This window comes from Falco peregrinus, chromosome 3 (genome assembly GCF_023634155.1).
Source record: "Falco peregrinus isolate bFalPer1 chromosome 3, bFalPer1.pri, whole genome shotgun sequence".
Classification (NCBI taxonomy): domain Eukaryota; kingdom Metazoa; phylum Chordata; class Aves; order Falconiformes; family Falconidae; genus Falco; species Falco peregrinus.
Window position 1 is genome coordinate 31518396 of NC_073723.1, and position 288358 is coordinate 31806753.

The 288358-nt window shown below is 43.0% G+C and overlaps 7 protein-coding genes and 1 long non-coding RNA gene across 27 annotated transcripts; 3 read left to right on the forward strand and 5 right to left on the reverse strand.

The window, feature by feature from the left end:
- Positions 1 to 11422: 11422 nt before the first annotated feature.
- Positions 11423 to 45204, reverse strand: PLEKHF2 (pleckstrin homology and FYVE domain containing 2). 4 transcript variants are annotated; one of them, XM_005231003.4, is made up of 2 exons: positions 44173 to 45204; positions 11423 to 14764 (listed from the first exon to the last, which is right to left on the reverse strand). In XM_005231003.4, the coding sequence occupies exon 2, from the start codon at positions 14748 to 14750 to the stop codon at positions 14001 to 14003; it is 750 nt and encodes a 249-aa protein (XP_005231060.1). In that variant the 5' UTR covers positions 14751 to 14764; positions 44173 to 45204; the 3' UTR covers positions 11423 to 14000. The 4 variants fall into 4 exon arrangements, with proteins under 4 accessions (XP_005231060.1, XP_055654170.1, XP_027633521.1 ...); XM_055798195.1 differs by lacking the exon at positions 44173 to 45204 and adding an exon at positions 34650 to 34802; XM_027777720.2 differs by lacking the exon at positions 44173 to 45204 and adding an exon at positions 16194 to 20023.
- A 247-nt stretch (positions 45205 to 45451) lies between these two features.
- NDUFAF6 (NADH:ubiquinone oxidoreductase complex assembly factor 6) lies at positions 45452 to 64734 on the reverse strand. Of its 7 annotated transcripts, none has more exons than XM_055798191.1 (9): positions 64433 to 64734; positions 61562 to 61665; positions 60547 to 60669; positions 56220 to 56276; positions 54581 to 54683; positions 51710 to 51843; positions 49877 to 49978; positions 46116 to 46172; positions 45452 to 45601 (listed from the first exon to the last, which is right to left on the reverse strand). In XM_055798191.1, the coding sequence occupies exons 2-9, from the start codon at positions 61580 to 61582 to the stop codon at positions 45473 to 45475; spliced, it is 726 nt and encodes a 241-aa protein (XP_055654166.1). In that variant the 5' UTR covers positions 61583 to 61665; positions 64433 to 64734; the 3' UTR covers positions 45452 to 45472. The 7 variants fall into 7 exon arrangements, with proteins under 7 accessions (XP_055654166.1, XP_055654169.1, XP_055654162.1 ...); XM_055798194.1 differs by having other exon boundaries at positions 61566 to 61665; positions 64433 to 64608; XM_055798187.1 differs by lacking the exon at positions 64433 to 64734 and adding an exon at positions 64200 to 64426 and having other exon boundaries at positions 61566 to 61665.
- Positions 64296 to 81895, forward strand: LOC106113027 (uncharacterized). Its single transcript, XR_008746226.1, has 3 exons — positions 64296 to 64434; positions 69095 to 73006; positions 74667 to 81895. It is a non-coding gene; the product is annotated as an uncharacterized LOC106113027 (long non-coding RNA).
- A 1540-nt stretch (positions 81896 to 83435) lies between these two features.
- TP53INP1 (tumor protein p53 inducible nuclear protein 1) lies at positions 83436 to 95728 on the forward strand. Of its 4 annotated transcripts, XM_027777724.2 has the most exons (5): positions 83974 to 84199; positions 87171 to 87454; positions 87977 to 88325; positions 89959 to 89998; positions 92317 to 92451. In XM_027777724.2, exons 2-5 carry the CDS (start codon positions 87343 to 87345, stop codon positions 92332 to 92334), a joined length of 519 nt encoding a protein of 172 aa, XP_027633525.1. In that variant the 5' UTR covers positions 83974 to 84199; positions 87171 to 87342; the 3' UTR covers positions 92335 to 92451. The 4 variants fall into 4 exon arrangements, with proteins under 4 accessions (XP_055655796.1, XP_027633525.1, XP_005231062.2 ...); XM_055799821.1 differs by lacking the exons at positions 83974 to 84199; positions 89959 to 89998 and adding an exon at positions 83436 to 83564 and having other exon boundaries at positions 87974 to 88325; positions 92317 to 95728; XM_005231005.4 differs by lacking the exon at positions 89959 to 89998 and having other exon boundaries at positions 84001 to 84199; positions 92317 to 95728.
- An 8551-nt stretch (positions 95729 to 104279) lies between these two features.
- On the forward strand, positions 104280 to 118524 carry CCNE2 (cyclin E2). Of its 4 annotated transcripts, none has more exons than XM_055799218.1 (12): positions 104280 to 104356; positions 106440 to 106478; positions 106571 to 106679; positions 106824 to 106883; positions 108836 to 108987; positions 111050 to 111185; positions 113609 to 113755; positions 114804 to 114899; positions 115671 to 115805; positions 116549 to 116660; positions 117484 to 117638; positions 118078 to 118524. In XM_055799218.1, the coding sequence occupies exons 2-12, from the start codon at positions 106465 to 106467 to the stop codon at positions 118177 to 118179; spliced, it is 1218 nt and encodes a 405-aa protein (XP_055655193.1). In that variant the 5' UTR covers positions 104280 to 104356; positions 106440 to 106464; the 3' UTR covers positions 118180 to 118524. The 4 variants fall into 4 exon arrangements, with proteins under 4 accessions (XP_055655193.1, XP_055655192.1, XP_055655195.1 ...); XM_055799217.1 differs by lacking the exon at positions 104280 to 104356 and adding an exon at positions 104683 to 104749; XM_055799220.1 differs by lacking the exon at positions 104280 to 104356 and adding an exon at positions 104683 to 104749 and having other exon boundaries at positions 106827 to 106883.
- Positions 118525 to 119300: 776 nt separating this feature from the next.
- Positions 119301 to 145136, reverse strand: INTS8 (integrator complex subunit 8). The gene is made up of 27 exons (XM_055799216.1): positions 144939 to 145136; positions 143323 to 143497; positions 139184 to 139324; positions 138706 to 138777; positions 137480 to 137531; positions 136306 to 136488; positions 135678 to 135785; positions 134801 to 134956; positions 134204 to 134304; positions 132693 to 132834; positions 131447 to 131517; positions 131154 to 131329; positions 130370 to 130503; positions 129667 to 129777; positions 128779 to 128980; positions 128115 to 128236; positions 126869 to 127053; positions 125360 to 125393; positions 124617 to 124673; positions 124472 to 124533; positions 123318 to 123436; positions 121404 to 121507; positions 120820 to 120870; positions 120101 to 120174; positions 119964 to 120028; positions 119820 to 119863; positions 119301 to 119589 (listed from the first exon to the last, which is right to left on the reverse strand). Exons 1-27 carry the CDS (start codon positions 145066 to 145068, stop codon positions 119473 to 119475), a joined length of 2988 nt encoding a protein of 995 aa, XP_055655191.1. The 5' UTR covers positions 145069 to 145136; the 3' UTR covers positions 119301 to 119472.
- Positions 145137 to 146468: 1332 nt separating this feature from the next.
- On the reverse strand, positions 146469 to 206652 carry LOC101921887 (neural-cadherin-like). 2 transcript variants are annotated; one of them, XM_055800535.1, is made up of 33 exons: positions 205620 to 206652; positions 189455 to 189649; positions 188762 to 188987; positions 187243 to 187447; positions 186761 to 186872; positions 183437 to 183686; positions 182388 to 182530; positions 181871 to 182043; positions 181373 to 181541; positions 179963 to 180133; positions 175894 to 176066; positions 175602 to 175769; positions 174476 to 174725; positions 171709 to 171836; positions 170335 to 170521; positions 170008 to 170151; positions 168007 to 168290; positions 165405 to 167022; positions 163425 to 163518; positions 162507 to 162691; positions 161671 to 161903; positions 160377 to 160654; positions 158560 to 158774; positions 158137 to 158264; positions 157182 to 157309; positions 156915 to 157038; positions 156651 to 156831; positions 153534 to 153700; positions 152597 to 152861; positions 151643 to 151823; positions 150027 to 150280; positions 148948 to 149102; positions 146469 to 148525 (listed from the first exon to the last, which is right to left on the reverse strand). In XM_055800535.1, exons 1-33 carry the CDS (start codon positions 206647 to 206649, stop codon positions 148124 to 148126), a joined length of 8616 nt encoding a protein of 2871 aa, XP_055656510.1. In that variant the 5' UTR covers positions 206650 to 206652; the 3' UTR covers positions 146469 to 148123. The 2 variants fall into 2 exon arrangements, with proteins under 2 accessions (XP_055656510.1, XP_055656511.1); XM_055800536.1 differs by lacking the exon at positions 146469 to 148525 and adding an exon at positions 149334 to 149391 and having other exon boundaries at positions 148990 to 149102.
- A 7100-nt stretch (positions 206653 to 213752) lies between these two features.
- On the reverse strand, positions 213753 to 245584 carry DPY19L4 (dpy-19 like 4). 4 transcript variants are annotated; one of them, XM_055799271.1, is made up of 19 exons: positions 245359 to 245584; positions 241910 to 242017; positions 240840 to 240964; positions 240097 to 240187; positions 238194 to 238315; positions 237208 to 237353; positions 235275 to 235398; positions 234696 to 234713; positions 233176 to 233307; positions 232992 to 233090; positions 231731 to 231804; positions 229725 to 229883; positions 227919 to 228038; positions 226695 to 226815; positions 225189 to 225245; positions 222716 to 222798; positions 220894 to 221026; positions 220293 to 220451; positions 213753 to 217066 (listed from the first exon to the last, which is right to left on the reverse strand). In XM_055799271.1, the coding sequence occupies exons 1-19, from the start codon at positions 245501 to 245503 to the stop codon at positions 216902 to 216904; spliced, it is 2181 nt and encodes a 726-aa protein (XP_055655246.1). In that variant the 5' UTR covers positions 245504 to 245584; the 3' UTR covers positions 213753 to 216901. The 4 variants fall into 4 exon arrangements, with proteins under 4 accessions (XP_055655246.1, XP_055655245.1, XP_055655244.1 ...); XM_055799270.1 differs by having other exon boundaries at positions 234579 to 234710; positions 245359 to 245583; XM_055799269.1 differs by having other exon boundaries at positions 234579 to 234713; positions 245359 to 245582.
- Between the last annotated feature and the right edge of the window lie 42774 nt (positions 245585 to 288358).

Consider the following 288358-nt stretch of genomic DNA (forward strand, 5'->3'; position numbering starts at 1 on the left):
TTTCTACAAAGCTATAGCTTTGTTTCCTTCTGCCTGGTGGAGAAACCACTCCACCAAGAGAAATGTCCAGGAGGACAAGAGTCATCCCAGACCGGGCTGACCACATCTCAAATCCTTGTTCTTTTTTTTTTTTTTTTTTTTACCAACTTTACCTTCTGGTTCTCTAATCTATCTTCCCTTCCTCTTTCTCAGCTCACTTCCAGACATTTCTCTCCATTTTTCCCTCTGCAGCCCCTTCCCTGGCTGTCCTCCCCTGCCTTTTTGCATGGCTGCTGGTCCTCAGCAGTACAAATGATGGCCTCATGTGCCCCCCCTGTAACTCGTACCTCTCAGGCTCAGGAGCTATACTGCAGGCTTGTAGCTTTTCCCTGTCTGCATTTGAGCAGGCAGCAGTTGAAGAAACTTTCTGGACCTCAGCAGGAACCCACACAGTGCCTCCAGCAGCGATCACACCACCAACAGCTGCCCCAAAGGGAGAGGTTGGGTTTACCCAGGCCAGCCCCAGCACTCCGCTGCCAGAGTTTTGCCAATGCAAGATGCTCCTAAATTATTAAACGAGAAGAGGGGACCACCTTGTTTAAAGGCCTTGTACTTTTAGGCCATTATGCCATTTGCGATGGAGGCCAAGGGCGAGGGACTTAACCAGGGAGGAGAACCGGAGGCAAGGACAGTGAAGATGCACCCAAGGTGGCAGGATCAGGCTTTGGAAAGGGCTTCAAAGCCATTAGCTACACTGTGGCTTCAGCAGGAAAGATACCAAAACTGCCAAATAAAAGAGAAGATAAAAAGCAGGAGCAGGGTAGTGCCTTGCACACAGCTGCCATCCCTCAAGAATTCAAAGACAGCAACTCAATGCTCAAAAAGCAAGAACTTACATATAATACACTTGGGCTCTTTATTTCTCCTTCAGATTGGGGAGCCTTTAGGGTTCTGTTTCAGTTTTCCTCCCAAACCACTTACTGCATAATGGCATCTGACATTTTGATGTACTTCATATTACTCCGGGGAGGTGGAGCTTTAGAAAAACACCGAATATATCAAGAGCCAGCAGCACCGCTTTCATGGCCCTCTGCAGCCGGCTGCAATGCTCACAGCCTGCGAGAGGGTTCCCCCGCTGCAGCTGCCAGAGCAAATTAACTGTCCTGACTTCTTCGCCGAAGGGGAAAGCTGTGCAGTGTTACCAACCCAAAAGAAATTACAGCAGAACGTGAGAGGGGCAGAATCTGGTCGGGAAGGAAATTAATGACCGGCCGTGTCATTCACCCCTCACCCTTTTGTGGAAGCATCGCTGAAACAGCACACAGCCCTTGCGCCGGGGGATATTACAGCATCGTCCTGCCTGCCCGCGGACAGACACCCAACCTCGCTTCGCATTAGGCAAACAGCACTATATTGCTACCCAAAAAGGAACGCACAGCACTGCCGGCAGTCTCTGTATGCACGGCCTCCAGCCAAACTCCTGCCTTCTCCACGGGCTGTTCTCATTCTTGGTTTCTCATCCAGTTTGTGCTTCCATACTCAGAGGCACGGTTTCAATCAGGTCTTCTGAAGAAAGCAACCCTTCTGCCCCACACCACACACACACACCCCTAAACATTTTTTGAATCTGCTCACCATATCCTCACATAATTTGATAAGGAAAAGAAAAAGTAGAAGCCTTGCAGAAGTCTTGTGAACTCAGAGATAGTGAATAAAGATCTTGCCATCACCCCCACCGCAGGACAGGCTGATAAATGAAGCCAGCCTGCAGCAGGCATCAGGGAATCCCACGGCAGAGCACACCTCCAGAAACTATGTCTCCTGGCTCACAGGCTGCCTATTTACAGTACTTCTGTACAACTCTTGCTAGGGACAGTTAGAGCGTTTCAGAAACACGTGCAGCATGTCTCTCATCCTATGCGGCAACAGCTTTGCATTGCAAACAGCGGCTCTAGCACTACATGTCAGCTACGTGGGTACCAGCAGGGCTGAAGGGCTTTACGGAGAAAGGCCCCGGAGGATACAGTGTCTCTGCACAATGATCAGCAGATGCCCTTTGTGCCACAGAAAGCATGGCATAAATAAGGTTATGGCAATGAGCAGTTTCTTCTCCATGCAACACAGTCTCCCTGTGATGTTCTCCACACCCATGTGCCTGCTCAGTTTGAATCATGAGCCTTCTGTCTGATTTCCTTCCACGATAAGGCTTTTAATAACTAACTGCATATACAACAAAGTAAATATTCAACCAGCTCAGAGCCAGATTGCAGATCAAATATCTTTAAATCTTTCTTCTTTCCCTTTTAAAAACAGAAACCTACACATGGCAGCCTGCAGGGGAGAAGATTGCTCGCTTAGCACTTCCCTCAACTCATCAGATAAATAAGCAACCACCAGTTTTGTGCTTTAGAAAAAATAGGCAAGGCAGCTGCTCTGCAGCACACCCTGGTAACGTGCTGGTGAAGAGCTGGATGCCTGCTGAAGTCTGGCTCCTTTTCTGCACTTGCCTTTTAGCGCTGTCCTCCAACCCGGCACACTGGCGTGCCAGCATGGGCTACCCGAGCTGCCCCTGGCTGGGAGAGGAGGTGGGTGCCATCTCCTGCGTCCTTCCCCACCAAGCGGTAGGGCCGCATTCATACAGACTCAGACTACAGAAAAACTCTAGAGAGACTGTAGCTACAAAGCCCAGGCTCAAACAGAGGGAGGAAAGAGGGATCAAGAGACACATCCTCTTTCCTGGTTGTGGATCCCGCAAAAGCGGGTGCCAGCCCCAGTGTGGGATGTCCCTGGGAGGACCAGCCAGAAGCCAACGTCCACCCGTTTCTGCAAACCACTGGGGCTCACCAGGAGCACCTTCTGCAGGGCAAGGCAGTGGCTCATGGCAAGGGGGATAAACTCCCCTTCCCCATTACTGGGGTCATTTCACCTAAGGAGGGAGGGACACAGTCCTTATCCAAACGGGAAATGTTGGAGAGGGTTTGTGTCTAGCCTCAGCCTGACATTCAGCAAGTCACAACTTCATTGGTGTCCCCATGCCAAGCAAAACGATAGCCAGCACACTCTGCAAAGTGCTTTGAGACCACTGGAAAGTTACTTTATAGGTCCTCTCACGCAGGTGAGGAAACTTTTATTTACAAGAGCAGGCAAATCAGACCTGCGAATGGCACGTGTTTGGGGCTGAGCAGTCGTGCTCGATCTGGACCGGCACTTTGTTGCAGGCAGCAAATCCAGGATGGGAATGAAATCTTAAAGCTTCTCCTCTGTGAAGAGTTGAAACTTGAGAAAGAGGAAAAACCTAAAATTAACTCCACACCGCTTAAGCACAGCTTTGGCTGCCCAGCAAGTGTTAGTGGCTGCTGTGACTGTCCCCCTGCCTCTTACTCTGGTCGAGTAACACGGCTGGGTCTCACCAACAGCTCAGCTCTGGTAGCACCAGGCCCCAAACAATTTCCCCACAGGACAGGTAACAAGTGGCAGTCACTTACCTCCAAGTGTTTTATCAAGGTGCGAGCTCCTGTTTACGGGTTTCAAGTAAATTGTGCATTTGTGTCCACGTTAGTTGTATTGCTACATTTGCTGTCGGGCCCACAAGGATAAGGATTCCCTTAAAGGGTTTTGACTGTTATTTTTATTAGGAATTGTGTCGCAAAACCAACTAGCAGCACCTACAAACTGAATTTTTCCTCCTTGCCCTCAGCTTATAGGCAAACAGCAGAAACTGGCTGCCCTTCCCCTCCCCTCTGTACCTTTCCTGCTTTCCCCTGCAGCATGCTAGGGAAAGGGCAGCCAATTTTCTTTTGCAGCTGCTCCTCTGTGAATCCCTTGGGAAGCAGCCTCCATTTTCACACCAGGTGCAAGTGTTCCCTTATCTGTGGTTGCTCCCTGGGATGGAGGAGCTGCCCTCCCTCACAGTTGCAAGGGCTTTCATGCCTTCGCCTCAGCAGAGCGCATCGAAGCAGAGGCATTGCACTGCCCTTGCCTCGGCACAAGGAGAGGACAGAAAACGGCCACAGCACAGCTGCTGGCGAGCTCCCCACTTCACAGCCACTGACCACAGCGGCTACCGCAGCCCCCACTAGCCCACCTTGTTCTTAGGACAAGCTGCATTGGAAATCCATTAAGCACTGGTCAAGGGAAGGGAGATCAATAGCATCTTTGATAGAATCAATGAATCTAGGTAAGCAGGGGACTTAAAGGTTTGGGGGAGGGTTTCTGAAAGCACTGAAGAGCTTCCATGAAGGCTGCATTGCACACTGCACTGTGAATTAGGCTCCACTTGACCCCAATCATATCCCTGGGAACAGCCCGTGCGCAGCCCAGGGACACGGCCATGGTCAAGCAGGCGGCTGAACCAGGCAAGTGTCATCTGGGGGCAGGCAGGCTCTGACGCAGCAGGGATTTAGACCATTTAGAGCTCTGTGGAGCATAAGCTGCACCTTACATCCACACGCTAAAAAAAGCCACTGACAGCCACTAGCAGCCAGCACAGCAAAGGCAGGCACAGCCTGGGAAACCCTTTTCGTCCCACCATGGCCTCTGCAACTCCCAGCACAAGCAGTTACTCAAATTCAAGAGGAAAATCCCACCTGCAGTGTTACCTTATTATTTGACCTTGGTTCAGCTACCTTCATGCCATTACACGTGAAATGTGCATAAAGCCAGCCCCAACTGCTTGGCTAACAACAAGCTAACAACTAACAGGAGTTCGCTTTAACCTGTACACACACTGCCTTCTCCCCACATCCCAAAACCCACAAAATGCAGCTCTTAACATCCAGGTAGCACCACTGTATGGGTCATGCACCCTGTACAGCGGGGGACTAATGCAAAGAGGAGCCTGGTGCAACTCTCCTGGAGCCACAGCAATGTCAAGGGTGCTCCCGGTGCACAAGCACGGTACAGGTGGGATGGATTTGCACCCAGGGTCCCAGCACTGTCCTGCCTCCCTGTGAGATAGCAGAGGATGCTGCTTCTGTGAGGAACGGGAGGTTGGACCTCATCACCAGCTCTCTGGTTGGTGAAGGGAGGAAACTGCGTACAGCAAAGGAGCACACCAACAGCTCCAAACCTACTCAGGGCTTCTGTCGCGTTGTCTTGAACCAGTTGTTTCTCTGTGACTCATCTCCCCTTCTCCTTTATCTGCCCTTTTTTCTTCCAAATGCGTTAGAGAAGGCAGGTCCAGGCATTTGTGAGAAGTGAAGCAACAAAGGAGCCCTTATCTCAGCACGATGCAGGGCTGTTTCCCCAAGAGCCCGGGTGTTGCCTTGCAGAGGCGTTGCAGCCCGGCGGGAGAAGCACCGCTCCCTGCTCCCGCAGCCTCCCTGCCCACAAGCCGGGCAACGCCTGCACCGGACACACTGCTTCTCCAGGGCAGACACGAGTGCCGAACGCCAAGGCAAATACCCATCCCGGTTTGCTTGGTGGTTGCTTGCTCCAAGCACCACATCCTCCCTCCGGCTTCTGGATGGTCGGAAGCATGGTCAGCGTTACAAGCCACGCCAGGAGGGTTACAGCTACTGCACCAGCCAGAATATTCCTCTGCCTGCATTAAACTGCTTTGGGCATTAAGGACAAACACATCCAGGTGAGGAAAGTCCTCCTCCCACTACCATAAGCTGTCCTAGTACCAACACCAACATATGTGCTATTTTAGTCGTAGGCTGACTCACAAGCGGGGCATGATGTGCTGGGGGTCACGTGCCACCTGGGACCCAAGCATCCCAAACACAGCAGGCTACACCAAGACATCTGGCACACGAACTCCAGGCTGGAGCAAATCAAATGATTGTGCTATGCTAGCAATGCCAAATCAAACTGACGTCAGCACTTCTGCTAGAAAACATAAAAATATTTACGAGGTTGGATACTAGTTCTCCCACCTAGAAAGAAATACTGTATGGGTGAGAACGCGTGGCAGAGCAAAGGGATGGCAACAAGGGGAAGGAAACATCCTTCTGTGGGAAAACCTCAGTGCAAATCAAGAAAATACCAACAACTTTTAGAATCTTTTCCTCCGTCTTTCCAAAACGATAAAAATATAAGCTTTCTCTTACTGTTTTTTTTTTGGGGGTGGGATGGGGTGGGGGTATGGGGGACAGACACATAACAACACAGGGGGGAACCAATAGAACTGGAATAAAGAATCAAGTTACCAAAAGTTTATAGACATAAAGCAGCACTTTAGGATCCAACTTACATGAGGCAGAAACACGCCCTGGCAGCAAAGGCGGCTAACAGAATCCCCAGCTGCATGGGGGAACGTACTGTCAGCAGGTCAAGGGAGGCGATCCAGAGATCCTTCCCTGTGCTCAGCACTGGTGAGGCCACACCTGGAGTGCTGGGTCCCAGTTCTGGGCTTCCCAGTAGAAGAGAGACATGGACATACTGGAGAGAATCCAATGAAGGGCCGCAAGGCTGGTTAAGGGACTGGAGCATGTCTCCTACAAGGAAAGCTGGGAGAAGTGGGAATATATTCAGCTTGGAGAAGAGTAGACTCGAGGGGGACCTCACTGATGTGTACAAATACCTGAAGGGAGAGTGCAAAGGGGACAGAACCAGGCTCTTCTCAGTGATGCCCCGTGACAGGACCACAGGCAGTGGGCACACACTGAAACATGTTCCCTCTGAATGCCAGGAAACACTTTTTCACTGTGAGGGTGACCAAGCGCTGGCACAGGCTGCTCATGGAGGCTGTGGAGTCTCCACCCTTGGAGATATTCAAAAGCCACCTGGGTGTCCGGCTCTAGGTGGCCCTGCTCAAGCAGGGGCTTGGACCAGATGACCTCCAGAGCCTCAGCCATCCTGTGACTCCACACAGGTGAACAGAGAGGCATGTTTTTCATTCCCCTCCTACTTTACACAAGCAGAGTGAAAACAAGAGAACAGCTCACAGATTTTTCTGCAGCCAAGGAGTCAGGTCAGTCCTGGCCTCATGTCAGTGGTATGATGCCCACAGGATGGAGGAGCAGAAGAAACCTTGCGTGGCCTTGTTGCTCCCTTGCTACCGCAAGGCAACCACATTATATACATTCTGTAGACCAACAAAGCTCCCTGTTAACCCTGCTTAGGCTGCCACTGCATGCTGTAATGCACAGTATCAGTCTCAAAATGGACAGAGGTGGGAGCTGGCCTTGGGCACTCGTCACCTGTATGCCAGGCGCTGACACTTGCGCAAGCGGGAGGACGACTACACGCAGCTCCAACACTCTTCTGACACAACCGAAACAGCTTCTCAACACGGGTACCGCCAAAGAGCACTGGATCCAAGACAGAAACTGCAGATAAAGCTTCCCGGGTGGCAGCTTCAGCGCCAGGTATTTATTGCTGAGCCCCACCTACACAACCAAAGCCGGGTGACACGCACAAGACATGCTGATGCTTGCCACTACAGACTGCAGTCTCTGTACTCGCTCTACTAACCAACTGCAAACTTCACCTGAACCCGTCTGCACCCCGGGGTGATCCTCCTCATACCCCCTCGCCAGCTCTGAGCTCCCCAGCCCACCCGGGTGGGGGCTGCGGGGGCACAGCCGTGCAGCAGAAGAGCACCCAGCAGTTCCGAAGAGCAGCTGTACAGCAGCCAGCAGTGCCGAGCACCCTGCTCCAGGGCAGATGGGCACAGGGCGTTTCAGACCCAGCATGGTTCCTTCTCCACGTATGGTTTTGGGACAGCACAGAAGCTACTAGTCTCCAAAATGACACTAAAGGAGCCTCTGGCACTTACAGCGGCTAAGGATCACACATTGCATTTTTCAGCATTAGTTTGCACATGCTGACCAGCAACAGGTGGTTGCTGTTTTTCCTTCCCAAACTATCCCTGTCCCTTGGAACAAAGGGTGACCGGGACCATGTTAGTGTTGCACTCATCTGCCGCTCACGACACGCTGTCATCACCTGTAAGCCTGAAGACACTGGCTTCCACTATGCAGCACAGGGGGCTGCTTTGCTTTAGGCATGAGCAGAACTGCACTGCGCACATTTGAATCATGTTAAATATTTCCTGCAACAAGTAAAATGGGTTTATTCACAAAGGAGTTTTGCTTGGGCTTACCACACTTAGCTTCCGTTAAGGGAGGTAACAACCCTTTCCATTATGTGCACTACAAACACTAGGAAGCAAGTATCCCAGAGGGTAACTTTCCTCTGCTTCCAAAAATCACATGTGAGAGGAGCTATATCCATCACTAAAAGCCAAAAGAGAACTGGATTAAAAATGGGCTTTTTCATGTGTTCCTCCTTTTGTATGCTACTGTTTCGGTGCTGTTAAAAATATTACACAACTCTTGTTTAAAAGCTAGGTTGGTCCTTCCAACCTTTAAGAGTCTACTCAAAATGCCAAGTTATTTATATATAATAAAGGTCAGATCAGATGCATACAATGAGTAATACTATTACAGGTGACTTTTTTTTTTTTTCCCTCCCCCAATGGTAACTTTCAGCTTCAGAAGAAAAGCCTCAGAGCAGACTCAAGCCGTCTAAGGCCAGTTCTCACTGAAAGTGGTTGCCTTTCCCTCTGCACCTGGCAGTAAGCTCCACAGCACTTCACATGCTTGCAACAGACTGAGAGGCCAGGTCCTCCCCTCCAGACACCGTTGGCTTTCTACTAGCACGCTCATTTTCTCAGTGTAGCAGTTAGCTCTGCTGTCTTCCATATTCCCAGCACTCCTGTACGTATCACACAACACACCCTAACACCGCAGCAGTGCTCACATCATCCCTGGCAGACAGGAGGGGTAGGCTCGGCCCTCAGTTATCCATCTTATCTTCCAGGGTAATACCCTGATAAAGCAAGTATGAAGCAAGTCAGGTGGGGAAGGAAAGAAACAAAGAAAGTGACCGTACCTATATATCTATACATACAGAAGCAGGTGTCCCAGCTCATTTTGGAGCCGTCATTCTGGAGGGGCTGCACATACCTGGACTGGGGCAAACAGGTACCAGAAGGAACCAAGTGCTATTTCAAGCAGACCAAGTAGGTCCCCTTCCTTCACTGTTGGGACAGCTGATGTTATGCAAACCCATTACAAGCTCACAGGTTAGAAGTGCTCAACAGCAGCACCTGGCTCTATAAAAAGCAGCCCTCAAAGCCCTAACGCTTACTACAACACAGACTATGATTAAATTTGCATACAGGCAAAAGCTTTTGGAGAGAAAAATCTATATAGTAAATCCAGCCAGAAGCTAAAATGAATTGCTATCAAGTCACTCATGCCTGTAATACAGCTGACCATCAGCAAAACTGGCTACCTAAGGAAGGTCAACAGACACTCCTGAAGACCTGACTCTTGAAGATTTAAGCCCTTGAACTTATTCACATTATACCTCAGAACAGCTGAATAAAATGACCCCTTGCTTTCTGCCTGAACACCGCTTAGGCTGGGGGTATCATCTTGTGTAAAAGGATTTCTAAAGGAGGTTTCTTTTAGATACGTTCTCACCATTTAATCCAGTTCCCCTCCCTACAACTGAGAACGTCCCTGGACAGATGGGGTGGCATTAGGTCTCTTTGTACCACCTTAGGTTTGGCGGCTGCTGCTGTTATCCGGTAGCTTTTTATGCTTGCAGAAATTAATCTGAGACAGTGTTTCTTAAAATACCAGTATCTAGTATTACTACCAGTTACTTGTATCAAGTTAACTGGAAATCTTGTAAATTTAAAACTTCATCACAATAGGATTATTCCACTTAGTGCATCTAACTGTTGTTTAGCCTGCCTAAGTGACCCTGAAATGCCTCCTGCTTCCCAGCAGATTATTTCACTGTGAATTCAATCCATTCACATCGGCAGTTTTTTATCCCAAATGCGTTCAAATGCAATTGAAGCATTTTGATTTTTAGTCTGGGCACAGGTAGTAATTCAGATGATTAGAAAGTAATTTAGAAAGCGATGAATCTCTGCTGCAAAGACTGAGGTTCAGATTTGTTATTCCTGATTGAGCTTCAGAATATTTTCAGACGCACGCAGTACAGCAGAGCTGTCTGTCACTGTGCAGCAGACCCAGCGTTGCTGCGCTGCGCTCCCCGGCAGCTCCGAACTCGATCACAGCAAAGGAACAGAGCAGAGATTCTTTGAGGCAAGAGTGCCGGCTACCCGATGAGTCACGGGAGCCAGCACTGGCAAGAGACCGACCGCAAGCACAAACAAGGCGCTCAGATTTCACCAAATGAAAGGCAGTAAACAGCCAAGAGACTTTAATATTTACTACAATAATTTGCTACGGGGAGGGAAATCAGTACTCCCGACTTTTCCAGCTCTATCTGCTAACAGAACCAGGCACTCTTCTATCTGTTCAGTGAAATTACAGGAAAATACAAAAATACGATTCATAATCTGCTTCTACTTAAGCATTAACCAGCAACTATGATAACCACTGTTTCATCTGCATGAAGAGATTAGCTAAAGTATATCGCCCAGAGGGAAAGCCCCACATAAATACAAGGTTTCTGCATGTCATTTTCATAATCTGCCTGTTCGAGAAGAGACCTTAAAAGCCCTGCTGGAAACTCAACACTCATTAATCCACTCACCCATTTTGTTAAACTTTACTTAAATGGAGTAACAACGCTCAACCCTCACAGATTACTCATTAGCTACAGGAAGTTCAGCTGCATCAAACCTGAAAGGAAAACAGTCTGATTTATCTTAAGCTAACAACGGCAGTTTAGGTGCACAGGCTAAAATTACTAGGCCTCAATTAAAACATTCAGAAGAGAGACTTTTACCTTTCCTTTAGTATTTCCAGCAAATGAACACTGAAGTACCAGTGAAGAGTTGCAAAATTAACTTGGCTAAAGCCAGTAAGTACTTATATCTCCAGTATGGCATCTTCTATAAGGCAGAAGCTGACTGCCCAGTCTTGCAAGAGATACACTGCAGGCACTGCTGCTGCTTTCATCGCGTCAGATTTGGAAAGCTTATCATCAAGAAAGAGCAGGTTAAATCTACCATAAGCAAAACCAGAACATACAATATACAGGGACCAACTGTATTTAATCACTATTTTAAGATCTTAAGAGTGCAGAAGCTCTGGGAAAAGCATTAGGTAACTCTCCAGTTTGATACTACAAGCAATCTGATCCCCATTGACGATTCCATAGGGCCCAGAGCGGAGACCCCGGCACTGGGACTGGGCTGCTCAGCACCATCCTGCACATGAAAGGTCCTCCAGCCTCTCCCAGTGCCTCAACTGGCACTGGCCCAACAAATCCCAAACTTTGCAACAGACTTGGTCATCCTGGTTTTAAACAGTTCCTCAAGTGCATGAGTGGCTTCTAAATTCATAACTACATTTATTTCCATTTTTGGCAATTTTCCATATTGCCAGTTTATTAATCCCTCCTGATATCAAATAAACTTGCTGCTAAAATACTTGTCAAGATACAACAGTCACCCTATTTTCTGTCACCCTTGAAGGCCCAGTTAAAGAAAATTAAACACATAGGCTTGAAGCTACACCATATATTTGTAAATAAAATAATTTGACAGAACAAGATTACAAAGTACGAAACGAGCCCTTTCAGGAATTTTTAAGTACAAGAGAAGTTGATGTTAAGTCCATTTTGTAAAGTTTTAAACAAATACTACTGAGGGATAGGAGTATTACCATAAAATACTCTTTTTTTTTTTTAATGCTTTCTCAAAAAGCTTGGACCATATACATCAATTTCAGATGAGAAATCCCACACGCACGCATTGGTTTGGTTACAGCTTCAGGGATCAGTGCAGCACAGTGCAAGTTTCATTCACAGATAAAAAGATATTTGAAGTAGGTACAAGAACATTCTGCAAAATACAGGATGTGATCTAGCTCTTGGCAACCCTCTTCCCACCTCTAAAAAGTGCTGAAAACTAAGCACAACATACAGAAACAGGGAAAAATACACAAGGACAAGTTAATATTTGACAACTTAATAAAGAGGAAACAATTGCATCCAGAAGAAAATTGTTAGTCATTAGAAGGTATATACAAGGGAAGTTTGTACTTTGATTCTGTAGAAAAATCCTGAAACATAAATACTAAGAGAGGTACAGAAAGTAAGCACTATTAACTGAAAGTGCCTTCTCAGAACAGCCCATTTTCCCCTGCTGCAGGTCACCATTCCCTCAATCAGCTGGTCTTTCAGTATATACAATTATTTATTGCTTATCTGGCAATTTTACAGAATCTTCCTGGTCCCTAATCTCTTATCAGAAAGCATTTTCCCCTTCTTATGTTTATTTCAAAGTAGATCAAATACTCTTCAGTGCTTTTTAAAAAAAGAATTTTTAGAATTGCCCAAGCTAAAAATATTAACAGAATTTTCACCTGAAGCAATGTCTTACAGACTATTAGAGTGCCTTCTTAAAGATGCTAAGTGCACCTTTAGCTACCAGAAATCTCAGAGGGCTACAGCTTTGAAGTGCTCCACTAATTTTTATATTTAAAAAAAAAAAGACTGACATTTACAGCATACAGAATGGGAGACTAGTGCAATATGCAGCATTGATTGTTTATTTAATAAATATTTAACCCAATTATTGCCACCCAAGGCAAACAGTGCAGAAATTGTCACTTAGAGATACAAAAGTTTAACTTTTTTTTTTATAAAGTCAGTTGCTACTATAGCCATACAACTATTTCAGAGGGTTTTCTGCTTCAAATTTGACACAACCATTATAAAAATATAGAAACATAGTATCTGGAGGTTTAACATGTCTCTGCAAGTCTAACTTTTATATTTACATGCAAACATGACATTTCTGTATTCAAGAACTGATTTAAAATAAAAATGAATACTGTGGTAGAGACATTTTCTGCACTGACGATTTCATTCTAGCTCTTAAATACATCTTTCTTGGTCCTGGGTATACATTTAGACTGAAATAACTAGCATCTTACATTTATCCTGAGGTCAGCTGTGTAAAAAGAAAAGCCAATTTTATAAGGTTACTTGCAGGCTTTTTGTTCAAAACATGAGGTTATTTTTAAACAAGCTAATCAAACCCTTATGGGGGGGAGCCCAACCCTCTCACCAATGTTTCAAGAAACAATTTAGTGTCATTTTTGGGAAATATTTCCAAAAACATATAGGCTATCACATCCAAATACTTTATCACCCAACTAAAATTTCAGTATGCATTTGCCGAACATGAAACTTAGAAACTGTTCTAAAAAGAAAACTTATAAATCCCCATGAAGAGTCACCCTAAGCTTCTTATCTCAAGATCCTGACCCGCAATGCAACTCCTGCAAGAACCAACCCGCTGAAGCCTGTGGGAATCCATGGAGTCTTTGGGTCTGCCTGCAGAGGGGAGGACATGTGATTCAGGTCTCCGTCACCCACCGCAGGGTACAGTTCTGACCTTGTCAAAGCTCCACTTTGAACACAGCAGTTATTTTCAATAGCACCAACAATCTCTCAGATACCAGCATCAGGCAAACACAGACAACACAGAATAGGTTTGTTTCTTCCTGAATCAGCACAACTGGTAGAAGGCACTGCTTGGCATAGGAAGTCATAAATAAGAGCAAAACAAGACAATTTCTAAGTTCTGTGACATTTCGATTTGCAAGTTATGTCACATTTCAACTTAATACATACCATGATTAGAAAAACAGGGTGTTCTAAGGGATTAACCAAAACATCACTGTTCCATGCATGCTTACAGTTTTTCTCCCTATATCCAAAAAACCCCACATAATGTATCAATATGAAGCATTAGGAAGTATGGGTTGTTAAATTAAGAAAGTACATTTTATTCTCCAACCTTCCACAAAAGTCTAACCTAGACGCAACTCAAGTATAAGAAGTTGGAAAATATTCTGATAACATTTTCAACAGTCTATCCCTGCAGAGGAATGAAAAAACTATTGTCTAGAGAATTCATAGATTGAGGCACATCGCAGTTGAAGCTATTCAGGCATATTTTATGGCTAGAACAGGATTTTTTTTGAGGAACCTCACTATAGACTTCCCCAAAAGCAGCTCCATATGGTTTGAAACACAAATTGCAACATGTGGAAAAAAAATATGTTTGGTCCTTAATCACTACTGTCTTCATCATCATCATCATCAGATACATCATTTAAAGATGATTTAGGTGAATGGCTGTAGGAGTCTGACCTAGTGGACTGACAAGCAGTCATCTCTCCGGTAGAAAGAAGATCATAGCAGAAGTCGCAAATTCGCACAGGCTTGGAAGACTGGCTCGGGAGAAGAAACCTCTTTTCAGAGCAAGGCCCACACACAACAAAGCCGCACTTGCGACAGTGGTGACGACGGTTGACAGGCGTAAATTTCGCTTTCTGACAGCGCATGCACACGGTGGCTTCCGAGTCTGGTACCCAGACAGCTGCATGTTCATTGCTAGGAGTCTTCCCGCTTTTGGAAAGCAAATCAGAAACACACTTATTTATGTGGTTCATCCACTCAGACTTCTCTGTAGCAGTGGCAGCATAAACCGCAAAAGACTTTGTTGGTGTCTTGATAAGCCACCCATTCCGTAAGTCTCCCTCATCCTGGATGGAATCAATAGTGACATTTTCCAGTGGGATTATGTGCTGTTTGTTGTACTTCTTCTTCTGGATGACAATGTTACCATAAACAAGAATGTCATTGAACAGGAAGAACTGCCTTGCTTTAGGCTTCTTCCTACACAGCTTTGTTAGTACTCCCTCTCCGATCAGAACACGACCAGGAATAGTCAGAGGTTGACCAGCTGCTCCAAAGCAGTTTTCCACTATACTTATTCTTCTAGTATTTGCCTCGCTGTTTGCCAAGCGATCCACCATCTTTCACAAGTATCCTAAAATTAGAAAGACAAGTTTGTTGTTAGAGCAGGACTGATTCAATAGCAGCCTTCCCTGAGGAAGGTACCAACCCCGCACTTCTTAAAATATCTAACAGAACCTGCTGGCTCAGTGGCATCAACTTGGGTTAGATTTAAAGAAGTCTTAACACCTAAGAATTTTTAGCAACTGAATAGTCTTTTTTTCAAAAGCAAAAATGTTCCATCCAGCTGACAGCTATCTTTACCACACAGACAGCACCTACAGCACTGCTCTTGAAAGCCTCTGGCAACAGACTAGAAGGCTTCCTTTCTAGTAAGGTTACTGTGTCCTGGTTTAATGCTCATGTTTCTCTGCCTATCCTCCTGAACTTACAGTCTGGATGGCAAAAGAAAGTATCGCCCATCATTCCAAATTCTAATACTGACAAACATCAACTTAACTGAGCTGCTTGGAGACCCATGTTCATGTTAACACAACAAATAAAAATGATATAATTGATGTTCACATAGGAAACCGCCATGCCCGAGCTCAGTATTGCTCTTTTTGCAGTACGTAGACATTAAATCATGGTCCAAAACTATGACTCTACCTGCCAGAAACATTTTGTACAGGCCACAGCTTGCACACACCAACACCTGCTTTCATGGCAAACTTGAGCAAAGAACAGGGAGTGAGTCACAGCTGGTGGCCTATCGCCTGCTCACTGTTGCCTTCTTTTTGCAGGGGTCCCACAGTCCCTCCCTCCTCACCTACTGGAACCACATTGCAGCATCAGGATCAGGTGACGTACACAAGCAGACCAGCACAGAGGATAAGCCACACAGCTTGCAACTGCTCCTGAGAAAGACTTTGTGACCTGCACTGGCTTAAAGTTTAGGCAAGAAGACTTCGTATTTCAGGAAGTGCTGATGAACTGAGTACGTATGTTCCAGCTACCACTTAAAACCACCCCTCATCCTTCCCCAAGCAGCAAAGAAGATTTTCTCTTGAAAGGGTAAGGTTCCTAAGGCATCCAACGGGGAACTGAAAATAAGAAGCCTCTATAGTGATTCATACGTCACCAAACCGCTCTGTAGCCTACCTTTTACCCTAGAGCTTCCCAGGCAGAAGTCAGGCAAAGGAAACTTCTGCCAGTCTGATCCAGATCTGCTCCCCTCAAGCTCCTCCTGAGTACAGCAGCCATGAACCTGAACTGTGTGCTTGACGACAGCGAGAAAGCTGGCAGAGGCGAGTACTAAGGACAGACCTGTCTCTCAGCGGGCAGAAGACCGCTCTCCTGTGCCTTCCTTTCCAGCTACCACAGGGCTGACGCTCACAACACCCTTTGGTACAAGCACAGCTTTGAACAGGCCTGAAGGAGGGCAGAATAGCCAACACTCCAGCGCCTGCTACCTGTGCTTCCCAACACGATCCCCGTTTGGGAACTCCTCTACATTCACCTACCTTTTCTTTTAGGTCTACGCTGCCTGCCATCCATAGAGCACCAGCTGTAACAGAGATGAAACTGGGCTGAAACAAGGCTCAGACTTGATGCTGCTCAGACTCTCACTCTGCCACAACGTGATCCAGTCAATCTTCTTCCCATGACTCAAAGCCCAGATCCTTGCTTACAAAATAGGGATGAAACTTCTTGATAGAAGCATGGTGGCAGAGAAACCTCTCATCAGGCCTCATCTAAATAAGTATGTTACCTATCATTATACAAATCCACACGGCCAATGTTAAGTGTGATTAAAAAATAACCTATAAGTTACTACTTTGAGAGTTTAATTAGTTCCACAAGCAGGCTTGCTCAGACATAACTAAACCGACCTTTTTTTAAGTTCTGCACAAACATCACCTTGTATCGAAGTCTGACAGAGAAGACAGAAGAATCTATTAAAGATATTACTCAGCATTACTTTTGAATTGTCTTTGCGTGCCTTACAGCATTAGTTACAGCATGCAAGTATTGTGTTAACCAGTTTTATGGTTAATGGAATTATAAAGCCACCAAATCTGAGTTTATTTTGATCTGCAGAAGGCCAAGACAAAACACAAACTGCCTTATAAAAAGTATTCAAAAGATTTAACTGTGCTGCATCAAGGCACACAAGCAAGTACACCTATGCTATTTCTACCAGGTATCAAAGAAAAAAAGGCTGACCTCCTCCGTTACCCTGGCCAGTGGCTCCCGATTTGATCAGTTAGAAAGTGTAAAGCTTTAAGTCATCTTTGCTGTGAAGCAAACATTTCTTTCTGTTCTTCTGTGATGGGTTGACCCTGGGTGGATGCCAGGTGCCCACCAAAGCTGCTCTATCACTTCCCCTCCTCAGCTGGACAGGGGAGGGAAAACAGACTCAACTTGGGGGGAAATTAATCTAATTTGTTACCATCAAATCAGAGTAGGGTAACAAGGAAATAGGAACAAATCTTAAAACACTTTGACCCCCACCCTCCCTCTTTCTGTGCACAACTTCACTCCCAATCTTTTCTACCTCCTCCCCACCAGCAGGCACAGGGGGACAAGGAATGGGGGTTGCAGTCAGTTCATTGCACATTGTCTCTGCTGCTCCTTCCCCCTCAGGGGGAGGCTCCTCACACTCTGCCCCTGCTCCAGCCTGGGGTCTCTCCCATGAGAGATAGTCCTCCACAAACTTCTCCAACGTGGGTCCTTCCCACGGGCTGCAGTTCTCCATGAACTGCTCCAGTGTGGGTTCCTCCCACAGGGTGCCATCCTTCAGGAACAGACTGCTCCAACGTTGGTCCCTCACAGGGTCACAAGCCCAGCCAGCAAACCTGCCCCAGCCTGGGCTCCTCCCTCCACAGGTCTTGTCAGGACCCTGCTCCAGCACAGGCTTCCCACAGGGTCACAGCCTCCTTAACGCACCGACCTGCTCCAGCATGGGGTCCTCCATGGGCTGCAGGTGGATATCTGCTCCACTGTGGACCTCCACGGGCTGCAGGGGCACAGCCTGCCACACCGGGGGCTTCAACATGGGCTGCAGGGGAACCTCTGCTCTGGCTCCTGGCGCACCCCCTGCCCTCCTGCACTGACCTGGGTGTCTGCAGGGCTGTTGCCCTCACGTATTCTCACTCCTCTCTGGCTGCAGTTGCCGTTGTGCAGGTTTCACACATACCCCCTTCTTAAATATGTTATCCCAGAGGCACTACCACCGCTGCTGATGGGCTCAGCCTTGGCCAGTGATGGGTCCATCTTGGAGCCAGCTGGCATTGGGTCTATCGGGCACAGGGGAAGCTTCTGGCAGCTTCTCGCCCTGCTACCAAAACATTGCCACACAAACCCAATACATCTTCAATCAGAATAACCATCACTACCTTCTTTGTTAAGCTGAGGACTGAAATACTTGTCAGTCATCTCTACAGGGAAGATGGGGAGTCCAAGTGGAAGGAGGAAAAAACCCCCACCAATAAAAAAAAAAAAAACCAACTGTTATTTCCATCTCCTTCATCAGCTCTACTTTTCTGAACCATGACTCTTGTCAAAGTTCTCAAAGCTTTGTCCATCATTCCCTTTAAGAGAGGCCCACAAGCAGACGTTGTACTAAATCCCTAAATCCTCCTGCAACAACAAAACTTAGCTGATACAATTCAGCTTTGTTTCCTTCTGTAGCGATACCAACTTATGTTATCTGCCCCCACCCTGTTCCCTTGTGCCATCACAAAAGCTACACAGCAAATCAGATCAGGGCTGATCAAGTTAAGAACAAATCAGAGTGCTTTAGGGCTCAGGTTTGCTGGTTAGCTGCAGGGGAAGAACGGGAAGGGAGGTAGGTGCTTAGACAGTGCCCTGCACAGAAAGTGCATTGGCTTAAACTGATCAGTAAACAGAGGTATTACAGCTTTGCAGTTTTTTTCTCTCAGGGAACAGCAGAAGACTCAAGTTGCATCAACACGATTCATTTTTTTTTTAATGCTATTACTATATAGGCATATCCAAAAATACACCTTTCAACAGACACCTTATTTCCTTCAAGCATTCCAAGCACCAATACTAACTTATACACATGGGGACACACAATAACCACCCTTTACATGTTTTACTAAGCATGAAGATCTAACCTTTTTTTTTTATTATTTTCCTCCTTTTTTACATATATACCAACTAACTACTACCACATGGCAAGGAGGCACAACACTGGCAATTGGGAGTGAGATTTTTGGGTGATTAGTTTTACTTCTACTACAGCCTTGTCTAATGCAGAGGTGCCACTCTGCAGAAATGCTTTTGGCTTGCCCCAGCTATTATCTATCTACCAAGGAGAAAGTCCTAAGGAAGGAATGCAAAAGATAAGCCAGGAAATTTTAGTTGTGTATTTGTTGTCATCCTAGGCTCAAAAACCAAATTCAGGCATCTGACTGCCAAAGCCCAAGATTTGTAATGAGGGTTAATTGCCATTAACTGCCAAATAACCATTCCCATCTAACAACACACTAGCAATAAACAGCCTTTGCAAGTGCCAAAGTAGACCAACAGCTGCTTCGGACTTCAAAAACAAGGACTCAGTCACAGGGTCAGTCTAAAGTTATTTAGTAATCCCCATGTTCCCTATGAAGTGGAGAAGGAAATAAGTCAAAAGAGCGCAAAGTGGACTGGCAAAGAGAATACACTTTTCTGCAGGTACAAATCAATGTGCTACTTCTAAACTTACACTTTTATACACACTATCTGCAAATTACAACAATTTAGATGCTTTAGCTAGTCTGCAAGGGGGAACACTCACTCTCTCACACACACACCCCAGCCCCCAAAAAACCCCACAGCCACACTGACAGGTTTCAGCAAAGCTCATGGTGTGAAGTTACAGCAATCTGCAGGAAAGCACTCACTGCTCCACAACTCCAGCTCAGCCTCTCTGCACTCCCTGCCAATACACAGCAAACTCTGTTCAAGGTCACCATGAAAGCTTTCAAAATACAAGTCACTGGGAGAAGAAAACAGTGGGAGAAAAGGCTAAAGGTTTTAATTAACTGTTCTCTAGGATGACCTAAGAGAAAACAACTCTAACCAGGATCACTTAATAATCATTATGGCTTGAAACCAAGACACATGACTCCAGAACTTGTGCTGAAGACCGCACTTTCAGCTTGTTGTGAAAATCATTACTGACTGGATTTAAAGCAAGAATTCAGGGCAAGTTAAGGACTATTAGGACAAGATAATCTCATCTCTTCTAGATTGAAACTTTCATCTATAAAGTTCTACAAATTCTCCTCTAGCAGCCTCAATTAAGGTAGCAAAAACCACAGACTGCTGCTGGATTATTCCACCTTTCCAGGACATGAATTTTATTTTCCGACACTAATAGATTAGATTTTTAAAGAAGTAAGCACTCTGTCATTTTTCTCATAAATTTTTAGAGAACTAAAAATTAAAAATCCATTTGAAATCCTATGCATGCTAATGCTTATTCACCTTCACTAGCCTTTTCTGAGAAAGGAAGGCAATTCAGAAACGGTAATGAGAAACTACCTGGGAAGTATCATGATTACAAATAATAAAGAAACATGGGAAAAACAGACCAGAATACAACAGAGAAGCCATCCCCCAAGTCACAAGAGCTAAAGTTAGGAAAAGTGCACCTCTACTCAAGAGCACACAGACCAAGGAGATGTTAAATTAAAACACTGCCTGTACACATAAAGGAACTTTTAACGCCAAGATGTCACGGTCCAAAAACTATGCAAGGTTATCAATTACCAGTCTTTAAAAATTACAATAATCTCTTCTTAAAGCATATTCAGATATATTGTAAAAGATAAGAGATCATGCCCTGGAACTGGGTGGCAATATCCTCCTCTCTGCCAGCTAAAACTTTCTTGAAGTTTCTACTGTTGGCTACTGTAATAAGCAGATACTGGATTACTGTCCTCAAGATGCAGGATCTCAAGACCTTATCAAGCAAAGCAATTCCCAAGTGATGGCAAACTGTCGAAAACATACCTCGAATCTTCCCTAAAGCACATGAGGAATAAACCAGAACCATGGGCTTCAACATGACGGGCTAGACAGCTCCACTTGAGGGAAAAGTGGGAGCATCTTATACATAGTCTCGGTTTACGGATGCTATTAAATCAAAAAACCTCTAAACCTACTGTTCAGACTTTTAGCACATTCGACTTGTTTCACATTTTTTGCACACAAACTCCCAAAGGTCCCCAGGCCCTTATGCAAGGATGACTATTTGTCTATAAGGACCATCAATCCATCACATTAGGTTCATTTTCTGTGTCCAGACTGCAGTGTAGTACCAGCTGCTAATCAAAACTTCACAAAAATAAATAGATGACCCTTTAAGAAAAATTAGCTACATAGAGCTACACCACAAGCACAGTTCAGCAGCCTCTTCGAATACATAGATCTCAACTCTCAAAATGCTGCAATACCTTCAGTTTGTCCTCCTTCTCTCACACATGCTCTCAGTAAGCCCATTTCACAATGAAGACCCTGGGCAAAGGCTTTCATCTCCATAGCATAATACACTACTTAAAGATGACAAAATATTTCTTGATACAGAAAGCCCCATCTCCTTTACCATATGCAGAACAGTCTTTGACACCAAGTTATTTCTACTTTTACTCACAAGATGCTTCTACAGAAATAAAAATTCTGAACGTACCAAGATCATCTTGCTCCCCTATTCCATTCCAGTTTTGCATTTGTATCCTGTTGGAGAGAACAGTCATCTTCAAAGTGAGCAAACTTAGATATTACTGAAGCCTTTGAGGAACCAAGTTACCCACTTAGCGAAAACAGAACCCATGTTGAAGTAGTAACATATTTACTACTTTTATTAACATTCCAGGCTACAGCAGCAGAAAAGTAATTTTTGGGGGACTGCTGTACACTGACAAGTCACTTCCCACATAATTGTTTCTTTCTGCCACTGTATCCCAGTGACCAAACCAACCACCTGCCAGGACTCAGTGCTTCTACAGGTCTTACGTAAAATAGAAGAACGTTTGTTCTATATGCCAGCTCTGCTCTTGATTGAGGCCTGGCTAAGCTGCACAGAATAGCTATAGCTGAAGACAGACATACTGAGCAACCCTGACTTACATAGCTACACCTAATTCAACGCTGCCAGAAAAAGCCTTCTACTATTACATTAGCAGTGTAGCAGCTCACATGATCACACAGAGCCGAACCACAAATAACACAAAGGTGCTGGAGGGGAGAAATGAGATGAAAAAAGCTATTATGGCATAGTGATGCAGACTGCATACAGCTCAGTGCAAAAACATTTCCTCACCCCAGCTCAGTGCATACTACCATCACGGCAAGCACACGTTTAGACTGCAGGACAGGGTATGCAAGAGAGGGATGCAACATCAATTCCCAAGTTTCTTCAGCAATACAGCAGAACCTGCAGTGCTCCATTACTTTCTGGCCTGGGCAAGAACAAGTCTTGTCCAGTACACAGTCCCTGCTAACAAGCATTAATTAATAAGCACATAATTTTTAGCATTCTTTTTCTTCAACAATCCTTCAAGGGAGGAAAATGCTACTGCCCTTGCCATAATTGCCAGTTCATTTATCATCATCTTTACAATTAGCAATTAGGCTGTTAACAACATTTCACACATTGCATTAATACAAAGCAGGCAATCTAGATTTCTCAGAGCCATGGTATCAAGATGCAGGCAGCTCATCCATTACTACATATATTCACAGTTAAGGTGACAGCTTTAAAGAAAAAATATTTAAGCTGCTGGAAAAAGTACAAGAGCTCAAAACCAACCACAGAGAGGTCCATCCAGTCCTAAAGCAGCAGCAGCAGATTCTGGATGTTTCCAAGCCATATTCAGTAACACAAGTCCAATAAAAAACAAAAAACAAAACCCACATCACTAACCACAGTATCTGATCACACCAGTGGAATGGATGAAGTGAGATGTAGATATTGTTGCAGTGAAGCTAATGCAGAGAATAGCAAAGAGAAGACTCAGAACGTTGGCATACAAAAGAAATAGAATAAAGAAAGAAAAGGTAGAAATAGCAGGTCTAAATGAAAGCACATTATACCTTACAACCCAATTAACTTCTAAATAATTATCCAGTTGTCATACAGAGCCCTTGTTCTCACACCTGCATCTGAACATACAGACAACATCAGCAACCATGTTTCACCAGATACATTCAAACTAACCCATTTTCCTTCTTGCCCAAGGGTAACACAGGTTTCATAATAAGAGTTTCTGTTCAGAGTCACTTAATAAAAGGCAAAAAAGTTAAAGGTTTTATCCTGTCTGACTCCACAACTCGAAGGGTCTGAATAAAACAGATTTAAAACAGAATTGAATCTTGTTTTTATTATACTTAATCAGACAAGTTAAACGTACATGAAAGGTACAGAAGATCAATTACAAGACAGAAACAAGTAAACTGTAAACCTAAGACAGACAAAACTATCTGCAGACCAGATATCTAATGTGCATTAAATAACTGGTTTGTAACACAACTCATCTTTTGGATCTACAGAGGAAAACATCACACTGTCTCTAAACCAAGGGTTCATCAGGCAGAATCAGTCATTTAGTACATATACATATATTTTTTTGTAACAGGTTTCAAATAATTGGTATGTTATCACATCAGATTAATTCAGCTTTCCTCTTGCACTTTGCCTATGCAAGGAAGACATGCTAATTAGACTTACAGTTGAATAAACACAAGCAATTAAGTTACACAGAACCTTTACACATCCCTCTGATTTAAAGCTATGTCTGAAATGGTAATATCGCTACTGTTTGTGAGCAAACTTTCAGCTATGAAGGTATCTCAATACTGTAATACAGTACTCTAATCTCTATTAATATTAGATGTATTGCTCTTCAGAGCAACACTTGACTTTCTGCACCACTGCCAAGTAAAACAGTGTAAATTTCTGAAGTGCAACCTGTTTAAGGAAGCCATCAATGTCTAATGCTTTGAAAATAGTTTTAGTGTGGAAAATTGCTGAAATAAACACATGCACAGCAGTTAGAAATTCTAAGTTTCTGATACAGAAGAGAAAGCAGCGTTAAGTTTTAAATCTTACTTTGGCTTCACTAGTTCCACCTCCTACACAGCCTCCTTCAATATATACAGAGAAGGATGATACCATTCGTTTGTCATGAATGTTTCACTGTGTCATCTTCACTGGCAAAATTAAGCTTTTCTATGCACTTAGATCTGATTAGCTGTAATCAGAATCCAAACATTCACACACAAGTCAGCACTACCTGTCAAGGACCATAAAGGTAATAACAAGAGCTAGATTAAACATGATACAGAAATAGCAGCAAGAGGTATTTAATTAAACTTTATTTCTACCATTCAGTGTGTAAAATATTGAGGAAAACAAAGTTTGAAGTATCCATTAACCCATTAATGAATTAGTACTTCATTCTATATTTTATAGTTAAATACAACAATTAATTGAAAGTTTTAATATTGATTCTATATATCCATTGTTCACCGGTTGCTTCTTATGAAACAATAAAAAGACCAATTTGAACATAAAGTTAAGTGAAGTTAAAAGACATTTGACCCCAAAAATATGTTGAGAGGAGATAGAAGTATGATAAACACTTTCTAAAGGTCTTCATCACTGCTAAAAACTTGACACGTCAGTAACAACTAAATGCCTGTGCTGTGCTGGAGCTAGCTGTCCTGGGTACTATTTAAAACATAAGACAACATCTGTCAGTTAAAGAGAAATACAGTCTTCTAACAAGCAGTTCTCTAATAATTCTCCTCACAAAAGTATTCCCAAAGCTGTTGTATTTAGCAAATTGTCTTGCTATTGCTACTGTAACCAGCTGGTAAGGATGCAGAGGATAACCCTGATGGTATCTGAAAGACAGGAGTATCAACAACAACAAAAAGCAGCATCACAATACTGCAAAGAAATAACACGGACCAAGAGATTACAGAGACTATATTAAGGTAGAGATGACAGCAGGAAAGGAGGCAGTAAGATCCCTCTCTTAACTTCTTCAACACAATCTTTATCCAGGAGCACTTCTGAGTAATCTGGTTAATGGCTGCAGCATTCAGAAAGGTACCGGTAACGGGACAGAAACTTTTGACTTTATTTACAGACACACAAAAAATTACCTTTTCCTTAAGACAGTGTATGCTGTTGCCTCTTTGCACCATTTCTCACACCCTTATTAATTACTGGCATTTAATAAAGTCAAAAAAAGCAGCAAGCTGAAACATGGAAAAGGATGGTGGCAATACTGAGGCTGCTTTTGATTACTCCAAGGAAGCAAAGATGCTTGTGACATTTTCATCCCAATACTATAGAGAAAACAGTGTAAGCATCAATCAGTACTAGATTGGCAGGAAAGTGGAATGGATAATGTGTGGACCTCTCCCAAGTCTCATTTCTATGATTCTGAGGGCAATGTTTTCTACGTGAATGTGATTTTTCAATTCCCCACTGTGAAGACACTGCTTCCTGCATTGCACAAGCCTGTGGAGCAATGGCTGCAGTGTGGGGAAACACAGATGAGCTAACTCACTCCCTCACTCATATATCCAGTACAAACCACCAGTCTTAACCTTTCATTTGTCTCAACCTGTTGGCTGATGTTCTGGCATCAGCCACAGGCTCACAGAAACCATGCGGGAAATATGTTAACAGCAATCACGTTACTTCATACTGTAATACTCTGCCTTGAAATATTTTAGAAATCTTTAGATTATTTCTCAGTCCAGCATTTAGTCATGTCCAAATAAATCACAAAAGTAAATCCATGCATTTGTTTAGTCAGGTATCTTCATAAACCTATAATTACCATAGTAACCCAGGCAGATGTTTGGGTTTTGTTTTTAAATTGCTGCAAATGACTGTCACAAGTCCAGTCCTACTAAAACTCTTCTTGAAGGTAAAACATAGAAATCCCTGTTTTAACTGCCTAACAATTTACAATTTAGAAATTCTTTCAATACACTGCAGTTAATTTTAGTATACTCTTGATTTCCAACTTATAAAGGACTGCCATTTCACTTTAATTGACCAGTTGTGCAAGAATTGCTCATAGAATGTAAATGACTAAATGAACAAAAAAACCTTTATTATCAAACCTGCATGGCAAATGCATTAACTCTCCAAATTTGCAATAGCCATTATGCAATTAAGCTAGGAATGCCGAGAAAGGCCAACTGCATTTGGGGGATGGAGATAATTTCTAGGTAAAGCTTTCAAGATGTATGACATTATTATATTCCCCAGCCCACTCAGAAGCTAGTTTGGATACAAAAAGCTGTTTTTAGCAAAACACTATCTGTTTTGCCAAGTAGCATATGTATTAGCACAGCAAGAGCAGAGCAATGCTGTTTTATTGTCCAGGCTACCCTCCCTCACAGCCAGTACACTGCCTGAGCTGCTGTATCAAGGCAAAACCATCCAAGTCCTGACATTAGCTTCTCACGAGGTTTGGTATTTAACATAATAACCCTCAGCTGGAAAGAGGACACCAATTTAACCTGCTTGTAAACAGAAAGACTAGCTCCCACGTCCTGAATGAGGTGTAATGCTAACTAATCATAGAGGGGACCTGAGGAAAACAAAGTCATGGGGAAGCTGGCTGCCCCACCGGACAAGTCTGGCCAGTTTGCAGCCCGCCCTGCACGAAAGGCGAGAAGAACCACCTCAGCTGTAACGCCACGTGCCATAAATGCCAGCACCCCTGCTCCAAGCAAGAAACATGTGGCACCCATTAAACAGACACAGAAATACAGAACTGCTGAGTCCCAGAGCTGTTCCCACTACCTTCTCCCATTTGGCAGCAACAGAAAATACAGAAGACGAGAACCCAAACAGTATTGAAGGGTTCACACCACAGGGAAGCACCTGATCAGGAGAGCCTCGACCAACTGGAAGTGGTTGTATTCTGCCCTCAGCTTCACTGGAAAAAGTCCTTGAATGTCTCTTGGCGTAGAAGAAGCCTCACTGTGGAAGCCCAGGAGCAATACACATGTAAGAGATCCAGCTTGTTAATGAAATCAGCTGCTTATTACTACTATTTATAGTAGTATATACTTCTATTTATAATAAATATACTTCTATTTATAATGAACCATGGTAGCTGATACTGGTTTTGTCTCTTGGCACAATAAAGACAGAGCTGCTGCTGGAAAGAAACATGCAGTTCTCCACCCACCACCTGGTTCGTAATCAAGGGCTGGAGGAGCAAAGGGAGCAACTTCCTAAACTCATTTCATCTCCATGTCCTTTATCCGTCTGTCAACAAGCTGAGCACTCTCCAAGCACCACTACAGGCTTACACAGCTCCGAACAGCCCTTGTGAAACACAGTACTGCCAGTCGAACCGCTGCCATTCAGATGAGAAAATTCTTAATGCCGTGAAAGAGGAAGTAGCCAGCACACGCATGTGTAAACCAGGTAATGGCTAGAATTAAAGGAATTAAAAAAAGAAGCAAAACCAAAAAGCCCCCCAGTCACACAAGCCTGAAAGCTCGAGTTCTGCAGAGGTGAACAGGCAGGCCTGACCCACCACGACCAGTGTTTCCAGTGTGACATCAAACTCATCTACCAAAGCACAGAAAGCAAGATCCAGCAAATATGGATACTGAAATGGGTATAAGTAAAAAGGCTGAGGTTTTCTATGGTTTTATATATATATATAACCCCACGTATATATAAAAACTATAATACACATGTGACCTTTTACTTAATCAACAACAATCAACTGAAAAAATCCAGTACTAAAATCAAATCTTTGCTGCCATGGGAAAATGCCCTTATATTTCAACTTTCCATTTGCATTTATTTAGGAGCACTAGCAGTGGTTAGCTTAGCCTCTGCTACTAGCAAATTGCATCTTTCATCTTAACCAAAGTACTGGGAACATACACGAGAATCGTTTCAAAACCAGATTCCACAGATCCTGAGTCCAAAAACATCCAAGTTCCTTCCAAAATTCTCCACAGCTCTGAGTAGCTAAAAGCCACCAGAACAACACAGACAACAGACCAACACCTCTGAAATGCGCCAGAAAAGTCAAAGGCAGAGGACAGGAGCCTGGGATCCTGCTCTGGTTCGAGAAGCTCCAGCAGACATGAACCCATGATGGGCCCATGCTTAAAGGATTACTTGACCAGGCTGTGATACCAAAAACTGGAGTAAGTTTTTCTGTTTACAACTTAATGTTTCCCTACTCCAATTGTTTAGCTGTTTGAAGAGTCTCTCCCAGCAAATGTTATTTTCCAGTTTGGCAGCAGCGATGTACTCCTCCCTTCCAGGCTGCCTGGACAGGCGCCGGGTGTGCCCTTCCCATCTATGCTGCCTGTGAAGGAACAGCTGAACTGGTGACAGCCCACTTCGGCAGCACCAGGTCACACACCTGGGCTAGCAAATAACTTTACATACACAAATACCACCACGCTTAACATTCAATGGATTGGGGGAGGGACATGAAAAATCAATCACAAGGATCTGACCAGTTTCAGAGCAATCTAGATCCTGCCTTAAGTTTTTGCCAGCCCAGCACAATGAAGAGAAGCCACAAGCATCAACATACCTTTTAAATCTTGAAATAAACAGACTTACTTAAATTCTTTCGGGGAAGGGACACAGCATCATAAGTACAGGAAAAACAGATCCCGATACAGCTGTTCAAGATGAAGCGTTGCCAAATCCATCTTGCAAGCAGTTCTCCAAAACCAGATTGGTTGTGTGGTTTGTTGTTGTTACAGATTATTGTATTGGGAGCACACGTGGAGGCAACTTGCTAACAGCTAGCTAGACTGTCTCTCAGTCAATGTGAAAAAGAGGATTTGGTCTTCAGTGACTGAAATAAATAGTATTTGCCAGCATGCTGCTTCTTTAACCTACAAGTAGAGAACATTTATAGGATTTCCAATGTGTATTTCTTATACGCAAGTATACACTAAAAATTGCACCTCCTAGATTTCAAAGCACCTGCATGTTTTAGCACTTGAGAGCTACCAGAACATCTACATGTTCAAGTAAGCTTCCCCAAGTTAACAGGATTTTATTTTCCCTTTCTTCATGAATGCACATCTATGACACACCTGGCTTTGCTCATTGGCTTATGCCTTTTTGCTATGCACAGGTACTTAAAACAGCCAGTATTAAAAAACAAGTTTTCTGTAATAGGTTTTCTTTAGTTTACTTTTATTAACATTATGAGAGAAGTTACCGAATTTTACTAGCAGCCCTAACGAGGACTAGACTATACGTAATTGATTATAGTACGACCAAGCTACAGAGAGAGTTACCAAGCAGCCAAATCTAGGCAAAGAGCAATTAACTTCCTACCAATAACTGCAACACAAAAGGACCTCTGCTTTTAGCTAGCCATGTTTTAAAATGGAGCAAAGTTTTCCCATGCAGTCTCACAGTTTACAAGCACAGTAGCATAACCACATCATCACTATCTCATTTTATTATATCAATATTATTTTCACATGCATGTGTCCTTTAAACTCAGCTATCCTGTTATAGGAAAAGAAGCTGCATAATAAAGAGGCTTTTTTTTTTTACCAGCTCAGTAATTCCAAGCATTTCCACAAAACTACACAATACACAAGCCAAGTAACAACACTCAACCTCCTTCTCTAACCAGGTGCAATCACTTCAACTTTGCTGCTGCTCTTAACTCAAGGTAAGAAATCTCCTATTTAGGGATCAACCCTAATACTATATTATACTGTAGAAATACTTTCAGGAGGCTAGGCAGCTGGCCACTACCTAACAGGGTCAGACAAAGCACTGCTACGGTGTATTTTCAGTATTGCAGTACAAACTCCGGCATGTTCAGACATATTTATTCCTTAAAATTCTTAACTCAAAAAGAAAGTGCCAAATAATTTCTAACACTTATTCACCAGCAACAACAGACTAAGGGCAAGTATGGCTGGCTGCAAGGAACCTTCTTCCTACCATTTAAACTAAACCTCCTAAAGAAGTCACTCAAATTGGTACCAAAAAGTGGCTCAAGCCCCAGTAGCCATGCGCACAGCAGGGCTATCATCAGGCTGCAAACCACCAGCCCAGCAGAAACCAGGGGTTCACCGGCAGCCAAAACACAGCTTGGAGCTTGGAAACAAACCACATGTTGTGATTTTCGGGAAGCCTGACAATACTGAAGCACTACAGTCGTGGACCTGTCACTGCGGTCCCCCAGCAACACTTAAAATTTATTTATCCAGCAATATTTAAAATATATAAGGTGATAAGCCATGCATTGAATTGCTCTTTCTTGACCAAAGGACATAAGCCCTTTTTTATACCACATGCTGCTACCTGGTGATGTATGGGTGAACAGTGAAGGTCTAGAAAACAAACATCTGACAGCTATCAACAAAAGCCAAAAGGAAAGCTTTAACAATGACACCATAAATAAAATTTGTCAGTCACGTAACCAGCTTTGCAGTCATAACCTGTGTGTTAAAAGGGCAGTTCACTTGTCTCCATGCTGCTAACTTACATCAGAAAGGAGGGGGAGGAGGGAGGATCACTGTCAACACAGAGCTTTCAGAACAGAAGTACGCTGAAAATCTCAGTCTCAGAAGTTTTACATTTACCAGCTAAGTCAGAAGAAGTTTAAAGAAGGGGGTGGGGGTGAATGTCACTTCCTGAAAGAACCCCGTAATCACAATGGTTTGCTTTAGGTGGCCTTCCTGGGAAATGTACTCACTGGCCTTTTTCCCTTTTACTGCTTGGCAAATGTGTTTGATGCATTTTAAAGTTATGCAGAAAGCACTTGGAGTACAGACATCAGAGCACTCAGCACAACCCAGTCCTCTGAGTGCAATAAACACCGTCCAGAATACCGCAGGGGCTTGTGGCCCACATGATTCTCATCCAGCAGGCCATTTTCCTTTGCTTTTAGGCCTTCACTGCTGCAGCAAAGATGACGATCTAGAGGAAACTGTGGAAGCTGCATAGAGGTTTGCACTGAAGTTAACCTGCACAGCTCACTGTTTCGAGAAAGATGCTATCGGACAACCTGAAGAGTAGCATGTACAGTACACTCTTTAATATTAATTTGCATTAACAAATTACGCATACACTTTAGAAATGCAAATATCAAAGAACATGCTGTAACTTTTCCTTTTGTAGAAGGCATATTAAGTACTTAAAAGCAAAACTGTTACCTCTAGATGGTATGTTTGAAGTACAAGAGGTATCTAGGGAAAGCCAAAGCTGCTGACAGAAAGATCAGATACATCACTATCTAGCAGCTTACCCGTATCTGTTTGAACCAGTACAACTTCTCAAGAGATTGCATCTCAACACAGCAACTAACTGCTTTTTTGTGATGCTATTACATTTAGGAGCTGGGATGTGTGTAGAGAACATATTCCTGTATTTGAAATCCTTAACCTTCCACTATTTGTCCTTATTTTAAACTTATACAAAATGCCAAAATCCTGCTACATTACATACACTTACGTGTATTATGCTTAATGCTGTTGTATTGTAAAACATAATGATGCAAAGAGAAAACAAAGTCACTCCCAAATAATTTTTAAAATACTGAAATTATTTACAACCACCAGCAGGCTTAAAAAAAAACAACAAAAAAACAACCCCAAAACAAAACACAAACCACATTATGTCCAAGCCAGCAGCACTCTTACCTATTTATGCAACTTTTAAAAAACAAAGTAAACATATCAGCGCATTTTTTACTATGCAGTATTAAAGCAACAGGCTGACAAACATGAAGCACCCTTGTGTTCAGTAACACTTCTGCACAATAATACTTATTTTCATGTAAGGAGAATCTTTGTCCTACAACTCTCAGTCAAGCCTCTTCTCATGCAAGTGGACTCATCTATTTCAACAGGACGACTGATGTGGCTCAAATTTACAGGACGCTACTTGCTAACACAGTCATCATCACATCTTACAGCTCATGACTGCTAAAATAATCCTCAGTATAGTAAACATGTTCTACCACACCTATCTACAGAGTAGCTTTTCATCCCCCTCAACTGTAAAAACAAGTCCTTCACTAAATATGAAAACAAAACTTATTCCACAACAGCGAACTCTGCCATTTACTTCATAGGGAAAATGTTTAAATATGTGATTCTATTTCAAAAGCCTGGTTTTGCACTTTATGTATTCTCTTTTGGAACAATTCCAAGATTATCATCCTTTCATCAAATAACTGAATTAATCCTTGACAGTAGTAAAAAAAATAATAAATATATATATACACATACACAAGCACCATCTATAATTCTAACAAAATTACATGAATTAAATGGAAAAGTAAGCTTGACTATCAACAGAGCTCAGAATGAGTCACAAATGAACCTTTAGAACTTGAAGCAGTACAGAATAACCTTTAATTTCTTAATACAAAAATCAAGTAGTTAGCCTTCCCAATCAACATCTAAGAAACATATCCATTGTTAATGCTGGGGTTTCCTTATTTGACCTCACCCACTAATAAATGGCCTTTAAGAACAAAAACTTGCATGCCACTTGTTTGCTTGACCACCCCTTCCAACTTTTTATCCAACGAACGTATTTTCACAAAATTGCATCTGCAAGTGTTAAAAGCTTCCAAGCTGCCCCCATCTACGTGCCATAATTTGACCATAAGCTTTCACTCTAACACATCTAGCCCACTTCAGTGTGCACCAAAAATGCTGCAAGTGTAACAAAACCAGTGTTTGTACCCTGCTTCTATTGCCCTCACTTGGCTCTTGGAGAGGTAAAGGAGTTGTACCAAGCTCTGTCATATCATGCCTCACCTGAAACTTGCAGTTCAACCTCTCATTACTGCTCTGAAACCTTCCTGCACCCACTAATAGCAACAGTGAAACCTAAGCCACCATGCCATTTGAATATTAAGACCATTTTGCCAATGATATATTTTTGTAAACTAAATGCCATCAAGATGTTAGGGGTAGATCTTCTGCTAGTCCAGGGATGTATGTAATACTAGAGTTAAGTCTTATCCCATTATTTAAGGGAAACGGGACACAGCTCTTGCTAAAGAATTACTTCATCACCGCATCTAATGAAAACTTGCTTCTAGGTGAAAAGACACTGCTCTGTCTCTCTCCAGAGGGTATGACAGAAGAAACTTATCCAGCTTCTCCAACTCCAAAATTCTACTCACTGGTTTTCATTTAGCGTTTGAGGGACTTTCTCTATGTGGGTTTCTATACACAGCAAAACTCAGACACTTCCAAAAGCACATGGCCAATTTGCATTCAGAAGCAAGATTTTGGGATTCAAGCTCACAACACTCTACTATCACTGCTGTTTTCAACATTAAGCAGCACAGCACTAAAACACCTGGGAAATTGTTAAACGCAGCTGATACACATGAGATTTAACTACCCAGGGATTCTTATTTCCCACTTGATTAGTCAACAGTATTTAGATTATATAGGTTAAAAGCAAGAACACTGCCTTCTGGACTAAATAACCAATTCCTTTCTGCATGTCGATGACTGCACACAAAGCACATCATCTGCAGGCCCTCAGCACCAATTACGCTGCCATCATTAAACACACCCCTTCTTTCAGATAGCCATCCCTAAAATAACGCAACAGTCTTAGAACTTGAAAGCCAAATATTTAAGTTCTCTTTATTTCAGGAAAGAGGAATCAGCAACCTCAGTTCTGAAACCGATTCCAGTGTTGTGGGTTTGATTTTTAGACTCGCTTTGCCTACTGTATTAACCTTGTTCGAAGTTAAGCTGTCAGGCACCTTGCAGCCTCAGATGCAGTGTCTGCCAAACCAGCATCAACCCCCACGGTAACCACTCCGCACACTGGACAGCCCGAGTTAGGATCCAACAATGCTTCTGGAACCACTCTTATCAATTCAACCACGTGACAGGCAAAGGAGTCCTCGATCTCTGGTTAAGGACATATAACAGGTCATTTTGGTTACCAACAACTATTGCACTCGTGTTTCACATCCAGGCTGGAGCTACAGCCGTTTCTCTTAGAGGGGACAAAGACGACACTGAGATGTGCTGCTCTGCAGACTCGCTCGTTGCTTTTTTGCTGCGATGAGCAGTTTTGCCATTTATAAATATCAGTGTCTATGCACACAGCATTTCAGATCAGGCAAGAGGAAAAACACGTGTCCGCCTTTCCCTCAACCGCTTTCAGACAACAGCTAAAGCGCCTTATATATCTGAAGCGGACCAGTCACGTTCCTCTCCACAAAATACGCGAGTCTCACAGAAGAAAATAGCACCGTAAGCTCGCAGCCGCACCGCTCGCGGTTCCGCTGCCTTTTATTATTTTTTATTTTTTCTAACCACAGCATCAGGACTTTTCAGGCGACTGGCTTGCGAGGAGTTTCGGCGGGAGAGCGAGGGGTCTCCCCGCGGCGGGCGGGCGGCGGGTGCCGGCCGCGGGAGGAAGCGCCCTCCGCCCCGTCCCGTCCCGTCCCGCCGCCGCCCGGGCCTCGGCGCCAGTCACGAGTTGGGGAGCTCCAGGCGCTTATGTAACACCGCGGGGCCGCTGTCATTGTTGTCCCACCCCACCCCGAAGGCGAACTCGTTTCCAAGGCCCCGCAACTCCCTCGGCGCCCGGGGACGAGCCAGCGCCCGCCGCCGCCACCGTCCCTTTCCTCCCCGGCTCCCTCCCGCCCCACCGCCTCCCTCCCGGCGGGAAGCGGCCGTGGCCCCGCGGGCGGCCGGGAGCGCCCCAGCCCCGCGGCGGGACAGCCCCGCTCAGCGGCCGCCGGCGCCGCCTCCCACCGGGCGAAGCTCCTTCCCCGCCAGGCAGCCCCCGGCTCCCAACATGGCCGCGGAAAAGCGGCCGGAGCCCCGGCGGGGAAGGGCTCCGCCAGGAAAGTTTCCCTCTTCCTCCCCGACCGGCCCCGGCGGCCGAACCCCGCCACCTGGGACGCGGCCGGCACCGCGCTGCTCACCCGGCGCGCTCCGCTCCGGCTGCCGCCCCCAGCGCCCGCCTGCCGCCAGCCCCGCTCCCCGCGCTGCCGCGGTCATACACCCCGCCGCCGGGGGACGGGCTCCGGGACACCACCCGCGCGGGGCGGGACCGCCGCCATCTTGGGAGGAGCCGGGCGGCGGGAAGCGCTGAGGCGGCGGGAAGCGCTGAGGCGGCGGCGCCGTCTGCCCCGCCGGCCTGGCCCGAAGGGCCGCCCTGCGTGGGGAGAGCCGGGGAGGGCCCGGCCCTTCGCGACCCACGAGTGGCACCTCGTGGAAGAGGGACCCTCAGGACACGAGAGCATTACCTTACTGAGTTTTTTTAAATAACCCGTATTTCCATTCTTTGGGCACCGTCCCAGGTCCATCCATGGCTCCAGACATTTTCTCCCAGAAGTAAATAAGGATGGGCATGTTTTTCATTACCTCTCCCTCCACAAGCCCTTTATAGCACATGGAAGGAAGTTATTAACATGTTTTAGTTTGAAGAGTTACTGGCCAGGTTGGGGAAACTATGATCAGGTCGTCTGGTATAACTCCCACCAGAAACGCTGCCTGGGTCGGGTCAGGGATGCGAGGAGCCCCTTCCCGCCTCCCCATGGCCATTTTCAGTGTCTCCAGACAGAGCAGCAGATCCGCAGTTAACTGGTCCTTCTAACATTTCCAGGCGTCGATGGGCACCACCAGAGTGGGAGGGTGTTTTGGGGAGCCATGGAGCGGGACAGAAGAGGACACAGCTCCGCTGCTCCCATGGTAGCACCAGGCACTGCTGTGGTGCCACTCCAGTGGCCAAGTCTGTGCTCTGGAAAATGGCCCGAGGGGCTTTTTTTTTTCCAAGAAAGTTTCACTTACATGCAATATAGCAGGGTTTTGTTTTCCAAATTTCACATTATTGAGCAATAGCACGGTTGGCTTTTCAGAGGGGAAAAAAATAGAGTAGTTAGGTGGTGGGGCTTTCCAGTGGTAACAGTGAACCCACTGGAGTTTCTGACTTTCATCTGAAATTTTTATCCCAGCTCAGACAGGGACACGGGTAGGTAAGAGCTGCATCATGGAGCTGGGTCCCTCCTGCAGTGGGAGAGGGAGACAGGGAAGGGAGCAGGAGGACATGGAGGGCTGAGCATGCTTGTCCTCCCACTCCAAAGCTTGGCCTGGCTGTCTGCTTCCCCATTCAAATCCACCCAGCATTCAGCCCGAGCTGGGTCTGTTGAAGGACAGAAATGTGACAGACGTGGCTTCTGGATGTGGAACACATCGAAAAGCTTCTGTGTGGGGGTGTGACAAGTGACATGGACAGCTGTAAAAGACCACTAACATAGATTCAGACATGTTCCCAGCTCCGTGAGTGAATTTCCTACGGAACCAAAGCAAGCAGAGCTGCTGAACCCACATCTCTTCTGCAAGGACAGATCTGACCTCTTCCAGTGGACCCTGATGAAGAGCCAATGAATGGTGCTAAGCAGGAAGCGCCTGGTGAAGGAGAGCAAATCTCCCACCAAGACAAGAAACCCATGGCAAGCCACTTGGATTCTAAGCAGAAAGCAAGCAATAGTTAGAAAACCAAGCATGCATGAAGAACATTTTTTATTCTTTTTTTTTTCTTTCTTTCTCTAAACAGTATTGTGGTAGCTTTGTAAGCCCTGATGTAGACCCATGTATGTTGCCTGTCAACCACAACTTTATTTTTTTAGAGCATTTCTGCAAAATATATGAGGGGTTTTTTTCCACTCATAACTTCCTCACTCTTTTCTGGTATCTGTTCATTTTTTTGTAGACAGAAATAGGTGAAAAAAATAATTTAAAAAAAACCAATAAAAGCTTCATAATGGTCAAAAGAGGCCACTCTTCTTGAAACTCAACAGCAGCCGTAGGTGGGGTTTGACGTCCACTTAACTATGTGCCCTGTCCCCAACAGTGACCACTAGCGGAGGCTTAAGAAAAACAAGTAAAAATAGCACAATTACGTATTTATCTCATTAACTGAGCTTCTAATACGTCTTCTTTTGGGGGGTGAAGGAGGAATGTGGGTTTCACGTGATAGAGGTTGCAATTAATACGATCCTTAATAGACACCAGCCAATAACGAATCCCTAAATTAATCTCATTCTTTTTTTCATAACAGGTGTTGATTTATTTATTCTTTTGAAATTCATTAGTCAATGATGGAATGATTCATAATTTCAAAATAAATTGGAATATATATTATCTATAAATATATATGTTACAAAAATTTTGCCATCATCTATTTCTGTTCATTTAATAGGATCCAGCAAACCTAAGAGTATATTTTGTATTTGGAAAATTGTTACACCTGCTTGCTTACCTTTGAGCAGTTAGCTTTTGGCAAACCCACCACAGCCCACTAACCAGCTGACCAGAGCCAAAGATGAACCGTGGAAACTTGCCGTTAATAATTTCTGAACACCCTGGTTCTCTAAACAGAACTCAGGTCAACAAGTATTTTACCTTCGGTTGGGCCAGCATGGGGTTAGAATTTTACTCTTGGCATAGGGAAAAAAAATGTTGTTAGTAGCAAACAGATCACAGTTGCAATGGAAATAGCTGAGTGACAAATAGAGATTCTCACACTGTTTTTATGGAAATCTATTTAACACTCATAAAATTTATATATGATGGTTCTTACTTTCCATGTAACATTTATGAGAAGAGGCAGTCAAAAGAACATAACTCGATAATTGGCTTTAAGCATTTCCCTTTAAAAATAAAAACGTGTAAATGTATGGACTTTTTTTTTTCTGTGAAAATGCACATTTGCGTCTCTCATATTATAAACAACATGTCCAATAAAAGAGGACCATCTGTAATTTTATATAATTTAAAAATATTTTGTCAAGTTTATGTTAGTAATATGAATTTCTGGCTGTTAGATATCTTCAAAAAAAAACTGTTGCAAAGGTTTTGCAAGTTGCATTAAAATTACATATACTGTTGCATAATGAAGAGCTTGCACCGATGTATTATTATGAGAGCCGGTATCTGTGCATGTACAATAGAAACTAAACTTGGGAACTCAGATTCCAGACTGCAGATTGATTCCCAGCCTCTCTGGGATAAAATTGCTTAAGTGTGTTCTGTAAATTTAGCCCCAAGCTGTGAACTTGAATTCAGATGGTTATCTGTAGGTTTTTTCTCAGTTTTTAATTGAACTGTGTCCACGTACAACCATACCAGAGTTTAACATTTTAACCTCCCTTAACAGCTAAATTGCAAATTGCTAGGTTATTTTTGAAGTGAGACCAAGATAACCTACAATACAGTGCTTTTTCTTTCTGCCCCTTGGGTGTAGATACCATACAGACGAGACTCAGCAATAACCATTTAACACAGCGCTCAACATTTTATCAGAATTTATTTTATGTAATAATTTAACAATATTTTAACAGAAAGACTCAAACCAAGCTCATTTTCTGATGGATCGCTTCTCTGACACTGACAGAAAGGGATTGCTGGTTTTGACACAGTAAGCATTTTTGCTTACCATCTGTATATCCAAAATCCCTTTGGAACTATCTGAGGGCAGTTTCTGATCAGCCAAGGGAAAACTAACAAAATCCACTGTTTGTGCTCTGAGTTTTCATATGATGAGAATTCATCATAACCAAGAGGTTGCACTCATTGTATACCTAAGATATGAAAGAATTTGGCAAAGAAGTAGCTACAAGAAGCACGGCCTTTCCCTAGAAATGATGTTTATAATAGAAAATCATATAAACATAAAACAACCTTTTATTTAATGGCGTTCATTCCATTTTTGTTGCAGAAACTCAGTTCTCTTCCAAATAGCGTTCTTTTTCCTCAGTTTCCACAGCCCAACTGCTAGCCATCGGCTTGAAAAGAAAGGGCACAGAAGCTGAACCAGAAATAACTCTTCATTTCCTGGGAATGGATGTGTCTCGTTCTGTCCCTGCAAATATTCGTGTAGTTTTAAACTTTCGCTTTCATTAAATAATCCACAATGCTGAATTCTAAACTTGCATAGCTGAAAGCAAAAGATGATTCTCTACTCCTTATTAGAAATTAATCTGATAAGATAGATTATTTTTTTAAGGCAAAAACTACAATAGGTGCTAAGTTTTGTACCTTTTTGGCTTTCCAAGTGCCCTAAAGGCATAAAATTTTTGCAGTTCAAAGCATATTACCTTACTAAAAGTTTAGACTGTAAGATTTGTGAAGTATAACAAATCATATTAGTCTGGCTTTGTGGAGGGTTCTACAAAACACAGAAGGAGTACAGTCCCACGTGTTCATTTCTGAATAAACCGTTCACCAAAATTTGGAATTCCATCCTTAAACTCTCCTGGCCAGAGCTGTGGTTTAAGAGGGTGAACTCCTGTGCTCAGCTTGGGCAGTAACAAGCAATAGCTCAATTAAGAAAGCGCAGATGGACAAATTTTCAGGATGCTTTTACATGTCCTGACATTAGAAGATGACAAACAGATGTTAAGCTATACGTGAATCTCTCAGGATTTTTAAGCAATAGCATCTGACTGTGCACTGGCAGGGAAGGAGTTTCAGACCTCCATCCCTCTAGGAACAGTTTGCAACGAAGTTACCCAATGGACTGAGGCCTAAATCCACATCTTAAAGGCACATAAATGCCTGCTTCCCACCCTCAGAAGCAGACACCAGAGCTTGCTGCTCTCCTCTTGCAGGTGACAAATGGAACAGCCAGGCCTGTCCCAGTCCATCTCACCTCTTACAAACACATCGTGAATCTTCTGCTGCATCATGGAACAACTCCTGTGGGAAAAGCTGTCACACAAATCAGCCTGTTGACATCCCCGATAGCTTCAGGTTAGCTGTCTCCTGGTGGATATGGCACCTTTCTGCATGATGAGGCCTTGGAAGTGCTACAAGGAAGCTGAGTTGGAGTCTCCGTTCCTGGGTTCCTGGGATGCCCATGAAGGACAGCAGCCACGGCTGTGTTTTGTGGAAACCCAGCTGTACTGTTCTGTCCTTGGCTTGCTGAGGGGCTCAAGAGGACTCAGTAGAAGGACACTGTATATCCAGAGCCTGTACGATGTGGTGATGAGAGAAACACCAGACTGCCCATACTGGGACAGCTCTGAGCCGGCCCACAGACACTGCTGCAAGCACCTTGAAAGATAGGGGTCTGTAAAGATTAGTGGCAGCTGTTGGCCAGCAGTTATCTGCACTGTGATTTTAGGGTGAATTTCTCCTCTGCCTCACATTAGTTGCTCATGTCCTTCACTCACACTACACAAAAAGCAGTATAGGCAGGCAGGCAGATTTCATGCAACTTCTGTAGCTACAGTTCAGACCTCATTTCCAACCATCGCGTCTGTTATGAAGCCCCTTATACATGCCCACTGTTGGCCCAGCCCCTCCTATGGAGGGAGTTTGGTTCTAGGGGGAACTTTGTTGAAGGAATGTGGTCTTTCTGACACTGAAGAAGCCCAAGTGTTATACCTTAAAGTGGTTTTCTTTCCCTTTCATTTAATTTTATGCTTATTTAAGCATGGCAATCTAAATAGGCACGGATGTCTGAGACCACAGTGTTTTGCTCTGCCCCGGGTAACTAAAGATGTGAAATTACAAAATCTAAGCTTTCACATGTCAGCCTTAACTGATTATTTTCAATAATAGGTCAAGGAACAGCATCTAAATACACTGGCGAAACGACACACATGCTCTGAATTTTTATGCTTTTGTGATTTTGTTTTTTTTGAAAAAAAAACTATAGACTGAGACAAGTCTAAACAATCTCCCCATCCTAGCCCCAACATTTTGGCTTTGATTCTCCAGAGCACTGTGATTCTGATGTAGAATACCGTACAAGATAATCAGCATACAAAATTTCTCATCCCTACCACAGCCCCTCTCTCACTGGCACAGACTAAAGACCAAGCAGTAGCAGGCAGCAAACATGATGGCAGTCACTGTAGCCCTGAGAGTCATCTGTGGATGCATTGCCCTCCTTGCTCCACTGGCACCCCAATACGATTTAAAACATCCTTTATCTTGCTTCAGAATTATCCTGGGGAAAAACTGAAAGCAAAAATCATTTTGAGTCCTTTCTGCCATCTTCCTAACCTATATTAAATTAAAAATTCCAAATCTCTGACAATAATAAAAAAAACCCTGTTATTTAATGCGTAATATAATCCATTTATGCACAACATTTCATCCATAAAATGGGTAATTGGATGGCTACAGTTGATTCTGCTAATAGATGGACTGGTACTTTAATTACCTCCCAGGGTCCCTTTCAGCCCTATTTTTATGATGCTGTACTGAATATCTGAGTGGAATCATCAAGATGTTTGCATAACAGATCTGTATGCCCAATTGACCCGATTCGTTCCCGCTAAGGTACTGCCTGCAGGGAAAAGCAAACAGAAGACACGCATTTGTGGCTATTTGGAAAAAGGAGATCTTTCAACCTATTAAGTTGTCAGTGAATATGATGGTTAAGCAGGCATGCCGATTTATTAGGTGCTTAAAGAGAAAAAATATGTTTAGGCTGATGAACTACAACTAAGGTAATTTAATAAAAGGACAAATTAGAAAAATGCCCTGCATTGTCACACACTGTCTACCTGCAGCTTGAAATAAGCTGTGGATTTTCTGCATTATGTACAACAACAAAAAAGGATTTCTGGTTTTAGGCAAATCCCAGCCTTCTGGATAGTGACTGACAGTTACACCTTTACATATTTATTTATTTATTATTCCTCTGCAGTCTTTAGATAAATAAAACAGAAAGTCTGAATGGCCTGAGTAAGAAGGGAGTGCACTCAGCCTGAAACACACAGATCAAAATAATCCTGTTCCAGACAGCAGTTCTTGGATAGCTGCTCCTAGACCTTACAGCAGGTTATACAGGCGTAGCTACCACTTAGAAGTTGTCTTCTACTGCTGACTCGACAAAAAACCCTTAACCACTTAATATTACACAATTAAAAGGTTTCAGAATTCCCCCCTCTAGTATGAAGAAAGAAACCCAGCATCCTTCTTTAAAGACTCCCAGCTTTTTTATCCATGAAACAGAAAAGCACATCTATCCTCCCTTTCTGACTTTGTGCACATACAGAGGGGCCTATCCTAGAACAGGGAATCTAAAATATCCAGATTGAGCCATATAACTTGCCCCTGTTGGAGCAGAGTGCTGAACACCATTTGCTTCAGCTGAGAACACACACTGGTGAATTATTATCTGCAGCCTGTCTATAAAGGCAAATACCAATCAATGTATAGCCTGAAGCATTTTAAAGGACTGCTTGTATATATATTTTGTTCTGATTTACGTATCTGTGGCTGTTATCTATCACAATTTTTTACCGGATCAGCTTCAATGGATTCAAAGTGGTTGAGGGTCAGCCACACTTCAAAAAAAAAAATCCTGTAGACTTAGAGCAAAATTCATGAAAGTTGGAAAAAAGGTGGAGATGTTTTGACAACTGAAAGACAAACAGTTTTGACAATGCACAACTGCCACCGGCAAACACAATGGAAAACAGGTTCCGAGAACATTCAGCATAACACTGTATCCCTTTCTAAATCCTTTTTTAACTAAACCTTTGTAGTTCTTACCCTGGCATCAGAGCAGTAAGAAAAAAAATCCTCACTATTCTGGCAGCCTGCTCATAATCATCTAAAAGGTTCCTCTTGTATCTTCCTTTGCAAAACATGACAAAACTGCACAGCCCTCCCCTTCTGCAGTATAGCAGTTCCTATGTTTATGGCTGGAAAGGATTTTCTGTTATTGTTGAAGGGTTTGATACTGGAGAGGGCCCAAATAAGATGCCAATATTCAGATGCTATGCTATGAGGGAAACAGAGATGACCTGTAGGATGAATTTCTCAAAAGCAATGATTGAGATTTTTGCATTTTTCCTTGAATTTTCTTTTACTAAGACTCTTGTATAGCTAAGTGGGAAACCAATTAAACTGCAAGATCACCAGGCATGTGAAGTCTGATGTGTTTCAGTTCATTCAGGACTTTTGATCCCATAGCTGTTACTTACCATGGACAAAATACTACCATCTGTTACAGGACCAATACAATTCTTATGTTTTGCTAATTTAAACCTCCAAGTCTAAGTGGAGACTCTGGAACAGACTCCAGTGAACTGCTGCTCTGAAGAAAAAAATGGAGATACAATTCTGTGCTTAACCAAAAGCAAGCAAGACAATGATCAAAGATGAGAAAACACATAAGGTCACTGAGGAGGATACCTGCAAGGCTGCTGCTTTACACGAACCAGGGTAATTAGACATAGAAATTTTATTCAAATATGTAATTAGCAGCTAGCAACAGATTTGCTAGTTGCTTTTCTGATAGCAATAAGCAGTAAGTTAGCACCAATATAAGAAAATATTTTGTCACATCAGGAAAAAAAAATAATCCACCAAACCAATCTCCAAAAAGGAGAAATAGGACAAATTTTTGTTGAATGTAGAATTATAAATTATCAGAACTGATGAATGGAATTTCTTATATGGCACCAATTGCTATTGAGAAATAAAAGGAGATAATACTAGCAAAAGCAGACAAATTAACTTGTTTGACAAGTATTGAATGCTTGCACTCACAACATTGTCCCTAAGGACAGAATCAGGCATGGCCATCCAAGAGAGCTGTTCCCCTGAAGGATACAAAGGAGACATAAATTACTTATTCAAGCAGCCTCCTGTCACTTTCAATTCAAAGTACTGCTTTACTTTCTGAGGGTACCCAAAACTCTCTTGTGACTGAAGTCATAACTTGAATTTATTTATTCCATATCCTGTTTACTAATTCCCTGAGAAGTCCCTCTCACTATACTAACCATTCACCGCATCACAGGGCTTCTTTTCTACACTAGAACAAATCAGCCCTTCCATTGATGCCTTTGTAAGCACATTGTCAAATTTTTTCCACTTCAACACCGAAGCAAAGCGCTGGCCTTGTGGCCTGGAAGCAAGATATCACTGTAGCAACTCGATGTACTGGTGATACTGCATGGTTTCCCTTCTCTTCCTCCTTACTGTACTGCGCCCCTGCCAAAAGTTAACTTTACAGGAGAGCGACTGCTTCTGAGGGGACAGACAGGGCTGCCTCTATTGTCCTGACTCAGCACGCTCGGAACAAGACAAGGACCAACTGCAGAAAGAGACATTTGTAACGCTTTCTCCAGAACACAAAATAAACAGGGCGAATACGCAGCTGGCCTGGTAGCAGCGACAGAGCCTAAGCCTTTGCTCTTCATTTGGCAGGAAGAGCTGCGATGCCGGCATGGGAAGGAAATATTTCCTTTTCACCAGACCTCTTTGCCACATTCAAACCCACCAATGGTAAGATACAGCAGCTGACTTGAAAAGTGGACAGAGCCTGCGAAGATTTTACTTTTAGAAAACAGCCAGTATACTCTTGATGCAGTATACACAGATTTTTCTAGGTTCGTTATCAACCTTGATTATCACACCTCTAGTAATACAGAAACAGAGATCTTGAGCTGAACAATTCAAAGAGAAATGTCTTACCCGTGAATAGGAAACTGCAGAACCATGATCTGTATCACAAACCGACTTCAAACACGTAAAATAAAATCAATAAATGAAGGATTGAATGTTGGGTTCCTAAGATTTCTACCATGCTGATAGTTTCTGTGATTAAAAAAACCACCAATCCTGTTCTCAGAAATTCATTACGTAGCATTGTACACTAAAATACAGGATGCTGTTATACAACCAAGCATTTGGGGAGATTAACCCCGATTAAAAAAACCATAAAAATCTCTGGGAAAAGCTGCTATTTAAAAGAACAAGGTCAGAATAAACTACCGGATTTGTGCAACTGAATCAAGCTGCATGTTAGGAATTATTATTTCACCAAATAACAAATCAGACAAAAATATTTACCTTGATCCTAAGAGATGCTGAGTACAAAGCTCCTGGTAATTTCCCACCAAAAAACCAGAGCACTATATCTTTACAGAGAGGGCGGACTAAAATGACCCGGAACATTCAGGAATATGTTTCTTCATAGTACTGTAGAAAAGGAGTTCAGCTTTGTAATGACAGCCGTGGGCAACAACAGAGAGACAAGAGGCCAGGAGGAAGATACAGCCCAGCTAAGCATAGAGCTGAGCTGGAGATGAAAACTGTGTAAGGGTTCTCTTCCTACACTGTAAAGCTCTCCTCCTACTACCTATAGTAACATCAATGCTCAATCTCAGCATGCAATTAGTTTCTGTACTACAGCTCTATTGCACCATTCTGAAACTCTACATAAACATTAACTACATAATTAAAACAGCTAAAGCTGTTCCTGACAGTTTTCTTGCATTCAAATACACGTGCTCATTCTTCCAACTATGAAGCATCATTACTACTTGCGAGAAGTCTGCTCCTTGCACTGAACAGAACTGCTTAGCTGATTTAGAAGGCATCTACTGTAACTGCTTTTGGGCACAAAGCAAGCAGTCTTTTTTTTCTTTTTCTTTTTTTTCAGTGAAGTGTCAGAACTGTCAGAAGTATCCATTAGCACAGAATTTGTCCAAGAAGAATTCTGTCATACTGCTGTTACTACAGGAAAGACAAGAAAAGTAATCTCAGACAAGGACATATGACTTGGCAGACATGTGAAGCAGAGGTATCAGCCTAATATTTCAAGAACAAACAACTACTGCCAGCAAGCTGACAGCTACAGTTCATGCGCATCTGCTGTTTCCCATGAGCTCCACTTTGCAGAAGTGTGAAGTTCGACACTTAACAATTCTATCAAGATAAGACATTAAAGAAAAAACTCAGCACACTGAACCCATATTAAAAAAACCAAACTTTAATATGTTTTTTTCCAAGATCTAATATATAAATGCAATGGTAATAATGTACTCCTCTTTTGTAAGCTTGGATGAAATATATTGAAGTCCACTTTTCGCATATTACATAAATAATCATCTAAAGCAACCTAGAAAATAAGAAAAAAAGCTTAATCCATATGGTGCACACAAATAACTGGGTATTAAGTTTAAAAAGCAACCGATGAAATTGATTGAGGAACTGCCAAAAGGCTTCACAATTAGCCTGTTTTATTAAGTGGTAGTGTAACTGTCACATTCAAAGGATATAAAAAAGGCAGGCTTTGTGAAGAGAAGCATTATCTCTTACTAGACCAAACAGCAAATTACAAAAATAATTTGTGACAAGATTTTGGGCCCTTGCATCAGAACAATGGTCTGTGAATATACAGACATCTTGAGCAAAACAATGTAGTTAAAGAAGGATTAGAAGTGTTGATCAAAAATATGAGGTTCCAGAGTCAGGCACACATTATGATTTTCACAAGTTTTAAGTATTACATCCTCCCAAAATAGACACTTGAAGCGTTAGTTAACCATGCTTCATCTGATACTCTAGTCTTCACAAGCATATTAGCACAGAAGTGAGTCCACCACTTAAAGAGTGTATGATATTACACCCACCGTACAGAAAAAAGCAGGATATGCCTTCACAGGAACTTTCTTACTGAAAGATCTAGCCTGGAAGTAAATGGGGTGAGGTGGGAGGGGAAAAAAAAAACACCAATAAAAACCAAACATACTTATTAGGAGAATTTAACATTTCAGATTAAATATCAAGTACTATATATAATGGTTAGAGGCAACAGACTGCATTACAAGCTTCATCCCTTTTTATTCTGACATCCTGAAACTGTAATTTTTCATTACGTGCATGCCAGCACCATCCCTCACTGTATACAAAAGCAATTGCACAGAAAGTATATAATAATGGGAGAGTCCTACTAAAATTCTTGCACGGTTTGACAGCCTTACGGTTTAGATATAATAAGCCAATGTAAATTAGCATCCCTTGTTCCAACAAAGTTCCAAGTTACATCTGATTTAATAAATATGGTCTAGCCCTTTCCCCCCGCCCCCCACCAAATAACTCTCTACATCCCAAGAGACAGAAATGATGGAAGACCAGAAATGCCTTTTTCTGAGTACATATTTTTGGTCCAGTGTTGCCATCAGTCCCAGAAGTCCAGTTATGCTCCATTTACATTTATGGGACTTTGAAAGGATCGCAGTGCCTGAGGTCCTCAGTATCTACATAAAAACAGTCTTAAAACATGGCTGAATCAAATCTACAGTTTAAACCCATGTACAACTCGGGTATATCTAACAGAGCTGAATCAAATCTTGCTGTAATGCTTATTTATAAATACAGAATCCCTCCCTGTTTTCCTTTCCTTGCAGTTTAAAACAAACAAACCATTAATACTGATGAGAATACACATTTCTGTTAATTTTCCATGGGTCTTTCCAGACAATTGAGAAAATTAGGCTGTTTAAAAGGGAAAAATACTGAATCTTTTCAGAAGGCAAATTATTTTAAAACTTTGAGATATAATAAAGTGTGTGTGTGTGTGTATACATCTCTCTCTAAAAAACACAAAATGCTCTTCCCTGATCTAATGTTCTGCCTTATTAGTTGTGGGATGAGAAAAGAATAAAATCTTGCTTGACCTGCTTAACCCAGAATGGGTTGCTTGTCATTCGAAAACCATGCTATCTTCCTTGGTAAACTGAGTCCATAATGATCTAGCATAATTGAGATAAATGCAAAAAGCCAAAAGGAGACTCTTAAATAAGAAGAACAGGGGAAGGGGTGTTTAATAGGGGTACACATATGTAAATGTATTGGCAGGCTTTCAAAGGGATCACGGTGGGACTGACAGAGAACTTTTATTATATGCTTTTATTCTAAGAAAATACACAATTCCTAAAGAAAACTGCAATCTTCATTACCTTATTTTGCCCTCTGCTGGTCATCAGTCGCAGTATCAGGAAGAGCTGACCACACTACAGAAACCTTTTTCCCCAAGATCAAGTGCCACATCGCTACAATACGCTTCATATAGCATCGCTGAGACTTAATTTAGCACTTCAGAATTATGTTTCTTCTGACTGTGAAATGAGGGTGGTAACTGTTACCCTCATCCTCCAAAATATGTGGTTTATGTAACAAACGCTGAGATTGTTGAAACCACTCTGCAGGTTTAAACTTTACCCGACCCTGTAATTCCAACTAAGACAGAGGGTGAAGTGGCTGGAAAGACCCTCAGGCAAAACAAGATGGTGATTTTATACCAGGGAACAGATGCATTTAAAGGCACCAGCCCATTACATTCACCTAAATGTCTTGAAACACCCGCAAATGTTGCCAGCAAGACTGGTTTATCCATTAGGGGAGAAAGTATCTTCATCCTTGCATTAACAAAGACCATCTGATTATCAAGGAGGCTAATACCCTGTTATTACTGCCAGCTGTTGCCAGTTCAAGTGGTCTGAACACTTTAGAGATACTGCACTGTCAATTATCCTTCGCTGATGATGATGGAGGCTGGAAGCAGGTATTCAGAGAGAATTTTTTATTTTAATTAAGAAGATATAACCCACAATTTAGGAAAAAGAAAAAAAAAAAGGAGGGACACACCCCAACATCAACATTCAATTGAATAAAATGTTAATGCTGCCCTAATCTGTTTTCCCTGTGTTTCTACTTTCTATATAGTCTCCAACTACACGATCACATTGCGTATTTCCCATAGGACCCTCCCAGTGCATAACATGGGCTCTGCTCTAGGAATGGAGTGGGAAGAAAGCAGGAGTAAGGATCTGCCTGTTCTCTTCAGAAGCTGGTTGGCATGTTGGGAGCCAGGGGACCATTGCACTAAGAATTACCAAATTATCTGAAAGGCTCTGCAGAAGTGAATTCTCTCCATTTCTGTCCCAAAATTTGCATGCAATACCAAGAACTAAATTCTAAACATCTGGACAATAAATACATGTTGCTTGTTTTCCATGCCTCCCATCCCTGATGTGAGGCATTTCAGGCCAGACACTTGGCATTTTTGTAAGCCACAATTGCAATGAAAGTCAGTGGGTTTTATACACTGTGCATTATAGGTTGAGGGGTGGGGAATAAAAAAAGAAAAATCAAAATATTTCAGCTTGAACAAAGACAGTGGGCAGTTCTGATGTTGCATTTTGTCTTCTCTGCTTCTAAATGGAATAAAGTTTTCTTGGGCATGTGACAACAAAAACGGAGACATCAGGTGAAGAAACAACATGAACAGGAATGCATTAAATGCCAATTATAAAGAGTCTGTATTAAAAATAAAGCCCAAGGCTACATAGTATTAAAAAAAAACCCCAAAATATTAATCAACTAACCACTGACTGAACAAGCTAGGGATGCCTCATTTTACCTTCAGAAAAATGAAGGGCTCTCCTATCGCTACTGCATAAAGTACTGTGATCACAGGTAACACTGTAATTGAGGATTGTATTAATGGTGTAAATGCAGAGATAAATCTGGCACTTCACTTCAAAGTGGTATCTTTTCAGACTACCTTGACTGGAAGTATTGGGTGCAATGTTCAAAGTATATGTTTACATGTACTTGTAGACTTAAGACACACTCTACAGTGCTGCTTGCAAGTTTTGTTTTCCAGATAAAGGCAGACACAGCATTACTGATGAAACATTCTTTTGCTTTTGTATTATGTACCAACAAACAATTCAGAGTGTAGCTAAAATAGGAGCATAGAAGAAAAACAAGAGGACTCTGAGGTTCTCTAGGATTCATCATCCGCTGTTCCAAGCAAATAAAGTCTTTCCCTAATTCATTTGGTTGTGAGCCAGAAAAGAAATGTAACAGTAAGTACCTTTCCCAACATAGCTTTAAGTATGTACGGTCATGTTAAGGAATGAATCCCCCCTCCCACACACACTAACCAGCAGTTAAAGGCAACATGCTCCGCTTTCCTGGCAGCCATTCCCCTGACTGTGAAATACCATACGCAGAAGTGCTTTCTATGGTGCTGATCCCATGCTGGCATATAGCTGCATTTATAAAAATCTGCTTGAAGTTTCTCTGCCAGTAGTAAGGCATTTAGGCAGTATTTATCTATATGCACTTGGGCCCGGCTGTGAGTAAACTACACACAGGTAAATATAATATTCCTACAGAAGTAGTTGTAATATTTAAAGGGTTTGTGTGGCTGGGTTGTTGTTTTGGTTTTTTTTTTTTATTTAAACACTGGAAGTAGTTAACAGTAAAATGCCTGAAAATAAGTATGCAGCTGTAAGTCTTCTAACAACACTTGCGCACAATGCTTTGTGAAGATTAGCATCAATTACATTTATTTAAATAAATAAAAGGGAAGGAATCTCACGTGTTCTAGATGAATATGGGCTTGGCTGGCAATGTCATAAATTACATCTCTCACATTTTTCTCTTGCTTGCCTCTTATGAAATCCTCTTGTGAAACTCCATGCTAGACAGGAAAGAAAATTAAAAAAAAAAACAAAAACCTCAATAAATATCAAGTTACCCTTTTAGCTTCTCAGAAACCTGTCCCAGCCACCAAACTAATGACATAAGACTGAAACAGCCTAAATGTTTTCCCACTGCCCCCTCCCTATTAAATTCCCCCTCCCCCTTTTTTTTTTGTGTTGATCACTTGGAAAAAAAATCAAGAGAACAAAGAGGACAGTTGGTACAGACTCTCTGCATGAATTCTTTCCCTAAAGACTTTGTGGTCAGTCAGATAACCAAGTCAGATTTTAAAGGTTTGGGAATTTAGATCAGTTTAGATGCCCCATTTTTAAAACCATAACCCAAGAACCAATATTTTTTTCAGTTTTCTTAAAAAAACCCAAACCAAAAATCCCAGCAAAACTAAAAAACCACAAACAAAACAAAAAAACTCAAACCACCCCACTCCCAAAATCCAAAACAAACTGAAAAAGCAAAACCACCCCCACTGCCCCAAAACCCAACCCCAAACTTAATTCTTTGACTATAGTGACCAATGTAAGACAGAATATGGTATATTCAGAATTGCACCAGTTGCCCATTCTTCTCAACAACACTCAAACGTGTGGAAGCTGTATAAAGGTAGGCAGGTAGGCTTCACAGGAGGCAGAGACTCCAGCAGCACTCTGTGATACTTGCCAGCAGCTGAAATGCCTGCAAGATGCTCAGTTTGCACAGAAGGGATGCAAGCTGTTTTTACAGTTTCACTGTAAAACACCTTCAGTGGCAAGGAATGACTGTGAATTTTCATGCTGTGTTTGAAAAGCTAAAATCTTGGAAGGCCTCCTATACCATCCAGTCCCAGAAGGGCTGAAAGCAGGGTGCAGCTCCTTTCTGCATTCTTACAGCCTTGACCTATATTAGGTCTATGGTTTTTGCAACTAACTACTAAACTTCAACTCAAAACTTCCAATTGTATTACAACAATATTCAAAAAATACTAACACAACTGCCTTAAGTATCACCACAATATATTACATAGATTTTGGGTAAGTATAAAACAAACAGCATTAATATTTAAAAATAAAGACTGGAGATGAAGGAATAACAGCTGAGATGCCTACAGTTCTAGCCAGAGATCTTTAACCAAAAAATTTGAGCTTTAATCCCGTTTTACCCAAATTGCAATGTCTGCTAAATTCCAATGCAAATTACATGTACAATTAAATTGGAGGACTATACTATCTCCTACAGCAATGTATAGAATGTATGCTTATAGCTATCAAACATGTAACAAAAAAACCCAACCAAACCAACCCCAAAAAACCCAAAATCACCAGCACATTTATGAAATGTAGTAATGGGAAACACAAGAACTTTGTTCAGAAGTAAAATCTCTCATAGCATTTCCTTTACGGGGAGAGGAAAAGAAAAAAGAAAACAAACCCAAAAACCAGAACCCAGGCACTATTCCATTTGTGTAATCCTACACATTAATGGAAAAATTCCTGAAAGCTAAAATACTACTACATTTAATAAAATTAAAAAAAAAAATCAGAAACCCTAGAGTTTCATGAAAGTCACTCCTTTCACCTCCCAGAAGACACAAAACCATGACTGGCATATCACTAGGCCACAGCACAAAGAGTTAAAATAAAGAAAAAAGGGTTCTGTTTCTAGCCTAATAAATTCTGAGAGACACAGTTAGAAACACTGTACTGTTCAATTCCAGACAACTTGCTTCTCTTACCAACATACAAATGTCCATGGGAAGAAAGACCTTTTGTCTTCTACTGTGATACGGAGTTGCTCTTAAACAGGTAACTATGCCTTGTGCTTTCCCAATGTGACTGGCTGCATGGTCAGCATGGATATCCCTCACACCTAAAATTGCAGAAATAATAAGTTTAGAAATACACTGTCAGGCCTTTTGAGGGGGTACAGTCTTCCCTGACGCGTACCACAGTCATATTTAAGGAAAGCTAAGTGCATCGGTCCATGATAGAACTGTCTATATCCATAAACTGCCTTGAGGTCTCATCTCAGAGGTGCAAAGCAGCAGGCAAGGTCATCGATTTCCACACTGAAGAGCAAAATACCTCTCAGCTTGTTGCAGTTTCGGCAAAGTGAACACTTAGCAGAGCAGTACCTATTCAGATACATCAGTACACAAACCCATTTTCATTGCCATGTCCTCTCCCAGGATAACAGTATTCCAAGAACTGTTTTTTCCTGCTAGAAAAGTCATACAACCGTGAGATTCCTGACAAGCACTAATGCTTACAGCATGGTTTCATGATTAGCTGCAGCTGATTCAGCTGTGTACTGAGGCCAAAGAGAATGGTCCTATGCTTCCCCCCAGAACCTGTACTTCTGCCACCTCCCTTGTGCTGTCACAGGCCATGCGGTAGTACCATAGTGAACTGAATCAGATCACCAAAGCAATGGAAAACTAACTTTAGTTACTGCATGGTCACATAACTGTGGGAAGGGAAAGAAGAGGGAGGCGAGTGGGGCAGAGCAGCACCACTGCTCTTCATGGCAAGAACATACAGAGCTGGCTTAGACTGATCATAAAGCCGTAATGTTTTCGTAGGACTGATCTAGGATAGAATGAAAACTTAAAGGAAAACTGAAATTAAAATTCACAACAGCTCTAACAGAAGCAGCATTCTGTATAGACCGATGAGCCTACTGACACCTGAGAAAGGACACTGGGCGTACCAGTTTTGCTGCCCAAGCCTGCCTGAGCCTTGCACAGGTCTCAGAAGCCTTTGCAAAACAGTGGCTATCGGTAGACTACATGGACTTATTTTGGCAATGGCAGCAGAAAGCAGAGCATGGCTTGGAAGAATCAATGGATAGAACATCGATACTGACTGGGCAGCTCAAGCTTTACATATAACTAGGAATTAAAAAAAAAAAAACAAAACAAAACCACGACAAAAAAAAAAACAACACCTCAAAGTCTAAGAGTTAGCAATGACTCATGCTCAACCTTGGAATATATCCCAAAAGTGAGGTTCTGAAAGGGTTTAACAAAATTATTGAGTAGTACCAGACTCCTCACTACTTTGGCAATGAATCAGAGAGCACATTGTTAGTATTTTTAAATGACAGAAGCTGGGAGGAAGTACCAGGACTTTGCACAACAAGATTACCAGTCAAAGTGAGCTTGACAAAAGAAGAAACCCAAAAATCAGTAAGAATAAAGCAGCACTGCTACTGGAAGAGAGACACACAAACTGAACATAGATCAGAAATAAAGAAGCTAAAAACCACAAGAAATTTAGCAAGTATGACCTGTAATGAAACCAGGTCCACCTAGTCTAGAAAAGACTGCTGACGGGAAACACCAAGAAAAGGTCTGTGTTCAATTAATTTCTCCCATCTGTGAAAAAAACCACAGAAGTTAACTGTTTAATATGCAGTGAAGGAGACTTTTGCTTAGATATTTTGTTACACTAGTGTATTTAAGAGAGGTTAAACATGACAATAGGGCACCTAGAAAATCTGCAGCCCCCATAACAGATTTTCAAGAACAGGATCATCTGACTTGTACTAGGAGTGACCCAAGAATGACTGAACTTGTTCAGGATTGAGGACATTTCTCAGAATGGAAAATGTTGTTATTTTTCATACTCCTACATTTCTTCAATGAGAAGTTCAGAAAGACACTTGCACCATTTCACTGATTTCCCACTGAGGAAGCGAACATCAGATGTTAAGAAATAGGTTCCTCATTTCTTCCAAAGAATAACGTACTTTCTGTATCTCTCTTTTTACTTCTCTCTCTTCTTTTTAAATTTTTAAACTCAGCATCAGCCTTCCATCAGACTACTCTGATAAGGAAGAAGAAAATACTGCTACTACAATACTAAATACTACAAAATAGTAATTCTCACCCTTCTTTTACTCCTGAACTCATACAGGGCATACTTCCATAATGCAACAAGACACCTTAAAGAAAGTTAACCTTTTCTTCACCGCAAATGGAACAGTTATTTCCCAATCTGTGACTCTTGTGTTAAACCTGACACAGACTAGCTCTTAACTGCAAGGATCATATCATCTTTGTCACATTTTTTCTAGCTATTCAATTATTGATAATTAACCCACTTTTACGAAGAGGAGAGGATTCAGACCCAAATTTACACCACCACCAAGCGAAGTTTAGAGGTTGGGAAGTCAGCTTTTCCAAGATAAGCAGTCTACATCACTGCAATATAGAACAACATCTGCAGAATAACTACAGCACTTTGTGTTCTGTCAAGTGGGACAATCAGAAAATATGGAGAAGAGCTAGCTGAATTCACCACACTCTGCAACAGGAGCAAGAAGAGACAAAACAAAGCAACAAAGAACAGAGCAGTAGGAAACCACACTTCAGTGAGCTTTTCACTGAGCAGCTTCTAAGGAAAGTATGTAGTTCTAGGACAGGTGCAGTAAGATTCCAGATTTATCACTGAGCATTCAAAAGGTATCTGAAGTATTACCCAAGACAGCTTCTCTTGAAATTAAACTCCAGTGGAAAAAAAGAGTAGGCTTTTTGAAACATCAGTAAATATTCTGTCTGCACTAATGAGTCATCAAGAAAATCTAAACAGGGGAAAACTCCTACCCAGCATTTCCAAGGTGAGGTACAAGAGGGCACTTTGAGTGTTCTCAGCATATGCTTCAAGCTCCTGGATATTACGGTACGCCCTATCATCCAAATTCTTCTCCTGTAATATGAACACAGAACTTCAGTAAAATGTAAACACAATGATATTTGTACAAGTTTATTACTACAATCATGTCAGCCTAATTCACTATTAGAAGAAAAAAGGACAAAATTAAGAGACAGTATAAACTCAGTCACTAAAACGTACAGCAAGTCTAACATAACCAAACAGCTACATGCAACTGCAGCCAAGTCTGGTTACTGGAGCAAATGTAACTTTTTGCAACAATAAAAAATCAGAATTCTTAATTAAAAAAGATACAGCCTAAACAAAACGCATATGGTATTCTTACACTACGAGGTTGCCAATTTTAATCCTTAAGCACAGAGAAACTTAGATAAACAGTTATACACTTGTTGAAATATGCACAAAAATCAATCCACCAAATACACACGAGTTCCAAAGTCATATGCAAATACACACAAAAATATAACATCCTCCATCGCTCTTCCTGTCCTAGTGGCTTTTGTGGTTAAAACATACCAGTCTTAAAATTTAAAAACTCTGCAGTCTTTCACAGCAATGAGACCCCACAAGTAACTGACCAATTTTCTCAAGGTATAACTTCATGAGACACTAACTTTAGCAGCTAAAGTCACTTAAGAAATTCCTGCCCTCAGCTATTCAGTCTTGCCCTTGTGTCACAGTTGGTAGCAGCATCACTGTATCAGTGAAATTCTTCCTCTTGTTTTTTCCCAGAAAAAGGATAGATACTTTAAAATTCATGTGATTTAAATACTCCATTTTACAGTGCTGCTTAGAAAAAACTCCACATCCATGATAAGGAGAAGCAGAAAAATGTGGAAGAAAGGTTCAGACAGGTCATTTAATTTTTGAGATTTTATATCAATGACTCATCACAAGAAAAGGCTATTTAGGGGCAAAATTGACATGGTAAGAAAAGAGGTGTGGAGAAATAAGATGATGCCAATGATGTAGATCTGTGCAACTTTTTGCAATATGCAAGTTGGCCTTTCTCCTGGGGCAGGATTGGAATGGCACAAAGAGAGAACATGTACGGACTTTCCTTCTTGCACAGTCTTCATTTCCATTTCTATTAAAATGTAGTTTTCCAGAATTCTTAGCATATGGAGACCTTTCTACATAACCCCACATGATGGAACTTCCCTCACTTACACAAAGAAAAGTATCTAAATGTAACTCCCAATGGATTACCTCTAGGAGCAACCACTTCAAATCAGGAATACAGACCAGCAACAGAAAACATGAGCACAGATACACGGGTCGTCAAAACAGGGAACAAGAAAGATGTGGACTCAAAAACTACATCTATTTTAAAGCAAAAATAAACAAAGGATTCTATTAGCCATTTTAGACAGAAAGTTCAGAACCTATGAAGAGGGGCATCAAGGAATTAAAAGGAAATGTAGCAGTACCATCCTTAAGGAGAAATACTACTGCCCAGAAAAGATTAATTACTTAAGCTTTTGTTTTACACACAAACACCTAAAAATAAGGGGAAAACCCCCAAATATGACTAAAACCAGAATCAGACTTTGATTGGTAAATACTTACTCTTTCATCAATGATCTTCATAAACCACATTTTAGTCAATTTATGCCTCTTGACAGCCTGAAGATTATCAGATAAAACATCCATGTTAATGTATGCATTCTGAAGGCTGAAAAATATTTTAGATAATCCTTTCCTCCCAAGGATTGTATTCACTGGGTTAAATCAAAGTGGCATGTCAGTGGAAAATGAGAATCGTCTTCAAATACAAAAAAATTTAACTAGCATTTGTGACAAGTTGTTGCACACAAAAAAATGAGATCTGGGACATCAAGACAGTTAACTAAAAGCATTCATTTAAAAATATTTTTGAAAGTAATTTATTCTTTCATGGAGTCATATATTCCCACAAAATATTCGCAGATTACTATGTTCGCTTTCCAAAGAGAACAGTCAAGCAATAAAAAGACTTCCCCTGTAAATGTTCAGAAAATGTCAGTACAACATACAAATAGGTACTGTAAAGACAGCATCCTAACAAAGAAATGTAATTAATATTATGGTTTTGTTCAAAAACGTATCCCACAGCATCTCATGTTCATGCACTCCCCTTTTGGTTCTTAAACTTGTATTTGACTTTTGTATTTGACTTCCTTCCTGTACCCCTTCCTATCAACTTACCTTCCATCCCCTTACTTACACATGCTGAATTTTGCAGACCACTTTGTCAGAAAGGCTACAATCACACATATAAACAAAACCTATGGAACAGATTTCTCACAATCTTAGCCTTTATAGCTCACTTTCAACTTCTTCTTTATATCCGTTGTATTTATAAATATTTTTTCTAAGGTCTGACAAAACTAGATCTTCTTGTTGATTCAACAAAATCTGCTTGAGGTAGTACTTGGTATGTGAAAAGGCAAATTTAAAGCTACAACTACTAACGTCAGGTTTACTTCTCACTTATTCATCTTGAGTATCACTTTGTAAATGAAATCCTTGAAAGAGTTTGATGCTTTAAGACTTGACCTGTGACTGAGTTATGCTAAATAATCCACTTTGTACATTACACCCATTTTAAGCTACCTTCATTCAAACACACAGGTCCTCATTTTTCAGCTTTTGAAAACTGATTTCTTCCACAGAAATCAACGGAGAATTAGACCTCACTTTTTGTATGTTCAAAATGGACAGATAAGTAAGAACAACTATCACACAGCTGCTGTGTAAGTTTATACGAAAGTCACTAAGAGTTGAGCTATTAATAATTCTAGAAATACTATTAAAAGCTATTTCTATATCTTACTACTGCATAAAACTCTTGGAATCCAAATGTGAGTGTTCTGGGATATACAAAACTTCGGAAACATGCTTAGCATGATAAATTAGTATTTATTCTAGAAAAACAAAACTGTCCTCATACAAACTCAACAGCAAGAAAAGAGTATATGTAAAATATGCTGTACAAAAGAGATAGCAATTCTGTTAACAGTTCTGCAATACTTGTGAGTTCAGGTGTCTTTCCAAACCCTTCTAAGAATTGCAATGACATTCTTGAACATTTGTGAAGCTGTGCTCTTCGAACAAGTCATTCTTGGGCTATTTGCTGAAATGTAGAAATAAAATCACATCTTGAGTGCAAAGGTCACCAGGTCAAGTCAGACTGTTAGTTCGCTCCAGCACATGGCAGTGTTCCGAGCTATCAGAGCTCCTAGAAATACTTTCAGAATTATTCTTCAAATCCTACGTCACAACCAGTTCTGTTTGGATTGTCTTTTATTGGTCTTCCTTTACAGAAATCACGTGAGGTGAAATCTTACCCACAGAGACAGACCAATTCTTGCTTCCACTTCAAAATCAATTTTCTGATTTGTGAGAAAGGAGTATAACTGGCAGCCTTAGCTATTGGAAAGGTTTGCAACTGATCTCAGTATCTGAATGGTTTACATCTGAATGTTGTACTGGTTTTGACTGGGACAGTGAAGATTCTTCACAGCAGCTTGTATGGGGCTACGTTCTGGATTTGTGCTGAAAACAGTGTTGATAACACACTGATGTTTTAGTTACTGCTGAGCAGGGCTTACACAGCATCAAGGCCTTTTCTTCTGCTCATACTGCCCTGCCAGCAAGTAGGTTGGAGGCACACAAGGCATTGGGAGGGGACACAGCTGGGACAGCTGACCCCTGCTGACCACAGGGCTACTCCACATCATGGGATGTCATGCTCAGCAATAAAACTAGGGGAGAAGTTGGTGCTGGGAGGGGGCTCTGCTCGGAGACTGGTTGGACATTGATACACACACACGCAGCCTGAAATTAAAAGTGGTCTAAAGAATATATACAATCACATCCAAAACTAACTTGTACCTAAATTGCTCAACCCGACAACTGAATGAGAATCTTTCGGAAACAAAAATAAGTTAAGCTACACTAAAGCAAGTTCCTCCTTGGACAGGAGACAAAAGCATTTTGGGAGAAAAGGGTCTTGTTCCTGGCAAGTTTACAATGTCAGCATATTCTAAGTCAATATGCAAGACAGAAAGAAAGAAGGAAATAAGGGGCAAAGGCACAGTCAGATTGACATGCAAAATGACCAGTTCTGCATTTTAATGCCTACCTTGAAGTACCACCCTGGGTGCATCTTCAACTCCCATAATCCCATAGAGGCTCACAACATTTGCCAGTCTTCATTCTAACTGTATGAACATTTCTTTGTGGCTACAGCACACGCTTTATCTGAGCTGGAGACACCTGTGAATAGCTCTGGTCCTCCTAGAAGTGACTGTAACAGCTGTTTTTCTTTTATTTTACTTCTTGGCTTTACCTATGTTTTCTCTTAGTTAAACAAAGTATACCTTGTTTAAATCTGAACTTTAATCTAAACATGAGTGTTGATAGACAGGAACAAATGTTCACTTATGCTTTATTTCACATTTGAAGGAGGAAGAGTCAAGGAGAGGCCACAGTTTCAGCACTGCCAAAAAGCATTTATAGAGGATTTGGAAAGGACTAATTTTTGTGGTGTCAAAGGTGCAGCGGAGTAGATATGAAGCCAAAATGGCAACAAGTGAAATGCTTTAATCCCACAGGAACTGCACTGGCCTAACCCAGCATTACAATGAGTGTCCTGCTCTTCCTGGGATTTTAAAAGGAACAATGCAGATGAATACTTAGGTGAAGACTCCACACTTCACTGCCTGTTTTTTAGAAGGTCCACAAACCTAACTACCTATGGGATTCATGTTAATTGAATTCAGCTATTGATATCTAGACAGACTGCAGCTTTTCATGTCCAGGAGCTCAGAGAAATTTAGTTTAAGTTCTGATCTTATAAAGGCCTTATGGTAGCTGCTCTTTTGGAAGGTTCTGATTTGCTGTGGCCCACGGCCCTAAGATGACAAGTTAGCAATGAATGGAATTTCCATCCCTGATTAAAAAATCAGCTCAATGTGACCCTGACAACATGATCCAATTATGATGTTAGACCTTCTTTCAGTGGCAAGTTGGACTAGATGACAACCAGAGATCCCTCCCAACTAAATTATTCCATGGTTCTAGATCAGTATCAAGGGGAAATCCATTTACACTGTCTTCAGACTTTCAACCATACTTTGAACATACCAGTGACAGTCCTAACTAGAAACAAAAAATTTTGGAAGAAAGCTTCTGTTTCTTTGGCCATGAACAGCAGAGGAACAGATTTGTAGGTGTACTTTATGTGTGATGTTCTAGTGCCTGTAGAACTCGGGCATCTTGTTAAAAATAAACTGTTAGGTTCACAAGTACATTCCCTGTTACTCAATGCACTGTTAAGTTCACCGAATACATCCCCTGTTACTCATGGCACACAACGGGATCTGTGGAAAATATACCTAAATAGACGTCATCAAGCAACTCCTGATGCAAGGAGAAGACTGTATCAAGATTCTCCCTGTAACCCAGTAACTGCATACAGAGGTCTCGGACTTTTCCTCATGCCCTATTTACTAGTTCAACACCTGTGCTTAGCCTCCTGTCTTTTTGTACAGCTTAAATCTATTCAGGCAGGATGAGCACTGGCTCAAGATAGTATACTTATGCACTTCACTTGCTATCAACTTACAGCTTACCACAGTTTACTCAGTCCTTCACCTAAACAGAAGAGAAAAAAGCAGACTGTTTGCAGAAGTCTGACCCTCCTGGTAGGTCCTGCCCACTATCCTCCTTCTCCAACTTTGCCCTTTGGTTGTAGGTAACTTACAACATCACACAATCACAGCTTACATTACCTGTTTTATATAAAATAACGCTATTAACTATGCAACACAGCACACACAAAACAAGGACATTATTTCCCACAGTAATATTTTAGTTAAGTGAATTTTAGGACAATAAAGGTATATTTTACCCTCCACAGTTCTGTAGCAACGGGCTGATGTGGTGGGTTATCACAGTATATGTCTTCCACAGCCTCCCTCCAGAACTGCATTCGCATGAAACCTGTAGTCTTCTGAGTTATGGAGTCTTTAATCTGGAAAGGATACATCTGGAGTGAAATTCACAGTTCCTTTAAGGCACTTGGTCTGTCTACACTGAAAAGACAGACACAGGACACAGGCAAACTCAGCAGGGGAAGTGCTCAGTTCTGAATTTATGTTTATTGCTCATAAAGCATATGAGCACTATGAGAGTTTAAAAAAAAGTATCTTCACCCATGAAGGTTAAAACCTGGGCAACCCTAACCTTAGCTTTCTTCCCAGAAGTATAAGAAGAGGTAAAAGCAGTGAGGAAGCGTCACAGATTAACAGAAGCGCTGCTCACAGAAGCTGATGAGGGGTTTTACTTGGTCAGCACATTTCCTGGATTGTTCCTTTCTGGCAAGTGTTACCAACTTTCTTGGTTGCACTGGCAGTTTCTGGCCATGTAGCAAAGGGGGGAGACTGCAGCCACTCCACTTCCACAACTGTCTAATTAGCTTCCCTCCCAGCAGCGTTTCCATCACCTAGCTTCTGCCAACAAAGACCTGGGACTGATTATATCATCCAAGTTTTTGACAAAGCTTCTACAGATATGGCTTGGCAACCCATTCAGTCCCTGCATTTGAAGCCAGACATAGATGCAGTCACACAGCAGTATCAAAGACCACAGCCTGTTTGTTATAATTTATTTTTAAAATGCATGACAAAGAGGGAAGTCAGAAAAACTATACACATAAACAAAATAAATTGGGGGAGGCTGGCTACTTTCCAAGGGCCATTCAAAATCAGAGGTTTGTATTGCACTATTTATATTATAGTACACTACATTATAGTACAGAAAGTTAATCTTGGCAAAACACCCCCTACTAGTGTAATTTAGAATTTGTAATCTTTGTAATTTAGTGTTATTTTACATTTCCAGAGTTCACAAACATATTTTAATACCTGCCTGAGCCAGTTCCACATTGAAAGCTCTCAAAGCAAAAGCAGAGGTTCGAGATTCTGCAGGCAACAGCAGAGAACACAGAAACCCTTCATAGTCACGCTTCCTATAAAAGAATGAAAAAATACATTTATTATTTACAGCTCTATATAAACCGGGTGTGCTATTGCTTAGCACTGAGCTCCAAAAATAGTAGCAAGAAGTTATAGTTCAAAACTCTGGCTATGCAAAATCAGCAGCTTTTAAGTTTATTTTAAAATAAGACAAACTCCAAGACAGAGAGGATGCTGTCTGAACTCTCAGCGCATCTCTCAAATCCGTATCTCAAGATATTTGGCTAAAAGCATGGAACTAGGCTGTGGCAGAACTGCAAACAGAATCCAGATTGTCCAACTTCCAGACTTCTGTTCCAAACATGAAACCACATTTCTTTAAAAGACTGTGATTTGGAGCTTGGCAAAAGAGCACTTGCTTAACCAGTAAGTTTTTGTTTATTGGCAACTATATTCAAAGCATAAAAACTCTGGGTCTCGGCAGTTTCGCTGCAGGTAACTTGTTGCTGATCTAGAGTGATATGCCTTTGTTTGGCCACTTGGGTGTGCCATTAAATTAAAAACAATCAGTGCACAGAATTGTAAATTGCAAAATCATACATAATGGCAGCTAATAAAAACACTTGGTCACCTCTGAAAAGCTAAATTGCTTGTTTTGAAATAACGTTTTTGTGTACTTTCTGATAAGACTATAACCTGATCCTTCATTAGAACAAGACCAATAACCCCAAGTTTCACCTCAAAAGTGGAGAAGCAGGTGTCAAGGAAAACATATTTTCTCATTTTCATGAAGTCTGCTGTTCTTACATGTGCTCATGTTTCTTTTGAATGTGAGCTTAAAATAGCAAACCCAAACTAAAACCAAGGGTTATCAGGGTTGCTACTTCAAGCATCAAACAATCAGGAAGTGAGACTAACAGAGGATCTTACCCCTACAATACACAGCAGCTGATAACTAGCAAATCCTTAAGAGTTTTCGCAACAGTTGTGAAACTTGTTTCAGGGCTTGATGCAAATTTAAAAGCACCAACCAAAAAAAAAAAAAAAAAATTTATGAATTTCAGAAGGCTTTGAAGGTCACCTTCATATTAAAGAACAGGTGCACAAAACCTCCCTCAATTAAGACACTCTGAAAAGTATTATCAGCTCAAAACCTAGTATTTTTTTCAAGGGTGACTAGTAATACCTAGTACTGCCCACCCTGGGCAGAGCTCCAAGGTTCACAGCCACATTTTCCTAGTTCCAGTTTCGCAGTTTGCCTGAGTTGTTTATGCAACACAGAACCACCTCTATGTTACACAAAGTACAGGTCAGCACAACAAGAGAAGTTTCTCTTCCATCTAGTAATGGTGGTGGCATATTGCAATGTTTTTTTCCTCAATTATTCTAAGCTTAAAAATTAAGTGTAGCAAAAAAAATACTATTTTTTTTCCATTAGTTTTCCTACTTGAAATGTTACTGCTGACCATGCACACCTTTGTATCTTTTACAAGCATCAGTTTGGAGATGATCCCGTTCCACTCTTTCTATACATGCTTGGAAGTACTCTCCCTGCTTTTGTCAACCATCTGTCTAGGACAGCTGTATCCAAAGAAAAGTTACTTAAGTCTCTACAAGGAGACTTCTTTTTTTTTTTTTTTTTTACTCTGTAACTCTGAACTCCCGTGGACTGGAAGGCAGCTAAGGGGCCCTGCACATCGCCTACAGTCCAGAAGCCAAGCAAGAAATGCCACCTGGCCTGGGAGCCTCTGAGCTGCGCTCCAGCTCCTCTTGTGGCATTCTGGATTTGACCAAAACCGGGTGGTTTTGGAGACAGGGACTTCCTCGCCCTCTGGGTTCAGGTCAGTGAAGCTCGGTGAGCCCTCTGTCCAGCTGCCACATTCCCTCTGCTTTTGCTCATTTTTCCAGGGAGTACTTCAGAAGCTCGGCCATCTCCCGGCAGACAAGTAGACCTGAAAACATCCGTTATTTTGAAACGCCCACTTCGGTGATCCTTCTCTCCAAAAAGGCGAAATGATGAAATGGAAACGTTCGATATTTCAGAGAAACTGCTACGAAAGAAGCGGGGGGGAGGGCGGAGACTGCCATCGGGCTACACCGTATGGGGCGAGAGATGATGGCCTCGAGTTGTGCCAGGGGAGGTTTAGCCTGGGCATCGGCGAAAGATGTCTCCACGGAAAGGGCTGTCCAGCCCGGGCACAGGCTGCCCCGGGCGGTGGTGGAGCCACCATGCCTAGAGGTGTTTACAAGACCGGCAGATGTGGCGTTTCGCGGTGGGCTCGGCAGTGCTGCGCTAACGGCCGGGCTCGGCCACTCTAAAGGTCCTTCCCAACCCCAACGGCTCTACGCGGCTGCAGTATCTGCCCGTTTTGCGCTGCCCCCCGCCCCGAGGCGGCGAGGCGCACCCCACCCGCCGGCCCGGGCCCCCGGGTGCCGCGGGGGGAAACCCGGCCGCCTTTCCCGGGAAACTCCGCAGCTGCTCGGCCAGGAGGGAAGCGCCCGCAGGCCTCCCTCTGCCGGGCTGGCCGCCCTCCTCCGCGGGGAGCGGCACCCACGCGTCCGCAGGCCTCCGCGGCGGGGCACTCACCGCACCAGCTCGGCGCAGTACTGCACCTCTCCTCCAGGCGCCGAGCGGCTCCAGCGCGCCGCCGCCCGCCCGCCGCCGAGCCCCGGCCGCCCGCCCGCCGCCCCTGCCAGGCGGTAGCAAGGCCCGCGCCTCAGCCCGGCCCGCGCCATGGCGGCCGCCATGCTGCCCGCCCCGGCCGCCGTTACCCAGCGCCGCCGGGCCAGCGCCGGGTCAGCGTCTAACGGAGACGGTACCGGTAGGTGGCACCCGAGGATGCGCGGTGCCGGCCCGGGGGTTGTGGGAGCGCTACGGCCTTTTGTTGTCCTGCAAATGGCGCCCGCCCGCCCGGCCGTGCCTCAGCTTGCCCCGCTTCCCGAGGCGGGCGCTGGTGGCGGCCGTGCGAGGTGAATTCCGCCGCTCCCGGGGAAACCAGGCGCTTAGGTATCTTCACCGGGTGCCCCAAAAACCTGAGGAAGCTGAATTGTCAAAATCTAGCTATGGCACAGGGGACGTACGGGAGTGGCCGTGGGACTGGGAAGAAGCCTCAGGGCCTGTTCTCTCTGTGAGGGACGGGGGGGAGCAGGGCAGTGCTGCCTGGCCAGCGAGGCAGACCACAGGGTTAGTCCTCCGTAAAATGGGGTGTTCCAGTTTTGCAGCAGAGGCCCTACTTCTCCGCTTGGCTGGGTGAAGGGTCTTCTGATACTGTACAGGGTTATTTAGAGACAGAAGGGCCCTGTTATTCCTGTAGTCATGGCCAGAGTAGCCACTCTCCCTCCAAGTTTAGCCTGTATGGGAAAAGCCAGCAAATACATAAAAGTGCCACCACGCTTGAGAGCAGCTTCATCTTAACACTGCACCAGCCCAACCTATTAGTAACTAATAGAAGCAACAGCAGTCTGGTTTTTCTTTCTATCCCCAGCCTTGCCATCCTCTTCCCTGGTGCTAGCTTTGATCTCCATTTTATAGTACAGTAAGTCGATTCAGGGAGTTAAACCAGCAGAAAACTATCCACTGCTTGCTTTTGGTTTTGCTGAGTTCATTTGCCACCAGTTTGGTGCCTTGAATCAGCTCCCTGCATGGTCAGCGGAGCACCAGCACCAGCACAGGGTGTTAGCAGGACAAGGGGCTGGGGGCTGGAGAGAGGGTAGGATTTCCCATGCATATGTTGATAAGCTTAGCTGTAAAGTGAAGCCACACAGTAAATATGGGGAGAATTTTGAGTGGGCAGTGATGTTCAAGTGACAAGGCATCTGTCTGGAAATGAGAGCAAGCCTTTATTTTGTGCCACAGAGACGACAAGGAGAGGGAGGTTAGGGATCTTGCTTAAGCATTATTTATTTTATTGATTAGTGGCTTTTATGGGTTTACCCTGAGCCTTTCTTCTTCCCTTTTCCTCGTCTCTAAAGTTCTTTTTGTCTTGAAACTCCGGATCTTGTTCTAAACTCTTGCTATGCCCTGAGCAGGATTTATTGTTTGTCAGGGCACCCAAAGGAGGTCATTTAGCTTTGGGTGGAGGCTGAAACTGCTGTTGTTTAAGTTTTCAGAGAGAACCCCTAGATAAACCAATCCAGCTCTTTCAGCTGCTGCCAGTTCCTGGCAGAAGGGTTACATAAACACACTCTAAACCTCAAGGGTATTATAAATAAATCTTATAAAATATTAACTTTTGTTAATCTCTGAATGAACCAAAATGGTGCTAAACTGATTTAAACCCTTAGTACAAAAGAATAAACCAGGTGTCATGTAAGAAACAATAATCCTGACCTCTTTCTCAGTGTGCTGACATTTGTTTCCTATTGTTCTGTACCTTTACTGGTTCGTTAAATTACAGGGTTTTTTTTCTTTAAACAAATGTTTCATGTGTTGTGTATAGTTATTGAAAAAATTCTTTAAATCTGTATAGATTCTAGTAAATTGGCCTTTTGTGCTGCCGGCGCAGTGGGAGTCATGATTTGGCTTAATGTTTTAGTGAGTTTTTAACACTGCATATGAAAAGTTAAGCATAGTAAGGAGTGTCTAAAAATTTTTTTTTCATGATTTTCTTGTGTTAAAGAGCACATTTCATCACCTTTTCCAATATTTCTCTCAGAAGCTGAAAGATGATTGTCTGTCTCTCTTATGAGTACTTCTTAGTGAAGTATTTTGTCCTGCTGACTCATCAGATAAAACTTTGAAATCCTTGGACAGCAATGCTAGTGGCAGCAACGGCTGGTTTAGATAGAAGTAATTCAGTTATTTCTCTAACCTGGAATTTCTGAATAAAGACAAGTTTTGTGTCAGGAAATACTGATCAGTTACAGCCAACCCTTGATAAAAGAACAGCCGGATATTATTTGTCAACGTATAATGAGAAAAAGGAGCCCTCAGCTGTTCCATGATGGCCAAACAGAGGCTGACCTTTAGGAGGTCTACATATATTCACGTGCCTATACCAAAAAAGTCTTCATGGAGAGGAGAATGGGGGACAGAGAGAGACCTGCCTCAGAATATCTAGTGACCAGAGGCTGAGGTCTTCACTGGGCTATGGGAGGCTGGCACCCATGATCCGTCATCTGTAGTGACAACAGCAGAAATCAGAACAGTGATCTGACAGGTCTGTTCTCTATGCTCACATGGGCAAGGATGTATTCTCCCACTCTCTAATTTTCCTCTTCTGAATAATCCTGGATTCATTCCAGTATCAGAGTTAAGGAAAAATCAGTGTGTTGTAACAATAGTGTTTCCTGTCCAGTTCCATGCCTCAATCAACAGGCACATGCAGCTATTTTTACCTGGACTCCTAAAAATATTCAACTAAAAATCTTTGTTTAAAGGAGTAGACTAAGAAAACATGTTTAACTGCAGTCGTTTCAGTCCTGGCCACAGAATAATACATTAATGCATGTGGGAACAAGCACTGGGCCACTTTAAAACACAGGTTTTCCATTTTCCATGGTTTAAACACCCAAGTCTTTAATTACAAGGTAGACAGAAAGTTCCCAAAGGATGTTGCAGTGGAGGGGTTTTGTATCTGTTGCTGCTGCATGTGTTTATTTTTTGTAGGTTTGTCTGTAAATAAATTGCTGGTAAACTTTCATTTATTTCTTGTTACTGTTGTGCTCTTTCACTCCCCAGTTCCAAACACATATAAAGTTTGTAGAAGGAGCTATGCTAACAGCAGTGGGAAATAAAGGTCTCAGTGATTTATGGAGGGTGAGGACCACTGCATGCTTCCTTGGCTGTGTGGTGCTGGACTGAGTTGGAGTAACTGTCCTTCAGAGTGAAAGGAAACAGCATTTTTTCCTTATCCACCGCCTCCTCTGCCAGCTGTGAGCATACTCCACTGCACTCAGTAGGTATTGCTGCTCATCTGATATTCTCAATCCTCCTGTGGTTTTACCTAAGATTCAGTTTTATTCCCATGAAATGGATGGATCTATCAACAACACACTTTATGTACACCGTCAAGGAACGGCCAGATACTACCAACTTTCAGTTACTCCTGATTCAGACTGCAGAATTGTGAGTGAAATAGTGGTATTCAGGTCATGCAGCTTTTGTCGCGTGACACCTTTTGATACCTATCTTTTGTTAGGATAGTCTCTTATCTCTTTTTAGCCACTGGATTAAAATAGAACTTCTAGAGAGTAGAATAAGGACATGTCTTCAGAATATGGACATAGCTTCAGCACTCGCATCATGCTTATTAACCTTGATCTCTCTGGTTGTGAGTTACTGACCCTTTCTGACCAGGAACATCTCCACAGCTGTGCCACGTTATTTGAACATACAAACAGGCAGAAGCAGAACTTGGGGCCACATTTTCAAGGGCTTAGCACTTCCTAAGTGCCCGGCTTCCACTCTGAGATCAAAAAAAGACCTTCAGAATTAAGAAGCCTTTGCTATTAATCTAACAATTTCCTTTGAAAATCCTGCTCTCTGTGGGGACAATGCACTCCCTTCAGAATTTTGTCTCTAGTTTTTCAAGAGCCATCCTAAAACCTCCATACTGTCATGAGAAGAGATGACTTACCTGGCTACTCTTGCACAGAAGCACAGGCCCACGCAAACACAGTTCGGTTCCATGTTGTTGCCTGGGGTGACACACATACAATATCAGATGCAAATACAGCAAGTATTTGAATGGAATTCACAAAGCGTATGCTTTTAAGATAAAATAAAGCCAAGTCCTGCTGCTGCTGCTGCTTTGGATGCAAATGTATTTGTAATGAACTCTTGTTTTTGTATGTATCCCTTATCTTGCACCTGCTATCATCTGTGTTGTAAAAAGCTTAGGGGTAAGCCTGCCAAGTGATACGCCCCATCTGTGCTACCTGGATAAACAATGTTAGCAAGAAACATGCAAACTGAAAAGCCACAAGTTCTTGACAGACAGGAACCAGCACTTTTTCTCTGGCTAGCAAGGACAAGGTCTCTGTGTTCTTTCAACCAGTTGCCAACCTTTTCTTATTTAAAATTCTTGTGAAGTTATTGGGAGGGAGATGAGAAACAGAGGAAGCTGGGGGTGTGCAAACTCATTTTTGGTGTGCAGGTGAAGTCAACTGCAAATATAACAAGGATTTCAATGGAATCCACTAAGTGAATTTATTTTTTACCAGAGACAAAATAGAGCTAAATGTTGTCTGCTGTGCCTGAAGGCAGGTGTATTTGTTGTGAACACTGCTCTTGTTTATCTTTTTGCTTGGACCCCTGCAAAACAGACTAGCACTCCAAGCGAGGGAAGGTGAATTAATGGGAAACTGCATCACTAGGACTTGTCCCTGACAAGTCTAGAAAGAAGTGACAGCAGATATAGCAAGGTGAGAGAGCCCTCAGGCATTTCAACAAAGAGGCAACAGTAGGAGAGAACAACTTATTCCAGAACCTTATCATGTTCTACTGAGATCTCTACATTTTCCTATGTTTTCTTTTTTTAGGAACTTACAGCTGGGAGCATTACTGAGTAATTAAAGCACAAGGGTGGCAGCTTGGCTTCTGAAGTCCTGTCATTGAGCTCCTGTGACAACACATGTACTGTCTGCAATGGTCACATCTGAGAGCAGCTGACACTTCGTGGTCCCTGGGCCAAGTCATTTTAACTGACTTGCATCTAATCACAGTTCAAGACCTTTTGGGTGCACAAGACACATCACTACTGGGTATTGGCAGAGACACAGGGTGGTATGAGACCTGTTCCACCGAGGAAACATCCACAGGCCTGTTTCCAGTTTTGCTACCTGAGACAGAGGGGATGAGACCAGCAGCAGTCCCTGTGGCTGGGTATGGACCACTCCCTCTTCTGCCATTCATCCTCTGCCCTGTGCTCCCTGAGCAGGCATGCTGGTGCTTGCTGCTTTTGTGTGTTAGAGTGAGGTAAAGGGTAGAACTTGGTATTGTGAGTGCCCTGTCCTAGACACTGAGCTGTAAGGGAGTTCACCCAATGCCATTTCACCAAAACTAGAGACAGAAGTAGGACCCACATTAGTTTTGCTGCCTGCCACATGGGGTCTTATCGGCAAGAACTAGGAAGGATACTGCACCCTGATCTGCCCCAGCCTTGTCAGTAAAAGAGGATAATTCATAAACTGGTTACCTTGGCAGAGTTCAAGATGACGGCGCCTTTTGGCACTTGGATACATTCCACCAGACACAAGGCAGGAACTTCTGCTGTCTTCTGCTGTTTAAAACACTGGTGGCCTGAGGGGATCCCTCATCATTATGGTCAATTCAGCCTGACCCCTAACCTGTCCAGGAACTTTAACCAGGCTTCAAACTTTTGCAGGGTTGAGTGTGCTGCCAGGCATCTGAGCAAAACATTACAGATTGCTGGCAGTGCTACAGCATCCCAGGCACCCTTGCAGCCTCCAAGGCTCTTGTAACAGCTCATGAAAGGGCTCAGAGAAAATTTTCTGTGCAGAACAGGCACTCCGGGGGTGTTGCAGGTCGGGCAGCGTGCCAGTCACAGGGGATGAGACAATGCTTTGGGAAGTTCACCTGTAACAAATGGCTGACAGCAACATGTCCAAAACTTATAGAACTACAAGGACACCAACACGGATTCATTCCAACTTGACTTTTGCTCTCTGCCTCCCAGTGGCAGCCTCCTTCCCTGCTCATGGTATGAAACTAGCCTCTTCTCCTCTGTCCTTCCTTCATCCCAGCTTCTCATGGCCTGTGCCAGGCAGTCCCAGTGAAAGCAGGCCGTGCAGTCAGCTGCTTAGCAAGAGAGTGCCCCAAACCCTGAAAGCTTCTTTTTGAAAAAAGTTTCTTTTTGAAACCCATTGTGCAGGGGTGCAGGGCTGCCAACCCCACTGAAGTATCCTTAAATGATCTGACAGTTTTATACAGCGCAGACCATAGGGAACAATTGTAGGGACAGGACTGAAGAATACAGAGTAGAGACACCCACACAGACTCCTGAGACACTGTTCAATTTATACTCATTTAAAAATGATTGTTGGGAAGATACAGGGTTTCCTAGGATTGGTCCCTGAGGTGAGTAAGGGATGCTGATATACAAGAGATGCTCTTGACAGCCAGCTCTGCCAAGATGATAGCACCTAGAGCCATGCACAGAAACAGGATCTTGGGTGTCTAAGTATCTTTTTCCTGACAAAATATTGGGCACTTACAGGTCCTCAGATCAGCAAGCAGGGCCTGCATGCCCAAACTGCTTTCTGCTGCATCTTTAGGCAGCCATATCCCCTCGGAAACTCAGCATGGTTCCTCAGAGGTCACACAGAGTGCTTCTGCCCTGTCACATCGGTCTGCCCCATCTCACATCGGGATCCTACTCTTCCAGCTGTCCACATAAGCATTCATGTTTGCACTTTTTCTCCTTACATACCAAAAGGAAGCCCAGGCATGGGGTAGAGAATAGCTCTAGCTGGCTCTGCTTTGAGCACAGGGGGTGGACCAGACAATCTCCAGAGGCACCTCCCAGACTGACAGAACCCACTGATGCTGTCATTCTGTAACTGAAAAATATAAATGGTAGTACCAGTCCTCACTGGATCAACAGAAAGCACTTGAGTATCCTTGGGAAGAGTATGTACAAAGTAGTAGGAAATTGAAAGTACTGAAGAAATGTGCAGAGTAAACAAGGAAGCTTGACATTTCGGTTCTGGACACCAAACTCAAGTAACTTCTCAAGTGCTTCAGGGAAGTGTATAGTTAGTAAAATATCCATGTAGTCAGGCAATAATGCCAGATTTATTTTCAAGGGTGTTTTTTTCCACGAGAGGAATCTGCAAAGCAGAGCCATCACAGGTAGGGAAACTTCACATTGTTCAGCAGTTATCATCCTTGTTGGTTTACAGATGACGTTCTTACTCCTAGAAGAGAATCCCTCCCAGCTCTGTTTGGCCAAAGTGATTTGTCAGATCCTGGGGGTCTAGGAGAGGGGACACACTTGGGCAGGAACTGGGAGGATCTTCTGTAGAGGATTTCAGGTCACAAACATGCATAGGAATTTTGATACTGAATCTGCGGTGGTAGGTAGAAACATTCTCCCCCAGACTGATAAGTGGCCCTTATCAGTCAAACAACCAGCAAAGTACAGAAGTTGCTGGAAAAATTAGATGCCTAGTTGCTGCCCTCCTTTTCACTTCCCCACATTTTTCTGGTGGTGTGGGATCTCAAAGCATTTCTAAAACACCTTTTAAAAACCGTTTTCAAATCCACAAACAGTCCAGAGTTCAGTTCTGAGCATTATAAATGGTTGTGCTAATTAAATGCAGCTAAAATAGTGAAAAGAGTTGCAGAGCAGACGAGATCAATGACAAAACACCCTTAGAGAGCACAGAAGGGGAAAAAGTGCTGATGCAGAAAGGTGATTTATGACAACTCTGTGGTTGCTGAAACAGAAGAATTATTGAGAACCTTGAGGAGAAAGGAGCTTTAGGTTGGAAGATTGACGACTAAAAACCATGGAGAAGTAATCCTTTCTGCATCAGTATAGCAAAGCTTCAGTTCTGGGAGGCAGGTCAATGTAGGTCAATGCTTGCACTGGAAATGCTAAGCTGGGGAACCTCTCTAGTTGCTTCCTTCCCCCCCATTGCCTCCTCCCCACCCCCTCTTTGACAAAGGGAAGCCAGTGCATTTCGGTGTTGCAATTTCACATACTGAGCATTCAGCTCCACGGTCTAATTCTGAACCAAAGACTCCAGCACTAGGCAGCCTGGTGTGAGATAAAATAGGTTGCTCTGAGTACAGTGATCCTTATTTTACCATAGAGTTAGCAAGTTATTAGATGTGGCTAGCACCGAGGTTTGGCGTCCGTGTGTGTAGGGGTCCTTTTCTCATCTTTTACCCTGTATAAGCCACTATCGTCTTTTAACATGAAAACATTTCAAGGTTGGTCTGGTACGCATAGACAACTGTGAGTTACTTTGTGGCCCTCCAGTAACTGCGTTAAAAATGAAGCAAGGATAAACTTTTCTTCGAAGTGCCATTTTTACACTTTCCTATAATCTGAAAACATTATGTGAAAATGCTTTCTCACTGTATTCTACACAATAAGCACTATTCCAACCTGATCTGTAATTCCATTGCAACACAGGATGAGAATTTGAAACTTTTAGATTTCTTTTGGATGAGTGGATTTACATATTTGAACAACGATACTGTGACATTTAGACAGTTACATTATTTGATGGCTATCACAGGCTGTAATTACGCCTAGTTGTCTCACTTTAAAGATACAATTTTCTTTGTTTCAGGAGGTTTCAGCCAGCAATTAACTGCAATTGGATGGCATTTCAATAGACAGTCTCTAGCAAACTCCTATGATGAGTCACAACATTGGCAGATCATGGCACATGTGGTGGTGTAATGTCATGTAACAGCAAGTGAGTGTCTTCTGTTAATATTTTAACGACAACCATCTCAAGTAGACCATGTTTTCAGAAAGTGTTTGTTATTCACATGTAACGATCTGGGTTGCCAAAACACCCTTGGAGGATAGAGCTAATAAAATAAGTAGCTAGTTAGTAAAAACTCCTTCATTTAATTTTATTGTGTGGAAAGTAGTATGTTTTTTCTCGCATGAGAAAGGCCCTGCTGCTGTCTGGAAAGTTTACATATGGCCCTGCAGCTTTCAAATTGCTCCAGTCAAAGATCTCAATCAGAGATTTGCTGCACTTTCACTGTTGTCATTTTGTACATCTGTATGTATTTCACAGATTGGTTTTATTTGAAAAGCAATGTATAGCTGTAAAGTATTAGTCATTAATCTGGCACCATTTAGCTGTAAATTATTAATCATTAATATAACATCATTACATGCTGGGTTTGCATTCTAATTTCCTTTGCTTGATCATTAAATAACGGATTGCAAACAATGTGCAAGCTCACTTTTTGTTTCCTCTGTTCCTGAGACGCATTTCAGAAGCTGTCTGTTGTGCTCCTTTCCATCAGAGAAGCAAGCAAACCTGCCCAGCTCAGCGGGCCACTGCACTGCTTCCTGCTCACCATGACTAACGCAATTACACCAGAAGGAAGTTTAAAATAATTTCGTTAGTGTTTGGAGGATGAGGTTCATCTTCAGCCAGACCTCAGACCTTGCTTTCCACAGTGTTTGGATCACTGAAATACTCTTATATAAGCCTAATTGACACAATTAGAAGAATGACTCCTAACAGATGTGTGTTGCTGTAGCAACTTGGGGGGAGGGCAGCCAAAGTGCCCTCCATATTTAACAAAACAATATTAATCATAATAAGTAAAAGCACTTTATCCTTTTTATAAGGCACTTGCTCAGGAGCCAAGTGCCTTAACATGTTGCAACAAGGATCACTGTAATGGAGTTTAAATAATTTGAAGGCGAGTGAAAAATTCTCTCGGTAATAACCAAAATTACATGGAGACAGAGGCATAGTCAAATGTTGCCCAGATCTCCCTGGATATAAGGCAGGAAGATTAGCTGTTCAAGGCTTTGATTCTGCCGCCATAGGAACACTGGAGGAAGAAAACCACCAAAGGCATCTGTGGAAGCAGGAGGAGGCCTAAACTGCTGAGCTTGTCTCAGGTTTATCCTACCAAAGGGCCCAGTTGTCCAGTGAGAGCACTGTGGGCAGCCTTTAAATCCACCTGCCACCTCCTTTCTGTTAGAGGGACTCCAGGTTGTTCTGTGTTGGCAGTGGATATGGTTGTGTATGCAAGTGTCAATGGGTGCTGGCAGCGCTGTGAAATAATAACAGGCCTCCTGCTTTCCGTGTGGCACACCAGAGTGGGAACAGGTGCTTTGCAGAGTGGATCCAAATGGGTTTGTTCCTGACTCTTGTCTTGCCTGTCCCAGTAAACTTGCACATTTCATCCAAACGTGGTTTCTTTGAAGTGTCAGAGACCACGCACATTACCTGAGACCCATGACTTAGGACTTGTTTTCATTAAACCTTTTGATTTGGAGCCAGTGATAAGAATTTTGACTGGTATGATTGTCACTTCAAAGTTATTATTTTAACTAACACCATTTTAATCTTTGTCTTGATGTCTTTGCAACTTGAACAGTCACATTGTGTTGCTACAGAGTACAAGAAAAACCTGAAGTCAGCGCTGACTGGAACTGAATAATGGGATTTCCATTTCCAAGATGAAGAAGCTAGTAAACAGCATGAATAAATAAGCAAGTCTGAAAAAACAAAACACTCATCTTTTGGATGATCATGGAAAATACAGATGAAAAGGGATCTCAAGAAGTCATCTATACCATCCCACTCTCTACAGATGGATTAATTTTATCTCTGTCATTCCTGACTAAGTTTTATCTGATCTCCTTTTAATAAGATTTACAATCCCCAGGCAATCTAGCTTAATGCATCACTAGCCTTATTTTTAGAAAGTTTTTCCTAATGTCTAACCAAAGTCTATTTCTGCTGCAATGGAATGTCTTATTAATCTGCAATATCTTTATTTTTTAAGACTGCTCTCATATTTCTGTCAAGTTTCTCTTCACTAGAGCCAGCACCCCCTATTTCTCCAGTCTTCCCATCTAATCTGTTTTTTCTAGAGCTCTGATCACACACATTGCTCTCCTTTGTAGCCTGGTGAGTGTTTTATCTCCCCCAAGCATGGTGCCCCAAGCCAGGCTCACTGAGCTCCAGATGAGCTTTGCCAATACTGAGAAAAGTGGAAGAATTACTTCACTTACTTTATAGCCTCTATTTATATTTGTACCTCTGAGTATGTAGTCTGCTTTTTTTGAAAGAATATGCAACTTCCAGAATATTTCTGCAGGGCTGCTCCCTACTCATTTGCTCTTCAGTCTGTGTTTTTGCAGTGGATTATTCTTGACCAGACGTAAAATCTTGGATTTCCTATTCTTAAATAGCATCTTCATTTTCTTCACTAACAATCCCAGCTATGTAGTCAACTAATGTGACATTGCTCAGTTGAATATTAAGCTTATATTTTTTCCAACTTACTTTCAAATTTTTTTAAGCTTTATCATGCTGGTTTGTGTCTGGGCTCTATAAACCTTCAGCTTTGCTCTAGTTATAGTTCCAGAGCCCAGGTACAATATGTTCATGTGCAGCCTGCACGTGGCCCCTTCCCTTATCCTATTCCAGGTACAGTGGTATGATTATAGCTGTTTGACCTGTTGCACCATTGGGAGCTCAGCTTGTCCTGATAATAGCACAGTTATGTTTACTGTCCTTGCAGCTCTGGCAATTACATCTCATTACACCACCTTAATTATTCAAACACTGACATTTGAGTGTTAATATGTCTAAAATTCAGGCACAGAGAAAAAGAGTTCTTTCAACTTCAGCATCTTTTATTTAGCTCTCCTCTTGAACTGCCTGTTTTCTCACAACACATTCCTCATTCTGTCACAACCAGTCATGTTGTTTTTCCAAAAACCCTGGAAGACACTCTAAGGCCTTGCTTCTGCCAGGAATTTTGTTATATAAAAAAATTTCTAATACTTGACCACTTTCACCGCAGCAGGATGAAAGATGTATCTTTAAAATACATCAGGTAGCGTGTTTTGAAGAACTGGCACAGGTGAGGCGAATGACTCTTAGCCCCTCAGCTCCTGGGTTTGAGCCTTGGGGGATACCAGGTGCTTTGAGACTGAGGGCATCACTGTCAAGTTGTTGCATTCTGTCACACTGTCACTCATAGCCAAGAAAGCACCGTTTTGTTGTGTGTGTTTAGGAATTGAAGCATACTAACTTTCTCTAGGTTTTGGACCTCACAGCAGCTGGAAGAACACCCCAGGAGCAGCTCTACTTCACCTTACCCAAGAACCTTTCCACAACAATACGACTGTTTGAAAAGTTCTTAGCCTATAGTAAAAAGGGTTAAGTGCACACAACTCTCTTGCATCATCCTGGTGGAGTACCTGACTACCTGACCACATCCTCCACATCCTAGTATGAGGAACTTAGGCAGAGTTACAAGGAACTTATGTGGCGTTACATAGTCTGCCCAAAGCCATGCAACAACTTAACGACTGAATCTGGAACTACAGGTCTCTTGCTGTGATGACAGGACAAGACAATCTTGCTGGCAAGTTTTACTGAAATCTTTGCTGTCGTCTGGGGAGTTACGTTGTTATGCAGGGAAGGTAAACCTTGCTGTGAACACTAACTTTTCCAGACTGGAAGGGCATGTGGCAGTATGTCTCTTGCCTGGAGGCTTATTAGAACATATCTTGCAGAGGCTGAAACCTCATTTATTTGTTATTGTGCGGAGCCAGTTTTAAAATGCTATCTGAAAAGAGCTCTTCAGATGACTGTAATACCAGATTCTGAGTTGCAGCGATTCAGTATGCAATGATGACGCTTGCACCTGGCTTCTATGAAATGCTTATCCCAACAGGCAAGACCTCCCACATTATTTATTCATTCAGCAGAGCTCAGCTGGCACAGAATGCTGGCATTCATCCTGCCTGACCTAAGCAAGAAAGGGAACCCGTCAATAAGTGCTTGGGATCGCCAGTCAATTCCTCCATGTGTGAACTATATATACATACATATATACTGTAATAGTACTGTATAAGTAATTATGAAATACACACACACATATATATTTGTATATATACTATGCTAAAATTAAGTTTTAACATGCAAGCTAAGGATGCGGTGAAGTATTGATTGGCTTTGTTACCAATGCAGTGCCTGAGACCTGAGAGCAGGAAAGGTCACATCTTTTTTACCCACCATCATCACCTCAGGCTCCATGGTGACAGACATTATTTGATCTTCTCTCAGAAGTACTTGGCTTTTTTTTTTTAATCGATTGGGGCCAATCTGAGAAACACTGGGCTCAGTATTTGCAAGAAACATCCGTGGCTGAAAAGAATAACAATGCAGAATCATGGTTCGTGGCTTTGTACCCTGCAAAGACTAAGAGATCTTTCAAAAATAATGGTAATTTGCAATCAGTTGGAGTGTTACAGTTGAAATCCAAGCACATCCAACCATATGATGTGATTCATATTACTTGGTGCTAAACTAATGTTGCTAATTCTTTTGTAACTCGTCACAACAGAACAAAGATAGTGCTCACTATTTTAGGAAGTATATGAATCAGTAGGAGAGCTAAAAGGAAACAAATGCATCGCCGGTGAGACTAAAAATGCCTCAGAGATGTGAACAATGTGTGTCTGCTGACTCTGCGGTTGTGCAGAAAAATTCAAGGAAGGGTTTTAAGCATGGCTAGCCACACAACAAAACATGCTTTGGGCTGGCAATTTAAGGAGGAAGCTGTCTTGCGCGCCGTCTGTCATTCCCACATGATTTAAAACGCAGATATGCTACAGACAGAGAAACCTACTTATCCTCTCACTAAATATTAACTGACAATCATTATGAAGATGAATCTAGCATAGGAAAATAAATTATGGTACCAAAGTAAGTTCCTCTTAAAGTCAAGCTATTGTAGTTGATCAAGCAGACTTGCCTATACATTGAGCACGGGATGCCCATCATCCTAACATCACCACTGAAATAAAGAACAAAAAACTATGAAGGGTTAATAACCATGGTAATAACCCATCAAACATCTGAAGCATGTAGGAATTTCATAAACGTAACAAATGAACAAATGCATGTTCATTGCCACCGTCAAAAATTCACAGGTCATCTCTCCTTTAATGTGACCGTCTTAGGCAGGAGGTGTGCTTCTGGAAAGCCTCTTTAATCACAGGGCAAAGAAGAAAACAGCAGAAGAGCATGGTTCCTGGTTGTACACAGAGGTACAATAGGGTCTTTTATTACCAAGTGCTGAAGGAGAGGACAGGTTCAGGCAAGAGTAGTGAAAATATGCTGGACTTTTTCTAGTACAAGAGGCAAATATGAAAGAGGACAGACAATCCCAATGGAAAATGTTTGATGTATGCCTCTGGGCTCAGGAGAAAAACGGTTCACATAATGACACAAGAAGAGGCATCTGCCTTTGGCTCCCTGCTAACTGGCACTGCAGTACAGCACTACCTGCGGAGTCGCCCGACACACTCCAGTCTGACCTAAGGTTTCAAATGCTGATGATGAACTTGCTCTAGAGGAAAAAAAAAAAAAAAAAAAATGCGCAGAGTTATTCAGACCATGGAAATCTATACTGACTTCTAAGAGGATTTTTATTTTGACAGAGCGGAGGAAAAGAGCTCAAAGTGTCGCTAGGCTTACTGTTATTTTTTTAATCTGGCTATGATTTACAATGGCTTGCTGCCAATGGCTATTTGAATACCTGGTTTTGCTCTTGAACAATATGAAAAGCAGGAATTACAGTTTCTAAGGAAAAATAACTTTATTCTGACGTGGACTCTTTGCTGAAGAGGACAACAGGTTTAATGTTTTAAGATAATACTTCTTCAACAGAAAACTGAATCCCTCAACTTTTTCGGTCTGGTTTGGAGGATCATATCTGGTAATTTCTGCTTCCTTGGATCTCATTCAGCCAAATCATGAGGCTCCTACTAATGTCAAAACTAGATTCTTGAATTTGCTGAATTCATGCTCTAGAAATACAGAAACAGGTTTCTAACACCTGTTTTGCATAAAAGTCTGGAAAGGCCTGCTCTTACTCAAAACTTTAACTTGCTGTTTGGGAAAATAGCATTAGAAACTTGTGACTTACAGCAGGAACAATCAATCTGGTGTCCTTAAGCCAGCATTGCAGAAACCTTTGCGCTAACTAAAGTCAGAGGAAGAAGAGCAGAAAAGGAAGTGCCTGTTTTTGTTGAGACTGCTGTTTAAATCTAGACGTCCACTTCAAAAAAAGGGATTGACATTTGTGCAAGGACACAAATGTCAGACTGTGCTTTTTTAAGCTTGGATCTGTTCAGACTGCTCATGCTTTGAACAACAGGTTTGAAGTGTTTGTACCTAAATTTGGACAGAAAAGCTTGGACTCTTTTGAACAGGAGCTAGTATCCTTTCCATAAGGGGAAAAAATAGTATTTAATTGTGGTTAATCACAAACTTGAGATATTTTTAAAATTATAAACCCCAGCTATTTCTGCATAATGCATTCAGCTGGACAGACCAAGACCTGTCTGACAGCAGTGATCTTGCAGAGTCATGCAAAATTGCACAGAATCTCTTCCCACACAGCACAGGACTTTCTGCCACAGCCAGGTATCTGGAAGCCATGGAGCAGAAGGCATTAGGCTTGGTCTTAACTATGATTAGGTTTAGGGCATCGGTTTTTAACTGAACGTTAAACCGAAACTTTGGTTTTGGTGGCTGTGCTGCACTCACCTTAAACCAATGACACACATCGGCAAAGATGAATGGTGTGGATGTTCCTGTACAGATATGCCAGGTTCATGCTACGTGGGGTCAATGGATTTGTTCATGCAGATCACTCAGAATGATATCAAAGTGCTTTGTTGCACATTATTTGGAAAGAATTTTTATTTGTCTGGAGGATATATCTTCTCCAAGGTTTAGAGGGAGTTTATTTTTCAGTCTGTGCAAGCTCTGGCGTCATTCTCCCTTCCTGCTACTCAATGATTCTAATGTGGAGATAGATCTGCATTCTCACCTACCATTTAAACAGGCACGTCTGTGGAGTAGGGCCTCTCCAAGAGGCACAACACATGGCAGTGCTTTGTTATAAGCTCAATGTGCTCATTGTAACTCACAGGTCTTGTGGTAAGAAGGTCAGTGTTTCTGTACTCCATGGCTAGACATACATTGTGCCTGCTAAATACTGCTGTAGTATTTCATCGCAGTGGGAACCTGGACAATAGGTCATGCCTTGCATTAATATGTAGGATCTTGACAAATCAATACAGTTCAAATAACAGGGGACAGCTTCCCAGTCGTTTACTATTCCTGTGACACAGGGCGCTCTGGACACACAGGGAAATATTTGCAGGCACAGCAATGGCTGTGCCATTAAGCTGCCACTGAGCACACAGAAAGTACGACAGACTCTCTGCTAATTCCTACCAGTAATTCAGAATCATGCAAGGGCATGTATTATTGGAAACATGAACGGTTCCCTTGCTCCAGAGATCTCTTCAGGGTTTGGGTTTTTTTTTTCTGTAATACAAATATAGAAGTCAAGTTCCACAAGGGAAGGCCAGTCAGCTTTTGTGTCCAGCAAGACCCGGACCAAAGTGACTGTATTTCTTTTGCTGTCTGAGGGCCTGATCTAACAACCATTAGAATCAATAGAAAGGCTAATTGATTTGAAAGACTTTGGATAAAGCATCTAAGGCCACAACCTGCACCATTGCAATCACCAGAAAATTTGTCGTTGACCTCAGTGAGTGCAGGATGAAATACCCAGGCTCTTGGTCAGCTGGTATTTAAGTTGACACACATAATTTATTTCATTTTAAACCATTCATATGCCTAAGTACTTGTCAGACTGGAACAATAGCACACTGGTTGCCAGGCTGAGAAGTGGGGTAACTTTCAGATCTGTCCCTCTCCTGCCAACAGCAATGTGATATGGAGGGAAGAATGAGCAAGTCTGTTGTTTCCACCATTTTGTGACAATAGGGAATTAAGGAATAAGGTAAGTGAAATTGATGGAAAAGAAATTGAAAGCAACACCACAGAAAGAAGCGAGGTTCTATCCCTTTAATTACTTCTCAGAGGACTTTAAAAAATATGAACACTGGCCTTTTAACTTCATTCAGAGTCTGTGTTTCAAATACAACCCAAGCCTTCCTAGGGCTTGCCTACACTGGAAAAATACATTATGTTAATTGATTAACACGTAATGCTTAATGTAAAAGTCAATATAAACAAAGACTACCATGTTTAACATTTGTTGTTGTTGTTGTTGACCCAAGGTAACCCAGCTGCTAAACATGACAGTTCTTGTCTACACTAAGTGCTTTCTATCACCTTAATTAACATGTTCTAACACAATGTAATTTTGCAATACAGATAAAACCTTTGGGGCATTTATTCTGTAAATTTAATTTTCTGTCTCGCCTATCTTGAATTCGCAGACACGCGCTGGTTCTGCTATCTCCCCTCCCCCCTTCAGCCTTGCAGCCACTGTCACTGAAAATCAAAGAGACTTTGTAGGGTTTTTTCATGCATTGTATCAGCTTATAAACCAAAAGTTCAATCGAACATACAATCAGTTTATACCCCTCGATGGTGCCGATATAAAAATAAAGTTGATCTCATAATTCAGGAAGGGTTAGTTCAGTCTAGAAAAGTATCATCAAATACCAGACATCTGAAATTTTTGCAAAAAATGTTGCAAATTGTACAGCTAGCAGTTTGTCAGTCAAATCAGACAGCCTGCTCCCAGCCACAGGAGGACACTTTGCAGCATTTTTCCGGAATGTACTTTCTGCATTATGTTCTACATAGAAAAGCTTTGTCCTTACAAGGAAGGGGGGCGGGGGGGAAAGGTGTACAAACAAGACATTAAACACTGTGGTTAAAAGATCAAGAGGTTTATCTGGACTCCAGTAACTGTAAGGCAGTCATGTTGCACACCTTGTATTTTAGTAGAAAGTGTTACTATTGCTTGCTACAAATCAAGTTACTCAGCACTACTGAAACCATGAAAAATCCCAAATGGTTAAAGTGTGTTGCATGTAAAAAGCTGCTTGCCTACACATCACCCATTTATTTCTGCATCTTCAGAAGGCTGGAGACTGTTGCCTGGCCAGCATTTGCTGCAGTCTGGAGTTACACGAAGCAAGTGAAGGTGTGCAGCACAGCTACAACAGCTCTCCTGGACTGTAACTTCACTGCCTGGAAATCCCTTTCCTTTTAGCTGCTCATCTCTCAGAAGAGCACTGTATTTATGTTCATTGCCTCTTCTTTTTTCCCTAAAGAAAAAACAGGGAGTGGATGAAGTAAGTGATGTAATGCACAAGCTTTGTAGGGCTTCAGATACGTGACTTGTAAACTTTACAGCCCAGCTAAGGTCCTTCAGCCTAATGATTCGTAAGGGAAGTGATTTTACTCCTCTACTCTGCTCCTGTGAGACCTCACCTGGAGCCCTGCATCCAGCTTTCTGGGGTCCCCAGCACAGAAAAGACATGGACCTGTTGGAGCGAGCCCAGAGGAGGGCCATGACGATGGTCAGAGGGCTGGAGCCCCTCTGCTGTGAAGACAGCCTGGGAGAGTGTGGGTTGGTTGCTCACCCTGCAGAAGAGAAGGCTCCAGGGAGACCTGGCAGTGGCCTTCCAGTACCTGAAGGGGCCTAAGGGAAGCTGGGGAGGGGATTTTTACGAGGGCAGGTAGTGACAGGGCAAGGGGCAGTGGCTTTGAACAGAAAGAGGGTAGATTTAGATTAGATATTAGGAAGAAATTCTGAACTGTGAGGGCGGTGAGCCCCTGGCAGGGGTTGCCCAGAGCAGCTGTGGATGCCCCATCCCTGGAAGTGCTCCAGGCCAGGCTGGATGGGGCTTTGAGCAGCCTGGTCTGGTGGAAGGTGTCCCTGCCCATGGCAGGGGTGTGTGAAGGATCTAGGCAATCTTTGAAAACCCCTCTGGGGCCAACCCCTCTATAACTGAAGGCTGTGCATATTTAGCTCCTAATTAAGTCAGCACGTTTAATTAGCCATCATTTTGCGTATGTGTTTGCGTTATAAATTAAGGTTTTGTAGACTGCCGTTAACTCTGTTCCTCACCACCTGCTTTCCGAGGTCTGTATTACTACCAGCTTAACGGAATAGCACTTTATTTCCCTAAACTTCGTAACCGGCGCCGGTAACGGCGGGAGGAGGGGGGGGTGGGGCGGGCGCGGGGGCGGGGCGGGGCGGGGCCCCGCCCCCGCGCCCGCCCCACCCCCCCCGCAGCGTCCCTGCCGGCCCGTCACGTGCGTTAGCGACAGCCGCCGCCGCCGCCTATTGGTGGAGGGGCGGGGAGAGGCGTGGCCAGGGCGGCCGGGCCGTCAGCTGCGCGCCGCGGCCGTAACAACAAAGGGCTCCGCGGGGTGCGGAGGCGGCGCGGTAGCGGGCGGTGCGGTGCGGGTGAGTTCGTTTAGCGGGATGGGGTCCGAGCACGCTGCTGTTGTCCCCGCGCACTGCGCGGCGGGGTGTAATGGTGCTTTGCGGTTCGCAAAGCAGCAGCGGAGGTCCCGTCTCTCCGTGCATCGGTCTCTCTCCTCGGATAAACGTAGAGACGGGGAGGGTTTTGCCCGTTTTACCGGGTGCTCGGCAGCTGGGGGTCGTGTGTGTGTGTCCCCACCCCGGGGCTGGCCGCCGGGGTGCAGCCGGGTAGGTGCGCAGCTGCTGCGGGCTCTGCCGGGTCACCCGCCGGTTCCGCTGCAAGCGGCGTGTGGGAGCCGCCTGCTGGTGGCGGGGGGCTGCGGCGGGGGGCGCCGGCGGCCGAGCTCCGGCAGATTGCTGCGGGGTGTGTGTGTCGCTTTTCGGTTTATTTGGTGTGCATCTCCTCTCCTCTGCTAGGATAGAAAGAAAAAAACCACCCTGTGTTTGTTGGTGGTTTTTTTTTAATGGGGTCGTGAGATCTCTTTGTAGTGCTGCATCCAGCCCTGGGGCCCCCAGCATAAGGACATGGACCTGTTGGAGCGAGCCCAGAGGAGGGCCATGACGATGGTCAGAGGGCTGGAGCCCCTCTGCTGTGAAGACAGCCTGGGAGAGTGAGGGTTGGTTGCTCACCCTGCAGAAGAGAAGGCTCCGGGGGGACCTTGCAGCTGCCTTCCAGTACCTGAAGGGGCCTAAGGAAAGCTGGGGAGGGGCTTTTTACGAGGGCAGGTAGTGACAGGGCAAGGGGCAGTGGCTTTGAACAGAAAGAGGGTAGATTTAGATTAGATATTAGGAAGAAATTCTGAACTGTGAGGGCGGTGAGCCCCTGGCAGGGGTTGCCCAGAGCAGCTGTGGATGCCCCATCCCTAGAAGTGCTCCAGGCCAGGCTGGATGGGGCTTTGAGCAGCCTGGTCTGGTGGAAGGTGTCTCTGCCTGTGGCAGGGGGGTGGGAGCTAGATGACCTCTAATGTCCCTTCCAACCCAAAGCATTCTGTGATTCTAGACGACAATACAATATTGTTGACATGCATCAGGTGTGTTATCTGTAACAGCCTCTTAATCACCGCTGTAGCTGAGTCAGTTGTTCCTGGTCTTTTCTTGCAGCTGGTAGTTCCTGTCTAAGAGCTACAGTATCTCTCTTTCAGTCTCTGTCTCGTTTGCCTCCCCTAACAAAGGCCCTTGATAACAGCATTACTTCTTGGTCCCCTTGCACGAGAATGTGCAAGTGTGGCATTTTTAAAGGCGCTTATCCAAAAGGATGCCAAAACATTGACCCGTTTCTAAATGATTCAGATGGTTTTTTTGGATCCTCCTTGGGGTGGAGGAAGGGGGAAATGGGACAACTGCTTTTGATCTACAGAAAGACATCTATGGGTAAAAAGCTGTAGTTTGTTTACGTTATGTTCTCAGGAATGGGGATATCTCTTTTCCTTGTTAGAGGTTAATTATTTGATGTTGCTGTGGATGCTTGTGGAGCCTTAATATAGGAGTGTGAGCTCTCATCTTGTACAAAACAGAAAAACAGCTTCTGCCTGAAGGTACTTCCAGCCTTGATCTAGGAAGGAGGTAATGCATGCATCTGGGAGTACAGGGAAAGCCAGTGCTGATCAGCGAGTACACTGTGGCTTGCTAGTTAGTTAGCCCAAAGAAAAAACAAACTCTTTTGTTCATAGGCCTTATGCCAGAAGAGGGTTAGGGATGGATGTGGAAGATAACTGGAAAGCTACAGACCTCAAACTTTCACTTTGAGTTCTTTTCTTTATCTGTGGTAAGCTCTGTCTGTAATTGAAGCACTCAAACCTTCTCAAGAAGATGCTCAGGAACACTGTGGGCATTTGGCGTTTCCTTGGGTAACCCATCCAGGGCTTAGCAGCCTTAATGGTTAAAAGCATTTCCTGCTAGTAACCACTGAAAACTTAACTTTACTGCAGTTAAAAGCTGCTTCTGCTTGCTGTGAACATAGGAGAAGGGAATAAATGTTTGCCTCTTTCTTCACGTAATTGACTACTGTTGTCGCTTCTTTCATTCGCTCTGTTAAATCTTTCCATTTGTCAAATTTTATTATGTTTCTGTAGACTTATGGTCATTCTTGCAGCTCTCTTGGAGAGCCCAGACGTTTAATTTCCGAGTGTGGTCCTAAAAACGAGCCTTTTATCACTACGGCAGCTGAGCCAGTTGTTCCTAGTCTTGTGTTTTCCTGTGGCTGATAGTTCCTGTAGAAGAACTTGAGTGCACTTCTTGAGTTACGCTGTACCTTTTCATATTGCTTCTGAAGAGTACTTTGAATTATAATCCTATCTTTCTGTGCTGTTTGAATAAAGAAGTAGCTGCATAAATGTCTATAGGAGCGCTATATGTATGGAGCAGGTGCTTGTCCTTGTAATGAACAAGTAGTTGATGGGGTCTGGTGTCCTGGGGTAGGATGGGGTAGGATGACGTAGGAGGCCAACCTGACCCTTTAGTGTGGTCTGAGAGTTACGGGTGAAGCAAGGTATACTGCCCTTAAATAATATTCATCATGGATTGTATCTTCTTTTAATGGCTGTGTGTGTCTAGTCTAGTGTGTCTTACTCCCTTTCTCTTCCTGAATGCAGACACTCATACCCTCTTACATGCATATCTTATTCCCTATTTAATTATTAAAGGAGTGTTTAATATGTAATAATTCTGACATGCTGTGATAATGCAAATATCACTATGGTGAAACTAATTTGCAGTTAAATTAGTGGATATTTTTCACATGTAGTCTTTTTCTGCTACTTCAATAGCTTCTATTTATCGACTCATATGTAAATATTCAAGGGCTGTAGGCATGCTAATCTGAAGTGGTTGAACATTCAGCTTCTCAGTGCTAACGGGATTTTTCACCTTAACTGCCAAATGCAGAGTTCAGGCTTATGGTGACTAATTACATGTAGATTTAGGGAAGTGTATTGAGTTTAAAACATTGGTTTTAATTAAGTATACAAGTTACTTTTCTTTGTTAATTAGACTTACCATACATGACTAGTTGGGCACTTGCTGTGAAAATGATGTCACCGGTGACTATCCAGTGCGCTTCAAGCCTGAAGGTGGGGCATGCCTGCCCACTGCATTAACTTGTAGGCGGTGCCTGTGAACTGGTGTGATGGGAGGGAGAAGAAGCTGCCTTGGGCACCCCTGGGAGCACTGGCAGGGATCTCTGGGAGAGGTCTGAGGCTGTGTCAACAGAGATGTGTTGTCTGGAGCAGAAAACATGCAATTGCCCTTTGCATCTTTCTCAGTCCAGGAGGAAGACAGACAGGGAGCATCTCGGTGAGCATAGGCACAAGACTGCTCTCCTCCCATAGGAGAAGATGGGATTTGACAGCTAAACAGCCCTTTGCATGGGAGGAGGGTCAAGAGGGAAGGCACTTGACTCTGAGAGACCTAGGCTTTTCCTGTATGCGTGTAGCTGGGAGGGGATGGTGAATGCCAGTGAAGCTGCCTCTCCTCTTAGGGAAAAATGTTCACTGGTACTTCTGACTGCACTAACGAGAGGGTTTTTTATTTGTTCCCTAGAGATGTTACATGTTGCTTTGTCATTAAGACCCTTGTCATCGTTTTTTGCAGGTTTCACATAAACTGTTTTCTAGTCATGCCTCTGTGTGCCCTGTACCTAAGCTGATAAAGCATCTATGCACTTTAATCTCAAGTCTATGCCACTCTGCTAGTACAGTGTGAGCTGTGCCTTGAACCTTGGATATAAAGACCTACCAGCCAAAGTCTTGCTCCTGCCTTAGTAATGTTCCAGAGGTTAAATAACATGCTCATGGGAGAGATTGATAGCTTGTCCAGCCAAGAGCCAGAGTTCAGTGAAAAAGAAGACGACGAGTGGATTCTGGTTGACTTTATAGGTAAGACATCTGTCAAATGTAAGCTCTGCCTTTGTCCTGCTCTGGCTCTTGTTTCTTCGCAAGGAAGCAAGACAAGCAAGTAGCCCGAGAGAAACTTTACCAAAAAAACCCCAGTGTAGATTAGAGCGTAGAGTGTCTTCGAAGCAAATGTACCAAAGCATGTTATGTAAATTCATGAGAAAAATGATGTCAGATTTAGAAGCCTGATACAGCCTTCAGCAGAACCACTTGTACAGATAAAATATTTGACTTATTACGCAATTTTATTGCTTTACTGATAGCACTTGTTTTACGTGTCTAGCATGGCTTATCAGGGAACTCCCTTTTCCCCTCCCCTTACTTTAAAAGAAAAAAAATAATGTATGTGCTAATAGGGTTTTATTTCTCTTTCTTTCATTTTTTTTTTTTTATATATATATATATATCTTGTTTCTGGCTACATGCAACCTTGTTGTTTTCTGCCTCCTGCAATCACCAACATCCATGGGTTCTGCTCGACTGACTAATGGCCACCTACAGCAGACACTTGCACTAATTGCTCCGTGGAGGAAGCAGACATCGCTGAAGCATCAACCACGGACGGCTCCCCGGTCTTCTCTTGTTTACCATCTCCTTTGGAACACTTGCCAGAGGCCAGCGAGTCTTGCTTCATCCAGTTTGAGTCGTGTCCCATGGAGGAGAGCTGGTTTATTACCCCTCCCCCATGTTTTACTGCAGGTGGATTAACCACTATCAAAGTGGAAACCAGTCCAATGGAGAATCTCCTAATAGAGCATCCCAGCATGTCTGTGTATGCTGTCCACAATACCTGTCACAGCCTTAATGAGACTGCATGTGGAGATGAGGAGTTTCACAGCCCAGGTAGTCCCAGGTATGTCTGACTTCTCTTGTCAGGAAGCCCTGTTGCTGAAAATATCTGGTTTCTACTTGATCAGCTTAGACACTTAATACTGAATTTTCCAGCTTATTTTGGAGCAGGTGAATAAAGCATGAATACTAGACAAGGTGGGTAGGGTGGTCAGGGCTGCCTGCCTGCTTAGAAAAATGTTATACAAGATGGTTGTGTCAGGAAACAGTTGGGTATGCTGTTCTGACACTGCAATGAATATTGATGGAGCCTAATTATTCCCTTGCAGAATATACTCTGGTCCTGTTGAAACTGGTGGTAGTTAACTCTGTAGCTGGTAACATAGATTTGAAAGCACTTTGCCCCCTTCATAGCTATGTGGATTTATCATAACTGTTAGTCAGTACCCTTTCAGTCATCTGATGAGATGAAAAATGTTATTTAATTATCCTGACAGGGAAGTCTTGTTTTAGTGTGGGTTTTTTTTCTGTTGTTCCTCAGCCTAGTGATAGATTAGGACAGGATTAAGTTTTTCCACAGGTGACTTGTGGAGCAAAAGCAAACTGAAATATTCCACAAAACTTAATTCCTTCAAGGTAGAATCTGTGCTGCAAACTTCTACTTTTAGCAAGGTAAGAAGCTGTGCTTTTTGGTTTCAGGTCCTAAAGAAGATCTGGCCATATGGGATTATTGCAGAGGCAGGTTTGCCATTACCTGCCGCTTCGGTGTTAAATGTCCAGTATATACATCTATACAAGTATAGTGTATGTAGATGTGTACATGTAGGGTATTACTTTGTTGTTATGATTCCACACTTGCCCATGTGTTCACTCATTAGGAAATAATTGGGTGTTTTGTGAGTCCTGGTTAATAACAAAGTGATTTTTTTTTTTGTACCAACTGGTGCTTACCTTTTAAAAATAATAAAAAATCATAGTATACTAAACTTTGTTACACAGGAAAAAATGAGTGTAGTGGTAGAGTTGCTGTAGGTAGATGCTGATTGACTTTTCTGATCATCTCTTTGCTGCATTTAAAGTTCTTGGTTCAAAGAAACAGGTGACATATTATACAGCAGCATGTCATCTCAAAGTATAGCGCTGATACTATTAGAGTGGGGGATTTGTGCAGTTTGTGAAGTTAAGCATCGAGAGTCTAGCTTAGCTTAAACCGGGGGGGAAGCTGTAAGCAGGCAGCAATGAGGGTCTGAAGGAGTCTGCAAGAAAACTGTAGACTGTGAGGCATGCCCTAGTGAAAGACAGTAGACCAGTATATCTAAAATACCAGTTTGCAGTGGACAGTAACACACAGTTGGATACTGACTTCAGTGGCTTGAACCGGGGATAATAGCGTAAATTCTTCTGGAGAAGAGTCCTGTCTTACAGTATACAGTTAAGCTGCTTTAATGTGTGGGGAGGCTAAAGGTGTGATGATCTTCAACTGGTATGTGAGCACGTTTCTTTATGCTGAATTCCTTGTCAGACGATCTAGACTTTTGTGTACTTTATGTTGAGTGGCAGAGCTGGGAGGAGACTTGAGTCTAAAGCTGAGGCAAACTACAGAAACTGGAAACATCAATGACACTGATAATGCAGTAAGTTTCAAAAGCTGTTTTGAAGTCTCTAGTGGTTTAATGGTTGGCCATTTAACATTGTAGGGCCAAGAAAAGCTGCTTAAGGCACACTGGCACAGTAACAGTAAGTACTGCTGGTTTGGGACAGTGCTTTTTGTTTGATCAGGCTGCTAGCAACACTGCTTCCTCTAGAGCCTTGTCTGCCAAAACAATACTGGGTATAGGACTAACCTTTGTGCCAAATGATGTTACTTGATCAAGCCTAACTACATCTGCTTTAACAATTCAAAATGCTAAGTGCAGAAAAATTACGTCGTTATTAATTGGGGTGGGGTCTGAAGCCTTTAATGTTTCTTGTGAGGTCTGGTTCTATAGTGCATCCAGCAGGACACTTTTGTTTTCTAGTGAAATAGATGATGGGGGGCAGCAGTGAATGTATGTAGTTTAGCTTTAGACACAGCCTGTCTAAAATTACACTTTGACAGTGTTGATGGAGGCTCATCAGCCCTGTTCTCTCGGTGCCTAGGGCTCACTAGTGCCAGGCTACCAAAGGCAACCACCAAGATACCAAAATGCTACGCTTTAGAAGAGTACGTGGCCTTTTAGTTAATTCAGATCACCTCTGCTATCCCAGTTTCGCTTTAAGATGACAAGTAGAAGAGTGTTGGTTTGCAAACCAGTGCTGGAAGGGTATTTGATAAGAAGGGGAGGAAGCTTAAATACCTTCAACCAGCAATTTTAAACCAGTTTTTCTCCTTTGGTGGAGGAAATATATTTGCTCCTTTTAAATTCCTTTCAGAGCAAAAGGATGTTGTATCAACTTCCCTCTGTTTGCCAGTTTAGTCGCCTTTCCATAACAAACCACGCTACTTTGTATTAGCAGTTGATGTCCTTTGCTAGCTAGTAACGTGCAACATGGGCATGGTTAGGAAGTATGGGTTCTGGTAAGTGTGGTGTGGCTTCCTAGCTCCTTACAGCTTTCCCCAGAAAGGCTTCATTTGGAATTCCACCTCTAGCACTGTAGCCCCGTATCTGCAGGCATCCTTGTGTAAATTAAACTGGTGTGATCTGCATAGAAGGTATTTGCAAGGCACCGTGAATTGATTTGTGTGATGTTATTCACTTATTTCTTGCTTTATATTTCAAGTGTTAGGTTTAGGGAAACATCCCGTGAATGAACAGGGGAAAAAACAGCATGTCACACATGGCTGTTCTGGAGTCTGTAGGCTTCATCAGTCATATCAAGCTACTCAAGAGCCAAAATCAAGTGGATTAGGATACTTGAAGGAAAAAAATTGTAGAAGGGAGGAACTGTCCCCATGCTGACAAGGTATTTTGCTCCAGTGTGGAGCTGGGGGACAGCAGAAGAGCTCACTTCTGTGCTAGATACTTGCAGCCCACCAAGAGCAAGGCCACAAGGGTGTGCCATGGGCACAGCAGACCAGACACGTCTACAGAGATGTGATACAATAAATGCATGTTAAGCTCTTCCAGAAGAGACTTTATTGTAGAGTCATGCTAGTGCTGAAAAACAGACTTCCCAAGAGACCTCTTGCTTGTGCTAAGCAAGCTCCTGCTCTTGCAGACACCTTTCTGGGGAACCACTGAGTTGACAGCTAGGCATGGAGTCCTGGGTGGGGGAAAAAGAAGGCAAGCAACTCCGATGCTACTGGTCTCACACCAACTGGGGCGCTCAGGCTTGTTATTTGCTTTGCTTTTAAAACTGCCAGGCTATTTTTAGCTTTACTTCGGAAGATTCAGGAAACGCCAGTGATTGTTCTGTCAAGTAGGGAAGTCGGTTTTCAATATGTCAGTCCCTGCTTGCATAGGCTGCTGGTTTGTTTTTTACTAGTGCATGATGGAGTAAGGGTTTGCCAAAACTGCTGACTCTCTGCTCGTGAAATCTAGAGGGCTGGTTGAGGAACAATCCTTCTAAGTTATTTCCTGTGTGTGTCACAACTGGTCTATCTTTTCTGTTCCTCTGCATGAATGTTGTTTGGATTTACTCATGTGGCTGGCAATCCAGTGACACTTCCATTAGCATCCTTGTTTTCAGGCTGAGCCACCGATGTTCAAGATGATTTTTAAACCTGAACTTTGCCTAGCGGATAACGCAAAGGCTTCTAAAGCTGGAGCAGTGTGACACACATTGCCTTTTATTTCTGATCTATGTTGCATCTTGGGCTTAGGGAGGTGGGGTGGGGAAGGAAGGGTGCAAAAGTCCGAAGGCTGTTGTGGTGCCCTTGTGCAGCACTGTGTATTACTTCCCAGTGCAGTTTTCCTGAACTGGCTTGACCTCACCTCCGCCCAGATCTCTGTCCAGTAGAATAAGAGTGCCCTTTTGAAATGCTGGATGTTGATGTCTGTGTTCTGCCCTTCATAGTTTGCTTGTCTTTCCAATGCACCTCAGTAATGACAGATATCTGCTTGCTCCATTTCTAGACTGGAGGCCCGAAATGAAACGGGACAGCGTGTTCACTGCTATGTCACAGCTCTTGCTACTCGTTCAGCTTTTCTGGAAAAAAACAAGAGCTTTCGTCCTACCCACTGGATAAAAGACCGTAATGAAAGACACTATCTCAACAGAAACAGTCTCCGTCGCCAAAACCTTACCAGGGATTGCCACTCTCGGCAAATCAAGCACAACGGACTGTTTGTTCACCAGCCTTGCCAGCGTCAGTTCAATTACTGATGGCTTTTGTGGTTTTAATCTATGGTCTAATTGTTTTTTAGGTTGCTCTTGTTTTCATGCATAGGTAAGTGTGGTCAATCTGAAGCTGATCGTCAATCCCTCAAACACAATCATAACTAGAGTTGCATTTTTTTTGAAATGGCACATAACACTCTGAACATTTTGCAGCAGTCCTAAATGTTGATGTTAAATATCAATGTCTCGGAAGCCTATCAGTACAATATTTGTGTGCTGTTTTATAAACTATGATGTATAGATGGGTTCTTAGTTTGTATTTTAAAGGAACTTAACTGAGGTGGAAATCAGTTACATTTTGCGTTCATTGAAGTGGAGTTAGAAAATTTGAGGTTAGCCGTATGCTGTAATGACTAGTACTTGACAGCTTGTATATCTGTCCATATTCAGCATACGTGATTACTTCCTAACAAGAAAATACTACAGCTGCCAGTGGATATTACATAGCTATGCTGAACTGTTACGAGAAGGACATCTAATCTGAATTGCCTAGTACCCACTTGTGTTAGTGGAGTCTGTGTAGGTATGTTGGGTACTTGATATGGGTATTGGAAAAGAGTTAAATGTCCCCCCAGTATTGTTGCAGTGTGATATGGCACTGGTGTTACAGGTGTGGTACCTCATAGTGGAGTGGAAGGAAAAGTGGACCTATGGGTTAAGTGCAGACACACAGCCCAGAGACCTGACCTGGGTTTTACTCGGTGCAGTTTGAGTTCTTACTCCCTTTCTCTAACTCTTCTCTTTCTGTCTCTGAAGGATGTATTTCCCCTACGCTATTTCATTTACTCTTTAGTCTAGTTAAAGGAAGAAGATGGTGGATCGACTGTTCTTTTAATCCCATCAGTAGCTGACCGCTTTTTAAAGAAGTCAGGCTGATGGCAAACTGCTTCTGAGCTGCTAATTGCTGTTAGGTTGTCTCATATTTACAGATTGAGAATAACTCAAAATTAGCTAGAAGGAAGGTTTTATTAGAAATTCTCCTCATTCTCTGTCTGTCTTCTATGAAAATGAAGTCTGAGTTAATTGTGACTGAAAATGAGGGGCAGTGTGTGGCAAGGAGAAGAGGATGCTGAAAAACAGTCTTATAGAGCTCAACACAGTGATAACAGGGTGTTTAAGAATTGAGATGGATCAACAGCAGTTGTTCCCTTGGCCCATTGAGGGCAGAAGGACTGGATAGCAATTTTGTGGGCCAACAGGAAAGAAAAGCCATTCAAAACTAACAAGTAGTTTTCTTAAAAACACTTTGCAAGATGTTTTGGAAGTTGGTGGGCACTTAAAAAAAAAAAAAGTATATGTATTACACAGCAGCCACATGGCCTGCTGAACCCCAGTAGATTAATTTAGGAAGGAGGTTAAATGGTTAGGGAGGTGAGGAAGCAGAAATCTGCATTGAAAGAAGGGGGGAAATATAAGTGAATTATCCCCCTTTCTGTCAGTGCTTGATGTGACTTACTGTGTTTTACCTTGTGTTCAGTGCCTAGGGCATAAAAGTGTTAACGTGATGTTCAACCATGTCTTCCAGCAGTCCTTAAACAGAAGTTAGTATAAGGAGCCTTTGAAATTAGGCAAGATCAATAATGTGAATTATTCCAGACCTGTGAAGTATTTTAAATTCAGCCAAATGCTTCAGTTTCCCTGAAGCAAAACCCCAACGGTTTGGATTGACCTTGATGTAGTGGTACTGTTGCACATTCTGCAGCTGGAATTGCAGAACATATTTAGTGTACAGGAAACAGCATTCATAACATCTGTTTCAATGCAGATGTGCTGCTTCACTGGGATTAGTTAAGATCGTTGCAAAGGGATGTTGACAAGTAGTTAAACATATAAAAGCTAGAGGTGCTGTCCTGGGTATGCTAGTCTCATCTGATTTTTTTTTTTTTTTTTTAAGACACACTGAATTCATATGGACAGTGAAAGAACAAAATCAGTCACGTCGTGAGAATCCAAAACCGATTTTGTTACTACTCTTTTTCAGCAGTATGTGCCCATGTCCATAAAATTCTTTTGTGGTCCGAATACTCCAGTTTATCTGCAAATAGCTGCAGTTTCACTAGTCTCTCATCTGTTCACAAATGCTCTTGCTTGCTTCAGATTATTTACCTTTATCACTCCAGCTTTTTGCCAAACTTCCTTCTCACTGCCAACTTTCTAGCTCAGGAAAATTCTTTGCTTTCCTGTGGTTTTTCTTTATATAAAAGTAACTACTTTCCTTCAGCTTTAATTTTCTTAAAGTGAAATGAAGGAAGATGGAGTCTCCAGCTCCCCGTGTTGGAAAGAGTAAGTAACCCTTTAACTCTTAATGGGGAGATAGTTGAGAGTGTAAGGCTCCCAGGCATTACAATGAGAGCCTTGGTCTGGTCTTAAATGCAACTTTAGACTGCTCCTGGAATTGGGAGATACTGATCTTTTTATACTGCATTACTAGATGACTTTCTGGTGATGAAAACCTATATCTTTCAGGATATAAACTATTTTGTTGCACAAAGCTGTGCTTCTCAATTTGTAATATTGGAAACCATATTATTGTGCGAGTACTGCATCAATGGCTTTTTGTTAATTTGTTTTACATATTTATGTTGGTCTAGCCCTGTTTTGTGCCTGGAGCTATTGGGCAATTAGATTTGTTTTGGTTTTCTGTTATAATAGTGAGCTGTGTGGCTTTTGTATAGTTTTTTGAATTGTATTCGTGTGTGGTTTTTCTTGTAAAAGTGGAGGCCTTGCACTGTCTCATACTGATTGATATTCATGAATCTTGCAGAAACTGTATTTTCATATGTATTGGTCAATAGACAGACTTGCATTTTAAACTGTGCCTTCTACACAGCAAACTTGAAGATTCAAAAGGGACATTTCAGTTAGGATTAATACTGTACAGCAGTCTATGCATATATGGCAGCTTCTCTCCAGAGCCACTTCTCTATTTGTAGCAGTCCTTTTGATACAGAAGAATGTCTGGCTCTTATTTTTAATAGTGTAACACAAGCTGAAAACCGACAAAATACAGCACTTTGCCAAAAAGTAGCATTGCTTAACCGGTGTGTATTTACTAAAGCGATCTTCTGTATTTTGTTTTCATAGTGCGTTCTGCGCACCATGGGGAGATGTGATCTTAACTCTCAATAAAAGATGGCCTATTACAAATTGTCAGTCTGTTCTTCTACGTTACAGGTCAGTCAAAATCCAAATGCCTGAGCACCCTGTTCAGGATTAGGAGGTGCAAGTACCAAGTATCTTGGAATGCTTGCTATAGTGCAGGAGTTCCTTGGGGAATCAGTTTGCATTGCTGATCGAGTGACAATGCACGGTTCAAGTAGTGCTACACATCTCTGCCAATTGGTGTGTTTCCTGATCAGCGTGCAGAAGTGCTATAGGTGAACAGGACAGAGATAAAAACACACTACCACTTAAAGCATGAACGGGGTGGGGGGAAAGTTGTTCCTTATCTAGGCTGAACCTCTCTTGTTCCAGCTCGTACGCATTGCCTGTCATCCTCCTGCCACACACCGCTGAAGCATCTGTATGGAAGACTGCTGTTAGCATTTAAGGTGGAAGCAGGGACAGGTAACCTGTGAGGGGCATGGGGATCCTGTGCAAATGTCCAAGGATCGGCTTAGGGAAGCCAAGCCATCTGTAGCTGAACCTGGCAAGGGATGTAGAGGACAACGGGTCTTTCACAGGTATATCAGCAGCAAAAGGAAGATCGGAGAAAACATGGGCCTGCTGCTAAACTGGGCAGGAGTCCTCATGACAGAAGACCTGGAGAAGGCTGAGGTACTCCATGTCTTTGCCTTGGTCTTGGCTGCTAAGACAGCCTTTCGTAACTGCAGGCCTCTGAGGCCAGTGGGAAAGGCTAAAGCAAGGAAAATCAACCCTTGGTTGAGAAGAATCAAGTTAAGAAATGCTTAGAGATAGGACAGACACAGATCTATGGGACATGTCTGTGACCGGCAAGGGAACTGGCTGATACTGTGAAGCTGTTCTCTGTTATCTTAAAGGTTGTAATGGACAGGATTCCTGAGGGCAAGGAGAACAAGGGCAACTACGAGACAGTCAGTCTCACCTTGATCTCTGGGAAGATGATGGAGCAAATAATCCTGGAAAGCACAAACACGAACAAGAAGGTGATGAGGAATAGCCAGAATGGATTTATGCAGGAGAAGTCATGCCTGACAACCTGGTAGCCTTCTACGTAGATGACTGGCTTAGTGGATGAGGGGACAGCAGTGGATCTTGAGTTTAACAGGGCTTTTAACACGGTCCCCCGTTACATCCATAATTCACCAGTTTGGGAGGGCCATGTAAGTAGGTGAGCAGGTATGTTGAGAACTGCTGTGCTCAAAGGGTTGTGATCAGTGGCACGGAGACTAGCTGGAGGCCAGTTGCTACCAGTGTACTCTGTCAACAGTGGATCTTATACTCTTAAAAACCTTCATTAATGACCTGGGTCATAAGGCAGAGTGCACCATCAGCAAGTTTGCAGAAGATGGGAGAAGTTGTTCATATACCAGAGGGCTGTGCCTGCCATTCAGAAGGACCTTGATAGCCTGGAGAAAGGGGCTGACAGGCACCTCGTGGAGTTTGACAAGGGAAAATGTGGAGTCTTGCCGCAGCAGGAAAAATAACCCCAGGCCAACTGACTGGAAAGCTTCGTGGTAGGTAGGAAAGGTATGGGCGGACACCAACTTGGCCATGACCCATCAGTGCACCCTGGCGGACTCCAAACCGGAAAGTTTCCTGGGCTGCGTTAGGGAGGGTGTTGGCAGCAGGTGGCATCTCCTGCCCCTCCGCTTCGGTCTGGTGAGGCACGTCTGAACGCTTTGTCCCCTGCTGAGGTCCCACTGCAAGAGAGACGTGGACATCGGGGAGCGTATCCAGCAAGGGGCTGGGGAGGCGGTGATAGGATCAAAGACTGAGATAATGGGAAGAGGCTGAGAGCTGGGCTTGTTTAGGCTGGAGAAGAAAAGGCTGGGATCTTGTCAAGGTGTATAAACACCTGATTGGGGGCAATAAGGAAGACAGACCCCGGCTCTTCCCTAGTGGTGCCTGGTGAAAGGACAAAGGTAATGGGTGCAAGCTGAAATACGGGAAATTCTATTTAAATGTAAGAAATAGGCTCGCTGGTCGTGTCCAGGTTGTTCTTGTGGGTTCTTCTGAAACCATGTGTGATTTTGGTTTTTTCCTCTGGTCATCAGGGATTGTTGATTCCTGTGGCTTTTCAAAGATTGTTGAATGGCCTTGCACAAATATCAGCCGTCTGTCTTGGCACATGGGTTGCAGGCTGTTGGGTTCCATGGACTTGTATGGGCTGAGTTGTTGCAAGTGGTCCCTGACTTCATTCTCACCCACTGAAATAACTGGGTGAAAAATGATCTAGCTGTCAGTGATGAAAAGGAGTTTGTGCAACAAAGCATCCGTCTTCCCAGAGCAAGCACTGAATAAAAGGTTTCCTCTTCAAGTGCAGATTTTGTGATCCATACATTTATCAAAGCAGCAAGTCTATGTGGAGCGCTGTAGAGTATTCTGCAGCAGAAAGTTTGACCAATTATGCCTGTATAATTGTATCCATACAGATAACCTGACATAGCTATGCTGATAGTGTTCCTCTTGGGGGTGCTTAGTTCAGACTTAATGCAGCTTTTTAAATTTAGGTTGGACACTTTCCAAAACATCATGAACTAGTGATTTTTTTTTTAAAAACTTCTCCAGGCCAAAGCAAAAATGTTCATATAAAGGGTCATATTAATGTAAACATACTGACCTAGATTCTCATTTTACATTCTAGTTTTCCTGTTTGTCTAAATCCTTATACATCTCTGATGAAGCTGACATACTAATTACTGTTCTTTCTGACACAACACTGATGGAGGCACTCTGTTTCCTTACTGAGTCATTTGATATCTGTTTTCTTTGTCTTATTGACTTCTTTTGGTGCATGCTTATAACCACAAAATGTTGTCGCCAACGTCATTGAGTAATACCTGCAAGGAGGGTTCAGGCTTTTTAACACACAGAGAAATGACTCATCAAAAGAAGCTGCTGCTGCACTGTTGTTCCCATGATGTGGTCGTGATAGATCAATCAGAATAAATGGGACTGAACTTAACAGGTTGCATATAATTTTATTTTTTTTCCTCAGCCAGCCTTTTTCTTCATGAAAATACCGTCCTGGAGCTATTGCTATATAACTAATACTTCAGAAGTTTAAGTCTATTGACTTGTTCCAAAGTTTTGTGGGCAGATTGATAGTTGGACACTCAAATATCTTAATGAGGAAGAGAACTAAACTGTAATTTCATGGGCAAGTTAAGGAAAAAAGAATAATAGCCAAAAAAGGAAACCCAGGTAGGAGTAACAAAACTAGGCTAGTGGCCAGGAGCAGACTTCAGATCTCAACTTGCAGACGTGGTCTGTGCCATAAGTCTATACTTTCTTCTAAGTGCAGCCTTCACAGTGTTGTGTCCAAGCAAGATGACCTAGTCGGCCAATAAGAAATGATGCCCCAAAGTGGGCTAAAAAGAGTCACAGATTCCCTGAAATGGTGCTCTGCAGAGAACTAGTAGAGGCAGAGAGGTGAGGAGGAGGGCGGCTTTTGGGATATGTTGGTGAGGGCCAAAGGCTGTCAATTTTTGCAAGGTGAATCAAGAAGATGAGATTGTGGTTGAGAAAGTGTGTGTGTGCATGTGTGACATGGGCGGAGATATCCCCTTGTCCACTCACAGCAGTGAATTTCAGCTCCAGCTCTTCTGCCTGTGGTGTGGGACTGAGAAATAGGAGATGGATGTGTCTTGTATTAAATGGGCAGGAAAGAGAGAAATTTGGCTTCTGTAGCTGGTGACAAACCACCAAACAGCTGAATTAGTACATACGTCTTTACTAATGGTGGGCAGTTTGGGTCGGGTATTAGCTCCTGCACATCACCTTTGCCTCTGGGGAGATCTGTGATGTGCCCCAAACATAGCCAAGACCGGGGCTGTGGGCAATCATAAGTCTTAGTCCCAGGTGTTGAAAAGGTGTTTACTACAGTGCTTAGGAGCTGGAGCATCAGCAGTAAATACTCTTCGTGTTGCATGCTTGGGAGGCAAAGTCCTGAGCCCAGGGCCCAGCAGCTGTAGGTCTGATGAGGTGATGTGAATCACCTGAATAAGGAACCACCTGCACTCCTAGGTCAGAGGTTGAGCCAGGAAGCAGAGGGTGTTCTCTGGTGGCCAGCTGCTTACCTCTCCTGGCAGCAGGGGAAAGGGATGTCTCCTAATATGCTGCCCACCCTAGGAGGTCATGGTGAGGATAAGTTCATCTGTCTTGGTTTTCAAAAGTACTGTATTATTGTCCTACTTTTGTTCTATACAGCTCTTTTCTGTCACCTGAAATTCCTTCTTTTTCCCTCCCTACACTTACCTCCTGGTCCAACAGGTGTAATGTTTACAGCCTAGTGGTGAAGCAATGCGGGAAAACTTGAGGAAGGTGCATCTTGTTATTTCTTTGAGATGTGGACAGGAGATCCAACACAGGGGTAGATGAAGATAGATGCTTGGCTATTAGTCACAGGTGCTGCTTCCCACTGCAGAGATGTTGTCCTTATTGGGGTGTGACTGCGGGCTTTGTTCAGGGGATAAACCACAAGGATTGTATTTTGGAGGTGTTTCATCTTTGGTGTGTTGAAAGTGGGAGTTTAAGGGTCTCTGACAGGACGTGGATAAAGCCTATCCTGCACAAAAGGGCTTTCAGGACAAGATAATGTTTATTCCAAGCTTATTGCTGAGAAAGACACATGATCTCAAGAAGAAAAAAGCTATTAATGAGAGCCAGAAGGACACAGATGGTTGGTTTGCTTTATGAATGCTGTGAAGTGATGTCGTCTACTTCTGAATGTGGGTTTAAAAGGTTGGTAACGCTCTGCTCCCCCTGCTTTAAATTAATGCCTTGAAAAACTAATGGCAAAGGAAATCCTTGTATCGTGCTATACTGTTGTAGGTCTGACCCTGCAAATTTTAAGGGAACTGTTAACTTATTCTTGATCTCCACATGAGTTTTCTTCACCTATTATAAAAATAATTTGTCATTAACAAGTATAACAATAAATTGTTACACAGGCTGCTTATCAACAGCTGGTCATTGCCTATGCTCTCTGTTGTTGGTGTTGATCTTAGAAAGACATATTCACAAGCTTATGACTAAAAGGTTTACTCTCTGTTATATTTTAGCTAGCAGGTTCTTCATAACTGTAACTTCCTCCCCACCAAACCAGGAAAAAAAAACCACCTCCAAAACCATCCAACAAAATAAGTCAGTCTCATAAGGTCTTAAAAATATTCCTTAATGTGTATTAAACTGGATTACGCCTTGTTTGAAAATGTTTCGTTTCAGAGATATCACGAAAGCAGTAGAATATTATAGGTTCTAACAGAAAAAAAGGGGGTTGAAACCTCAGGGTTTCAAGTTATCCCATCCTGTTCAACAAAAGAAAACATTACAGTTTAGAAAGGATGCAACTCCTACTAAAGGATTTCTCTTTAGGAATGGTATAAAGCTTTAGTGGTGCTTTGCCTGCCTATGTAGTTGGAGCCATCCTGCAATGACTAAGTTTAAAACTCATAAAAACAATGTTGTTAATCCACACAAGGCTCTTGGAGCAGGCTTTTCCCTTAACTAAGTTACAGAATAGCTTTGACAACATGGCTGTGACTCCAAGGACAAAACCTAGCAGCAAAGCGAGTGAACGTAGTGAAGTATTTACTGCAGTAAGATAGGAATACAAGGGGCGATACTTTGTGTTATTTTGTGCCTGGATCACAGTGGAGCTGTGTAGAAACGTTTACAATGAAATACTGCTCCTTTCCTTGGGAGCAACCAGGTATATTCAAAGGCTCTGGGAGAAGAGCAGTATTAAGCACACTCAGTAACTGGATTGATCCTTGTGGCTCTTGATTTGTGCTTTATAGATCCCTGGTAAGACTCTGGGCTCTTTCAAAGGGGGCTCCATAAAAGGATTACCACGAAAAGAAACCTCAGCTGTGTAAACTTGTAAGGAAGGTCACATAATTCCCACCTTTCAATCGGGTTCACACCCACCTGCTCTGGAACATACCTAGAAGTGGTAATTACAAAGAGAAAAAAAAAAATAATAAAACTGCTAGACTAATCTAAAAGGACTTACCAGATCCCAGCACAAATGCTGCTTAGCAGTTGTAGTGTATTTCTAGAAGCTTAAAAAAGTCTTCTCTCTTTTACACTTATCCCCTCTAAGGAGGCATCCACATAAAGAAAGGCAGTGTATTGTGCGTTCACTCCCTTGGAAATGTCCCCGTGTGGACTAAATTAAGTTACTTTTATTGCCACATCAAAAGGTCAGTGCGTTAGCTTGCATTAAAATCATAATTTCATTGTCTGCAGCAGGGTTTTGTTATACGCTAGCTTCTGGGGGTTTTTTTTCTGTACTGCTGAAAATTTATGGGAGAAGTCACTGGCAGGGTGGAGAATGCTCATGGGACCTGGTGCACTCTCGACTACTGAGGCAAAACCCCAAATATGGTGGCACACGACCTGCAGCATCTCACATCAAAAGGTGTGGAAAAATGAGCAGCATAGTCATTACAGTCTTTGTGCTGAGACCTATTCATGGCAGACCCGATCCATTAGTTTTTAGCTGCTGCTCACTTAGTATTCTCCTTTCAGAATGTGCCATCGAATTTATTCCTGATGCACCAAAACAGCTTTACTGCTTGGAGGCTGGCTGCCACCAAGCCCTGATTAGACACCTTATGAGGGTTGGAGGTTTTTTTAGGGAAAAGATATTTTGTCTTCCCTGTCTTGCTAGCCCTCTTATGAAGTTCCAGTTCTTTTTTAAAAAAGTTGGCTGTGGTAGGGTTTCAACTTCAGCAAGTCAGTTAAAGGCCCAAGGTTAGTTAAGTTTACTCAAATTCAGGAGGCCACCTTCTCTTTGTAGTCAGTGGAGTGGGAGATGCGCTTCCAGACAGCAGGATACATCTTGCTGGTGAACTTTGGTGGGGATGAACTAACAGAGCTACCTGCATGTCTACTTTAGGCGTCCCAAATTATGACATGAGTTAGATTTCTGGAAATGAGCTGGTACAATATACACAGTTGACAAAGATTGTTTCGAAGTGGCAATGGATTCCAATAGATGATGGTGGTTTGTGGGCTTTTTTTGTGTCCCTTTTGAGCTATAACTAGGAGATTTTCTTCATGATAAGGACTGGAACGGGCATTTAGCAAAGCTGAGGAGGCTGGGTGGTTGCAACATCCATCTCGCACATTTGTCGTGTGTGTTGCTTTACTTGAACTTTGCAGGAATTGTTGTCCTCACTCCATCAGGAGCTGTAAGCACCTGCCTTGAGAGATGGCCTTGCTGCCCAAAACTTGTGGCCTGTTAAACTGCTGTTAGTGACACTATTGTAACATCTCTGCCTTTGGTGGGCTGCGCTGCCTTTTCTCTTGCCTTTTAAAATGGCAAAGCTATGAGAAAGTAAGCACCAAAACCTGGTTATCATGCTTAATTACTGTAATATGTATTTGGAGGCAAAAACAATGCTTGCTTTTTAATAGCATTACACCTGGGAAAAGAAAAAGCAGAAAGAAAGAAGTGAAAAAAAGGGTGATGAGATTGGTTTTCTTGAAGGCAGCCACTGCTTCTCTCTGTGCTGTTTCACCGCATGCACAGTCTGCGCTGCAAGAGGGGAAGCACCAGTTCTTCCCCATCGGCAAAATGGCCACAGGCACCCCACGCTGAGGTGAAGGGCCTGTGTCCGCGCACAGCTCCTGCCGTGGGTGTTTCAAGGCAAAGCATGCATTTGAAGCAGTGCCGAGTACATGGTGCCATGGGGTTTGGTTACTTTTGGAGTGGTGTGGATTATTTAGGGATATTTGTTAAGAAAACGCTACATAACCATTGAGCGATCTTGCTGGTGGTGGGTGGCATGCCTGGCACTGGGGTTAAGCTTCGGCATTGTCTCCTGACAGGGAAGGGGACCGCGGGGTGAGTGCTGCCGCGGTGGGCACTGCTGCCCGGGGGCTCGGCGGGGCCCCGCGGGGGGTGGCGGCCGGGCTGGCAGGTCGTGTCGAAGGCGACCGGGCAGGGGACAGGGCCGTCTGCGGGCGACTATGGAGGCTGTGCTTGGGGGAGGCCTATATTTCTGCTGGGGTGAATTTATCTGCGGTTAAACGTGCTACAGAAATGGAGGGAGAGGGAAGGGACTTCAGGTATGGTTTCGGACGCGAAGGCTCAGCCCCTGGCGGCAGGGCCGGATGCCTCCATGGGGCGCAGGCAGCCGAAGGCCATCCTTGTGCGGCGGGACGTGCGACAGCCGCCGGGCGGCGGGCTAACACCCCGCTACCCGCGACGCGGGGGCGTCAGGGGGCTGGTCCCGCGGCAGCGGGGTGTGGGTGCGTGAGGGGACTGGTGCCACAGGGAGAAGGGGGGCGCCGCCGAGGGGCGGCGGGCTGGCACCGCGGACGGGCCGGGGGCGCGCAGCCCCGCTGACAGGGGCCGCCCTGCGGCGGGCGCGAGGAGCCGCCCCGCCCTCAGGCCGCGGCGGGAGCCGGGCGGCGCGGGGCGCGCGCGGCGGCGCCGTGTTTACATTCCGCCGCCCGCTGCACGTTGCCGCGGAGCGCCGGGCTCCCATTGGCGGGGGCCGGGCGGAGGCCCCGCCCCCGGGGCGGGCGGGCTGCGCCCTGCCGGGCGCGCGGGGCTGCTGGCGGAGCCGCACCGGCGGGTCGCGGACGCGGGGCTGGATGCCGCGGATCGGGATGGAGGTGCCAGGGGTGCCCGGCCGGCGGGGGAGAGGGGACTGGGCTAGCGGGCGGCTCTCCCGGCGGGGCGGCAGCGGTGGCAGCCCTTCTTCCGGCACTTCCCGCCGCTCTCCCTGGACGCCTCCGTCAATGGATCGGGGCGGGGGGGCGGACACCGAGCGGGACGCAGGGTGTCCCCGCAGCGGCTGCGGGCAGGGGAACCGCTGGGTCCGGGGCGGCCCCGCGCGAAGGGGCGGCGCTGGGGCGAGCGGGGCGCGGGCGCTGGCGGAGGGAGGGCGGCGGGCGGGGGAGCTGTCTGCCGCCCTCGCACATGCGCAGCGCGGGCCCGGGCCGCGCTATATAGCGACTTGGCGCCGGCGCCAGCTGAGCAGCACGGCCCGGGCGGCAGCGGCAGAGGTGCGCGGGGGTGGCGGGTGGGGGTCCCGCTGGTGGGAATGGCGATGGCCGTCGTGCCATCACGGTGGTGGTGATAGTGATGATGATGATTGGCGGTAGTGGTAGTACTAGTCGTAGTGCCGGCGACGGTGATGATGGTAGCGATGGCAGCAGTGCTGGCGGCACCGGCAGATCCGGTACCGGCGTGAGGGGCTCAGTCGCGAGGGCGGTGGGCTAACGCGGGGCAGCAGCCGGGCGCGGGAGCGGGGAGGCGGGCTGCCCGCCCGGGCACCGTTTTGGAGGGAGAGCGGCTGAGGAGAGCCGGGGCGGGGGGAGGATGTCCGCGCTCGGCCCCATCCGCCCCCGCCGTGCCCTCCGGCCCGGGGTAGGAAGGCTGCCGGGCGCCGCCGTGAAGGACGATGGCCCGGGCGGGCACCGCCGGCGGGAGGCAGCGCGGCGGGCCGTGGCGTCGGCGGGAGCCCGCCATCGCTTCCCCCATCACCCCCCCGGGGCCGCCCGGTGGCGAGGAGCCCCGTGGCGGGGGGCGGGCTGCGCGCTGCCGGGTTTTGGAGGGAGACGGGCGCGGTGGGGGGTGGGGAAGCCGGCCGAGCTTCTTGGCGGGCTGACCCCGATCGCCAGCCCGCGCCGCCCGTCCTCGCCCCACCCCGGCCCCGGCGGGTCCCGGCTCGTCCCGCCCTGACCCTCGGGACAGGGGCCCGGCGAGGAGGGTGCCTGGCGCGGGCACCCCCCGATCCCTGCCGCAGCCCGCGCTGGGGGGGGTGTCCCCCGCTGAGGGAGGGTGTCCCGGCTGCCGGGGGGGTGGGGGCGCCGCTGTGTGCGAGGGTGCCGTTCCAGCGCCCCCCCTTCCCCTCAGCTTTTGGAGGGAGCCTCGCGCGCAGCAAGGCGGGAGCGCGGGGAGCGGGGGCCGCCGTCCTGCCCCGCTCCCGGCCCCCTCACGCGCCCCCTCAGCACCCCTCGATCGTGAGGGGGAGGCGGGCAGGCGGCGGCGCGGCCCCTTTTGGAGGGAGAGAGAGCGCGGGCGGCGGCGGTGCCCCCCACCCCAGCCTGACCCCCGCTCGCCCCGGGGCTGGCCGAGCCGCCCGCCCGCCGGCACGGCACGGCACGGCGCGGCGCAGGCCGCCGCCTCCCCGCTCTCTGTAAATTGGCGCGGAACCGGCGCGGCGGGAGCGCGGGCGGCGGCGGGCGGCCCGGCACGACCCATCCTGGCAGGTGTGGGGGGGGCCGGCGGCGAAATCGTCACGGAGGGAGCCGCTGCACCGGCGAAACGGGTGTCTGTGTGGGTGCCTGGTGGCTGCAGCTTGCAGGGTGTAGAAAGAATGAGGGGGGGTCACAACCCGAGGGACACCCCACCCCCCCATCTTCCGGTGTGGGAATTGCCCCTTTACAGCTTTCCCCCACCCCAGGCTAGGTGAGCCCAACTGGCCTGAGGCGAGCTGACTGCTGGCATAGCTGGGCATCCCTGTGTAGCCACTTCAGCAGTGTAACTCCCCGTGTGACCTGGAGCTGTGTGTGGTGATATACCTCAGATGCCCTCTGCTCAGGCATTCTTCACACCAGTAAAATACTCGTGCCCTTCTATTTCATTTGTCTAAACCACTCTTCTCTTTGTGGCACATCTTGTGGTGGACAGAACTTGGTCCTGACTTCTTGAGGATATGTTAACTAAGGTTATGTTACTCGTTTGATCCAGGTAGAGAACTTAGAACCCAAAGAAGATGTCAAGACGCAGGTAAGCTGTTAGCATTGTAATACACCAAGCTTGTTTGTATTCATCTAAAAACTGCTGCTCTCTTAATGTCCATGTCTTTTTGCTCTTTGCAGTAGCCGTTTGCAAGCCAAGCAGCAGCAGCCATTATCATGTCAAGAAGAGTCTCCACAAGAACTGCAGGCACCAGAACATCTCCAGACCAGAAAAAGGAGAACGGCAGAGGTGACCGATTGGAAAAGTTTAATTATATTGAAAGTTCTGCAGTGCATTTGGATGGGAGAATCTTTACTCCACTGAGTTAGAAAGTTGGGCAGGAGTAGGTGTGCTGGTCGTTGTCAGTGTATTGATGTGTGTCTCTCTTCTCAGCAGGAGGTAAAGAAAAGAGAAGATGGGAAAATTGCTAAAAAGCATCAATATGAGATTAAGGTAATTCAATGCTGAATACCAGTTCAAACTAGGTGAGGAGGTCCACCTGGTTGGTCCATTCACACTTGGCAGGTGTGAAGTGCATTCCACACTAGAAAGTATTGAATAGGGGAAATTTCCAACTTCAGATATTAAAAACTATGGGAGCCTGGCACCTTAGCATCTTTTTGTATGTTTTTGCTTTTTTACGGGTGGCTTTGTTACAGATAAAGGGGCCTTCAAGGTGGAAACCACGGCAGAGTAAGGTTAAGTGTAAAAATGAGTATAAAACCAGGTATTTCAGAATAATTCCATATGCAGAGCAGGTAAGGCCTAGAGGCAAGTCTAAACAAGATCATTGCACTTGTTTTAACTTAAGGTGTGGTTTCACGGCCATTTAGTTATGAAGACTTATAAGCTCTTTACTTTCATTTAACTGTTCTTCTGATTATTTAAATCGACTTAGGAATCTGTTTTAAATAACATGGGCTACTCCTAAACCAACTGAGGGGGGCTTTACAGGTTTTTTTTTAAGTGGGTTAGTAAAATAACATAACTTTCTCTTGCAGACAGTCTTGTTTGTAGTTATTCTGTTTTTAAAGCAAATGAGACTAACGGCTATCGTGAAGCAAAACTCTTCTGTTGATTGTGAAGCTGTATTTGCAAACTGTGTAGGCAAAAGTGCTATATAAGTATATCAGCTGTACTTGAGGTGAAACTCCGTCTTACAGCTTACCCTTGCCTAAAGGAAGAAACCCTGCTCCCCTGTCTTTGTTCCCTTGATAGCTGGCCACGCACTCCATCACCTGTCTTGCTCCTGTTTTGGTTTAATGTTTAAATGAAGCAGTATGAAGGTTCAGCGTGCTAATTTGGCACTAGTGAGTTGAATCAACACAGCAGAGGGTCTGACAAGTATCAAAGCTGACAAAGGAAGGAAGGGGTGCAACTTGGGCAGTGAGGATCACAGGAGAGAAGGAGTACACAGCTTTTCTCATAGCTGTGTGCTGTTAAGATCAAATCTGCTGGAACACATAACTTCAGTCTTAGGGTATTTTAGTCTGACTGTAAATAGGTTAGATATACTAAGGAAATGGTGTGCGGTTTACCTTGCAAAACAGCTATATAGGAAAAGTTTCTGTGTTCACGGATGGGTGTTGCCATTTGTTCTTAGTGAATGGGATCCCCTCCTAACCCCAGAAAGCATAATTCAAGTTCTGTGTCACCATTTTGAAGGCTGTCAGCCATTAGAGCATTGTATATGTTCCATGCATTTGATATCTCCTTACTTGTATAGGTTATGTACAGCCAAATAGGTATGAGTGAAACAAATTACACAGTTAATTAAAGCAATCTAGAATTCCTTCTCTGTAGCTTTAACTGCATGGATAACTTTGTTCTCTTCTCCTTTTGAGTCATTGCATCCCGTATTTGGCATTGGTAAGCTGAGAGATAGTTCACAGCTGCTGCTTGCTCAGTGGGTATCTAGTTCTGGAGCTGAGATGGGTGGCTCCTCTCTGGAGTGCTTAATTGGAAGATAACAAGTTGTTGAATTTCCACTGAAAGACAGTAGAACCTCCACCCTCTCCTTTCTTTTCCCTCAGAGTAGATAAGTAGATAGGACTGGCAACCTAATGTCTTGTGTTTTAGTAGCCATGAGTACCTTTGCCTGTGTACTGTAACTGAACAGCTCAAGCAATGGACAGGTTACTTGTGGGTTCATAAACCAAAGACAATTGTCTTCCTCAAAGCTGAGTTTTTCAAATTTGTCAAATCTGTTTATACATGTTCTGTCTTGACTACAAAAGGGTTTGTTGGCATTTAATCTCTCTGTCTTGTTTCAGTACTTGAATCAATGCTGAGGTCCAAAAAGACTAATATATGTTACATATATTGTTGTTACTGTAATCCGCTTCTTGCGTTTCTTGCTCCCATAGTAAAATCAGTATTTAAAAGACACCTTGTTTATGTTACAGAGTTGTTGGCCACCCACGATAACAGGAGGCATCTCACCTTGCATAATTATTGAAACTCCTCACAAAGAATCAGTAACCTCGGATTTCTCAAGATTCAAAAAATACAGGTTCAGAAACCTCTTCATAAATCCGTCACCTTTGCCAGAACTCAAGTAAGTTTACCAGAGGCAGCAATTTTTGTTTTATCAAATATGCTGAACTACTGTAGTAAAATCTGTTGTTGTATCGTGACTGTATAATAGTGGACAGTACTGAACCCATACCTCTACTTGCGTTCTCATCCCACAAACAATTCAGTGTCCAAAAAACCCAGAAATTCTGTGGGTGGTTTCCCCCCACCCTGATCTTATAAACACACTGGACAGTTAATTTTTGCCTTTCAGAGCTGTCCTTTTATAAATTAACACTGGAGACTTAAAATGGTTAGGAGGCATGTGATAGATAGTTAAACTAAACTTCCTTCAGTCTTGTTGGAACAGAGTGACCAAAGAATACTAAGGAAAGTTTTCTTTAAGAACGTAAAAATGTACAAAACCGCAAATAAATTTGGGGCAATATTGCTGTTCAGGTAGCTTGCTAATGCCACGCAGTTTACTTGGCGCAGTCACAGTTCTAGAAAGTTTCCCTTCTGCAGAGGGATAGATTAGCTGACCAGAATTTCTTAGCCATTCAGGTGTATTAAGATGAGTACGCTGGTTGCTGTTTGTATCATCCCAATGTTGAGTGAAAGAGCTTTTAAATTTACTGCAATGCATTAGGAAAAACTGCTGAGGTGAGTAAGAGAAGCAGGACATGAAGCATTACTTTAAAAGCACCTTTCCAGATATGTGATGTTTTTATCTGTTCTGGCCAAAACTTTATCAGAACTGAGAGATGCTGCATGGTGATGTTTTGCCTCAGTGCAAAGCAGTAGGTCTTTTACAGTCTCTTTCACTGAGTTTTGAACTAAACCACTTTTCTATTACTCCCAAGCCTGCTTTAAAGAACAGTAAGCTCTTCTCTATACCTAGCAAATAACATTTTTGTATGTGTTGGAAAACTTAGTGCCAAATAGTTTTTTACAAATAATAATTTAAAAAAAACAAGTATGGTGGATAAGAGAATTTTCATGCACTCCTTTAGCAAGTTGTTGGAAACTGCTGGATCCCAAAAATATGTTCAGGTACTGAATTCCATGCAGGGAGTTTAAATCTTGATGTTGACCTCTTGTCGATAGGCATTTGGTAAAACTGAGCTCTATCCTTTCTGACTAGCTGAATAAGAGGATCATTTACTCTTTCCTGCCTTCTTTCTGAACTGCTGTAGGAAGATCATAATAGGAGATGTCTTGATGCTTGCCCACTTAAATGGGGAGACTTGTGCATTAAACAAGCAAGTATCTCTCCAGCTTTGAAGTATGATGGCAGCGAAATGGAACTGATCTGGGTTTGACTTTGTAGGCAATACCAGTGATCAGGTCTGTTTAATACCTCAGTTTCTGCTTGAGAAAAGGTAAATATATAACTCCAAAAATTTCAGTAGGAATTCAACATTATATTAATTATGTGGTCTCCCTTTTAGCAACTGCAGGATAAGAAGTACATCTACAAAAAAACCCTCATCAATTCATAATAACAATAATTAAAAATTAAACCCAAGCTATATTAATGGTATAGGCATCTTCTTCCCAAGTAGCACTTGAGTGCTAATAAATTTTAAGTTAGCAATTGACAAGAACTCGGTGTTTTTCACTATTAACTGTTTCTGAGCCTTAAGGTAGGCTAGAAAAGGAAGGGATGGATGAGTAACGTCATCTGTAAATGTTTTTCTCAAAGTAAACTGAATAACTTTGTGTATGTTTTGTGTTTCTTGGGGAGTTGGGGTGGTTGTTTTTTCTTTTTTATGGGGAGGGTTTGGTTTTTATCTTTCTCTCTGGACTGCTACCTAACTAGGCAAAATAGGAAATCTGGTTGTATGTGCAACTTTGGGATGCCCGTGTTCAGTTCTATTGCCTGTTCTATAAAACCGGACTTGCTGATCATCTTGGCAAGTTGCTGTTGTGATGATAGAAAACTGCAGGTATACTTTGAACATTTTATAATCGCCATAAGGATCTTGTAGTATGTGCAATTTTTCTTTTTGTTCCTAGATATCTGTAAACAATAAATAATGTTTTATACTCCTTTTGTGAATGTGTATATACTTAACAATGCTTTGTGTAACTTTATTCCATAGCTGGGGAAATTCCAAAGATGTCTGGTTGAACATCCTGAAGAAGGAGAACAGATACGCTCATTGCAAACATTTCACATCACTACATTCTAGTTTGCAACCTCACATGAGATCAATACTGTTAGACTGGCTCTTAGAGGTGTGTTCTTTTAGTTACTTTGCGATGCGTTATGCCTGTGAAGTAGGCACATAAAAGATCTGATAGCAAAATGTACGGTAATGATGAATGCCCAAACTAGTTTGCAACGGGAGGGTTACAAGTTACTGCTTTTGATCCCCATGCTGTGCTACATTCAGGTCTTCCTTGGCAGGAGATGCTGAACCTTCCACACAAGGCAGTACTCTAATTTTTGCTTTTGCCACACTAGTTCCTGGGAAGGAGAGAAGTCTAGTTTTGTGACACTGAAAACGCTGTAGACAGATTAGTTATGGGGCTCTAACTTTACATCTTAGACTGTATCTAAGCCACGAGACAACTGCATCTGTTATGAGGATTTGAGTTACCACCCTGGCCCTGTCTACATCAAAAGTGCTTAGATGTCAGCCCCGGCACTGTTTTCTGACTTCTTAGTGATTTATTAATTCTGTCCTATAAGAAGAAGAGAGCAGAAGAAAATAGTGTATTACAGGCTGACATCTGAAGGTTCTTGATGTAGGCAGGCTCTTATTTGAAGAGGATTACAAATAAATTGTATCCATACTCCAGTCCAATTGCTTGACTTAACACTACTCCAGTTGTCAAAATGGAAGCTCTCGGTCTTGGCAGCCTATGCAAAGGGATATTAGTGTTGTAAATAGACAGCTACGTTCTGGAGGCGTTTCCAAGAACTCTATATAGAGCATATTTAATTACCACTGCCAAAAGCAACGTTTGACTTGGGCAATCCTTGCCCATCTGGAGAAGGGATCTTGCAGGCTTACCAATTCCGTATCAAGTACTCCAAGGAAGCAGATGTTACAGTGATGTTACAGTGGCCCTCTTGCTGTCTTGGAACAGTGCTAATAGCAAGGAATTTCAAGGGAAAGGAAAGGTTTTGGTTTAGTTTGGTTTTTATGGATTTATTTTTTTTTAAATACAGTCTGAATATAAAAGCTATTCCAGCTGTGTACTTCACTGCTTCCTCTGATGCATAGTTTGCAGACCACTATTAAATTGCATTTTGTTGCTTTTTTTGAAAATCTTGAACTCAGGAAATCATCCAACTTTCAAACAGAGATGTCAAACAGCCTTGTTGTTGTCTAGCTCAGTAGTTCTATATGCCACAGTGGATTAAAATTCCAGCAATTTTGAAAGTTCTCCAGTAGCTTCTGACATTGTCTTCTGTAACACCATGGTCGAGATGCTATTTAACATGACCAAACGTTATTATATTTGGGCAATACACTTGTACAGAAATTGTGTCATTTATTTGTGGGTGCAGCTGGTCTGTACATTTTTAGTTCTGAATCTTGTTTGGAGCAGTAGTTACTAATATCAAAGTAGCACATCAACTGATAAATACTATCAGGTCTAAAAGAATGAGCTGTAATGTTACTGCCAACTGTTGCATTTTTGATTGTCAGGAAGGGTTTTAATTTGCAAACGAGCTTGCACCCTTATCATAGGAAATAGTTAGGGGTAGTGATTTGTCTAGTATCCGCGTGAAATAATGGAGTGCTTTGTATCTATTTCTTAGATATTCTTTTCTCTTCATTGCATGTAGATTATAAGTGATTTATAAATATCCAACTGGTTTGTAGTTGCGGAGGGGATACAGAGTTGCAGATGAGCTGGCTTTGTGGTAGACCCACCCAAACTCAGTTGGAGATTAGAAGAGAAAGTAGGCCACTGCCTAAGATCTCCAGGCCTGGGCAGTCTCCTTTTTTTGTTGAACTGGCATTTGAACCACTTTGATACAATGCAGGTATTGAAAGTTCTCCCTGCCAGGGAAAGCCATAACCGTATGGAACAGATGGCTGTTCTTGCAGTTTTGTTCCTGCTTAGTGAGGCTGTTGGTGTGCCTGAGGGGCTGCAGGCAGTGTTCCTGGCTTGCCAGCAGAGCCCCCTCAAGCTGGAGCTTCCAGGTTTATTTGCTGCCCAGCCAAAGACTCTGAGTTTTTCAGTGGTTCTGCCCTTGGACAGACCTATTAGGAATACAGGGGGGATCTGCTCAGAGATTTCAATTTGAGGTTTGAGCCCAGAGTATTCTTAATCAAGCAAACTAGTGGGGTAATTTTGCTGGGTGTCCCTCCCCCTCCCATAAGACTTTCTTCTGTCAGTGGAAATTGTACTCATTTTTTAGGGAAACTGGATGCTATTTAGATTGGAAAAAGCATACTTTGGAAGTATGGTAGTGCATCATAGGCAATCCATGTTTACGTGGGAGCATGGAAAATACTTTTTCCAGTCCCATATTGACCACTACATCCTAACACACTTAGGTATACAATAGTTTGTGTGTGCAAGAGATAAAATTGTTTATACTGTGTTTTAGTATTAAAGCTTGGATGCTCCAATGTGTGTACATAGACTTTTATAACAGATAACTGAATTGTTTGGGTTTTTTTGTTTTCCTGTTGTAGGTATGTGAGGTGTATGCACTCCACAGGGAAACCTTCTACCTAGCTCAAGACTTTTTTGATAGATTCATGTTGACACAAAAGAACATTAACAAGAGCATGCTTCAGCTTATAGGAATTACCTCATTATTCATTGCCTCCAAACTTGAGGTAAGAAGCTCTGTTACAGAGTTGAGGATATTAAGATTGGAATAACTAAAAAGACAGTGATAATGTATGTATTCTGTCTGAATATTTTGAACTTGGTAGTGTACATACAACACTGAAGGTCAGAAGGGGGAATTTTTTTTTCCTCTTCCTTCAGTTGCGCATATGTCAATCTCTTGGAATGTAGTCTTTGTCCTCCCTTTCCTCAGCAGCAGGGAAGGAGGCTGCACAAACTTAAAAGGTATGCAAATGTGCTAGGAGTAGTTTTGTTTTGTTTTGCCTTTCCCAAATGTACAGCAGTTGGCAAACAATCTCAGGAATGGGTGGTGGGACTTGAACAAAACCAAGCCTAAGTCTCCAGTTGCCTGTACGTCAGGCTGATATCCCTAAAAACCTTTACAGTGGAGCCTTTTTCTTTTAAAGTGCAGTGGTGGTGATACATCTTGTTGGCAAATTCTCTTTTACTAACACACCTAGGTATATTTGGCCCTAACTGGCATGACTGGGCTGGCAAATTTCTTTGTTAACCATCTACTGCACCATGGATTTTGCCAGCTACAGTGTTTGTGGGATTTTTTTCTCATCTTTTTGTAGCATGTTGGCGGGATTTTTTCCCTTTTTTTTCCTTAATCTATGTGACTATATCAGCACTGGTATTGCACATAATCTATCAGCAAGCCATTTCTAATACAGCAGTGTGCTGTATGAGAATTAGGATGGAGTATATCTTTGCATCAGCTGGAATGGCTGAGTAGAAAGTGGTATAAATGAAAGGATGTTCTGATTGCCTGGTCAGCATTTATTTCCCAGAAAGCTAAAAGAGTTGCAGTAAATCTACTGTGTTTTACAACAGATAATATATAACCTAATCGGTTTTAGTATCTCCTCATTCTGTAAGTTTCAAGTCACTCCATATAATGAGAAAAACACTGTTCCAGCTTAAGAAAAGTTACTTTTCAGTCCATATTGAAATATTATTTGCCAGTATCTTCTCAAGCTTTCTTAGAATTAAAAGGCACTCTAATCTTCACTTCCCTCCCTCCCTTTAAAGGAGATCTACGCTCCTAAAATACAGGAATTTGCTTACGTCACTGATGGTGCTTGCAGTGAAGACGATATTGTAAGAATGGAACTTATTATGTTAAAGGTAACAACTTTGTTATGTTTGTAAGTGCTTCTTAAAAGACTGTCCCGCTGAGCCTTGTATTTTAATGTAACTTACTTGCTTAAAAGAGGAACGTGTTTAGTTTGTCCCTGTTTCTGCAAAACAATGAAACCTTCACTGTATGTGTAGCGGACCCCCAGACCCCCTGGCTGGGGTGAAGTCCCCGTCTGTTAGAAAAGGACAGGATTACTTGTATGAAAGTAAAAGGCTTTCAGCAGTTGCAGCCAACCACAGGACAGGCTAGAAGGCTGTTGCTGTAATGTCCTGCACTTGCCAGGGTCCTTTGCTGTCCAGGAACAAGGGCCTGTAGGAGAGCCAGGCAAAGAACTGATGCTGCCTGGTGCCCCTCATGTTGGAAAGGCTTAATCTTTACCATCACAGAACTCCTTACACATTTATTCTTCCTTAATAGATGTGAACCGCAGGTTCAGGCAGCTAGCTTTGAAGGCTTGGGAAATAATCTTAATTTCCCAGCTTCTGAATGTGGAAGATACGTAAGATTCATCTGCACAGGCATAGGGACACATGTTTGTGCTGATTTTAATACACAGAACGATACTGTTCAAAAAGTAGTGAGAATACAATCTAAAATTAATATTTGTCCTTGAAATTGTACATAATATTTAGGGTCTTTTGAGGATCTGTGCAGTAAGCTGAGCAATCTTGAAAGAGGAGGTGTGGGAAAAGAGATCAGAGGACAAAACTATCCTTGTGTGGTAGTCTAAGTATTAACTGTTTGTTTAATATTTGCAGGCTTTAAAATGGGAACTCTGTCCAGTGACAGTTGTCTCTTGGCTGAACCTCTATCTTCAAGTGGATGCTTTGAAGGATGTTCCGAAAGTGCTGCTACCTCAGTATTCTCAGGAAAAATTCATTCAGATTGCACAGGTAGGTGGTAAACTGTATTGAAAAATGCTTTTTGGAGCCATTACAAGCACACTGAACCTTACACCCCAAAAGCCGTTAAAGCATGCTTTTCCTTGTTTCACCTCACCCGTTACTCTGTTAAGGAGTGGGCAAGTTTGACTCTGCCGGAGTGCTTCATACTCAGTTTTGAGGACGAGCGCCCATGTGTTTCTTGTCTCCGTGCTCTCATGGATTTCAAGACTTTTCTGTGCACTGGAAAAATAACAGCTCTGAGAGGAGGGATAATTTAAGATGCTGTGGACAGTTAACTGTTTTTACCTGTGTTGTCTGTAACAGTGTTCCGGTGTAGTTGCCCAGGAGGCAGGCTGATGAGCATTTTGACTACTTGGAAACTGCTTTAGTTCAGTTTTTACAGGCATGTGTCGTGTTGAGCCTCAGAGAGGCTTACTGAAGTGTAGATTGGTCCAAGTCACTGAGCTGCAAGGTGGTATTTAAGAAAATACCTTTCTCGAGCTCTGCTAAGAGTTTGTGTAACACGTACAAGTGAAGTGTCTTGCATACTACTGGTAAAGTGCGGATTGGTTTGAGACCCACTTGAACCGTAGGTTGGTGCCAGCAATTAATTAGATGCGTGCGATTGATGCTAAAAAGCTCAGGCATGTCATAGAGCATAGGCTGTAGGACTGCTGTATGCATAGCAGTTTCTGAGACAGGATTATACTAAAGTACCATCCTGTTAAAATTTGTGCCTCTTATTTCCTCAGCTGTTAGACCTGTGTATTCTGGATGTGAATTCTTTGGACTTCCAGTACAGAACACTAGCTGCTGCAGCGCTCTGCCACTATACCTCAGCTGAAGTAGTTAAGAAAGCTTCAGGTAAGCAGCCTTTGCAAAAGCTTGGTTTTGTTAGGCTGGGAATGCTGGAAGCTGTCACATGCCTGAGGCTGCCAAGAGTGTAGCGTATCGGTTTACCAGGCTGCCAAAGAGCAAAAGCTACATGGACACTTGAGCAGTTTGTTCTGTTCTGTGGGGTCCTCCCAGTTTCGTTTCCCTTCTACCAATGTTTCAGATGTTTCAAAGACTCAACTCTTTCAGAAGCACAGTCTTTGCTAAGGAAATGAAGCGGGTTGACCCTTCTTACTTTTGGGCTAATACTGCTCTATGACTTCCAGTTGTTTTGGGGATCATTAGCTACATGTTAATTAAGCTACTTTTTCTCCTAAAATGGAGTTACCAAGCAATCACCCTTGTCTGTCAGCCATATTCAGTTGTCATATTCATACCTTTGTGCTAATTCCCACCAGCCTGTTCCCTACAAAGTGGGGGGGGGGGGGGGGGGGGGGGGGAGAAAAACCTAAGCTCACTTAAGCTCATCTCGTGTGTTGCCTGAGGTTCCATAAAGGGCTGTGACAATAGTGTCTGTTTTTATAGCTATAAATATCTTCATTTATATATGACCCCAAAATCTTGTGTTCAAGGTGAAAAAAGTCACTGCTTTGCTCAAGAGGCCTATGCTCACTTCAAAGTGGTGTGGCCAAAGACAGTAACAAGCACAAGGAAACACTGGAAGTTTCTGGGAGGGTGTTTCTCAGTTTTTATCTGCAGTATTACTTATTGTTGGTTTTAAATTTACAACCATCTTGTAACACTGCACAACTCCTTTGTGACTTCTAAATACATTACCGCGTTCTTCCTCCAGGCTTAGACTGGGAGAGCATTTCAGAGTGCGTGGAATGGATGGTTCCCTTTGTGAGTGTGGCAAAAAAAGTCCCTGCGAAGCTGAAGAACTTTAAGAAGGTTGCAGCAGAAGATCGACATAATATCCAAACACACACAAGTTATTTGGACATGCTGGTATGTGGTTTGTGGACTTGCAGTTCAGGCAGTTGAGAGTGCGTTACACACCCCTTCTCCTGAGGCAGCTAAGGGTGGCTGAACACCTACCTGCCCACACCTGGCCTGGCTCACCTCAGCCAGCGGGGCCAGCGGTGCCTCACCTCTTGTCTCTGGCTCCTGCTTGATGATGCTATAAACTAAATGTGTTTTGCCAGAACACTCACAGACTGCAAGCAAAGGCTTGGATTAGAAGTACTGGTGGAGTGTGTTTACAAGATAATAATCTTTACTTTGTTGTGTAACATCACCTTGGGTTTTTATTCGGTATCCGAAATCTGGAGTACATGAATTGTACCAGCACTGTGAGGAAAGCGCTGCTGAGTCAACACTAGTGAAACAAAAAAGTAGAACTTGTCAAAGGTATTAACTGTTGTTGTCTTCCTCCCCTGACACACAGGAAGAAGTTAACAGTGGAGTAGCATCTACTGCCCCGGGTCAGTTATCACCTGTGTCAACAGGAGGAATAATAACCCCTCCCAAAAGTACGGAGAAGAAATGAAATATGGACAACAAACATCATGAACAGTTTTGGAAACAGGACTTGGTGCTTCAGAACAAGACCCCACTAAAGGTGACTCATGCTCTTTATGGCTATTCAAGACTTGAGCAGAGATGGAAATTGAGACCAGTGTCCACCTACAGGCTTGGTAAAGAGTTAGAGCGAGCATCTGTCACAGGAGCCCAGACTACTTTAGTCCATTCTCAGACACGACTTAGTTCAACTCTGACCATTCCTAACTTAACAGATTTCAAGAACTGGTTATAAATGGCTGAGTGGCAAAGTTTGTCCACTCAATCTACATGTCAAACTTGCTTTAACTTTGGCTAGTCATACAGAACTTAATGACAGCTTGTACATATTACCTCTTCTTGACTTGGTGTTGTGTTTTTTTCTCTTTTCTTGGTAAGGTCAGAGCTTAATGCCTGTCAGTTAGTAGTTGCCCATGAGCTCAGGTGCAGTATTAGAGGTAAGCAGTTTACTTTTCTGAAACCACTCCGCCCTTGCAGTGCCATGTAGCCAGCCCTGCATCAAATTCTAGCTCCACAGGAGACTGACAAATTTAAGGTGGCCCCTTAGGGCTGGCATGAACTTGAGTTCTGGTGTATCACTGACCTCAGGTAGGAGTAGAAGCGAAGAACCTGCTGCTGAAGGTAACCGTAACTGGAAGGACAGTCTTGGAAGGAAGGAGTGCTAAGACCCAGCCACCAACTTTCAACAAGAACTGGAGAGGGTATGGAAAAAAGGGAGCTACTGGTACTCTGCAACCACTCATGTCATAGGAACAGTATTTTAAACTTAACTGTGGAGCTGTATTTTATCAGTGTTCATAAACAGCATTAACTACTGTGTTTTCCTTGGGATATTCACTACCTCTGAATCACTTCTGTGATGAAGGGACAGTACTGGGAAAGATGGGTATTGGTCCTCCTCCCTCTTGCAAGGGGGCTCCCACCTGTGCCCCACATCCAGGGACGAGTGTTACATGACAGCAAGCAGTCCACAAAGCTGCACTAGAGCGTCAGGTGCCACCCACATTCAACTCATGCCAACTTTGCAAACTTGAATTCAGGTCTTCTTCAAACAAGCCATTGTGGAACTAGCTGAAGTTGCTTCCAGCCTTCTGTACAGTTTGTAAAAATAAGGGGTTTATTATAAGATTTCCTCTATTTCTAAAGAGAAAAGATTCTGGACTGTAAATGTTGTATAAAAACTTAAATGAATTTAAAAAATAAACTCTTGAAAGTTTTTTTCATTCCTGCACATTTTATAATAGTTCTGCCCAGCATTAGTCTAGAAGTAAAGTTTTGCCATTGCTTGAAGAAACTTCTTTTTTCTTCTCTGCGCAGCAAGCTGCAGGACCTCCTCAGGATTGCTGGCATTCAGCTCTGTCTGGCCGATGGCTTTTATCTTGAAACAAAAGAGGAGATATCACTAGCAACAGGCCTTCCGCTCAGGCTCTGCCATTACACGGCACCCTCAGCGCCGGTGCAACAGCTGCACACTGGCATCCAGGTGCTATTAAGAATCGCCCAACAGAATTAAAATGGGAAGCGGCCATTCTTTTCAAAGGCGGGTTCAGGGAGGGCAAGGTAACTAAAGGCAAGCCCACTGCCTCCAAGCCCCCTGCATGAACTTACTGCTATCTGGCGCTTGTCTGTCTCGCCCCTTTTGTGGTGGAGATCTGAGGGTGAGTCAAGGAAAGAGAAGGGGGTAGGAAACACTTTTCCAGCCACGAACACCCGGTACGAGCCTTCTGTAGTGCTATTCCGTTGAAAGGATACATGTCAAATACTCCAAGATGGTGACATCCCAGATGTATTCGTAGTAAGAATCCATGGCATCATGGCTGAAAGAGTACAGGTTAGGTAATTAACACATGCAGATGCTGTGTATTTATCAACTTTGCAGCAACATTTACCTGTTTTGTTCCTGCAGTGCCTTAAATGCAGTTTTATAGTCTACTTCTCTGAGGAACTGGCATAAAATGGCTACCTGTAAGGAAAGACTCTGGGTGATTCTGACAGCATTAATTCCCCAAAGACCGAAATCTTCTACACAAGACCTCAGTAATTCCCCCCTTCCTACACTCAAGTGCCCGTTTCCACAACAAGTTCTGAGCACCTGAACTTCGAGAGCATACGCAGCTCATTCCAAAACATCAACAACAGAGCGGCCGCTAAAGGGAAGAAGGGGGTTTACTCAAACCCAAATGCATTTAACAGCTGTTACATCAGTCTAATACAAGGCTTATTATTTCTTGGGGTTGTTCATTCTCCACTGCAACAGCCACATGGGGTTATCATGAGGAACGAGGCCAGGTTCCCAGCACCGCCCCACAGACACTGTACTTTTTCTCAACTCTACCAAAAATTAAATAAACCTGTAGCCTAAGAGAAAACCGGGACAAACAAACCCCTGTGACTATTTCTGCTTTTTACAACATTTCCTGGTATGTGTTTATTTACTCATTAATCTCAGTCCTTTTAGTGTCCTAGAAGCAACAGTAACAACAAAATTACTTTATTGCTGATTGCATTTGGATTCAGTTTTACTTTTTAGAAAATTCCTCCCCTGCCTTTTAACATCAAAGTAATTATAAACAAATGTTTTAGTTAATGCCATGCTTCACCTCCTTACCTGGGTGTGACAGTTGAGTAAAGAACAACACTTGATCATTCTTTTTATCACCTACAGGATAGTTAAAACACAAGTTTTGAAATGACAGTATTGGAACACAAACAGCAATCCCCCCCCCCCCCCCCCTTTTTTTTTTTTTTTTTAAATACAAGGGATCAGCTAAACAGCTACTGCCATTCTGAGCTGGTCTGCCCGCCCAGCCCTGCCCAGCCTGGTGGAGCTGGGGGATCCCCACACCACACCGTGATGTGTGCGCTCTGAAGCTTTTTCACCTGCTCACTACTGCACTGGAGTCCAGTGCCAGTGCTCTCCTCGCTGGTAGCTCAGCACGTTCAGGCTATATGAACTAAGAGAGAAAGCCTGTGCTTCAGCAAAGGAGAAGCTTCAGATTTTCTACGGGCTTCAAGCAACAAGCAAAGAAAAATGGATCTATGATGATTCATATCCCTCAATGCATCAAGATATAAAACCTTACAGGCTACGGGAACGCAGATGCGTTGAGCAGTTTTGTCTCTATATAGAATTAGGACGTTGACTGAATCTAAAGAGATATTTCTGTACATCTAAACCCCATTTTAACTCACCTGGTCTGTGTATACATCTGGTGGCACCATCTTATTAAAGAAGTCTGAGCATACAGCTCCTGCCTGTAGATAATAGTGAAGGGCTGCTGAGTACTGATTCGTTGCTGCAATGGAAAAAACACAAAATAAGGCCTTAAAAGTAAACATAGCAGGTATTTCTAAGACTCAGATCAGTTGTTTATAGAATTATTCAGACACATATATTTCATAGCTGAATTCTACTGGGAAAGTGACTTGCATATCACTGTTTAAAAAGCACAAACACACAGGAGGTGGTAAAACAGTGATAGAAAACTACACAGCTGGGAAAACTAGTAACATGGGCAAAGCTGTGCCTTTTGAGAATTACTTTTTATTCTTCAGATAGTTGATCTTAAATCCATCAAGCTTATGAGTGGAAAAGTAGTTTGCCTTCACCGGGTGTAGCACACGGGTGGTAGTGACACGGTTTAGTTGCTATGGGTTACAAGGAGCCAGCTGACACCACCACACACATCTCGTGGTTAAGCACTAGTTCTACTCCCAGTAAGTTCTTACTGAACAACGCTCTCTGGTGAGAGCAGGCTGCTTGGCCACTTTGTTCCTGAAACACAGACCTGACACATACCAGGCACGCTCCAACCCTTGCTCTTCCAGTACCAGCTTCTGAGGCTCCCTACAGAAATGCCCTCCTGCTGGGGCACTGTTCTACCTGGGGCCAGCAGTAAGTACTGCCGGTTTAGAACCTTGAATCGCTCTCCCATATACAAGGTGACAGCGCTAAACACTTGATTAAGACCCCTCCCCTTCACCCCAAGGGTTATAAAGCATCTTCTAGACAAATATGTCTCCTTTGGATTTCTGCCCATCTTACTGCACACCACAGACATCCTTCCAGTCCAAAAACCAGCTCTGGGAACATGCACCTTGGCTCCCGTAGCAGCCCAGAACACCAGCACGTAGACGGCAGAGGCACAGCTATACCCTCTTTTACTGCCAGAAAAGAACAATCTGGCTTAAATGCCAAATTTCACTAGAGTGGTCTCAACAAATAATCTGAGTGGAGGAAACGTCCAACTACCTTTGAGCACAGGTACAGCCATGTCCTTCTCTAGCACATACACCAGGTAGTACCGTACTTGTCTGGCTAGCTTCTGAAAGCTCATTCTTCAGCACCTACCGCTCTGCAGTCTCTTCACTCGCACTATGAAGTAAGCCCCATGAACTGACTCTAGACTGGGGGATAACTTTACAAAGCGTAGTATCGCATAGGCTGGGCAAGATTTCCCCAGGCAGCTGCTGCCTTGCTACAGTCTGGGTGTGTGGTGGTGCCCAGGATGTGAAACGCTGTGTGTGCTGCTGTACGTGCCAATTCTGCTGACTGCTCCCAGCTGAGGAGCAAGGGTAAGTACTGGGGGAGTGGCGGGGCAGGACAGAATGACATCTCAGCCAATGCCAGACCAGGAGTTTACGCTTCCTCATTTACAAATCCTAGATACCTCCCCAGATAAAATACAGATCCTCTCCACTCTGCTCATCACCTGCTCCAGCGAAGGCCATCTCCACTTTTAAAAGCAAGCACTATTCACGCAACTTTTTGTTCACTTAAAAGATTTGAATGTTAGGGGTTTGCGTAATTATACCACTCAAGGACCAATTACACTAAAAAAGTGAAGTTAACGATGACTCTTAAAGTTTCCCTTACCCTAAAAGCAAGTCCACATGACCCATAGAAAGCTCAGTCTGTCTGTAGGCTTAGACAACCTCCAAGACAAATTCACCTACACTATTTGCATCTAAAGATTTTAAACTCATCACCTGAGCTTCTTTTCCTAAGAGGAAATACAAGGAGGGTTATGTCAAGCAAATCTTAGAGACGTAAGGTACCCCAGTAGTGCTACAGACGTGCTAAAAATAGGCATTGGTTTCACTTACCAAAATAAATATCTGCCTGAATAATTAACCAGAAGTGGTTGTTTGCGTTGATAGTCAATGCATAGCTGACCAGCTCTTTTACTGTAACAGCCACAGCTTCAAAGTCCACCGATTGAAGACTAAAGGAAAAAAAGAAGAAAAACAATTCCTAAATGATTGGTTTGGGTTTTTTAAACACTAATCTCATTTCCCATCTAGTTTAAGTCCTAAGCACTTGCATTGTGTCAGGCAGAAATAACTCCAGGGAAGATTCAGCGTTGCCTAAGACTACTGTTGAATTGTGTCAATGGAGCAAGTCTGACAGAACAAACACACCCCTCACAGACTTGGACAAAACGTCCTGTGGCTGACACCAGAAAAGGGATCTGTGCAACAACATACGTTCTCAGTTTCGAGAAGTTTGAAGACAACACCTGAAACCACTACAAATTTTTCACAGCATCTGCGTGAATAGCCACAGACAACAATCTGGAAACCTGTGGAACCAGCTTGGAAGGAAAAGCTGGGAATCGTTTGGCACATTGCTTGGGCAGCCTCTCCCAAAGTTCATGTGGAATCTCCATTTTTTCTAAACATGTTTTTTCTCACCCTACTGCTAAATTTTGGCAACACTGAAAACAACTGTCTTCTGCTTGACCTTATACACTGAAGTCTGTACCAGTAACAACGAGACTATTCAATCAGACCAATTAAAGACAGACTAACCACACTAAGCATTACACACACTCTCCCTCACAAGAGTCATCTCTCCCAAAGCATACACGGAATCTAAACCAGTGAGGTTCTAGTCCCACGGAGCATCTAAACTTCACTGGAGAACTACAGTTCAATCCAGCCAGAACAAAGCAATGGATACCATATGCCATGTAGGATTTTGGCTATTATTCACACACACCCCTAAAAAAAAAGTTATTTCCTATTAGAGTATTATATAGTTCACATAAACCCTCAGTTTCTTGTACCCACATCTCCATCAGGACCATCAGACTAGGAACACAAACCTCCATGCAATCAGACCAGTCTGCTCACAAACAGAATGGGGGTCAGCAATGCCCTCACACGGAGGAGTCACACTAACACACAGTAACTAACTGGAACCAAACCCACTACGAAAACATGTACTTAGAAAATTGTATTTTTAATTATCATCTTACTTGGGGATGGATGAGGGCCAGATGGAAATGTGCTCTGCTGCAATATCATTCACAATATCTTCCTAAGAGAAGAGAGATGGTAAAAGAAATTACAAAGATAAACATTTCAAGAAAGCCAAGTAGGATGCTTATGATATATACTAACCCGAACATTATGAAGTTTGACAAACAGGGACAATATTGTGGTTAAAACCAATGGTTCCTGTAAAGGAAAAAAAAAAAAAAGTATTCCCATGAACTAACAAAACTCCATTTTCTTTCCTAAGCTTTAAAGCTATGTAGGAAGTTCTGAAAATCATTTTAACTTCCTATAGAAACAGAGCAATACTTTGTTAAGTACTTTGTTAAGAAACCTGCAACACAAGGATACGGTGATAAAGTTTCTGCAGGAAGTAGTTAATTCAATCTCCCCAACTAACTCCTTGTATATAACCTTTACTTAGGTTTTGCACATCTTTATGTTGTTTCTGTGGCTACTGCCTAACATCAAACTTAAGCTAGGTATGCTACAACTTTCTATGCATTTACAAACCCACAAGCTATAAACAATTTCCCATCCTCTTACTTCCGCTGCTTAGTTATGATGCAAATAGCACCTTCCCCCTCCCTCCAAAAGGTAATGCTTTGCTTCCTGACAGCTGCAATACACATACTCTTAATGTTAACAGATCTCCATTGTCAGAATTCAGGGTAAGATTGGGGTTTTTTTTTTAGAAGCTGTTCCACACTGCTGTATGGCGGGTATAGCAAATCCAGAAGTTTTTCAGCCATACCAACCACCTATATAGCTGTCTGATTTTCTGGAATTTAACAGGAAAAATCCAGAAAAACACTGTATCGAAAAGAAGTTCTGGTTGCAAACACATTCTCAAGACCACTATAACTTACCCGAAGCTTTTTGATGAAGGACAGCAATTCACTCCTAAATTAGGGACACAAATACACAATCATCCACAACAAGGAATATATGCAAACTTAATACACTGGAAACAAGAGTCAGTAAAGCAATTTCTTAACCTGTCAAAATACCCCTTCACCTGTAAGTTTACAAATGCAGGGTACAGAAGTGAAAACACTCAAGCAGGTCATTCACTTTTAATATAGTCACTAGCAAGTGTTACTTTTGTATTTAAAATAGGTTAAATAAGAGGTATCTATTATTCCACAAAGCTACAAAGGGCATGAAAATCACTACGTAGTTAAGTCAACCATTGACTCTTAAAAGGGAAAGCAACTGAACTGTACTGTAATTCTCCAAGCTAGGGCTCCAACAATGACCTACAGGCTTACAGAAGAGGGTACACAGTGATCGTTTATAATGTACATTGATTCCTTGTCATGCCACATCAGAAGCTGTCACCACAAGACAACCTAGACAAGCACAGCCTGTTTAGGAAAGGTTTCACTGCCCCTTTTCCATAACAACAACAGGGCCACTGTCCTTTGCTGTTTGGGTCAGAGGTGTCAGAAAAGGCTCAGTAAGCTAGAGTACACCTGTACTGCTTCCTTTGCCTTGCCAGAGCGTACAACTGAAACCTACAGCAAGCACGTTCCCCCCTTACATCCATCCCACAGCAGTGGAAGCTAAAGCAGCTGGTCTTTAGGCACACATTAACCTGATTAGCTCAAAGAAGGTAAAGAAACAGTCAATAATTTGACAGGGGCACCTTTCCCAAGTTTTTAACATAGAAAGTTGTTCAATATAATCATACATTCCAGAATTTACTCTAATGGGCAACTTATAATCAGGCTTGGAGTTAAGAACAGGCTGAAAACACTGAGTGGACAAATCAAGAGTCCCAAATCAATCAATCTATCAGTCAGTTAAGGCTAAGGCTGGCTGAAATTACCCCAGTCGAGAGTATTTTCTTCCTTTCCCTCTCCCCAGAAGCTCAACTGAACTAGAACTTCATTTCAAGACTGAATAATGTCTTTAGATTCAGAAAGCTACATCTAAGTATAGACACATGCTGTGAGCTAGGTGTTCAATACAGTTATAAAAGTAGCTAACTGATAGACTCAATGGAGACTGCAAAGCAATTCTATTCAGTATGAAGCCGACAGCCCCCCGTCGGTGAGCTAAACTGCCCTCTAGACGCCATTGACTTTACTGGGATATCTACACTGATTGTAATGGGAGCACACGCATACATGCTTTGGTGTCTGTACATTGACCTGAATCCCACACACTCCTTTTCTCTCTCTGCACATGAAAGTCAACACATCACCACTAGTAATCTGCCCACTGGTGGTATTGGATGTTTACTCAGAAAAGATCTTTAGCTGCTGTCACCGCAGCACTCCACACTGTGGAATCCAGGCAATTTCTGAAGGGAACATGGGGTCAAATATACAATTCAATCAATCTTTAAAAATAACGTAATAACCCCCCCATACCTGTACATAATGCCCAGTGTAGACTCCCTGTGTTTTATCAAACTCACTCTGCCATCATTCCCCCGCTTGTGCTGGTTGGATACACTGCAGATTTGTACGACGACTTCCCAAAGGTCTTTAGCTGTCCGTCTACTTTCTTTGGGACCCGGAAGTTCTTTGCAGGTAGCAGCCAGCAACTGCCCCAGCTATGCAATGCAACAGAAAAAATACAGTAGCTACAGTTTCTCTGAACATTGACTACAGCAAAGGAATTACTGGCACTTATAATGGCTAAACAAGTGATTTTAAGTTAGAAACCACAAAGCATTGTGACTGAACTCAGCAGAGGACATCGATGAGAAACCTGGAAGACAGGAATTAAACAGAGGATTGTTCTCTTTATTAATTTCCTTAGGGTATATTTCATTACTATAGGCTCCAGAAAACAAGCTTTGTGCTCTGACTTAAACACACTGCATAAAACCTAAAGCCCACAAAATATAGTTTTACAAAGACTGGCTCCCTAGAACTCCCTTAACTTTCATATAATAATTAATCTGAACTGAAGCTGGCTCCCTCTGCTACACAGAAAAGCTGAAACTCAAAATGGAAATTAGGAAATACCACAGGTAAGCAGAGCAGGCCAAAAATTAATCTGTCCTGTAATGTGATCTGCATTCAGCTTCACTGCCTGACTCTGAAGCAGAAACATTGCTGTAAAACCATTTTAAGAGCAAAGTTTTTTTAAAAAAGGCAGTGCTTGAATGTCTCCAGAAATTCAACGCTGGTGTTGGGTTAAAAGATGGAACCATTATAGTGCATTTGGAAAACAAGTGTCTTAGGAACAGAAAAAACACCAGACATGAAGCCTGAGACCTGCACGCTTCTCATACCTCCTACATGAATCTAGGCCGAGTTCCAGCCCAGAGGAGAGTCCTTTATGGAAGTGCTGCAGGGTTTCCATCAGCTTATGGATCATAACCACACATGACTGCTGCTTACGGAACCAACCTCAGCTAGCAGCCAACAAAAGGGCTGAGATGCAGTTTCTTTCATCTGTCCTTGCAGCACAGCCTCCACGTCTTTTGTCAACCGTCAAACCACTTGCTGCTTAGCCCTGCTGTCTTCTACACCAGACTGAATTCACTATAGCCACAAACCCTGACACTCTTGAGAGAGAAGGGTACATACTTTTAAAAGTACAAAAGACCTCAACAGGAAGAGTCAATTACAGCTTGACAAGGCTTTGAGACTGAGCACCCGTTACCTTCACATAAGGGTTAGTTTGAACCAGAGGTAATGGAACTTGCATGGTCAAATATTCATTCTCACACCAGTTTAACAGGAAGGCAACACATTCTTCAGCTATAACTTGTCGAAGAGGAATATCTGGAAGAAAAGAGGTTCTTTGCTTAACTTTTTTTAAGAAAACACTGCTTATGAAAACAAGCAAAACCCATGTCCTCTAACTAGCCACTGCTGTTCCATAGTTAGTGCAAAAGAACACGATGCTTAGCCCTACAAGCGATCTCACCTCTGAAAATTAGGAGCAACAGCAGCTTCCTCTAACCACAACAGTACTATGTTACTCCCTCAGCATGAAAACATGCAGACTGCTTTAACAACTAGCGAAACTTTTCAGGTAAAAATGCAGACATATTTATCCTGTTCAAGTCCTTCCAGTGGCATGAAGCAGAAACTGTCAGTGTTCAGTAATATGTAGGCATCATGACACTGCTGTTCTCATTTACAACTTCTAAAAACTAACTGAACTCCTAGAGACTCACTAAAACCAGCCTTAAACTTCATGATTGTTTTTTTTTCCAATTATACACCTAAATGGTAAACCTACAATACAAAGTCAGGTTTATTTCCCTTTTTCTCAAATTTTGTGCTTTACTGCATCCCAGGAAAGACTGCAGTGTACTTACCGGGTACTCTCATTTCCAAGTATCCTCTGACTCTGCTTATAAGATCAGAAGGAGGACGTTCTCCAGAAACACCAGCTCCAGCTTCATGAGTATAAATGTCTAAAAGCAGCATTTCATTCAGCATGACTTGACGGAGTTTTGGAGAAAACTCTGTCACGAGTTCCAAGCAAGCAGCAAAAAGCTGTTTTGCATGGACAAAATCCTGCAATAAAAAGGATATGCTTTAATGATTCCTAATGGATTCGTAAGAGAAAAGACTAAGAGTCAAAGTGCTGTTTAGCTCTATCCTGGCTGAACCAGCCTTGACATCCATTATAGTTAGCACTGCTCAAGCATCTCACAATTACCATTTATATTTTTGAGTCCTTTGGACTTGCTATTAAGTTTAACAGTTCCAACAGTTCCAGATTTTTCAAACAAAGCAACAAGCTTAAGCAAAAAAATATCAGAAATAACTACTGCATATTAGGTACAGTTTGGCTTTAGTTCAGCAAACTATTGATATTGTCAATTACAAGGAAAATAAAACAGCATTCCAGTTAATTCCTTACGTAAAACAGCCAAAAGAACAGCATTTAGTATCAGTTAAGTCAAATCACTGCTGGGTTTAGAATCAATGTGATTTAGTACATCATAACCAAAACATTGTATGAATGAAATTAACTCCGGGTCCAACTCACTGGAAAGCCATGGTCCTTGCTCTACTGATGGAACTTTGTGAGACAGAAATATTTAACCCTTATATGACACACAGAGTTTGTGTACGACATCTCCCTTGCCCCTTAATTTTTCAATTCCTTTTCTCAAAAAAGGCTTCCCATATTTTCAGTGTTGTTACAATTCAATCGTCCAAACCAACTCACCAGTAACTTCAGATGGTTTGCTCACCTTAATTGTACAGCAGTGTAATCCCTTTGCCATAAGGATGTAGACCAAATCCCTAGTCAGACTGTCTTTGATTCCTAAAATAACATTGCCGTAAACATTTGGTACTTCCCACTGGGAGAGAAATACATAGGACATTTGCACAGAAAGAGGTTTCAGAATTCACATCACTGCTTAAAACATAAACAAAACTCAAATATTGAAAATGATTGCCAATTAAATGTCAACTCTTTCAGTTTTATATCTAATCCGAAGTAACATATGGCTCATATAGAAGTACAATACAAATTGCGAGCTCACCTACTTTGTTCATACTCTGAATATGCAACAATTGGGAGGGGGGGAAAAGCAAGAACAAACCCCCCAAAAAGACAAGAAATCATTACATAAAAAAGGAAAATCTCTTCCTCTCTACTGCTCCGAGCTTTTAGTGACAGCAATATTATTTTAGTTTAAATTCCTAACTAGTCAGAACACTGAAAGCAAAAGCTACAGAAGCTTGTTTTCTCACAAGGAAAGTTTGTGGTAACAGCCAGTAGTTCCTTAAAACAAAAGTTTATATGTTTTATTGTAACACTTTTCATAGAGAATGTGAGTTTAGATAGGTATCATCATTCTTACTAAACCTCCATTATGCAGAGGGAAAAAAACCCCTCACACTGAAGATCTATGCCAAGGCTCACAATGACCACATTAAATAAATTACCTTATTAGAAACTGTCCAGAATTGGCGTTCTGAAGTCATACCATGCAACTCAATTAAGATCTGGCGAATCCTCCAAGGATCTACTGACAATATGAGCTGATGTTCAAGCTGTCCAATATTGACACTTGCTGAAGCTAGAAGAAAAGCAATCTCAGGTCTCCAGTGCATTCCTTCTTGATGTAAATGCTTATGTTTCTTTAGTATGCAACATTTTAAACATAACACAGTAAGACCAGCAGATACATTGATGCTTTTGTAGGCCCTGTGCATCCTTTCCTGCCCTTCCACAAACACCTTGCACTAGCTTCCCAGCTCCCTGACCTAAAGGGCTGCTTGCAATGCCCCCTTTCCTCACACCAGCATCTCTGAGTATTCCCTTACCCTTGCTCCAATAAAGCAATAGGTTCAAAAGCTGCACCAAAAAGCGTTCCCATACTGCTTTAATGAAAATATGCATTTTCTCAACTCATTTAAATCAATGCAAGACTGTATTAGAGCTGAAAAGGTAAGTTCTTTCCAGCCCCAGTCACCATCTGGCAGCTCTTATGTTAGCTTTGACTTGTGCAGCTGCACAGCCAGCCAGCTATGTCTGGGAAATGAACTGGCCGAAAAAAAATCTGTGTTTCACTTTGGTAGGTTTAAAACTTCATCCAGATGGTACTCCTGGACCAGCTCGCCACACGGTCTCACAAGCATTAGCGCTGGTGTAAGTCCTGAGACAGGGCGGCCATTCTGGGAACAGCTGTCACAGATTTTGTTCAAATCAACTGCCAATGAAAATTACCTGGGATATCATAAAAAGAAGTCACTGGTTTTGTACACAGGTTGATTCGAGGAGATCTCTTCCTCATTTGATCAATGAGCAGCTTCCGTTCATCATCTTTCAGCAGTTTTATGAACAGCTCATGAGATGAAATCATAAAGACAAGCTGAAGATCTTCCAAACCCAAACACAAGTTTCTAAACAAATAAAAAAGTTAATACATGAGCAGGAAGAAGCTGCTTATTTTTCCAGTTATAAGTTCTCAAAACATTTGTGAAAGTGTAAATTCATGTTATCTTAATATGGGTACAAACTTCAGAAATGCTGCCATTTTTCTCTTCAGTGCTTCCGAAGCATCTTCCAAGTTTATTGATCTTGAACAAACCTGAGAAAGAAAGCAGATAGTAATTAAGCAGCCTGTTAGAACTTTTAAATATTTAGTTACAAACAGTGTTACTGCCCAGTCCTGACTATTAGGATCAGCCTGTAACACACTCTCTCAAGTGAGGCAACAAAGTTATCTGATAAACACTGTAGCCATCACAGATGGATCAGGTTCTTTCAACCTGTACACAAGACAGGGTGTTTCAGATAACTGTGATCTTCCCCCAGACACAATTTATACTCCTTTTCCTATTCCTTTGATACTTGGGAGAGCTGAAACCGAGTGCCACAGTATCAGTCAGCCTCACCAGATCATTAAGCACATTACAAAGCCCTTTTACGTGAGTTTAAAAAGAACAAGCATTTCTAAGTGCAAAACTGAAAAATTCACAAAAGTAACGGGGTTTGGGTTTTGTTTTTTTTTAATAAAACAGCAGTTGAAAGAACTAAATAGGTGAATTTAATTGCCAGCATGAAACTTTTTTTTGAGAAATACATTTTAAGTCCTAATGAAAGCAGCTGATGGAACAGCTTTTACTTGCTCTGAAGTACAGAGTACTGTCAATCAATTCCTGCCACATGATTGAAGAGACAAGCAAAAGACAAGGTTCAAATGAAGAAAAGGAGATATGAAAATAACAGCAAAGCAACCAAAGGATTAAATTTAGTCTGAGCAATAAGTTTCCTAAAAAACTTCACTGAGAGTAACAGTTTAGGTCTCACATATACAGTAACTTCAGGATCATTTCATGACGCGCTAATTTCTACAACAAAGCTGGTAAGGAGAAGTGGTCCATATCAACACACACTTATTTTTCTAATCTCTCTCTCTCTCTCACGCAGAGAATTTGTTTCTTTGTTCTTTGAAAACAAGCATTCAACAATATATCACTTAAAGATATTAATAGCAGCAATTTCAAATCCAAGCTGAAGCAACAGGTCAACACTGGTTCCTCCCCAACAGACGGCAATGCAGCTATGAACAGAGGCAAGACTGATCACAGAGTGTAATTGTACTAACTGCAAAGAAGCTGAATACAGTTTGAGAAGTTACCTTAAAATGTGTTTTTCTCAGCTTCAGAAATCTGAGCATTACTTGCAACAATAATACAGTTATGTGGGGAAAGATATCTCACTGAATACCAATTCCCCTTCTATTTCAGCTAATTTCTTTACCTCAAGGAGGAAGTCTATTTTCTCTTTGCTGGGTTTCAGGAACAGCTGACAAAACTGAATATCAATTGTTCGACCCTGCAATACATCACAGACTGTATTGCACACGCAGACTTTGAAACAAACTTCATCCAGAGCATCATTCCTGCATGAACACAAAACTGAAGATCACAGAACGTCTCTGACAAACACAGAGCTGGTACCACAGCAAAGCTCCAGGCCCCAGATCCCATGACAAGTTTGCAGCACATGCCTCTGCTCAAGACTGCACTCAGAAAAATTTTACTTAGGATCTACTTCAGTTTACCCAGGACCCTATCTTCTCTAAAAGAAAATTCCCTCCCCGCCCACAGCTCTGTTTCACATGCAGGCTTCATTACCACTTTGGCCTGAGCACCACTAGAACTTCCAACTAGAGCAGTGCATGGCTGACAGCTCAAAAGACTTCAGGAATATTCATGCATCTCAGAATATAAAATCATTGGATGAAAATCAAAACAAATAACCAGAGCCTATGGCTTCCTTCTCTTAATCCTCCTCTGTGTGCCTTGTGCAGATTTCAAAGTCATGCTCATCCATCCTTTGTCTAACACTCATCACCTGAAGGCGCTCTGTATCAGGTATGAAAGCACCCCTAGACACTGCTAAGCTACAGCCTCTAAGATCACCTTAATTAAAGAGATGTTTATTTGACTTCTCTCTGGCTGAAGTGAAAGCTGAATTCAGTAACTACTAAGCTCTTACACAAGAGGCTGTCAGCATCGAGACTTCTTTTTCCTCACACGTTTGTAAAACTGAGCCTCTCTCACTTTTTCAACTGAAATACTGTAGGCACCTTTCCTTCGAGAAGAATTGTCATCATGATTATATGGAAATGCTTTTCATATAGCCCTGATTCAAGTGCCTAAGCTCCACTGAAGGCTGAATTTTGGATGTGGCCATGTGCTCAGCATTTCTCAACTGGGAGCCGTCCACAAGCTGCCCTTCTAATGTGCCTAATTCTCTCTGCTTATTATACATTTTTTGGTATTAACCATACTAATCCTTCAGCCCTGGGCTAGTTCAGCAGTGCGCAAGGCTCCTAATCACAGGTAACTACACTGCCAGTGTTCCTAATGAAGTACGTCTCCTACAATATTACTGCTTAATATTGTTAGCCTGACCAGCTTTGACTTCAAGTTTTAAGACCTCTAAAGAGGCATTAACTTAGTTATACATTGTATATATATGTATGATAAATTATGACACAAATAAAAAAAATAAAATCAGTAAAGTGGTAAAATTAAGTGTTAATGTTCATTAAATTTTACCCATAAGGCACAGTGAGATAAGATCAAAACACAGCTCCTTAGTTGGACAATGTAGTTTAGACCATTACTAACAGAAATACAGGCTGAAGTTTCTTGTACATAAGTAATTCGTTGTTAGAAGATTTTGTATACTTTCCATGAAAAACATAACTAATGAAAATTGCTTTTCATCATCATTGAACAGATCATTATTTAACGTCTCACCCTTGTTGAGCTTTTTGGAAGAGTTCTCTCAGCACTGATTGCCTGAACTGAACAGGTAAGCTGAGGGTTACATTATCTTCAAGAAATATCTTCACTACGTCCTGTAACACAAACACAACTGGAATAGTCAATGGATAATGCAAAAGATACAGATAAAGTAATTTTCCATCTGGTAAAAATCTTCAAACTAACAGAAGTGGCTTGCACCCATATGTAATGCTAAAATTCATTAAACAACCAGAAAGGGACCAAACAACAACAAAGTTCTCTATCATCAGAGAATCAAAGGAAAAAAAAAAACCAAACCAAAATACCACAAACTTGCACATCCCAGCTGCAACATTCCCTGAAACCCAAAGAATTAGATTCTACCTGAAGACTCCATATATCAACAATCTATTTAAATTGTACGGAATCCAAGCTATTTTCATCCAATAAGTATCAAATTATGTTATATTCTTATATATGTGTATTCTAAAACAGCATGTTAATGGTTAACAAACAAATTTATTAAAATCCATGTCAGTTCCAGCGGAATCATCTACATGGAATGATTAAAGAACCCCTCAAATACACGAGTTCATTTAAGCACCCTACCTGATAATTGCCAGATTTCATACAGCTATGGATTTGACTATAAGGAGTTGCCTGTTGAGATGCATCATCAGAAGATGAGGTAAGAACTCCACAGGCTTGACAGTACCCAGCTAACCGTTCTTCATCTATGGTAAAATGAAGTGATGATGAACCATTCTGAAAAGTAAGAGTTAGTCAAATCTTATTGGCCAAAATATTGTAAAACATAAGCTTAATTCAGGAACAAATGGAGACTTACAGTATCCCAAGTAACAGCAAAACAACAGAAGAACGTGCATGTACACATTTTTTTAAAAGTACACTTTTATACATGCTCTTTACAGCTTAGACCACGTTTAGTCTATTTAAATACAAATGTGAGTTTTGCAGGTTCTGAAATATAAATATGAAGCAAAATAAAAAAGGAAGCATACCTTAATTCTAAATTAAAATGTTGTATTATTTAAAAGGTCGGAACATGTACAAGTTGATTTCCAAGTAAAAATTAGATAAAACCAAAATATGACTTGCTGTATAGTTACCTTCCTCAAACACACATCATCACAATCAAAATACCACAAAAGACACAGAATGTACTGTTCAGTTCAATTAATATTAGCACCGGAGCTATTATTCTTGCATTTCTTGGATAAAAAACATTTGTGTAAGAGAACATTCATTACAAAACATAGAACAAAGCAGCAATATACTGCAGTCACTTAATATAACTTCAAAGGCGGCAATGAGAAAAAACAAAAATTGCTGTCGAAGTCCCATGAATTTTCTTTAAAAACCATGTGTATCATTAACAGTTATTAAATTGCTAAAGAAGGAAGCAAAATTTAGACAAATTTTTTTTACAAGAGTTGAACATACATGCTAATAGAACACCCAATACCTTGGCAATCAACTCCTTTGTTTTGAAAAACTTCTCTTTAGCATTTTCATGAACAGCTGCATTTGTAGATCCTTGTTGAAAATAGATTGCACCCAAATCATAGCAAACCTGCAAATAGCATTTATATAAATCACTTTACCTTGGATATTTATATAACATTTTAAGTTTAGATTAATTATTTCAGCTCAAACCTTACATGTACCTTAAACTACTCCCAGTTGTATCTAATGTACTGACATACACTGCATACCTTTCCCCACTTATTTCAATTGTTTGTTCTTTAACTATGACCTCAGTGTGAGTAATTCTGCACAGACATGACAAAATTACAGAATTATTTCCCCATAATTGTTCACTAGAATGCAATAAGCTGCCCTTGTCATATAACGGTTTACTCCAGGGGGGTAGCATGGGGGTGGGTGGGTGTTGGGGGGAAGTAACAATATTTACAGTGTTGAAGAAAGCTCTAATAAATGTAAAAACCAAGTCAGTAATATCTCGTTGCATTAAAAAAGAACACAGAAAATTTTAATAGAAAAATACCACAATTTATCTCAAAAATTTTATCTAATACTTTCGCTAAAGAAACAGACACAAACTGAAAGCTTTAGCGTAGAATATAAGCTACCTGGCACTGTATCTCCTCTGCACTGATTTTCAGTCCAGCTGTGGAACTTTCTGTTTCTCCATTCACCATACCAGGCTCCATGGCTAATAAATCCAGAGTTCTTATAGTGTGCACGTAAAGATCTTTGTTTAATTTAAGTGCTCCTTCTAGGACCAAGATGGAATCAGCGGCTTGCTCTTTCAACTGTAGTAGTTCAAACACATTGAAAAAAATCAACCTCTTGGTATGGAGCTTAGCTCTGGGTTTAAATTAACACTAGAAATGTATCAGTACAGCAGAAGGATAGCACAAAAACCTGTCCTTATACACTTGTCTCATCGCTATGTAGAATCTACTCCTGTATTTCTTGTAAAACAAAGAAATCTGTGACTTCAGTTTCAGGTACTCAGAGAAACAGGATCAAACTCTTAATTCCAATTGAAACAAAACATTTTTCTGTTTCACCTACACCTTTTTATACACTTTTGGAGCATTAAGTTATTCAACAATCAGATTGCAAACTTTAAGTTATTTTTTCACCGCTGAAATAAACCCAGCATCTACATGAACAACAAGATTTAAAAAAAAAAAAAAGGATAAATTGGTTAAACAGTTAAAACATCATTCATGCTCATCTACTTGAAAAAATATGAACAAGTAAGAATTGTGGAAAATGTGTAATAAAATTAAATGATTCCAAGTAGTACAAGAGTAGGAAAATGAGCTAGGCTACTTATGGAAGTAGCTCTTTCTTGCTTTTCTCAAAGGGAAACGCTTGGGGCATAACTAGCATTCTCTTGAAAGTTACATACAGAAAGCAGTCAGCTACTAAATGCTTTTAAAAAAAACATTTTAAGTCTTGAGTTTTTCTGCCATATGATTTTGCAGCTCAAGCATGATATGGTCTTAATTACTAATCACACTCTGATTTTGTAGAGGTTTGCTCTATTCATTTGCCACCAACAATGGGCTGATGAAAGAATACTTCCATCACACAAAACAGATTTTATACTACATGGAGTGCAGAGACAACACCGTCCAAAATGCACACAGTGGGATTGTAGCAAATGCTAAGTGGCAAATATAATATAAATGTACTGAATCCAACAAAAGTGTGATGCCATTGTTTATTTCCTGTAAATTTACATGTAAATTCAAGCAAAAATAAGCAGGGGGGGAAGTCAGTAAGTCTCACCACTTTCAAAATATTTTCCGTTAGTTCCTTTTCTTGCTGCATCTGGTTCATCCTGGAAAATAAGCAGAAGAGGTCAAGATCTCAACTATAAAGCAAACCTGCATGTTATTTTACTTCATGTTCTAGACCACAACAATTCAGTCATAGTAAGTTTCATTTCATTACATTTTAAACATTATTACACAGATCCACTGACTGCTCTTAACCATCTATATCTGAAAGACAGCATTATATAACAAAAAGATAAGTTTTGAATGAGAATGTGGTTCAATAAAATGGAGGTTACAAAGCTTTGATTTTTTTTCTTTAAAAATCACATTGCTAGTATTAGCAAAATTATCATGAAGAAATCTGTTTCCACAGCCTCAAGTCCCTTGAAGCTTCACTATTTAAATCTTCTCGAGCATGTGTCAGAGGCAGAACTGTGTTCATGTGTTTATGCAAAAGCATTTTTAAATTATGCTTATGCAAAAGTATTCTTAAATTATTTCCCCATACAGAATTTTTTCATTCAGGATCAGACTTTGATACATATACGACAATACAAGATTTATAGTAAAATGAGTTGTAATAGTATTTTTAATTAGCATATTTAACAGACTCTCTCAAACAAGTATAGCCTAATGCTACGCTATAAAATGAACATAAAAAACATGAGAAGTACCACTGAGACACTCCCTACTATATCAGAGAAATTTGTAACATAAGTATCAATTCCAAGGACAGGTTGTAACTAAAGCCACAAAACTTTCAGAATGCAAAACTAATACTGACGTCAAATTCCAAATTATGGCCTAATGAAGTAAATTAAAATATTTCTATTATTTCTCAGGTTACCACACATAATGTGGCAAATTGCTACAGTAAAACAACCATATTAAGCAAGCTACTGTAAGTTAAAACAGGATGTGAGAAATGTAACCTAAGCTACAGAATAAGCATACCACTTAGGCAAATCACCATCTCTCTTTCTCCCAGATTTTTCATTCTTCTACAAATTCACAGCGATGGTAACACATTAAGAGTGGAATGACAGACAAGTACATACACATATCAAGCATGTTAACAGGAAAATAAGAATATACTTGAAATAAGTATGAGTTTTCCATGCTACAACTAGCCATTTTAAGCAATTTATGTCATTAACATGATTTAATCCACTGAGACATTAAATTTCTGATTACAAAATGCACACAAAATTCAAATTAATTGTACTTGTAACTTACACATTTAACTGAGGTGGACCAGGTTTCACTTGCTTTACAGGAAAACTACTTTGAACAATGGTCCTTATGGCCCTACAGAGAGGAGAAAATTAAGCCAAGAATGGTATTAGCCTCAGAAGCATAATAAGCAGATTACATGTCTCAAAAGTATGAGTTTATCTCTTCAAATACATTACACCATTAGAATACATTCTCTACTCAAGAGCACATCTAGTATTTCAGAAGTGCTCTTATGTCCAGAGAAGCTAAAAGACAGCAAGACTTTTATCTTTGTAAGGTGACAGTTCAAACTACTACCTTGACTATTTTTTTAGAGAACAAAACCAACTGTAGAATAGCTTTTCAGACCCAGCTCCTCATTATAACCCACCTACAGATCACAAAGATATTACTTTCAGATTCTTTCTCCTCTATGAACAGAAGAAAACATTGCTTTGTTCGATGATGATTTTAAGATTATTGCCTTAAAGTTGCTTACCATCTGTTGTAGAGTAGTATTGCCATCGCAGTGGTTGGGGGTAAGCTGGAGAGGTCTACATCCACATGTTTAGTTCCTGGGGGAACTTTGCTGATACATAGAAGTTCATTCAGTAGCATGTTCAATACAGGAACAGACAAGCTATTAAAAAATAAATAATTAAAAGAGAGAGTTAGATACTTCATACAGTAATCCCACTTTTGGAATGTTTAAATAATATACAATACCATTCAGTACTATATAATTACTTAACATCCCATGGAAGTAAGGGTAGTAGGATGTTTATTTAGCATAATGAAATGCTCTGTATCAGATGGCAGTCTAGATCAGGTATGTAGGTCAGTTACCAGGTGTTAGCAGCAGAAGTTACGCCCAAGTGGAAGGCTGCCCCGACAGCTGAACTACTACTGTGCACCACTCTTACTCCACACAGACACATCCCCTGAATAATCAGTCACCTATAACAGCAGGTCCCAACTGGTGAGAAATGTTTTCAAAGTAGTCCCAACTCATACTTCCAGAAGGTAAACAACCACATTTCCATTGCAAATGGCATTTCATTCACATAAAGAGAACACTTCTCCATGCTATCATGGCTTATCCCCCTTTCTGCAGCATCCACTAACAAACAGTGAAGTTAAGACTAGGCACTGGAATAGAGCGCTGTAGAACACTGTAAGCTGCATTACGTAAAACATGCATTCAGCTGGGACAGAACTTTCCTTGATAAAATGAGAAGATATGCGGGCTGGACTGCATCACTCCAAGCTTTTGAGGCATAATTTAACACAACTGAAACATTATTGCTAATTTAGACATTATTTGAAATTAAAAGTGATGAGTTACTGCCAAAGCACCTTTGACCTTGTGAAAAACTTGCATTCTTTGCAACCAGCATAGAAAACGATCAGTGAAACTACACATTTAGCAACTAGAGTCAGAGTTCAGGTAAAACAAATTTTAGGTCTTGTGTTGTATCAGTATCCATGCCTGCTACAAAGGTGTAATTTTAAACTAACAAAAGCTGGTTTTACTGTGTGAGGTCCAGGAATCTTGTTTTAGTTGGCAAGAGTACAACATCATTCAAATGTTCATAACAGCAGAAATTTAAAAAAAACTTGGGTCAAGCCGTTATTTTTATTTCTTTTTAAATGCCATAACTGAACCTTTGAGTATAATCAGTTAAAACACAAGAGCAGTTTCTTAATTAAAAACAATTTTGGGCTTCACAAGTTAACAGAAGAGGAACTCTAGCTACTGTACAGAGATGCTAAATTGGTAGTTGAAATGACTTCATATTGTTTCTCAAAAAAACCACCACAGATGACAAGATTGTTTTGTCCAAAACCCAGAATCAGCCCAATTGTGTCATACCGTAGGACTGATTTCTGAATCAGGATTGTACCTCCATTTTAAGAAGTAAAGGTACTAACTGACAGGAAATACACCATGAATAAATGTCAGTTTAAATTTAAATTCCTCCTGGAAGAAGGGAAGCAGCCACTAAAATAAAGCAAGCTCTCCTGGACACATTCACATCTGCTTTCAAAGCTGAAGGTATATATATAAAGAAACCCCCTATTGTATACCAGATTCTTTTGTCCACGCTGTATTTTCACAGCTAACCACAATAAAGGTTTCTGTTCATTCTCTGCCGTTGTGCACTATCTTGCAAAGGTCTTTGGCAAGCAGTAATCTTCCCTCACAACATTAAGGCAGACAAATAGGATATAGCTTAACAGATGATAAAAATATTGGGGGAAGGTGGGGGTGGCGAGAACTTCATAGGTAAAAATTAATGACATCTCATTGTTGTGGCTTAACCCCAACCAGGAGGTGAACCAGAAAAAGGTAAAACCCATGGGCTGAAGCAAGAACAGTTTAACAACTGTAAATTGTCAACAGTTCAACAACCACAACAACAATTGTAATGAAGAGGAGAGAGAGAGAGAGAGGAATAAAACCCAAGGGAAAAAAAGCCCAAGCTATGCACAATACAACTGCTCACCACCCACTGACTGATGCCCAGCCAGTCCCCAAGAAATAACTGGTCCCTTCTGGCAAACTCCCCCCAGTTTATATACTGAGCTTGATGATCTGTGGTACGGAATATCCCTGCGGCTAGTTTGGGTCAGCTGCCCTGGCTCTGCTCCCTCCCGGCTCCTTGTGCACCTCCCCACCGGCAAAGCATGGGGAACTTGAAAAGTGCTTGATTGAGAGTAAGCACTACATAGCAACAACTAAAACATCAGTGTGTTATCAACATTATTCTCATACAAAATCCAAAACACAGCACTGTACAGCTACTAGACAGCCTCTAGACAGCCTCTGTCCCAGCCAAAACCAGGACACTGGTTCCAAGCCCTTTTACTGCTCATTATAGTACATTATTAAATAAATTGTAATACAAGTGAGGAATACAAATAAAAGTACACATGAAGAAACAAGCCCTACCAGCAATTTGAAGGAAAATATTTTTTTCAAAACACTTCTGAAATAAAAAAAAATAAAATCTATGCAACATTGTAAAGAGAAATATTTTCAGATCAACTCAAGACGACTTTTTGGGTGGGTTTTTTTTTCTTCTTTTAAAGAAACTTGTAACATACTCAGAGCCAATGTTACTTTTATGTAATGAAGAACTTCTTCCAAGGCGTCTGCAAGCCAAATGATTTGTTTAGTAACTTTATCAGAGGGCAGGAAGGCTCTGCAGAGGGGTCTGGACCAATGGGCCGAGCTCAGCTGTAGAAAGTTCAACAAGGACAAGTGCCCGGTCCTGCCCTTGGGTCACAGCAGCCCCAGGCAGCGCTGCAGGCTGGGGCAGAGCGGCTGGGAAGCTGCCTGGGGGAAAAGGACCTGGGGGTGATGGTCAACAGCCCGCAGAACATGAGCCAGCAGTGTGCCCAGGTGTCCAAGGGGGTCAACAGCATCCTGGCCTGTATCAGAAACTGTGTGGCCAGCAGGACTACAGAAGTGGTTATTTCCCTGGGCACTGGTGAGGCCACACCTCAAATACTGGGTTCAATTTTGCAAGAATCTTGCAGAGAAAACTCACTGCAGGAAAGACATTAAGGTGTCCAGAGAAGGGCAACGGAGCTGGTGAAGGGTCTGGAGCACAGGTCTTGTGAGGAGCAGCTGAGGGAACTGGCGTGGTTTAGCTTGGAGAGGAGAAAGCTCAGGGGAGACCTTATTGCCCTCTACAACCACCTTAAAGGTGGTTGTAGCAAGGTGGCTGTCAGTCTCTTCTCCCAGATAACAAGCGACAGGACCAGAGGAAGCAGCCTCAAGTTACACCAGGGGAGGTTCAGATTGGGTATTAGGAAAAATTTCTTCAGCCAAATGGTGGTCAAACATTGGAACAAGCTGCTCAGGGAACTGCTGGATTCACCACCCCTGGAGGTGTTTAAAAATAAGACATGTAGACATGGCATTTAGGGACACGGTTTAATGGTGGTCTTGGCAGTGTAAGGTTTACAGTTGGACTCGATCTTAAAGGTCTCTTCCAACCTAAATGATTCAATGATCCTATGCAAATTACAACTGGGGCAAGCAGTGCCCTGCTAAGATTTTACACAGCTGAAGTGCACCTCCCTAATGTGCTTAGCGCTGCCAGAGTAAAGAAGTTCCCAACAGTTCTACCTCATCAGAGCATTCAGCAGCTGAAATTCTTTGGTTTAAAAAAATTAAAAGGAAAAATGCAAAGGTGGAGTTTGTCTATTTCAACCAGTCAGTTCAGTGATCTAGTTTGCAGGTATATAGAGTTCTTCACATGAACAAAGCCGGAGCAATACCTCCAACTTTAAGCATGCCAGAATGGAGCAACTTGCCACTGAAGAAAAGCATAACCTAAAATTCATCTTTATGCAGTTTAGTATGTGGATCTTAATATCTAAAGCCCACAACTCTTGCTCTCTGAATTATAAACAGTATTGATCTGCTCACAGATATTGCCTTTATCAAAACCTTTTTCTAACTCAACAGATGAAATCCAACTTTATTTCAGCTGTCAGACCCAAAACTCTTCTTAATGGTAGAAGATACTGTCAGAAGAGGGAGCAAGACAGACTTTCATTTGTTAAAATAGAGATCTCTGGCAACTTCAGTTTAGTAATTTCAGCATGAAGATTTACAGATTATACCTTTTCTCCAACACATCCAAATCCCACTTCAGATGAGCAGCAACTTTAAGAGCAAGAAGTTTTAAGATGCGGTTTCTTTTGTTATCGGGTGGTGGCTGAACTTGGTTCTGTTCATTCACTGATGGTTTTGAAGCTTGTTCCAAGAACTGGACAATCAGCTGTACAGGTGGTGGATCTGCAAAACACAATCACTTTCCAAATTCTTTATAAGCCCAGAAATCAATTTCTTGTTGCAGCTAGGAACAGGGATCTATCTCCTTGTCACTCATACAGCTGACATTGCCACCTGGCAGATTCTAACCCCAAGGGTATCTTGCTTATGCCGACCCAAATCAGACTATTAAGATACCTTTGTTTAACCTCCAAGTTTACTTGACCATTATAACCAAGCTCTCAATACTTTCATTTATTCTATTTTGTATTAATTTTCTGTATTTGCATCTACAGAAAATAAGTGTTGCCTATTGAGATCACAAGTTAGCTGTTGCAAAAATATCCACCTACTCTTAGTTTTCCTCTGTATTTTAAAATATATTTACAAGCAGCTGCTGGTACCTCTGAATACATTTAGAAGATACTTTCAGACCAATTAAACAAAACAAAAGTCCCCAAATCTCTCTCTTACGGTAAGATAGTCTCTCTAGTACCTTTGTGCTACTTTGAAAAATTGAAGCCAAATCATAACTACTTCACTCTCACTGAACTTTGTGAAATGTAGAACTGGTATTAATTATTATTTAAAATCATAAAATAGCAGTGTGAGATCTAAGCACAAAGATAAAGGCTGACTATACTTAAATTTACTTCTTGCAGAGGCAATACTGTCCCAGCTTTTCCCGTTTCCTCCACCTGCCTGTGGTATTCAGGTACTGGAAAAGGCGATTCCCACTTATGATTGTCAAAAGATCTGCTACTTTTAAATAAGGTCACTTTCTTACAATACATCAGACTAGGTTTCTATTCATTCCAGGTCAAAGATGACAGAGCAATTTCGGTGCTGAACCTTTAGGCCTCTAGTTCCTGGCGCTAGCAAGACTTTCACGGGGGTAAAACAGCTGCAAATTGTAACGATTTCGACAAAGAACACTTCACATTATAAAAATAAACAAATTGTAGCATTTCCACAAACAAAATTCACATATGCGAAGGGAGAAGTGATCCACCACGCAGGAAAGATAGAGAAATTACGTTATTAAACAGGAAAGTTAACGTAAAACGAGACAAACACATTTGCGCTTGCTAACGCCGCGCTGGGCCCGCCGTCCCCGCCTCGCCCTCCGCACCGCGCCGCCCCCAGCCCCCCGGGGCCGCCCCGGGCCTGCTCCCGGGCGAGGGCTCGCCTCCCACCGCGTCACCGGCGCCGCAGTAGCGAAGCCCCCCGGTGCCTCCCCGAGGAGGGCAGCGCGGGAGGCGGCGCCGGTGCGCGGCCGGCAGCACCAGCAGCAGGCCCCGGGAAGGCGGAGGCAGCGACCGAGCGGCGTGCCGCAGCCCTGAGGGAAGGGGCCCGCGGGGAAACGAGCGAGCGGTTCTTCCCCGGCGCCCGCGGAGGCGCCGGGCAGCGGCGCCGGGCCGCGCCTCAGGGGAGGTGGCCGCTGGCAGGGCCGGGCCGCACGCACCGGGAGAGGGCTTCTGCAGGTGCTGCTCCAGCAGCGCCTCCTCCAGCAGGAACTCGAACCAGGAGGTCTGCGGCGGCGTGCAGGGCCGGCTGGAGGTGGCGGCCTCCCGGTCCGCCGCTTCCGCGCTCATCGCCGCCACCGGCCTCGCCCGCCCTAGGTCCAACGGCGACAAGATGGCCGCCGCCCCCCCTCCGCGCGGGCGGAGCCCCGGCTCATAGGGCCGCCCCCGGCCCGGCCCAGCACGGCGCGGCGGCGGGCGGGGCCGCGTCCCGTTACCTCGCCGGTCACCTGCGCTGTGGCTGTGGCTGCGGCGGGCGGGGCCGCGTCCCGTTACCTCGCCGGTCACCTGCGCTGTGGCTGCGGCGGGCAGCGCACACCCCCGGGAGCCAGCCGGGTGGCAGGATAGCCTGACCTTCATCCGCACCGGTGTGGGGCGTGGGCAGCCCCCCGCCTCACCGCCAGCACCGCCGCAGCGTGCCCCCCCTGCGTGTCCCCCGTGGCCGGGGTCCCTCGCGGTGTCGCTCCGAGGCCCGGCCCCGCCGGAGCGGCGGCTCTTGCCGCCCGCCCTGGCAGCGCAGCCCGCGGGCTCGTAAATCCTCCCTGGCCTTACCTCTCCCTCCTCCCGCCCCTTCCCCTGCTGCTGCCGAGTTCAGTAACAGTAAATACATGTTTCGATGTGTGGTGACGGCAGTGAGCTAGAGAAGGGGGCGGGAGGGCAGTGCCCGGAGCGCGGCCCTTCCAGTGGTCAGAGCGGGCTCCTGCCGCCCAGCCCAGGGCAAAATGGCTGGCGGCCTCCGGCTGGTGCACACCTTCACGCCTTATGAAAAGGCGGAGGAGCTGAGACCTCCGTCCATGAAGAAGGGCAGATGCAAACCAAGTGGCAGAAGCAGCTACTTCCCTTCAGCAGCACCTTCCACTGCTATTAAGATGTCGGCACTTAGGCAGTCCACATCCGCCCGTGCCACTTAAACCTGCCCCTAGCCAGGCGCTGGCTCTCAAGCTTTCCGTATATCCCTGTTCCTAGGATGTCAGTGTCTGGCAGAGAAGCAGGATGACTAGCAGAAGCTTTTAAGTCATTTAGCTGAATGATTTTCAAATATTTTCCCAAGAAAAGGGCTCACAAAGGTTGCATGGCAAGTTTTCTATGTAGATATACAATGCAAATCTCTTTTGCCCCAGTCACTGCTGTAAGCAGCTAGGCTGTTCTTCCTTTCCTGCAGGACTGCTACTTACCTACTCAACAGCCACAACTTCTGCAGCAAGCAGAACAGGAGATACTGCATCAAACTGGTGCCCAGTACGGCCCTTTCTCAGCCTTAGGCCATCTAACTATGCAGCTGGACAGTGACCCGCCAGCCATGAACATCCTGCATTTTGCCATAAGTGAGCCAAGGAGACAGAAGAGCTTTCCTCTTTCTTGTCTTCCGTAAGGACATTACATGTCCTGACTACAATGCAATTTGTTACTGTGTTACTTTCTGTCTTCAGTTTTTTGAAGGCAAAAAATTAACTACTGCTTCAGCTTTCCTGAGTTATTGTTTAATGCATCCATATGTAAAACGTTCAGTTTCAGAATATAAATTACAAAATAACCCTTTGGGAAATTATTGTTAGCCTGGTCTCTTTTGGAAGAGGCAGTTTACCAATAATTATGCTAAGCTTTACCTGATACCAAGTTCAGAAGAGACAACTTAATAAAGAGCAATAAAAACATATACGCACTTCATGAAAATGTTCTATGAGTTCAAGACTCGGAACAGTCACCTTACCGAAGTTCTGGGGCTCAGCAGTTTTCATCCACTCCAACAACGTATGTAATATGACCAGATGTAAGAGATTTTGTAGTTTCTTACTATACCATACATCTTTAGAAAGGAGGAAACATTTACATTAAGTAAGATGAGGCTATACGTTAATACAGTATTTATTTTTTATGACTTTGTAAGAACAATCAATGTCCAGCCATGTGAGACTTTGGCATGAAGGAGTGGCTCATACTGACTCTTTGCTCCAAATCTTTCTAATAAATATTGCTATTTTAGTACGATTTTATGTATAATTTTACAGAATTAATGCAGATTGTTTTATTCAGTTCACACAGTGGCTTTGTTCAATCAATTTTCAGTGTAAATTATACTTGTTCTAATAGTATCAAAATCTTCCTTCTAGGTACAAAACTAATTTACATTTCCATTTTTTATGCCAAGTAAAATTATGAATAGTTATGAAATATCTAATTTTAAAACAGTATTTATAAATAAAAGGAAGTGTCAAGACTTCAGTGAAAAACAAACATTGAATATCATGTTATACTGGTAATTAAAAAAACACTGAGTAGACAACAATTTCAAAAACCTTAGCGTTTCAGAGCTTTCAAGCACTCTGTAAGCACCTATTAACTTTGACACTTCAGCTGTTCTGTTTTCCTGCTGCAGACTTTGAAGAAGGGCTCCACGTGAAAAGCAAAGTTGGAAATAAAAGCTTACCAAATAGAAACATTTTCTGGGTCTTAAACCCGCTTTTAAGAGTGTAAAATTGGCAGACCGGCAAAATGCTATTCACAGCTAGGATCTTGCCACTCTTTATGGGTAATTAGAAAAAGGGTCTGACAGAGTAAGTCTCAGCAGCCTGTAATAATGAGTGAGGTGGTGTGTGTGTGATGTCAAGGGAGATTACAGTTTAGTGGGACAAAAAAAGCTGACAAGAAAACCAGATATTTAAAATGTTTTATATTTAAAATTTGTAATAATTATTTCACAGTCTAAAATTAATGCAATTTTAAAAAAATGCCCTACGTATTGTTACCAACCTGTTGGGATTCATATTAATACTAGGGAGAAAATAATTCAAGTTCTTGCATCCAGGATAATTCTACTAAGTCACCATGGTCTGCACAAATAAAAAGGGATATTATAATGCTATTCTACACAAAGCCTACGTTCCAAACTTTTCAAGAATATCCATGCTTTCAAAGTCTTTGCAATTCTATGATTCAAAACTGTTTGTACAGTGCATATAAAAACACCATTCAGATTATCACTCCTGGGAAAAGCGCGTATATCATACTACTGTAACTAAAAACTTGCATCAAGTAAGTTACTTGATGTACGTTATATATAAAAAATGGCATTATTAAAAGTAGTGTCCATATGTCATGGCAATGTGTCAAGTTCCTTTAACTCCAGTTACAAGTGTTCATTTGAGACTGTATAGAGTTCTTTAAGCTTGTCAAACTTTGACCCCCACTCTTGGAGGCAATCATAATTTAGATCTTCATCACCACTAATGGAGTCTAAGGAACTAAGGCTCCCCGCTAGAGAGCATTGCCCTTCTAAGCAGTACAAATGAATAGTGTCAGCTGGAAGACTCTGTAGATCATTGTCTGCATCCCAGATGAGTTGAGAAACATATTCCTTGAAATCTGGGATGCTGGCAACAGCTGATGCCGATTGGTTTTGATGTGCATGTTGTGGGAGTGAGTCCTTTTTTGGGCCAGTGGGTCTCCTGGAGTGTGGAGCAGCCACCCTCAAGGAGCAGTGGGGAGTGGTGTGGAGAGGTTTCTTCAGTTCACCTATATCATAAGCATTCTGGAAGAAAAAAGAATGCAAATATCAGAGAGAAACAACACAAAAGGAAACAGGTTCCAAAAAATGTTTTAAACCTCAACGCAACACAGAAGTGGATGCTCTTAAGTTTTCTACAAGCTGAAGAAAAGAGAGGCCCTAGTTCAGAGAGCTATGTTCAGATTGTAATGATAGTCTTCAGCTAAAGGAAGAATGCTGTGTTCAAAGCAGCCCCCTCCAAGGTGGCCACAGATGACCAGCATTGTGAAAGGTACAGACCGGGTTGAAATAGAAGCCTCCCACTCAAGAGTACTTCAGGTTAAAGACAAATAAAAAATAAAAAGCCAATTCGATAAGGACAGTATGTTCAATAAAAGGTCTGGGAAAGGAAGGTGAGGAGAGGTTGGATTTGCAAGAGGAGGACTGGACTGAAGCTGCAATCATACCTGGTCACGTTCTCCACCTCCTTCTTCATTATAATTGAAGACATTTTCTCTAACATCCTCCCAGCTTTCACGCTCTTCAGGAATGTGGTAAATTCCTCCTTTCCGAAACCCTGAACTTCCCCACTGACTCCACACTGTGTAGGAGACCAAGAGTGCTAGAAGACATAAAGACACATATTTGTTATGTGACATATGACAACGTATGATGCATGATAAATAAGTAGATATATGACTCCTGAGATATTAAATTAACTCTTAATTTGACAATCAAATTCCCAGGTAAGAAATGCATAATTTTTAATACATAAACAACTTATATTCAGGAATGTAAAGAATCATCTATGTATATTACATCATAAACTTCATTAAAAGGGTATTTTACTTACCTAAAGGAATCCATTTAAATAGAAGGCATTTTGGCCAATCTCTGGCCTTTCACCAATCCTGAGTAAATAAGATACCCAAAGTAAGTAAAACACTGTTTTAATGAAGGTTACAAGTGTAATATAGTCATGGAGTCTTTACTATTCTGACATGTGTATGCAGTTTATCAACATGAAAACACTTTTATGATGTTATTAACTTTTCAGCCAAAGTGCATCTTGAACTGGACACACTGTGAACATCTCTTTCTGTTTCACACTCTTAATGAGGCTCCCCTGTTAAGACTGTAAACTTTCTAGGGGAAGATCTCTCTCTTCCTTCCTAATATGTGAACAGCAGGTACTAGCTGTAGGTCCTACCTATAACAAATGTAAGGGCTCAGGGCAGGTGGGAGTTTTAGAGGAATGCAGCTGCACACAGATTTGCACACACAGATGGAAAGCTCTCACTTAAGAAGGACTGAAAATAAGTGATTCTAAAAGGAGAAGTCCTAAATTTGCTTGAACTGGTTTCAAAGTAAGTAAACTAGAACAATGTGCTAACGCTTGTTTTTTAGCACCCTCAGATGAACTCCCAGTGGGTGATCTCCAGAAAAAGTGAAACACTGATCACAACATCCAAGGGTAAAGCAGATTAGATTCAATGGAGCAAGGTACAAGATTAAAAAGAAAGAAAAAAGGTACTTGCTTTCCTACCTAGGAAGACAAGGAGGCACATGCTGATTGCTAGAATAGAGCCAGAGCTGAGTCCAATGGGTCTTCCAGCCTTCACCTGGCTAATTTCACACCATCTTCCCTTATAACCTTCGGGGCATTGGCAGATAGTCTTGTCTTGGGATTGAGCTACACAGGTACCCCCATTCCTACAGGTCCAGTGTCCACAAGGTGATGAGGTGCAGTGTCTGAGCCCTGTAAGGTTGTCAGTCACTTCTACTTTCCCAGCTGGGCACCTGAACATCAAAAGCAGAAGGTATCTTTTAGGCAAGCAAAGCACCTGGAGTTGTATGTTGTTTTGTGCAGTTTGTTGCTTTTCTTTTCTTCAAAGCTAACAATTAACATCTTTTCAAGCAAACCACAAATCCACATTGAGAGTATGAAATACATGTAAAGTCTAACAGAGTGAGCTAGTAGGCTTATGAAAACATTAACATATATTCTGCTTTCCCTCTTCAGAAGATAGGCAGAAGACCTTCAACTCCTTCCTTAAAAAATGGATGCATTGGCTTCTGAACAGATCAACCCTTTTTCTACAGACATGTTCAAAACCCCTAGAAAGAAATGAATAGCTGAGATCAATGGGAAAAAGGCTAGCTAGCATAGTATATGCTTTGTAATGTTCATTTGGACCTTTGGGAGAGATGTCGTTGACCGCCTCAGAATGACCAATCTTGTCCTTCAGGACTGCAGAGAAAGTGATTACTTCTGCTATGCAATTGGAGAGGCCATGGAGGAATACTGTGAGGGCACAGACCTGCTTCCTGCAATCCAAAGAAGAAATACTAGCGAATAAATGGACGAGCCTTCATATTGTTCTTTCACTAGATGACTGAAGAAAGGAGCGTCCCAAGGTGCTCTTAAGACCATCTCACAGCCTCCTTCAGCAATGAATCACCGGGCCTCAGAACTGCCAAATTTTGGCTGAATTGAAGGAATTCAAGTGGATCCTTCTCCCACTCCTTCAGGTATGTATGTATGGTTTTAATAACAGAAATGCCTGTGTTTTAATTTGCATATTTTATTATTTATTTTGAACATTTTCTTTAAAGAGTGGATCTTCTCCAAGGAACTAACTGTGTAGCATGCCACCTGGTGGGCTTTGGTTCTGACCCTGGGCAGCCAATTTTAGAATCCAGTTTTGTGACAGTCTAATTTTGAAGGTCTCATTGTTTCATACAAAGCATGATTAATTTGAACTTCTTTACAGAAAATATATGTAAATATATACTGTATATGCAATATATATTTTATACACATACATATACACCCACTATATAAGAATATATATATTTTCACACGGAGAAGGAGAGACCAAAGCTTTTGCAATCCACCTTTTATCAAAGGGCATTTCACTTCCTCACTGGCCTGTGATCTCACCGTGGAAAAAGTGGTGAATAGGTTCCATATTAGACTTGCAGGAAAAGGCAAGTTTGGTCCCTAATGGGAGATGGGATGGAGAGAAGGATTTCTCCTTGGGATGCTCCTCTCTGGCCAGATCAGGAGGGAGTTTCACTGTTAGAAGCAAGTTGCCTGAACTGAAGTGGAAAGAGCGAGCTTCCCAGCCACCCCTGGATGAAAACCAAAGCTTAATGTACCGGCATTCATATTTTCTCCACAGGTCTACGCAAAGGAAAGGGCTGTAACAGGGCTGGCTGCTGCAGGCACTGGAATGGCATCCCATCGTGACACCTTGCCGCCTCAGAATTAAGCCGAACTCTGTGCTTTTGCCCTCCATGAGAAGTGGCTGACCATTCAGCTGAACATCACGCATACAACCTGCATCAAAGTAGGGGAGTATACAGAGAAATACATTGAGTTAGCAACTTCCCCACCTTAAGCCTCACCCCCAACACATATGCAGGAGATCTTAGAGCACTGTAGAAAACTTAAAACATTTTTAAAAAAGATCCTTATACTGCTTATAAGTTTTATTTTATAAGAAGAGCTACAGGACATGTGACTACGTGCTCTGGCTGATCTACAGACTGATGGTACTTTTCCAGGACAGCTTGGCTATAGCAATGCAATGATTTAACAGAACTGCTATGAACCAGAACAGCTCCACTAAATTAATCTCGATTTAAATTTCAGTCTTTAAAGTGGGGCTGAATGAGAAGCAACAGAATGGAAAAAGCTGTCTTCTAGTTGAGCCACAATCTCGAAGTCCCAGCACCCCACCCCAGGAAATGGAGACAGACACCATGAATTGCTTTGCAGATCCTCTTCCTCCTACCACGGGGTGTTGTGTCTGTTCCTTAAACCCTTCCAAGGCACAAAGGGAGTGAAGACTGCAGCATGAGTTCCCTGCTTGGGGTCTTTGGCATGGGAAATACAATCAGAAGGGCTATTTTTTAGTATCTACAGGAAATCTCACATCTTCAGCAGGACCAGATACAATGGCAAACAGAGTTGAACATTGGCTTTGAATTCTCTAGTAGAGGAGGTGTGATTTCATGGGCATAGTAGTCTCCATGGGAATTCTTACCTGCGTTTTAGACTCTCCAGTACAGTCAAAGATGCCACTTTTAGGAGCCCATCATATCACATACCTTGGAAGTCACTCTCTGAATGATTGGGAAGGCGGTTTCCTAGCACGATGCTTGTCCAATCCATTTCAAACCATCTATTTGTACCCAAGACAGAGGTCACTTCTTGATCACCTCCACCACTGTTAACGCGCAGGGTAAATTCATTGTTGTAGCGCTCCATGGCCAGAAGAACCCACTGGCCATTGTTTATACGTAATGTCCTCATTCTCAGAGAGTGATCTTTGTCTCCCAAACTGAAGTTAACACTAAAGAAACCCTCAACCACCTAGAGGAAGATGATAAAGACCTTTAATAAAAGAAATGCACTTCTAAATGTTATTACACAGTCCTGCCTCAAGAAATGGACCCGAGTTTTTAAAATGAAAGTGGCAGTCTTGTTTTTAAGTGCTTTATTCCTAGATAAAAATTACCACAATAAAACTGCAGGTCCAGGAATTATCAAATTTCTTCTTCACAAGCCATTCTTCTAACTCACATAAACATTTTTATCAGTCTTCTCCCCACTGATGTCTACCTCTAGGTCCTCCCAGCTGACCCTCCGGTTGCATTTGGAATAATTAGCCTCTGTATAGCTAATATAACCCAGAGATATTTTTTTCCAGCAGCACCAAAAATGTAGAGACAAGTTTTATAGCCAGAGACATATAGAAGCAAAGGGAAAAGGCAAACAGGACAAAACAATCTTCTTCATGCATGTGTACCACATGCACTGCCTGTACATTTTGCAGGCAATGAAACAACTAGAATCTATGCTATGAAAGGGTAATACTGAGAAAGACAACAAAAATGAGAGTAGTTACCCTCATACGGAAAATTCTTGCTCTTTATTACATTACAGAATAGGTATCCTTAATTGTAAACTACACCTTTTTCTCTTACTAGGGTACTCCATGACAATTTAAGAGCGGTGAAACAGAATGGCTTTTGGACTGCTTACCTCCAGGCGGATGTATCCATTCCCATCTGCTGAGGCCAAGCTGAGAAGGGTGCTGTGCGAGATACGGGTGCGCACCATCAGCTGAATCTGAGTGCTGTGAGAGCTGAGGATGCTTCTTGGCTCATAATGGATCCAACTGTCCCTTCCGAAAGCCCATTCTGGAAGAACTAAGCACAACACACACAAAACCAAAGTGAAAATCTCAGAAACTACTGCTCCCTCAGTTCTCTACTGCTTGATAATTAACCAGTTCTGAATGCTTAGTTTTAGTTCTTAAGAAACTTTGGCAATGTAATGAAGCATCATGGAAAGCACCCCCCACTGTGAAGGGAATTAAGAGAAAAAGAACAAATCAAGGATACAGAATTTGGGCAGGAAAGGAACAATTAGATACTGTCTCTTAACATTCTGCCTGTCACAAGCTACATGTTCTACCAATCACGCCTACACTGAGCCCAATAATTTTTTAATTTTTTTTTGAGATCTGAAGCATGTCTTCCAGTAAATTAGTTGGTATTGATCTGAAGGAAAAAAAATAATAATGAGAGATAATCTAATGTTTCTTTCAGTAGTTTAGTCCTGTGGTTAATAACCCTCACTGTTAGAAAGTATGCACTTCCCATTTCAGTTGGCACAAGAAAAAGTCTCAGAGCAGGTACAGAGTCAAAAGTCATCTTGGTTGTTTTTTTTTTTTAAATTACAAACAGAGATTAAGTCAGTGTTTATTACTGTAGCTAGGGAAAATGCACTGAAATTTATTCATTCCCCATCATCCTGGGGAATCCATCTGAGAGTGATCCGGCAGAAAGTTTGATGAAGTTGCACTGCACACTTTTGTGCAAATCAAAACCCACTAAACCACCTAGACCCTGGTGCTCTTACACAGCAGGCACCCATTTCAGTCTTGCTACCTGATAGCAATCCTATGTCTGCTTGTTCTGGGCACAGCTTAGTTGAAAAAAGAAACTAAGAAAAAAGAAACTTCTTACCAAATAAAGACATAGTCCAATTTATTCACTAGGCAAGAAGAACACTGAGTCACCAACAGCTAATCTGAGGTCAGTGTCAGGCAAGTAGAAATCCAGAGTTCCCAGCTCATCCTGGGGCATTTAGTCTGGTTCCCAGGACAAGAAATATCAAATGATCAAGAGACTTCATTTCTGCACTCTCTTTTCCTCTCACCGTTTCTCCTCTCTTTTCTGTCTTGAGGCATGTTCTCGTCTCTCCTCTAACTTATTCCCCTCATACTATTCTTCCCAACCCACTGTTCTCTCTTGTTCACTGTCTGCAGCTACAAGCTCTAGCTGATGAACAGGCATGGATTTTCCTGGGACATTACATTGACTGCTGTCCCCAGCTGTCTGCTCCTTGCTGTGAGCAAGGGTCAGCCATTCAGAAAGCACCAGCTGAACATCAGCATTTTGCAGCCCAATGTATTGGAAGAAGCCGGATTCTTTTTTCCTATTTTTAAAAATATATTTAAATATATAAATATATATATATATCGAAAAAAGTTTTCCTATTACCTCAGGATACGACATGGATTTGGAGTAATTACTTTCTGAGCACTTGGTTTGTCCCGCAGTGGTGAGGGGTAGGAGCCAATACAGCAGTTGGGCTTGTGAACCAGCATCCCAAGATAATGCAGAACAGAGTAAGGTTTAAATCTAGGTGGATGTTTATAAACCAGTATCACCTGTCTGCAAAACGTTAATACAAATGACTGAACTTTATTAACCATTTCCATGGTCATTATAAACACTTTAAACAGTGAAGGCTCCAGGCCTAGAGCATTCCAATTACGATTCCAGTCCTCACCCCGCTGGACAGACAGAGCTTCCACTGGGTAATTTACTGTCATAACTTTTAAGTCTGGTGTGGCAGATGGAGAAAGGAAGAGAGGGTCTGGCTGCCTGCATAGGATATTATTGTTCCATATGCAAGAAGGAAAAGTACGCACATTGAGCTGAAAGTATATGTGCAATACACCACCAGTCCTGTCTATTGATCACTACACATTGCTTCAATGCTAGCTTGGATGTGCTTCTTTTCAGCTGCTCACTGCTGCTCACCCTCACCTGTAGCTCATTCAGACTACAGGATGGAGGGGGCTAATTCTCTTCCGACACTACACAAAGCCCCCAGACTTACGGGGCACTGGTTCTCATTATAGACCGTTATTATCAACCCCACCATTTCTACCTTGTACCTAGAGGGAGAAGGCAGATACAGGCAAGTCAAGTCCCAATAAACCCCTGAAACTCACTTCTGATTTCTGCTTCAGAGCAATGGCTGATGAGGGTATTAAGATAGGGAGGACAGAGCCAACTTCAGGTGTGTGTCCCCTGTACCAAACATGGCTGTGGGGCTACTAGGAGTTAAATAATTTATTTCCTAAAGTTTTGAATTGTGCTAAAATTTTGCACTTTCTTACAATGTCTGTGAGGTTTTCATTATCCATCCTTGCATGCTTTTGTTCTCTGATACAGCTTTTGTGCTGATTTTGTACAAGATAACACATTTGCTGGAGCCCTCCTGGTATTATGTCCCCAGGTGCACCCACTGCTGTGGTCTAGGGGCATTGCACAACTTTCCGTTCATTCCAGTGACAGACACAAATGCAATTATCCCTATTTTATAGATGGAAAATTCGGCCTGCGGATAACTTGAGGGTTATGCCCCCAGGTTTCACAAAGAGAACTTACCAAGCTGGCAACCTCATCACGCTTATAACCACTGCAAGGTGACAAATAGCACCATGTTCATTAAACTACATTTTGTGAACAGTATGATCAGAGGAAGAAGGCACAAGGCAGAATGTTTCATCTTTCAGCACTGAGAGAGAAGGTGCTGTGATGAAAAGGACGAAACAATCCATCTGACCACTTGCCTCTCCTGCAAAGTAAAGCAGGTCTCAACAAGACCCTCATCTGTGACACTACTTTACTCAACCACAGTTAGAAGGATCTTTACATTGCTGCAGATCTAAATCATTCCCAGAGTACAGCATGGTCTTATTACACTACTCGGTTCCAAATCGTGGCAAATTTAGAGCAGTATGTTTGATGCTGTTCCTGCACAACCTCACCATAATTTTTTCCCTAGAACTTGCAGTACCTTTTTTGCATGCTGGTCCAGCATATCCTGGGAAACAGTCACAGCGGAAGAAATCCCAACCACCAACACACTTGCCGTGGGTGCCACAGGAGGCCATCCCACCACTCTGACACATTTCATCTGTAAGGACACAGCCAGGAGCGCTGTTCAAGGACTCTGCAGGGTGCTCTAAATCATAGACCTGGGAAAGGACAAAGAGGAAGCATCACATCAGATGTCTACAGTTAACAGCGGTAAACCCAAGACTGGCCTTAGTAGCCCTACCTTACTATCGACAATGACATTGCGAATGCAGCCAACAAACCCTCTGAAATGCCTTCGTGAACTGTGGTAAGGCAAAGTCTTCTTAACACCACCCAGCTGCAGGGGCTGATGGCCACTGAAGAGCCTACCCATGATGAAGGGAAGGGAGGGAAAGAAAGAATTAGTGGCATGCAAAACACAGCAACGTGGCTGATTCTTCCCCTTCCCCTCCCCTTTAGCTCTTTTGAGTAATTATGTTTCCGGTTCTTGTTGTTGGGGTTTTTTTACCTTTGAGATTCCACAGTCTCTCCAGAGGCTTCACATGCAGACAGATCCATTTGGGACATCTTCTTAATGACACTGTCATCATCTCTAACCGAGACATTTACACAGTGGTCAAGAATCAGCTTCACTTTCTAGAAAAAAAGCATTATTTAAAACAATTGCATTCAGAGATGTGCATACATTTTAATTACACATTTACTTTCATTTAGCAGAAAGTGGAATAGTAACTAGCAAGTACAGTGCAGAAGACTTTATTAAAATAATAAAACACTTCCACATACTAATCTGGAAATTTATTGCACATGGTGTATAACTCAGATACGTTAAGAAAGATCTGACTCTACTATGGCCATGCCAAGTCACTAACATGGTAGAGGGAAGATGGGATTTTCTTGGGAGTTTTCTGCCAAATCAGAACTCAGAGAGACAATCTAGCAGAGTGAACGGTCTGCTAGGCTCCCCATCCCAGATCCTGACATGCCCCACAGCTTGTCTTATGTGGGAGAAGAAGGGGGAGTCTAGCAGATGCCTTCACCAGTGTTATATCAGCGAGATGTTCCCCATACACAAAAGCCTATCTATCTCCTTTGCGCTGCAAGTCTAAAGTCATTTGGTGCAGCAGGGTTTTCCACTCAGAGAAATTAAGGATATTTCACTCCATCAGTCCAGGAATCATTTAGCCCTTGGATTATCACAGCTCTGTAGTCTAAGCAATAGACAGGATCATTAAACAAAGTAAATAGCCGGCCCAGTTTCAAAATTGGATCTGACTTCTCCAGGCCTTGTTCTGCTTCACTGCTTCAAGAGGAGATATGGGCTGACAAACTTCAGTCCCTGCTGTTGCAGGTGATGAAAGACTAATTGATAAAAGAACTTTACAGAAGGGAGGAAAGATTTGGAAGGAATAACTAAGTACATGAATTAGTGCTTCCACAGGATAGTCCATATTTACACTTGCCTTTCCATCATTTATAATTTTAATATTGTGCCAGCGGCGATCTGCAACATTAACTTTTCGTGACAGCTGCAGGAAAAGCTCACCAGAGCTGTGGCTCACGGTCAGCGACGGGACACCACTGGAGAGCTCTGCAAAGGAAAGACACTTATTGGATATGCACTAACCATGCTCCCACTCAAACTCAGTTGAAACGACTGTTGCAGTTAGATTTTAGTTGGAGGAGTTCTTCAGACACTTAAAGAAATCCAGCTTCTAACACAGTGACACAGGATACAAACTAGGCATGGTGGCCAATTTTTCTGCATTCTCCTTATTCTCCAAAAGTAACTTTCTGAACTTTTTATTAAGAAAAACCCTATCACCTGTAAGTAGAATCTCACCTTTGCACAAACACAAAGAACAAATACTTTTTAAGGTGCTAACCTAAAGCAAGGAAATCTTCCCGTTCTCCAGGCTGCCCTCGCGCCACTGGTCCATGGTACAGCAGAAGGCCATCGGTGACTTCAGTGATAAACTCTAAGGAGATGTGGCTCTCAAAGCAAGGCTTAAGAGGAGGGAACCAGGCATAACCATGGCCTCTGAAGCTGTGTTTTGTCTGCTGGCAGTCTGGTCCATGGAAATTTGCAGAACATTTGCATCTATTAAATAAATAAAAGCAAAAATTCACCATCCAAGCAGAAGTCATGAAGGGCTCTTCCCACAGCAGGGCTCTCCTGCTTTAAACACAGGAGCTCATGTTGCCTAGGCCATAGCACAGGTTAAGCCCTAGCAAAACTCCCATCAAAAAATGTTCCCTATTGACTTGTTTGTAGAAACACAATTTAGCTTTTATTCTGTGAATAAATGACAGAGCTGTTTTAATATACAAAGCACATGAAAACCTCTAATCTCTTCAGAAAAAAAAAAAAAGAAGAAACCTTCTTTTCACTAGCCTTACTTAAAAGCTTGTTTAAAGATTTTATAATGTTGATAGGGAAAGCAAAGGAACCACAGAATCATAGAATACCAGGTTGGAAGGTACCTCAGGGATCACCTGTCCAACCTTTCCTGGCAAAAGCACTGTCTAGACAAAATGGCCCAGCACCCTGCCCAGCTGAATCTCAAAAGTGTCTGATGTTGGGGAATCTACCACTTCCCTGGGGAGATTATTCCAATGGCTGGCTGTTCTCATGGTGAAAAATGATCCTCTTGTGTCTAATCAGAATCTCCCCAGGAAGGTAATATCACCCAGAAAAGGTAAGAAGAGATGTGACAGTCGTAGATCTTGACATCTTCTGGCAAGCTACTTGCTGGTTTATTTCCTTTGCACTATGAAAAATAAATGCTTGGGGTTCTTTCCTTAATACTCTGGGTATTCTGTAGGAGAGTAATCACAGCATGACAATAACAAAAACTGTAAGGGGGAAACCAAAGGGGCAAGGAGGACAGGGAGGGGGACCAGCTGGGTTCCTACTTCTTGGTTTCTGCTTTCCATAGATTGCTAGTCCCTACTGAGAGCAGAACGACAGCGGTCAGATGCAGAAAAAGATCACTCACAAAACTACTGAATATGGAGCAGAAGCAAAAAACCGTCAGAGTTGAGCAAATGATAGGTATCAGAGCCTACCAAGTGTTTCTGGGCAGAAAAATTTCCCTGGTTGCTTACACATGAGCAACAATGTCAGACTCAGATCTTTACCACGACCAGGGCTTCTGCAGCTTCAGTATGAGTCCTGTCACCCCTATCAAGGGTGCTCAGGAGAGGCTGGCCAGTTGTTTCTACTTTCCTATGTTGGGATGACCATTTTTAAGCAAACATGCTTAAGGCTTGCCTTCTGGAGGGGGACCAAGCTCATTCTCAGCTAGTATAGTCCCATCATTTTTTTCATCTTTATGCTATTTTATTTATGACTTGTTGTTTTGGGGAAAAAATGAAGCAAGAAACGTGGGGAAGAGGTTATTAAGTGATGTGATTAAAAAACGTTAAGGTAGGCTGCACAAAATAAGAGCATTTTGCGGGGTAGCATTAACGGAACCGGTGCAGCTTGCAAACATCCCAAGGTTTTCCTGGAGACTATGTCAAATCTAAGTACCAACCTGAAAATAGAGGTTTGTTTGCAAGCATGTGCACGAAGTATAACAAACCTCAGATCCGCCACAGTGAGAAGACATGCAATGATGCCCCCTCAAGCTTCCCGTCACCCTCCTCACAGACTGAACGAGAAGTGTTTTGTTTGCACACCAGATGAGTCTTTACCAACCTGTAGCCCAAATCGGTATCCACGCACGTGCCACCGTTGAGACAAGCGTTTGTCTGGTATGAGGAGCAGGAGAGATGAGGGCTCTCCCGAGCTGCACAGCCACACAGGGCATGACTCAGGACTGTCACAGACAGCAGTGAAACATTTCCAGCTGTGGTTATTGTTGGCACATGGCTCTGTTCATGCTTGCTGATGCATCCACTGCTATGAGTGCAGTTTGCAGTCAGACATTCATCAATGCCAATCTGGGTGATATTGATATTCAAGATGTTTTCCAGCTGTGGAGAACAATTAGCGGCATTCATTTGACTTGTCAACAGAAAGGAAAGTCCCAAGTGACAGCAATGAAGAGCCCAAGTCTTATTTATTTCCAAAACTGGCTGCTGTGCCACTTCCTTCCAACATCTACCCTACCCAGCCAAAGGCAGTTCAGCCTGGCATCTGTTAAGGCCAAAGTCTTGGTTTAAGTCAATTATAGCATGGATAAGCACTTGGAAGACAAAAAATAGCATCATCTTCATCATAAGCTGAGTGGATAAATTTTAATCACTGATGGTTCTGATGGATTATTTACATAGCACCTGAGTTGTGTTTTTAAATTTGGACCTCTGTCTTAAGAATATTGGGAAGGGTGGACAGGCATGGGGTAATGAAGCAATACTTTTTCTGGTGAGAGTGGGTTGCTACTGTGGCACGGATTCTAAACCTAACCCTTATTTCAGCCTCTGTGTACCAACAGACACATTTCCAACAGACCCAGACATTTAACTCTTATCAATACTTCTTTTGCAAGAGGGGCAGGAATGTTACTAAATTGTCAATGCACATTTCCAACCTGGTTTTCCACTGGGGAGTGGTTATTTTACTGCTTTGCCCTCTTAATTCAGAAAGTTGGAACTTCTGAGTGGTATGTGAGTTTCGGCTACAGAACATTTCTGTGTAGAGGACTAAAAATTGACACATTAAGATACCATCTAGAAAGGCAACAGCCAAACACATCCTTTATACAGATTTTTAGTCTTTTCAACAGGGAAAACATGTTCACATTCCTAAAAGCTCATTGTATTTGGGTTGCTTAATATATATTTATAGGCTGGCTTTTCAAACATTCACATTTGAAATTTCTAATATGTGCGAAAGGTCTGTTTGACTTTACTGATTAAAACTTTTCATTTTTCTCACACATTACTCCCTCGGTCATTCTAAGTATGTGCATTCACTAGGTAATGGATATTATCTGAATAGACACAATAAGAAGATGCTGTGGTTTCATGTGTAGTATGGATATACTTACCCATGCTCTGGAGGCTGCTACATTGCCGTTAAGTTTTTCTGCTTTATAGTAAGGTGGACCATAAACTGCAAACCAAATATCAACCCCTCGGGTTTGATTTGGGCTATTTAATACACTGAAAATGTGAACGTTTTCCAGTTGGACTGATACAATTTCTGAAATCAGCTTCTTCATCTGGTAGTATTTACTCTCTTTTTCAGGGGTTTGGGATATGAACTCCTCAGGAGTGATATCTGTAATGGAAGTTAAAAACCTGACAAACACATATCTTGCAAATGTTGTAGCAGTAGAAGAGAGGAGCACCACAGAATAAATATTAAGGTTGCAGAAAATAGAGTCAATTATAAATTCAGGAATATTTTACATTTTAGGCTCTGAAATGTTCCATGCTGGCTTCTGCTTACAGTTTGTGTTCTGAAGCTTTTTGACTCTTACTAATTTGTTTTTTATTATTATTCTTTTAAATCAGAAACTTGTTTAAGAAGATTTTACTTTTTCCACAAAGACTGAAATGATTTGGTGAATTTCAGGCAGACACTTGTTCAAATGAAGGTTTTTTTCTGAAATGTATGTTTCATTAAAAATCTGGTGTAGAAATCTTTCACCTTTGTCTTCTGCATCAAATGAGCATTTCTTGCTGTCTTTTTTCTCCACAGATGCTTCTTCACATGCAGTGTCAAAGGACCATACAAAGGTGCATTTTCAAACCCTTATCTAAAAAACTATTAACTCTCATCCCATGTCTAAGAGCATTAGAATTCTAAGTAACACAGCAGTAACATTAAAAAGGTAGATTTCAGTATTATGATCCTAAAGTACTTCATCACATTGTTTACCTGTTATTCGCATAGAACCAGCATTATGGAGGGCATCATCTCTGATTTCCTTCACTATAACCTTTACAGTTGAGACAACATCTGGCCAGACTCCATCAATGACTCTAACTCTTATGTTGTAAGTTCCTGGTGGAGTTCCTTCTTTAATAGTCAGCAAACCTGAGTTATCGTTAAGGATAAAGTACCTGTAATAAGAGTTAAGCCAAGGAACAAGCTATGAGAAGTTCAAAAGCTAATTAGTAATTACCATCACTGCTAGTTTTTCTGACCCACTTTATTTTGGGAAAGCTAGCAAAGAAAGCAGATGTGTTCCTTCATGAAGGGACACAGCAGAACAGAACTTTGTTACATTGCCTTCTCTTGGCTCATAATGACTCCTCGCCATTAGAAGGTTTCTTCCTGCTTTTATGCCTTATCAACTGTGTAGGAAGACTCAGGCTACTATAGCCATACATTGAGAGTGACACCTCTGTCAAAACCTCTGAATGGCACATGTACATCTCAACACCAGCCACAATCCAGACACTTTGATGTGAATACATCCAATACAAATAAGGTCTTACAACAAGTGGTGACATGGAAACACCAGCTCTCCAGGAGCTTGGATGAAGGATGGAAGTTAGCGAGTACTTTTTCTGTAGTGGCTCACTGATGCTGACTATGGGTACAACTGTGAACAGGACTTTATAATGGTGTTCTAGCCCATCAGGCAATGGGAAGCAGACTGGTTTGGCATGCAGCATTATTTAATGCAGCCTCACACTCAGAAGGGCTTTTGGAGAGCTATGCACAAGCATCTAGCAGAATGCTTTTGCTCGCTTGTTCTCAAAAAAAGGCAGTTTAAATACTTTTTATGGTCTTGTGTGTGGGCAAGTTTACCATACATTTCACCCAACTTCCATTTTTCCCTCCAAATACCTTGATGTTTTCCCTTCAAATTGGTAGATTTTGCGATCCCAATCATCATCATCAGGGGCAAGGACCTGGCCCAATACAGTCGTGGGGAGGATACCTACAACAGGATAGCACAGAAGTGGCACAGTCAGACCTCTCACACATGCACAAACAGGTTGGCCATTCAAGTTTTACTGGTTTGTCTTAAGTCTAAAACCTCTACAAAACAGTTGTGATAGCTCCCTAGAGAAGATGGGCACCAGTTTGCAAATACTGTGTGGTGTTCTGCTTATTGGGTGTTTGCTGGATGGCTACATAGATACAATTCAACAGGTGGCTGCAATGAAAAGCAATGGGAAGGAAAAAAGAAAAGCCACCTCTGAGGAAAGATGTAAAAGATATTCAGACTTCCTCATTTTCACTATTTTGGCTGCAGTATCCAACAAGCTTACAGAGTGGTTTAGACAGGGATTGGGGTTTGGCAGGACAAACAACCAAAATGCTGACTGGGTTATAAAGGGCAAAAAATAATAGCAATTTGGAGATAATTACAGCAAGATAGAGAGGATGTCCAAAATAGAGGAACTAGGCTTATTTTGAGTAGGTGGTGAAAATTTGGGGTCAGATGGAAAGAAGCATGTGTTCTGCTGGTTTTGCATCCTCTCAGCAATGCTCACAAATTAGTATTTTTTTTTTTACAAAAGCTATTTCTGAAGGAAAAGTCCACAGTTATCTGGATTCATAGATCTACTGAGCAAAGAAACAAAGAAGAGGAAAAAATGTGGGACTTCACCTTGTGAAAGGGAACAGCACAAACCCTGACAACTGAGGGACTACATGCAAAAAGAAGAGAAAACTGTACCTCTCTGGCAACTGTGGCAACTTTCATTGGATATTTTGCAGGAGACAGTATACAGGATGCCCTGGTGTTTGACTTCCATCTTATATGAATGTACAAACGACTGTGATAGTAGCTTTCCGATTCTGACTCCTTAACATTTTAAATAACTGAAGATACGAAGACTTGAATATTTCCTCCCAGAAATTAACAGTACAGATGAGTTTAACCTTTAAAGAGGCAACTAAAAGGGAATTCAGGCTTAAAGAAAAGATCTGGTACTTAGGCTATAAGCAGAGTTTCTCAGCAAATAGCAACCAGACTTGGTTTCAACATTACAAAAAGCTGAACTTGAGAGTGAGCACTCAACGGGCAGAACAACATTTCAGCACAAATAAACGTCAACAGCATCTACACAGAAGCAGTTTCTATTGCATCCATGATAGACAATCTATTTAATGTGCTGTCGAACCACAGGATACACAGCAGAGTAGAAGAAATGACCTGAGCCTACCTGGGTGCAAGCATCCCAAAATCTTTTTACCTGTGTGGTTTATTTTGCTGTTGGGCTTATTATGTGGGGACACTGGATCACTAGAGAACTGCTAGCTAATTGCCAAAGCAGGAAGGGAAAGGTGGCTTCTCTTGTACTGCCTGCAACCAAAGTTCACAGAAAATTCCCCCATGACATTATTTGTTAGCTGAAGGTTCATATGAATGTCTCGGGCAGTTTACCATGAGTTCAACTTAAGTGTATTCACTAAAACTGAATTCAGTCTGGAGGAGGAAAAAGGTTTAAGGAGGAGGAAGAAGGTCCTCAGAATTCAGACTCGTCACTTCTCAGCAATGTTATGAATTCTGTTAATTTTTTCCCCCTGAAACGTTAATGCTACTGGAAAACTGTTTCTGAAAACAAGAGACCATTATTCAAGTTTGATAGAAACACGCACAGAACAGCAGCCAGCTACGCTTTTTCTTCAAGGCTCAGTTTCTTCCACAAACCGAGTGGCCCAGAGTCCTGTGCCCCACACACCTACTGCTCTCTGGTGGGGCTTAAGTAAATTTCAGTAGCACCTCTACTAAGATCTTAGTTTACATGGAAGAGGACAGAGACCTCCTTTGACCTTACTGTCACATTTGGAAGCAAGCAAGAAGGAGTGATTTACCATCATAGCTGTAAATGAGACATTCCATGTAGCCAGCAGAATGCGGGTGGTCATTTTGGTCCCCGATATTGACAGTCAGCGTGTTGGTGGAGCTCATAGGTGGGATCCCGCTGTCCGTGATCAGGATGGGCAGGTAGAACACCTTGTGCACTTCCCTGTCAAAGGTACGCAGCGCAGTGAGCAAGGCACTTCCGTTGTGGAAGTCCTGCAAGTTGAAGTTAGACAGACTGTGGAAATCACTGAGAAGATGAAAGGAGAAAGGTGCACCATTAGCAGCAGTGTCTCGGTCCTTAGCATACAGCAACGTAGAGGTCTCATTCATTTGGACAGCCTGTGGAGAAGCTGTGTTTTCCCAGACCACTGGGTTATAATGAGCCTCAAACTCTGGCCCATTGTCATTTATGTCCTGCAGAGTCACTGAAACAGTGGCACTGCCCGTCAGAGGAGGCTGCCCCATATCGGTGGCAATGACAATGAGTTGGTACTGTGTCACTGTCTCATGATCCAGCACTCCTGCAACCGTCACCCACCCATCATTAGCCACAGAGAACTGGCCACCTGGGTCAGACTTGTTTAGTAGGTGAAATGAGAACCTTCCGTTCAGGCCAGAATCCAAGTCAACAGCAGAAACCTGAACAACTTTGGTGCCAACTGGTGCATCTTCCCCCAGTGCAGCCACTTCATAGAACTGGGGGTAGAAGACAGGAGCATGGTCATTGGAGTCCTCCACATAGATCACGCAGTGAGCAACGCTGAAGAAATCTGTGTCCTCTGCTTTCACAGTCAAATTGAACACCCTCTCATGAGGCTTCTCAAAGTCAATCCGCTTTCGCAGCCTGATAAACCCACAGTTGTTAACTTCATCTGTCTCTATAGAGAACTTGCGGTCGTTGTCCCCATCAAGGATGCTGAACGTCACCATGGCATTTTCTCCCTCATCTCTGTCCACAGCAGACACCACTGCCACCTCAGTGTTAATACTTGCATTCTCAGAGACAAATGCCGTGTAGATCCTTTGCAGGAAGACTGGAGCATGATCATTTACATCGGTCACCAAAATAGTGGCGGTGCCTGTCCCAGTGAGCCCTCCTCCATCTCTGGCCTCAACCACTACTAGGTACTTGTCTTCCTTCTCCCGATCAAGGGACCCAAGCACTGTATAGATGGTGCCACTAACTGAATCAATTGAGAACAAATCCAGATTAATTTCATTTTGGACATTCTGAATGATGCTGTACGTTAGCACGGCATTCACACCAGCCTTTGGGTCATCGAGGTCCACTGCTGTCATTTCCATGACAGGAGTGTCTGCTGGAGAATCCTCAGGGACATGGCCCATGAAACAGCCATCCAACACACAGAGGAAAAGGGGTGCATTGTCGTTCACATCCCTCACTTCTATGATTACATCTGCAAAGCCAGTCAGTCCCTCTCCACTCTCATCTGTTGCAAGAACAAGAAAGCGCCACATTGATCGCTTCTCACGGTCCAATCTTCTATTTGCACTGATCTCACCTGTGTTCTCATTGATGCTGAATTCGCTGCCGGCCCCCTGCCCATGCAGGGAATAGTTAATGGCATTTTGATCAGCTGCTTGGTCAGGGTCTGTTGCAGAAACCTGGAACAAGCCACAGCAGGTAAGTGTTTATGTAAAAAGAAAAGGGGAAATCACTGTTCTGTTGATGGCAGTTGGTATTGCACAGGCTAAATAAATAGCATGCATTTTAACAGCAAACATCTACTGGTTTCAGCTATTCAGGTCAGGTACTCTTTCAATATAAACATCATGCATGGCCTAGGGAAAGATCACATTTAGACAGACTAATACATTCTACTTCCCAAAGTATATTTCCAAAATATACTTATTTTGGGAAGAGGAAATAACTGCAGGAGGAACCAAGAGCAAGCAGTAACAGATGTGCTGAGCAAAAGTTTCTTGTGAAACTCTTTGGAGCTGGAATACAAAAGCACATGGGGGCTGTTGCTCTCTAGGTGAATGGAAGGCTGCGAACACAGGTGGCCATACAGCCAAGCTGATTATCAGCACAGGCCAGAGAGAACTCCCAGCTCCTGATTTGCATCCAGGGATCACTTGGGAGACCACTAGTTGGGCCAGCTGAGCAGTCCTCATGCCAGGTACTGCTGTACCAACAAAACAATGAAGATGATTGAGTTCCAGAGTCAAATAACAATCCCTGGTAATGTTTATTGGGTAGTATAAATGTAGCCAAAGAGTCTGTGACCTAAATGCACGAAGTACACCTGCCAACCACGCTATGCTTATACAGTTACTCAAAATATGCTAACTCTGCTTTGTGAAGGAAAGCCATCACATTTTTTAACATTTACAAACAGAATCATTCGGAAAAGACCCTTAAGATTGTTGATTCCAACCATTATTTATGCTGGTCAGGGGAGCAAGTCCACCATGCAAATTCAGCCAGGCTTTCTTTATTCTCTTCTTTACAGAAAGTTACTAGTTACATCTGAATACCAAGGCTCACCCACAATAAAGAAATTAACTTTTTAAATTTGTGTGAATGGATGGGATTCAGCTGAACAAAAAGCCAGGTTTTGCTCTGCTTTGTGCAAACTGCTTTACCTTTAGAACAAGTACAGGCAGATCTGTGAGCTCCTCCAAGACACTGCCCTGGTATTCATTCTGAGTGAAGACTGGTGCTTCATCATTCTTATTGACAACATTGATGACGACAAGAGTGTGGTTTTCCCATTTTCCATCAGAAGCTACAAGCCGGAGCTCGTAACGTTGTTCTTGTTCATAATCCAGAGGCTGAGCAATAAAGACAGTTCCAACCTCAGGTTCCACGTCAAAAACTCCTTTCACATTTCCTGATGTGATCTGATACCTTAGTCTGGCATTTGCACCTACAAGAGAAAGCAAACAACCACTGCCTGTTCACTCTGTGAATGCTCCATCCAGCTGTACACAGCTGACGTACCCAAGAGAAGCCTTATTTACCCAGACTGTTACAGTGTGTGTGGGAGATAAAACATAGGCATAGGCACAAACAGAAAGACCCATCTATGTAATTTGAAGGGTTTGTGTATGGTAGGTTGGGGGTTAGGTCTGCATTTACACATATTTACAAATACAATCTGCAGTCACGGACAAGCACCTGTTTATTGATAATGAAGGAGTTGTGTGCCTCTAATTTACTGTACATTCATTTGCCAATAACAAAAAAGTAACATGCTATTAAAATACTAGAAGCTATTTTTGCTCAATGTTTCCCAAGTCTCCCATTTCAAATGCCAATATTCCTTAACCTTTTTTTTATATATACCACTGGATGGTGCTAAAATATAACAAATGTCCTCTGTGAGCAAGAATACATCTCAGAAGAACATTCCACCTGTTCAACAGCAGTTGTTTGATTGCTGCAAAATGTTTAGGAACAAAAAACCAAAAGAGTGTTTGGTGTTTCATGTTTACTTATTTGAAAAGGAGAAAAATACATGACATTCCATTTCAGGATAGAAAGTAATTCCCCAAATTAAATAGGTGAACCGCTAGGAGTAGAAAGAAAATTCAGCATTTTAAGTAGTGAGTGAACTGTGGATTTTAAAAGACTGGAACAACACGGATGGCAAGAAAGTGAAAAGGCTGTGTGCAACATTAGTGCTTGGAAGAGCTTGGCTGCCTTTGCAGCATGAGTTTGAGCATCACTTGCTAGTCACTTTTGCCAAATTCTCTCCAGTGCAGCAGCCAGTTTTGAATGGCCTCTTCTCCATCATGGGCACTAAGAGGCACAGGCATTACAGTACTGCCACCAGAAGGAATGGTCAGCTCTCACCTGCTCCCAGCAACACATTCCTCTGGTGCTTATCTGGGCTCTGTCACCAGCACAGCCAGCTTGCCTTCTTTTTTAAAACTGGTTTGTTTTTCTCCAGCAAGTTGAGCTGGACCAACTCATGAAAGGAGCAAAAAAGCCGCAGTAAAAGCAAAGACAGGAACTGAGTGATGGTTGCATGCTGTTGGACTGGCTCAGCCCATCTGATCTCACCACACTGTAGGGGCAGTTTCACACCATCAGAGCTGATGTAATTGTGAGCCCCAAAAGAAGGTCTGGCTCTCCCTTTTTCCCTGCCTCATTCTTGCCTTCATTTCTGGCCATGTCATCCCACATATTCTAATGTCTGTCAGATTCTTCCACAAGTATATTCAACCCAGTAACTCACCAAAGAGCACACAGGTTTGGTTTTCTTGCAATAGTAATAAGTAAAACTGATGCCCAGGGAGACCTGGAAAGCACAGGAGTCAGCACAAAGCAAACACATGCTCAGGAGTGAGTTAGTTTTTATGTTACCTCTTGTGAAGTTACAGCTGGGTTGTGACTCCAGGTGATTTCATTCTGCCCCAAAGAGATTGCCAGCTAGCTTAACCTTTGCACTGCAAACCTGAGAACCTAATGAAAGAAAATGCTCCTGTGTGCCCAGAACTTTTCTCCTCACTATTACAAATGCTTGAAATGCTTAATCACTTCCTGAATACGGAAAATTTACTTGCCATGAAGGAAGTAGCCCTACATACAACACACAGTAATACTAAGAGGACTTAGAAAGCCATGCAGAGTCTACTCACCCTCATCTTCATCATCTGCTGTTGCTGTCACAACAGGACTTCCAACATCCCTGTCCTCATCTATGCTGACCTCATACACTGACCGAGGAAATGCTGGAGCATTGTCATTCACATCACTGACAAAAATCCTTACATAGGCTGTGTCTAAGAAGGAGATTCAAGAGGAACATATAGACGAGAAATGGCAGAGGTGGAGTACCTCTTGTTGTATTCCAGACAGCTCACATACACCCCACACCCCCGCCACCCCACCCCCAAGACTTGAAAAGTTAAGGAACCCAATTTCTGATACATTTTACCCAATATATAATTCCTTACTACTTCTACCTGTGTTGGGCTGCCCATGAACACCAGGTCTAGCAGATTCTGAAGAGTCCTGAGACTGAACTTCAATCAGGTAAGAGGCTCTTTTCTCTCTGTCAAAAGTTGCATGGGTGGAAATAATTCCTGTCTCAGGCTCAATGGTGAAGAACTGGTAATCCTCACCAGCATCTTTCAATATTAAGTAGTGAACCTAAAAATAAAATAGTAAAGAGAGGTTGCATTTTCCACTTTCATTTCTATGTCCAAGTGCTGTGACTTCCCCCTTCCCCTGTAGTCCCCTAGGTCTGCCTGCAAAGTAGCAACACCGAGGAAAGACAGTTAATCTGGACATAATTTTTCTAATTCTTTTGCCCATTTTGATACAAAAAAACCCAGAATTCTTAAACAGAAGATCATCTGTACCAGTGATATCAAGGCCCATCAAGCCCTAATCTCCAACAGTGGCCAGCAGGAGCAGTTAAGAAAGATCATGAATAACAAAAGGACAGAGAATGTATGGAATGGCATCTTCCCTGGCATCTCCCCAGATTCTAGCAACCCACTGTGCTTCTGATCACAAAAGAAGTGGGTTTAACTGAGAGTATGGGTCCTGTTCAGCAGGACTGAACAAATTAAAACCTCCACTGATGAAAGCTACCCGCATTTGCCCCTGTAACAAAGGCTTGGCTTCCTCTGAAAAAAACGTTGCCAACGTTGCCACCACCAAGTCATGTCCAGAGCACTGCCAGGCAGTTCTACCACACAGGCTGCTCTTCAGAAGTTCCTTTTGGAACTTCTGACAATCACAGAACAGCAGATCTGTACTAGCCAGAGTTCCCTCCCAGAAAAGCTAGTAGGGTTTTTGAAAAAGGCTCAGGAAAATGCACAGAAAATGAGCAGTTTCCTTCATAACACTGCTTTGGTTGGGTCATTATAACAATGGTGGTCAAATGTTGGTTTGACCAACCATTTGAACCAGTGATGGTGAAATGAAATGTTACTTAATTGACCATATTTAAATAGCCGCATTTAACCAACCATAATCACGTGATGGTCAACTAAATAATGAGCTGAAGAGGCAAGAGTTTGGAAACATTCTGCAGTGACCTCCACTTGCCTTGTTATGGGAGCAACCCTGAGAATCATGCAGCAGTGCTTTGTCATGGTTGCTGGATCAGGACAAGTTGCTACGATGTAGGATCCCAAGACCATGAACAGCATCATCTCTGCCTGCATCCCATATTATGCACATCAGGCATATGCTAGACGAATACTTGACAAGTGCTGCAAGAAGTGTTTGTGGCTCATTACGCTGTCATCTGCTGTCTGTGCACTCTTACTAGTTGCAATACTAAAACTTGCCTATTGGGAGGAAAAGAATTGGATGTAAGGTCAAACCTCTCCATGCAGGCCAGAATCCAAGTCCGTAGCTAACACCTGAACCACGGATGTGCCGACATCAGCTCCTTCTGGCACAGACACCTCGTAGTTAGAAGACAGGAAGAACGGAACATTATCATTGACATCTGCAAAAGCAGGGGATGGGGACCATGGTAAGAAAATGTTTGAAGACTTTTTTTTCTTATTGTATTTCTTTCCCACAGTCATAATATAGCTTGGAGGAAGAACTCCCCTTACTCATAGCAAGAAGAAATCCTGCTTTGGGTCTTCCCCATTTTCATGGCAGCTGTCAGGAGGCATTTTATAAACATTGAGCAGTTTCTGGGAGACAGTGGCCTAATCCCAGCTAAGATACTGGCTAATGATTTGACCAGCAATCTTATAGCAAGTCCATGAACACCAGGACCAGGAGGCCTTTCATCCACAGTCTATAAGGAGCTGGTTATCTACAGCAGTAGTTAATTTCAGCATTTTATTAAGGGCTGTTTAACATACAATGGAAATTAAAATTGCAGAGTTTATAGAGTTGACAAAGAAAGTATGTAAAGCAGTCTTTCCTGGCCTTTGTAGGGCAGTATAGCCAGATTTATGTTAGGCTGTAGGATGCAGCTGCACGTCAGCCTCCCCTCATCTAACTGCTGGCCAACATCCAAAGGAAGCACACCGATCTCCCCGCTCTTGTCATCCTGCTCTAAGCCATGGGATCCCCCTTCCCATGAGCTGGATCACACGGTCCCATGTTGGCATTTTATTGCTTTGAGGCAGCCTGACTTTCTGGAGAGAAAAGGTCTAGCTGTGATGTGACACGCTCTGCAGCTGTGTAACCGCCAGATCCAGCCCAAGGGGCACGGTGAGATGGGCAGGGGAAGGAAGGAAGGGCTGCCCGGTAGTGGCCACCTGCAGTCAAGGCAGATGAGATGCAAGGAAGAGCCACATTATGCTTACAGCAGTGCTGGTCTCTTGTCTTCCTTGCCTGGCCCCTGTAGAGGCCTAAACTGGAAAAGATATGTCCTGTATTTGGAAGGGCCAGTTTCTGACACATTTTGTCCTTAAAACTGCTGTGTAGGACCAGGTGAACACAAGGGACAGGCAGGAGAACTATGTCAGCACTGACCCAGATCTATTTAAACTGCTCTGGAATCACATCCTCCTGCTCCACCCGTGACATAGTCCAGGTTCCTCTTTGTCTGTGAGACAACTAAACTGAGAAATGCTGCATAGGCCCCTACGTCTTTTCGCACTTTTCACAGTTTAACAGCCACATTTGAAGAAAGTAATTTTCCTGTGTCATGGCACAGAGCAGCTGTAATGTAAGTTCTTCAGATCCACCTGTCTCCGTGAAGAGCAGAAAAATTTCTTAATAACTCATTCTGCAAACCCTTCAGCATATATTTACTTTTACTACTGCCACATGACTCCATTGATTCTGACACACAACTATTTGCAGGATCAGTCTTAAATTACTTTCTTTTTTTTAAGTTGTCAGCGTGGGCTCCTGTAAATCCCAATTTTCTTTCTCTCTTATATTCATAGTAATCTGTGAAAATTTATTTTCTAATAGGCTTTTTTTTTTATATTTTATAAAAGAGTAAGTCTTGTTAGAGAAAAGTTTCAGCAAATTCACTAAGCGAGGTAAGGAAATTAAAATACTACAAAAGACTTCCTTTTCTGTGTGCTTGTGCATAAATAAAGGACAATTCTGCACATGAAACTTTCTGGTGGTTATTTCTCTCTTAAAGATGTTTAACTTGCTATTTTCTTCCACTAATGCATATGTGTGTGTAAATCTTTTTTCATATGAAATACTAAGTTATTGAAAAAAGGATTTTTGCTCATGAGCAAATTGAAGTTTCTGCCAAATTCTGATACCGATAAATGTTCTCTATGAAAAATCTTTTGGGGCAGGGACCATAATCTGCAGTGAGGCTCAGACCCTGACTTGAAGCATTCTTGTTCTACAAGCCTGAAGGATTTTTGCATTGGTGGACCGGGGAAGACAGGACAATGCTGTGATAAAGTGAAGCAGGGAAGTTGAATTCCCATTCAAATTACCACTTAAATCTTTCATTTCCATGGTGGTGAGCAAGGAAAACATTTTTGCTGGCAACTTCACTTATTTTCATCTAGATGTCTACATATCAAAAGTAATTCCACTAATCCTTCAAAAAGCAGGGATTAAAATCAGATTTATAGTTTTATGTGGATCTACAGGAGTAGAGCCTTACAAAAAGATCCTACTGTAAGGAGGGCTGGATCAAATTTTTGAAAATGGCACCTATTAGTAAGGATCCTTTTCATTTTGAGTTTTAATCTCAGTGTTCAATACAAAATTCTGAATATAACTAACCCCCCTAAACAGATATCAAACACAAACTCAATATGTCTGGGCTATTCATCTTTTTATATCACAGAATATTTCCAGTAATACTCCTCTCCTTTCAACAGCCTGGGAACATTTACTAGATTTCTCCTCCTATCAGAAGAAAATCTTTCCAATTACATCTGTAGAAGCAGGCACTAGTTGCCTAAACATTCAGACAGCCCATTTTTGCACTGTAACATTTCCACATTTCATAGCTGTACTTAGAAATTGTCTCAAATAAACCTTTTTAATGACTGCACCACTTCCTTTTACAGTACAGAAACGTACAAAGCGTTCTTAGGGAGCTTGGCATTTCATGGATGTTACCTTCATTTGTGGTGTTATACTAAAAATAATGAGAATTTTGTTCTGAATGAGCTGCTGAAGTGCAGCAAAGCTTACCTGTTACGTTCACACAAACAGTGGTAAAGGAAGCTAAAGGAGTCATTGCTACATTTTGTGCCCGGACTGTCAGGGTGAAAAACTTAGTTGTCTCAAAGTCAAGTGGTTCAGCGACTAGAAGAGAAGCAGATCCATCAACTCTGTTTGGCTTCAGATAGAAACGAACTGGCATGTTAGTCTCTGGAACTTGACCCTCCTCCAGGTTATACGTAACCCTGGGATCACCAAGAGGGGATGTGGCTTTGACGGTCTGAAAAAGAAAAGAGCCACCACATGTGTTCATGAAGCGTAGGGTTGCAAGTGTTAAGTGTTCAGTTTGATGGCAAGAACATACATACACAGACAAGAGTGAAAGAGTTTACAGAGCTGAGTTTCAGTTTACAACATTTGGGTTTGATGCAGGTCTTCAATCAACAGTAAATTTACCTGCCTCTAAATGTGCCAAGCCAGAACTGCATCACTGGCTAAAGGAAATCCCTTCTCAATCCTCCTTCCAAAACAAAAGCAATCTGAAAGGAGACCATTTCTCCACTGCATTGTACATTTTACCAGGCAAGATACAGGCAAAACCTGAATTGTTTGCAGGTACTTGAATATCACACGCAGGAAGAGGAAGACAGAAATTACCTGGTGATTTATGAAGAGACTATCCTTAAAGAATAAGTCTGTACAGGTTAAAAAGGAATTGGTTTGGGTTAAAAGAGCCCAAAGCAAACTACAGCTGTTCCACGCTGTAGTGCTAAACTGAGAAAAGCTATAGGAAAGATGCAGGCAGGCAGCACCATCCACTGAGGATGGAGGAGTGAGGAGCTGGCCCTTGGTGGGAACACTCACAGTTTCCCACACAGGCAGGGCATGGCTCTGGCTTCTGCAGGAGCACACCCTGATGGCCAGTGGTGTAAGTCACTGGGAAAACTGCTGCCAGCTGAAATGCCTGCCTATTCTGCAAGGTATTCCTGGCAAACACTAACAGGGTACACAGCTATGAAGGCTGGTAAGGAAACAGTACAACGCGGTGAGGTTGCAGAGTGGGCGTCCCACGCACTTTTGACATGGAGACAGCACAGCAGAGGAGGCAGTTGGAATCAAAAGAAGAGGGAGGGAAGTAATTACACTTTAAACATACCACTATCTTAGTGTCACGAATGGTGCTTTCAGGGATGGTTACCCAGTATCTGCTCTGCTCCCACTGGGGCGGCTGGCTCAGTGCATTAGTGACAGTTACCGTCAGCTCCACAGTGCTGCTTCTGTTCCCTCCATCTGTCGCTACAATATAGCGACTAACGCGCGTTGTCTATGAAACGAAGAAGATTGAGGATATTTGCAAACAATTTTGTACAAATCAAGAGACTGCAATTAACCCTCTGCAACAGATTTGAGGGTTGGAGGTTGCTCATTTCCAAGCAGAGTCATGTTACCTGAGATAGCAGCCGGTTCACGTATACCCAGCCCGTGCTGGGGTTGATCTGGAAGTATTCCAGTTGGTGCTCTAACATTGAGTATGTGACAGCAGCATTCACACCCTGGTCACTGTCATGAGCTGCTACACGGAGGAAACTCGTCCCCATTGGAGTGTCTTCGCTGAGGAAGTCTTTGAAAAGACAAAGGTATTGTCAGCAGGTCTTGCTCTGGTTTACCTGGCCGTAAACCCTGAGATACCCCTGTGAAACCCCATAGCCCCCCTCACTGGTGATGAAGTGTTTCTGTAATGAGGCAGGTTATAAAGTATCATCACTAACAGAGTGTCTGTAGTCCTCTTTTAGCTTCCTCTTCCCTTTCCCCTGACGCCCTGGGCTGTGAAGCGAGCTGCTGGTGAAGCAGGTTTACTGACGCCGAGCGCTCGTGCCTCTCCATGGCAGTGCTGGCAAACCCTGCAGCCGCCCCCATGCCCACTGCTTCGGATCACAGCCCAGGCTGCTGGGCTCAGTGCGGATAAAAGCAGCTTGGCATCAAAAGGAATTCTGTGCAAACTGAATTAATCCTGACTGTGAGTGGCGGCAGCAGCACAGTCGGCGGGAGGCAGTAGGCAATCCTGAAGCATGAAGATTCAGATTGTAGTGAAGATGCCCCCAACACCCCAGTGATGTGGAGAAACTGCCCAGGGCAAGGGCAATGATCATTCTATACATGTCTCTTTCCTTAGGTGTCACTCCCTGTTCCCAGCAGTCCACCTGAGACAGAGGTTGTGTCTTTGTGCCCCTAGTCCTAGACAGACCAATCCTTCTTTGAACCTGCTTTTACAATCATCATCTAAAGATTAGGTGGCAAAGAGTCACACAGTTGAAGTACTCATTGCACAGAAGAGTAATTCATTTTATCTTCCTAAAGCCTGGCTCCTGTCAGGGACACCACCAAAATGATGGGAAATTGTGAGCAGTCATTTCCTACTCTCCTCCTCTCTGTGAGGTGCCATTTTATATAAAGCTATTGCATCCCTGCCAGCTGCCTCTCTTCCACACCTCAGTTTTTAGATTGCTCTGATCTGACTTTGGTACTGCTTGCCCCTCAGTTCTCAGCCATTCCTGGCTGGGACTTGGAATTCCAGTCCCAATTCTTCCTCCAAGTAGCTATGGGTGCTTGCCCGATTGTGTTTTTCCATGCACTAAGGCTCCATCGGCTCATTGTATTGAAATGGCCCTGGCAGTGGCAGTGGGAAGGCTGTCACGGTTACATTTAGACAACCCAGTCAGGCTACTTAATTACTTCTTGTTCAGAAACTTTTTCATATCTATGCATGTGTCTCCTTTAGCATTTTTGTGGTGGGACAAGCAGAATTGCATATTATTTATAAAGTGGAGTGGCCATGTTTCCTAGTTTGATTTTCTTCCTTAATATCTACAGTCTGTGGCAGGGGGCAGCAAAAGCTTAAACCACCACAACCACTTGTTCCATGAACAACAATCTGAGCTTTAATTAGCTTCTCTCATCCACCAGGACATTTAATTGGCAAAGGATTCATGTCCCTGGTATGTCAGTAACAGCCAAAGCTAGTTTCAGAAAGATTTACTGGCACTAAAATAGATTAATGAAAATCAAATTTATTGCTAAGCAACACTGTGAAATACCCTTTTTTTTGTGTGTGTGTGTGTGTTTAAATGTATGCTTTTATAGTCAAATCCTGTTAAATCGCATTGTGAGAAAAAATACAAGATTACTTGGAAGGGTCGTACTCTCATTTTATGTACTTCTGCTTACTGTTCGCGTAACTCTTACACTTACTCTACCATCCCTACTGCATGGAGTTAAGCATTTATTTCATGTCTGTTTTGCAGCAGATGATAAGATGCATGGCTTAAATCAGGGATTTGACCAGCATCCTAGTGCTGAGGAATTAAGAACCAGCAGTTTCCAGGAAGAATAGAAACCTATGACTAATGGCATTTGATCTTGTTAGAGAAGGAGCTATTTTTAATTCTGTGACGTACAAACATTGATTACTTATGTATAGATGCTGGAAAAGTGCTATGCATGAAGTGACCTCATTATTTGCAGTTTCCCCATCCCAAAGGGCTGCCTTTGCTTCAGGACCTTACTGGCGTGTGTGTTCATAAAAAAAGAAAAAAATCTGCCCATTCCTCAGAAGTGGCAAAGTCACCATAATTACCAAATGCAACCTCTCAGCTTCACTACTTTTGAAAAAAAAAAAATAATCCCTGGCAGCTTCACCTTGTCGAGGTTTAGCCCCAGCCAGCAAATAAGTACGCCACAGCCACTCACTGACTCCCCCGCCCCTGGTGAGATGGAGTGGAGAACTGGAGAAAGGTAAAACTCATGGGCTGAAGCAAGAACAATTTAATAATTGAAATAAAGTAAAATGTGATATAGCAATAATAGTAACTGTAATGAAAAGGAAGATAACAAAAACAGAGATAGGAATAAAACTCAAGAAAAACAAGTGATGTGCAATACAATTGCTCACCACCCACTGACCGATGCCCAGCCAGTCCCCAGGCAGCGATCAGTCCCTCCCAGCCAACTCCCTCCAGTTTATATATTGAGCTTGATGATCTGTGGTATGGAATATCCCTGCGGCTAGTTCGGGTCAGCTGCCCTGGCTCTGCTCCCTCCCAGCTCCTTGTGCACCTCCCCACTGACAAAGCAGAGCATGGGGAACTGAAATGTCCTTGACTTAGGGTAAGCACTACTTAGCAACAACTAAAAAACCAGTGTGTTATCAACATTATTCTCATACTAAACCTAAAACACAGCACTGTACAGCTACTAGGCAGAAATTAACTCTACCCCAGCTAAAACCAGGACACACCTGAAGGACACGTTTGAAGGCAGACTAGAAAGGTTCATCTCTACACAAACACTACCTTTACCTCAAGGACTTCTCTGCTCTGTCCAAAAATATTTCTCTGCACTGAGATCTCTCCCACCTGAATTCTCAGCGCTGCTTTGGCCAGGTTTGCAGAAACCACTGGTAGGAATGCAGAAATGGCTATTCCCAACTTGCACATCTTAACCAGTTTGGCATTTGGAGTTAGTCACTATAAGATACTCTAAAAGGTGCAACACCATTTTCTTTCTATCCTTGTGCATAATTCTGAAGTGTGGATGTATATTTACACTATTTCCTAGCAGGTCATCACTTCTCCTTGCTAAAATCCTGCTGTGCAAGCACCCAACCTCTTTCTGGATGGTGCTAAAACGCTGGCCACTGTGATGCTAAAGATGACTGACTTATGGAGCCATCTTTGCTTTAACAGGACATTGGTCACTGCTTTGCCTTACACGACATTTCCATAGAACTGGCAAAACATCTTCAAAATGCCATTTTGGGGCAATTACACCAGGAAGGGTCTGTTCTAGTCCAGCAGCTAGGGAGTACGTGCATCACTTGTGGGTGACACCAAAAGTAGAGGGTCCAAGTGCCCTGAAGTGCAGGGATTCTACTGGAGAAGCATCAAGTAAAACTAAATGAAAAACTGATGAAAAGCACATCATGTGGGGATGAAAAAGGGAATGGCACCAGGGCAATCAGGAAAAGCTAGCTCAGCAACACAGTCACAGCAGGCAGCAGGGCTCCAAGCCAAATGTAGGCTAGAAGCCATGGATTTTGTTTAACAAGAGAGAAATACCACTCCAGCCTATTCGAACAGAGGTGCCGTGTTAAAGACACACAGATGACAATTGCTCTTCTAGTCAGGGTTGATGAATCCCCAGCTAGGATGTCATGTTCTGTTTTGGGACACTGAATACAAATTCAGCATGCAGAAAAACTGGGCACGGAAAAGCCACAAAGGGAAGTGGTCAGATCTGCCTCATCTGTAGGAGCAAAGACTGTCTGTGTTTTTAAGAGTATTGCAATGAATAAAGAGGACTGATCAATTTTGCATATTTCTGCTGACAACGGATTAAGCGGTAACTGGCTCAGTGGGCAGCAAAGGAAGACCTGTCACCTAAAAAACTGACCACTGTTGTAAGGAACTACTAACCAGGTTCATGTTGCGGTGCTGGGACAGGTGGTTAAGAAACACTCACACTGATAGCGGCTGTTCTCAAACTTGGGATCGTTGTCATTGACGTCAGTAATAAGGACAGTGATCTGACACACGCCGATCAGCGGTTCCTGAGCCTGGTCGGTAGCAGTGACAGACAGCGTATATTCCTTCTGCTTCTCCCGGTCAAAACTCTGCGTGGTCGTGATGACTCCTAGGAACACAGACATCTCCTGTTCTGTGCGTCACAGCCTTGGGACTGAACTGGCAGAGAGGGACCTGCACACCTCCTGCACAAGAGGAAGCGCTGCTGACCAGACGCAGCACAGCCATCAGGCTGGATCCACACCAGCCCTGCAATGCATCTTCGACAAGACCAACTCCAGTTCCCCTGTCTCTCCTCTCCCCCCACGGCACATGCTGCCAGCAGCCAACAGCGTGCTCTTCTGCTGCCCCTGATAAGGACCTTTGGTCCAAGTACCTTGTTATCTCACTCCTCATGGAGCATAGACGGACTTTCTCCTGCTCATGGAGAGGCCTCAGGTTTACTCCAGTGACAGTCCAAGTAACTGAACATTTGAAAGACAGCTCTTTATTACTTTGGGAAAGAGTCACACCACAGAGGGCACAAGAGATGTGACCAATGTCACTTCTACTACAGGAGCTGGAGGCTGCCTCATTGAACAGATTAAAACTGGTGATAAAATCACACAGCTCAGTTAATAAACTGAACATTTTTCTCCAGATCTTCAGTTTTTCCTCTCTACTAACCAAGTCTCTTCCCATCTCAGCTCTTTTCTTCTGGTTGGGAGACTTTAAAATGGCCTTCTTAAGGCCACTCCCAGACCTGTGTCTCTGCTGTGCTAGGAACCAGGATTCTGCTGCTCTGTTGTAAGCCCTTCCAGTCTCCTGCACAGCCCTGGGTATGCAAATATCCCATTTTACTGTTTTGAGTATAGAAACATTAACAATTTTTATAACTTCTTCACCTGAAATGCACCAAGTCTGTCACTACCCTGTTATGGTACAAGGGCCATGCCCCTATACACACTGCACTGGACCTCCTCTTTGTGCATGAGATGGGAAATAGACCATGACCACACTGAAGGGAAGAACAAACTCAAGCTGTTAAGAGTCATACTTTCTGCTTTGTACTTTCAGAGCTACACTTGATCCAATAGGAAGATAACTGATACAGGATAGCTTTTTATCTTCTTATTCAGCTGGGGTTTGTTTCCCTACTTCATTTCTCTTTTTAATCACTATAATCTTAATTTAATCTACGTGCACAGTTATCCATATACTCTGAACTTTTTTCAGTGTTTCTTCTAGAAGCTAACTCTGCAGTCACACTGTTAAAGCACGAGCCCACATGGACACACTCATACTGTGTCATTCTCATTACAATACAAAGGCATTTTCATTTTATCTCAGTAACCTGAAAGCTACTGACCTGTGTCTGGGTCAATGCTGAAGCCTAGGAAAGCTCCATCTCGGTGCATGAGCCCATACTTCACCTCTCCATTGACGCCAAGGTCTGCATCGTAGGCTTCTACCTGTAGCACATATGTGCCTGGAGGCTGATTCTCCAGAACCCAGGTGCTGTCGCTGTAGTAAGCGCACTAAAAACACACCCAAACATCCAACCCTATATATTACACAGAGTCACATGAATTTGCCACACAATGTCAATATTTTTTCCAGGACATCTGAGAAGAACTCAGAAGAAAATCACTTCTATCAGTTATACTCGCAAAGAAATCAAGCTCTAAGGGTAAGGAAGGAGAATGAAGACTTCAAGTATGAAGAAAGCTGGCTGCGTGTTCACTTACAGATTCATTCTGCTCCGCACACACAGTCCCTTCAGCCCACTGGCAATCAGCAGCAGCCAAGGCAAGGCTACAACCCCAGTTATGGATGGGAAAAGTATATCTGCAGAAAGACATCTTACCTCTCTGAAGACAGGCTTGTTGTTATTAATGTCATTAACTCCTACAATAACCTCAGCAAAACTGCTGAGCGGGGTGGGTCCCCCCGATGCATTGTCATCTATCGCAGTGATGTTCAGTGTGTATTGCGGCCCTTTCAGGCTGGGCGGTGGGCTTCTGCGGAGTTTAATGATACCTACATTTGGAAGCATAGTGTCATTTTTTTTTTTTTACTGTGTAAACAAAAAAACCCAAAATCAAGTAAGTACCACATTTCTTTGCCACTGTATTGCTGGCTCAGTTTGTATTTTGGTTGCAAAGCACAGGAATCGGTCATCTTTGTCTCCACAGTCCTTGGATCACAAGTTTTGGTTTGTATTTGGAGAAAGACTGTCAAAGAGCTAATTTTCACTGACACAAAGCATCCCCATTTCCAGATTATATAAATATAGTGCTTTCTTATGTTTTTTTGACATGCAGGTGAAGGAGAGTCTGTACAGATTAGACAGCAAATAACTGTTCTAAAATCTCTTTCCTTACCTTTCTGACTATCCAGTTCAAAGTTGCCCTCCTCATTGCCTCCTGTAATCAGATATAGCAGCCCATCTCCATCAGGGTCCTTTGCCCGAACAGTAGCCACTAAAGTGCTGGGACCAGCATCTTCCGAAAGGAAAGTTCTGTAACTGATGGACATAAAGGAGCAGTGGAAGCACATTCAGTATCAGAATAACCATCACCATGTTAATTGTCAGGCAAAATTACAAATTCATTATGAATGTGGGGATTTTTAAGCTTTGGGCATGCAATCATGGAATCTTTGATCAGTTTAAGACAAGACTTGAAAATCTTTGTTCAGCATAGGGTATGTATTTTAGGATTTTAATCCTGCATTTTTGGTATACGTAATTTCCAAGGGTATTTTGGAAGATACCAGTATGCACCATACCACATTGCACTGCAAACCAGGTTCACTTATCTCCTAAAGATGAGAAAAAGGAGTAGTATCTGTCATGGACTGTTTCTTATGTCCATGTATACTAATGGAAAGCATCACATACTACAGAGATGAATATAAAATAGCATTTAATTTTGTACATAAATGTACTAGTGTTTTGTTTTAAAAGCACATCCATACTTCAAACTTGTGCAAAAAGCAGAAATTCTATTTATTCAGGAAAGGAAAGAAGGCATTTTAAACAAGCAGGGCCTCATGAAATTAGCTTATAATACAATCCACTGCAGATAAAATTAAGTTTCAATTTTTACTAACTACCATCTTTATCTGTCATATTTATATATGGACAATCACTGTGAGACCTAGAAGTCAACAGAGCCAAAATAATTCTCTATAGAATTAGATCTTTCATTCATTCTGTTCCTCTCTATAAAGTCAATACACTGGTATCACAACTGTTGTATTTTTTGATACAATCTAGAAATGAAAGGCCAACTTCTTCATACAAATTACCCTTTGATTTCACCGGCACTTATAGTTGCACAAAACGAGTGACTGTTTAGCCAAACATTACTACGGTTACACATACAAACAGCATCTTTAAAAACCAAAGCAGGCATTCAAGCTGGCTTACATGGACTGAGAGAAGACAGGAGCCTCATCATTCACGTTGGCCATTCGAATTCGCACAGATGCCGTCCCTGTCCGAGGGGGATGTCCTTTATCGACAGCTATCACCACAAACTCATACATATGGTTTGCTCGCTCAAAGTTCAGCCTCTGGTTAGAATTGACGACCCCATGATGCGTGATGGAAAAATCAGTGCTCTGGATGAAGTAAGTGATCTCCGAGTTGGAGCCAGAGTCGCAGTCTGTTGCAAGCACTGTTAGGGAACACATTGAACAGAACAGTCATGCTGCAAAAGAAGCTTGGTCATGCTATTTCCTACCCAGTCAACTTCAGATATTTTTTTTTAAATAGAAATCACCTAGATCTGTTCTATCCATAAAAGCCTTATTTTTGTGGTAAGACTCTGGGAACTTAGCAGGAGGCTGGGGGTAAAAAAGCAAAACAACTCTTCCTGCCACTCCAGCCCAGCCTGAGTGACCGCAGCAAGGTGAGTTTGCAGGAGAGCGTGATTCCAATACTACACAACTTGCTTTGTACAAATAGCAGTCAACGCTGGTAATTACTGCACAATCAATATGCATGTTGGTAGAGCATTATCAGTCATAAACTGTGTCCTCACTCTCTCCAGGGATGCTGTTCAAATTTAATTAGCTCCCAGCTATGTTATAGCTAAGGTACTTTTTAATTACCTGGCACTTCAAGGTACAAAGAGTGATTACACATTCCTCCCCAGTAAGTGTTTATTCAGTACGTTGGGTGGCCCATCTGCTCAGACCCAGCAAATCAGCAGAACAAAGAGTTAGAGTTCACAGTGTAGTATCAAAAGTGATATTTACGAGCAGGAGCTCACCTCTTTAATTACCCTGCTATTTTTCTAGCCAAACAGTGAGGCTTCACATCATACCCACATCGCAATTGAACAAACTCCTTATTCTACCAGGATGATACTGATGCAGCCATCTTGGTAGCACACAGCCTTCTGTAAGCAGAACAGTGACTGCAGCGCAGACACCCTAGCAGACAGCTACAGCATCATCCAAAAATGAGATGAAGAAAAGACAACCCATCACTATCAGAATATTAACTCAGAAGAGGAAAAGGGAAGAGAAAGATTTCATAAAGCACACTGAAATGCTGGGCTACTCAGTTGCAAAAAACCTCAACTACCTCCACCTGTGGAAAGTTACTCGTCTTGGTTTAAAAGGACATTTGGGATAGTTGTAACATTTGGTTTAACATCTCTCAAAATCCTGCTGTGATTAAATGTTTGGGTGTGTTACAGACTACAAAAGCAAAGGTTTATCACTCTCTTGTTGAACTGAAAGACTAAATATATTAAAACCTCAAGAAAGATTGAAATGAAAGTGACTTAAAACTGTTAAATTTAGTGGTTAAGTATTGTTTTTAGAAAGATATGCAGAAAGTAGAAAACATCTGATTAGAAAACTTCTGATTTCATCTACAAAGTCATTATTAAGACATTGTAGCCATTCACATTAATACATTTTATGTGCTTAATGATCATACTTCTTTCTCCCCAGATGTTTTCTGGCAAATAGGGAAACGTGATGTTTACTTGTACATGACAAAAACATGCCTTACTTCCCAACAGCAAGCAGAAATTCCATTCCCTTTGCATTTCATTCCATCCTGCAAACTTGCCTGCATTGCAAAGGTATTTTGAGGATCATATAGCAACCAAAAACAGGTCTGTGCTGGCTCTGCCCATGCTCTGAGTTAGTTTAGTGCAAGCTAACTCCAGCTCAAAGCCTAGTACGCTAGCACAAAGTTGCTAGCTACAACTCTAAGCCTTGCTCTGCTGAAGAGCGGTGCAGCTGAAGGAATATGCTAACCCCTGCTGAGAGCATCCCTCCATGCTTTTCAGATCATAGCTTGTTTGCATGCAGACATCTTAAAGCACATGCAGCGAGCATAAATCTGCCCATAATGACTAAGCAGACAGACTGACTCAGCTGGTGTAGCACCAGCACTACAAACATGACACAAGCCAGACTTTGAGTGTGTTAAAATAAAAGTGATTGACTAAACCCTACATTTACATCACCCACAGTTTTAACAAATAGCATGTATCACATTACCTTTTTCATGACCATTGATAGCAACCCAGTCAGCCACAGAATGGCAAAGACTGTCTCTAATTTGCACTTATTTTTGTTTGTGGGACATTCTGAGGCTGCAGCTTCTCACCCCTCAAGGAACCTGCATGCGTTGAGCTTCAAATTTAGGAAATGTACATTGTTGTCTTCAAAAGACACAACTTAAGACACGTATATTTTTGCAACATTACCCATTTCTCACATGGTCCATAACCCCCCTTGATGTCTCAGCCTGTGTTTCTGTTACTACACCAGTACCTGCCCCTACTTTGTCTGAATACTGACTGGGAGTCTGTAAGCATTCTCCCAGTTTTAGACAGAACACACCTGTGGCACATATCACATCACAACAGACTACATCAGGTCTCAAGATATCTTTGAAGGCATTTAACTGACACCAGGAAGGCAAGTTGGAGAATGGACTTTTGTGCTTTGTCTATTGGACTCCAAAGACTGAGATGAGAGGTGCAGCATCATCCAAATTCACTTTGTATTTGTGCAGCCACAGTATTTCAAGAGTGACCTTAAGGTTTTGGTTGGAACTTGGGGCTTAAAATTATTTCCAACAGCTCTAATCTTTCAAAAGGGTATTACTCTAGTCTCTAAAAATGTTGTCTGTGCATTCAAGGTTTATGTGCAAGTGATATGTGGCCACGTTAAACGAAACAAATTTGGAATGATGATGGTAAGCCACAACCGTAAATATAAAAGTTCACAGGCTTTCCAAAGGTTTCTTCTTTAACACTTTATAAGTCAATTATACAGCACTAATACCTTTTTGATAAAACTAACTGCCCATTTAAAAAGTTCTTTTTTTTTTAACACATTAAGAAAAGAAAAACTAGTTGCAGCTGCTTCCTGGACACAAAAAGATGTCCAAGCTGAATTAAAAAACAGCCACAAGATTTAAAGTAAACGAGCTATGGCAATCCACTAAGTGACTGCCTGTCAGCTGCCTGAAGTGCTCTTGGGTACCACAGGATTCCTCCTTGGGCACAGCACAGTGGTCCTCACCTGAAGACACTCACTTCTACTCCTGGGGTACCTAGAAGCCACTGACAGACCTCCAGAAAAACTACTGTCTACATGGTACAAAGGCAGTGCCCGCTGTGGAAGAGACGGCACTCCTCACGGTAAAAGCACGGACACATAACACAAACCAGCAGGTCCGTGGCAAGACCGAAACAAAAGGTACCAGGATGATCCTCACCTTGTAGCAGAGACGTGCCAACAGGAATGGTTTCGGGAATGTTGTCTCTGCTGTAAATGGAGTGCTGGAATTCAGGAGAACAGTCATTTTCGTCGGTGATATGGACCATGACCTGAGACAAAAGGACATGCTGAGAGGGGATTTTAGTTTCTGCCTGGGCAGTCATTGCTCTTGGTGCTGTCTTGTCCTTTACACCTCCAGTGCTAAAATTTTTCTCACACTACTCCTGTAAAACAGAAAAGTATTATCTCCTCCACTTCCAAGCAGATGGGAGGCAAAGCCAAAGAGGAATAACAGGAGGTATTTTGCAGAACCTAAACCTGAATGCAGCTCAGAGCTCAGCCTTCTGCCTGTACCAAAAGGCCTCCTGCCTCCCAAGCATCTTCACCAGTTTTCTAGGCTACCTATGTGGTTAACGGTCCTGATAACATGGAAACAAAGACCACAGAGACAGCGGGTAGGAAGCGAAGGTATCTACATACCTCAGTCACGCTGCTAAGAGTGCTCTCAACTTCCATGGCTTTCAGTAGGAGATGATAGAGGTGGTGCTCGCTCTCATAGTCCACAGGGTGGGTCAGGCTGAGCTCTCCGCTCTCCTGCCTCACCCTGAAGAGCCCGCTGGGGTTCGTCAGCAGGGTGTACGAAAGAGGCTGGCTCTGGAAAGAAACAGCCTCAACAACTGCTACTCTGTAAAGAATGAGAGAATAACCTTTTGCTTCAAAACAACAACAGCAGCTGCTTCCTGAGCACCTAGAGGAGGAAGATGAGGGTGAGGAAAGGCCAGTTGCCCACTCTCTGTCAATGCTGCGCTCAGCTTTGTACTCGGACTGGAAATTCCCATGCTACAGGGAGCCCACCTACCCACTTTTCTCTCACCAAACTGATCCTCTGACATAGCAGGGATGGGGTAACAACCCATTTCAACACCCATTAACAGGAAAACATCTTTTTCTTCCCTATTGTACCCTTCCAAATACTTGACAGAAGTTTACTGGTTTAGCTTCAGTTACAGAGATAACTGAGCTACTGTCCTGTTGATTTTCTTTGAAGCTGTATATTCAGAAAAGGAACAGGTTCAGAGATGGATGGGAAACCCACAAAGCACAGGGCCTTTCCAGATCCTGCTGTCTGCCTTGGCAGGACATGAAATGAATGTCTGCCTCCCTACCGTGACTTACGTTTTGAAGATCCATCTCTCACACCAGTCTCTGGCCAGTGTGACAACACACTTTAAGCCCATCTCAATAAAAGCTCCAGGGAAAGAGAAAAATTTCACTCCTCCTCCTCCTCCAGTCTCTTTTAAGGAGTAATTGGCACATCTCCAGCAATTTTTTCTACTTCATCAGCTTATTTTGAGGTTTTCTACTCCTTAAAGACCCTATGGCACTGCTCCACCTGCTACTTGGTGCCTTAAAAGCCCATGCTGCTCCCAAGCAGCTGAAGAGTGACAATAAAACCAGAGCCAGCTCGGCAGCACCTTGCCACTGCAGCTTGGCTTAGCCATTCCTCACACAACAGCAGAGCCCCTTGGAGACTTTGCCGTATCTATTTGCACTTCACATGGGCTTTTTTATCTCAAGAGTCCGGCAATGACTTGCCTTTCTAAAAACTGAAATGCAAGTCAAACGGGATACAAACAACTCCAAACCTGGTTAATTAAAAGACAAGGTTTTTCAAGCACTCATTTGTATCTGAAGTGCTCCAGGAGATGCGTAGCCAGGAATTTGGCTGTTTTAATTCATGATGCGATGCAGTAAGACTCCAAGAGCATTAAAATAATTATTTCAGCAGAATTCCAGCATCTCAGACTATATCATGTGCCACACTGGAGACTTTCAAACACTGGAAAAGGCATAATTTCTTTTAGAAAAAGAACGCTATTTTTAAAGCGTAATAGGCAAATACACATGCATAGCCCTAAGAAGCAACAACACAAAAATTTCACTATATTGTGCTCTCAGATTGCAGGGAAGGAGCTCACCTAACAGAAGTACAACTTACTTTTCTCCTGATGGAGTATTTTCAGGGACAAACACACTGTAGGACATGTTAGTGAACTGCGGAGGTCGGGAGCCTGCCAGGATGGAAATGGAGGCATAGGGGCTTTTGTTGCCGTACTCATCGGTGGCTTCCACAGTAACCACATACTCCTTGTTCCATGTCAAAGGCAAGCCAGTTGTCATGATAACGCCAGTATCCTTATCGACTTGGAATCGCTCTTCACCACCTACCAATATATGCACAGACCTGGTCTGAAAAATGCCCCACAGCAAGAACGCTTGCATTTTCACTATTTTATGGTAAGCTATCCTCAAATCATCTACCTATGTCCTTGCATGCACTTCTTTTTGTTGTCTCCAGTTATACACCTTATCTTTCACTCACACTGTGCTTTGTTGGCCAGTGCAGTGTAAATGAGACGGGAACGGGCAAGAAAGGGAGCCTTAAGCTAATAGTAAGGCTGCAATCCATTTCAGAATAGAAGTAAAGCAAAGAAAGTGTCAGCAAGATTCCCATCCAGATAACTGTTTTACTTAAAGCACCTCCAGCTTCTATTTGCTGTACCTGCTCTATCTTTAAGGATTCCCCAAGGGAAAAATCTATCAATGAAATGATAAAATGGGGAATTGCTAAGAAAACCCTGCAACTTAACAGAATTTTAACTCCCCAGCCCTCTACCCCGAAAAGACCTACCTGCAATGAGTGTGTAAGTTATCCCTGCACTGGTGTTTTCGTTGTTACTGTAATATGCGACAAGCTGGTAGACGAGAGTGCCTTTTCGGGCATCTGGATCAACACGTGCCAGGTAGGGGTATGGGTACATCCCCCAGGACAGAAGTTCCTCTTCTGGAGCAAGGAGTGTCACATGGCAGAGGTACCAGTCGTTATCTGCCAAAGACGTATGGATTTCTAGACAGCTTGTTCACAAATTCAGCCATTAGTTTCTGTAAACAAACTGAATCACCCATCACATTCATCCTACTGCATGCAAAAAAAAAAATCAGTACAGATACGGACTTTGGCAGCTCGATGTGCACTAAATATAGTTAACAACTAATTAAAAACACTTTCAGTAATAGCTTTTAATTAGTTAGATATGCATATTAAATATTATGTCAGTTACAGCACTTGCCAAGACACAGTTTTAAGTGCTTACTTATCCAGACTCGGGTGAAATTTGGCCTTTTTTTCCCCAACAATTTCAGCATAAATGTTGCCAGTTTCACCAAATCAGGTTTAGGGCTTATTAAAATATTTCTCTTAAAAATCAGCAGCAGTGGTAAGCAATCAAAACTCCCTAAAATTCTTCCCACTCCAACACTGTTTTGTTTAGTTCTCTCAAACCACTGGATATCCAAGGAATTGCAGATGTGCCTCCTCCTTCTGTCCCCAGCATCCCATCTGGTTGCATCTTAGGTGAGTGAAACACCAGCTTTGAAATGGGCCCCCCATGGCAAAGCCCAAGGAAGCACAGCACAAACTGCCGTCTGCTGGGCATGGAGGTTCTGGGGCTGGGAGCTGAATCCCTGGAGAAAAATGGCACATACATTGACTGCACCTGTATCGTTTTATGGCTAAGAACTGAACTCCAACAGCTAAAACAAGGGGTGCAGATGATTGCATCTGCTCAACCTTGGACTGTCAGACTTGGGAGCTGCCTGGAAGGCAGCTAGATCCCCTCTGATCACCAACTGTAGCATGGTCTGAGGGCTTTCAGGAAGCAGGGTTGACTGTCAGTGGAACAACTCCTGGCATCACTCCAGATCTGCTCCCAGGGTGGCTGTGACACCGCTAGTGCCAGCCCAAGAAAAGTGGTGAACCCCTGACGTGCAGAAGGGCTGTCAACAGAGAAGAAAGAGAGGAACCTTCCACTGCAAAGAGCCTGTAGAGGTTTACTCACAGTATTTTTACCTCTTGGGAGACCTAAATTCAAACCTTCTGAACTCACAGCAACTTGCTAACAGATGCTAAAGGTACATAGGAGCTTCTTGAAGAAATTTTCCTGAGCACATTTGTGTTCCAGAGGGGGCCTTGAGATTTGACTTCAAATCAAAATGAATATATTATTGAACGTATAAGTTCCATTTTTTAAAAAAAAGAAACTGAATGTAGAAAAGAGGGGAAGTAAAAAAGTACATATGAAAAATGCACATTGTTTACCTGATGAAATATGATCATATACTAGAACAAACTGCACTGAGGTTGCAGGTCTGTTAAGGGCTACGCTGCTCTCAAAGCAACAGCCACGCACACGTACGTGTGTCTCATACAGGAAACCCTTGATCTCTGCCTTCAGGAAGGCCACTTTTCATGTAGGATGGAAAAGGACAGCAGCACATGGACAAAACCAATACCAAAGGCAAGAAGCAAGCTAGAAATTCCATACAAATTTTAACTGTAGACCTCAGGGATCTGATACTAAATAAAAGACTACCCACAGATAGAGACATCCACTGACGCACAAGACCTGTATTTACGAGCAGTAAAATTTTACCCCACAGTAAAAATACATGCTGGACAAATTTACCAGAAGTAATCATTCCCAGAAGGAAAAAGACTTCATTGAAGTTTTGTGGGTTTTTTGAAGTATTTAAAATAATTTCAGGTATGGTTTCTTTAGCTAGAGGAAATTCATAAATTACATGGTTTCTGGTTTTCTAATGTACCGACATTGCGCACATGGGAACATTTGTTAAACATGCTCCTTTAAGAATTTTTTTCCCTGTGTTGCTCGGTGTAACACAAGCCACAGCCCTCAGCACAAGATAGTGGCTCACAAGAGCCGTGGCTGCCATCAGTATTTTATCCATAGCCAAGAGGGAGAGTTGAGAAACGCACCTCTTAATTAACCCAGCCATAGGCAGTGTCATCTTGCTAGGGCCAAGTAACACGACAAAAACTTGTAGGCAGACAGCATTTAAAAATATTGTTCATTCATTGGTCTGATTCAGGCAGTTCTAAACTATGTGGAGATTAGTATCTAGTTCAGCATTTTTCCCATTTCGTGAAAGAGATGATTTCAATTATAATTATACAGCTAATTCCTTAATATTGCCCCATGTAGGTGATCCAAGTGTTAAATACCAATCAATAACAAGGTCCTAGTCCCACTGTAGGAACTGTAAACCCCACCAAGTATCAGTCCTAAACCATTGCTTTATGCTTCAAAAAAGACAGACAAGGGAATAAAATTCCCTGAGTTCAGGACACCACAGCAGGGGAAGAATTTGTGTTGTTCAAATTATTGATAATCTTCTGAGCTTTGATGAAAACTTCATCTCCCCCCTCACTGAAATGTCTATTTAAATAGAATCATAGAATCACTTAGGTTGGAGAAGACCTTTGAGATCATTGAGTCCAACCATAAACTTAACACTGCCAAGTTCACCAAAGGCATGTCCCTAAGTGCCACGTCTATACATACTTTAAATACCTCCAGGGATGGTGACTCCAGCACTTCCCAGGGCAGCCTGTTCCAATGCTTGACAACCCTCTCAGAGAAGAAATTTTTTCTAATATCCAAACTGAACCTCCCCTGGCACAACTTGAGGCCGTTTCCTCTTGTCCTCTCGCTTGTTATCTGGGAGAAGACACCGACCCCCACGCACCTACAACCTCCTCTCAGGCAGCTGTAGAGAGAGATCAGGCCTCCCTTGAGCCTCCTCCTCTCCAGACTAAACACCCCCAGCTCCCTCAGCCGCTCCTCACAAGACCTGTGCTCCAGACCCTTCACCAGCTCCGTTGCCCTTCTCTGGACATGCTCCAGCACCTCAACGTCCCTCTTGCAGCGAGGGGCCCAAACCTGAACACAGTGTTCGAGGTGAGGCCTCACCAGTACCGAGTACAGGGGGACGATCACTGCCCTGGTCCTGCTGACCACACTGTTTCTGATACAGACCAGGATGTAACTGGTCTTCTTGGCCACTGGGCACACTGCTGGCTCATGTTCAGACCTTGCTGAACCTTGGTAAAACTGTGACACTAGCAAAGCCTCCGACCACAGGCTCACAGGATGGCTGAGGTTGGCAGGTACTTCTGGGGGTGATCTGGTCCAACCAACCTGCTCCAGCAGGGCTACCTGAAGCTGGTTGCTCAGGACCATGCCCACATGGCTTTTGAATATCTCCAAGGAGGGAGACTCCACAACCTCCCCAGGCAACTTGTGCCAGTGAACCAAAGTTCTGGGGATGGGATTTCAGGAAAGATGTGGGCCAGCTGGCAAGTGTCCACAGAAGACCAAAGAGCACAACCAAAAAACATTGTCTGTCAAGAAAGGTGGAAAGACCTGGAGATTTTCAGGAGGCTGCAAGGGACATGCTAACAGTACTATAAGACTGATGTATGAAGTCAGTCAGCTGTCCCCTACCCCATGAAACAAAAAGTAACAAACTCATTCCCAAGGAAAAGATTTGCATTAGATGTTTGGGGGGTGGGGGTGTAGGGGAAGAATCCCCCAGCAATTTTTAATTATAAGGATAATGCAGCATTTGATAGAGGTTGGAGACGTGAGAGAGCATCCATCAATGAGATCTTTAAGACCTCACTAGACAAATATCTGCCAGCAATCACTTCGTTATAGCAAAGCCTGCCTCTAGGCTGGGGCCCGGTACAGCAACATTGTTAAACCCTTTCCATCATACTTTAATACCCCTGCCCTTCAGCCTTTGCATCTCATTGATTTCTGAAGATTACGTGTTCACGTGTCACTTTTTCCCCAGCAGCCCAAGAGAATTTCTAGCATAAACGTTCCTTGGACCTTTTGTTTTTCTTTGCTGTGTGCTTCAAGGTAAAAAGTGAGGGAAGGAGTGAACACCACCCTAGAAACTGCCAGCACAACACATGAAAGGATGAGTGTAGGATGAGGCCAGACCTGGAGGGCTGTGGTACAGCAGCAGTTGGTAATAAACTTCAGCTATCAGGTAGAACATCTTTCTGCAGCTGAGACCTGGCTCACTCCTTCAGCCTCTCAGCATATATTTTGGCTTTTCAGGCTTGAAGCAGTTCTCTCCATGTAAGCAAACAAAACTTAAATGGAAGCAACCTGCAAGCATGCTGACAAAACAGCCTGGGTAATCTGCATACAGACATCAGAGCTCTAATTCTAGCAGGGAGTAAATGGAAGATTGTTACAAAGGTCAGATCTGAGTTGAAGCAAGTCCAAAACCCTAAAAAAAGTGCTAAACATGGTCTGGAGACTAACAGGAGGTCAGTCAAACAGCATTAATTTTCCCATCATTTAGGAAAAGCTGTTCAGAAGCAGCATGATGAGGTGTTGCTACTCAGGGCTATGGACATTTCTGTTCTGGTAGCTCCCCTTTGCACATACACCATATGTGAAGAAACAAGGATTTTAAGATGTTACAGAAGCATGGCAATCAAATTCTATGGAACAGTATTGCACTGACATGGAACAAGTCAGTGAAACAAAACTAGTCTTGGTAAAGTAGGGGTTTTGCCTAGCAATGCATTGGTTTTTCAACTGTTGTAACTGCAAAGGCATTAACAGATCAAGCCTCCGAAATCAATACTGTTTTATTTTGTTCCACTGGCACAACTGCAGCATCCTATTAAATCAAAATGCAACATCACCCAGTGATGTTGCAGCTCACCCATTTTGTCAATATGAATCATCCAGTGAAAGGAAGGAAATAATCAGGAAACCAGGCTCCATAGGCTGTGAAATGAGACTATCAACAGGATAAACCACCTGGATTCTGCACCATGCATTGCAAAGGGTCTTGGTATGATCAGTCTAGAAGAGAACCATAGAATCATTTAGGTTGGAGAAGACCTTTAAGATCATTGAGTCCAACTGTGAACCCAGGACTGCCAAGTCCGTCACTCAACCATGTCCCTAAGCACCATATCTATGCATTTTTTAAACACCTCCAGGGATGATGACTCCAGCACTTCCCAGGGCAGCCTGTTCCAATGCTTTACAACCCTCCTCTCAGAGAAGAAATTTTTTCTAATATCCAAACTGAACCTCCCCTGGCACAACTTGAGGCCGTTTCCTCTTGTCCTCTCGCTTGTTATCTGGGAGAAGACACCGACCCCCACGCACCTACAACCTCCTCTCAGGCAGCTGTAGAGAGAGATCAGGCCTCCCCTGAGCCTCCTCCTCTCCAGACTAAACACCCCCAGCTCCCTCAGCCGCTCCTCACAAGACCTGTGCTCCAGACCCTTCACCAGCTCCGTTGCCCTTCTCTGGACACGCTCCAGCACCTCAATGTCCCTCCTGAAGCGAGGGACCCAAACCTGAACCCAGGATTCGAGGTGTGACCTCACCAGTGCTGAGTACAGGGGGACGATCACCGCCCTGGTCCTGCTGGCCACACAGTTTCTGATACAGGCCAGGATGCTGTGGGCCCCCTTGCCCCCCCGGGCACACTGCTGGCTGATGCCCAGCCGGCCGTCAGCCAGCTCCCCCAGGCCCTTTTCCCCCAGGCAGCTTCCCAGCCGCTCTGCCCCAGCCTGCAGCGCTGCCTGGGGCTGCTGTGACCCAAGGGCAGGGCCCGGCACTGAGCCTGGTTGAACCTCCTACAATTGGTTATTATTTAATATTAAGAACATTAAGAATATTAATAATTGAATATTAATATAACTGAATAGTAAATATTATATTGTTGACTATAATTGAATATTAAGGGGGGCTGCTTTTCCTGGAGATACTAGCATATCCCCAAGACTTCAACTTTACACCTAGCTTATATATAAGGAAGGCATGTCAGGGATGTCAACAAACCACCAACTAAGAGGAACTTTAAGTAAGAGTTAAGAGTGTAGCAAGTGCAGGGATGGGGGAACATGTCTATCCATGCAATGAAGAGCTGCTAACTCTCTTTTTTGTAGAACTAAACACACTTCAGCACATCAGAGCAGATATACCTGTGCCATCCTTGGACAAGGGCATGAAAGCAAAGAAAGAACTGGAAAAGGTTTTTAAACAGCAAGTGGCTTTTCTTGTAAGCTTATATTAATTCCATGTTCCTTTAATAATTTATTTTCCTCCCTTAACAGAAGGAGGAAACATGACAGAACCGATTTTCTTTTCCCAAGATGAGGATTAGAGCTGTGCTGACTGATGTGAATTTGATGGAATAGTATTGGGAAGCTGAGAACTAAAAAATGTGCACAAAAAATGGTACTTTAGGTTCTGCTTATATCCCCTCTGGCAAAATGAATCATTTGAATGTAAAAGAGATAGCATGGTATGTGAAGACATTTCTGAAGTACCCAGCTTGGAACAGGACATCAAGGCTGGCTGCCTACACAGCCCCTATCAGGCCACACTGTTACCCTCAGCGGCAGGGCAAGACAACAGGAGCTTTGGCTCACTACTGCACCCTCACTGGGAAATCTACACCTGAGAAATGGTTACTGTCACAGCTAAGAAACCCTTGTCATCTTCAGGTCCAAACCCCAAAATTAGTTTCAAAAGACCAGTATTTCCTCAAATGAAAAAGAATGTAATTGCCAGAAAACACCTGATGCACTGAATAAGTTAATAAACTTCTATCTCAGATATCATACAAAATTGTGCGTGTACATACATATAAATATCACTTGTCCTAGAAGTCCTATAAATGCTCGTCCTATAAATTTGCAATTTTCCTTCTAAATTACAATTTACATGAGTAAAATGAAAATGTAAAATGGCGGAGCGTGCTGCATTAACACTGCACTTCAAGGTGAAGATGCGGGAACTACCCCCTATTTCTGAGATCTGTAGCGGAGACCAGACTCTCTCCTTGGCCAAATAAATTAGAATTTTTTTGGTTTGTTGTTTGGTTGTTTTTTTTAACATTTAACGTTACAGTGACCAGGAGTTACAGTGTGCAGCTCACACTCTAGTTTCCCAAACATATAACAGATCTGAGGAGCCTCAGAAAAGATCAAGGGAAGAAAAATAAAGGGGATTTGTGCAGGAAAATGAGAGAGAACACAAGAGTAATTGGAAACTGCAATGCTTTCAGTTTAAAGATACTCTACTTCACACCTCCCCTCCAACAGAGTGATTTAAAGATAAGCTATGGACAAGGATGAACACTTCCGTCAGCAGCCCCATCCCCTTGACCAGGCTAAAGCAAAGAGGACAAGGAGACAAGGCCTCCTGCTCTTCTGGGAGAGCAGAGAAAAAGCTCCCCACTGTCATCGCTGACATCTGTGCAAGTCAATGGGGCTAGAAACAGGGTGAACACCCACCCCCCCCCCAAATTGTTTAAACCACAGGCATCATGGAAGAAGCACTGAGAAGCAGCTTTTATGCCCCTCTGAAGCTACAGACAACCAATTCACCTTTACTGTCATGAAATACTGGCATGAGATTAGATGAAAATGTCTCCTTTTTTTTGTTTGGCACTTTTTTTCTTGGGATTTTTTCATTTTCTTTTAAGCACTTTTCACTTTTCTCACTCAGATTTTGTAAAACAGCTTCACATAAACCACCTTGCAAATCACAAATGCCAGTGCATCAGCCTTTTTCATAACTAGATGTTCTATGGTTGTGAGACACACTGGTGCCCCAGTTTCTAATCACTATCCTTGACTAATGACAAAGATTTTAAAATTCAAGATGCTTTTGAATATTCCGGTCTCGGTTTTGTCATTATGGTCAGTCATGTGTACTCCAGTACTACCTGAGGATCAGGCAAGATTGAGTCACTGTGTTAAGTATCACGTAAATTGAACCTTACGCATCCCTGTCCTCAAAGCACCTGCAATCCAGTCCTTATCCACTATGCACTATCCTACAAACACTATAAAAAAGAATTTAATCTGAAAAAATAAATTAAAATACATATGGATATGCCTCATGAAAACTCTCCCATGTGTTTTTTTGTGCCTTTCAGAAATTTCCCCACAACTGAAGCATACGTAGGAATAATCTACTTAAGGGTATTTAAACTTCCAACAAAATGCCTTATAGCTGTAATTAATCATTAACCAGACTTGACCATCATTTTTAGAAATGCCTTTTAGCCTAAAGAAGAGATATTTACACAGTCATGCTGTCTGCTGTGCCCCATCTGTCCTGCCCAAGTGGCTTTTGAATCTGGTGGCCAGTTTGTTCCTACAAGCTTCATGGAAGTCACCAGCTGGACAGAAGATGGGCATCCCAAATAAAGGTGCCCACTGAGAGAAAGGAAAAGAGAAAGAGGCTTTTACTTGGTGTCGATGAGCCATCCAGTCAGCAACACCTGTGATGCTCGTACATCTGCCCCAGCTACAGCACCTGCTGACATCCCTGCTGGGAGAAGCGTGGGGGCAAGGAAGAGCTCTCACAGCGGGGAAAGCCTTCACAGCACAGGTCCCCTCTCCAAAGTAAAAGCCTTAATTTTATTAATTTATTTTCTCCAACTCTCTCAAGAAAAGTTATATGGGGGCAGTTTTAGTACAGCTAGTCTGCTGTCATGAAAATGATGGGTCAGCTCCACCCCAAACACCGATGAGAGAGATTCCTGAGGGTGAAGTGTCTGTTAACAGATTTGAGTTCTCACAAATACTCCTAAGGTTTGGGTACAATGTTCAGGGGTATCATATCCCCGACTAACATGCTAGCACACCAACTGGACTCATGTCAGACTAAGTAGAGAGGGCCATGCCTTGAAGGCAAGGTAATATCCTTACCCTCATGGTTAGGGGAATAGGACTGTTTACGCCCTTGAAAGCCCACAAACCACTGCATCAGCTTGTGGATGAACAGCCCACAGCCACAGAACAGCTGGGCAACGTGACTGTACCAACCACCTCATCTAAAGCTACGTCAGTGGGTTTCAGTTTTTCCCTCCTTGGTTAACCACAACCAGCAAGCTTGACAGACCAGCTTGCAGAGGTCACTTTGCATTATTTTTGTGACATATTCCTTAACATACACCAGCACTTGGACATGTTTTCTACTCATACGCCACCTCTCCCAGTTTTAGGAGGCAAGGTCTTCCTTACCTCTATACTACCTGTAGACTTATCTAGTGGGACCATCAGAGCTTAAAGGCATTTGCAGGTGTTACCACATACACAGGCAGCAAAGACAAATCTTCAGCCAATTTTTCACTTTCTGTGTGAATGCAAAGCTACAGTGGGTACCTCCATCACACTGGGTATCTGAGACACCTACAGCATTCCCTGGGCAGCAAAGACATCTCTGCAGGCAGATGTCCGTGCATCACAGGAAAAAGCTTCAGGCAGATACAGGATCAGGACTTCAAAATCTATTGTATCTTTACTGCTACGGCATCATCTGCCCTAGCCTTTAAAGCCTGACCGTGGTGTCATCCTCTAGTTTTTAAAATCAGTTTAATTTTTTTTGTTTGTTTCCAGAGGAAGGCTCTGAAGCACTATCAGACCCGTGATTACAGAAGCAGCGTCTTTGCCTCAACCCTTAAATCTACTGTATCTGCCAACAGCTGCCCCTTACCACCAAACCACAAGAATTACAAACCCTTCACAGCACCACAGAGAAGGTGGGAAGTACAATTATTTAGAGGATCTCAAAAGATTCCAGGTGACAGGATTCTTCCTTAAAAAAAGTAAATATTATTACAGCTCGCCATATAAACAGCCTACTAATTGCCCTTAAAAGATGCTATTAAATACTATACAACCCGTAATTATTTGCAGGCATGTCAGTTGGTGAGGAAGTCAGGCCATGATGACATAGTAAGAATAGCTGAGGAGTCAGCAGTACAGAAGACATTTGGGGGATTTTTATATTTTTTTAAATAAGGAAAGTACAAGAAGACACAGCTACAATCTTGGCATTTAAAAGTTGCGTCTCTCTGCAGATCATTCAGCTTTTACTGTTGATAGGAAGGATGGGTATGTTTTTTGGGTTTGTTTCCATCCCTCATGACTTCCATCTTCCACCCTTCGGTCAGTATTTCAGAAAAGAGGTGATCCGACACAGACAAAATAGACATTTGTGTGGTGCAGCACAGGCCAGTAACAGAAAGCAAGCTGTACTTATGTCACTGAAGTGAAATTAACTGCAAGGTCTCTTGTCTGCCAATGAAAAAAGACGCTCAAAATGCGTAGCCAAATTCTAGGAGGACTCCTAAACATTTTTCATAAGGGCAGCATCACTACAGACACCCAACATCCTTTGAGGTGCCTACGACTGGACAAGCTCCCAGTCGCTGCCTCTGCCTTCCCGTCGTCCCACACAACACAGCACCTACTCTTCCTCATGAAAGCGACACTTACTAATTTTAAAGTAGTTTGTGTGGGGCATAAAAGATCCCCTTCCTGAGAGGCTATGGCAGAACCTGCTCCAGCCATTAGGAACCACCTCGCTTCCAGCCCCAGTCTTTCTGTGGAAAAACTACAGGCATTTTCCAGCGTTGTCCTTTAACTAAGTAAATTTCTTCTCCCTGAAGTTTGTTCAAATGTTTTTAAAACAAAAAAGTTGCTTGCTGAGGCTTTATGCAGTAAGAGCTGTTCCTGTGACCATATTTTGAGTGGACTAACTTCTTTCCAAACACTTAAAAAGTTACTGTCAGCAGCAAAATACCAATATTTATTGAAAAGCCAAAGTATGGTTTATGTGTACAAAAAGATGCCAAAAAAAGTTGTAGCAATATTTCTTGTTAACACCATTGGATGTAACTGTGAGAGATGCACCTCAGACCCAGCAGCACATGCACTGTTGATAAGGATGGACCACAGCACTCAGAGGTGCGTTTGGGGCAGCCGCCTCCAAAGGAGCAGTGCTGACTACTATGATGTGTTGTAAGAAATGAAAAGGTAGAGTCGATAGCGTACCTTCCAGTTCTCCTCACATAACAAATTTCTAATCTTCCCCTTCCACAGACATAGCCCTCACTGCTTTGCTACTCCTCTTTCACAAAGCAGATGTCTGTTCCCTGTGTATAGCATCCCTTTACTCAGGCAAAAGCTCAGCTGCCCCAACTGATGTAAAGCAAGACCATCCGTAGTCATAGGCACAAACTGCTCCTGACTCTGCTGTCACCAAGTGCTGCTGTTAGATCTTTCCATCAGCAATGCACAAAGCAGGGAGAAGTGTATAGTTATAGGACCGGAACCCCAAGTCCCTTCCATCAGCTTGTTTCCTCAGGTCAAGTTTTTAAAGGTTTTTTTTAAAACTTTCTGCTTTACTTTCTCTTAAATTTTGGACAGTTTCCACTAGCATGCCAACCTCACTGCTCAGGCTAAAATTTCAGTACTGTTGAGTTACACGCTACCCAGGGTCTGACTGCTTTAGCAAGGAAACACTGATGCCTGCACCAAAATGCCTGCTGAGAAGCCATCACTGCTCTCCAGCGAGGACAACTTCCCATGCCCATCAGAGATGCACGAGCAGGAGCAGGTTCAATTCTACTTCAGAGTCATGTTCCCTATGAGAAGGCTACATGCACATCTGACTAGGGATGCTTAAATGAACAAGCTGCTTGCGCAAATATGGTATGCGTGAATTTTGGGCCTCCTGCATGTCATGCAGGTGTGAAAAGGCAGCTGCAGATGAGCCAGCTCCTGCCGGTACACAAAAATTAAACCCTGCCGTGCACCGCACGGAGTTCTTGAAGCATGAGACAACACTAAGAGGATGCAGGGATATTTCTGGCATGGTACAGCTTTGATCTGCATCTAAAACAGATTTTTAAATGCCTTCCTGCTGTTGTAATGTAATAAAAACTCAGAAATATTAAAATATATGGGCTATATAAAAGGATTTAAGATGTTAACCTTAAGAATAAAGGGCTGAATATTCTATTTTGAAGGTCTCTTGTTTTTCTCTTTAACTTGTCACGATAAAGGGTTTCTCGTAATTTAAATAGCTTCTTAGGTACCTTACTAAGAACACTTATAACTTGTTGGTTTCTCAGCTATAGACTTTATCAGACATTCTTACCACTTATTTATTGCCTCTGGGTCATTATGTATTTTTACAAATTTTTTTTTACATCTATTTTTTTTTTTACAGTAAGAATACTCCAAAGATACATACAAGACAGGGTAACACAATAACCTTCATCCAGGAGCTTGCTGTTTTGTCTAATGATCCCATGCCATTAAAATGGTTTCATGGTTTAAGTGAAGCAAGCTTTTCCTTTGTCAGCACCTGAATTCGAAGGCGTAGCAATGGCATCCACAGATGTTTTTAATCAGTCTGATAGCAGGAGGGGGAAGAAAAAAAACAAACCAGCATATAGTATGACCTCCAAACCTGATTGCGAGGTCAGATTTCTGTTTCTGGAGTCAGATTTATTTTGCTCTAAAAATTTCGGGGGGTGCCAGGAAGCAATGGGCCATTTCTGGCTCCATAAAAAAACATCCCTAAGCTATATCTTGATTTGAAATCATAGCCAGCATCATATATGGATTACTTGCTAGTTTTTATAGAAACCATATTATGCAGATTGAAAGGTTTTCCCTTCGCAGTATGCATCCTGGTGGAAGTTTTTTAAGGAAGTCCAAGGGACTCAAACCACGTAATGATTCCGTGTGCAGTCTAGGCTGTATTTTCAGGAATTTCAAGATTTGACCGATGGCTTTTTAACATGTAGTTTGCTTCCAGCAAGTCATAAGGGTTCAATACTGATCATATTCTACCATAAGACCCAAGAACACGACTATGCTACAGCCTTCTCAGTCAGATTCAAGACCCATCTCCTTGGAATTCAGTTACAGTAGTAAATAGTTGCTTTCGCACCTGAAAGAGAACAGAGGATGAGAGATCCTTCTCACTTCCAGAACATGAAAATACTGAACAGCCTCATAACTGTTTTATTCATTTCAGTCATAAACTAACTGTTGGTGTTTACCTCACTTTGATGTCTTGAGGCATCCCAGATTTAAAGGGTTGCTAGCCTCAAGCTTACTCTTCAGAGCACTGCAGACATACAGGAGGGGAAGAGATTTGTCTTGCTGTGCTTTTTTTTTTTTTTTTTTTTTTTGAGTCTCTCTTGTTGTTAAAGAAAAATACCCTTTGTAGATCATGGAGTGACTTCTTACCACAGTTGTTTTCAGTTTGATAGCATGTGGGCTGTATCTGCAGTGTCGGTGTGTGCAGGAGCATGGAAATCACCCAGTAGGTCTCACTAGTTCAAGCCAATGCAGCATGCGCTCTGCAAGCCCTGCATGGCAGGCTTTTACATTAAAAGCAGCAAAACAGAGCTCAAAGTCTGTTAGAGTCAAAGAACAAGGGTAAGAAATTGTATTCCTTTGCTTTTTGAAATATGATCGACAAAGTCCTAAATGTAAAGCTTCTGCGCAGTGCATACCAGTACGTATCGCAGCATCAGAAAGGACAGCTGTGAGTGGGGCTCACAGTGTCCCACCCCGTGTAAGTTGGTAGCAAGTATGAGAACCTGCGTAGGTGCCTGTAGGTGTGGGCAGGTGTGCATGAACAGAGGGACTTGGAAGGGAAAGGGAGCTACGGTCCTTTCAACCCTTTCCCAGCTCCCCCAGCCCTTCCACGCTGAGGCTGCTCACTGTTCTGATGGTGCAGTCAGTGTTTCCGGGATGTTAAATATTCCAGAAGAAAATCTGAATGAGGAAATGAGAGGTTGTAGCTCATATCTTTGTATACAGAGTCCTGTCTGAACTCCAGGTCCCAGTCCCACAACTACACCCATGCGGAGCCCAGAACAGCAAGGCTTTGAGAGACAGAGGCAACCTGCCAGATCCCTAAAGAAGGCGCTAACTGCTCTGTGTAGGTAAAGACAATTCACAGAACTCATGCAAACCTCTTTGCGATGCACAGTCCATGTACCAGGTGTATATTCAATGGGAGAAGAACTGTATCTTCACAGTGCCAGCTACAGTGGCCCCACAGAACAGACGGCAGCCCCATACACATCCCTGCTATCAGTATTACTGAGTAACAGGTAGGATTCTGAAGGTTACTATACTCTACACGGAGTTTATTTCAGTATTTCAACCGTGTCCATTAACACTTTGTCTTTCTAGAAATGCAGTTGCAAGAAACAGTGCTCTAAGTTACTAGCTGACTTCCTTTTTTATTATTTTTTTTTGAAGTACCAAAAAAGCTTTGCGTTTCTTGAAAAAAACACAAGCCCAAGACACACGCTTCACTGGAGAAGCAGCACCTGTGAAATGCCTAAGTCCATTCACAGCTTTTACATAAAAGATGGCAATTAATAAGGGTCCAATAGTTTTGTTTTTCAATTAATGAGAGGATTAAAAGTTTGGCACATGTTCCATAATATCGATTACCATGTGACCCATTGTTAATTATATTTAGTAAGAGGCACGAGAAATGAGGAGCAGACCAAAGTTAATTCTGTTCGGCTTTAGACAGGTCACCAGGTTTCTTCAGATAAAAGACCAGATGCTTAAAGCCTCCCACCATTTCATTACCTTCCTGTAAAATAAGCAGCCAGAAAAAAATTCAAAGTGCATGACTGTATGAAGTTATGAGGTAGTTTTGATTTTCAAAGTAGCTTAAAGGAGTGTCTAAATGACCTTGTCCCACTTGATCATCAAATTCTTTCTCCCTGAGGCTCATCTCTTGTCAATATATTACCAGTGCACAGACAGTGGTACAAACATGCTGTACAGCACCAGATCAGAGAGGACAACACGATGAATCATGTGTGCAACACTGCTCACAAGGTTATTTGCTTTCATTATAAATAAGCAACATGTCACCTTTCCAACTCCATCTTTAGCTTGAATGGGAAGTTCCACTTTCAGCATCAGGCTATCTGTTTAAAGTTAGCACCTAGAAATACCGTGCAGTGGTTTCATTACATTAAATGTTTCTCGCTTGCATGACACAGCCCATTCCTGCAAGAGTGTCTCAGGAAGGCGGCTCAGGGATCCTCAGCCTGCTCGGTGTGCAACGGTAAAGATCACAGCCCCCAGCACACTCCAACACATCTGTTTTCCTCCCAGCTCTATGTTTTGCATTTCCTGAGCATTAGGCTGCAAACCCCACTTACAGAAAACTGTAAATATTCACCTAAAGTGAAGCTGTAAACGTCTAAGAAAAAAACCCAAAACAACAAACCTCAAGCAAATGATAACCAGTAACATTAACAGAGACCTGAGCTACAGTGACAAACACACCATAAAACTTACTCCGAGTAAGGTGAAAGTAATAGGTGGAAAGGACAGCGCTTGTAGCCGTAACACCTCAAGCTTAACATGGTTTAAGGAGTTTAACAAGCCCAGCCATTCCCTTTGCTGTGTTACTAGGAGAATTACACAGCCCAGAAGCTATCAATGTACAGAGGATTTACACAGCGGTCTAACGACGTCCCCAATTAGTACCCTACGCCACCTCCTAGGATACCAGATTCTGACTTGAGTTTTCGCTTGCCCTAAGCTCCCTGACGGCTGTTTTGCAGCCGCCCCCTCCCCTGCCCGTGCCGCAGCTGACCCCCGCACCGCTCCCGCAGGGGGGTCCCCAGGCGGCCGCAGGTCTGTCCCCGCGCTGCCGGGGCAGAGCCACCTCTCCCCTCCCAGGTCACGGAGGACCACAGCGAACAGCTCTGCGGAGTCCCCCCGCTCGAAGACAAGCCGTGCCTTTCTTAACGAGCTTTAACCGCTTGTTAACGCAGAGCGGCCCCCCACCACGGTCCTACAAAAGTGAACCTGCTGCGGCAAGAACCCCTTACAGGAACGTACCCAGCCCACCGCCACCCCCGTTCCCATCGCTTCCTTCGAAGGCAGGCGGCACCGGCTGTACCGGAGAGGAGCCGCCCCATCCCCACGCCACCAGCCCGGGGGGCAGCTCCCACAGCCGCCCGCGGCCCCCCGCACCCCCACCTCCTCCAGCGGCCGTGCCCGCTCGCCGTGCCTCCCCCCGCGCTCGGGGCGACCCCCCCCTCCCCGCCATTGCCGCGACCCCCGCCCGGCCCAGCGCGGCCCCTACCTCGTCCGCCGCCGCGGTGCACCTTGACCAGCACCTCGGCCCGGCCGCCCGCCCGCAGCTCCCGCCGCAGGTACAGCCGCCCCGATGCCCTGTCGACCCCCACGGGGGTGGTGCCGGGGGACGCCAGCTCGAACCAGCCGCCCGCCGCCCGGTCGCGGTTGCGCGGGACAGTGAAGACGGTGTCGCCCACCCGCGCCCCGGGGGGCAGGCGGGCCGTGTAGCGCCGGGAGCCGGGCCCCGGCGGCCGCTCGGGCGGCGGCAGCGAGCGCACCCACCGCCGCCGCCTGGCCCCGCCGCCCGGCCCCGCCGCCCGCCGCCCGCGCACGGGCAGGCGCAGGCACCGCGCAGGGCTGCGCAGCGGCCGCGGCCGGCCGTGGTCGAGGGCCGCGACGCAGAGGCGCAGGCGGCGCAGCCCCAGCAGCGAGCCCACCGTCAGCACCTGCCCGCTGCGGGGCACCACGAAGAGCTGCCGGCTGCCGGCGCCCGGCGGCCAGGGCCGGTAGGTGAGCCGCGCGTTGGCGCCTTCGTCGCCGTCCGAGGCGCGGAGCCGGGCCACCTCCGTGCCCAGCGGGGCCAGCTCGTCCACCTCCAGCGGCCGCGCCAGCCGCAGGCGCGGCCGATGGTCGTTGCGGTCCAGGACCCGGACCCGCAGCAGCGCCTCCCGGGGGGCCCGTGCCGCCCGCCGCCGCCGCAGCCGGAGCCCGTACTCGGGCTGCGCCTCCCGGTCCAGGCGCTCGGCCGTGCGGAGCAGCAGCAGCCCCCGCCCGCCGCCCGCCCGCCGCTGGAGGGAGAAGCGGGATGCGCCGCCGCCCTCCAGCGCCCACTCCCCGGCCGGCTCCCAGGGGCCCAGCAGCCTCCGCAGCGGTACCCGCAAGCCCCGCACCCGCGTCCCTGCCGGGCTGTTCTCGGGCACCTGCCCGGAGAAGCGGAGCAGGCGGGGAGCGCCGCCGCGCCCCAGCCCCGCCGCCGCGCCGAGCAGCAGCAGCAGGAGCGGGAGCCGCCCGCAGCCGCCCCGTCGTGCCCGGCCCATCCCGCCGAGCGGAGCGGTACTGCACCGCGCTCCGCGGCGGGCACCGGCGCCACGTGCAGGCGCGTCCCGCCCCCGCGGCCGGTCAGAGCCGTGGGCGGGGACGGGGCAAGGCCGGCCTCGCGGGGGGTGGGTGGTGGAGGGGTGGTGGGAGGAGAGGTGGGGGTGATGGTGGGGGTGATGGTGGGGGTGATGGTGGGGCCGCCCCGCCCGGCGCCAAGCGTCCAGCAATTCCGGGCTGATTCCTCACCTGCCCTGCTCCCACAGGATTCCTGCCGGGCCCCTCTGCCTGGCAGCCCCATTGCTCCCGGCCACCCCCTACGAGCAGAGGAGCTGCACTTCCCAGGAGGTGACTTCGGGAACACGGGAAACCTCCGGCTTTCCTTAGCATGTATGAAAATCCCCAGCCAAGCTGAAAGAGCAACTGGTAAAAGCAGCAGAGGGGAAAAAACACCTGCATAAAGGAGAGAGGGCCTTGGAGTGCTTGAATCATCGAAAAATAGCAGTGACCAAGCAAATGTATTTTCCTGATGTGAGCTGGGCTTGCCTTGGAAGCGTGGCCTCTCAGGAGTGCATGTTCAGGTTACTGCTGCTTCAGAGAAGATGCAGTTTTGGCAGAAGGGGGAAGAGCAAAACGTGTCTCAGCACACAAAGTGACCAATAGCACCGAGTGTCACATTTAAAATTTCAGGGTTTGGGTGAAATAATTTTGGGAAAATAATAGCGTGTGCTGTTCTTGAGAGCAATACTGAAACAGTCCATCTGAATCAGGCGAGTAAAACCATCAGTTCTGCCAAACATGCATAAAACAATCTGGGCATGGGAATCATTGCACTGGTTATACTGTGATCAATGGATGTGTGAATCCAAGCCAGACCACTCCAAAGCCAATGGCTCCCCACAACTTGTCAAACCAAACATTACTCACGTTCTCATCACTCCAAGCACAAGGCCCAGCAGTGCCTTCCAGTCCTGCTAACAAACAGGAACAACATTTCCCTTCGCACAGTGATGGGAACAGCTTAGGAACCGCCTTTTGTTGAGCCTCTGCATCCAGCTGATCAAACTGTCTTTGTATTTTTCCATTAGAAATGCTTCCTCTCGCTGTTCCAAACACAGGTTTGCTGGTTTTACCAGAAGGTTGTTAAGGCAGGGGTGTCTGTTGCCAGTTGTGGTGTAGTTCCAGTGATGACATACCCAGGCTGGAAGCAAAGCTTTGCTCAAGAAAGCCTGAAACCATTTCAATCAGCTTTAGTCAAATATTACGGGCAGCAGCCAAAGGTGACAACCAAGTGCTAGATCTGGACCTCTGTCACCTGGGGAACTACCAGTTTTAAGAAGAGGTGATTGTTGGGGATCACATCACGTTACTACAAGCTGTCAGCCTTTATTTTACCCTAGCAAAGTGAAGGAATTATTGTTTCTAAAAATCAGCATAATGTGAGATATCAGACTGGGAAGGCAAAAAAATAATACCAAATATTTTTAAGGAACGGTTTCCCAGTAACAACAGGAACGTGACCATCAAGATCCATCCACAGTTAACATGCTGTAGCACGCTTTGAGTGTTTTATCTTTACTCTTTATGCCCTACATAAAAATAAAATGGGAATAATTCCCTGCCTCACAAAGGCACTAGAAAGCTCATTCAGTTATGGCACTTAACGAGCCAGCCAGGCAACCCGAATCAGTTTAGGACATGTTCAGATCACTGCCGAGATACAGCAAAACACACCCTCTTCTGAAGTGTGTGCTGTCCTACTGGCCTTATGCAAGCTCTCCATAAGCAAATTAAATCCTCTCAAAATCAAGTGCCCAGTTTTAGCCTGCGTTACAAGACCCTTCCTTTCCTCTTACATTCACACTTTCAGAAACACAGTTTTGTCTAAAGCCTGTCAAAATATAAACTGGATTTTATTTACAGTACTCCCTCGCACCTGCGAACCCACAATACATTGATTATCACATCATTTTGGTGATGTAAATTTAGGCTTCTGCTGCACATCGCTCCCACTGGCAGAATTTAGGGCACACCTTACAGAGCAGAACCAGCGGCACCTTGCCACTGTGGAGACTTACTAGCACAACTGTGTTATCTTCAACTCCCAATTCACAAAACCTGTGCTATGACAAAACAAATATATATATATATGTGTGTGTGTGTGTGTGTTTGTGGACACAAATCCTACCCTACAATTCAAAGAGATGCATAGACACTTAAGGTGCGCTTGACTGCTGTTACCAGCTCTACAATTAGGTGGCTGCATCCCAGCCAGGCGCAGCTGAAACATCGCTCTTACTGGTGTCAGGCAGTTATATACACATTAAATATGTGTTTTGAAATGGTAGAAGTTATTTATAGTGGGCCATTTGGATGTTCTTTGAAGCTGTAATGAAATGAAAGGACCAAACTGCATTGTTTTGTTGGAAATAGGAAAGTATTGATGAAAAAATTAAACGCCTCCATCGGTCTTTTCAGTGAAAACCATTTTTCTTCTGGAATTGAGGGGTGGGGAGGGAGGTCCAGTTCAGCTGGCAGCGATCAGGGAAATCAAAGCACAGGCTTGTGTTTGGGTCCCTTCAGGGTCAGTGGGTGATATTCTGTCCTAGTAACTGCTTTGAAAACCAGGAAAAAAAAATTCCACTCTTCACAATTGACCCTACGTGCTCATCAGGGATCAATAGACAGCTAAACAGTTTAAGGAACGCTAAGGAATTCTCAAAAGCTGTATTATGTATGTATATGTATGTACAGTATATTTTAGAATGCTGCAAGACTGGCCATTGTGTAATAACCTCATTTCCTTCTCAGGACACTGCCAAGAAAACAGTATGGTTCTTTCTGTGTAGCTGTGTTTTCCAAAGGATCTTGACTCTTCCTGTGAAACTGAAGCAGGAACCACAGACAGAATGATAAATTCAAGAGGCAACTCGAGTAAGGATAGCGGGGATGGCTCTTGGCTCCAATAGGAAACACCACAGAGAAAAAATTAATATAAATAAGCTACTTAGGTATCTTCAGGACACTGTCAGCTTCTACTGCCAAAGAATCACAGTGAAATTTATTTTTAGGGTTCTCTAGCAAACTTTATCTGGTAAACTGACAGCTGTGAATTGCAACCCCTCACTCTAAGAACTGCTGTTCCAAGGCCAAACTATCGGCAAGGCCCGCAGCCTTCCTCTGGCCCTCTCTTGTAGCCCCACGAGTCCCTAGAATGCAACCAGCAGTTCAGACCACAGCTCAGATCATCATAAAACGGGCCAGCTTGGGAGGAGAAAAAAAGAAGGGCCGGGGGGGGGGGGGGGGAACGGGACGGACAGAAAAAAGCATCAGTGCTCATCTAGGTGTCAAGAATGCAGAAATAGATGCAAATTACACTCCTAGTGTGTGTTCCAGAACTATTTCTCATGATGAAATTGAAACAAGGCTTTATTTCAATGTACCTTTCTAAAATTGCATAGCCAGGTGAATCACTTCTGCAGCAGTGATTTTCTATTGCTCTCCATAGTTGAAGTTAAGTGAACCAAGGAAACCCCAGGCGCCTTTCCCAGCATCCAGCAATCACTCTGGGAGGAGAGGAGCACAGCTTCTGCACTCGGGCTCTCACAGGCAGCGGAACATGACGCAGTGAAGAGAAGGTGGCTGCATTCTTGCCCGTCCTTTGTCAGCTTTCTTCAGAGGGGAGAATGGCTTAGGGCATCTTTTTATATTCACCCTCATCTTACAGAATCTACTGGTATTTATTGCAACAATGTAACAAAAAAACCCCCACAACCAACCCCCCCCCAATTCCATCTTAACATGTTTTCAGTCTTTCTGTAACCACTCAGTATAGCACCATCAGGAGTCAAGGCTTGCCAGCAGACACTGTAGTTACAACTTTGAAACAAGAAGAAATTCTATGGCACTGTAAAGCTGCTCAAAATTCTGAAAGTGAACGTGTATACTGCTGGCGTGTTATAACCTACAGAGTTCTGTAATGCTCTGTATTACTTTACATTTGTATATTCTAGATGTGCAATTTAATTCATAATGAGATGCATCTCATCTCATTACTATTAAAAATGTCTATCACACTTTTTACCTAAGCAATCTGAAAGCACACAGGAATTGAAGAATGGTAGTCTGGGTCACAGCAAAAGTTGGAAAATCTGGGAAACTGGGCCCTAGAAACAGACTACAGAGCTACCATTTAGGGTGAAAAAACCCCAAACCAACAGCAGATTTACCTAACACCTCTGAAACATTGATTATAACCAGAGTATGTATTTTATAGATATACACACACATACAATACATACACACTTATTTATATAAACATATAAACTCTATTATACATAATAGAATATTCTGTATCTCACAGCTGGTAACCATGGTCTCAGTTTTGGATAAAGACATGGAAGAGTACACAAAGACCAACATATATTTCATGGTACCAGGAAGCTCCATTCCCCTTTCAGCTAAGTATTCACAAAAGCCTGTGTGCGTGAATTAGTGGATAAACTTGAATACTTCAACATCAACATCAAGACTTCTTGACTGGTCTAAAAGGAATCAGTCTGAGGAATGTTCAAACTCAGAACCATTATAAATTAAAGATGTAAATACACATTTTTAGGTGTTATGTGCTCATATTTATGAGAAATGCTTCATAGGGCATTTCTACCATCTTCAGAATATAACTAAAATAATCTCAAGGTTTTCATATCATTACACAGCAAATTTTATTACAAAGCAGTCTGCATTCAAAGATTTCACCTCTTCTAATATCTAATAAAATGGTAAGAGGCTCCAATATATGTAATCATGATCTGTAAAGTTGATTAAAAAAAATCAATAAGCATTTGATGTTGTATAGCAATTTATTTCCAGGAGATATGCTTGCTGTAGGAGGATCTTTAGGGAGAAAGTCCGAGTTCAATAATTCCATATGAAGCACCTCATATTTTGCCGCTCAACCTCATACCAGTATGTCCCAACAGGTAGTCACAGTCAGCCTGACATGGATCCAGTCTGAGCAGGCTGCTAATCCTCACGAGTTGCAAGAGTATTTATGCTGGCCCATCGCATCAAGACAGATATTTGAGATATGCTGTATAGTCTTCATTTGGCTGAAAATTGCATAAGCAAATAATACAACAGAATTAAGAAAATAATTCTATTACTGCAACAGAGGAAGAAGGTTAATTCATTATGAACTACATGTTTTTTTGTGAAAGGGTGTATCAGACTTCTCAAAAGAAAGCATAAAATGGTTTGTGTCCCAAACAAGCCACACTTTATGGACTTGGCTTTTATTACAATTTTTTTTTTTTTCACAGAAAAAAAGTTTGTCACAAGAGAAAAATATTTACTATGTATACGCTGTTTCAATAAAAAACTATCCAAGACAACAAACAGGATAAAAGGAATTTGATTGCTTAGATTTGTTATTAAATAACTGCACATAGATATGTCCATATGTCGTATACACTACTGCTAAATGTCACTGCTCACAAGTAAAGCACCACCAGTAATTCCTCTGCATTACTGAAGAAACAAAGTTTAAAACTTTGAAAGGCATTAAACACCCACCTCTTTTCCATCAAATAAATACGTAACCTTAAACATCACTTGAAAGGCAGAATTACATATATTTAACTGCGCTGAAATCACAAATATTTCCAGATTAATTACACATTCAAACATCTAGTTGAGGTACCAAACAATTCAGAAGATCTCTGGGCATTGCTAGCTCTGCACCTGGCATAGTAAGAGTACAGCAACAGAATGATGATGTTCTCTTTTAGCTGTACTGATGAAATAGAAATGATTACTAAAATGATACACGCTGCATGTTTTAGAATTCCCACTTTCCCTGCTCCTCACCACCCCCACCCGCACACATGCCCACCCCAAGTTAATTTTTAAAGAGTACTAAAGGCATGATTACACAGACTTACGTTGAGGTATTATTTCACATGAAATATTGCTTGTATTGGAATAAACTCAGCTTTTCTTTCATCCTTAACACCATAGTACTCTCGAGTCCACCTGCCTGTCAATATTCAGGAGATTCATAGATTCAGCCACCACCAGCGGTAACAGAAGTTACTCATTACAATTCCAAAACACTGTAGTAAACCAGACATCTCTAAATACAAACACAACACGCATGCCCACACCTTCACACAAACAGCCTACGCTTCTCCCAGTAGATTTTTGGTTAGGCTAGGTTATACGAAGTTAACAGCACTCATTAAAAAGTGTTTCAATGACAATTTACAATCCCTACCACCTGATCTCGCAGCTCCTATTCATGCAAATTGCACGGGAAAGCTGATGAAGGGTCACAAGATTTGCACATTTGCAGATGACTTCGTGAAAGTAAGATCCTAGGAAAAAGATTTGGTCCCTAACCTTCTACCTTTCAGTAAACAGTAATGCCACCAGAGCAAACAGTCTTGAGAATTTTCAATGCCTGTTAAACCCTTTGGCCCGCTTTCCTCCATATTTGTGTGTCTCCTCCTTACTCCCCCAATGAAAACTGCATTTAAGATTGTATTGTATTAAATTGTAATTCCACTTACTTGCAAGAAATAAAGCCAGTGGCTTTTTTTTAAATAATATGAATAGAAGCTAGTGTTCTGAAATGCCTTTACTTAATTAGTCTCAAACAACTCCTGGCAAATCTACCAACTGCATTCAAGTATGTAATTCAGGACATGAAAGAGCATTTTTTTAAGATTAAGACAAAACTGTATGTGTCAGTTTAGCTGTGGCTTGATTAAAATTTATTCCACAAGTCTAATGGTAACAGGTGAGTGCCTGAAAATACTGTACTTTATTTATTCTTTCAAGGGAATTTTTTTGCATTTATGACGACCAAGCACATCAGAAATTGGAAATATGAAGGAGGAAACAAGCCAGCAAAATAGCAACACAAATTGCTATGCAAATTCTCATTCTTCCCACTGAACATCTGTTAGATGGCTGGCATACATCCTAGCTGCACCACTCACTACACCAGCATTCTTCAAGGCTGGGATATCATGACACAATGAAAACTCTAGAAATCAGAGGGACAGGAATTAAAGAAAAAAATCTTCACAAAAAGAAACACAAATTGAGTTTTTTGTTTGTTTAATAAAAGCTTGCAAGGCACATGTTTCAACTGAATTGCAACATCTATCTACAGCAAAACAGATCAAAATTTGCAAAACATTCCCCCAGCCCTTTCAGGCAGTTAAACCTGTGACCTGGTTGAAAACCAAGCTAGGGTTGCATGTACAACTCCAAAGTAATTACGCCCTATCGCTGTTCTTCTGAGGGATATCATGAAACTTACTGTTTATTTTTCACAGAAGGTGGAGATAAGAATAGACAATATTTTTGCTAATCCATAGCTGGATAAGAAATTCAAGTTCATAATTTTCTAAGACATGATTCTTCCAGTCATTCATTTAAAAAATGTTGCCTTTTTACTGGAACAACGGCAATATTTTTCCCACATAAAAGGCTCCTTCTGCTACTTAAGGCTGCTGTGCCAATGGTGCTGCAATACAATTTTCTCTAATATAAAAAGCAAGGTAAAAATCTTAAATGATTCTCCTAAAGCAGAATCAATTGAAGTATCAAGAATACATCTTAAAAACTATGACAAAACTAATAATAACTATGTCACAGTTCAAATAAAGTTCAACATGTTCATTTAAACATGTGTAAAGGCCAAACTACCCTACAAGATAGTTTTCTTAGATGTACGGATGGTCTCATTAGTGTTTTTTTGACGTGTGCTCTACATGTAAGTATTCAAACTACTATCTACGTGGTAATGCATACATACAGCATTGCGGTAAACATATGTATGCGGTAAAAAACAACAGGCGGTCAAGGATAGTTAAATATTGCATCTTGGCATGGCAGTCTAAGGCATGAAGCCGTAAGCTATGCGACTTCATCCACCCAAGTGCAGTTGTAACCCTGAAGTTTGCTACCTGGAATGCCTTATTGCTGTTATGAAATGGTATTCATGAATTCTTAACTTCAGGCAAGTAAATGACTGACAGACATGTAATTCCTTGACAGCGACTCAAACAAACTTAAATTGTATAAGGAACTCTAAACTTACTTCCAAATATTACATCTACATCTACACTAGCACATACAGAGAAGGTTCCTGCAGGCCTGCCATAGCTCAAGTTAATAAACTCGCTTCCACTGTTACATGGTAATTGAAAATTCTGAAATACCAGTGCAGTAAAACATATGCACTCGTGCATAAGCAAACAAATGCAGACTGCATTTGGCCAGACACACATACACACTGCCCCCAACACAACTGCATCCCCAGAAGGGATATTTACTTTTAACTTGTAACTCAGTTATACTGACAAATGTTTCTCTCCATGATCACATCCAGTATATTTATCTGAATATTGGTTTCAAATAAAACGCAGAATTTAACATCCTGTCAAGACTCATAGGCCTACAAATGTAACTGAAAGTAAAAAACAGATTACAGACATCTTGACTTTTACAACAATAAAACTTTTTTTCTTTTAAATCATTGCAACAGTGATCATAGGTTTTAAAAAATTGCAGCACTACCTGCAGCACTTACTGCAAAGTAAGGAAGTATATCTGTGTAGAGCAGATAAGAACCCCCACATACACCAACCTGCTGCAGTTCCTAATAATTCCAGAGTTAAAAATCTCTGACTTTGTTATTTTATCAAGAAGTGCAGTAAGGATCATTTTGCAGCTTTCATTTGCAGAATGGTTTGCAGATTTTTCAGTTGAGGGTTCCTCCTATTATGCCCGATCCTTCATCACGGATACATCATACATGGGCTCCAAAGAACTGTTCCCATATGCCCGCTAGACTGGTCTCTGGGCCAGGTGTTACACAAATCCATAACTGCAGGTTAACTCCTAACAGATGAATAACCTCTTCCAAAACTTATGTCCTGGCTTTTTGTTCAGCTACACCTACGTAAGCAAAGCTACCGTTACCTTTTATTGGATTTTCCACTCACACCACCAGGATTAGGCCCAGAGCTGAATATTCTCTTGAAGGTATATTATCCAGCAACAAACAGGATGAACAGCCCATTTGTTACAAAAAATAGTTGTAGAGGAAAAGGGGGTCATACAAGGAAGACAAATTTGAGAGGGAAGCAAGATCGCAGAGTACTTTCCCCAATTTTCAAAGATCTCAGTGTAGTTGCATAATTGATATAAAAATAGATATGAAAAACTGTACCATTATTTATCAATGGTGGTGAATATAGGTTTTTACATTGCAGTTATGGCACTATCTTAATATAACTATCACATAAAAATTGAACAAAATGAGGATCACCCATCCCTCCCCATACATACACACACACACCAGCGCACACACAGAAGGGGTGAAACAGAAGTGCAGAAGTCTCAGCAGCAAACCTGGTTGTCCTGCTACCCTTGTCTAAAACCAAGTATGGCATACAGTTGTATACTGGCCCGTTCTGATGGCTGCTAAGACACACGTATGCATACACACATACACATTTAAGCATGGAAAAAACCTGAAGACAAGTTCTTTCCAAACTGAAGATCTGATCTTGTTAACTCCTACTGCTAGGTCTAAGTCCAAGCACTTCCACCAACATGTCTCTTAACAATGTAGAGATCAGTGCCTTAATCTCTGGAAGTGTTGTTAAATAAAGGCTTCCTTATTTGATTTATACAAACACTATAGCTACACGTAAGATGTATGAACGTATGCTTCATAAACACAGAAATGTTTACAGTGGAAGACAGGAACAATGAAAACAACAAAAAAACCAAAACCCCCAAACACTTACTTGAAAAGACTCAAGATACCAATTGCTTTCTTGCTAGAAAATAAAAGCTATATGACTTAAATGAGCTCTTTAAATAATCTTTCTGCATTTACTGCAGTCTACCCACATCAGCTCTCTAATACTACAGTTAGAAATTTCATTTACATGAAGATTAAGGTGGTTTGTATTGGGAAGAAAAATGCAAAAACATGGAAGACTGTCACACTTTGTAGAGACTGTAAAATTGACAAATTTTCCTGTTTCCTTCGAAGATGCTATCTGTGTCTGTTGATCTGTAGTTCAGAGAATTCCAGTTTGGTAAAATAAAGTTGTCAATACACTGCATGCGTGCACAAGTATCTGCAAAAATGACTTCCTTGATCAAAATGTGACTTTTCCAACTGGATTTCATTCACAATCAATCTTCAGAAAGAACTTGCATGCTTTTTCACGACTGGAAGGATATCACAGTGTTGATTCTATACACAAAGTAGGATCTATTCCAGTATACCCGCGTAAAATAATTCACATATGGAGAATAGTTCATTTTGATTTCATGACAAAATCGTCCATATTTTGAGTAGGCATAACTGTCACCTTCCTCACAAACCACCTGTCAGAAAAGAAGAACAACTAATTAAAATACCAAAGATAAGTGGTTACAGAATGTAATTCTGTATATTTAATTTACTTCTGTATTCTGTAAATTTAATTTACAATAGAAATTTAATTTCCATACTGTATGATTCCAATAAGCTGAAAACATATTCCCCTATAATTTGTTTGACCATCTAAAATAGCCTTTGAGAATTAATACCTTTGTCAGGATATCAGACGTTAAAATCAGTGTACTTTATCCATACAACGAAGCACACCAGCAGTGGAAATTTTCCACATGCCCCGTTTGCCCAGTACTTCAAACCTGACCTGCACATAGCATACCACCTATGTAGGGAAGGAAATTCTCAATTACTTTTTCCAGGCCAAGTAAGTTTGACATGCCGAATAAAGACTGAAGACACACACACGTATCACACTATAAATTCCAACCAACTGACTTGGAAGCAAACTGCTTGTGTGTTTTAGCATCTACTACCTGATATCCTTGAAGAAATCCCTTCACTACTCCTGATGGCACAAATTCAAGCTGGTTTAAAAAAAAGGCGGTAGGACAAATTCATGGAGAAAAATCTACCAGTGGCTACCAAACTCAAAGATGTTTCCCTTGAGCTATAGTCCTTCAGCAACAGACTACTGGAAAACAGCTGTCTTGCCCTATCAATAATCACATGCTCTCAGCCTCTGTCAGAAACAAGATACCAGACTAGGACTGCAGGACATGGTCCAAGCTAGGAAGCAATACTTTTCTTCTTAAACACAGCTATTTGGAAAACACATCCACAGACCTGTCAAGAGCATAAGAGCATGTCCACTGTCTCACTTACTCTGGGAATAAGTTAACGCTGCAGTTTCCACCTACATGTGCACTAGCCTCCACTAGTTTGGAAAGTCTTGATAATCTTCCAATGCGACTTAGACAATTTTTGTTAGCAAGCAAACAGAGTTTTGTTTCAAAGCTTCCTCAGACGACACACTATGTCAGCTTGCAGGAACAAACTATGTCAACTTTCTGGGGGAAAAAAACCACACAAACAAAAAACCACACCCCACCCCACCCTTTATTCCTGTTGGCTATTCCAATATTTTTTCTACAACTATCATTTTTAGCATCCAACCCAGTATGGACTCAGCCAGACAGGAAATAAGTGATGTTCATTACTAGCCAAACATCTTTTTCTAAAAATACTGAACACTCAGTTGTCTACATTTAGATGCACATATTAGTTGTTTTGTTACAGATTTAGATTACAGACATTCAGCAGAACAGATTTTAACTGAAACTTTCATAATGTACCTTCTTTTCTCCTTCTTAATCTCTCCACTATAAATAGGATAAAGCTTGTCATTTTGACAATCCTAATTACACAAAAATAGTAACTGACTGTTTTTGTGTACTAACAGCATGGTGTGTGGCATTTATCAAAGACAGGCTCTTTGCACTGGATACTGTCTTTTGATGGTTTTTTTTCCCCTCTTTGACTGAAATTATCATCGCAAGCAATAACCGCTCTGAAAAGTACCGGGAAGTGTTCTTTAGGATGAACTCAACAAACTGAGTGTTAGGAATTAAAGGACGAAGAAACTCATTCTGATATATGAATCAAACAAAAATGTAAAAACCTGACAGTAAAAATGTGCTGCTGAAGTTAGGATGAGGTCGGAATTACATGGGAGAGAGAGGCATGCAGGAAGCACTGAAATGAGAGATGCAGGGCTAAGAGTGAATGGAATCCTGAAATTGTGGTTAATTGTTCCAGCTGATATGCTAAAGTATGAAGAGGAAACAGGAACTTACTCGTGCAAAAACAGATCTGAGAAGAAACTGAGAGATAACGTGCTGATCATCACTGATGGAGGTTATTCATACACACACACACTCTGTTACAGTACAGTATATTGGTTACAACATGGAATAATCATGGCATACGTGATTTTTAGCAGCAAGGCAAAGAAAGAAAAAAGATAGATTTCAGCAACGCTAAGGAAGTTAGTAGAAAAAGAGACAATATCCTCCATGGATAAACTGTCCAGGAAACCTTCAAGTAAAACTGACACCAGTTGTAGATTCCTAGGGAAATTCCAAGAGTAATCCCCTGAAAATGTATCGCCCCTATAATTATTCCGCCAAATGAAAGCAACTACAGAAATGAAACGCTTACAAGTTCTTTTGAAACATCTATCATTGAAAGTAGAGCTTATAAAATACCTACCACAGATGAACAGCTTGGGATTTTTCCCCAAGAATGGAGTATAAGACTATACACAAGAAACAAATGTATCTTCCCCATTAAAAAAAAAAAAAAAAGCATTCAACCCAAGGATTAATTTGGTGTAGTTAATACACAACAGGCTGTAATCTCAAACAGATGCTTAAATCCTTTTTTTCAGTGAGGAAACTAACTAAATGAAGCTAACCTGTGACTGTTTAGAAGCAACTGGCAACACCCTCTCTCCTGTTGACCTGAGAATAAGCAACCAGACCCTAAGTGAGTTTAGGGCCACTCCTGCCTTTATACAGTCAAAACTTTTTCTGGATTCCCAGGAAGCAGATGAACAAGTGGTAATGAGATCACTTTATAAATCCCATCTCATCCCCTACTTCACCAGTAAGAGCAGCACTATCAGCGTTCAGAACAGACACAGTGTGGCAATGACTGAAGTAGCTGATTCAACCAATCTTTCCACCAGCTGTGGCTTAAACTATCTGTTGGGGTGCTAACCTATCTGCAAGGCTGAACCAAACAGACTTGTAACTTCATCAGTACCAAACAGGTTGTACTGAATTGGATGGCAGGCTAGTCCTCATCCCAGGCAGAGTTTTAGAAGAACCCTGTTTATTAATTTTAAGTGTTTACCTTTAAAACTAGTAAAGAATGCCCTCTGAGGCAGGGCTTTACTGCTTTTTTAAGACCTCTTCAGGTGTTACAGTCTTAAACATTTACATATAGCTAAATGGCATCTAATCATTGGCAGAAAAGCAACACAGCTAGATAGTAATGTATTAGGAGGAGTTGGGGCAGTTAAAGAACAGTATGGGGTAAGATTACAGGTGTGTAAGAAACAGACAAACCAAAACTTAACTGATCACTTTTAAAATTTATGAGTCTTTGTCTACATGTCAATTACAATCAGAAAAATAAGATGAGCATTGTAAGAAGATTTTTTTAAAACGAATTATTTATGCATTCAAACATTAATTTTTTCTTACTGTTACTTACATGACCATTGGCAATATCCAATAGATCTTTAACTCTACATCCTCTTACAGGTCCCACTTCATTGCAAATTGAATCTTCAATAACCAGAAAATTGGCTTTGTAAGATGTAAGTATCTTATAAATATCCTCTGCTGACCTCTTTGAATAGATCTGATAAATCTATAGATTAAGAAGACATGTTCATGCAATGCAAAAGATCAGTGACAAATTAAACGGGGTGGGGTGGGGGAGACGACTTATCTGCAACAACAAATTATATATGTACACACCAAGCTATAAAATGTTTGTTTTTTAAATCTCCAAAACGGGTGATGTAATGACCAGCTGAATGGGAAGTATTTGCCTCTGCTGATGGCGAGTTCTCATCTTACATACTCCAAGTACCCTGAAAAGTCTTCACAAATAGTACTTTGATATTTATTTCTGTCCAGAGTGAAGCACTGAGAATCTACTTGATACTCTCCTTCCCTGTTTGCTGGACTTCTGTGTCCTCCTTCCATTTAATATAATAGATATTTTTTTTTCTCATTATATTCGGGTGAAGAGGAAGACAGGAAGACAGGTCCTGTGAGATGCCATATTTATAGAATTGGATACTCACATTTTCATTTCTTTTTAGAAGATCGTCATCATTATATAAAGGCAAGCTTGACACCATCCAGCCAGTACAAAGCTTAATCACACCCATTAACTGCGGGCTGCCTGCAAACACAGCAGCCACAGGAGCCTGTCGTCTGCAAAAGCAACATAAGCATACATGTTTGGGTACAGGATGCATTTCTCAAAACAATGTTTTAATTTTATACACTGTGTGAATCTTTTAAGGTGCTATGGTATGAATTGGAGTATACGAAGAAATCATTGAAGGTCTAATTACAATTGGTGTTAATGCTGCAGTGGGCAGTAGTTTCCTTACTGGGAAAAACTCAGACCTGCAGCAATACGGTTTGCAAGGAAGGCCTCTAGCTGTTCTCTTTCCCTCCCCTTGCAGTCCTGAAATGGATCAAACTATTGCTTTCCTGAATGGTAGCTGACTTGTGACAAAATAAGCTTGGGAGGGAGGATAGGTACAAGGAGAAACATGATGTTACATTGTAAGGGAAAGATTTGTGATTATTTTCGTTTGATCTCTAGGACCATGTACTTCATCATCTACAAGGAAATAGTGTCATGATACAGAATAATGTCTACAGTAATTATGTTTCTGGGTTTGGTTTCATCTTTTGACTATCCATACTCCTGCATTAGTGAAAGAAAACAGTCACTGTCACACTTTATTACAGACTTTGGGCAATTTTTCATGCAGAGAAAATTCAAAATAAATTCATATTATCAGAGAGAAAATATTCTATAATAATGACATTAAAATTCCAATATGGAGATCTAAGTATATCCCTAAGAAAAAAAAATAATCTTTATTTTCATTAAAGATATGAACAGCTGCTACAAATAAGGGTAGTCAAATTGCTCCTAGCTGACTGAATCTCAGTGCAATTCACCATGATTAATTATGTACTTGAAGTGTAATATATGCAGACTAATGTAAAAGCCATTAGGTACTTGGCATTATTCCACTTGAGCTACAGCAGTGACAAACAACATACTCTACTATTAACAGAAAGAAGAAATTGGCTGGAACACCGTAATTACCAGCCTTTTTTCTGAGTATGAACAGGTTGACATTAAAGACTACATAAATACAGAAAATAATATGCTAAAAAAATACAGTTAAAAGTAAGTTATCTGAACACAGGGGATCTAATTTTCAGAGAAGTGCAGTTCCTAATGACCTAGCTCTAAGTCAGATTGAATAAGGCCAGAATACAGTTCCAAAACTTTTGGTGAAAAATGCATCTGTGAAAATCACTTGACTTTGTATTAGCTATGTATATGGCTCAGTATGAACTATATAGAATAGTTCAGTATTTGCTATGCCCTGCCTAGCCAGACAGGTAAGAACCCTTCCAGCCTTCTGGTTAAAGGGGAAGTTTGAATCATACATTGCAGGTAACCTGACTGAGGTCTCTAAATCCTCATATGCAGGCATTTCATTTTACTGGTTCATGCACACAAAAATTTCAGTATTTCTGTCCCCTGTTGGGATTACAATCAACATGAATCCTCTAATCTACTGAAAAATTAACATGGGAAGAACCAAGTACTAATATGTCCACCTTTATTAGTAAATTAGATATAGTAATGATATTAAACATGATTTGCCTGCATGTTTTAGGATCTTCTCCTCTTGTAATCAATGATAAACTCCTGTTTCTTTCCATGGGAATAATACCAAACTTAAAATACACACTTTTCCTCCCATACATCATGGAATGACTTAGCAAGGAAATACTCAGATTAAAATGCTGAGATAAAAATACCCTGACATAAAGCAGTAAAATAGAAATGTGGGACTTCATACTTACTTTATCCATGTCATAAGTTCTACTGTATCAGGATCATAGAACTCTTGTAGTTCTGAAAGCTCTGTCATTATCCTAGGGAAAAACTGATGGAAACATATTCAGTTACTTACAGTTGAGAAAAAAAATAAATCTATAGAGCATCTCATTATATTAAGGTCTTAAGTAACGCAACAGAAAGGGGTTTCATCTGAGTTTTCCCTCCTGATTTGTATTTTTGAATTATTTTGCAAAACACAGTTTATATTTACCTGATAGCAGGAGACTTTCTCCAAAATAAGTACATTAAACACAAGTTCTCATCTCTATTTTATTAGAATACTTATAATAAAAAACATTTTAAAACCCCTCAAGAAAGCCTACGCGGCAGCGACATCCATCAACTTAAACTGGCCTTAAATGCATCAAAACCATAGTTCAGGTCTTCATATGCAAACGCACATAAATAAGGACACTGAACCAAGAGGCTGATAAATCTCTCATGCTAAACCCGCTTGAGCAGGAGGGGTTGGACTTCTGTGACTTGATGGAAAGATGCTATGCAAGCAGGACAGGAGAGAAGAAATTTCCTAGTGAATTTATGTTGGTAATCTGCCCTGGACTTTCTTCTAACTTCTACTTCAATCACTGCAGTGAAGGAAAGTACACTATATTGTATCAAATAACATATCTCAGTTTATACTCTCAAAAAAAAAAAATTTTGGGAAAAGAAGGGATCCTGGAAAGTCAGATCGAATGCCAACTCCTTCAGACCAGTCCAGATTGCAAGCCTGCGCCATGGCTTCCCTACCCCGTCAGGTTTGAGGGGTGAAGGATGAAGGAACAACAGGTCCTTTATCAAGGCAGGAGATTTTGTCAGTCCTTGAGCCATTTTGAACATTTATCTAGAGAAGGCATGGCTAGAAGCTGGCCAGGCTTTAGGGGCTGGAGCACGTTCACACTGTTGTAAATGCTAAGTGAAAGCTACTGGATGCCAGCTCGATCTGGAAAGGGTAAATTTTACAGGTTATGCCAAACTAAAGGGACAACTTACTTTGGGACAGCCACAGTGGACAGACACTTGGAAGTGAAGGCCTGCTTTTAACTGAGGAGTTTCCACTCCCATTACCTGAACAGTTCAGCTGTCACTTGACAGCAGTCTACAACCAGACACGTTAGGGTAGTACAAAAACAGACGCCATATGTTCATATCAGGGCTCAAAGCTGTAGCAGTGCTGTTATACGTACACCTGAAATGCCCCCAGAACAATGGGACAGAAAGAGTAACCTCTACTGCCACTCCAAGGAGAACCATCTTGACTTGGCAACCAGAGCCCTTAGAAAAATCTAGTTAGATGAGGGACTATGCCAGACTGAGTCAGAAGGCAGCCAAGCAGAAAGATGCAGAGCTTTACACTCAGCCATTTATAGACATGGTAAGAGATTAAGAGCCACAAGGCATTTGCACCGTCCTGTTACCATATATCAAAGTTTCCAAGCTCAGGGATGAGTTATGAACCTGGAGAGCAAACTGTTCACCGCTGCTTAAAAGCAAAAGCTGGATCTGCAATGGATGAAGCCCTCTAGAGTCCAAATCCCCACACTGCTTTCATAAAAAAATCTGAAAAAGAATTACTTGGTCAACTAAACTAGTTTCCTCTATTGTAATAGATTTCATAACTCTTTTTGAGCAACTAGCTTCTTTTCAGGAGAGTATCTGTTGCTCTGGCAGAAATGTGTAAAGAGTCAGATTACATTGCAACCAGAACTTCTAAGATAGATGTTAGAAAATCTGTTAAAATACTGTTGGTCAGGACTGGGTTTTATATTTGAATTCTTATAAAACCATTCAAATTATTTCCAAGCTGTATCTTGTAGCAGAGGGTTACACTTTACAGGGTATTTCCCATGTTTTTTGCATTTACAGAAGTTTAAAAAATTATTTCCAAATAATCTTCCCTAAACTCTGCCTGTGCTTGCAATAAAGAACTAAGTATTTATTATAAACATGGAAACATCTGCAGCTTTTCTTCCCTGTAATGTAGTATATACATAACTCTACACAATGCTCTGCACAAAGGATTTAGCTCCATTGTAATTTGATGAGAGGTTTTCAAACAGATTATTTGTGTATGGCCTCCCATAATTTTACTTCCAACTAACCTCATTCCCCCTCACTAAAATCGAGATTGGGGCAACACAGTTTTCAATACCCCGAGTTTTTATTTGGCAGCATTTTCTCTGTTGAGTCAGTTTATATATCCAAAGTATAATAGCTGAACATAATAAAGTCTTCAAATAAATTTAAACAGTTCTTAATTACACTAAGCAATTGTTAACAAATTAAATTGTCAAATACCTCATACTGAAAAATGCGGATGACAGTCTTTACTTCACCATATATATTTCATTTCACCAAGTATATTTCATTATATTTGCTCATCATTTTGACTCATATTGTGCCTACATACAAAACCCACAAAGGTACTTTTCTTACCTCTTTCCACAAGCTGAATCCAATTATCGTGGGAACTGCCATACTCAGAATAAGAGCCTATAAAATACATGTTAGAAGAAATGGATTATGCACTGTTCTCCGACCTTGGACTACCTGTTGATTCTGCTCATACAGTAGGCTACATTTATGCCTGAAACCTTAGAGTGGCAGTAAGTGAAACTTTGTGGTTTTCTACCAGGCAAAAAAACTCACCGCAAACAAGAATTTGCCTAATTTGTTGGGCAAGAACTTATTTGTCCCATGATAACTTTACCATCAATATTAGGGATGGTTAATTACTACTCAAATAACAATGATGCAACGTGCACATGACGTAGGGAACAGAAGAAAGGTGAACACCTCGCATAGAAAGGCTATGAGATAATCTGAGAAAGGGAAAAAAGTATGAAACAAGCATTTCAAACCTCTGATCTTGTTGATGCTTTTGTTCAGATTAACAGTATTGATATGCAAACTCCAGAAACCCATTCTTCAGCACACCATCATTCTAGCCAACATAATTTTTGCTTTGCAAAAAGGAGAAAATAGCTCGCATGGTACAAGAAACATTTTATAAGGAACGCACACAAGATGTTCTCTTGATAATAAGCTATTAATGTATCCACTGTGTTAACAGTAAAAAAAAGCAGGTCTATATAGCAGAAAGCATGAGGTACGCAAAAGAATGTGTTTACCATTTTACACTGTCAATGCTTATGCTTCTGATGTAACAGTGTATGGCCCTTTCAAAATGACACAGTGAATCTCTGCTCAAGTATAAAACATTTATTCCTATAAGCCTCTCAAAATTTAGGTAAGTAATATCCTATACTTATTAATTTAAAAAAATGCACAGAACAGCTAAAAATTGCACAGAGCAACTCTCAGCATATTAAGAATAAAGCCAGGCTTGGAAGTGGGGAAGCTATTTGCATTGTAGCACAAGCTCATTTTCAGTTACAACACTTCTCTGTAATTGCCACACATGAACAAATCTTATACAAAGTTAATTCTGCTTACCATTTCTTATGAAGCAGCTTTATTCTCAGCGATTAAATACACCTAACTGCCACATTTTCAGCCTCATTTCCTAGTGAAACGAGGCTTATGTCGATGCTTGCCTTGCATGCCTGTACTTTTCCTCCTGCACTACTCCTAAAAACCACATGACCTTCTGGGTCAGTCTCAACTAAATATGACAGAGAACTTGAAGTCTCAAAGACTTGTTAAAAGAAATCAGATGAGTGAAAGAGAGATGCAGACAGGTCTGCTTCTTGCAAGGAAAGGCTGTAGTGTAAACAGAACTTTATCACCAGGTACCAGAGAACATATGAAAGCACAGTATTAAGAATGAAAGACACAGAAAAAGCAGACTATATGAGATCTGCTGCTCACAAGAACTACGTGTTCTTTTAATGGGTTCTTCTATAGGCCTTAGGTAATTGTTTTTTGAAAAGTTACATATTTGCTAGCTCTAATTCCCAAGACATCGGCAACATGTCTCACCAGCAATATCGGATGCACAGCTTTCAGTCGAAGCCACTTGAAAAGCGTCATCCAAAGTTCGGGAGAGCACACACCAAATGCAGCAAGCATGCAAACATAAGGCGTCCATAGATATTTCATTCTGAAAAACACTGAAATAACTTAGTTGGGACTCTGTGCATGCCTCTGTATTCAAGCTATTTATGAAAAAAATCTGAATATTTTTATATGTCAAACACAGTCTGGATGTTCAAGCAATCTGAGATCAAATTTGATGGCACTGAAGGGTAAACTGAGGAAATCTCTAGCAGAAAAGCAGGCATCTGACTATCTGCTGCAAGATGTAGGAGCAAGATCCAAGGTAAAAGATGACAAAATCCTTCACAGAGTTCAGGGAAAGATGAAAGAAAAATCAAAGAGACTGGTAAAGTCCACTTGGCTGTTGCAGTTTTCCAGCCAAGCAAGGATAAAAAGCAGCTATTCAGCAAAGCTGTACAGACACTCTGCTATAAGGGAGCTCCTGAAGAAAGGAAAGGAAAATATTCAACAAACAACTTAAGCTTGTCTGGTATTGTCTGCCTCTAAAAGATAGACTAGTGAAGTTAAGACAACTACACGGTAACACAACATTCTGCTTTAAGAATTTGTGAATATTCAGATTTTAGGATGATGAGCATAACACAAACAAGTCTGCCACCTTCAAGCTGATTTAGCTGAGAGCCAAGATCAGAACATCTACCACACATTAGCTTCTCTAGCTTTAAGGACTAATATAATACCTTTGGAAATAGTTTTGCTACTGCTTTAACATGTCAAGCAAAGGTATACTTCATGCTAGCCTAAACACAACGAGATGGGTAAGAAATCTTCAGTGTCCCAATATTCCAGAACATACTGTGTTCATTAAAACACTACACAAGATCTTGCTAGAATACATTATTAAAAGAATTACAGGAGATCTACACTTAAACACCATAAAGAAAGCGATCAAAATTTGCTTCATGTCTTGGATTTTGGCTGCATTAAAGCTTGGAAAACACATTAAAGAGACCAAGCACAATTCATCACATATCTGTACCCAATTTACAGTCAAAATGATCTTTGCTCTCTCCCCTACTGACTAGTACCACTGTAAGTCAAACACGTTTCTGAAAAGGGGTGAATTTCAAAGGGGTGAATGGTGTATCATGTCCAGTTAGGAACTCTCTGTTGCTTTCAAAAGAGATACATCAAAATCAGACTTACCCTTCCAAACACATCGCTAGACAACCAAGTAAAATTGTGTGAATTACATGATAAACTATTTCTGGCCTCTCTCCAATTCGACCATCCTCAAGTTTAACTGTCTCTTTCAGTGGTTCACCACTGCAGTTGGAGAAAATGAGACATCACTTAATTCAGACATTATCTCAGGCAAAAGTGCCAATAAGAATACTTTTATGACTGTTAAGTCAGCAGTACACTGAGATCACTGGGTGTCACATCATACAATACTGTTGCACTGCTTATTTGGTTTTTGTACTTCATCAATGACCTATCAGTACCTGCTGTCCCTTGCTTTAGACTGTAACCTCTCTGGAGCAATGGCTGTGAATTCATAGAATGGGATCACTACCTATGACTGTAAATCCTAAATTAAGGTAATTCAGCACCAAAAGACGGCCAATTTAAGAGCATGCACATTCCACAAACATTTAGATGAAGCATGCTGTACAGTCATTCTAACTAAGTTTCTTCATATCATTAGTTTGGTGAAGAATTATGGAATCTGTAGGATGATAACTGAGTATGGAATGTGTATACCATTTTATGACAAATTAAGATAACAAAAATAGTTTTTAGCCACGTTACTGTAAATTCCAGTAATACATTATAAATAAAAATCATAACCAAAAATCTTACTACAAATGTTCTTTCTACAAATGAAATAGCAAGGCGCACAACAGATAACATTTTATTCTACCAAGATGTGATTTCAGGTTACAATTTTATAATAAGTTTCCTCACAACAAATGGAAAAACATTTGAGATTATTAACTGCTTCAAAATTAAAAAGATGAAGGAAGATTTATTTTAAGTTTTTCTTTAAACAGCTGTTGGACATACTGGAGTCACTGCTCATTGCGAAATAGTAAATAGCTATTTCAACCACTAGCAAAAAATAAGACATTTGTTACATTGTTTTGAATATACTATCACACATTCAACCTGACAAACATTTTAATTTATAGGAGTATAATTTTTATTTATTATAAGTCTTTGTTCTTGAAAAATACTGTTGATTTTTTGCTGCAGACAAATGAGAAATTTTCCGTAATACCTGAGCAGTTACACCACTCATCCACCAGGAAGAGATAATTTCCTAGCCATTGAGTTTCCAAGACAAGTTATGCTAGGATCTACAGTGTTGCTATTCTTAGTCTGTAAACAGACAGCTCCACTACCCCTTCTCTCAAGGGAACTGTGAATCACTGTGAAACTAAAAAAACAATTGAGTCAGTTTTACTTCATCTCTGTTCTGAGCAGAAAAGGTTGATGGACCTTATCACAGTAAAAAAGAGTTTAAAAAAAAAAAAATGAAGGATTAGAAATCTGAAATGCTCTCAACTCCACCCATCTCATCCTTCACTGTATGTAAACTTGGAAAAAAAACCCCACAAAAACCAAACCCAAAACTGAGAAACAAAATCTCTAGCAACAACCAGATAACTTTGCTGCTCCAAGGGGAAAACAGACAAAACATCCTTCTCCCTCAATAGGAAGAAACATAAACATATCACAAAACATTAGCCAGAGCTATGTAGGAATTGCACCTATAGGGAAACAAACCAATGACAACTCCCTGTCCTGACTGGAGGAATGATCAAGAAGTTCCTCACTAAAGGTCTTTCTTTAGGAGCCTCTGATGGGCCTTTCCACTGGTGCTCACACCGTGGCAAGCTCAATGGTGCAATAAACTTCAGAGCAACAAACATGATGACCATTCACTTAAGACATTCATAAACCTCTTATTTTTAACTTCTTATTTTTCACTATAAGTAAGTTACTTACCAAATTCTCCTAAAAATGACCTGAGTTACAGAAAAAAGGCAGATAATTAATACTAAAATATAGAAAGGCAACAGCGATGACTGTGTTAGTCGCAAAAAAAAGTCTTGGGAGGGTGCCTGAAGAGATTCTTGACAAAGGAGCCAATTCATTGTAAAATTCCTAGTAAGGCAAAAACATCCCATTAAAAACAGTAACAATACCCCACAGATTAGAGAGAAAAAAAAAACAACAACCCAGCACACAGCCAATCACAGTTTAACCTATTCATGTCATAGGAAACTATTCGAAATTCATCTTTGAGAAGTCATCTTTTTATCATTTGAAACCACTTTGGAAGTACCCTTTAGAGTGACTGTCAAAAGCTTAACTTTCAAAAAAGAATCTGTCATCTGAAGAGACCAGACTACAACTCCTTTATACCACAAAAACCCAACCTCCCATGTAACTCCATTAATGGAACCACAAAGCACTTCGTTTTCAGTGGATTAAGACTTTAGAGATACTGATGCAAGAAGGTACACTTGTCCTCCTTCCGAACAGGGAGATGAAGGGAAAGTGGTCATCTGAGATCACAAACAAGCCTGAGGCACTGCCAAGAATAGAATCCTTAATGCTGAAATTCTAGTTCTGTAGCCGAACCCACTTGATCATTCTTCTTTCTCAAATAATGAGCAAAAAGACTATATACTCTGCCAAGAAGCACTATCAATGTGTATTCTCAAGTGGAATTGGTGCAGCATGTGATGCCGTGAATGCATTGCTGTCTTCCTTTGTTTCGCTTTCCTCCCTCTTCTCTTTTTCTTTTCCCCCAAGGGAAGACTAGAGAATGGAACCACTTTCAATTAGACATAATCAGTTTAAAGATTAACAGTTGGGCATGTCCAAATTACCCTTAAAAGACAGATCTTGAAGTTCCTGTGCTACAAACCCTAATTCCAACCTAGAGTTACACAATTTTCTAGGCATAGTTGCACCCAGTTTGTCTCAATCACTGGCTTCATTGCAGCTTGACAGCCTGGAAAGTGACATGTAGCAAGTCCCCGGGGAGGGGCGAGAGGGGGAGGAATAAATTCCATATACCTGGTAGCTGAATAAACTGAAATCCTGACCAGAAGCAGTCCTTTCTTTTCTTGCAAAACACTTAAGAACATGCATGTATGTGTGTTAAACAATGCAGCTTAGTCAACATCATTACATCTTGCCTTCCAAAAATTCCCCAACAATTTCAACTGTGCATGATGTCATTTTCTACTTCTTCCCCTGAAAGGCTGTGAAGTGGTTCTGTAAGAGAGATGCAGCTCCCAGGAGACAGTTACAATTCCTGCACAGAACTGCAAGTCTTGGCTTGGGTCCAGGAGGTGTGTCAGTCCTTACCAATACTCCATTTGAAGTTTTCCAGAAAATCTGTAGCCATGACATTTTCTTCTTGCAGGCCAACATTGAACTCTTTTACAGATGCAAACAGTTTTTCTTAGAGTGACAACAATTCCCTCTGACTTTTAAGTTGTCCCTTGTCCTAATTTCTTCCAAAAGATACAGGGTTTTTTTGGGGGGATAAAAAACTAAAAACAAACCCCTACAACCCAACCCTGTCTTGAGATAGTATCAATAGTTCATGACTCTCTTCGGAGCCCTTTCTTTTCCAGGCTATAAAGTTAGTACCACCACCTTTACCTTATTATCTTTGCTTTCAAGTCTTATTAGAAACACCAGACAGAGTACAGAAAGTTTTTGCTCTTACAACATCAAAAGAAAACAAAAATCTTATGAAATGCTTTCACCCCAAGGCATAAAAAAATATTGAGGTGCCTCAGAAACCTCAAAAACCTAAGTAAATTCTGTATATGCATCTTGGGTTTTTTAATTCAATCTTAGAATCAGGCAACAAATAGCAACTTTTTCCCCAACTCCTCCATAAAATTCTCACAAGCCATTGAAATTTTACACTTCTCAGAGCACTTTCAGAAGTTCAGATATCTTAGAAGGTGCAGAGTTTAAAAACTTACTTAGTCGTGTTTAAGCCAAGTTTTACTTCAATAAACTTCAGCAAATGTTCATTTTCTTTATGAGGAAGAAACATCTGGAAATTAATTTAGCAGAGAAAAATCTTATCAAGTTCTGGAAGCAGCTTTCACGTAGTCACTTCATTCAGATTTAAAAAATGGCATGGAGAAATCAACTATTAAGTGTGCCAAGTAAGGTACTGGTATAGTAGCATAAATCTTCACTTAAATAAAACCATCTTTTGGGTTTCCTTGAGAATATCATTCCCTTCATCTCATTCATGTACCCCAAAGGAGGGCAAGTGAAAAGCTGTCAATAAGTTGTCAAAAGACTACTGAGTGGTGTATAAAGGATCGTGAAAAATGGACAGACTTACCCCCAAGCGAGCCAAAAAACATTGTTTGGCTCCACTAAACAATAGGACTGCAGCCTAGCAAAAATCATGAGCGTTTGTAATCTTCACATAAATTGTCTGAGCAGACAAAAGTTCTGTGTACTGTCTATGTAATTTAACTCGCATTTTTCAAGGTTAGGTTTTATTTTTCTGGAGATACAGTAGGGCTAGCCAGTCTAAACAGCACAAGAAAACAATCAGATACAAGCATTTTCTCAAATTTTTTAGGGTTCACTAGCTTCTTTATTTTTAAGTTGACACTGTTAATTAACACAACCAGGGTGAGTCTGAGACATAGAGGTAAAGCACGACAAATTGTGTAGAAGACTAGCAACTCCCTCTTGCTGGCTCTAATCAAAATACAAGACCAGGCTAAAATCCCATTGTATAATCTCAACTCCTAGCTGACTCCTACACTAAGCGAAAGTCTCTGTTCCCATGTTCTAGTTGAAGTTTAATCGATAACTAACATCTACCCTGAGACTACTCACACCTGTTCCTGGCTACCAGGTCTTCGCCACACACAAGAATATTAATATTCAGGCCAGTTTGTAGAGGCCATCCAAGTTAAAACAAAAACCACATTTATGAAATAGCTAAAGTGTGAATTAAAGAGTATTTGTATACTATCCTTTAATCTCAACCTAAAAGATCAAAATCCCAACAAAAAACAGCTGCTTGATTTGTTAAAGACATTTTATATAGATGCAAAATTACTCAAGTTTTAGTACTCCAATTTGCTATGAATTGAGCTATGAACTCTCAGATCAGCAAGACAAACAACACTTCAAAAGATTTTTCCAAGATACATCCACAACTTTTCATTTAGAATTTGTCAGTTAAAATCACTTTTTACAGAGGAATCTTACCTTTAGTAACAAGTTTAGTGTCACTGTTACTGTAAGTACCAAATAAATGTACATTATTTTCAGCAATCTTGACATCAATGTACCTTTTTTCATGTTCATCTGCAAAAATATTTTAAAAATGCCATATCATTTGGAGTTCAGTTTAAATATTAAAAACTACACAGCCAGAGGACAGTCTAGTTACCTGAAGGCATTTAGAGAGCATTAAAGCTGCTACAAGGCTCAGTAATGGTGACACTAGTAAGACTGAATTTTCAAACTGCAAAAGGTACCCCAAGAAGAGAGAAAACAAGTAGATTTTGTATACTTCATGCACCTGTTGAAGAAACAAAATAGAACACAATAAAATAAAATTACAGCGAATATATGTCTTGCTTTTTAGAGCAGCAGATAGCTCGTTCCATTTCTTTGTTTATCAGGGGATTAACATCTATCCTCCAATCCTATGAATCCTCCAACCCTATGAATCTAGTAAGGGATCACTTGGCTCTGGTAAGTATTTCACATCAAAATGATCCTGGTCAGCCTAGTAACTAGTACACATTTCCTTCACAAGAATTCTGTAAATACGCCAACAAAAGTAGTAGTATTTTACAAGGTCTCCCCATTCTGTAAGACCTGTGATGCAGCATCAAGCAGTAACAATGCAACAGTATGAACACACAATTTGTGTGAAAGAGCCGACTACTGTAAACGTGCACTTTCCTTGCCCTCATTCATTTAACCTATCTCAGGAACACACAGGCTATCACTGCTACTTTCTGTTATTTACTAATTGATAAGCAATTCTTATAAACCCCGATACTTGATTCTTTAGACTTTTACCAAAACACTCTTCTTCTCCCTTACATTTTAAGGACCCTGCTTTGAACTAAAATAGATCAAACATTTCCCACTGCTGAGGAACAGGAAAAAAAGCAACTGAAAGAAGAGGTGACAAATCAGAATTGCATGCAGTTTGAAACAGAAGTTACATTTAATAAAACTAGAAGGCACACATGTATGAACCAGCACATATACCACTGCAACAGGCGGAGTAAAAACTCCTATTGTTGCAACATTTCTAAGAACCATTTTGCAGAATAAATTCAAATGCTTTCTTGTACTGAAAAATCAATTGGCCTTCAGCATCTGTCTAGCCTATTTATTGGCTAAATCGGTACAGGGCAGGCCATTCAGGGTAAAAATGAGCCCTTTAACTGCACAGAGCCAACAGAGCAGTATTTCAGTCAGCCCCACCCTACTGCAAATAGGGGAAAGAGGCAGCTAAGCCAAAAAGGATGCATGACTATCATTCATCACTCTTTCAGCTCTCCAAAGATGTTTCAGGACTCTGCAGCTTTGTTTAGCTCCTGACCCTTTTGTTAGGAAAGCTGTCCCAAACACAGTAGTCCAAAAGAGAGTGAGATTAAAGCCATTTTATTCTTCTAATGGACATGACATGCACTTCAGCTGGACCCAGGCTACAAGACACTCAAGTCATTGCTCAGTCTGCACCTTTTGGAGCTCCTCAGCAGTATTTATGGTAGGCACCTCTAAGGCTGTATTTAAGTCCACAACTAACAGTAGGTTGAAGAGTTCTAATACCTTCTCTGTCTGTGCCAGGGCAAAGCTGTCTAGCAGAAAAAGAGAAACAGCCTGAACAAACAGGAGATAATGACTGTATTCCCACATCATCATGAAGGTATATGTTGAAGCACTCACCAAAAGGTAACAAAACTTCTGGAAAAAAAAAAAAAAAAAGGCAAGCATTAATATCACTCCTATGCATCTCTGTCATTAAGTAACTGAGAGGTCATTAAAACAGAAACTATGGAAATTAATTATTATTTTAGGAAGTAATGAAAATACTGACTTCAGACATATTTAACATGTTCTCAGATGGAAGAAAGTAATTACCAAAACATGCAAAACCATTTAAAGCCTATCAGAAGAAACATCTTCGACAGAAACAGCGAAAGGAAGTTACCATCATCTTCTCCAAGCAACAGGAAGACCAAAGAAATAGTTCACATAGTGAGAAAAATTCTGCATCAGTTTATTTTAAAAAGACAGCACACAGCTCATTACCACACCGTTCTCTCTGAACCCTCATGGGGGCATAACAGGGCAGGGCACGAGTCACTTAGGAAAAACTGCATGTGCCTAGGTGAAATCCAAGTGGCTGTTTTGAAAAGAACAAACAAAACATCTACCGTTTTCTGCCTAGCACCGCAATAGTGACAGAACTCTAGAGCACAGTTCCACTAGCAACTCTTTATTAAGAAATTAATTTTGCTTTACCTCAGCAGAACAATTTAGGTTTTTTTTTAAATAGCCTGTGAGAGCTGCTACTTGACATGCAAAATATGGCAAAGCCCAATTTTCCCTTGATGGTATGGAGTAATCAATTCTTGTTGTATCTGTCCTAGAATAAAGTACAGACAAACAATTATTAAAAGATTTATGGAACAAAAATATCAAGGAAAGCCTAAATGTCACTTCTAGTTATCAGTGTGACCTTGCAAGCAAACTATTCCTCCTGTACTAGGTATAAAATAATACTGACACAATTTTGCTGCTGATATAGCTCACAAATTTAATATCAGCATGGTAGGTCCACTCTTCAGCTCATTTATTCAGCAGGTCTCCTTATTAGGTGTGTGTTTACATGACTGAAGCCAAAAAGCATCTGCCTTCAGCCTTTTCTGACCCATCACAACACTGCGCAAGCTGGACGCATCACACACTGCTTCTGCCAACCCGCACTGTGACAACAGAGCCTTCTTTGGCCACGAGCAGTGCTAAACGGTCTTATGTTTATAGGCAGGGGACCGTGGCCGTAACAGCAGCTTTTCACATTACGACTAAAATCTGCTCATACCCAAGAGAAAAGATTCCTTTCAGTTCTCATACAGTATGTTTTAAGTGATTTAGGCAGCCAAGCACAACATACTTAGAATCCAAAGTAGTGCTCCCTCATACCAGCAGTACGAGGAGATACTCTGTCTACAGGGAAGATTCTGCCCAGCAAAATAAGAGATTAAAGATGGATGGGGAGCATGCAGGGTCTTCTTATGGAATGACTTGAGAGTATCTGCACAATTAGAGCTGCAGGAGAAAGTTTTAAAAAGTGCTAAAGTAACTTAGAAGCACAAGTCACACTTTCAAATGTGATCAAAGGCATCAGTTTCAGAGGTACATAGACTTCTCTGTGTCTACTATGCTTTTTAAAAGGAGCCTCAAACTCCTTTATCATTTAGATATTTGAAATTGTCACCTTTCATTTATACCTCTGAAGCTTATTTGGAGCTTTTTTAACCACCAGACCTTTCAACTTGTTAACATTGTTTAATCTTCTTTGCTGTTGAAAAAAAATACGGTTTTATTCACCATTTTTCCTACTCTCCACTGTTCACACCAGCTTGATGAACTGCATTTTTAGCTACTAATCGGAGATTTGGTCATGATGACTTCACACTCCTAAAAGATGCTTCCCAACAGTTCAACTTTAAAGGTATATCTCTAACATTTTGCTCCTCCATAGCTCTCTTCACTCCAGGGCTTTCAAGTTCACAGAAAGCCCCAGAGCTACTCAGTGACAAACCAGGAGCCTGAACACAAGTTCTCATTGCCCAGATGAGGCTCCCTATTATTGTGGTGGTTCATATAAGGGAAGGGACATTTTCTTGCAAGTGAAATGTTTTAAAATAAAAAAGCCTTTGAGATCAGGATCATCTAAGAAGATTCTACTTTGCACAAAAACCCACTACAAAAAGTAGATTTAAAAAAAAAAAAATCAAGACTCTTTACAAGAAAAATGTACTTGGTCCTTTCCTTCCAAGTAACAGAAAAACTATCACAATATTTAGAGCTGGCCACAGAGAGCAATTATGTTTTACAGCAGCTTCGGAAATTTGTTTTCATTCTTCATCAGCACAAAACCAAAACCTTCTGAGGAATGTTTTTGCAAAACGGAATCATGTGAGAATACTCCCGTATTCACACACATACATAAAGTCTGTTCAACTGGCAGCATGGACGGTTTGAACAGGAGGCCTTTCCATTAGTAAAAGCATCATGAGAATCAATGCAACTCTGGGAAATCTTTTGTATTCAGCATAAGAGCTTGCTCTCACAATGAGAACACAAAGTTTAATAGAAAGCATTTCAATCCACTCTAACATTTTAAAATGCTTTATTGACAAACTAGATTGTATAAAGATGTTTTTCTTACCTGTTAATAATGAACCATGCTACAGTCAGCATTCCTGCCAGCCAAGTCCCACTCATAACCCAACTGGTTACAAACAATGCAGTCACATAAATTCCCTGCAGTCCAAAAACTATACCAATGTAGAAATACACTGGTTCAATAACTTCCTGAAATTACAAATAAAAACGAAGAGACATAGCGGCAACTGAGCTGAAGCTGGAAATTACTACTATTTACTATTTGCATACTGCTAAGAGTGTGCTAGGTGCTTTACAAACAGGTAAGAGACAGACCCTATTTTAGAAAAGTATTGAGCATGCTTTTATTTTGGGCTCAGGAAAAACGAAGCAGTATGAATTAAAAGCACACTTCAGGACTCAGCTTGCTAGTGCCACAATTTTTGTATTTGCTTTAGCACGAACACTGTATGTGTCAGATTTAATAAATCTATACTGCAGTGAGATATAAAGCTCACAGGACTACTGGAAGAAGTTATGTAGGGGAAGAACTTGGAGAAGTAAAGATGTGTCAAAACCAGTTCCAAAATAACTAATTAAAAGAAAGATAAATAAGAGAGGACACAAGTATGCAGCATAAGCAGACCAAAGCCCGAGCAGAGCAGAAAGAGACAAAACGTTTATCTACAGAAGTGTTTTTTGCTTTTATCTATAGGGGAATGAGTAGAGACAGGCACCACTATAACAGACTTCTGTACTCCAAAGGAGCTAACTTTCCCGTTTTTGATGGATAGCACAGATACTCTCCACATTTCTAAGTGGTTTGTAGGAAGTAAAGAATAACAGACAGAAAAGTTTAGTGCATATAAACCTCCACAATTCTATGCCAGAATGATCAGAATTGAGGAGAACCTGGTCCTGGTGAGAGGCTTAGCTCGATTCATTCAATAAAAATTGCATGTTCATTGTATGCAGCATAGAAAGTCTCATACACACACATCACATACAGAGCCATAATGAAAGCACAGAAAGTAGGAGAAATGCACATACTTCGCTACCAGATGCTTGATATAAAACACTGGCAATCAACTCTGGATACAAAGTCATTTGCTGGACTGCATTTATCGTCTTCAGTGATATTGTCTTATTGTTGTGTGTCAATTCATAAACACCTATAGACAAAAAACATATATTATTCTTGGAATCACTTACTATTGCTGTGCTTAGAAGAGGTGAAAGTGTACTCAAAGGTAGAGAAAAACAGATTTGATCATTAAAGCTACTCATTCACCACTCCTAATTTTAAAGGAAGGAGATATTTCAGTGCCAGATGCCATTCCACCCTAATGACTCAGCAACAAAGTTATTACCATTTTTTGATCTAATCTTAAATAGAGGGCCCAAAACTAACCAGCTGAAGCATAGCCTTTTCAGTTACATACTGATGTAACCCTGGAACCAGCTACCTACAGATCACCTTCACAGGAAGTTCTTAAGAAGAGAGACAAAGATCTAACAGGGATGAACAGGTTGTATTAAACCTGTCTCTACAAAGAGGTCAGGCGTGATGGCCTCATCCACCACCTTTTTCAGCCCTTTGTTTCTGAGACTTCTAAGAATCACTTGCTTAACACAACACATCTTTGTATAGGGCTGAGGTGAAATTGAAACTGGCATACTTGAAGGACAGATCATTTTGAGATATTATAATTAAAGAAAAAAATGGTCATGACTTAGGACAATAGAGGGAAGAGGAAAAACAATGCAAATTACAGGGTGAAACCAAAAAAAACCCCACCAAACCAACCCCAAAAACAATGCAACAGCCAAATGAGATAACTGTTTCCAGCTCTGGACATATCTAGGTGTGTGGTCTGCAAGCAGTTCTCTGCAGGCCAAACCAGGTCTTGCAGGACTTTATAACTGGGTTCAGCACAGCTGTGATACACCTTTGAAAACTGGGTGTCCCCATAATACCTAGTAGATACTTGAGTCTACCTGTTTGCAGAGGCAGCATGCCTGGATGAGGCAGTCCATCTATTCACAGCATGGGTAATCCCCCCAGAGACAATGAGGAACTGACTGTACCAAAAACCTATTATATATTGCTGACGTGCTACATATCAGCTGGGAAACTATTCAACTCCTAAAACTACACCTACAAAGTTTAACTGGCTTTGCACGAGGTTTCATGAGGGGACTGAACTAATTCAATGGCTGACCGCTGCAAGATAGGGCTGTTCACTCCCTCTTCTCTCCTCAAGTTCTTGCCTTTTCCCCACACCCATCCAGGTGCCCTTCTGAACTCACTAAACTAGCATGAAAGTGTTCCATCTTCTTTTCATTGCTTTAGTTTTCTGCTGGCTTAGGGACCTAAGGTCAGTGAGCTCTAGAGCCCCTGCAAGACAAAGAGCAGGAGTGCAAAGGAAGGAGAGGCCACTGCCACCCAGTTTGGTCTCCATCCTGTTGGTTTCTGTCGCCTTCACCCAGTGTTCATCAACATCTATTTATCATAGCTGACAGGAGTAAAAGCCTCCAGCACGGACAGGATGGAGCAGATCAACTCTTGACAGAAGCTGTTGCATCTTCTGACAGAGGATGGAAAACAGTAATTTCATCTCCCATTACAAAATTACACATAAATCATGCTTACATGGCAGATAATCCATGATGTAACACAGGGAAAACCAACAATAACTTCCATACGGGGCAGTATGAGAGTAATATTAATCCTATTGCAGAGTACTGATTAAAGACAATCTGCTGGAATACATGATAGTCAAATATTGTTTTTAAAAAGGCACTAAAAAGTTAGGACAGCATGCAGTTTTTAATTAATCTGACTGATAAACCTATATAAGAGTATAAAATCAGTCTCCCCAGCCTGCAATTTTTTACTGTCTTCAAATAGAACAGAACTTTTCAAGGCTAATAAAATGAATGGGGTTTGTACCTCTTTCAAAGGAAGGAGCCTTTAGCAGTTCTTTATAGAATGAGTAATAAATGGCGCTGTCACCCTGAAATGTAATTTCTCGTTCAAGTTCCTAGGGGGGAAAAAAAAAAATATTCACCTCCCATAATCTCTTCCCATAGAAGACTATATATTTTCAGATAGACTGGTTTTGTAATACAGCACATGGTTATGACTCCACTGTAAACCTTCAAAGTATTCCACAAAACATTAATCTTCACAGCGCCTCTGTGCTCTCTATAATTTAGCAAACATGCTCGGAATCAGAGCAACTCAAATCCACACTGTAAGTCAGCACAAGATCCACAGGATCCTTTCATATTCCCAAACCTAAATTTCATTCAACTTTCCATACAGTACAGTTCTTAAAAACAAACAAAAACCCTCAAATAAACAAAAAAGACCCAAACACCCAATATACATTCCTGTGGTTTAGCTTACGCAGTGCCAGTATGCTTCAGTATTTTCTTCAAAATTTAGAAGGGTATTTCAATGATAAAGGGTGGCATGGAAAAACATACAAAAGCATGACTAGACAAAACTACTGTTCGTAGGAGAAACACTTTAAAGAAAAAAAAGACAAAAAAAAAAAGACTGTATCAAAGACAGGCCTGAGTAGAAGGACATGGGATTCTGCAAGCAAGTAGTTCCAACCTGACATGGATCAGCTTTGATTTCAAGGACACAATTTGGCTTTTGTTTCAATAGTTTAACTTTTTCTTTACCTGCCTGCTGGAAAACCAGAATTTCCGTTCATGATATGTTGAGAGGTACACAGCATACATCATTCCACTAGTGACTGCCGCAAGACAACCAAAGAAAAGTTTCGCAAAACGCTGAATTAACATATCTGAAATAGGACAGTGAAAAAGCTAACACAGTCCAGCAGATTCAGAAACAAACAGTATGCCCTACATACAATGCATTTCTGAACAGCAAGTAAACTTAATGGCATCAGAATTATCACACCATCAGCAGCACAGATACATCAAGAACTGGTTTGTTATTCCTGGCCTACACGGTTTCCTTTCCCAGTTGTCACCATTGCTTCATAGGACTCTCAGATAAAATACACACTACAGTGCAAATTTCTCTCCATTCTAGTAGGAATTTCCAAGAAGGAAAAGTGTCTTCCAAATAAACAGACCGAACTCTAGATTTCACCCAAAACACCATAACCTTCTTAAAGACCTTAGCAGAAAGAAGTGCAATACCACATCTAACATCAATACTGAGGCATTCTATTCTCCATTCAATTTTTAAATATAAAAGGAAGAAACTAATCTGAATTTTACCTCATTCAATGGGTGTCTACTTTACCTGTAGCTCTCTCAAGTTAGTACACACGTCTAACATAAAAGTTTTTGGTAACTCGGTAAACACTTACCTAAAATTACACCTAGTTTTAGTTCTCTGTGTTGAAAAGCTGTAAGGACTTTTTGTCTGTTCATATTTCACTACCACTACTTCATGCCTTTCGGCTTCCCAACAAAAGATCATTCCAGGCACAGTTGAAATATTTATCTGTACTCAAATAGTAACAACAGTAAGATTCTTAAGCCGTTTGTCTGTCCCCGAACTGAAATAATCCAAAATTACCATTCTACTCTGCAATATATAAAATGTCTTTATTAAAGAATTCTAATGTGCATGGCTGTTTTTTCTTGAAACATTCAAAAACCTAATTCAAAATAAGTCTGTTATAAATTACTGTGCTACAAACATCCTCCCATAAAATGTAAAAGAATAATGCAAAAAAAAATATCAGAGGTTGGCTAAAAATTCTGTAGCTTACATTTTGGCGATCTTCCCAGCTTTGAGTTTTCTTTGTTTCTCTCCTCTGGAGCCATTTTGTCAGATTCTGTGCAGTTTTGCTTCTTTCTCTGTCGCAGGTCTGCTGCCCCTGAAGACATGTTTTATAAGTTATTGCAACACAATACCTAAAATCGCACTCAGAAATATGCACAGCAGCAGGTAACAACCTGCAGCAACTACCGCTACTGATTTAATCCCACAGCAGATATATTTGACAAAAAGACTCAATTAAAGTATGTCATATGCCTAACTAAAATAACAATATCGGAACACAGAAATCAATTATTTATTGTTATTTCTTAGACAATCCAATAGTATTCTCTTAAGGCCATACTTTGAGATCACCCAGAACTCAAACTGGAAGCTAACTGTTTATTCCACAGCGAACATATTACACAAATGAAGGAAAGCAGTAGTTTAGGTAAGATGATACAGACACTGAGCGAAATTGGTACCAATTCCATTCCACTGTCATCCTGGCTTTACACTGCTACAGTACAGTAGTATACTAGGCATATTACTGTAATACAAAACTTGGGCTAGTCCCTTACATTGAGCTACCTGTTATTCATATGGTAAAAGCCTTTAGATACAATACCATACTTTTTTTCTGCTTCCAGATCTATTGGAACTAAGCAGATTTATGAATTATTAGTCTAATATGTCATGAAAAAGCCCAGTCAGCTAGGCCACGCAGACCACATCGGAAGACTGAGGGCTTCTTCGACTTCCGTTTTCTGTGAACAACAGCAGTTGGAAGCCCTGACCCATTCATTTTACAATCAAGGCAACAAGGCTAATTCAGAGTGCAAGCCTCCATACAAAAAGACTCATTGCAAAAAGTCTGTTATAATTACTATATTAAAGATGACATCCCACAATGTTTATGTCGTTTTAGAAGTGTTATGAAAAGGTTTAACTGCAACTCATGCTCCGGAATTTTTAGCTTTCCAGTTTGACCTACTGTCCAACATTGCTTGAAATTTTGAAGCCACTGATTTCCCCTGGCCTTAAAACAGCTCTTTCATAAAGCCATTCTACTTCAAACTTGAAGTGTCAATCTTCACATCCCTCAACAAAGCTTTTACTCCGGTTGCACATTACTCCAAGTTCAAATCAGTCTACTTTTAACTCCCAACTATTTGATTTAAAAGTTAGAAACAAGAAATAGTAATATAAATAAACTGTTTAAATGGTGTCTGCATGTATCAGGACACCTGTATTTGTGCTTTAACAGGGTTTTCAAAGCAATTTAGAAATTATTCTGAGCAAACCAAGATCTCAATGATAACATTTTTCATGGAATGAACAGAAAACATCTACCTTCTTAAACAAGACAAGAACTGGAAAGATACTAAACAAAACAAAGTTTAGGGTGTTCAGTATCACATTTATCATTATGTCAATCCAAAATGAAATATACACCAGCATCTCTTCATGTCATGTATACAACCTCAATCAGCAACACAAATATGGAGTGCACTACAACTAAAAATCACTTGTACTACACAAAATAAAATGGGGGGGAAAAACCCTAGATCACCAGAATGGGCAGATAAGCGCTTGGGAAGATAACTCTCTGCCCTTGTCATTCTAGTTACGACCAAAACAACAGCAATGAGAATGCTGAAGGAAAAGGCATTTCTTTTGCTTTCCCGGCAGGTAAGTGAGCTGTATTAGAAGCAGAAGCATAACACACTTGAAAAGTCTAGGAGTTAGCAACAGTAATAGAAAACTCCCAAGGAAAGCACTAAAATTCCAATTCTGAAACAATTACACCTCCATCAGCAAATGATCTTCACCTCAGTTTTGAAGACTGACCAATAGATTCCCCCCCTCAAAGCAATAACAATGCTACCTCTGTTTCATTTGCAGCTGCCTTAAACAAGAAAAATGCTGTTTCCACTTCTACGAGTCCTTTAAATGCGGTGATATGAAAGTCAAACAAGGTGACAACTAAAAATAATCTAGGATTTTGAACTGATGACACAGCCTCTAGTACCTCTCTATCCAACATGCAATTTTTCATCCGAGATTGCTTTCTAGTTCCCTGTAAGTTCCCAGTATGCTTCTTTTCAACTCGTGTTCAGACAACATGCATCCCACTTATTTTGGTATATCTATTGCAGAAAAGCATAACTCATTGCTCCTTTGTGCCACTATATTAATCCATTTTTCATCTGCAAATTGAGCATTGCTGCAATTCTTGTCCTGCGATTTAAAGAAAGATAAGACAGAGCTAGGAAATGTTCAGGGAAGGGCCACGAGGATGATCAAAGATGCACAGTGGCTGCCACACGAGGGACAAGGAAGCAAGCTGAGGATGAAAAGAGGATGACCAACAGGAACGTGCTGGTCTACACACTAGTGAAGTGCACACACAGACTGAACCGTGAGCAGCGGTTCACCTTCTTTTCTAATACTGGAACACAAAGTTATCAAACCCAGTGAGCCAGGCTGAAAGGAACCAGATCATTGCACATCACCTTCACGTAGACCACTCCTACCCAAAGAACGTTCTGTAAATGAAAAGTTTACCCAGATTCAAAAGAATAGACACATTTGTGGAGGAAAAACTAAATACAGAGAAACCATGTCCAGCTCAGAAAGTACCCCAGCTGAGAACTGCTGGGAAGATGGAATATGCCTTGGAGTATCACACACGCTTGTTTTGCTCTTGCATTTCTCAGGGTGCCTATTTACAATCATGTTTCTGCCGATTTCCCCGAGAAAATTAAATGCTATCTATCTTCTAGTTGCCACAAAGGGGGTTAGCCCAAAGGCACCTGGAGAAAAACAATTGTGTGGCGGGCTAAAAGCGAAACGAGGGCGGAGACGGACTAAAACAGACAAACGGGGATACGGAAGGGATGCCAAAGAAAAAGCACGTTCACAGAGGTACGCGCAGAGCCGATGGACAATGCCCCGGGGTGCTCTGCCCAGAGGCAATGCCGGGCAAGGGAAAACAGACCCCAAGTTTCGGGCTCCCATCCGCCCAGCTTTCCCCCGCGCAGTGCCGCGGGCGGTGGGCTGCCCCGGCCGGGGAAGAGGCCTCGGCAGCCGGGCCCGAGGGGGCCGCCGGGGAGGGCCCGGTCTGGCCTGGCCCGGCGCTGCCACCAGCCGCTGCAGCGGCTGGACCCGCACCGCTAGGGGAGACCGGCCCCGTGTCCTGCGGGCGGCCGTTTCACTGTGATACGCGCCTCTCCGCCCCGGCGCGTACCTGACACACGCCCGCGGGCCCCAGCCCCGCGCCGGGGGAGCGGCCCCAGCCCCGGGGCACCGCAGGCGCCAGCCGGAGCCGAGCCGCACCGCCCGCCCTTGGGCGCACGCCCCCTCACACGGTGCCGCCGGGCCCGGGACGCGGCGGCCCCCAGCCCCGCCGGCGGCGGAGGGGGATAAGGGTGACACACGCGCCGCCGCCCCCCTCACCTTCCTCCATCGCCAGCCTACGGCTGCCGCCCGCCGCCGGGGCCGGGGCACCCCGCCGCTCTCTCCGGGGCGACGCCGCCCCGCCCGCGCTCCTGCCGCTGTCGCCCGCCTCCCGTCGGCCCCGGGGGCGGGAGCGCTCTCGCATAACAGGACGAGCGGCGCGCAGCGGCCCCTCGCTTCCTGCCGCCCCGCCGTCGCTCCCGCCGTTGGGCGCCTTCTCCGGCGGAACGGTGGTGGCAGAGCGGGGGGCCGGCCGGAGCGCGGTGGCGGCGTACCGCGGCGCTTCCGGCCGGCGGGGCTAGGGGGAGGCGCCCCCAGCAGCCGGACCGGGCCCCAGCCCGCTCGGGGGGCGCAGAGCTCCTGTCAGCCCGCCGCGCCTCGCAGCCCGCAAAAGCAACATCGGGCGGGTAGTGAGGTGCAGTTCCCTGCCGCGCCCGCCCGCCAAGCCGGCTCCGGAGGGACCGTGCCCCCTCAGAGGGACCCACCCGGGCCGTGAGGCCCTAATCAGAGCATCTGTCGTGGGTGCCCCTCGCTTGGCACCCCTGCTGCCCTCTGAAGAGCCTCCCTCCCTGGGAGGGGAGGTCTGCCTTCGCACAGCATCATCCGGAGAGTCCCAGCTCGATGATCATGTACGAAACTCGGGGCCAGCTGCAAGGGGCCAGCTGCAAGGGCCCAGTGAAGTGGTTGGTTGAGCCTTGACGCGCACCTGCTTTAGGCTACTTTTTGCATCATGGTGGACTACTGGAGCACGGTACCAGCACCCCACTGGCATAGAGGCTATACAAATGCAGGAAAAAAAGAATACCCCCAGCCCCAACGAAGTTACAGGCTGCTTTTGGGAATGTGGGCTGTGTTCGGGTAAAGGGAGGCCAGTGAAAAAGCATAAGGAAGAGATGAAACATCCTTAAGCAGTGGAATAGGTGGACATTTCAGCATGTTGGCAACCTAATGATTATCGTGGTTATTGTCAGCACCCTGGCAAAAAAAGGGTTTGGAGGGATGGGGTAATCTTGTGAATGTGAGCTGGGAATGCCTGCAGAACGTAAAGGATGGCATGGAAAGGTGTTCTCTGTAACTGTAAAAAAAGAGCAGGGGAAGCTGGTATGTTCATTGATGGATGTGATTAGACATAGTAGCTAAGTTAGGAGGACAGGACTGGTGATGAGGATCTTTAAAGTTATGTACTTTATGCTTGAAATCACAATGGGGAGGGGCTCAAGAAAGAGATGCAGAGAATGGGATGACATCACTATGATACATTGTTTATGGCAGTAGCTCTTACAGGCGCCCCCAGTCAAGACCTTGCCATTTTGGTGAGTCTGTGAAGCACAGCATTTGGTTGCACCAATCCTCAAGTAGCAATGCTGCTAGAAAGAGCGTATTTCACCCTATAGCAGTCGCACCTTGGATTTTTGGTGGTGAAAGTCCTGAGTTCCGACCATGAGAATTAGCTGAGCTGATTATATACATGGAGCCAGGTCCATTGCAATATGACAAACCTCTCGTTTTGTTTGTAGCTATGGCAACATGAGCTGTTTCTATGCTGCATATGGGATGCCAAGCTGGGGCAAAGGCTGGCGCCCTCCCTGACCACTGCCTGGGGACACACCTCAGGGAGTCCCACTAAGAAGGAGTCTGCTGACACTGATTGCATTTGCCTCTCCAGACATCTGAATGCTTGATTCTTGGGTTGGGATTGTTAGGGACGGAAGTTCTCACCCTCCCATACCCCAAAGCTGCTTGCAGGTCTCTGGTGGGCTGAGGGCTCAGGGCTGAGTGGGCTGCTTGGACCACAGAGGGAATTTGTGATTTGGGGGTTGGCTACAGCCCTGAGGAGGACCTCCAAGCCTTGCCCAAACTTGCTGTGCAGAGAGAAGATTGAGACTGCTGGTGCAGGAGCCAGCCCATGGGGAAGGGTGCTCCCAAGCAGTATGTTTTCCAGAGAGCACCATGTGGTTCCCAGTTTCTTGCTACAACTGTAGGGGATGGAGTGAGCACAGGCACCACCTTAAGTTGGCAGGCAGCCATTCAACAGACCACAGCTGTACTACAGGCTAGCCTTCCACGTGGGATTTACCTCCACTCATCATCAGATGGTCAGGGTGAGTTCTTTAGTAGGTGGCGCATAAGGACCTGTGCATTAGAGGTATGCTGAGAAGCTCCACAGTCTGTAGGACTGTGGTCTTGGCAGAAGTAGTCTAGCAAAAGCTGGAGGGCTGGAGCAAGATCAGATGCTTAGCTAAATCAGCTTAGATTTTTCTCTGTCTTAGGTCAGACCTGTAGTGTCAAAAGTTGGGGATCTCTAATAATCTCCACATGTATGTGGAGACACACTGAGGTTCACTACCAGGGCACAGACATTGTTCTCAGTGCAAGTGCTCTGGACTAAATTCTGCCACCCTTTGAGGGAGCCTTGCTTTGAACATGAACTGGCAGATTAGGATTGTCATCTCTGGGGGAAGGATGGTATCGACCAAATACTGGAAGATTGCTGAAGACACTTGGGTATTTGCTAGCTAATGGTTTAAAAATAATTAGAGTGAAATAACAGAGTGGCCATGATCTGTTCTGTCTGTGTCTCATTGCATGTATGTGTGGGGGGAGTTCCCCAGGCATGGGCTGCCAAGGGCCGTGCTGCCTGGACTCAATTTTGGGTCAGGAGGCTGTGACCCTCGCAGCTCTCAGCAGCTGACCCTGTCCTGCTGCAGGACTGCATCACTGAACAGAGCAGCTGGGCTTATTTAAACCTCTCATAAGTAAACCATCAGAGGAGATATCAAAGAGGCTTGTGGGAATCGCCCCCCTGGGGACTGCATGTCTTCTGACATGTCTTCCGATGTGCAGTTGGGCCAATGGCCGATCAACTGCTGGAAAACTGATTTGGTTACTGTCTAAAACCAATTTGTGTATCCTATTGGAGCGTAAAATGAGATTTATAAGTTTCCTGGATTTTTTAATAAAATCTAAAATACTTCTGCAGTTTTTGATTTATTGGATAGTTAAAAGTTGCTCATGTTTTTAATGATCCATAAATTATCCATTGCATTTTTAATGTAATTGGTTTTGATCTGGTTTATTTTTTTCATAACTTGATTCTGTTGTAAGTTACTGGAATAAACAAAAATAATCATTGCCATCAAACCAACAATAATAATTTTAAATATTTGTGCTCAGACCATCAATACATGGATGAGAATAAAAAAAAAAATTCTCAGTTATGCTCTATTTTTTTTTTCTTGAGTCTTCTTTGTACCTGCTCTTTCATACTGTATCTTGTTACATATCTTGTGCAACTCCAGTTTTCTACGGATGCTCCAGCACGTGGGTCATCCCACACCCTGAATTCTGTAGAACTATAAATGTACATCAGTTTATTTACATACAGAACTGTACAGATAGCAGAGAATTGAAAAATTCAGCCTGCTTACTCAGTTTTCATTTTTTTCCAAGGTCTTCTATAGAAAAATTGCACATTTGAAGGTGAGAGAACCGAAAGTAGTCTTTTATGCAAGTTTCTTTCTCCCAGAATGAATATGCTGAAATAATTTTTAGAGTAATGTTGAAAATGTTATTACTGCTGTGCTTCAATCTTCCAAAATGCGTCCTGTAGCTAATATGGTATGAAAGTTATTTCATTTGACAGCTTATTATGTTCTCTAAACATTGTGCTGTAATATATTACAATGAATAAATATGGGGATGTTGTGTTCTTTTTCCAGGCTTTCTCTGTACAAACATGCATCATGTGTCTGCATGATGGCATTCGTTCTGTATTTACATATTCTTTCTAAGCCCTACAGACATAACTTTCCTTCCTGTTTACAAGTCTGCAATACTGATACTTTCTAGTTTTAACAGTTTTTCTTTGAGAGATGTCGGGAGGCAAAGAGACACAGATGTACCTTAGTGTAGAGCATTAATACTGGGCATATTTGTCACTAAAGAATATGTACTTGTTCATTTTGTAAACAAATCAAGTTGTAGTTTTTGTATGTTAAAGATCCCATGCCTAAAAATCTTCGTAAAGTTTAGCTTCAACAATCAGGTAAATGACTGCAGATATTTCAGCTATTCTCCTAATTTCAGCCCTTTGTGGGGTTAATTTTCTGGCTTCTTACTTGCGATTCTGGATTATCAGTATCCCAAGGTTTTGCTTATTTTGATTATTTCAGACCCTTCCCTCCCCAAAGTTGTGTAAGTTTTACCAGGATGTAAAAAATGTTGCCTACATAAGTGTTCCTGGGACCAAAATTTTGCACTGTGCTCTCCCACTTGATATGGGGAATGCAAGGAAATAAGTGGGGGGATGTCGTGAGGTAATGACAATATGGAAGCATTAATTAAAACTGGACCTAAGAAGGCAAAAACTTAAACTACACAAACCATATAGAACCTTTGGGATTTTTCCAGCTATTAAACTCTCTTCCTACTTTATCTCAGCACAGCTTTCAGGGCTTTTGACTGCTTCGGCTCCTGCCTGCCTTGCCCAGGATGTAAGTGAGTCAGGTTCTATTGTCACCTGCTTCATCGTAAAACTTGGTTAATATCCATTAAATCAATGGGACTGATTTAGATCTGTGCACTGAAACTGCGTTGGGGACATGGAAACACGCTTTGTCTCTGTTCTCTCTTTGCTTCAATCCTCTGGTGGCAAACCCATGTTTTGATTTCTACTGTGGCCTTTGTAATTTTTTTTATCCTCCACCCCAAAATGGAAGATGCCACTGATGTGACTACCACAACCATCTTCCTCTTATCTTCTACCCTGCCTCTTGTATTTACTATGTCTTCAGTAATGCGTTTTCCAATATTGTCTTTGAAGCAGCATGAGATCCTGCACGTTCATTTTCTTTACTTCTTCCCATCACTCCTGGTGCTTCCCTGTAATCTAGAACTGACTCGTAAGTCAGGCTGTGTTTAGATTTATGTGATGCTGTGCAGCCTCTCATCCTGTCCGCTTTCTCTTCTACTTCCCTCTAACAATCCCACCATCTTCTCTATCCCTTTGTTGTACCACCTTAAATAATTCCTCTCCCTTTGTGTTTTCACCCTCCAAAAATGCATTGATCCTTATCACAATTGCCTTTATCTGACCTGTAATTTTCTGTATTAGTTTCTCACTTTTCATCTTCATAAGACCAAGCCATGTCAGCTGGCTAATTGCTGTATTGATGTTCCAGCCCAAGTGCCTATGGAGCACTATGACAGTAATAAAGTCATGGTAAAAGGACTACAGGAGAAAAATGTTGATATTTGTTTGTTTGTTTGTTTAAACACACACACATACACACATACCCCCTTAGTGATGTGACTTGTTTTCTGTACAGCTTCCCTCTTTCTACTCTTGCTCTAGTTCTTTTTTGTGCTGTAGACAATGTTCCCCAGGGCCAGAGCCTGACCCTTGTATTTGTAAAATATGCAGCTTATTATGTGCCCGGCCAGAAATTACTGTAAGGGAGCGTAACTGGCCGACAGCAGCCTTGCCCTGTGCTTGGCTCTGCCTCTGCTCTATGAGGAGACCTAATGCTCTGCCATTGCCTCTGATCTTTCCAGCACTTCTTTTTCTCCCTGAGCTGTCTCTTTGACTTTTATCCAAGGATAAAGCCCTTTGAGGTGGATGACTCACAGCTCAGCACTTCCTTTGACTCACACTTTGCCACCTAGGACATTAGTTAGCTCTTACTAAACTGCAATTTGTTTTTTTATTGCTTATGACATAATCCCTTGCAGCTCGCATCTCCGATTTCACTATCACTTCTGCTGGGTCAGAGCTATGCTTGTTTTTCTACGGTTGGTCAAAGCTGTATTTCCACCTTTTTCCCTCCTCTTGGGTTTAATAGCCTTTGTTTTTTCAGAGCCGGAAGGCTTTCTTGTCCCTGGAGCCCAGCTTTTGGGGCTGTGTTGCTGAGGCAGAAGGTGCTGCTCCCCACTGCAGCCTGTCCTTCTGACACGGAAAGGTAGCCTGGCCTATTGCCTCCCGGTGCAGCATCCTTGCCATTAATCTTGGCTGCTTGGCCGCGAGCAGCATAGCCTCCCCGGCTCCCAGAGCTGTCCCCAGCGACACTTGCACGATGACAGTGCAGTTAGTGACATCGCACAGGTGCTGATGATGAGGGCTTAGCAAACACTTCAGCCAGTGCAAAACAAGCACTAGAATCCAGGTCAGTTCCCAGGCACTGTGTTGTCCCTGCAGGGCAGGGCTAGCATGACTGGAAGTCACTGAAGCCCCGACCCTGGCACTGACATCAGCAGGAATGACTGATCACATCCAGGAAATTGCTCTTGGGGTATCGTGCTGGCCCTTTCTTATACAAATATTTTCCAGAGAAATGGTGCAATGCAATCTTTACTGTATTTGTGCCTTAGTGTCTTACTAAATGCACTACTTGGGCACACCTCCCCATCCCAACATTGGACTGTCACCCTTAGCCCCATGTTCAGCTCCAGCTGTGTTACTGCTGGCCAAAGGAAGGGTAATGTCACTGCTTTTGGTGGGTTTCCAACTTGAAGCAGGAAGGAGGTTGGCCTGATGCTGGAAGATTATTAATCAGGAATACAACTCACAGCCCTAACACAAAGCAGACCACTAGATACCTTCTTAAGAGTTACATCCAGGGTTATTAGAACGTCTTGGACTGAAACAGCCCTCTGCAGCTGGTGCTGCTTTTCAGTGGAGTGAGTAGAAACAGACTCCAACACGAGCAAAACGCGCTCCGACCAGGCAGATTAGCTATTACCAAGCTGCTGAACTGTTTGTTGTCTGCTGGGATTTCCTAGACAGCAGGAAAAGAAGTGGATGGGACTATATGCCACTCTTAATGTAGAGTGCAATTTTCATCTGGGATGTGGATTCTTGACTCCCAGGCAACTCTGAAGATCTTAGCTGTAATTTTCCAAGGAGCAAACGCAAGCCAGGCAGTTTGTTATGGAGAGGTGTGATTCCTCTAGGAAGGGCAGTTTTGTTCCCTGAGCTTTTCTTGACTCCTGGCTGGTATTGCCAGGCTTTGACTTCATTCCCAGAACAGATTCTCCCCAAGCCTGGAGTTGTCTGAGTTAAACAGGCACATTTGAAATTATTACTTTTACTGGCACCTACGTCGCTCTATATAACTGCTTTTATGAGACATGGGGCATTATGAAAAACACATGGAACAAATAGACCTAACACGTAAGCAGGACACACATTGCTGTATAATTACGCATAGCTATACAGTTACATAAGTGCTTTTCTTGGGGAATCACCAGTGACGGCAGCAAGCTTTGCCTGTCATGTTTGGGCTCGTTAAAGCACTGATTCATCATACTTTGAATACTGTGTTTCCTTCTTGTTCCACAGTAAATGGATTACTGCCTGCAATTTCAATAGTAATTAATGAAGATGAGAGATTGATCCAGTGATAAAACTGGGTTGTCTGAAGAAGAGGAATGATTTAACCCACATGTCAAAACTCACGACTTTACTAGAATATCACTAGCCCGTTTGCAGACTGACTCTTCCTCTTCCTGACAGAGGCATTTCTACCAGCTGGGGTAACAAATCTAAGCATATCAGGCATGATTTGGTTCTTTTGTTCCTCCTCTATCTGAAGTCTCCCCATCCTTGTCTTCATGCCACTTGCCTTGGACTCATTTTTGCAGTTACCTAATTCTTCTCAAACTGTCCCACCATCTGATATGCATCAAGTTGGTCAAACCTTGGGCACAGAAAGCAGCACTGCTGCATTGTTGCAATGCTTGCCACAGTCAAATTTGTGCTCTGCTTCCAGTGAAAGTCATCATATACCACTTCTGGTATGCCCGATAGCTTGCTTAGCTCATTCAGCTAGCTCTGGATGAAACCGTACTGCTTAGAGAGGGGAATCTAAAGGAAGCACTACCATGGGAGAGAGCAGCTGGCTAGGCAGGGATCTCAGCTTATTCCATTCAAATGGAAACGCTCAAGGAGATGCCCACGCTGATTATTTAAAACACAATGTGATCCCCAGAGGAAGGGTACTATATTAGTGCAAGATACTTATTATTAGTGGTATTATTACCAGTGTTATAGTGACTGTTATTCTAATACCTCATTGCAATGCTTATGCAAGAAGCAAATACATATTGGCAGGTGGAGGGAGGGAAAGCAAGCTATGGATTTGCTTCAAGCAAAAAGCATCTAAACTTGGCATTTGATATGACTACAATCATCTCAAAACAAAAGCAGATTCTTTGCTTCCTTGTAAATTTTTCTGGGCGTTTTTGAGTTGATGATGCAAGTGCTTTCTGCACAAGTAAAACGGTCTGGATGGTAGGCGGATGAGAGATCTATCATTAATGAGCAATTTATGAAGAGATTAATTTATGGAAAGTTCAGATAAGCAAACATTCAACATGTTGGTGCATATTGCTAGCGAAAGAGCCAAATGTTTATATGGTTTCTACAATGGGAGAATCTGGGGAAACAAGGCTTTGTGGCTGAGCTTGGCTGGCCACGCTACATTTTCCTGTATACATCATGTTAGAGTCATTTGTTAAATATCCTTCCCAGCTTTACGTAACTCTGACCTTACAGGTGAAGAGTTTGGTCCTGCCCTAGGAATTGCAAAGAGAATTATGTTTGTTGACAGAGGCAGATAATGCCTTCCTCTGCAGTGATTCGGGCTGTCAACGGCAACGACTTGGACAGGAATTGACAGGAAAATTAGGCTTAGTCCTTGAACTCGTTGGTTTTGGCAGAGATACGAAGGAATGAAACACAAAGATATAGAGGGAGAAACCTGGATTCCCTCCTCAAAGAAAGTTTACTTGAATTGCTTTGTCATGGACTAGCTCATTTCATTCACATAAAACAATATGGGTAGTCTCAAGAGAGACTACAAAATCCATCCCATTGACATCAAGGACCCTGAGAAGCAGCAATCACATAACCCTTCCCTGGAATATACTTCAGGAGAGTATAATTAATTGCTGTAAGGGCCCAAAGTGACTTCACTGAATTCAAATAGTCACACAAATATCACTGAAACTTCTCTGGTGAGCTTTGTAAACAGGATTTGACTATAAATTAAAACCAAGCGTAGATGGTGAGTATTCAAAATGTCAGTTAATTTTATCGTGAAACAACTTCTTATATGCTAGAGTTTAAATTTCCATTAGTTCAAATAATGGACTTTTTTTTTTTTTTTTTGGTTCATGTCTTCCAGATGTGCAGGGTTGCAAGTCAATAGCCAGTCCCCTGCAATAAATTTTCGTTTAGATACTTTATGGCCAGGGCAAAGAGTATGTATATAAATGGGGAGAAAACTGATAGATTGCTAGAAAACGAGTGTGCCTGTCTTTCCTTAGAAAGGTTAATGGAAGTATTGGCCTGAGGGTATTACATTTGCTTGTGGAGTTTTCTTCCTTCCTCCTCCTCACCCCTGTTTTTGCAGTTGGCATTTGGAGAAGTAGCGAACTAAATCCAAGCTAATGCATATGTCACGTAACTCTGCTGAACTGAATGGAGGGGCGAGAGGCTTATGAGACCAGTCCTGGGAGATTCTGGCTAGCATTTGTGCCAGCAGTAGGGAGCAGTGGAGGGAGTTCAGGGTCTTATGAGAGCAGAGTCTAAATTAAGGCTGGCTCTGGCATGCGCGGTGGCAGGGAAATGCAATTTGATAGAGACATTGGGGCTCCAAGGTGAGCAAATGCCACCTACACCACTGCCAGCAGGCTCCTGTTTCTTGGAAATGTTATGGCAACATGTTGCAACCTAGATATTTGTTGTACTTTTCAGTTTGCTTTGTCATGTTGAGCAGTAGCTTTTACTCTGGAACAAAAACATACTAATACGTGGTAATGTAATCATATTAATGTGAATGCACGTTTTCAGTGACTGGAAAGAAGTGGGCAGCATTCTGGCAAGCACTCTTGCGGTTTCCAGGCTTGATTGCAGTGAGCAGTTCCCACCCTAAACGCTGAATTTCTATCGTCACAAAGAAAGGATTCTCAGTAAATACAAAACTGTTAAGTGTACCAGTAACACATCATATTTTTTCTATGGGATTAAATATATAGAAATTGTCAGGACTTATCACTTGCTGGCCAGGGTCAAAGGTAAATAAGCCAAGAAAGCAAATTCAGACAGAAAAAAAAAATATCCTTGCTTCTACAACACTGGCCAATGAACATTTCTTGCCCTGTGAAATCTTCAGTGATGAGGTGGATATTTTCCCTCAATGGACCCTGAGAACAGACACGTGTCAGAAGGCTTATTTATAGCTCATATGTACATGAGGTGCTGCTCTCCTGTTAGCCAGCACTCTGCTGCTCTCGTTTGACCTTATCCCTAGAAGGCTGAAACTTTATTATGGTAATGAATCTTTGTTTCTCCTTCCCTGCACCTGGGGGATTTAAATGTGCTTTTGCCAAGATGCCGTCTCCTTGCTCAGCAATATATAACCTAGGATACATGCAAGTTGATTTCACATGGGAATTTAAAAAGGATGGAAGAGATTTGTCACAAGACATCTGCAACCTCTGTTACATCAGCTTTTGGGATCACAGCCTATCAGCCAAGATAAAGACTCACCCCATGAAATAGGTCGTTAGCACTGATAAACAAGGCTTCAAGAGGGCTTGAGGGTCGGGCTAGTAGCCTGAAATACTGAAGTCATTTGGGATGCTGAATTAATGTATTTACCCACAAACAGGTTCAGGGTGGAGAAGGGCAGGGCCGCCTTCCCCACCTAGCAAACACCGTGCCCCATCTGATGCCAACAGTTGTGGGAGAACCTTGACCTTCTTTGAATCCTCGTTAACCCTCAAATTGTCACTAAAATGTTATTAATTTGATTGCTGCAGAATTCAGTCAGTCTTGGGCTCTTCTCTTTTTCATTCCCAATAGTGCTGGCCTTCAGTTTTATAATGATTCATTGATTTAATGGCTCTTGTCATACCTGTTCTGATGCCCTGTGGCAGTCATCACCAAACCAGTGTTTCCCATGGAAGCTCTGCTCTGGAAGGGCAGCGGACCCCTTCACTTCTAAACTGCTTTATAAATGTGGGTCATTTGAAGTGAGACACACAGTAATTTAGAGCTTGGATTAAATGCTTTTCATCAGCACTCCTGGCGGAATCAGTTTTCTTCTTTGGTTATGTTTCCTCCTTTTCCTCCAGGCCCAAACAGTTCAGTGCTGTGTAACCCTGGGAAAACCAGGAAACCAGAGCTACTGGGAGAGGGGGTGGGATCCCTCTCACCTATGCTGAGCCATCTGGATGCCTGGCATGCCGCTCCAGCTGTCATCCCAGCTCCAGCTGAGCTCATGGACAGAGAGGGACATGCCCGAGCAGCACAACCGCAGGGCTGAGAAACAGAGAAAAAGGCTTAACACCAACCAGCACAGACTGAGGTTATAGATACATAAGGTGAACAGAGGAGAAAAAGATTTTTTCGATGTGGATTTTCTTCATAAGGAAATCCACAAAACTTCTGTGAACATCTCAGCAGTTTATTTTTAAGATATTAGTTATTTTTCACTATGACATACTTTTAATTTAATATGGAAGGTAAATAAATGTAAATTTGTACAATTTTAATACAGTTTTTCTTTTCTTTAAGCTAGTATTGGTTTCATTTGAAACTCTTCTTTCATTTTTTTCCCAGAAAACTTCTTCTTTTTTGTATTTTCAACTAAAAAGAAGGTGAATCACAACTTTACCAACAAACCTCAGAACGCCTTCCCAGGAAAGCAAACAGTTAAATCCGTATGACTTCCTTTGCTTCCCAAACATTTTCAGCAACCAGAGGCCAATGCTTCCACCTCCACCTGTGGCACCCTTCATGCATTATTAACTCTCTTCTTTTCAAAACACAGCACTGCACATTTACCATATGTAAACACAGTCTCATTTTTACTTACTCCACATAGTACTGCAGTTAAAGAGCTTTTAAAGTGCATGTATATTGAACGTAGTTTCTTAGAAAATTTAGTTTATGTTTAAAAATCTAGACCAAACCTAGAATTTTTTAGTGTAGATTATCTGCAACAATCATTATTTGCTGTGTGACCTCTGAGTTTATTTACTTGTGTAACACAATAAAACCCACCCACAAATTAGTCTTTGCAGTGGTTCTGCTTCCTGTGACTTCTAAAGCTTTATATTTGTTTCATGTTTTGTTTTTAACTTGCATTCCAGAAGTCACGTGCCTGGGGAAGAATCTCAGTTATCATTCTGGTCTGCTTTGTTTTGGTGTGTTTTTTTTAAAAAAAGCAAATTCCCAACTTTCATGATTAGATAGAAACTTGGAAAGACTCATAACTATGAAGGCAAAATGTATACCCAAAATATACATACCTCTCTTCTACGTTAATCCCCTGATGTGAGGTTTCTTAGTGCACGGGAGGCTCCATGCTATGCTGTAATCTATGAAACCCATACTGCCACACGAGTAAGCAAAAAACCAACAATCACAGTGAGGATTTAGGGTAGAGGTGGCAGGTTGCTTTTTACGAAGGCTGTGAGGTTAACTGCGGAAAAGGGAAAGGATACAGAACTCAAGAAGCAGAACAGATGAAAAGAACAGGGGCTGGACCAAGGCTCCTTATTTTCCTTTGGCAGCATGCTTCAGCAGTTGGTAACTAACAGTAATGCAGGGCCCACCTAGGCTTTGTGGAGAAGGATGCTCGGGGCTTGCCAGCGGGTGATGTACTGACCAGTACGAGTGCAGGGTTGTCCCATGCATGCTCCTGCCTCGCTCCAGGAAAGGTACTAGTAAAGCACAAGCATCCCATTGTGCACCGAAGGGGTGTTTAAATCCTCTGATCACATCTGAAGCATCAGTAGCTGCTTTGTTATTGGAAAGAAGAAAATGAAAACAATAACATTCAAGCTGTAAATTAAAAGCCCACTGCAGATGTAGATTTCATGAGCAAAGTTATTAAGAGCATTACTATGCATATTAGAAGTAATTAAAAACAAGCAAACAGGAAGAATGCCAGGCAAGAACACGCAGGTTGGAGGAGAATTCTCCTCTCAATTACACAAGTGCAAATGAATATCTTGTAAATAAATCCACCATCATTTCCATGGGTGAAGTTACAGTCACGCTGTTTATAAGCAGCTTAACCATAAGCGCTGGAAACCAAAACAACAGCGTACCATTTACAGTAACAAGAAGACAAAAATGAAATGGAAAAGAAAACCAACTTGTCTGTTCTCAGTGGTGCCCTGGAAATGAGGTTATCCTCTCTGAGGATGCTGATAATTGGCTGAAGTCTTTGCAAGGCTGGGACCGGTCTGATTTTTTCTGAGTAATGTCATAACTGGTCGGTTGCTTGAAGATATGTGTCTGAGAAGCCTTGCTGATACTGTTACTGGCTTTTAAAATGTTGTTTACAGTTATAGTCGCTCATACTATTTCATTGATTAACTTATTCCCTTTTAAGTATGCATAGTGGTCCCTATTTTCTCTACATAAATTCTTTATTTGTGAGTGTTCTGCAAATAATTCATAGAAAAATTCCTCATTTCATGTCATGTTTAGAAATTCTTTATTCCTTGTGTTTTATAGTTAAGGTGTAAAATGCATCATTGCACTCACTCCTGAACAGAAAATGAAAAGCTTTTAAAACCAGATATAATCAACAACAATGCTCTTTTGATTAAAATAAGTAAAGGGTTTAGAAGTACTTTCAAGAAGTATTTTCAAGAAGTATTTTAATATCTGAAAGCTGTCCGACTAGTCAAATAAAAGATGACTCATAGGTCCCACTAGGAAAAAAAATATCCATCTTGCTTGCCCAAATGCCAGCCAATCTTTTAATCCTCTTCAGATTAGTTTACTACTGTGAAATTGGTACTTCAAGGTGCTGCGATACCTGCCAGAGCAAATAAGTTACTAACCAAGCCAGGCTCAACAGAGCTGCTGCATTCCATCTGGTGCCACAGGGAGCCTCGGCTGGTCTACGCTGACGGGACAAGTTAAGGCCAGGTGAAATGCCAAGCTCCTTAGCTCATCTGCTGCAGGGAACAGGTCTGCAGTGTGCCCGCTCAAGTCTTGTTAAGGGAATAAATCCGACGTGCCTGTCTTACTAGGTCAGAGAGAGTCTGCAGCGCCTCGATACGCAGTGTGCTGTGATATCGTGTGTATCACAGAAGCCAAAAGCACGATTAGGTTGCAAAGACAAAACTGGAAAGTTAAGAAATGCCAGAATTAAGGACGCTTACTCAAGTGACATGTCTCCTGGTGGCAAATGGTTTATGATACAGCCTTTAGCCACATGATTGCCCACTGGTGCCTTCCCCTCCTGCAGTGCCCAGGATGAGGAGTTTGTTTACTCTGTATTGAGTGTGCCCAGCCCATGTTTACCGTACACTTCAAACCCTGCTTTGAAAACAGAGCTATTTATTCTTATGTGGGATTTTTCCATATGATTATGTTGCTGGAGTAGCTCTCAAAACCAGAAGATGTGCAGGGAGTCCCCACCATTTCCCATCTGCGGATGTTTGAGCTGGCAATTGCAATAACACGCCTGAGGGAGGGGGAGGAGGGTGGGGGCTTCACCTGTGCAGGGGAGGGGGCAAAACAAGCCAAGGGCAATTCCCTCGGGCGTTATTGCAGTGAAGCCCACCCAACTCACCAGCAAGATTCAAAGCCTCCTGTACAGACACTCCATTTCCATCCACAATTCCTTGTCCTGGTGTAAACCTCCTCTCCCTCCTTCCTGCAGTTTATCCCATCTATATCCTATAAATCAAGCCTTAAATTTCCCACCGCTCTGCATTCATGTCAGGCGACGTTTTCTTCACAGCTGCCTTCACAGATTGCATTAGGGATGTAAAGTCACCATTTCCCCTTAGTTCTGGTATCTAGACCTCACCAGACTGACAGCAATTCCCACCTGTAACTGCAGGTAGAGTCATGGCCACCTTGGGCTGGAGCACACCCCAGGAAGTCACAAGTGATGCACTAGCATCTCAACCGGGTACCTGCCAATTTATTTTTCTCCCATAGAGCATAATTTGTCAGATTTCCCTAATTTTCCTGTGAAATTGCAAAAGGTAGATCATTGACTAGAAATAATGCTGCCATGACAGAGTTTTGAGTATAGAGAAATTAGTCTTCCTCAAAGAAAAAGTCACCAGTATCTTATTTTAACACAGGCAAAATGATGCCTTTTCCTCTAGCCTCACAGCTGGACACAGCTGCACTGATCTGCCTGAAATTTTCCACAGTAATTCAACAGGAGACAGAGATTTGGAATGAGAAATTTCCATTCAAGTTTGACAAAATCATAAGCAACAGAAAACAAGGCTCCTAATAGGACATGCTGGAGACCTTAATAACACATGCTCAGCAGCTCTGCTTATAATAAGCTGTGGGAATTGATGATGCTCATTTTAAAATGATTTTCACATTTACGTTTCGATGGGACTCATTGGTCAGATACTCTGTGCAGGGCAGATAAAGCAAATAGGGTTGCTAAGTCATCGACAGTCCTGCAGGTGTATTTCAGACAAAACTGCCTTTGCATTTAAGAGGATGATGGAGTCTGCCCCCATCACAGCTTCAGATTTGGAGTATGTAGGTCTGTTCTGCACAACCGTTTTAGTGTCCCATGTGTGACACACGCCTGTGCTCCATACTTGCCCTTTCAGCGATCAGTCCCCACATGGTATATAGGCTTACTCTGCAGGCTTGGGCATTTTCATGGTGCTGGCCAGTAAGGTGCTGGTTAGGAAGCCCCAGCAGCACAGCTGGAGTGACTGATGCGCATTTTCAGTTGCCTGGCTGGGCAAACCCAGGCTTCTCTTCAGTTTTTAGAAGAGGGTTGTAAACTATTAGGAAGTGACCTCAGCTGACGAGTATATCATGTTCTTTCGTTCCATTCACTTACAGCATTTACAACATCTCCCCATTATCGTTTAGACTTTTACAACTCTTAATGACCCTTTTATCAGAGCAGCAATAACCAATAAATCCCCTTTGACATTTATTGCCCTGTATTTAATACATAAAAGCCCAATTTATAACATCTTATGAATGCTGAAGATTATTTTTCAAACTGCTAGTACCGTAAAACTTTTGTGAATATCACTACAAAAATAAACGCTCCGATAAAGGCTCTGTTTCTGTAGGTCACTCTGCATCATCCCTAAATGAAATTCAGCCACAACCTGCAATAAACTCTGTGGACTGGATGCTGTATGGCAGAGAGAAACCAGAAGGCCAAAATGCCTTCCCTGTGGGGAGGTGTCCCATCCTGTGCCTGTCTCTCACCAGGATCAGTTTTGTCCTTAACTGCCAGGAGGGGTTTCAGGTATGGGCACATTCAGCAGGAGCTCTGGGGACAAGCAGACACAGGTTTCGTTGCCAGCAGCCATCACAGACAGTGCAGGTAGGGCTTGTCCACCTGACATGGTCCACTCAGAAGTCAGGTAGCTGAAATCAGTTTGCTGGGCTTTTTCTGAAAGTGGTGGAGAGGAACAGGCACCACCAGGAGAGGCTTCATTCCACCCTACACAAGGTGTTCCAGGAGGGACACCTCTGAGGTGTACAGTCCCAGCTGCCTTCCTCCCTTTGACACAGGTGGAGCTATGTTCCGGGCTGACAACGCTCACCTAACTTCAAAACAGCTAAAATTAGATGCCACAAATCTCTATTTCTTCGTTTGCCATGATGACAACATAACTTTGAAGTTATCTCTGTGTTATTACAGGCAGAGACCAGACTCCAAAGGTACCCTGTTTACTCACTGTTGTAATTTTTGTCCAACACTCAGTAATGCCCTGCACCCGCTGAAGGACATTTAACGAATTACCATCAGTACAATTTGAAAGTGTGCCTTGTCTTGATTTATCAGCAGGTACAATACACGCAGCCACGGGCCCCTGCAGAAAGGAGCAGGATCTCGGCTCCCCCCTTGCTGAAACCCTCTCCCGCACTTCCGAACCCCGGCAATCAGAACACAGCAGATTAGTCCTTAGGAATCGTTTCAAACTGAACTGTTAATGAAGGCAACCCAAGGATACTATGTGTTCCTGGCAATGGTTTCAGTTTTGCTAACTCTATTTCTAGATGCCAGACTTGGGCTTGATTCAAAGCCCAGTGCCAGGAAGACTTGACGTCAGCGGATTTTGGACAAGCCGGTAGATATTTCTATGTGGTGAATGCAATGCTGTATAAAGACACCCAAGCTAGGTCCAAGTGAGCTACTGCCAGGGCTGGAGGTCTGTATTGCTGTTCTGGTGAGACGCTGTATCCCAGCTAATTAGCCTTGATGAGAAACGCCTATTCTGACCTGGGCAGAGAGCTCAGCTAAGGCAGCGGCTTTCCTCCCGATGTGGGCTAGCCCAAGCATCTCTGTGCCATGTGAAGACAATTTATGTATTGGTGCAGCAGGGTCTGCACTGAACAGAGCAGACCTGCTCAGCTCATCTTGTTTCCCATCTTCTCAGCTGCCCATTCATTGCCCTGCCCGGGTCTATTGCCAGGTCTTCTCACTACCCACTCTCTCATTTTTCTTCTGGCTCCTGCTGACCCTCTTCTCCTCTGCAGAACTATAAACCCAACAGCTCCCTAAAGAACTTTTCATTAATACAATTTATTAGTTAAATCATTCCTCTGACCTATTTCCCGTCCAACTAGCATGTCTCCCCATCCACTCAATATAATTGGTGCAGCGCCTGAACTCCGCTGCTGGGGTTTAAATGGCCTGACATATATCACTGAGTCACAGGATATTAAGAGAAAGGTGAGAGGATTATTGGCACGCTGCCACAGGGATCAGGTGGGATTTCTTGTCCAACCACTGAAACATGCGTTGTATAAAGAGGGTTTGCACAGGCTTGGTTTAGTCCTTGCCTAAAGCTTGTCTGCTTGAAAGCAACATGAAGGTTTCACTGAAGGACTGGGGGCTTGGCCGTGTAATGAAACCCTCCTTGTGTACATAGTCCCGTTGATTTTTGGGAAGGGATGGTCTGCGCGAGGCTCTGTGGGATGGGGCTGGCCAGGAGAGCTGTGCCAACTTGCTGTCTCTGGAGCTGGAGTCACATCAACGCTCTGGTACTGCCTGGCCATGCTGGCCCGTTGTAAGAGCCGGCACAGGCAGCCTGGCCTCGCCTGCCAGCCCGCACGCGGCTCCAGGTGTTCTTATCGCTGTGATTTCTTCTTTTGCATCATGGTTCTCTCCCCACTGATCCTCTTGTTTCTAAGTTTAAGGAAATATTAAACACCGGGCTGCAGGTTTTCACAAACAACTGAATTCGTTGCATATTCTTCTTCCTCTTTTTAATTATAAAACCTGAAAGGGTGCAAACCACAGACACCATTTTTGCCAAGAGACATCCATTCTGCCTTTTTGTTCTTTTTCCCGGGAAAAAAGCCTGCCGACATCATCTGCCTCGTTCAGGATCTTTGCAATTGGCTCCCATCGGTTTGGGGCTCCTCCTTCCCTCCCCTCATCTTCCCTTGTCCCCCACCCCATACCGAGGGGTAACCAGGGAAACCGGGAACCATGGCAACCCAAAGCAGCATAATTTGTCTCTGAGGAAAAAAAATATAAGCATGCAAAATCCTTTAATGTTTATACCAGGCAACTGGGTCCAAATCTCTTTTCCCTCCTCTTTGGAGCGAGGAAGCGATGGCCCTGCCTGCTCTTTGCTGGGGCTGCTGGTGCCGCAAGCCCCAGGTGATGCTCACCTCTTGTCACTCGCTTCGCCCAGCCAAAGTCCCCAGCTCTTTGTGCCCCTGCAAAGTCCATTGTGGCAGCAGGGCTTCAGTTTCCATCAGCATGGTGGTCCTGTCCCATTAAGAGCAATGAGACACACTGGGACAGCTCTCCCTGCAGCATCTTGCTCCCTGTAATTAGCATGGGAACTTGGTTGCCCCATCACTGAATGCTCCTTAGTTTTGAATGCATTTCTCTAACAGGACATAGGGAAGTGCTTTTATTGCCAACCAGAGACTGAGAGCTTGGGCACAGAAGTTTTAGGGTCCAGTTTTCAAAGGATGAGCGAGCTGGGTGCTTCTCTGTAGCTCTGGACATCTCTTCCTTGTCACAAAATGAGTCTGCAATGGAGGAGAGATTGCCTAGTACCACCGAGGCATTCACCCCCAGGTTCCAAACACTCTGGATGAGGGACAAGGCTTTCTCCCTGTCTGCCAAGACTGAGGACACTAAGTCCAGAACACAGAATATGTAGTTTTATTACTATTTACTATAAACTAATGACGGCATCGGAGCAGTGCTATCATCACTGCTCCTCCAAAAAGTGGGAAGGGAGGGCAGCTGGGGAGGGAAGAACATGATGGCCTCCTTCTCTCTCTCCCCCACCATGACACTTTCTGTTTTCCCCCCAAAACGGGGAACGGGGTGGCACTACCCCACTGCCGCGCAGTGCCCATCAGCAGGGTTGTACATGGGGAGGGAAGGTGAGGGCTCTGTCACCCTTCGTGCAGCGGCATCGCCCTGGGGCTAAGCTCTTGGGGCTCAGCCCCTGCTCCTTGTTCCCTCGCCCCACAGCCAGGCCAGTGTCCTTGGGGGTTGATAGTAAGATCTCATCCCCTCAGAAACCCCACAGCTACTCCTTCTCCAAAGGGATACTGCAAATGCTGTTCTTGGTGGAGTACAGGAGGGTTTTGGTATCAGCTGTGGAAGCATCAGGCAGCATTGCCCAGCACCGCTCGGAGGCCAAGTCAGCAAAGAAATAACTAACAGGTTTTGCTACTCTAAAGGAATGCAAGAGACAAACTGCTTCACTTCTAGCTTATTTCCAAAATAGAACACTTGACTATAAATTGCCTTCTTTAGCAGAAGAACGATGACAGTAGTAATAAATTGTACACATTTATTTTTGAGTTTGCAGATGGGTGAATGTCGAGCGATAGTTGGGAAGAAAACAAACAAACCCTGGCAAGCAGCTATTTTTACAGGATAGTTTTGTGCTGAAATTTGTATAAGTTGGCAACAGAGTCACCATGAGACCTTTTATCCAGATAAGACCATGCCAAAATCTTCAGGAAACATCTTGCACGTTTAATTTTTTATTTACAAAAATAGGGGCAGGGAGGGGAATGAAGGCTCGGGGGAATGTTTGCAGTCGTACAGTGCCTGCTCTGTAAGGCACCAAATACTTTTTATTCTGTGGATGTAAATGGGACTTTTTCCAAACCTGCCACTTACTGAGTTCAAATCTGGGGTAGCTCCAAGTCAGGCCTTGCACCGGATTTGCTTGCAGGAGGGAGATGTCACCAGCCAGCATAAGGCAAGTTCACAAACCTTAAGGACCAGTCTGGGATTTCTCACCTTTAAGGTCAATAAGCCTGCTGAGAGGAGACTGGCCCTCTAGTCTCTCCAAGCACAGTCATTTTAAAGGGACAATTCAAAAACGCTGCCAGTCATGTTGTCCCTGCCTCCTGCCTCCCTGCCAGCACCCAAACAAGGGCTGTTCATGAGAAGCATTGAGCCAAAAGGATGTCTGCTGCCTCTGTGACTGCAGCTCCAGGCCCATTCCTCTGGGAAGTGACTTCTTTATCAATGTTTGCTGTTTATGTTTAATGTCTAGGAAATGTCTGGACTTTCTTATAGCTTTGTGCTATGTCATGAAAGTGTTGTTGTGTGCATGCATGCATGTGTCCATCCCTAAAATCTGTCCATGAAGAAAACATTTTAGAATGAAATGCTGGCTTATAAAGTATTTTATGCTAAAGAAAAAATCTAGAGCCCTCGATGCTGCCCCAGATAGTTTCTGATTAATAAGACATGTCAAAATTCTTTTTATTAGAGTATTCTGATGAAATCTGTCATTTGGTCTGCCTGCAGAGGGGAGGAAAGGGTTACCTACTCTGCAAGAACGGAAATCTAAGACGGGAGCCTTATAACTGGCTCTGTGATGTGAACATTAGATAGTAATGTCTCAAAACTAAACTATTTAAGCAGATCCAGTTTCTATGTTAAATTGACTTTGGCATGTTTGTAACCAAAGGGACAGCTGTTTCCTGAACTGCTTTTCTTAACATTTATAAGGATTAACTGGTTTTGTGTTGAGATTATTGAGATCATCTTGATGCATTTATTTTATTTTGATTTGTTGTCTTGTTTTCTTTGTAATGTTAATAACTTAGCTTTAGAAGCATCTTTTCCTTGATTTTGCTCCCTTTGTTTAAAATCAGTTTCTTTTAGTAATAGGGGCAGAGGGGGGATCAGAAATTGATGCCAGTTGGCCATCTGAAAGCTTGACCACTTCCTCCAATTTGCCCACAGTTTCCTCTCTAAAGATTAATAGCAAATTCCACAATTTTCACGCACATGTGCAGTTGCAAGTAGCTCACCAGTGTTCCCAATGGAATATGTTGCAAGTTCGAGCACGGAGGGGAATTTTCAAAACGGTATGTGAGTAGTGCACAGTAAGTCTTCTGAGAGTTTCAGAGGGTGTTTGCAGGGGTCACACCTGGGCCTGAGCAACAGGATGGTCCCTGCTGAAGAGCTCTCAAAGGACCCCACATGCTCACCCAAAAGCTTGTGCCTTATTTACATTCAAGGCATGGCTACACCATGAGGTTCAAATTAAATCCCTGAGGCATCAGTCACTAATTAGGTTCTGTGCTCATTGCATACCCATGGACCCAGTCTAGGCCGATGAAAGACGTATTCCAAACACTCCGGAGAATGAGGGAGAGAGAACTGAGAGAACAAAAGTTGGGTAAGGCAGGAAGAAGAAACATCATTTTTCAGGTCCAGGATGGGGAGGGGTCAGGAACCCTGAGGGAGGAAAAAAGGCTGTCTGAAATGATCAGCAACCACTAACCAACACCATAACCCTGTCCAGAATGAAGGGCCATAGAGATGAGGTGAAGAAAAAGAGGAGGATAAGACAAAGTGCCTTAGGAGGTGCCCATGTGCTCCACCAAGAAGCCAAAGAGGGGCCCACTTGAGCTTGGTGCTAGGGAGTCTTGCAGTACGGCTCCCTCCTAGACGTGGTTCACATGCAAGGCACTGAGGTAGCACTCATCCCGTCTCTTTCTTCTCAGGATGAGAAGACTCCTTTGACAACCTGACTTCCAGCCTTCACAACAGATCTTCAGGGGAAGCTTCACAGCTCTAGCAGAATGACAGCAAGAGATCATTTCATTTTGTGACACAGGACTCATCTGCCTCTGATGGACTTGTGTTTTAGCCTAATGTGCATCCTCCTAAGTACCTTTGCTTGTTTTCTTCAGGATGTCTGAACTTCTTCCTTTGAGGCTCCATTTCCCTTACAATCTCCTAATTCCATTATAAAATATATCTAATCATTCCTTAGGCTGCTGATACCACTTGCAACCAGCGATAATGTATCTGTATTATGGATCTAGCTACAACTGGCTGGGATACATCTGGCTGTCCATTAGCCAGCGTGAGTAATCATTGGCTGGATGTTTCTGCCAGGGTGTTTCCCATCCAGAGGGCTCAAGTGCACGCTCGCAGTGAAGAGGAGGAGGAGGAATTAATCCCCCGATGAGAGGTTTGGTGCTGGAGCTGGAAGGCGTGAGAAATGATAAGACATTGGTTGGGTCTCTGAGTCAGCAGCAGACGCACCCTCGCCACGCTGCCGACCAGCCTATTCATTCTCCCGCTTGTTTGTTCCCTGACTTATCTCCTTGGCTCATCCCAAACCCAGCTGATACCAGAGATAGGCAAACTACACACCACAGCCCCTTTGCCAGCCTGTGGTGCACCTTCTGCTGCCCTAACTCTCACATTGGGAACAACAACACAGCAATTAACTTTTCTTTGCAAAATTGGAAGAAAAAGCTGAAAACATTGGGCGTCTAATGAGGAGAGGGGATTCTGGAGAGGAAAAGTGAGTTATGAGAGCTCCTGGGAGAGGAAGAGCATTCTTTAAAAGAGATATTTGCGTTTGATGCACGTCCACTAAAAATGTGTCACGCCGCCCCCAGTCCCACGTTTCAGTGATGGTGATGTGTTCACCATGAGTGAGGCAGTAACCTCTGTACCAGCAAGGACATCATATGCAATACAGTCTTTCAGCTCTCTCTGGATGTGACAGGGTTCTGTAAATGCTTACTTTTTTTGTTTTGTTTTCATATCAGGTTGACATTTCACAGTGTCCCATTAGAGCAAAAGGACCAGCATGGTGCCCACAAGGCACCTCAGTCCTGGAGGTCTGTGAGCATCAGCACTGCTTCCAGTTCCCACTCCTTGCTGGAACTGAGCTCAGCCATTCAGACCCAAAATAGTCTCCTAAGCTCTTCTGCAGCAATTGCTTTTAAAGTAATGTGCTGTGAGGTAGGTGCAGCTGTAGTGGGCACAGATGTAAAAAGGAACTTGAGGAAGGGTGCAGAACACTTCCGTCTTCTTCCCTGGGATCATGTAGCCGCAAACAGTCATGGACAGCTTTGAAAAATGAGTTTCCGTCTTTCCCTGAATTTGCAAGAGGAAAACAAGAGACACACTGTGTACTGCTGGTTGAGATTAACACTGGGATCTCACAGATCTCACCTTCCAGCACATGCTGCGGGAATCCAGTCAGGTCCAGGGAGGCTGCAAATGGAGATCGCATGGGCTTTGTCAGGGCTTGACAGCAGATGGAGGTGGGGATGGGGTTGATCCAGGTTTGATGGGCATGAGGGAGCTGGACCTGGGATAGAAATGTCCTACGGCTGACGGGTAGTAGGAGAATAGGATCTGTGGGTCTGTGATCCTGCACGGGAAATCAGGATGCGCCATGGGAAAGTGGGGTTAGGGGATTGAGATATTGGTGATCAGGGTGGAAAGCAAAAACATAGTAAAGGAGGGCGAGTTGGACAGCGTGGGTATACCTCCCCCTGTGCGCACACACGCTAGCTTGCAAAGAGATCACCAGAATCTTTTGCTCTGCGGGACCTTCAGCTTTCCTTAGCACCTTGGCCTGAGGAACCCTGGAACAGTGGCACCCCCCATGGACCCACAAGCTCTCCTGGAAAGAGTGTCTGCGCTGTGGTCACCTAGCTGTGACAAAGCCAGGGAAGAACTGATGTGCTCCAGGATGCTGTCTCAGTGGGGAAGTCAGGCCATTTGCAGGCTGGTGGGACCTGCCTCATGGTCACTGGCCCTGCCCCACACTCACCTGCTGGTGTCACACGCACACCCCCGACAGCAAAATGCCTAATGTTAATAGCACCTCGTTCCAAACAATGCTAATCCCAAATAATGCCTTGCAGTCTCTACTTTCTAAAATAAACCCAGTCTCTCAGCCTTGTGCTGCCTCCAGCCCTCACCTGGAGTAGAGTCATGTACAAATGCCAAGACTTCTTCTCTCTGATGGTCTCTTCTGCCTTCAGACAGGTACGAGGGCTGAGTCTGTTCTCCAGGAGGGTGACAGGGTCTGCTGGAGTGAGCTGCAGAGGTGCATCATTCCCTAAATAAAAAGGATTACAGTTCTGGCCTACAGATGTGGATTATATCTACTCTGCCTGTTCAATGTCCAGGTTAGTCTGGTGGCTCCATGTAAATTCAGCAGCTCCAGGCTGTCGTTCTCAGTGCAGTGTTCCTGCCTGCTTTGTGAAGTCCCAGTAGCCTGTGCTGATCTCCAAAATGGCATCCCAGTGCTTGCAAGACTTTACTGGTGACCGAGGTGTTTGTTCAGCAGCACTTGCCCTCAGAAACAAGGAGGCCTGCCACAGCAGCCCTCCCTCCTCTAATTAGCAGCCCCCAGTGTTTTACACCAGGCATAGCATGAACGTCAATCTGTTCCTTCTAGTCTTCGTTTTTGTTGCCTGGGGACAAATGCCCACAAGTCTCCTTTCGTGTTTCAGTTTTGACAAGGACACCCTCAGCAGCGCTGGTGTGAGGCAGGTCCCCTTTCCTGCTGCTCTGGCGGCTGTGGGGCTGATATGGAGTGCATGTGAAATGCCCAGCCTGGGAGTATGTGCTGCTGCTATCGCCCCTTTGGAAAATGAATCTGAGAGACTCATGGAGAAAGATACTTGCTTTCATTCTTGCCCCCCGCTGCTGCTCTTGGAGGCTGAGGCATCCATCGGAGTTGGATCAGCGGCAGGCGGCACAGCTGGAAGCCTGCAGGCTTTCCTGCTTACCGACTCATAAGCATGGGTGCAGGCTTTTGTGTCACAGGCTCTGCCTGGGCTGGCAGAAGCTGGTGCTGGCTGGGCACAAGTGAAATTTCAACTTCACCTGCTGTCTGAAGGTCTGCTTCATGCTTTGTGGCTTCTAAAAATGAAGGGAAATCTCTTGTTCAATGTCATGCCTGCTGCAGTCAATGGAGGTTAAAGATTCCTCACTAACAACCTCTGGAAGGGTATTGTTAGGTGTGTGATCCTGGACCCTTGACTTTACCTTTAGATTTTATTTTTTTTTTTTTTACTTTCCTTACCTTTCCACCCATATTAGAAAGCCCGTATTTTTCCACTCACTCTACAGCTGAAGGGACACAGGAATTCCTACGGAAAAATATCCAGGACACTATTTAAATAGGCAGCTGTATCTTGTAGATCATTAGCTTTCCTATGTTGCAAATGTTGCATTTTGAATTGTATGGTGTACGTTGTGGATATGTCTTGCATCGAGTCTGGGATAGGCCCGTGCTTGTCATAGATGGCAAGATACAATCACACTGGACCAGATTCACTTCTCCCAGTTCCTCAGCAGGGTTGGATTTGTTTGTGAAAGCAGTACATTTGCACACTATTCCCAAATACAGGGTTATCTGACCTAAAGCCAGAAAAGAAGTAGTTGTCATGATGATTGCTAAAGTTCAGTCTCAGTCTTTGTTTATAATGAGGTGGAAAGAGAAGCACTTAGATGGTCGTAGCCCACCCTATTCCTTATCACCTGCTTGGCTGTATTGGTAAATTAACCAGATGGATCCAAGTTATCCTATGGCCTAGTGTGAAGAAGGAACATGCACAGCTCCAAATCTGGATTCCAATCTGTTTGCAGATGACAAGTTTATGTACTAAAATGACATACTAAACCCTTGTACTCAAACAGTCCTTCCACTTGGATGTTCAAAGTCCTAGTCCAGACTGAAGCTAAGTGCTGGGGCACTGAGCAGCACTGCGGTATTTCCAGAAGATGCTCAAGGAAGCTTCCTCCAGAGCCTGAACCTGCCAGGTGCCAGAAGGTTCTGGGAGCTGCATCTGTTTGGCCAGCTCTTGGTATGACCCCCCTGCTTGGTGGGATTAATTAGGCCTTTAATGGCTACAGAAAGGCTTTGGAAATAAAGGTTTGTATGTACATAGTACATTTCATCCCAAAGGACCCTAAATCACACTGTACAAACTTTACATAAACAACAGAACTGAAATGCAGCCGTGTCAGGAATGGAGGGTGGCAGCCAGCTGGCATACATTAGCAGGACAAAAATAAGAGAAGTGACTATTTTTGGCCAAGGACACCAGGGCAAACCCCTCTATTGCGAAAGTGCCTTCAAAACTTCAAAGTGCAGTTTTACTCTAAACAGTGATTGTGGATAAACAGATATTTTGTAGTCAATTGACTTGTTCCCAGGCACATCTGGGGAATTCACTCACTGAAATAAGGGTTCGCTACATTCTGTGCCTGCTAAGGCTGCAGAACTTCCTCACACAAGACAGCATATTTCTGCTCCAACTGCAGCCACATTTGCAGACTTGTCAGCCTTCCTTATGCAGCCCTTGCTGCTGAGGGTGGGAGACCCAGAAAAAGCTACTCTGGCTTTCGCCACTGATCTTATCCTGAGCTGGCACATCTGGAAATGCACGTTTTCAGTTGTCAGCTGGGAAAATCTGTGAATTGATTAGAAAGACAAATTTCCATCGTGCCTGTCAAGGTAACTTTTCAGAATATGGCTGACCCTTAAATGTTAGTATGGAGTGGCCAGGACATTTGCAGGTCTTGCCCCAAAGCCCCTCACAGAAGAGGCTGTGCAGCATCTCTTGGGTCCCTTAGGGCTATACAAACACTTTGCAACACTGAAAGGCACAGTTCCTTACAGCAATGTCACTGAAGAAATGCACAGTATTTTTACAGACAGATTTTTACTTTGGGGCCAGGGGGATATCTATACTTACAGAGCACATCACACCTCAGACAACTGAATAACCCTTCAGGATTAGGTGCCCCGTGGCAGCCAGTGGCTCCCTGTGGGCCTTCTTCTGTATGTCCACATTGTGTTGCAGCTTGTCCGCAGCAGCTGGATCCTTGCATGTAAGCCACCCCTTGCTCCAGCACCCACACTCCCAAGCCATCCTATCACACTGTCACACCACTTAAATGCTACTGGAGCACTCCTTGGCATGATTTTGGCTCCAGACTACAGTCCAGCCCAGTTTGGGGGATATGAACAACACAGGGACCATTCCCCACGAGGCAGGATGGATGAGGAGAACCTAGCCATGCCATCTGTCCTTAGCGCCAAGGAAGAAGCCCCCAGCCAGTTGATTTGTTAACTTACCTATGGCCCTTGAGAGCAGAGCACCGCTTTGGTAGCACACTGCACATTGGATGGACAAGGAAGAAGTTGGCCAGGAACCAGGTGTCTTTCAAGGAGCCTTCCATGCTGGGACATGACTCTGCTGGACCTCAATTTGACATAATTTGGGGCTGCAGCCATCCTCCCTGTCTCCTACCCCCGGCACCAGCACTGGCACCAGTGCAACCACACGGTGCCTTGGTAAGGGAGCTGGTTTATCTGAAGACTCATCATTTTTTTCCCCATGGTGTTAGCTTTCAGCCAGCTCAGCTGCCTGCACTGGCTTCCTGCCAGCCCTGGGTGTGCAAGGCTGGTACAGATATGGCCAGAGAGGAGGATGAATCCCATGGCAGGCCCGTTTTAGGTTGGTTTATGCTACTATGGAATAACCCTACGTTACAATCTCCCTTTCTACAGACATGGGGTGCAAGAGGGAGCCTGCCTGCCTCAGAGCCACTCCTCATCCTCTTCCCTGCCTTCCTTTCCCACCCACCCCATTGTTGTACTCAATCCTCATACAGCCTGTTTGCCTGCCAGCCAGCCCACCTCTGCCAGCGCAAAACCATATAAACCTCAGATGAACATTTTCTATTGCTAACAATTTCTCTATGAGAACTGTAGGAAGTCGGAGTGGGGCATACACTGCAGAGTGCTGTTAGTTAGGCTTCGATATGGTTAGTTCCACTAGTCTTCAAATTCATCACAAAGCAGCATTAAAGGCCATTGGGACTCCGAGCAGGGCTGCAAGGGAGGTAGATGGCATTTCAGGTGCCCAAAGCATGGAGCTCCTGGCTGCCTCGCCTGGGATCCCAGGTTCATGACTGTCTCCTACCAGCCAAGCAGAACATCAGCCAAGACCTCCTTATGATCTAATAAAAACACAGATCTCAGTAGGTTTCCCACAATCTGCGGAGATGTGCTTTTCTTGTCCTCTCGTGGTTTGTTTGTCCTGCAGTGCAGTCTGTAGTGCAGCCCCATGCAGCTGGACTGCAGCCAGCACGTCCCCTACAGCAGAGGTAGCTGCCCTTTCCCTGTGACGGCTGTGGATCCTGCTCTGAGGTCCAAAATCATGGCGGGGGAGAGGTGGGGAGGGTTCACCGTTTCATGAATTTCCCAAAAGTGGGGCAAGGCTCCAAGGTGGGGCAGTGAGTCCTTTCCCTTAACTCGGCTGCTGTGGGGAAGGGACAAAGTCTTCCCGTGACTTTTCTGACTCTACAAGATCTGTGCCTGAAGCATCCTGAAAACACCCAAGAGTGAAGAAAGGGAGAGACAAAGAAGGAAATGTTTGGTGACCTCATTTGAGCTCTGAGAAATGGGGAAATGTGCCGGACAGAAGCATGATGCTCTTGGGAGGAGCAGAGGCTGGGGAATGCAACACAGCTCTCTCCCTGATCAAAGAACCAGTGTAAAAATGGTTCATGGAGGTGGATCCACCTTTGATGTTGTAAGCAGATTACAAAGCCATGTCACACCAGTTCCCAAGATTCCTAGATAGGGAAAGCTGATCACACACACTGGAAAACTCTTCACAATGTGCCGAGAGCTCCCAGCTCTGTATACCAAAATCTCCCTTGTCCCTTAATTTAGCCCGCTTGCCTTTGTTCTGTTTGCAGAGCATTAAAGCATTGCACTTTCCAGGGGGAAAGAAAAAGTTTTGCCTAATATTTTTATTCATTTTAAAGCTGAATTTCATTTTTTTTAATGCACCAGCATTATCCAACATGCAGTCCAATATATAAAATCGATCATGACCTAGAAAAGGCCTACAAAGTTTGTGGAACGATGCTGCAGGCAAGGAGGGAAGCCCCACAGGCCAGCACTCAGGCGCTCAAACTGGTTATGCATAAGTTCCACAATTTTATACATTCATGAGCGTACTCAGGCACTCAGAAGAAAAAATCTCACCGAGCAATAATAGAAAGCCTCCCCCTCTTCTCCACCCCCTGCCTCCCAACACAGGGCCCTGCAGGGAAACGCGCTGTGCTGCCGTTGACGTTTCCCCCAAGCAGACTCGCATCCATGACTATATGAAAAATTAATAAAGGAGTACAGAGTGCATTAACAAATGCTGACATATCTCCCACAGTTAATTGACATCCACCATTCTATTTAAAATTAATAAAGGCTTGCCAAGCATGCAGAACTTGCACCTCATACCAGAGGAAATGTCCCACACAGCTCAGCAGGTCATGTCACCATATCAGTGATGCTACGTACCACAAATCATTACAAATATTCCTAGTATTATGTCAGGCCTGTATTCAAGGTGTTGCTCTCAGCATCAGTGTAGGAGGGCTGTCTGATGCATGCTCTGGAAATTACCACTCTCATGGGTGCATGACATGGGCTGCTTAGACAGCCTAGAAACACCTGAACCTCTGCTTTCCAGCTGAGGCAAGTCCCTCTTTCTTTCTGGTGCAGTGAGGGGGCAGCTGTAGCTGCGGACTGATCACACTTGGCTCCTGAAGCCCAGCTGATGCCTCCTTACAGCTTGTGACGATGGGGAGCTGCGCTGCGCTGCTGTCCTAGTCATGGCTCCTGCAGTCATTAAATGGACTTTTCTGTGATCCAGATGTCCCACCACCAAACATCTTACTCAGCCATGCAGCGACGGTGCAGACAGGACCTTCCAGAAACTGAAGGAGAAGCTCTGGCACTGCTAATGACACTCTTAAGTGGAATGGTAGTTGTCTTTTTTCTTTTTTTTTTTCCTAGCAATGGAGGCAGGTGACAATCTGGTGAATTGCATACACTGTAAAGACCAAGACCTCTGTAGGCTTTTCACAAGGCCTGAAGTAAAGCAGACAACTCCTAGATGAAGTTCTACTGGAAAGCTGTGGGGCTTGAGGTACCACCAGTGGCATAGCCCAAGATGGGACTGGCCCAGGCGAGCAGGTGTGATCCTCCACTGGTGTGGTCTGCCCCATCAAGGCCAGGGCTGCTCCCAGGTACAGGTACTTGGTTGTATTTATTAACTCCAAGCCTTGGCTCAGGGATAACAACAGCAAGGGCTGTGCTGCCAGTCAAGCCAGTGAAATTAGGGGCCCTCACAGGTGACACAAACAGCACCCTGGGACCTGGGGACTTTCACATGCTGCCCTGAAGACGCCTTTCTGGATGGTGATGTCTGGCTGCTTTTGAGTAGGCAGCATGATGTGGTGGCTCTCAGGTGAACCGCATGTGGAAAAGTGCCTCTTCTCACCTTGAAGCACGTCCTGTGGGCCATTGGTGGTCCTCAGCATATTCCTCACCCACCAGGGACGGAAAGTGCATGATGAGGAAGGAAAACATTTGACAGGCAGTTCTTCCAGGAGCACACCTTTCTTAGCCATATTGACCTCCTGTTCCTCCTCTGCATCCTCGTTCTGGCACTGCCGTTGGCGAGGAAGAGGAAGGTGGAAAAATAACAACCAAAACTGCATGGGAGAGTTGTGCCTGGTTGGAAAACTTGCAGCTGTCCGTCATTGACATGCCAAATATCCCCACACTGATTGCCATCTACGCCCAGTTACCACCCCAGTTACCTCAGGGAGAGCTGGTTTGTTCTTAGTGATTTGTTTGGAACTTGAAGAGCGATACCACCCAGAAGGTCAATCACAGGGGTTTGGCAGTGTGAACATCTGGGTAGAAATCAGTGACTTCTGGCTACACTCTGTCACCTGCCCCACTGGGTGCCACGAGAGCCATCCCATAGCCCAGCAGCTCCACCAGGTACTGTGGGGTCCCAGCTCAGCATATGGGCTAAAGTATCCTCCCTCCCCTTCTCCAGGCAGAAACAACTACTTGGGAAGTAAAAGCTGTGTGTGCATTTGGAGACCGCTCCTGCATACTAGTTTATATCCTGCATACTGGTTTATACAAAGCAATTACATCGTGACACCACACTTCAAAGTAAACTCATTTGTGTAGCCAGCTCTGAAAAGAGAAAAGAGATGCTTCCTACATGTCAGCTGGGATTTGTACTCGGACTTCTAAGGGAGATACCAGCTCTTCTCATTTAGGCCATGGAGCTACCTCCTTGAAAAAGGTACCAAGCCCCACTTTGATTTTCAGTTTCTAGTCTCTGCACAGGGGCTGAATCAAAGTAACTTAAATCATGTCTTTGATTCACGTTCCCAGAGCTGGCTTATGATGTAGTTTCATGGACTTCCTGCTATTTGTTATCGTCTGCTTGCTGGAGATTCATACCTCCCCGGCAGAGCTGATGGACCTGGATGTGTGTGTGTATCTGTGGGCTTTGATGTTCACAGCTTCCCAAGACAGTATTGAAACACAAGCACTTGCGATCAGGAATAATGGTGAGAGTTGATGAATTAACATATGCCTTGAAATGCTCTCATTCTGTTCTCCAGGATAACACACTCAGTATTCTGGTTTAGTAATGTTTACATATACCTCTATCCAGTTGTTTACATCATACTTGATAATTACCTTCAGAGAGCTGTTTGGTTGTTTCTGGGGATGATGTAATCTTTGCTTGTACTGCTTTGCCCACACAGTTTGCTGTATTGAAGGGCTTTGGAATACTTCCTCCAGTGATTCAGTGATTTTATTTCACGGGCTTTTTAGAAAAAGCCATAGCTATTTTCTCATCTAGCAATGCCCAGAAGTTTTGTCTCAGTGAAGAATATGGGGACAGCCGACTTCCTGCCATTAAAGAAACCTCTCATTGTACAACCGGAATTGAGACAGATTAATTCAATCTACCCTTGCTACAAAATAGTCTGGATCTTCGGCTGTGCTAACTCACTATTTGGTCTGAAAAACTGAGGGGACAAAGGTTTAAACAAACCTTTAGCCCCTCCCTTCAACTATCTTACTTCCCAGAGGTCGCGAGGCTTCCATTGTAGCCCATGTGTAATGTTGCATAAGTTTAACTGAAGATACCACATTAGGCAGGGATGGATAAACTGGTGTGTCTCAAAGGTTGGATGCATCCCATCACATGCCTCTGGGGTGGGTGTATGGGTGCAAGTTGTGTCATATAAAGCCCCTTGTGCATGGTCTGGGTGGTGGAAGGGGGCCTAGGCAGGGCTGGGACAGGTTTGGTTCAAATCTGATGCCTGCCAAGGGAACGGGAGGAAGATGCAAGCATTAAACTATGGTCTGTCTCTGCCAGAGGGGTTCTTAGTTGGAGGCACTGTCATGAAGTGAGCAGGTCACTGGAAAGGGTCTAAAGTGAATTTTTTCCCCAGTTCTGTTATCTGCTTGCTAGGTAAGCTCCTTCTACCTGAATCTTGATTTCTTTCCTATCAGCAGGCAATAAATCGTGGGATGAGACAGAGAGTGTCCCCTTCTCCTCCAGCTATCCCACAGCTGTGTGGCTTGGGCACGCTGCTGGGGCGTGAGAGAGGAGCATTTGAACTCCCTGGGGCTGTGGAAGCAGCTGTGCTGACTGACAAAGGCTTACAACCCTTGCTGCTGTGTTCAAGGAGTCCCCACCCCAGGTATTTACTCAGCGTTTGTGCTGGTCATCATCACTCTGCAGTGAGCTGGCAGAACTGAACCTCCCTGTGCCCCAGTTCCTCTGGGGCAAAAGTCCAGTGTTCTCCCACAAGTGGCTGACGGAGGCAAGTGCATGGGAAACTGCCTGTTTTTTTCACAAAAGCAGCCAAGATGAGCACCCAAGGCGAGGGCCACCAGCTCTGCTGGGAGGGACAGACTTCTGGCAGAAGGATGGGAACAGAGAGCTAGGAACCTGTGAAACCACACCTTGAGCTGGCTCTGGGAATGCAAATCAAAGCCATGATATAAGTTAAATTGGTGCAGCTGTTGTGTTCAAATGAGCTGTCTAATCTTTGAGTTGCCAAAGGCCTTGAAGAAACACTATGTTAGGTAAAGGTTACCAAGGGCAGGCTGCTCCAGCCTCTTCTTGCCCTCGACAGGGGGGGAGAGACTGTACAAGGATGGCAGGGATGTCTCTGGCTATTATTTGTGAGGGGTGCCTTTGGATGAACAATGAAGGCAGCTTTCTGACCCTTTTCTTCCATCAAAATGGCACAGAAGAGCTCCATGGGGACCAAAAGCTCACCTGGGCTTTTTTTGACTTTTAGAAGGATTAACACAGATTTATGTCTGAGAAATCAGACTAATTCCAGTCTAAAGTGCAGGACAATTCCCCCAGTTCCCAGGAGGGTAACATCATAACCCATTATTAGCTGTGCCAGTTACAGTTATTTCCTTCCCACATTTCCTTTCAGGTGTCAGACTAGAATGCAATTGCTTTTCTTCCTGAGAGCACTGTTTTCAAAAATGAAGAATTGAATGTTATTCATATAGTGGGTGTTGTACTGTGTGGCCCATTCTATAATGCGGTGTTTATAGCACTGATGCTCTTACCCAGTCCATTCGTAATCAGAAGTAATAGTACCACTTCACCACTTGCTCTGCTTGAGGATGCTGCAATAAATCCCGATGAGGCATAGCTTGGCTGCAGCTGGCGGGTGATGTAGAAGCTTTGTGCATTTTTACTTCTTTAATGTTTATAGCTCTTTTACATTATATGAATATTGCCAGTCCTGAGGATTCAGCCATCATGAATCAAGCCCCAAAAAATAATGAGATTCTACAAAATGTGTACATTTGAAGCATGTTTTATAGGCTTTCAAATGCTTCAGCCTTTGTGTCATGCTGTCAAGCTTCCCTTATTTTCCTGCCACAAGCGTACTTTAAGAAAGGAAAAAGAAAGCTGAGATTCGCATGTGATCATCTGATTCCAGCAGCTGGCCCCTATCAACATCACCTGATATCACGAAACTCGAGATAATGTTGTAAGAGTAGTCAGCACATTCAAACAGATCCTCATCTGTGTGACGGGCCAACATAGCTCAGCTAAAACATCACATAGACCTTACACACCCCTGGTTTTCTGTGGGAATAAAAGCTTTCAGGTCCAGCTGTTTGCTGCCATGAACTCCCTGCATGGAAGGAGGACATGGATTTCATTTTTGAGGTCTTAAGCAACAGAAGCCACTGGCCAGCACGGCACGGGCTGAGCAGAGCAGAGCATGTGCATACGCTGCCCTTGTCTTGTTGGCAAGGAAGGTTCAGCAGCACATACGCCCCAGCCCCCAGCTCATCTCTGTTGCCTGCTCCACCAGTGCAAGTGTCTGCGAGGCTGCAGCATGAAGTAGGTAAGGGAATCGATCCAGGTTTAAAAATAACCATGCCTCTTCCTCCCTCTCTCCCCTTCTCCTAATTTTAAAACATTACTTTAAACCTGTATGGGTTTCTTTTCCTGCTTGGTGGTTGGCACCGCAGCAGTAGTGATGATACGGCTGAAGGGATAGTGGGGTTGCAGAGCATTGCGAGTGGGAAGCATCACTTTGCGTATCCAAGGCCTTTCTTAGGACCCATTACAGACTGCAGGGTGCATGTGCATGCATGTGCATGGAAAGACAGGAGTAGAAATCAGAGAAGGGCTGTTGTGTCATCTCTGGTGGCAGTAAGGAAGAAACCAAGAGTCGGGAGTGGTGTTTGTTGGAAAGGCAGGCTTGGCTTTCTTGCAGTGGTTGAGAGGCAGGTCTTTGAAGAGCTTTTTTGTAAATGAGGAAGACTGTACCTAAGAAATGCCTGATCCTGGCATTGTAAGTGCCTCTTAAAACTCAAACATAGCCCCGAATTTAGTTTGGGACTTCACTGAAATAAAGAACAACTGCAAATGGATTTGACTCTGTATTTTGCACATTTCTTAGCACTGGGATGCAGGACTGCTTGGATTGAGACTGGTGCCCTTAGGAGCAACTACTCTAAGAGCAGACCTAACAAAGAGGTGCTGATGGGGAAGCAGCATGGGAGGGGGGTGGCAGCATCCTCTTCTGTCCTTGCCTGGGTAGTGTCCCTGCCTCAGTCTCAGTGGTCACTCGTTCCTTTATGGTGCTTCTAGAGCTCCTGAGCCCAACATTTACACATTGGCTATTTTTCACTCTTCCTAAACTACCACTGACAGTTGTCTCTGCTCGATGCTGCTCTTCTCCTGACTTCACACACACCCTGTCATCTCCCCATGCTAGCCTTCTCCATTGGTGCTTTTCCATTCCTATTGCACTCACCTTCTTTCTTTCTGTTCCTTCTTTATCCCCATCTCCCTTAGTTTTCTTATCCCCTTACTGGATTAAGCACACACACCCCATCATTTCTACTCTGATGAGCCTTTCCTGACTCAAAAACTGGATTTCTTAACAAAACACTACAATCAGGAAAGCTAAGATTAACAATTCTGCTACAAGGTTATTTTCCCAGGTGTGATCTATGAGCGTGTGCAAGAGCTCTGATCATTACCTTGGTATATGTTTGTAAGCCAGAGTGTTACTTTCCCCCAGGCTCCACCTCCTTTATCTTTTAAAACTGTCCCCTAGTGACAGAGACTATACTTCCCTATCATTATGCACGATTTCCAGCTCGTCTGATCACTCCTACAATATAAATGCTGCGTAATCATCAAAATAATACATAAAGCCCTCATTGCCTGCAATCTTAGGATGTCTAGAGTTGTGCACTTCATAAGCATCTCTCTCTAATGATCTCCCACTTACCTAGTACTAAGGAACTTGAAGCATCCTCCAGAAGTGACAAGGTGCTCTTATCCTCATAACACGAGCAGCAGTGACATGCCACAGGATGTGTAGCGTGTCCCTACAGACAGGGTGAAGGGAGAACCAACGTCTGCTGAACCCTTGTGCTATGATTTGAGCATCTGGCCTCATTCTCCTTCCCGCATGGTGATGGGAAGCGAGACATGACTTCAGAGAGGAACCAGAGCCTCTGCGGGCCAAGTGATTTTATGAGTCCCCTGAATGCAGTCACAGCACTCGGTGGATTGGAAAGGGGAAAATGAGAAGGGAATAATAAAAAGTCCACCTATGTTTGCTGACGTCCTTTATTTCTTTTGTAAATAATGCTCTCAGCCAGTGTTTCCCAAGGGAGGATCTGGAGGGAATCACCATCTCCACATGGACTCATGTAAGAAAGGAAGTAGCTGGTCCCTGACATTTATTGCTGTATTTCAGCTTGGAAACTTTGGTTGAAATACTGCATGAAACCACATTTCTCTGGGTTATTTCCATTCTCCCTCATTTTGTTCAATTAAGTAATTAATAAAAAAAATTTCCTCATTTCACCCAGGATAGGGAGTGCCAGGGCATAAGTGGAGGTAAGGTTGAGGTGCTGTCGGACACAGGTTTATTCCTGTTCTTATTTTAGCTGAACCAGTTCACCCTCCCCAGTAAACAGGTGATAAGGCAGAGTGTTTATAGTGAGTATCCCGCGTGGCACGGCTGTACTATGGATTAGGTAACATTACTGACTCACCACAGAGTTATTGGGTCACCTCGTCCCTTCCCTTGCCAGGGCAACAGTCTTTATTGTGTACTCACTGATGGGCTTTGCACACACTAATTATGCTTCACAGCTTTTCCATGAGGTTAGGTGTAATTACAAGCAATTTTCAGATGTAGGGACTGAGAAACAAATCTTACCCCCAAGAGACATCAAGTTATTTCCTCTGATTTTTTTCTAGGGGTGCTGAAAGCCCCATTCAAACAGCCAAACCCTTGCGGGTTCGAGCAGGAATTATCCTTCAGTATCACCACACCTAGGGAGTCCCTGGCCAAAACTGCAACACTTACACTGGATATTGGGTAGATCCAAAACAAGCCAAAAATAAGTGAGGTTTTAGTAATCCTGCTGTAAGCATGATCTACACACCTAAAAGCCCCATTGTGTTAATCCCCAGGCGCTGGACCTCCTTCGGTTGTTTTGGAGAGTTGTTCTCCATTCTGTTCCAATGCAAGCGGGGCTTTAATGGATGTACTGACCTACCAGTTGGGCAAGTCTATGATGGCTTTTAGAGGAGCCAGCATGGGACTTTCCCTGCACAACTGCTAAAGCTACACAAGCATGGAGTATGTGGCCAAGCACGGGGGAGAGGAGGGCTGGATGCTCACTTTCAGCAGACATGCCCCAGACATCCAGTGCTTTTTTACCAGCCTGAGTTCTCGGCTGAGCTGAATGCACAGGAGCCTCTATCAGCCACAGGGTTGTTTTTTTCGCTTTGATTCAGATTGACGGGACTTATTTTCGTATTATTTTACATCATCCCTAGTCACAGCAGAGACCTATAGCTACTCTTGTAGAATAACAATAACTGCATAATGCTGGTGAGTAAGCCAGGAAATCAGAATAACTCCATGGGTTACTACCCAAATGGCCTTTTAGTAACGGCTCAAAATGCCCTCAGGTGGGAGCTTCATAAACAACATCAAAACTCAGGTAAGTTTTTTACTCTAAATGCAATTCCATTGAAATCATGGGGAAAAAATGCTCACTAATTTCACTCTCACCAAGATTTGGGGTTGCGATAGCTAATTATTGTTCACTGAAGCCGATGGAAAAAACTGTAATAACTTGAGCCCGTGGTTTGGCTTCTGGTATCAGTGCTGCTTTGGACTGGCTAAAGCAGTTGCTGTTTACCCTGTCCCCACCAGCCGATCCCTCTTGCCTCCCTACTGCCTCTGGAGTTGCACCAGCCCAACCGTTTGTCTAACCATGCAGTAAACCACCTTAGGAAATAACGCAGTAAAACGATATATGTTCCCTTGCACGGTTCACCACATGACTGCACAAACAGCTGTGCTAGCCCAACAGAGAGATGGCATGGGGGCCACAATGAGCGGGGAGAAGCAGCTGTTCAACACTGCTACCAAGATGTGCCCCTTAGAAGATGCTCCCAGGTTGGTCATGCAAAGGGGCTGAGCAATGTCAACAGGCACTGCAAAGAGGGTCTTTGCTCTGGCCGTTTCGCTTGTGTTGGCTCTAGCATTTGGATGCTTCACCAGAGTGACTGAACTTACTAGCCTGGCAGAAAACTAGGCTGGCTGGAAAAAAAAAGAACCTAGTTTTCTATGGGGCTGTTAGATGGCTTAGCTGTCTTGTATGATTTGGTGATCAGATCTTTGACCTGTGTTACTTATACAAGGACACACGGTTGTATCCATGGCTCTCCCCATGCTTGATGGACACAACCCATGTTTACAATGGAAATACCAGAGAGCAGAAGTTAAGAACGTGGTGACTAATTATATTCCTTCAGCATTACTATATCGGTATTTTATTTGTTGAGCTTTTCTATTCCAGTTCAAGATTCAACATACAGGTCCGTTCACTGCCTTGTAGAGGACTTCGGCTGAGACAGCTTTGTACATCCTTCACTTGTTAGTCCAAAACTTTTATTGAGTTAACATACTCGTCCCATGCAACACTCCCAGCAGTTTCACATTTATATGATTCAAAGGCAGCGTAGCCAGGGGTGGGTTTTTTCCTAGTTTCTCCCTTGTGACTTTGAATGCCGAGTTTCAGCCTGAAAAAATATTTACAGCTGTGTTATATAAACTAATGAAAAACAGTGTTTAAAATGAAAGTGCTGGCACAACTTTATGGAGAACAGCAGTGGAAATAGCCATATGGTAATAAACAGGCTACCTGATATGGTTTATTGTTTAACTCCTTGCTTACTTTTAGAAGCTTAGGCTTATTTTTTTCTGATGCTCCAGTCCTCTGAGACACGTGCCTCTGTTGGGTTAGTCACCCAAACCTGAATCCAGGTCCCCCTGTGAATACGTAGCCTTGGAGTAGCTAAGCGAGAAATTAGCTTTCTCAAGCAGGGGCTGCCTTTATTTCCATACGCTTCACAGCACAGAACACACTGTAAACAAAGCCTTGGTTTCTAAGCAATTTTGGTTTTGAAAAAAGAAAATGTCTGGACATAAGCAGGTTTTCCTTCTTGCAGCTCTCCATCAGGAAAACAAAAGAGAGTGGGAGATTTTATATTACTGCAGTGTTGCCTTTCTTATGTGTAGCTGTTATAGTTTCCTAGCCTGTGATTGTAATGGCATGATGAGATATTTATAACATGCTAGGAAAAATGTTTCTTTTTTAAAGCCTATCACAGTAGCATAATAACAAGCCTTGAAATCTGTCTTTCCCATATCCCAAAATCACTCGATGGAAATGATTTTTATATGCTGACTGTTGGCACGCATATTAAAGCCATTTCTAAGGAAAAGCTGTAAAACATACATCTGTACGCTGTGCTGTGCACACATGACTGCACAGCCAGATTAGGCCTCATGGCAGTAAAAATGCCCCTGCCTGGTCAAACACGAGCTTCTGCAGTTGTTACTGCAACTGCAGCCACTCTGGTACCAAAGCAAGGGTGGGAACAGCGCGAGTGCAGATAAACCTTGACGGTAAATCAGCTATAACATGATTTGGCTCCCGGCCCAAGTAATAACTAACCAGTTTTATGTTAATTATTTGCTACCCTTTTACTTGTAGCAATAGTTACAAGGCAGTACTAAGCATAAATGACTGCAGTGCATAGTTGGCTTTCGTAAAGTCTCTACTTTTTTGACATACTGCATCACTTTCTAATTGACAGTTGTGGATGATTCTGGTTTTTCCTTTTGCTCTGGCATCTTGCTTGCAGCCTCTCGTGAAGTAATATTTTAAAGTGTGTTTGTAAGGATAAACAGAGGCACTTACATGTTTGGATATTTCATTCCATAGTTCCTGTGCATGTTATATGGTAATTCACCCTTACACACTAACTGCAAAACAGTCATTCTCTCCCAAGTGCCCCAGTAAATCTGCTCCAGTTAAAATATTATTTCCATATCTGGAATGTAACGACCAAGAAGATGGGCAGCAAAACCACACAGCCCCCTCAATCCTTTTCCATCCCTCCTGACCACAAGTCCCCAGTCCCAAAATCACAATGCACTGGCCCATCGGGGAAGCCAACCCAGCTCTTTGTGGGAGTGATTGAGCAACTGGTCCAGCTTTGAAAAGTCAGCACATTTTTCCCCCAGGGTTACTTTTCTAACCTGATGTACCAAACGGGCATTCTGCAGCAGTGCTGGCAGGGGCAGAGACAAATGTCAGGGAAAGGAATACCTGTAATAGTGCCTTGATGCTTCCCCCCGTAGAGCCACAGTCTGAGACCTGTCTCCATTCACAATAAGATCACAGTAGAAACCTATGAGGTGCGCTCACTCCCTAGACATTTCCAAAAGACTTTCTTCCCCCTTCAAAATCTCAGCCTAAGAAGCCCTTTACAGAGGCGTACATGTGTAAACTTCTCTGAAGTGCTTGTGGAAGTGTTGCTCTAGGACTTAGCAGCTTAGTCTCCACCAGTAAGAATCTTGATTGCCTATCATGACTTACCTAATCCTTCAGGGCTCATGTACACTTGGAAAAGTTGCTAGCATAGTTCTACACTTAAGGCATCCCAGTGACCCCTGCAAGTGGGAACACACCAAAAGACATCTTTGGCCAGGAGTACAGTATTGCCAGCAATGACTTTTATGTCGCTGTAGGTTTTTGCAGATGTAGGTAAAATGCTACCAAATGCCAAATATGCACTCCTCCTCATATTTGATGTACACCTTGCACAAGTAGAAATGGCTAACAAGAAATCAAGACAGAAGAGAATTAGGCCCAAGGGAGATAAGCTTTAATAAGTCTACAGCCTCTCCTGGGAGGTAATTTGTGCAGCCATTAAATAAAGCAAACACTATTGCAATTTCACAAATAATATGGATTAGTAACAGGAGGAACCATTCTCCATTATCTGAGTGGGATTGGTATTGCTACAGTGCAAGGAGACTGAAAAAAATAGTGTTTTAAATAAAATAAAATATAAATAATAGAAGGCAAAGGAATCACTAAGGCTATTCCACAGTACTCCAGAAAGTGCCGCTCTTGATAATGACAGGCAGAGCTCATCAGGGAAAAATGAAAGGTAGACAAGTCAGAGGAAATAAAAAGACAAAAAAAAAAAAAAAAAAAAAAAAGAAAAATGGAATGGAAAATATTCTGAGTCAGGCTGACAGCTTGGTTAATAGAGTTCTGTGCTAACTAATATTGGCATGTATGTGGGCCCACCTAGGCATTGAAGCATTTGGGGTGCGGAGGGATGGCTGACAGCTTCGCTGCTATTACAGTGTACCTGACTCCCTGCAAACCTGGGTTCCCCATTAAAGCAGGCGTGGCTGTAGTTTCAAGTCACCTGCAAAGCAGGAACAGGACAGGACTTTGGAGAAATTATTCTACAAATCAAACCCTAATGTTGGAGGAACACAGGGTCTGTGCTGAGTGCTTTGAGCTCTCACAGGTTTCAATGACAGGGCAGCTCTCAGGCTTTAAAAAGGAGCTCTCTGGCACACAGATGGAAGCAGCTGGCCACCAAGGCACCCCAAATACTCTTGGAAAATTGCTGTGTCCTGACCCCACCAGCCAAACTCACAGACTCTAACAGCAATGTACTGGAGTCTTTCAGCAAACTGCATCACAAGAAGGAATAGGACAGAAAACTTTCCACGTGTCAGGCTGCGGACAGAGTAGCACCGAGAGCTAGGACGTGCATTACCATACAAATGAAATGATGACTTTGAAAAAAAAAAAAAAAAAAAAAAAAAGCAGGAAGAGTGTTTGGAAGGAGCCCAGTTCTTGCAGCCCTCATTTTTCTGAATGTGTTTATTTGTTTTATTCTATTTACAGCCTCTAGTTTTTGAGCGTGTCCAATTATGTTTCACCTTGGAGCTTCCCAGCCTACAAATGCCGTAGTCAGGTGCTGGCTGCCACCCAGCTGGCCTCTGCCCTAGTTACTCCCCGTAATGCAGCGAGGGCTGTCGTATCATTCCTTTTCAGGGCTAAACCACATGACGGACTTTTGATCATTAAAGGAAATGAACTTGAAATTACATTAAAGTAAGTAAATAAGACTTGTGTACAAGGGTGTTAAGATTACAAAGCAGGTGATCTCAAAGGTTGGAAGACGCAGCGCGCAGTGCCGCTGATTCAGTAGCATTCTTTGGCAGGAGTATAAATGACAACAAGAGGTATGAGGCAGCAGAGAATAAAATCCTGAGTATTCAGCTTTCAAGGAAATTTGCAAAAGCCACTGTCTCAACAGCCGAGATTTACATGCGTCTTCCAAGGAAGAATTACTTTTCTATGGGAAAGTAATCGTCCCCTGCACTGCTGAGCTAATGATGTATAAAATAACTCTGACAAGCCCGAGTCCCATGGTGGCACTAGCCAACAGCAAAGAGAAAAGGGAATCCAAACAAACTACTGGTGACCAGAAAACAACTTGAAGCAGATCGCTAGCAATAAATCTTAACATGACATTGAAGCTAGGCTCATCTTACAAAGAGCAAAGAGTAGAGAGAGAATTGCTGAGGGCAGATGGCAGTGCCTTTCCTGGTGATATAAACATAGATGAATGCGGATCGTTCCTGAGTACTGTATATGGCCCTGCCTATCTCAACAGCATAAATAACTGGAAAGAACATTAACACATTTCTAGGGATTAAGTTTTAATTGTTCTGTGGTTTGCAACCATCGGTTGCATCTAATTCTATTTAATGTCTTCCATTCTATTTATCTTCAAATATTCCACATTATGGAAATCATGACGTTCAACTGAAGCATTTTACCTGCCAAGATCTGAATTTCATGTTAGTGGTTATCCTGCAGTAGCTGGTGGCAAAACAAACCTACTGCAGTGGAACAGGAGGCTACATCCTTT

Bases quoted from the DNA above. Each gene is read 5' to 3' on its own strand.
- TP53INP1 (XM_055799821.1), top strand. From the start codon at position 87,343: ATGTTCCAGAGGTTAAATAACATGCTCATGGGAGAGATTGATAGCTTG. The intron at 87,455-87,973 runs GTAAGACATCTG...GGCCACCTACAG, and splicing joins GATTCTGGTTGACTTTATAG to CAGACACTTGCACTAATTGC. The intron at 88,326-92,316 runs GTATGTCTGACT...CTCCATTTCTAG, and splicing joins CACAGCCCAGGTAGTCCCAG to ACTGGAGGCCCGAAATGAAA.
- NDUFAF6 (XM_055798187.1), bottom strand. From the start codon at position 64,360: ATGGCGGCCGCCATGGCGCGGGCCGGGCTGAGGCGCGGGCCTTGCTAC. The intron at 61,666-64,199 runs GTGAGTGCCCCG...ATTCTTTTATAG, and splicing joins TACTGCGCCGAGCTGGTGCG to GAAGCGTGACTATGAAGGGT. The intron at 56,277-60,546 runs GTAAAATATACC...GATAATCTTCAG, and splicing joins TTGCTACAGAACTGTGGAGG to GCTGTCAAGAGGCATAAATT.
- PLEKHF2 (XM_005231003.4), bottom strand. From the start codon at position 14,750: ATGGTGGATCGCTTGGCAAACAGCGAGGCAAATACTAGAAGAATAAGT.
- DPY19L4 (XM_055799269.1), bottom strand. From the start codon at position 245,503: ATGCGAGAGCGCTCCCGCCCCCGGGGCCGACGGGAGGCGGGCGACAGC. The intron at 233,091-233,175 runs GTAACTAGACTG...ATATTTTTGCAG, and splicing joins TGCTCTCTAAATGCCTTCAG to ATGAACATGAAAAAAGGTAC. The intron at 222,799-225,188 runs GTAAGAAAAGTA...TGTTTCCATCAG, and splicing joins GATTCAGCTTGTGGAAAGAG to TTTTTCCCTAGGATAATGAC.
- CCNE2 (XM_055799218.1), top strand. The intron at 108,988-111,049 runs GTAAGTTTACCA...TTTATTCCATAG, and splicing joins TCACCTTTGCCAGAACTCAA to CTGGGGAAATTCCAAAGATG. The intron at 115,806-116,548 runs GTAGGTGGTAAA...TTATTTCCTCAG, and splicing joins AATTCATTCAGATTGCACAG to CTGTTAGACCTGTGTATTCT.
- LOC101921887 (XM_055800535.1), bottom strand. From the start codon at position 206,649: ATGGGCCGGGCACGACGGGGCGGCTGCGGGCGGCTCCCGCTCCTGCTG. The intron at 157,310-158,136 runs GCAAGTGTAAAT...CTTTTTTTCTAG, and splicing joins AAATTATAAATGATGGAAAG to AAAGTGAAGCTGATTCTTGA. The intron at 151,824-152,596 runs GTATGTGATATG...ACTTTGATGCAG, and splicing joins TTCAGAGAGTGACTTCCAAG to GTTGTATGCGTGATGTTCAG.
- INTS8 (XM_055799216.1), bottom strand. From the start codon at position 145,068: ATGAGCGCGGAAGCGGCGGACCGGGAGGCCGCCACCTCCAGCCGGCCC. The intron at 139,325-143,322 runs GTATAATCTGTA...ATTTTTTAATAG, and splicing joins TTGGATGTGTTGGAGAAAAG to CTTGTCTGTTCCTGTATTGA. The intron at 123,437-124,471 runs GTAAGATGATAA...TTTTTCCTTTAG, and splicing joins TGGCCCTCATCCATCCCCAA to TCTTCAATCGGTGGACTTTG.